General features: G+C 41.7%; 1 protein-coding gene across 1 annotated transcript; it reads right to left on the reverse strand.

The window, feature by feature from the left end:
- Positions 1-15,253: 15,253 nt before the first annotated feature.
- On the reverse strand, positions 15,254-155,490 carry sgcd (sarcoglycan, delta (dystrophin-associated glycoprotein)). The gene is made up of 8 exons (XM_041952956.1): positions 155,222-155,490; positions 126,260-126,445; positions 91,792-91,893; positions 85,308-85,395; positions 81,058-81,177; positions 40,450-40,522; positions 25,864-25,987; positions 15,254-19,277 (listed from the first exon to the last, which is right to left on the reverse strand). The coding sequence occupies exons 1-8, from the start codon at positions 155,222-155,224 to the stop codon at positions 19,092-19,094; spliced, it is 882 nt and encodes a 293-aa protein (XP_041808890.1). The 5' UTR covers positions 155,225-155,490; the 3' UTR covers positions 15,254-19,091.
- Between the last annotated feature and the right edge of the window lie 132,868 nt (positions 155,491-288,358).

A 288,358-nucleotide genomic window follows, 5' to 3' on the forward strand; every position in this document is an offset into this window, starting at 1 on the left:
GCTGCAGCATTGGCTGCTGGGAAAAAATGATGTTATATGTCCATTTGTAATTATTGTGAGCAGCAGGGAAGGCGTAAGAGGAGAGTAAAGTCTACGGGGCTCGAGTGGGATCGCCCTGAGAGATGGAATAAAGTCATATTTGTTTTTTTAAGCATATTCAGTCAGCGTGAAACTGTAATTGTAACCCCCCCCCCACTCAAACACACATGCCATCCCTCTCCCCCCTCCTTTTTCCTCCCACATCACCCCATACCCCTCATTCACTCATTCCCTTCCTCCTCTCTCATCGGCCCCATCTTGCTCACTAATAATCTCATCCCTGCTCCTCTCATTCATTCACCCATCCATCCATCCTCCATGTGTGTGACTTCAGCAGCAGATTGTCCTTTTCCCTCCCCCACCTCAGTCCCTGCCCACCCTGTTCCAGAAGACTCTTCCCTCCAACACAAACATGGCCGCCTGTACGAGAGCCCCTCCGGAGCTTCACGACGGCAGCTGATAAACACTCAGACGGCTCGTCCTCGTCTGTCAGTCCGAGCGCTCGACACTGGCAAAACAACTTTTCTAAAATCGACATAATCTCCCGCTAATATTCTGCCTCAATCTTCACGGTGTCAGGAGGCGACACGGGGAAACAAATTATGGTGTGAAGGGTGTTTTCTGTCTTTTTCTGTTCTGTTTTTTGTTGCCTCCCCAGAGCGAGCGAATGTGTGCGTGAACTCAATTAATGCTGGGTGGATAGTTCAGCTGTCAGTTTGAGGCGCTGACAACACACTCGGGCATTTACCCACACACACACACACACACACACACACACACACACACACACACAGACACACAGAAACATGAATGCATACTCATTCACACACATATGCACAAAGAGTCCAGGTGTGAAAACCAAATAGTCCATTCATTTACATCTGAAATAAGAACTAAAAGCAGCAAATTATTCACAATACATAAGACTGAAGGCCCACACCTGCACGCAGGTGTCTTCATTTGTTCTGGTTATTTAGACCTCTGTTTAGGTTGAAGGCAGATCAACCACCACTGCCATGTGCTAATACGAATAATAAAAGGGTCATTAGTCTAATGCTAGCAGGAAGCTGTCTGTCAAGCAGTTTTTAATTCTTAACATCTTGCCGGAACAACAACTTATCACCTGGGTTGGTGTGTTTCTGTACATTTATAAATAAATCAAAGAAGAAAATCAGGATTTGTGCATGCTCACACAGACCTGAAGGTGCAGTCAGACTGGTTTTTTCGCTATTAATTTCTGCGGAGGACGAGTAAAGACACGTGTTTCTGATTGCAAAGCTCTTCGCTTTGTGCGAAGTTCAGTCTGGTTTTACACTTTGATGAGCTGCTTGGCTGCAGTAAGTGTAAGGACAGTGGAAGTGGAGGCTGTGTAAGCTACAGCTTTGTGGACTGCTGTTGTTAGCCTGCTAGCCATCAGGCTTACAATCCTGCCAATGCCATTTGTGAGTAAAATAGAATGAAATGGTAAATGGACTTCATTTATATAGTGCTTTTCAAGGCTACTTTGACAATTCAAAGCACATTCACCCCTTCACACACACTCACAACACTCACACACCAATGACGCCGCATTGGGAGCAATTTGCAGTTCAGTATCTTGCCCAAGGGCACTTCAACATGCGGACTGGAGGAGCCGGGGATTGAACCACTGACCTCTAACCTGCTCCTCCTCATGAGGCACAGGTGTAATTTGTTTGTTTGTTAGTGTGGCAAAGCTAACAAGGATTCAGATGTTCTTCAGGGCAGACAATGAATGGAGTCAGCCTAGTTTTGGCTCCGAAGACCGGAGTAAGTTTATAATGGGGCCAGATTTCTGTTGGTCAATGTGCAGTTTGAGAGACGTCATGACACCCGATTAATGAACAGCCCACGTTCTGATCACATGGATTTCATTTAAAAAAATGTTGGTCAGCTGCTTTCCATGGACCATGGGTTTTTTCAGGGCCTGTAAAATGAACAAAAGACAGCTGGACTTAACTCAGTTGACCCAACAGGTGACACATGGGGAAGGTTTACATGCACACAGGATACCCTGCAGTGACTTCAGTTTTAGGTTGTACTGGAAGTAGCCACAGTGCAACTTCACACTTTATATGATAAGACTTTCATGCTAGTGGTGCAACGGGCTGCAGGTACTTTGAAAAACAGCAAGTCTTCATGCAGTTCAGTTTCAGTTTCAGTCTTGCAGGCAAGTGACAGAGATAATTGAAATGACTGTATGTGAATTACACACCATTTCATTTCTTGATTGGACTTCTTTCGGTGCATGACGATACCACTTTATGTGTCAGTAATGTAAAATCTGAGATGGAGGCATCGTGAGCGCTCATATGACCAAAAACGTGTTTGCTCTTGTCTCTGCAAAAGGCAGCAGGGTGGTGGAGTGAAGGTAGGTGAAGAGTCTCAGTCGGCACTGACTCCCTCCCTGCAGATGAGAGCTGGTGACGTAGCTGAGCGGAGAAATGTAAAGTGCACACTACGTTTCGTCTGTAAAGTGGAGGCCATTGAGCAAACGCAGCTGAAGACCTACAAAAACTGATGAGCATCATATTCCTGTTAGTGAAGCATGTGTTTTGATTTAAGAGTAATAAAGTCAGTTTTAATAAATAAAAGCGAATCAGATGCAGTTTCTACTTCTCCAGTGTGACAAGACGTCATGAGCTTTAACGTGAATAAACGTGCACAGAGGTTCTCTGCTCTCAATATTACATGATAATCCAAAATAGAGACATCACGTTAACAGCTCCGTCAGCTGTTCTCAGAAGAAAGAGCCGCCATTCACAGGAGAAAAAAGTTCTCGTCAATGGCGGCTAACAAAAAGAGGACAGAGAAATTGCTCCATTAAACTGGCTTTATGTCCCCTGTTCTGTGACCCCCATTAGCAGTGTTTCTGTGCTGTGGAGCTTAAGCACTTTTACCTCGGCTTGAAAGAAGCTGGTGACCACAGGTACCAGTGGTGGAAGAAGTATTCAGATCCTGTACTTCAAGTAAAAATACTGCACGGCAGGTAAAAGACAGCTAGCTGCTGGGTTTCAGTAAACGATCAACACATTTTTGTTATGTCGCTGTCCTGTCAGAACCACGTATCTCTGAGCTTTTCAAGACTTCAGAAAAACAGCCCGTTTTCAGCTTTGTGACGAAGCATTTTCCAGCTGATCCAAGGAGGTTCAAGAAGTAGGAAAATTCTCTCAACCCTTAAAGAAACACTTCAGTTATCACAAACAAAATCAACACATTTGGAGATACATGTTTTCACTAAAAAAATAAAGTACAAGTACCTTGAATTTTTACTAAAGTACAGGACTTGAGCAAATACTTTCCACCCGTTTACCCACCACTGCGAGGCAAGACTGAAAGAGAGACGTTTTGAGCTTGGTTGTGCATCTTCGTTAATCATTTTCACTAAGTTATGTTTTGCTTTTAAGACATTTTAGCGCAACAACATAAAAACATCAATATATACTACCAGTAAACAACATTAGAGGACAGACACACTTGACAGGAAACACTCCACGACGTCTGAACGCTCTCTCAGTCTGCGCTGGCGGCGTAATGAAGTCTGCATCAAGTGAATAAAAGTGATCCATTTATATTGTTGCAGAGCCGAGTGTTCACAGATAGTTTGACAGCTTTGTTTCGACCTTGTGGAAAGCCGATGATGAATGTCTCTCTTTCCTGACGCTTTATTGGCTGACAGTCTAATAGCACAGTGAATGAGGGTTTTTAAATGCACGTTAAAGGTTCCTCACACTACTCTCAGGGCCGGTGCAGCTTGTGTTGGCAAAGCTCAGGCACACTGGTGATGAATATGATCTAAAAAGCTTTACTTTGTCTCTTCTTTGTCCGTCACCGGCGCTGGAAACATCCTGGTTTGTCATTGATCAGATTTATATTCCTGCCCCAAAAGATGGAGACTGTCCTGTCTGGAAAAATGAGGCAAAGCAGGGAGGACTGTGACAGTCTTATAGTCCTTTTAAAAGTCAGGGCAACTACCGAAGCAGCAGTTGTGCGTTCTCCATTGTGTTGCATGGCGAATGAGGCATAAACCGACCACTTATTCTGGGAACAGCAGAAGAAAACGAGCTCTCCCACAGCCAGCTTTGCTCGCAACAAGCTCCAGAAAATGCTTAAACAAAAGATAATTTAGCTAACTGCTGGTTAGTGAGCTACACCACAGTGATTTCTTATGAAGCTACGTGAGTCATGACAAACAATCAGGCTGACAAAAATGTACCAATATCATGGTGTGTTCGACAAATGACTCTCTAACAAATTACTCACAGCGAACAAAGTCATCTGCAGTCCTGACTGGAGGCTCATTGGAGCAAACATTATGCATTTTGTACTAACAAAGACTCACTTTTACGTGTATTTGAACGAAGCTTGTTGCAGATCAACCAACCCGAGGGACAGGATACAGCAAACAGAGAGCACCATCATGACCCACAGGGGGCGCACGTATCACGCACAACACACCAGTCCAGTTGGAAAACCAATATAACAAATTATGACAAATTATAAACAAGCCTCATGGACACAAAATATACACAGTGTTAGCAGAAATGCAAAAACATGATGGTAAAATATAACAGTGACTAAAAAATGAAATGTAAAGTGATGCAATCATTAACTGCTGCAGCGAGGTCCAGATTATGACTGGAAGTGCACATTTTCACACTGAATCCCAGCTATGAACAGAGGTGCTAGCAGGCCGATGTTTTACTTTAGATGGAGCCATGCTAGCTGCTTCCCCCTGTGTCCAGTCTTTATGCTAAGCTAAGCTAACTGGCTGCTGGCTGCAGCACAAACATGAGAAGTGCTATACGTGTACATGCAGCTGGCAGATCATTTATTCATTGCCGAGGTTGGCATGCTGATTCGACCAACAGACCAGACTCTCATTCATTTTAAGACTTAAAATCTCAATATAATGACCACATACTGTATAACCACCCGTTATCCTAAATAAAGCTTTTAAACAGTAAACACATATTATGAATTATTATGATATTTGCTCAGGAAGCCTAAGCTCAATGTGTTTACTGTCGCTTTTCATGGCTCAATGTGTTATGAGGCAAAGAGGTGTGTGTTACAAGCTGCAATTTATGAGGGAATGAGAAATCTGATTTCATTTTATTTCCTAGAGCCATATTTTAATGCCAGACATAATGCATGCCCTCTGAATCATATCTGTACAGTGTTGATATGAGATGCATGTTAATGTCAGCTGATATTAAAAGGCTCCTTTGTCTCTCTCTGTTTACATCCCAACAAGGCAGGAAGCCTCGGTGGATATCATCACTCTCACGGCTCCCGGCGGTCTCACATTCTCACCCTCACTCTCTCACCCACTCGTTTCTCTCGCTTCATGTCGTTATTTTTTCCCTCTTTACAGCCCAACAGAGCAGCAAAGCTTCCTTAATATCAGCCTGTAATTAAAAAGTTTACAGTCCTCATTCAGTCTGGAGTCTTCCCTCTGAAGAAGTGTCATGGATAAATTTCAAAAGGATAATTAGGTTTATGGTGACATAGCTATCATAAATATTTACTTGTTTAATTTTTTTGTGTTGCATTAAATTTAATGGTTGCGTACTTGTCATTCTATAAGGGTCCTGCAATGCTCAGTATCATTATCTTTAAAAGAAAAAGAGAAAGGAAAGAGGAGCGAATCTTTACCCATGTAGACTGCTTCAAAAAAAAAGGGCACTTTCAGGACATGATCATTCAATATTTAGGAGCATTAAGGAAAAGGAGGATGTTAAATATTTTTCTTATTGTCAACAAAATCTGAAAAGACCAAAACCACCATTTTAACTGTGTGTGTATCAAAGACAGATATGTCTTATTCATCTACACCAGAGAGCTCCATTGTTGTTCAATTGGAAAATCAGAGAAAGAAAATGCAAACGCTTGTTTCCACCCACTATTGTCATATGATTATTAGTTGGTTCTAACGATAAGCAGTAGGTGGCGCCAATTCTCCAGGCGGAAGGCCTTCATACAAAGATAGATAAGATAAAAACTTTATTTATGCCCATCCGGGGTAGTAGCAGGAAGAAACAAGGCAACAGAGATAGAGAAATTTCAAAAAGCGAAAAACAAAATAAAAAGCAGACTACATATATATATATATATATATATATATATATATGTATAGCAAAATGAAATTTTGACTGTATAAGAGAAAAAATATGTAGAAAAAATATATAAAAAATATGTAATGCCCCAATAACTGTTGGGAAAAAAGCATGCTTCCTTCAGATTAATATTAATAAATAGTGTTAATAATATTGCACAGAAGAATAGAATGTACAAAACAATAAAAAAAATATGTCGGGTATGGGCGTATGTTGGCATAAATGACAAGAAAAAAAAAACAGATTATTTTGCAAACAACATCCACATAGTCTTATGTGAAGTGGTTCTGGAGTTGATGGCGGTGGCGTTCCTTCTTGTACACTGGATGCAGCAGTCTGTTTCTAAAGGAGCTGCTAGGGGCCCCCACTGTGTCATGCAGGAAGTGGGAGGGGTTGTCTATTATTGATGTCAGCTTGGCTGGCTCCCAAACTTTTTCACATCAAGACCAGAAAGAGAAATTTAGTGTCTCCCTAAAACCCAAACTTACAAAAATAGACAAGCAATTGCTTTAAAATCAAAATTTATTATCTACTGATGGAGAACATGAAAACACATGAATTTAAAATGAGGATCACCACTCTCACTCGTCACCACCATGTTAATCTCACATGCACACCCGCACACAGAATATCTGATATTTGTCCAGCATGGAAACCGACACACATACACAGTTAAAACAGAGGCAACACACACCTTCTTCCGATATTGAATAAATGCCTAATGCCTGCCTAGTTCACACTAGAGAGTCAAGTCAGGGATGAAATGTGAGAAAGTCAGTCACAGATACTAATAGTACTTTTTTGCTGTTTTTTGAAAGTCTCTTTGTTGCAGAGGAGAAATTCTTTTGAATGGCCTCGATGCTGAGAATGCTTCGTCTCTCATTACTGAGAACCTTGTGGATGTTCACTTCTAAACTCCTCCTTGTACTTTTGTGTAGACATCATGCACACGATCAATAATGACTGAAACACAGAAGTCACAGGTCTGGTGCATGGAGCATCTGCGCTGAGCAGGCCAGCGCAGCAATAAAGAAATAGTAGTTATATGAGTACATGCATAGCCCTCAAAAGAATAGCCCTCACAAATCATTTCATTGTTATGCATTTTACTCTGAATCCATTTATAGGACACTTAGGAGGATCCAGTTTGGTGCATAAGACGATCAACAACAACAATTCTCAAGAAAATTTCTGTCATTATCCTCTTAGCCCCATGTGAACCTCAGCTTTCTTTAAGTTTATACAGGCAAACACATTGCTAATTAGCGCTGCACGGTTCCATTGATCTTCTCTTCAAAATACCAGTCCGACTGTTTGAAATGGCATACAATGACCATTAAAATAGCTTTAACATCTTGTGCAGCCTAATCCACTGTTTTGTTGCCAGACAACTACAATGTAATTCCAAAATGGCAGCGTTTTCTCCTGTAATAGTGGTGGAGGTGTACTTTTCAATGGGAGGACTCACTCCTTTCAATCTCTGAGCAGCTCATTAGTCCACAGCTTGAACTGCACACCTCCTGCTGTTTACAGCCTCTTTTCATTATAATCTCTTCATCATGTCAACAAAGTTTCAAGAGGCAAGACCTGAACATGCTCAGGTGATACCTCCAACTATAAAGGTGCAACGAAAATAAATGAAGTTTGACTTGATACAGGTGTCAAAGTGTGATACATGTTCAATGCAGCCAAAGCTATGAGCTGAGAGAAGCCGAAAACCGCTGCAGAGCTGGTGAGAATTCTCCGTAATCCAACTCTAACACACTGTCTCGCTTCACTTCAGAGTTTGTGTTCGTCCTCCCCAAAGTACCCAAGAGCAGCGCGCTCCAGGATCAGTAGACTCTGACCTTTCTGACAGAATGTATGCAGGCAAGCACCAAAATCAGAAATTCACGGAGATTCAGGACAAAGATGTCCTTCACAGTTCATAAAGCGACAGTGAATGAAACATTAGCTGCAACAATGGCCTTTTTAATAGACGTTCGCCCTCTTCACATTGTTTAGCTGTTATTTAGTCCTGCATGAATGCGACTATTGTTCCCTTGCGAGAATACAGCCACTGTGTTGCCACTGTAGGTTATTCACGGCATTAAGGGAAAAAACAGGAACAGTTTTTGATCAGAGCCAACGAGTACACGGCCTGAAGCACAAGAAAGTGTTGGCACCTCAGAGCCTGCAGAGGGAGAAAATACACCGACATCACGCAAAGCTGTGTCAGCACAAACTAAAATGACTGACCACTGGTTAAAAATAAAAAAATACAACTAAATAAATGAATTGCTAGGCTTGTTGCCAGTTTCAGCAAAGAAGGAGAGCAAGATGCGCTGTTTTCTTGCAAAGTATTAATTGTTTACATCCTTGGTATGGTGAAATAGAGGAAGCAGCAGGGACGAGGAATGCTGCCTGGATGCACTGAGAGCAACACTGATAATAAGGAAATGGAAATAAAAGGTTTGTAGAGGCATTACAACTTCTGGCATGACTTGCATGGCTAGCGGCCTCATATTAGCCTGCTAACCTCGCTACCTCTTGCTGTTCATCACTGCAGTCCCAACCGAACTGTTTGCCGTTTAACTCACTTTGCAACACTGCACGCGAGTGAATTTTAACCAAATCTGATATTCAGAGCACAGAGAGCAGAGACACTGGCGAGGGAGGACAGTCTGTGTACGCTCACACAACCCTGAGCAGAGGTCTAATCAGCCAAAACCAATGGCAGCATGTGCAGGCCTTACACGCCACCATACCTCATTCAGCAACGCCAAAACACAGCGTTATTGCTGGAGGAAAAGGTAGAACTTCAAAAACAAGGACAGAAAAAGGACCCAAAAACTAAAAGCTGGTTGATTTCCACACATAACAGAAGTGAAAGCTGCCAGTAGGAGAGAGGAAAGCTTTTATACCCACAGCCACTCCCATCTCTCAGCTGCAGCCAGTTGCCTTGATGGTCCACAAAGAGGAACGACAGGTGGAGCAAACAGGTGTGTGGACCACAGCTGTTAGAGTATGCACAGATTACAGTGTCAGTAGAGGATGAATCTGTGTTTAAACCACATGTCAGTATGATGGCACAAAAGTGCAAAAATAAAAGCTGAAATTGCAAATATCTACAAAATGACATGTGACAGAGCTCAAGTGTGGTGACTTCTACCTCCTCCAGGTCACATCTTATTTATTTGACACCCCCCCCCCCCCCCCCCTCGCTCTACCTGCCTGCTTCTTCCTGCCGGTTATCACTTCCCTGCCACAGAATCTCGATGGAGGCTGGCAGCGAGGCCCAGCTCGCCACATTTGATGTTTATCTGCGCTAACAACAGCGAAGTTCCCTCCGTGTTAGATCCATCCCACAGGTTTGATGTCTGCTGTGTAATGAGTGTTACAGGATCAAAGAGCTGCTGGTGTGACGGCAAACGTTTAGTCCTGCCTAGAGTTCATTTACATGTTCGTGTTGTGTGAAAACTTTCATTGTAGTTATCACAGCAAGCGATGGGTGTGAGGGCCAGATGCTTGGAGACAATGTGGGAACCGGTTCGACATCTCTTAATGAACGATGAAGACATTTATCTTTCTCCACCACTGTGACGTCACACACCTAAAAACACTGTTTTATGAAAGTGAAGCTTTCATAGTTTAAAATGGAAAATGCAAAGAGTAATAATTTACCTTGTTTGCATTTGGAGGTGCTCTGTCTTTTTGTGCAGGCGTGTCTTTTATGATGGTCTGTGGGGGAAATGCTTTTCGGGCTGCAGGGCTTGTTTCAGTATCACAGACTGGAACAAATTAGCAGAAAGGCTGACTCTGTGAACCATATCCAGCTCTCTTAATACATGCATGCATGTTTCAAACTAGAGAATGCAACAGAAGTGGAATAATAAGTCTGTGGTTTGTGCTTTAAAGAAAGTGATTTCAGGACCGTGATGGGACCCTCACCCTGAGTGTTTTTTTTTTTCATGGTGAAATGATGAAATCACACCTGGCTCTGCAGATTAGCGCCAGTCACTCAGTAATTGTTAATCCATGTGCTGACATCGCTCAATATCACAACCTTATCACATTCCACTGTATGTGTGTTTTCAGTGAAAGACAGGAAGTGCGAACACTTTGTCAGTGTGTCAGGTGGAAGAGATCTTTTTAAAATAAGTTTATTGATACAGTTTAGATTGCAACTCAGTTCATAAATACAAACGGTATACAGAAAGGAAAATAAATTTAAGAGTCCACTGACATAATTCATTGCATTATCACAATGCGAGCTGGTTTGCATAGAAAGTGTGAGGATCCCCTTTACGTACATCATAGTACAAACGGAAAAAAAAAACCTATAAAATCCTCCAAGACTGACAAGTAAAGTTCTCAGTCTCACAAATCTCAAGCAAACACTGAGTTTTTCCTAACTTTTAAAATGTGTAACCAGTGAGCGTCGGGGATCCGCAAGTGGTAGCTTTACGTTTATGAAGCCACAGAGTACAACCCCCCCCCCCCCCCCCCCCCCCCCCCCCCCCCAGTGAAACAGCTCGCTGGTATTTACACTCATGTGGAAAATATGACAGAATGACATCAGAAGTGACAGGTGTTCAGTCCTGCTTTTTGTGCTCCACTGAAATGACACCATTCATTTTCTAAAGGTCACATGACACATTTCTGTGAAGCCAACAAAAGAAAAAAAAATCCACACCTGGATCAAACAACACTGCAAATACACTCTAGGTTAGAATTTGCTTTAGCCACCTTGGAGTACTTTTTTTTTTCTTTTTACCCCTCCTCCCCCAAAAAATAAATCTTTACAGCTCTACATGCACAATTAAGAGCAGGTCACCTGGTACACCTGGCAGGTAAAAACACATTCAGAAGCATCTATAAATACCACTGATCCAGTTCTCAGCAGGCAAAAGTGAGCAAAAACACGCACACACACCGCAGCTCAAACACAAAATATATTTCATTAAAGGTTTTACACTCACTGCAGATGAAACAGAAACGAAAATCTTTCACCCACACGGCACTCAACGTCCTGTGATACATCGCAGGCAGCGCAGGTGAAAGCAAAGCAAAGCGCGAAATAAAACTTATATGTCAGCCAGAAAAGAGCAACACCTTCATCCACCGGGCGATAAGCTGAAATTCTCGTCACTCGCATTATTGTACCGCCAAAATTAACCGAACTGATGCCTGTATGCACGAAAACCAGAAAACTGAAAAAGGTTTGTTGTAGAAAACATGCGACAGTTGAGCGGCTGACTTATCATCACGTCAGAGGGGGGAGAAATAATTAAAACCAGCTTTCAAACACACACAGATGATAATTATGTGTAATCTCAGGTGACATCGCTTCTCTGTGGGAACTTCAGCACAATCTGCACAGAAACCTCAGTGACCCTTCAGATGTGTGTTCAACCAGCGTCTTCCACATTCACGGTTCAGGTACAGCTGTTCCTCACGCGGCCCTTTAGGTAACATTCTTTTATATGAGGCGTGACACTGAGTTAAGAAAGTCAGTAACTCACTCTCATCTCATGGGCTTCTTCTTTCAATGATGAGAAAGGTCATCTATAAGAGAGTGGCTCTTTATGTGAAGAAGAAGAAGCTCTTTTCTTAGAAGGCCTGCTGCCAAGTGAAATGGCACAAAGTTGCATGAAATCTTCCTCTGCCTCTCTGTGAAGAAGGCACTCGACCTTGAAACATCCTGCGTGATCAGTGTTAGGGGAATGACAAAGGGTTTTTCCAGAAGAGCATTATGTTTGATGCAGCTAATATCAGTTGTTCAAAAAAAAAGATCTGCAAATTTGACACAGGACAAAAGCTTTAATGACACACTAATGTGAATATTTTTTGCAGTGTATCTGTAGCCCGGGGTTAGCTGACACTCAGCGAAGATTGGCTAATGAGCAGTGCAACCGAAGCCCATTTTCCAGGCCTCCAGCAGCTCAGAAACACAGATCAAACACTCTCTCTCTGCGGCTCGGCCTCGCCATCATAAGCTGAAGAAAGCGAGGAGCGCGGCTTAATCTGGGGTGGCACCGGTTCACTCGTCTGATAACACGACAAACAAGAGAGGAGGCGTGACCCAGGCTGAACTCTGCCAGGGCTCAGCACGAGGGTCGGGTGAACGATCAAATTAAAATACGCTGAGGGAAATTTAAGTTTATACTGAGCGAATGAGGCCACCGCTGCTCTACAGCAGCTTTAAACGGACTCATTTGTCTGTTTTAAGGATTTCAATATATGACTTTTAGTAACGGGACAGTTTCTGGAACAGCTGCTGCTGCCCTTAGCATCTTGGTGACGGCAGCGGCTTTGACTTTATGCAAAAAGGAAGGCAAGAGGGCCTGGTTTCCAATAGCTTTCTCTTTCCTAAAGAAGACAAACAGACAGGTCCCACTGTTTTCTCTGAAAAAAAAAAAAAAGCTTCATTAACGCCTGACAAAACGCTCAGGCTCAGGCTCCTTTTTTTTTTTTTTTTTTTTTTTTAATGTGCACATCAGCCGCTTTTACGCTCAGAGACAAAGAAAAGCATTAAAACTCTCTGGAAACCAATTTCACACATATGATTACTCATGCGCCATCAGAACAATGAGCTGGCGCCACGATGATGATGATGAGGACGTCAGCGAAATGCGGGAAGAGGGTGAATCGGGAAGCAGCGTGAGATAAAACACAGTGGACTGCCGTTTCAGGACATTTTGTGTAGATTCAATCCTGTGTCAATGCTCAGTGTTCAGTTTCTCAGTGATATGATCACATGGCATGTACAGTATAGAGGATGCATATTTGTCCAGCATTGTCTAATGTAGGTTGTTTTTCTCCGAAATGAATCATTTAAAAAAATGTTGCCCTTCAATAAATTGATGTATAAGGAACATCACCATTAAACAGTCTGATGTTGTACAATTTCTGAAATGTTTTTCCTTTAAAGGATGATAGGAATTTCAAATGAGGAGAACTGAAATCCCTCACACACGACGCCCACTTTGCAACGGTCTTCAAGTTATAATATCTTCCTGCAGTGAGCTTGAGTTTGGAAGTGAGCTGTCAATTTGTGTGGTTTTGTTGCTGAATCAGGTTTGTAGCCAGGAGACATTTTTGACCAGAAACCCAAAATAAAGGTTAAATTATTTTGATCTTTTAAAATTTTCTGTTAACTGTTCAGTTTTACTGTCTTTGGTTAACATCATTCCTCTCAAAGCTGTTATAACATTGCCAGCAATAAAGCTATCTTAAAGAAAAACTGAAAAATTGTTTAGTGGCAAAAAAGCAGTCAAATTTGGATTTATAGAGCCTAAAAAATACCGAAATATGCACTTTTACTTTTAAAATATAATGCAAAAACCTGCAAACCCACATGAAGGAACAATGTACTGTAGCTCCGGCCTTGTGAAATAAAACAGTTATAAACTACACTGTTATGTTGAATTCTGTGTAATCTCCCGTCCTCCATTCACCCCTGTGTGCAGTAAGTTGCAGAAATGTTTGTGCTGCCGATGAAAAGGAATTTAGTCCAGTGATGCTCGGCCTGAGGGAGAAGATGACTTCCTGTTTCTTTTAGGATGAAATGTTTAAAAAAAAAAATAATAAAAAATCCTACACTGTCAAATTCAGATCAAAGTCGTTTTTTTCATCAGATTGCCTGAAACCAGCTTCTGAACCCCTCAAAACCTTCTTATTATTGACTTCTCCGCTGTATGACATTGTGTTGTTTACGATACACTTGCATTTGAGATCGCAGCACAACAGGTACAAAAAAAAAAGACACCAGAAGAGGGAAATGTGATAAACATGAGCATCATCCTGTTGAACCGTCAGCTTGTCCCACACATCATTACTCTTCCAGATGGCTCTGACGTTTATAGAGACTGAAGCCTGCACCCGGTCTCCGAGCCAGCCTCTGTTCCACGAGCGTCTGGAGCTCGTTATTTTCTTCTTATAGTACTTTTTCATCAGTTTTTCTGAAAATCTCAGAGAAGAGAAAACGGCAGAAAAATGTACTTTCTTCACTTGGTAGAGGTGGAAAAGTTGGTGTATCAAAAGCAAAATGCGACAAAGCAACTACTGCTCATCTCTATGAACCAACACCGATTATTCACAAAACAGCAGTGGGTGGAAGGAGGCACACATTTGCATTTTCTTCTGCAGATTTTCTGAAAATTCTGTTAAAATTTGCACTACATCTGCATCTACAGTTGTAGTATCAACACAGGATCGTGGTAGTTCGTAAAATAGTCCCCAAATTTTGTTGATTCCTGTACATGAACATGATTTTTCCATTTTTTCGAGGCTTTAAAACAAATGTTTTTCAGTTGGAAGTATCTTTTGTGCCTGCACTCTGTTTCTTTGAGTGACCGAAACACTGCATTTTTGAACGCTGCTGGGACTGTGACACCAGAATCCAGGTAAACAGACCATGGACACGAGTCTATGAACTGCCGTGATACTGGGTCGAACAAGATGATCATTTTGATTTAGCTGGAATATCGGGAAACCAGCAGAGAGGCCTGGACTGGTCACTACTGAAGGAAGCTCAAACCCTCTCATGAAGAAGTCTCCGGTGAAAAAGTTCCTTTCTAGTTTTTTACCAGTCAGGGAGGATCCAATGACTACTGCAATCAATTTGAGCAAACGCCTTTTATTTTGGCATCTTTGAAAACTACTCCACGAACGGCAGTTTCAGACTGAAGAATGAAGAAAAATGTAAATATTCAGGATGGATGTTAACCCCAGGGTGCAGCCAGAAAAGGAAGTGCAGAGCGCTCAGCGTGAACACGCAGCTGCATCACAGAATGTGATCTGATGGATGTTATTAATCAATTGCAAACATAATCCACTGGGTGATGCCTGATTACAATTGAATCATTTTTAGATCACTTTGACTCCAACATTTGAAATAGAGAGATATAGAGAAATTCAGAATTTTGATTGGATTTTGTATAATAGTGTTAATAAATTGTTGTTTATACCTATGAAATAAATGCAAATGTAATCAGTTACTGTCTCAAAACCTTTGAGTCTGATTGATAATATTGTTTATGATTTGATAATTAGTGGATTTCTGTTGCATGATCACTGCAGCTCAGGTGAAACCCTGTGTATCATTTCCTTCTCTGCCTTTGTTTTTTTTTTTTAAATTCTTACTTTTGGTTTCTGTGTTTGCTTCTCTGAGAAGCATTCAACAGGTTCTGCGGAGCAGGTGAACGAAACAAAAGCTCACTCGTAGTAGCACAAATTTACACACAGCACACTGGGAGAGAATGCAAAGACCTCGGGCCCAACAGAACAACAACAGCAACGAAACGAGAAGAAAGCAGGTTTGTGTTCGTGCGCAACATCTGAGCCCAGCAGCCGAGGCGAGTACAGGAGGGAGAAGGCATAAAAAACAAAACCTGCTTGTTCTCCACAGGCGAACATTGTATACATCGCTGTACATGCTAACTCAATGAATATCCTTTAACGTTATTTTTTTTTTTTTTTTTGCCATTTTAGTATAAAAACACATACTGATGTACATTATAAAAAGGATTTCCTTTTTGCAAAAGAGCAGTGTTCCTCTTCCGTCGACGTGTATCATCTGATGCTCACCGACGCGGTTAGGTATACATTATTTACATATACAACCGTATAAAAATTTGTATTTCCCTCTTGTACACGTATTCAAAAAACAAATACATCAGATAGGTTCCATTTTGTTGTGAAATATTTCCGAAAGTCCTCTAATATAGACAGAGAAGCTGAGAGACAGTGAGAGGGTTGGTACACCTGACTCTTGAAAAGGATGCGACGCTTTAAACAACGTAAGAGATAAATACGCAACTATGAGCACGTTCAGGAGTCATCACAGGCCACTTGGCAAGCGGGTCTGGTTTCTTGCTGATGCTACCACACAAGGTCTTACGTCTTTTCAAGTTATTGCACCTTAAAAGGTCAAAATCTGGTGCTTTTACAAATTCAACTGTATCGCCAGATAAGAACATTGCAGCTAGACGATCCTGCAAAACAGTTAATGACAATCACGTTTTTGCGTCTTTTTCCAATGATTTTTTAAAGTAGTTCCGCTTTCTGTAATATCTGCGCATGGCAGCTACAGTGTGGTTGCATTGATATTAATGATTGATATCAAAAAATATAAGAAAAGAAAGAAGTGGTCTAGCCAAACTGGTCTTCAGCTAATACAGCTAATGTAGTTCACAGGGTACAAATCAACATGCTTTGAACATCTTAGGTCACAAGATTTGATCCTGTCCAGGTGACAAAAGACACAGGTGTGGAAAGACATAATGATCTTGTGTGGTAACATGCAGGTTTGTGATAAGAAGTGGAAATCAGACCCATTAGTGGCGTAATCTGCCTGTTAAACTCGACAGGATCACATCAACAGGAGCACACATACATGTTTTCACACAGAATAAATGATCATCAAAAGCAAAGAAGCAAAAGCATCGTCCCACACTGGGGAAAAGGAAAAACGCCTCATCCTTTTGCGGAGTCAGGTGTGGACAGCAGGGGGCGCTACGGTCAGATGTGGCTGAAGGTCTTTGCATTCACACAGAAGGAGAGATGGGACGAAACTGAACTGAAATCAGAGATCATGTTACTTGTTGATGCCAAAGAAAGTCTGTGTGATGTGCTTCTTCTTGCCACAAGTGCATCGACATAAGGCACAGGCACAGTTCCCCTCTTTCAACAGAGTGGCTCGCGTTAGTTTGTTTTCATGTCCTTTTGTTTAAAAATGTCCCAGTGCAAGAAACGAGTAGGGTGACCACCGCCGAGGTTCGAGCAGCTTAAATTTATGTTCTGTTCGGTTATAACAGTGTTCACAACTTCCTTCATCGTCAGGGTGGTAGGAGGGGGATGCTGTTTTGGCAGGAAGAGACATGGACGGGATTTTTGCAGGCAAACACTGACAGTCAGTATGTGAAATTAAAAACAGCTTTCCATTCAGTTAAAAATCTAAGGATTACATTAAAAAAAAAAATCTCATTAAAGATAGAAAAACCATCAAACAGACCAGTGGTTGAGAGGTTGAGGTTTGTGTTGCAGCACTTTTCACATCACATCACAGGAAGTGTTAGAGGCGACGTCTCTCCACTTTAAATCAAAATGAGCTGCTAGCTGCTAGCACTGGAAAGCTAACTGAAATGATTTTTCCTGGGTTAAGATGGGAGCATGGCATGGATCATAGTTTGTCATGATACACTCTGGACAGATTGTAGTAAAGATCACATGGGCTGAATATTTTGTGGACTAGTTTGCAACTTTACTGCAATTTCAATTTAGGGAGGGCCTCAGCAAAGAAGGTCTTTCTGTCTGTCTGCCTTTTGAATGAAAATCCCCCCCCAAAACCAGAATGTGGTTAATGTATTGTCGCATAGGCACACTAACAGCACTTAATGCATATACACACACTGTATATAGCACAAACACATCTGTGTTCTGACTGAAATGGCTGTTTATGATATGTCTGCATAAGAAAATGTTCCAATCCCATGGATGTATTTGAGAGCTGGATCCGGACGATTTGTCCCAGTGGCCACTTACGGTACTGCAACTAAAAACTCCCCAGATGCCCAAAACAGCATTTTCCCCATCTGCCACCATTATAAAAGAGGTCTGTGAAACTTTTTAACAGGACACCTCAAATTGCAGTTATCACTCTGTGTTATAAATTTCAATCCATGAAGGTTTTATATTTGCAAAACGTCGAAAGACATTTTAACTGGGAGTGACATCGTCCCAAAGAGCCGAGCTGACCGGTGAGCTCGGAAACATTTTTGGCTTGAGCAATTTTAATTCATTCAGGTGAGTGGGTGCTATTCTGGACTCTGGTATCCAGCTTCTATAATGCATCCATGCCAAGTCCTCATGTTTATTAAACCCTCTTACACCCTGACACAATTCATGTGCACAATTGAGATGAAGTGCTTGTTAGCGTGCCTATGTGGCTTTAAAATTAACAGGAAAAGCAGAAATGCCTTCATCATCTCCGCTGGGGGAACAATCGCAGAAGGAAAAAGAGAAGATGAGGAAAAAGGAGAAGAAGAATTGCAGGGGAGAGGCTGTTGTCATGGGTGATCACCCTAGTGATTCTGGTACTGAAATGCTCTTGAGGGAGAAAGGGAACAGATCAGTGTCTCTTCTAGTAAATCTCTGGAGATTTTCCTTTCAGTTTCTACCAGAATGTGTGTGTGTGTGTGTGTGTGTGTGTGTGTGTGTGTGTACACCATGTTCAAATATGTATGCATGTCTGTAAGCTAGTGTGCGCATCTCTGTGTGTACGCTATTAATAAATAGCATGTACGACTGTTAGGGTCAGACCGATATATTACCGATATATTAGTATATCAGCCAGTCAGTGTCCTGTATTCTCAAAACGATGGAGATGAAGGTTCCTTTCTGACCTCAGCTGTATTAAAAAGTTGTTAAAACCTGCAATGCAACACATTTTTCTTTTTTCTTTTATTCCTGTAATTTAGTTTAAAAGCCTTGTAACTCCAGCTGTACTGTAAGTACAAAGATCTTAGAGAGAGTTTTAGTGTCCCACGATGCTCTGGATGCTGTTTTAAAAGGCTTTTACACTTGAGACATATAAAATTAAGGGAGAAAATATTTCTTCAGCGTTGAAATATCGGCAAAAATATCAGCTGTCACCAGCTCCAATCCAAAATTTTGGGTATTGGCCTGTTGAAACATATCGGTTGAGCCTACATGTCAGTCTGAGTGTGTGTGATTGTAAAGTGTATACATCAGTGTGTCTGTATAAGTACAGTATCTATGATTGTTTATATTTCCATCAGCTCTGGCAGTCTTTGTATGTAGTGTTTGCTGTGAATCAGCTCTAGAGGCAGGCAATATGTGTACATCTGTCTGTTTCTGCCCGTCTTTCTTTCAGGGTATCTGTGTATTTATTTATATTTGTATGTGTCAGTCCTAGAGGCAGATATTTTGGCTGATCTGGCAGGTGGATCCGGTGCCGGCCTGGGACAGGAAAAGCCTCCCGTTGGGGCAAACGCAAACCTCGTAGACAGTCTGCCTAGTCCCAGAGGACGAGGAGCTGGCGGAGGCCTTCCCCTCCGGCAGCCGCATCAGGCGAATCCTTCGGGCATCCAGAGAGATCTGGGGTGGAAGGAGAGAAAACTGGTGAGATTGGAAGATGGGGTAAAAAGAGCTCATGTGATACAAACAGAAAGAGGAGGGAGAAATAGACGAGGAAGATGAGGTTGAGCCCATTTTTGGGAACATGGTTGTTTGCTTGGTGCGTTAAGACTCAACACAAAGCAAATTTTAGAGGCCTTGCAACGCTCCAGGAGGTGAGAATTTAAAAAGTAATGCTTGATCTCACCTGTCTTATCTATTTCACACAAAATGGGACTACAAGTTACAAAATGAACATTATGCTGTATCAAAGAAGACTTGAAAGTAGCGATTGAGACCATAAACTCAATAAGAAACTGTTCACTGAGGTAAGAAATCAAATGAGATGTTGGGTAATTTTCTCATAAGATTCCATACAATCCGACTCATGTTGCAACCAGTAGAGTCGCCCCCTGCTGGCTAAGAATGAATGTTTAAGACACTTTTGCATTGGATTCACTATTCAAACCCTAAAGCTCCATCCACTTCTTACACCATCTGTGGATCTACGGTGCAGAAAGTTTGGATTTTAAGTCAATTATTGTGACTTTGGACACGTTGCCCACTTGTTGTTTAAAGGACACGTCTAAATTAAGTAGACTTTCTTGTTTGCTGATTGTGAATTAATGAGTTTGGACCGACACCAACTGGGCAGGACTCCTCCATCAGGAAGCGCCATGTCTGGCTGAACGCCAACTACAGCTTAGCTCATCTTCAATCCCCTTAAAATCGCTCTTTAACGAACGTCTGCATCAGCTTGTCCTGCCTTTAAATGTTTGCATCCCAGCCCGCAGACTGTACAGTGTGCATGGTCTCCATACCATCATGATCCTCGTTCCACATTCAGACCAGAAGATCAACTTGTTTTCTTTCCACACAGGCTAAAAACTCATCTTTTCCCCGTCCATCGTTACCTTAACTAACCCTCACTGTCTCTTCTCGTCTCTACACTCTAATTGCTTTCAAAGCAAATCTCTTCACCCGCTCTCCTTAGCTTAGCTTTTTATTTTTCTTTCCCAGGTCTTCTACCTCACAGGACTGAACTCACACAAACAGCGTCTGTGGCTCTCAACACCTTAGCGCTGCACATTGACAGTTGCATAGAATGTTAAGTGGTCTAGATACTGAAAGTCACTCTGTACCCAGTTTTTCCTACATCAGATGTTTTTCCATTAATGGCTGCAGTGTATTCCAGCTCTCTAAGACACTTAGTGCAAAGTGAGACGTGTGAATGGAGTGAATGATAAAGGTCATGTGTTGGACTTGAAGCCTATAGTGTGAACACACAGTTAAATCCATGGCAGAAGCCAGAATGCACTTGGTAGGCGACAGGATAGTAAAGCAGGATTGTCACCTGAAGATGCTCAGTTTGTATCCCTGAAGTAGGAGAGAAGATACAGGTGAAGGGTAAAGGTAAGTCTGAGGAATAATTGACGTAAGAACACTCACACAATAGAAAACAGATCAGATATGTTACAGACCAATCAGCAAATTACGCTTCCAAAATTTCATTAAGCAGTTTGCTTAACAGACATTGCTACAGCTACTAATTTGTCAGATCTGTGATGAAACAAATATTGACAAGCATCTTTTTCTCCTCCTCAGATGCTCGTGTTGGAGCTTTATCTGTTGGTGCTTTTTGATGACAGCTGCAGCTCATGGGTTTAAAACTACAGAATTACTGTCTTGCTAACTGTTGTGTATTTTACTCTTCTCACCTTCACGTCTGTGGACTGTTTGCTGTTTTGTTAACTGAATTATCGTGCTGCACTGCCTATGATGATCCTTCACCACTGATGCTTTGTTTCCTCCTGACATGAAGCCCAATCTAACTTATTTCACAGCTAGTTTTTGTATACTCAGAAAAACATTTTGTTAGATAACTCTGAAGAACATCTGCCATGTTCTTTGGAAAATCAGAGGCAAAGAACAATGAGGGACCCGGCCAATCAGGTGTTAGAAGGGCTCATGCTGACGTCTGAGTGGAGGAGAGAACTGACAATCATCTATCGTCCAGCCTACTTGAAGTCACACGTCTCAAACAAACGGCGTTACTTGAATATTTTTCCCTACATCACAGTTAGTGTAACTATGTTCAGATGCATCTAAAGGCAGGGTCGTTTATTGACACATGACACATATTAATAAAGAGACAGTAAATCTGAAACCCTGTCCATCTGAAATCTGAGCATAGCAGCAAAGCACAAAAAAGGTTTACTCTCTGTTGATTCCCAGGTCATTCCTATTGCCTCCTGAGGATTAAAAAGAGAACAAAACTGCAGAAAATTCCATCTGTCACCCCGCCACACACACACATACTCACACACAGCCACTCATTTTACTCACTTCAACCCCACATTGATTGGAACAAACTGTCTTTCTCCCTCTGCACAGACACGAATCACTGCTGCATGAATCCCATCTATCTGCCCTCTCCACCCCCCTCCTCCCCCCTGGGGCTCCTGCAGGGCTGGCGTTTCACTGGCCGAGGAGAGGAGGAGCTCTCAAGCCATAAAAAGGTAAAGGAGCCATTACCAGGCGCCTCAGGGAGGCATCGCAATCAAATGACCTGGAACACTTTTAAAGCAGAGTCTCGGTTGACTTCCTCAGACAGCTGCTGTTGAACAAATCTTTCACCACAAGGGGCAGAGTGTGAAACACTGGGAGAACCTGGGTCTAAGTGTGTGTGTATCTGTGTGTGTGCGCGCGCTAGCTAAGGACAAAAACACATACAGACGAAGCCAGGAAAGGTAAGACTCATTGCTTTGCACACAGTTACCCCGATAGTGCAAACAGATTTTTGATTTTCACATTTTTTTCATTTTGTTTTATGTCTCCACACGTGCTGAAGTTGTTTCAGCTGCTGCTGCCTCCACAAAATAAAGGAGCTACAAATGGTAAAAAGACCCCAACAACATAAATCACTTGGTTTTTTGCATTTTAGACTTAAAAAAACAGAAATTAATACTTATCATATATATAACATTTGTTTATTAATTCAAAATGAATTCCCTATTTAAGAATATATACAAGGAAATTAATTAACCTCAACACACCCTTCAAACATGCTGAATCTCGCAGCAGTTGCAACTTAGGCCACTGTGCGCTGACTGGATTTTATGCCTCGATGCTTCACTAAAAGCTTTATCTTTTAACCTCGTTTGTTGATGACCAATGAGATGACAGCGGCCCACGATGTCACCTGAGAACGTCCTGAGATGAGCAAAATCTTCAGGTCATTCCCAGGCTCTGATATATTTCCCAGGACTGTTCCACCTGGCACACATTGGTTGAGCTAGTTTACGCTGCTCTTTGCCTCTGCACTCCACTCTGGGTACAACCTTCGGGGGAAAGGATGCATTCAGGGACACTACCAAGCGTTGGTCACCTGCATTCTGGCAACACTCAGAGCTCAAGACACATCACAGCCGGGTTTGGTTAAATGTGGTCTGTTAAGCCAGATCAAAAAGTAGTTTACTTTAATGTATTAGAAAGATAATTTAAGTATATAACAGTCATTACAAGTACACTTATCATTTTTGTGCTTCATTTAAAGTATGTCTGACATAAGCTTTCAATAAGTGTACTTTTAATTACATGTGATTAAGTTCTACTTAAATGTATTAAAATGAATATACAAATTCTGAAGTACTTATATTGGTGTTTGGAAATATTTATAAAAAGTGTACTTAAGTGTTCTTTTAAAAAGTGTACTAAATTACGAATACTTTTACTAGTACTAGTAATAAAGTGTACTTGTGAGGAAAAGAGTAAACTTATTTTCAAGTCCTTTTTACTACACTTAGCTTAATTAGAATATAATTTAATTTCACTTTATTTTAAGTATATTTAAGTATATTTCCAACACTTTGGTGATATAATACAATTGCACGACAAGTGCGTTTTGAATGCTCATGTACTTCAGAGCAAAACATTTGAGCCATTTTGCAACTATTTACACTTCAAGTACCGCAAGTGGACTTCGTGCATTCATTAAGGTACGATATTTTTCAGCTGGGATACTTGCGTCCACACCCGGCTGGGATGTAGCCTGGGACTATAACGCCACGTTATATAACTGGTGCAGACGGTGTGGAAAAAGCATGTTGTCGCTGTCAGTTAGCAGGAGAGATTATTAGACTGGATGAAGTTACTCTTTAAGAGAGCGTGGATTTGTTATCGAGTGTCAGTTATATGACCACGAGCGGCTTCAGGAAGCCACAGTGTGTCACGGTCTTCACAAGTGTGTGAGAGTCTATTTCTGTATGTGCCTCTGTGGTTTGTGGGTGTCTAATGAACAGAACCACTCTGTAATTGCTCTGGTGGTGCCAAGGTGTGTGTGTGTGTGTGGGTGTGAGAGACAAAGGTTTGACAAATGGACATTTGCAACACTAATGGTGTGTGAGAATGTGATTCCAATTATATGAATTGACCATCATGAGCTCAATGGACTCATTTTTGACCACACATCCTGCAAGAGGATATGATGTAGGCGTGGCTTCAGACCGATACTGCGGTTGCTTTTAATTGGCTTACACTGAATCCAAGGGCACCTTCCTGAGACAGGCTCTCTCTCCTCGTCCATCTCACATCAGCAGCCTGTCTTAATGTATGAAACAGTTTTTGTGGGAAACTTTTAAACACTTTCTTCTCCCTAATCCCCCTCCGCTGATTTTAACAGATCTGACATGACACGACTGGTGCAACCTAAGGTGGGAAATCCTTTTATCAGCGCAGCCGACCATGATGAATGTGAGGACTGATGTGTGTAACGAATCAAGGGATGGTTGGAGGAATTTAGGAGCAGGGAGGAAAGGATGAAAGAAGGAAAGACGCAGCATGAGGATGAGGACTGGATGAGCGAATAGGGAAAAAAAAAAGATGTTGAGCAAAGTTAAAGACAGAAAGAGGACAGAGGAAGGAAGGAGGAGGAAATGAAAGGACAGGAAAGTGGAAAGGTGGAAAAGATGGATGGAAAAGAGAAAGCTGCTAAAGTAAGCACTAAAATATGAGTTAGTGATAAAGGGAGAATGGGAGGAAAAAAGACAATCAACTTCTGTCCTCTATTTTCCCGCTTTTCTGTGAGGCTCTAACAGATTCTGGTGGACGGCCAGTATGTGGGAAATTGCCACCAGCCAGTAAGCTAAGTGCTGGTCCATGTTGGCTGGGGGAGCTGACTATTGTTTGGATTGTTTGCTAAAAATAAGTTTGGACAGGAGAAATACTGAACTGAGATGGAGCCCCGTCAGCCAGGATGGCCAGCGGACAAGAAAAGTTAATTTCTCAACTTGCCAGAACAGAGTGGGAAGCAGCAGGAAGTGACAGGGCTGCATTTAACAAAGATAATTAGCACCACGTTGCCATCAAATAAACAACCTGATGGGTTTCAAACCAAAGGCTGAATTTCAAAGCCAATGGTGTTGATAACCCATGATTTAAAAATACGATTTTATCCTTGAAAATGTGACTGTGAAGACAGAGCTTTTTCACTGCAGACATTTTGAGCAGTGAGGAAGTCACAGTGTTACGACAGTCACTGTGTTTCCATTTAACTGTCAAGCAAATTTAAGGGAAACTTCTGAAATTTTGCGAGAAAAAGAAAAGCTATGTGTGTTTCCATCAACTGGTTCAGAGTGAATAAAATGGCAAAGCAGTTTCATGGGAAGTTAGCATAGTTTCACATGGCTCTAACAGACGGAGTAGAAGAAGTAGAAAATGTGAAGCACAAACAAAACCAGTTCTGATAACTGACAAAAAAAAGTTCTCAACTGCCAATAACCATCAAAGAACTCGCCTCGGTCATCTACGAGGGAAAAATGACAGCGGAAACAGCTGATCAGATATGTAAATTAAATGTTTGCTTCATCAGGACTTGCTTCCATCTCAAATAACGTGCACTAGCTCTTTTTCAATAAAGACAAAACCCACCTCAAGTGAGCGTAAAAGTTTTTTTGAAACCTTTTCCAGTGTGATACTTTAAAATACACATTAAAATACGCTGATGGAAACACAACTTGTGAGCCGGTAAAAATGTTGTCCCTGAAAAAACTGAGGAGCCTCGTGTCTCATCTTTTAAAGGATGAGTGTGGAACTTTGTTCCAAAATAAGATAAGCACGATTAAGAAAAAACACATTTATTTTGATAGAATGATTGATATGAGGGTAAGTTCTAACTGATAAGGGATAACTTGTTTCACAAAACTAAATCAAAACATTTTTATCAGTCAGAGATTCTGACTGATATAACAGCACTGACTAGATTTTTTGTTTTTAAATCGGTGCTTTCAGGCTAATTCCGGTTTATTACAACTTTAGTGTTATTTTCATCGTATTTAACGTTATTTCTACGCAGCTATGATAACAGGAGTCATTGAGTGAGCCTTCACTGCACGTGAATAGTGTGTGTGCACAACCACAGGAAGTACGAAAGGTCAAAGTTGAAGCAGGAAGCTGGACTTTAAAGTGTCACAGATGTTTAAAACAGACCGTTTGCTTCGTCACTTTACAGTTTGTCATCAGTTTTTCTTATATTTTCTGGACTTGGTGCGGTCGGTGTTGGGTGACAAACCTCTCCGTCTTTGGACTCCAGGCGCAGCTCGTTCCTGCAGATGGCCTGGATGTCTCCAGCCTCAGCCAGGATCTGGATGCCTTTAGGAGCCTCCATCAGCAGGGAGCGGGTGGGAGACTCCAGCCTGGGAAACGAGAAAGGCGGAGCAGCTCTGTTAGTGATATATGTTTGAATGAGCGGGAAAGCAAATTCTTAAAAGAAATGAAAAAAGAAAAGAAAGAAGTTTTCAGCTGTGAGCATCTTTGTTGTGATCATCAGTAGAAAGTTTGACTTTGTTACATTTTTTTTAATTTCAACTGTCCAACAGTCTCATTAAAATCTAACAAGGTCTTGTAAACAAAAGTCACGATTCTGATGCAGCCTGTTTATTAGACGGGTTTAACAATCTGTCATCCTGACACTGTGCAGAAAACAGATTTTTATCAGCTTCAAAAATAACAAGATAAACACTCTTCAGGTAATGAGACCATCCAACACTGTTGAATGGTTATGTTTATGGGTATGAACAGACGGTTATGTAAAATTTCAGGTACATAATTATGGTCAAGTTCTGGTATACGTATCAGCAATCACCTCAACAGAAATATCTGATAAGTATATTGTCCAGGTTTATTGGTAAATGAAGCTGCGATGGCCTGATTCCCAACCTCTGAATCACCGACACCATCTCAGCTTTGTGTTGTGCTCATTTCACCAAACAGCTATTTTGGGCGGTTGGAGAAACAATCGGCCGTTCATAGCTGTAAGAAATGAAACATACCGAGCTAGCGGTCTAGCCACATCCATTAAAACTACTGACCAGAAAATGGGCACAAAAATGGCTACATGGTGCAACTGATGCAACTGTTCAGGCTGATGTAAATCAAGAGCTGTTCTATCTGCATGTTTCTACTAACTACTACAAATGGGTTTAGACAAAACAAAAGAAAATAACAAGCAGTTTGCAAATTTGGGCAAAAAAGGAAATTCTGAAATTCTCTGAAAGCTACAGTGCCCCCCTTTAGGCAGATCACTTAGAGTCTTCAGTCCCTCTTTAGCATAACCTAATGAGTAAATATAGCCATAGTTTATCAGTGTAAGTCCACATGAACACATGATAATAATGGAACACATATTTACACACAAACACACACACACAAACACACACACACACACAAAGTACTATGTCCTTGTGAGAACCAACCCTAAACCTTGGATTTGTACTCACACTGTACTTGTGAGGACCCTAACCTGAAGCCAAACATTTCTAACCTTCACCTAAAAAAAGAGTTAAACATCCCTTAGGTTTAGCGAACGTCTTTTTTTGTTGTTTGTTTCACTTTTGTTTGATGTTCTGTCCTTGGTTCAACCTGAATTACATTGCTTGAGCTTATTCTCACAATTTCACCTTCTGTAGTGATAAATTATTTAACTTTAATTGCAATTCAGTAGTCAGACTGCTTTGGGGGAAACTTTTATGTTGCGTGCCTACGTCCCTAGACGGGGTCGCAACATCCAAAAACGGCCCCAGTCTTCAAGTCTAAAACTCAAATTGTTCCTCCCAAAGATAGACATACAAGAACACACACACACACACACACGTACACACACACAAACACACACACACTTCAAGGACCACCATGAATGGAGTGTAAATTGAGGGAATCTGACACTTGAACACAACAGCCCACCTGCATGCCGCGGCTGCTTACAAATTTCTGTATGCGGATTAAAAATCAGCCCACTCCTCTTCTCTGAGTGACAAAACCACTCAGAGCCATGAGCCGGTTTTTACAGGAAGCAGCACAGGTGTCAAAACGCTTCAGTAGATTCAGGCCTGCAGAGGAGGTCTCCGCAGACTTCCTGTCTTCCTGTCACCACGGTGGTTGTGGATAAAATCTGTGATATTTTCTCCACAGGGAGGGTTTTCATTGATATCACACGCTGTATTCAGATGGATGATTGGGGGCTTTTGTTCTGAGCGGGAAGCACCTATCAAAGGTTCTGTTTGTATGCACAGATACAGTATGCTACCATCAGCTCTAGTGCTAGGTAGTACTGCCTATATGTCTATCTTTATGGTTTATTCATTGCCACAAAGATAATTAGTCACAAGTTGAAATCTTCACTCTTTGCTGATGCCATGGCTGGATTACCAAACAGGCCTGCAGGTCAAGGGACCCCCATGTCAGAGCCTCTGTATGACATAACTGTCAAAGAGATGATTTGAATGGGGAGAAGCTGGAGGTTCTTCTCCTGTATATTCCCATTTCAAGGTTTTATTCAAATGATATCCTCAATTTTCATCAGCATAGAAACACAGGATATGTCTCCTATATAATGTAGCAATGCCACAGGTTCATGTTATGCTCATCAATTTAGAGTTTTTTTTTTTGTTTGATTATTTTTATTTTTATCCTCATTATTTTCTTTTAACTTTGTACCACAATTCTAATCTCCGAACTTGCAGATGGCAACATTGACGGATGATGCTCTAATTACAGATCTCTGACATGTTCTAAATGTCATGGAAATGGAAAAATAGGAAAAGGAAGTAAAGTAAGCTGCATGAGTGAGAGTAAGAGAGGAAGAAATAAAACATTAAGTTGAGGGACCCAACTGTCTTGTTGCCAGTGTAATCCCCTGCATCTGACTGGTGCCATTCTCTGAATTTGCTCCTCGCAGGTTTAATGAACAAAGTCACCAGGTGCTGACCTGAATTCCCCAGAAGAAGACGAGAGGTGAGAGGAGCTGCAGTGCAGTAGCGCTGGTTGCATGCTACAGTAGTAAATGTTGAAAGGGGGAAAAAAAAACTAAATACAGTGACATTACTGGCCAGGATCCTATTTGTTCGAGTTCAAACTCAGGTTATCTGAGGTGAAAAACGCCAGGATGGAGGATTTTTTTGTTCATGCCAAATGCACCATGAAGCAATTTGGATGACAGCACCCAGCAACTGGCATATGAGACATATGAGAGAAAATGAGGAAAAGAGAGGAGATTCTCAATCCTCCTGCAGCCGGTTTCCTCACCGCCATCAAGTCAAAAGATCTTTTTCATCCAACTGACTGTACAATTATGATAAAGCACAATGTATGGTTAAATGTAATTGAAATGAATTAAACTGCACAACACAAGCAAGCAATACAATACAATGTTGATGTAGAGACAGTTTAAAGAGAGGTGGACAATTGACATTTCTTTTCATGGAATTAATAGGACTCATTGTGAGTCTGGTCTCTCAGAGCGTCAAATACCGCCGCTTTGTCACGCCCCTCAGCGTCTCATACAGACACACAAGGTACCATTTAGCATCTGTATGAGATGCACCAACTAATTCCACTGTAAACCCATCAATATTAGGCATTCAGAGCATGGTGAGTCAACAAACAGAGGAAGGCGGATGGATCAGTCAAACACTTTAACCCAGGAGACCAGGGTTTCTATCAAACCCAAAGAGAAACCATGAGCCATGACCATGAGCGATCTTTTCCAAGTAGTTTTGGTGTCTAAACCCAACCAAGCTGTGACTGTTTCACAACATGGCTTTGCATGTTGCATGGTCCATCTCATATTGACGCTGAAGGGCACTTTGTGCATCTGCTTAAGAAGCCGAGGGGCGTGAAAAAGTGGTGGTGTTTGTCTCTGGGGATGAGATTCTGTGACGTAACAGCAATAACAATTATGACGTGCTGCAGTAATAGAAATCTCTTCAGTAGATTCAGTGCAGTAGTTAATAATGATAACGCTGATGGTCTCTCTGTAAAAAACCACTGGCTGAGCCCACAGCTTTTCTTTCAAAGGGCCCTCTGAGAGTTGGACTGACATGAGTTTTTAAACGTAGGTTGACTTTAATGAGGTAATATTGCACTTAAGAACAATATCTAGTTACATCCATTTGTGGGTTATTCTTACGGATGTGCTGCTTGGGCATTAATACTGGACGAGAAGGAAGAGAAAGCTGAAAGCTGATGAACACGACGACGATAAAAACATCCACTAATTAGGAGAGTGAGCAAGTTTACAAATTAAAACTTTAATCTCCTTTGCACAACCCTTTGCTCTCTGCCCACAGAGGGTTAAGCCTTAACACATATTAACCACACTGTGTGTCATTCATTAAATACATGTCATCTAATGCCTCGTTGTTGCTGTTGTTTGATTTTCCACATTGTGTTCAGTTTCCATGATAAGACAATTTAAAACAAGCGCTCGCTGACACTGGATTGATTTGCACTCTGTCTTTTCTGCTCTGAACACATCACGCCAGTCTTCCACTCTATCAGCCTGCTTCTGTTTGTTTCTCTCTTTTTCCCTGCATCAACAGTGCTGACACGATCTATCAGCGTTCAAACTAAGCGATGCCACCAGAGGGCAAATAAAAACAGATTAGAGGCTGCACAGTTTAAAACTTGTATCTGGACATTAAGTGAACATGGTCGAGACTTTAATCTTATGCTTTGCCAAACAAGAGTAAAAATTGATCCCGTGGAGGTTGTGGTGAGAATACTGAAAGACTTCAGACTTTAAAGAAGATCTGAATCTGAGGGATGGAAATCTCTCACATTCTGTCTCTGCTTGGAAGTGGATGGTGGAGTGTGGTGGTGGGCATCTTCACACATCCAAGAAGCCGATTTGTGGACACTGCCCTGACCCCTTGTACCTCCTCATCAACTGGTGGCGGTCTGTGACCATGAAAGCCTCACAGATCTGATCCAGGTCCTCAAGAATGCTTTCCGATCTGGTCCCAGCAGCTTCAAAATGATGAAGCATCATGGCAAAATAAAGTCATGTCAATGCACGCAACAGGGGCGACAATCTCTTGTGTCATCATGACTCGGGATCAATAGCAAGCCGTCTTGATGGTGCAGAACTTCAAGAGGCTGGAGAGCCGGACAGCAAAACATGGCGGAAGCTATCGTAGCTTATTAGCTGTGTGTCACCGTCCACTTTTATTTACCTTCCTCTGGACGACAGAGAAACAACAGTTATGAGACACGAGTCGATGGCACCTTTATGTGAACCTATTGCTCCATTAGAGCCCGAGCAGAGGAAAGAGAAGGAAGCTCTTTGAGCTGCTCTGATTGGCTGGCACTTGCATGTTCCTGTCTTAATTGTGTATTAGCAGTTAGCTCGCCAGCTAAAGGTATAAACTAGATAAACCTTGTTGGCTTAAAGAATTACGTTTTTGGGGTCTGAATTTGCAATTTCTCGTTCCATAGGATGTATAGAGGGTGTGAATCAGCACAATTGAGTGCATTAAATCACATCTAATCCTTCCTTTACTGTAGAGTACATGTCATCGTTTTGGATGTAAAGCTGGTGGGAGACAACTTTAAGGAACTTTAAGAGGGTCCATAAAACAACTGGATCATGTTTGGTGTTTCTAAGTCAAATGATTGTGGGAAAAATGACAGGATGCATTTAAAATAAACATTTGTCAAATCAAATTGACATATTTTCACCTCAGCTGGCTCAGGATCCATCACTCGAAATCTAACCTTACTCATGCAAAATACAACCATGTTCAGTGGCTCTAGATTCAGGCTCCTGCCCCTTCACCCCTACAAACACATGCTGGATGATGACAACATATTCAGTCTGTGTGGACAGGAGTAAAAAAAACTTACTCCTTCTAAAGACCTCTCTCCACTCACCCTCCCTGTCTCCCAGGCTGCTCCACAGGGAGTCATGCGATGAAATATTTGTCTCCCCAGGTTATATTCTTATTCATTTCCTCTTCACCATTCCTGTGAATTAAAACTTTGCCTCATGTTCTTTTTCCATTTCCTGCAGTCTTATTTCATTCTCTTTCTCATCCAACAGTTTCTAAACTCTCGATTTTAGTAAGAAATAACGTTCTTTATGTTCAGTAATGTCGCTTGAATAGCCACACGTGTCAGAGCAAATGTGAAGTGAAGAGTGCATTCAAAGAAGTAATACCATTACTATAATATCATTATATCTGATCTATAGTGGCTACACTGTATCATATCATACTCCCAGCTGTTTAGTCTGTATATGATGTCTCACTATTGCCATTACTTGTACTCATACCTGCACTGTATATTTACTGTATGCACTGTGTATTTATCCTATTCATGTCAGTCTGTTCATCACTTTCTACCCTCCTCTTCTGTACTCATCCACATGCACTTCACTGCTGGTTGGATGTGAAACTGCAGTTGGTGGTCTCGGCACCTGTGCTCCCTGTGCAATGACGGTAAAGTTGAAGCTAATCTACTGACAGGTCATGTAATAACCTGCTTTCGCTCTGTCTACCTGTTACTGCCTGTTGCTTACTCTGCTGTCTATTTTTGCCATTGCTTTCTATTTTTATCTTTATTTCCCCGTTGTCACCTATGACTTTAAGGCTGCCTCGACCTCATTTCCCCACAGCAATCAATAAAGTTTCATTTTGTTCTCCTTCCTGTTTTCTCTTCCACTTTGGTGCAACCTCTTATCCCTTCTCTCCCTCTTTTATTGGAGCGTTTCATATCTGCAGCTGGGATCAAAGGTTAATAACTTTTCACACTTCCTCGTCATGTCACCCGCCTTAAGCTAACGACGGAAACGACTGGAGGTTTTTGACATGACAGAAAGTGGAAGCTAGCACAGTCTGGAACCTGTGGGCAGCTTTCGTACTCTCCTTTTGTTCTGCATGTGACTCTTTTGTCCTTGTTGGCGACGCCGTCTTCAAATGATCTGCTGCTGTTTCGTGCGAGCGCAGCGGTCAGAACAGTTTGGTGTTATAAACACATAAACTACGGTGAGCTGAGTTGGGCTGCAGTGGCGCCACGCGGCAAATCATAGGTTAAATGGCAATCTCGGCCAATATGAGTGCAGCTGATTGCTTCGCAGGGCTTTGTGAGCAGCCGAGTGGATGACCCAAACACTCTGCTGGGAGCAGACCATCCTCGCAATTACTGAGATCAGTGTGAGCTGAAGGTGTGGAGGATGACGAGGGTAGAGAGGAGGAAAAAGAAAGGAGCCGCTGTGACATTAGGGCGGACAGAAAGGGAAGGGGAGAGTAAGAAGATGAAAAGAAGGGGCATCGATATGATATCTTTAATTTGCTGTTCCCTCTCTTCATTTCTAACAAAACCAAAGACAGACTACAGAAGACAAACGAATAAGAGGTTCCAGGGGACGAGAGAAGAACGAAGATCAGAGGTTGGCTTGGAATGGAGGAGTGAAGTTAGGACGGGAATAAATTAAGGGGGTGGAAGGGAGGGCAGGTTGAGGATGAAGAGGGAAGATGAGAGGAGAGTAAAGCGAGAGAGGATTGAGAAGGCAAGAGTTGAAACAAGAGCTGAGATGAGGAGGAGAGGAAGACGAGGTGGGGGGCAGAAAAGGATAAAGAGAAGAACGAGCTTCTGGCGACGTTCGCTGACTCTCTGATCTGTGCGCAGACCACAGTGGTCAGGTTGGTTTGCAGCGTCACGGCTTCTTCTCTCATGATTACAAGACTTTTGTGCAGCTGAACAGGCGCTGCTGCGGACGCGCTGTTTCCAGGCTGAACAGACAGCCATAGACGAGTTTTATCTTTCTGCCATTAAAATATACAAAAGCTTTTATAAGGTGTTTAATTTCAGCCGTGTTTATATCAAGCCTTGATGTTTGGCAATGTTTGCCGCTCTGCGAGGCTCTGCTGAGCTAAATCTGTAAGCCTGCAACAACGTTCATGGCGTCCATCCAAGAGCTGTCAAGAAAGCAACTGACAGACTGTTGTCCCTCGAGACAGACTGTTAGCTTTGCTGGAAAAGTCTGCAACACAGCATCCTAAAACTGTCCTAACGACTCCAAACAATCTTCACTCAAGGCCTACGAACTCGCTTTATTGTTCTTGACCTTTTGACCACATCGCATGGAAAATAAAGTTAGCTGGAACATCTCCGTGACAACTGAGCGCCGGTTGATGAAGCATTGTGTGAGATGCTTGAAAGCTTGTGTGAGTAAATGGACCTTAGCGAATACAGTTCAACTGCTGCTTGGAAGAAGAAGGAGCTGTCTTAAGTTATTCAAAATCTTTTTTTTTGTTGTTTCTCCTTGACACATTTTTGTGATCATGCGCCTGTGTCTTGCCTCCGTACTGGCATTTTACATATCATGACACTTTTGTTTGATAATTATCTTAAATAGAAAAAGTAAAAGAGTTTATGTCATAGGTGGAAACTTATTCATCAGTCCACAAATGATGAGCTCACTGTGCATTTTGGACTGTTTTCTCTCCACTTGTCTGAAAAAAGACCTGTTAAGGAAGCAAAATAGCTTTAAATCTCAAAAAATAATGTTTTTGCTGCTGTCTGACCGTAAAGCAGCGCTAACTCTCTCGCTATGATTATTTTCTGAACTGTAAAAACACGTTGTGAGCATCTTGCACTCGTCTCGGCTGATACTGAGCTTCGCTTACAGCTTTGTGTTTGCCGTGGTTTCAATCCCGGCACCATAATGTTCGCATGTAGAGCGAAGATTGCAGAGCGCTGCAAACTGTCCGTACAGGAAGCTGGGACAAACTTGACCAGATTGAGTTTCGGCGAGTCTAACGTGAGTCTATCAAAGTTTTCATGATGTGAAAACTTTCAGCCTCTCATCTCCTGCAGGAGGTGAGCCACTTCACATCTTATTTCACCTCGAGAAAAAAAATAAACCCCACAATTCTTCTCGCTGCGTTTTCCGTGGCTTCTTCTCTTCTCGCATTTCGCGTCCCCTCTCATTGCTTCATATTTATTCCTGCTGTCTGTGCTCTGAATTGGTCAGGACGTAAATCAAGGTGCACCCGCGCCGCCATTTTACTTTCACAAAGGCGTTCGTCTGATGCGAGGACACATCCTGTTGACAAGGCATTACTGCGCAGATGGATATGATGGCTAGCGTTAAGATAAAAAACCGACAGCTCAGGGTGGGACGTGTGTGTTTGTGTGTGTGTGTTTGGGGTTAATGTGATATCCTGAAATAGGATTTAAATCCTCGATTGCTACCTGCCAAAGGGGTTGGGAGAGATTAGAGCAAGATTAGATTTTAGCCATGCTCCAGCGAGCTCACTCCCCTTTTCTGACATAATTGGATAGTTTGTGCCATATTTCACTCTCAATTGGCTGGTTGTCACCAAAGATGCATAAACCTGGCCGAGGAGGGAGGTAAAATACACGTCGCTGTAGACTCGGACTGTCAAATTATACAGACAATCACATGATGAGGGGCTTTGGAGCGTCGCTCAGGAATGATCTGTGGGCCACTGACGGGACTTTTTTTATTAGTCGAAACGAGGATTTTGAAAGGAAAGCAGCAGTGATTGATGAATCACAGTTCACTGAAGCACTGTTATTAGATATATGTCATCAAAGTCCTTCTCTATCCGACCCCGACTTCCCGTCACGCTCATCTTTGCAGCATTTCTTTGTCACATGAAGTTCTTTTTCTTTCTTTGTATCATCTCGCTTTTCCTTTTGTCTCTCATTTGCTTTTACTCTTGTACTTCTTGTACTTCTTGGTCCCTGTCTGTCTTATTTTCAGCCTTTCTTCCAGTTGGCCGTCTGTTCTATTCTTTCTCTTTTCTGTTTCCGTCCTTTCATGTTCTCTCACTCGCGCTCGCGAGTCTTTTTCCCTCTCACTTCCTCTTGCTCTTTAATCTTCACACTTTGTACTTCTGTCATATCTTTTTTCCCCTCCTTCTAGATTTTCTTATTTTCACTTCCGATCAGAGTGTCACAAAAGGATGTCAAGAGCAGTCACAGAACAGTCACTTCAGCAGTGTTTTCTAATCAACACTTTGGTCTGGGTTCTTCTTGAAATTTGACAGCAGCCTGTTTTAGCCGGAGCGTCGCTGATTTTTAGGACAAATCTTTACGACTGCTGGCGCTTCAGTGATTGGGCTCAAACAGATCTACGAGTTATAATGTTTAAAAGTCGTGTCCAATCCACTCCAACCAGCGTGGGCTTTTCTTTCATGCATGCGTCTCCACCTCAGCCTTGCAAACTGTTGGCTAGACAACAGAGCTGACCACAAACAGAGAAGAGGACGTGTGGCGCAAACTGCACTAATTGCTGAAATGGGGATAAGTCCAAAGGCAATATCTTGTTCACACGACCTGTATACAATTCAGAATACTGTCAAACTCACAACAACAGTGGGTTGCCAGTTACTCGAAGTGGAACATTTGTGGATCATTCCTATTAAAAATTCATGGGAATCTAGCTGATTATTATTCCGGCTGATTTGATTTCTGCGAGGCTGAAGGTGGGTGGATCTGTGCTGGGAATTACACGAGGTTACTAAGCTTAACAGGTGCAACAGGAGAGTGATGGACATGTCAATCAAGCCCACTCAGTCCTGGGAGGAGCTCAAGTAAGTCAAGACACACACGTGAAAGTTAAGTATTTGAATTACTCAGTAGAAAAAGTCACGGGGCTCAACATTTATATCGTGGCCGAATAATTAGGATGACACATATAGATTTAAATATTTAATTTCACAGTTTGTCTTCTACCCTTCTCACTCCTTCACTGTCACACTGTATCTCTCTCTGTCCTTTTCTTCTTCTTCTTTCTCTTATTTTCTGTCCTGAAATAAACATCCCTCCCTCTCTCTCTCTCTCTCTGTCTCTCTGTGTGTGTCTCTCTCTGCTCTGATTGACTGTCATCACATCTGACAGCACAGGCGGGAGAAAGATGATAAACAAGACATTTACACCAAGGAGACATCTTCAGCTGTCCACGCACGCACACACACACAGGGACAGGACACATGCACGGGGGGGTGGAGAGCGAGGGAGGAGCGAGGGAGGATGCAGCAGCACACAGTCAGGCAGACTTTAATTTGACTGACTCCTGTCAGGCAGCTGATAACTTGTGACACCTGTCCACCTTAAAGTGACAGTCCACCCAAAGTCTTGAGATTATCAAACTCTCAGGCTTGAAAGGTGGCTGTAATTGGTTCCCTCGTGGCAAATGGAGAGTGTGTGTTTTGCCCACTCAGGCCCAGAAGAACTGCTGGCTGATAGACAAACAGGCCTGATACATTACCGCCTTGACGGGCTACCAAACAGTAAACAGTGTACAAGCAAACTCCTGAGAAAAATATCTGTCTGTTAAGCAGCTAGATTTTCTACTTTCAAGGCTTTTCCAAGGCTTTAAACTGAGTCCTGAGAGTGACCCATACAGTAAATGTACCATATAAAACCAAAACAATGACCTAGAGGAGGCTGAAAAGCTCTGTAAAACTGCAGAGTTGATGATGATCCTCTGTGGATTCATCACTTTGAGTGATGTTATTACACATATAATTTGATTAACTGTTGTTATAAAACATATTGCATAATGCAGCTATGAGGACTGTAAATAGGGTCAGGTGTAACTGATGGATGAAGTGACAGTTTTTGACTACAATACAAATTCTACAAAAGTTCGGGACACCATGTAAAACATTAATATGTGACATTCCAAAGAAAATCAATCAATTGATGAGGTGGAACATTAAATATATTGTTTTTCTACTGTTTTCAGTTGAGTATATGTTAAAAAGGATCAACAAGTTATCACATTCATGTTTTACACAGCGTCCCAATTTTTTTCTTTTTTTTTTTTGAAATTAGAGTTGTATCATCACTTTGGTTGATCAGTAATTGGTGAAACTTGATCAAGTTTGGACTTGGATTACTGTGCAATCATTTGGTTAATTAAAAATAAATAAGACTGTCCTGACAGCGGAGCACCTTCTCCCACAGGCTGCTACAGCTCCGCTGTCTATCTATCTACTACAGAGGAACAAAGGAAGGAGGTTGGGGTGGATGGTCAACTCAACACTATCTTGCTTTTCTACTATGAAAAGGGCAACTTTGCTTTCTTTTAGCCATTAACAGAAGATCATCCCCCAATCAATCCTTCTCTTCCCCTAACACTAACAAGGTTGTCTTTCTCCAAGCCTAACCAAGTCATTTTAAGGCCTGAAACTTACAGTGACCAATAAGGAAGTCAGATGAGAACATGCTCATGTGTCATGGATGGCCTCCTTTAACATGGAGGACTTGAAATAAACAAAACTTGTTTTCACAGCAGGAAAAAACTGAATCAAACACCCTAAGAAATGTGTCCAGTGTCCAGTATAACCCACTTCTCAGCCGTCCAAGAGCTCATTGTTTCACCAAAAATATGGCTGAGTAGACAGCTTTCTCTCTACCTCTTCCCCTCTCCCTCACATCACCTTTTTTCCCCACTTCTTCTGGTGTCTGTCTCAAAATATCATTGTGTATATTTCCTCTCTTTTTTTGCCAGATCTTCTCTCTGCTTCTCTTTGCTCATCTCTCTCATCATGTCTCTCTCATTCATTTGCCCCTGATACAGGATGTGTTGCTCTAATGTTTGCTGATTATGATCAACATCCGAGTGTAGATTTGGAAGTGGAGAGCAACTGATAAAGAGGAAAAGGAAGATGGGGAGGGATGAAGCATCTGCTGCCAAAGATGGACCTATTGATGTCTGAGATTACTTAACACGGCACTGATTCTGGCTCCTACAGACAAACATTACTGGACAGGAGCGCTAATATCCCATGAAAAAGTGCTCTTTGCACCTCTTCATAGATTTCTGCATTTAATTCCTGCCTCTTTACCCAGTTTTCACCTTTCTTCTCCTCGATCAAGAAACAGGTGGCAAGATGTTATACACTTGAGTCAGTTGAGGAAGTGTTGTGACCTTGGTTGCTGAAATTCATGCACACACAATTTGCATGATTAAAAATACAAAAAGTCAGTGTTGAACTGAGCTCATGCTGTAGGTCCTAAATCCTTTAATGGCAAATGTCTGGACACAGCAAAGACTTTTCTTTGGGCAAAATATTATTAAGAAAAAAGGCCATATGATGAATTAGGCTGGGTTTGAAAGCCATTAGTAAAGCGATGAGTCATCAATTAGCCATGCATCATGAATTCAAATACTGGCAGAAAAATCAAAATGTGGTGTGTCTGTGATTGGTTTTAGAATATTAGACTGCAGTGTTTATGAGCAGCATTTGACAAGTGTAAGTGTGTTTGAGTACTTGAGCTGGATTATTGTTCTAAACAAATAAAAATGAACAGGCCAAGTGATGTAGATAGATCTCTAATTAGCTGCTTGAATCACATCACAGTAGACTGAGCAAACATATGCTGAATGTTGTATTTCTGATTTGCTGGCCTTTGATGCTGTTCTGCACGGACTTTTTGTGATACATTTAATTTCAATTACTTTTAATTGTTCTGAAATATTCTTTACTGCTGTCAAAAAAGTGTTTTCATTGTCTGAACTGATCAGAAATCAGAAGATTTTGCACCTGCTTTAATTTCTCCGGTAACAAGTTACGAGTTGCTTCTCTCAGAAGTAATTGAATTACTTTACCAACTACTGTATAAAAAAGTAGTTACTGGGTAAAGAAACTTTTGTGGTACAATTTCCTTTTTAATGCAAACACAGCTATATTTGTAGGTGTTGCTGTGTGTGTGTGAGTGTGGAGCCATTGCCACTGTAGTGATAGCCATCATTAATACTCCTGACCACCAGAGGGCAGCAATGGCTACTGTTCCTACCTGTAAGCTACACTTTACGACTGCTCTTATTACACTTCCGACTACTAGTACACACTACTCAAAGCTACTACTTCGGAAAACATTAGATCATAAACCGGAAAATTGGCGGAAGGCATAAGCTTCCGATTCAGCCCAAGAATATTAATGACTTCTGATATAGGCTTTTAAAAACATGAATTTTGTAGGAAAATCAAAATATTAAACAACAATTGGCTAATTAGGCGATTAGAGACAGGGTCAAAGTAGAGTTAGCTAGAAGGTACATGCAGGTGCTGTATACTGTACAAACTTTACACATGACTAACCTTAACCCCTATATGCATATTGTGTTACTCAGTATCAGGAATGCCAAGGGCTACCACGAAGAAGGTCTAAAGGTTAATTTGCATACACAGTGTGATGCATGCTGGTCTGTGGCCATCATCCAGCTGGTGGGCTGTATGATTGAGACTGATGTGCTGCCAGCCAGTACGTTATACCATCAAGAGCTACTGAGACAAAATGCACTGTAAAACACAGAAAGATGAGCTAAAAGTCAAGCTAGCCAGGCCAGGCAGCTAGCTCCGACTGCTGGACAGCTCTCACACGGAAGCTACATCACAACGAGCTGTCACTTCACCAGTGCTGACCGGGAGCATGGTTCCATTACCAGGTAATGAGTGTTTTTCTAATTGGTCCAACATATTTAAATCTCTATGATAAAACTACTGTTTCGGTAAATGGAGTCTGGTGACTTAACATTTGGTCTATGAAATGTCCCAAGTTGCCGTCTTCAGTTTTTTGTTCAATCAATCTGATCAACAGTCCAAAATGTAGAGATATTCAGTTTATCATATATTATATTACAGAAGACTTGGAAACCAGCAAATAGTCACATCTTACAAGTTAAAAACAGAGAATCTTTGTATCTGTTGATGGACCTTTCATCTATACTCAGTTCAGGCATAAACAGACATATTTGCACACACGTGAAAGCTGCTGCATATGCGTATGTGTGTGCTAAAGTTTTGGTACGTGTGTGTGCTTTGATATAAAACAGACTCACCTCAGCTCTTTGAACGGCTCGGCCCTGACGTGTGGCGTCTCCACCGATTTGCTGAACACGGCCCCTTCGGCCCCTGAAATCAAAGAACACAACATCAGACAGGAGGCCGCCGTCAATTGAAACCACAAAACACTCCTGCCCGATCAATGGACATAATCTCTGAGACTCCGCTGATCTATACGGCTCCAGTCAGCGAGCACGCCGGCCCTCAGCTTGCCTCGCCTCGCTGATAACATGGACACATTTGATAGGGAAGAATACTCTGGTGGAACATCACAAGGGTATTTTTAAAATAATAATAATAATAATAAAAATATGTTACTTCATTGTGAAGGGAAATAAGAAGAAATTTAAATCCTCTGCTGCAGCAGCTCAGAGCAGCACTGAGAGCTGTGAAACACACACAGTACTCACAAACATGCTCTGTTTACTGTGCCAGCCAGTCTTATGCTGTTTGGAAGGCTGGATTTCGATCTTGCACTTTTATTCATGCCCCCCTGTAGGCAGCGAGGTGACTCTCAATAAGAAGCAACAGGACAATGATCGGTGAGAGAATACAGTGTGTGCGTGCGACCCAGTATGTGACCCAGAATGATGCATTTCTCTCAGAGGGCTTTACAATATATACATCATACCACATGGATGGACTGACATGCTGCATGTGGAGACATAAGCAGTAGTGGAATTACCATGTACAGAAACCAAGAACCGCAAAGCAGCCACGCTACAAAGTACTCTGAATACATAAGATCAGATAAAGTACGCAACAAAGACCCACAAAGCTGTTAGCAGAATCATAATCCACCGTACTATACTCCACTGTCCTACCAACGCTCCATAAAAGCAGCAATTTCATCACAAATGCTCTTGCCCACCAGTGCTAAATATCACAGGATAGTAAAGTTGTGAAGGATAACAGAAGCTCTACAAGCAATTTTATTTCATGGTCTGTAATAAGCAGTGCAGGGCCACCAGCGTGGCTATAGACATTTAGGCTCTGATTGAGTGTTGTGCCAATACAGCATCTCAGCTCGGGTAAACCGAGGCATTCAGGTACATCAAATCAACAAAGCATCAGGTGCAGATCAATGGCCATGACTAAATGTGTTTCAAAGCGTTTTGAGGCGCCGCTGGGAAACCAAACACCTCTCGCTGTGGCACACGTTTAAGTTAGATGGAGAAGAAAACGATCCAGTCTTGTCAAATGCTGTTGGCATTTAGCCCCATTCCTGAGTGATGAAGTGTGTGGGAACCCGTCCCACTCAACACGTCAACCTTTAGCATCTCCGATATGGGACAGTCAGACCACCCTGCTCACAGCAGGCGATACAATAGATTTTCCAGGAAGAGTGGTGTTTGATTATTGAGCCGTCCATGTTGCTGAGAAAACATGTTTCATGCAGTTCAAATGACCTGCACCCCGAGAACAGCATAATGCTAAGATAATAATAAAAGATATGAGAGTGCTTCATGTTGACTCTTATAAAAATAAATAATAACTCTTAAATCAATATACTTCTTCAAGCGCCAGGACAAATGTTAAGACAGCTGCTCCCAGCAGCTGCTAAGTGGCAACGGGAGGGATACAACACTCACTACTGATTGGCTGAGGCAAAATCATGGGCCGTGATGTCAGACTGAATGAACGAGTGCAATGACATGGTCATTTAGAATGATTGTCAGTGTACACAGGAAAGTACAAATGCAACTAACAAAAAATCAGAAAAAGTAAACTCCTACTTTGAGGTCTAGGAGTAAAAGTAGCTCCCAAGTCTGAGAGGGATTAGCGGTCCTGCAGACTCCTGAGTCACTAAGACCGGCTTACCATCAGGAAAAATTCAAAGATAATAGACTTTTGAACACAAATTTTGTTATGGGCCTAATAATGATCCAGGCAACTCATCATCAAATCACTCCAGAGCTACTTCAGGCTTTCAGTGCTGATGATAAAATATCACATGCAGATATAAGATTTTTTATGAAGACCATCTATCCATCTAACCATCCATCTTTCTGTCCGTCTAATTTAATTTGTGTCTCTTGTTCCTGTGTATCCAGTCAGATTTTATTGTACGAACACGATCACGTCTCTCTTCGTCCCTTCTCTGAGCTCGGGAGTGTCTCTCATCTGCTTTGTGAAAAGCTCTTAAGAGGAACCTCTCAGGAGCTTTTAGCACCTTTTATGAAGACTGCTAGTAATGAGACAGGATCTTCTGAAATAGGTAGTAAATTATATAAAACACAGATTTTTAGTTATTTTACTCATTTTGATCGCACAGCCACATCTAAAATGAGCAACTTTCTCCCACTGAAGTCGTTCATTTTTTTTGAAGCCACCTGCACAGATTTAGTCGCGGCAGGGCAAGTTTGACAAGTTTGAGTATTTTTCAGTTAAACAGGCGTTTAATGGTTGAGTTTCCCTGATGTCTGGAGATATTTACAACACGCTCGTTCCTCCAGGGAGCTCTTCATAACGCAGCTCAACCTGTCGAAAAGTCAGGGAGGTGAAATATCTTCATGCAAAGTGGAGCTTCGGCTCGCCCATGTGGGATAGATAACTCTCCTCTTAATGACTGCTACAGGTGGAGCCACTTCTGCTCCCCTCTTTTTTCTTTCTTTTTATACCCAAAGGTTGAAATTTTGTTTGTAGTGACAAGATGAAATTCAGTACTGAAACTTTTATACATTCTGGCTTATCCTGAAAAATACACGGCAACATTTACCAAGTAAAATATGTGCAATACATGCTATGGCTTTAAATATTTGGTAATTACAGAGCCATTTCCGCAGCAGAGCACAGTATTTCACAAGGTGTTGCAATTAATAGTAACTGTTAGGAAATACGTGGCAACAAGTGCTATATTTTACTGAAACAGAATTTTAAAGATTCATTTCTCCAGTTTTCTGAGAGGTAAAAAAAAAAAAAAAAAAAAACCTGAGGGCTTATAAAAGGAAAAAAAAATCTCTGTTTCCAGAAGCTCATGAAAGCTCCGGTGACATTTAAATACGTACTGTTGAGTCAGTTAGAGCCAGAGTACAGAGAGGAGGATGTAAAGTGAAGTGGAGGCCTCGGTGTATGTCACTGCCTCTTTCCTGCAGTAAAGTGAGTGAAGATAAAACAGAAGCCTCACATTAGAAATCCCAGCTCTCAGTTGGAATGAAAAGAACAAAAAGCTCTTTGCTTTGCTCCTGGCTGTCACTCTGTCTTAGCCCGCTAGTTTAAGGGATAAAACCTGTGTCATTTTATTTTATTCATGCCGCCATTTTTATCGCCAGTATAGAAAGTTCAAATGCAGTGATTTACTCCCCACAGTCAGCAATGTGGATTTTTTTTTAAATTTGTGCTTTCCAACACATCCTCAAACCTAAATGACCAAAAAGGTCGATTACCATTGACTCCAAAGACAACAGACAGTATATCATCTTATCGCCATCCTTCGTCCTCACGTCGTTAATTAATAATTTAATATTCCTAAACACAAAAACTCAAAAGCCTCCTGGGTAATTCATAAAGGGTTATTTTATGTTTTCCATCCAGCTACGTACAAAGCAGGCGTGTTCTCCAGCGTTGCTGGTTTTAATTTTATCTCACTGATATAAGCCCCGCCCCCCTGATGGCTCTCCTACAGATGTTTCACAGCTGTATTAATTAACTGCTCTGAAATGTCTGGCTGGACTTCACTGTGAAGCAGCCTTAAGAAACACAGTGATTTCTGTCAGTACATACTTTTTCATGTTTGTATGGGAGGCACAAAAATGTTCAGCGACAGTGAGCTGTCACGCCTCATCTCCACTGCATGGTAAAACCATTCTTTTTTGGTCTCCCATTGGAAAAAGTGGATGGTAACTAGTGCTTCTTTTTTTAAGGTATCAACTTGCTCAAGATAACAAGCGAAATGAGCAAATACTAAAGTGAAAACACTGCAGACCACTGCTGGTCAGACAGAATCACTTGTTTCATCGTCTCTCCTAAGCTGAAGGCGTTCTACCTGCAGCGGAAAACAGCGTACTAAAAGAGTCGAGTCGAGCCAAGCTGTACCTTCAGTGGAAATGAGGCTTAAGATAAAGAGCTGCAGGACACAGGCTGCACACCTCTAAATCTTCCTCAAGCTAACCAGCTCAGTGAGACGAGATTGCGGTCACTGTTGCTTTTACGATCAAGTGTTCAAGCAAATCAGCGAGGACGGAAAGCTTGAGGCACTGCAGTGGTTTGAGATCAGGGATCGGGGATTTCTCGTGTCCTCTCTAGGACTCGTTGACCTCTCTTCTAAGGCTGTTTTGTGCACAGCCTGGTCCATCCATGTGTTTATCCCGCCTTCTATTTCTCTCTATTTGAACATGTAAAACACATTACTTCCTGTACTTGCTACAGCATCAGCCAAAGCACCCCAGCACGGGCCAGGCTCTCGTTGTGTGTTAGACATTGATGAAGAGATTGAAGACAAGACATTTACTCACATTAACTGCCACAGATTATTGACATTGTGACACGGCAGATGTTTATATTTTTGCCCCGCTGTCGCTATTTGTACTCAGCAGAGTGTGACGGCTCCATTCATGTGCACTTCTATAAATAATAAAACTTGATCTATCTGATTTTCTGATCGCTGCTTCCACACAAACACTGAGCGCACAGCAGCAATATGTCACAGCCGTGACACGTTCATGGACCAGTAGGGGGGGGGTTCGGGTGAGAAAATAAATGATGTCATTAAAGATTAATGTGTCTGCACGAGCAGCTGTGTGTCCATGTGTATCTGTGTATATGTGAATGTGTGTCTGTCAGCGTGTGTGTTTGTGTTTATGAGGTGGTAGTCAGACCAGGGGCAGATATAATCAGTTGTGGCCTGAAGTATCTCGGAGGTGATGAAATACAGAGACACACAAAGCACAGAGGAAACTCCCTCCAGGAATAATTTCAATGATTGGTGATGGTTGTGGACTATACATGAGCAGCAATAACCCAAAACCAAAATCCTGCATTAATCTTGATGCATTTCGGTGCATGACGCTGCATCATTTCACTGTCAGTCTTAATTTAATTTGCTTTTTTTTGTTTTTTTTACATAAATGAACTTTGGCTTATTATATTACAAACTGAATGATACTGGATGAAGCTTTAACACATTTTTTAAAATGAGTCAGTTTTTTTGTATTTTGTTTTTGCCCAAAGGAAAGTAGCTGCTACAACTACTACAACAAAACAACCACGACTACATTACTGAGTCACTGCACATTATTGATTGAAGTTTGGAATTTGGGGGGACAACCAGCCAGAAATGAATAATCAATAATAGTTTAAAAAAAAAAAAGATGATTCTGGACATGAATGTGTACAGTGGTAGCATTTATACAAGCTTCCAAACCCCACATCTTTCCTGTTGACAACAACGACAGCATGGCTGGTAGGAGTTGAAAGTGCTGAGATACTTCTGCACAGATGTAGACAGATGTGTAGCTGTCATGAGACTGAGAGATTCCAGTATTACTGCCATTACACTACCGCCTCAACGTTCATTCTGGGTTTCACAGGCTACAGATCAACAGTGTTATTCTTTTGAAACAAAAGTCACCACTGAACTAAGATGGAGCGTGAGGTTACGTCAGGTTGAGCACTGACATCATCTTCTGATCGGCATCAGAGGCTTCATTCATGCTTCTCTATCGCTGGCTCAACTAGTTTTGCAACCAGCTGACTAATAAAGTCCAATCATGTTCATACCATTGTGCACGGCAGCCTTTATACACTTCCTGTCATCATAACCTGAAACTACTCACTATAAATTGCTCCTCAACCGTCCGTATGTGATAGAAGCTTGGGTATTGTTGCTTTAACAATTCATGCATGTGCTTGTTAAGGGGAGACTAGTTCTGCATCTAGAGTTTGAGATCTCTATCAATTTACAGAGCCTTTTCCAGCAAAATTAACTGTTTGTATGTCACTTCCTTGACGTGTGACTGACAGAACTATACTTTCCATATTATAATGAGAGTTTTTATCACTGGAGCAGGCCTGCACGACCTGGTTTCTAGTTAGACCATCTATTCTGCCAGTGCTCATCATAAACGACCAGCTATTAACCATCAACTAGAAAAAACAACAACCCCCCCCCCACAAAGAATTCTCTGCAAATCTGTCCTACATCCCTTTCACAAGAAGCTTGCTGCACCTCGTGCTATAATTAAAGTATACAGCTGGTGACGAGATGATGATGATCAAAGGAAATTAAATCTATAAGCACAGTTTGGATTCAGTCTGCCTTGACTTTATGCTAATGCACAATGCCTGTTATACTTAACTATACAGCACTGTGCTGCATTTAAATGCATACAGTCATACACAGACGCGCATAGATCAAATATGAATATTTATGTCACAGTCTGACACGGGAGCTGGATTAGCATGTGCAGTCACACAGCTCACTGTAGCCCACTAACTAATTTACTGTATGTTTATTCTATGAAAGCACGGTCGTGATAAAAACAGCAGGCACTAATGGACAGTCCTGTTGGGTGTAATTAACCACCCATGACATGTGCATCTCGAAATTCAATCCAATTTAATCCACAGATGTGAAGGATGACCGTTCGGCATGATCAACCCCGCGGGACCTGCAACCCTTCAGTCAAAGTGGACAGCTGGGTGGAAACACCGCAGGCGGAAGCTCCGCGAATCTCCGATGCTGTTCGGATGCCTAACCGTGAAATTATAACCACTGTCTGGACGTCCAACTGCATGAAACCTGCTCTCATCCTGTCAGAGAAAATCCCGCTCTCAGGCTGTTAGGTAAAACCACTTTATGTTGTTCAGTGTGTTCTGTGGTCATTTTGTGATGAAGTGTCATTGGCTATCATGGTGTACCCACTTTCCCTCAATCAGCCTCAACCACCTCAACTGCAACTGCTGATTGCCTACATTTCCCAGATTGACTTTGAGATCTCTGCGAGAACGAGGTTGTTGTTTGTATCCGTGTACACAAAAAATAGAGGCAGGTTTACTGTGCCCAGGTATTAACATAGCAATAAAACATCCCGCATCAAGTCCAGGGAGAAACGCTCTCGTTTGCTACCAAATTTAATGCATAATTGTGCAAAATGGATGCAAAATCTGGTATGGAACTGTGCTGCAGTGACGCTTTACATGAGGTTACATCATCAACGTGACAAGGAATCCACAGAAATAGAAACACAGCCACAAAATGACAAGCTTGTATTTTCAAACAGTATTAATAATGCTTGGCTGATTTTTGCATTAAAACTGAAAAGTCAGAAGTGTTCAGTGAATCCCCCTCTGGGATAAAGTCTTATCGTGTCTTATCTTGACAAATTACATGTTGTCTGGGTTGTGTTTTGACTGGGAATTAGTCCTCCAGCCTTTAAACAGAAAATAAATGAAGTCGTGTGAAGTTCAGCGGACAGCCGAGGCCGGTTCAAGTTAGGTGAAAGTCTGCAGCCAGGCTGGCGGCCTGGTTAGACTGTAAAGTTCAGACAAACAGACAAAAAAGCTGAAGACATTTAGCATGTAGCATTTAACATGTTAGCATGCAAATATACAATGTGTAGTATGTTAACATTTAGCTTACTTTTGTCCATAACCATTCAGTCAATGTACTAAAAGTTTGGATGTAAAACTGAGTAAGCACACAGGGACAAGTTTTGACCTGCTGGCTACGCTAACTGAAATATTTGAAGATCATGAAAATCATTAAAATTCATTCTGTTGGGACCATAAATCGTCTGTGCAAAATTTCCTAGCATTTCGTCCAATATTAGTTGAGATATCTCAGTCTAGACAGAAGACTGATGGACCACCAGGCTGACAAACCGACATCACCGTCCCTTAAATCAAACTGATATGGAAGTACATTATCGTTTGAACAAAGGAACATGGAGTTCTCTGGCAGAAACTCATTTCTCCATCACGGCACCAGCAAAACTGCAGTCATGGTCACAGTCATCGCAGCAAAAGCGCAAACTCCTGGAGGTCAGTATATAACATCCTGAAGTCAGAGAGACCTGCCGCCCAGAGCTGTGCAGGTCCAGGAAGTTCAATATTCACCCATTTAATATTTCTCCCTCTCTGCCCTCTATTATCTTTCTCGCTCATTCCGTCATTTGCTCACCCTCATTTTCTCTACTGGAGAGTATATAATATTCTTCCCTTTTAATATTTCAGTCAGACTGGAGGTGTAGCCAGCAGCCCTTTCTAATAAATAGCCACCGCTCCCTGCTGAGAAGCTTTGCCCTTTCTCCTCCGAATGGTGGAAGGAAATCAGCAGCTTTTATTGAGGGGGGGGGGGTGATTCTCCACCTCGACACAAAGTTTAGGCTGTCAAATAGCATATGCAGGATTAGAGAAAGTATATAGAGAGAATAGAGATCAAAGTAAATACTGAATATAGAAGAAAGAGGGAGCAAAGCTGAGACGGAGAAATTGAGTAAAAAAGCAGAGGGAAAATGTGAGGGAGCAGGCCAGGGGAAAAAAGAAAAAGAGGAGAAGGGGGAGCTAACTATGGCAGCCCGGTGACGGATGGATCTCTCTTGCTCAACTCAAGTTCGACTCGTCACATACAATATGCAGCCGGCGGACTACAGCCCGCTAGGAAAGACGTGACAACCCCACCGTCAATTTCTCCCACACTGCAGGTGAATATAAATCATTTACCTTGGGTCATATCACTCCCCAACTTCTGCTTTTTCTTTTTTTTTTTTTCTGCAAATATGCTGACAGAGCAGAGAGACACCGCCGCCGGAGTGACAGGCGAGCCCGACAGTGATCGGCGGGGAAGCGAGAGGCATTTTAACAACGCCGGGGCGGCATCGGCGACAGCAGATACGCGGCAGCCGTCCACAGTGACAGCTGCGACATCCATCCCAGGCTGCACCGAGTGACGGGCTGTCATCCAATAGAGAATAAGACAAAAACAACAGCATGTGTGTGTTTTTGGGGCGTTGCGAGTGGTTTAGATGATCACAGAGCCATTTTTGATTAGGAGTAACAGCTCAAATCATAAATATGGTGGAGATGTGAGGTAAAACTCGGGTTCAGATGTGGAACGCAGGCTCGTCAGGTCATCGTTAGCTGAGATCGCCACAGACCGACCTGTGACGCTGTGCCGAAAGGGCCAAATTATCCGATTCCAGGTGACCCTAGATCTGTGCAGGACTCCCCTCTGTCATTGCCACACATTAAGTCTCTCTTGCTCTCTTCTGTCTTGCAGACATTCTGATTCTGATTGGTAATGAACTGATTTTAAACGGTTGTCCGGTATTCTGATGAACTTTGCTCTTTGAAACAAAATGGCCCTGAAAATGGACACAGTAATCTATGATTTGCGTGTTCAAAATGTGTCTGAATGATGAATCTTCAGTGGTAAAATGTGTTCTCCGGAGGAAGGGCTGTGTAGCTTACCAAGTCAGCCACAACTTTTCATTAATTCATTCCAGTAATGATCTCTCACACGCGCACTGCCATCATCATCATCATCATCATCATCATCACCATAGTTCAGAAATATGAGCTGAGCAGTGGTAATCAGTCACCTCTCAGGGACAAAGATGATTAAAGCGACTGCATGAGGAGATCATCTGATCATCTCTCAACGTGCCCCCCCCCACCCCCGTCATCACGAACACGGGAGAGAACAAAGGGAAAGAGCAGAACAGGCTCAATAATCTTCACATTGCAGAAAAATGTGTCCTAATTCAAATTTTTCTCCCACGTGTCACAGACTCAACACCTCTTCAAATTAGCCTCGAATCAAAAAGGAAAATTAAATTACTTTTTTCATTTCCAATATGTGGGTGTCAGGTACTGAGGACACCCTGCGGCGGACTTGGATTTGTACATTCCAGCATAAGTCAGTCGGTAACCTAATACCGTTCATGTGAACATGCTAGTGGCATGGCTTTAGGGGTGGCAATGTCAGTCTGTCGGTCGATCGGGTCATTACTGTGGTCCAGACGGAAATATCTCAACTGTGGGATGGATTGCGATCAAATTCATGCTGCCCTGAGGAGGACTTGAAATAACTTTTCATTTAGCTGCATCATTAGGTCAAAACTACAATTTGTTCAATACCTGAAAAACTAATGACATTCCCATAAGCCTCAGCACTAATTTAGACACTAATTAGCAAATATTAGCATGCTAACACAAAGATGGGGAACACACTAGCATTATACCTGTTAAAAACCAGCATGTTAAAATTGTTCCTGAACATGTCAGCATACTGATGTCAATATTTAGCTGAGAGCACCTCTGGGCTTAAGTGCAGTCTCACAGAGCTGCTAACGTGGCTGTGGAGCACACTGTGAGTCTTGTTTTACTGCCTGTGATGAACTAGCGCATCATTAGCAGCCCAGGTGTGATTTCTTACCTCACTTTCTGTCACCAGAAACGCATTCTGTCCTGTCCTTGCTACAAGAGGACACCATTTACTGGAAAATGTCTTCTTGGAACAGGAAAGAAAACGTTTGGATGCAAGGAGACACAAAATATACAGAATATTTGAGTATTTAATAGATTAATGGATTTGCTAACTTTGAAAAAAATCCACATATTTTATTGAAGTTTTATTTCTTGAATGCAAGGATGAAAAATTGCATAAATGAAAACAGTGAACCTTACTGTTACTATCCTGCTAAAGTCACATGAAAACACACCGCAGGACATTTTCATAGCTCCTGCACAAGCGTGGTTGCACCATCAGTCTCACGTCCTAGTGCCAGTAATGTCAGTGATATTGCAGACGGGGTGATAAAAATCATTCCTACTCTCACAGGACAAACAAACAAAAAGAAAAACTGATGCCCATTTAGACAGTAACGTGATGGCATGCAGTGCAAAGACAGCAGTGGGGAGACAGGCAGACAGACAGCTGGACACTGCTGAGCACACCAGTGGTTAATGTCCTTCAATCTTCAACAAAGATTGTAAGAGATAAGTTAAGAGCCTGAACCTTGATGGCAGCCTGCCTGTCTGCCTGCCTGTCTGCCTGCCTGCCTGCCTGCCTGCCTGCCTGTCTGTCTGCCTGCCTGTCTGTGTGTCTGTAAGTGTTTGAAGCTTGCAGCCGGCGGGGCAGAAGTAATGAAGTCCTGAGCCTCTAATTGGAAAGAATGATAGTGAGCAGGACGTTTGATATTCCTCTGCAAATAGGCCTGCCGGGGACGTCGACTCGAAGAGTGTTGGGTCAAGCTGATTAGCATGGCAGGGTGTGTGTGTGTGTGTGTGTGTGCGCGCCTCTGTGAGTGTTTTAAGCTCATTTGAGTTCATTCATTTGCACATTGTGCATATTGAAAATAACATACACATGAAATAGTTTGTGAACGCTCGCAGCAAACACATTTGATGAGTCTGTTTCATCTGTCCTGCTTCACTACAACAGACACTTCACAGAAGCAGAATCAATGCGTGTTATAACGTATTAACTAAGAGGCCATACACTATATGGCCGAAAGTATGTGGACACCTTTCTTGTTTCAACAACTATTTGTTACACATAACAATGACATTTAATGCAATAATGTGCTTTAACCTATTTCAACCTATCTAATCTAATCCAATCTTTCAACACGACAACGCTCCAATGAACAGGGCCAGGTCAATGGGGAAATGGTTTTTCTTGTTTGGTGTGGAAGGACTTGACTGGTCTGCACAGAACCCTGACCTCAATCCCATCCAACACCTGGGATGAACTAGAACAGCGAGTGTGAGTCAGACCTTCATCAACGAACATCAGTCTTCACTAATGCTCCTGTGGCGGAATGGGAGCAAAGCGCTGCAGCCAGGTTCAGAAATCCGGTGGCTGGAGACTACTGGCTGCAGATTAATGCCCATGGTTCTGGAATTACATGTTCAACTATCACATACTGTGCACATGTTTGGGTGTCTGTCCACATACCTTTGACCACATTGAGTATCTCCATTGAGTACAAATACAGTTGTCTTTATCTGTTGTCATTACTGGAACAAACATCTGATATTCAGCAATATTCACTCAGCAACTTATTTTCTACATGCATGTTTTTTTTTTCTATTCTCCTAAAGGGTTTTGCATGCAGTCGACCAAATCATTCTTAGTACAGCAATGTGGGATTAATGTGTTAAGATATGTGATGTCTGATTTGATTCTGTTAAACCAAGACAAGACTGAGGAATTTCATTATCTGGCACTGATGTCCAAACAGCAGCATGCATCAACATCTGTTTAAGGCTGGATGTGGACATCAGGCTCATGCATGTGCAAATAATTTCATAATGACGAATATTTCAAAAATAGACCCAAGCAGGCACATTCAAATTAGGTTTTGATAAATGAAAAAAAAAACCCCAATACTCTGCAGGCATGTTTGTGCAGAGTTGAAGTTTTACATCACTTTTCATGCATCAGTGAGTTCATCCAATTGAATAAAACCGTTACTTAGAATCCTTTGCTCCGGGCACAATGAATGAAGGAAGGCAGTAATTTGACATTGAAATCATGCATTGAAAGGTGTGCACAGATCTCAAAGGTATAGTTTCCACCTCATGTTATAATGAAGTATTATACTTTAATGATATAGCCCATTAACTATTACTGGCTTATACTTTACATCACTGCTGTCCATTTCCCAAAGCAAACTGAACACTGGATTAATTTCCTACCCTGAAGGAAGAAACTCATTTCCATTCGTTTCACTAAAGGATGAAAATCAACTAAAAGTTTTGGATAATTACACCATCCACAGTGAAAATTTCATTTTTATTTTAGACCACGATCTGTTCCTGAACCTGACCAAGTAGTTTTTATTGCGTGTTTGATACAACAAAGGTTCAGCACGACGAAGTCCGGTTCACCTGCTGCTGGTCTCCGGCAGTCGTATATGTCGTTTTGGGAGTCACTGGCAATCGACCTGTGCAGTTGTTCAGGTATGAGGACGTGTTGACCATATTCATGTTTACTAACCATTCAAAACAATTCAAGATACTTTATTATACAATACTTGAAAGGGAGAAAATCCATCTCCAAGCCACATCTGTAATCTTTACCCTGCTTCTTCTTCAGTGGAAGCACCAAGAGTAACAGAGTCTCGCCCCCGTGGTAGTGGCAGCCAATACTGAAGTGATTTATAGTATTCCAAGAGGGGAAATTTAAGTTAAAGCAAGTAAAAAGCTCTGTGACACTGTTAGATCCAGCAAGGACCACAGGGTCACCTGCACTCTCTGGACTGGAGTGTTCCCCACTGGGGGTTTGCATCCATGTGGGAAATCCAAGCCACCTCTGGAAAGGTTATCAAGATACATGAAATGACAAGTGTAACAACAGCATGACTGACAAGTGATTTTGATCCAGTTGGAACAGGATTCTGGTTCGCTGGATCAGGCGCTTGTCAGCTCGAGGACAGCAAACCTCCAGAGGACAAAAGAGACGATTCACTCACTCACTGCCTTTAACTGCGCAAACACACAAGTGTTTCCACACTAACGTGCATTCATCAGAGCCAAAGTGATTTGAAACTTTCTCATCCGTGACTTTCCACACCTGTTCGACTCGACGGCCTCGCGGGTCGCGCGTCGGTTGGACGGCTGCTTTCATGAGGTTTTCTCACAGCCGTTAATGGTCACAGAGGGGGAGGAAGGAACCTGTCTGACCGATACTCGCGTTTCCTTTCATGTGCTTCTTAACTGCGGCGTAATCAGTCCTCATCTACTGCTCAGTCGATGAGGAGCCTGCAGACTCGGATCAATACGGCCCACCTGCATTTACACACCGCTGGCCGCCTCCGCGCTCGCTCTTTTACCACTCTGTTCACTCCGTTCTCCACCCTTCCTCTCATCAGCTTCCTCTCTCTCTATTTGCCTCGTAAACATGTGCAAACACTTCACGAGGGATCGATAAAACCCATCCCGAGGTTTTATTTCGACTTCCTCCAGCCAAAATATTACGCCTCCTCCTTTGAAATTATTTCATCAGAAGGTTTCCAAAATGTGACCTCAGTGGTCATCGCACTTTCTTCCTCTCCTCTCCTTCTTCCTTCCCTCCTACCACCTTCTTCGGTTCTCTTTCTTCTTCCTCCTCTCTTCCTTTCCCTCATTCCTTTTCTAGTATTTTTTCCATCTCCTTCTCTTCACTCCCTCCTTCCTCTCTTCCTCACAACTCCACTTTTCCCCATTTTTTACTTCCCCTTATTTTTTTCTTAATTATTCCTTGCACCCCTCTCCTCACATCCCCCTCACTCATTTCACACTCGTTCTCACATCTCACAGCTCGCTCCTTTTTCCTCCTCCCATCAATTTTTCTCTTTGCCCTTCCTTTCTTTACTCCTCTCCTCATCTTTTGATGCACCTTTCCTTTCCCTGCCTCCTTTTCTTTTTTCATTTGCTTCTCTCGTGCTCCACCTCTCTATATTTTTTACATTCCTTTCATCCTGTTCTTGCCGTCTTCCCTTTCTTCTCCTGTTCATCTTTCCATCTACGGTCCTGCCTTCCTCCCTCTCTCCCTTCCCTTCCTCTGGTCCTTTCCTCTGCCTCATTTTTCCCTCTCAGATTTCCTCCCCTCCCTCTGCAATCTCTTGTCCCCCCCTCTTTTTCATTGTCCGCGGCTGAGATCAATCAGGAACTTATGAAGCATGCAGCAGGATAAATCAGTGGTGTTCGGAGGCCGCATGAAGATTCACTTAATGGTATTTCATGTCAGCAGACGAGTGGTACTGATAAGGAACATCAGTATCGGAGAGAGAGAGAAAACCGGGGTGAGGAGGAGGAGAGGAAAACGGGGGTGGAGAGAGAAATGCGGTGGATAAAGAAAAACGCCCCGAGTTAGGAGAGTAAATAAGACAGTAAAATTGGAGAAGAAAGATTAACAGTCTTTATAAACCCCATAAGATAGAATTTATACTTAAATTTCAGGCCCTCTGTCACTGAGAAGTTATTTTGTTTATCCAGACCAGAGCTATTGGTGGCAGGGAATTATGGGTATTATGGAGAAAATGGGGTATTATAAAGCTTTGCAGAGATATTACGGAGCTGAGGGGGAACCCACAGTGCTCCGACGATTTACACAAGTTTAACCTTTCCCAGTTGTACACACATGTACCTGCAGTACAGCTACTGCCAAGGTGAAGATAAGACAAGATAAGATAAGATAAAACTTTATTTATCCACAGTCTGGGAAATTTGGCCATTACAGCAGCAGTGAAAGCAGTGGGAAGAAAAAAATAGCTGCAGAGGTAGAGAACATTCGAAAAAAACAAAATACAAAATAAAAAGTAGACTATATATATGTACATATTATACAAGCAAAATTAAATTTCACTATATAAAAGAAAAATAAAATATGTAGAAAAAAAATATAAGTGTGTTTTGCAATACCACAGCGACGTACTGCTGTAGAGAGTGAAATACTGCCGTGTCCTACTGCTGTACAGATTAGACTATCAGATCGAGTCATTTATTGCTGCAAAGGTCTTGGGGCCTACGTGGCTGCAGAAGTTCATAAAACGCCTGTATAACTAAAAATGAACGGGACGAATGTTAACGGTGAGGTTTGCATGTCGGCAGGTTTAGATTCTTCGTTGACCGATGTAACAACTGCCACCTATAGGCCACAGTAGGTAATTCATGGGTGTCTGTGAAGCATGGCGCGTCATTTGATCAGAACCGAGAACGCAGCCTGAAGCAGAAGGAAGTAAAGTAATCCATAAATTATAGTAGCAGTATTGTAGCATTCATACTCTATGGTTGCATGAATCTAGCAGTTGACTGCTGGGTGTTTCAGCACAGAGGATTTCTCTCAGTCAGTCAGGCGATGTGGCGGCCGAGCTGCTGGAGGAGGTGACGGCAGCAGTTTAAACCGCTGTGGAGCCTCTGATGTATTTTTCTATTAGGTCTATAACCCAACCAACCATCTGTTCCAAAAACTTTCCTCTGGGAGACCATACTGGGCCATTAAGACCACAACTAACCGCCACCTTAAAAGCCTCTTCACAAGAGCTCTCAGCCCTCCCTCCCAACACACCCATGCGTGCACACACACGGCACACACACACATATCTGCCCACAGGCGAAACTTTGCTCTACAAACTCTCTGGACTCCCCTCTGAATGTGATCTCACCGCTGTTAGTGTAACTCCCACTGCTTCGACATCAAGCAAATACAATACAGTACAATTAAGCCTCAGCCGTCATTTCACACAACAGCTTCTTATGATGTATCAGACTGTGGAGAAAGCAAATAACGTCTGATGTTGTAAGTTTGCTGGTGTGGTAGATTTTTTTATATAGTCAAAGCAACCTACAGAGGACCTGCGCTCTAGATGCAAATGAACACAGGCAGAATCACATGTATATGAAAATAAACTTGACTCAAACGCTCGCTGAGAGCTACTGGCGCAATTCCCATAAACCAGTCTGATTAATGCCGACTTTGTGCTATACGTCATGATGCTGGCCTTCTCTTCCAAGACCGAAACACGCCATTTTAATAACGGCTTTGGACATGTACAACGTGTCCGAGCAATTCAAATGCCGGTCAAATTGTCTGACAAGATGAAAGACTGCAAGCAAACTGCAAATGTCCTGCTGCATGCCGATAAGTAACAGGACTGTCGACTTGATGGTAAATCGCGCCGAGCAAAGTTCGTAACTAAGTAATAAATGTGTTTGCCACAAAAAACACAAGCTGTGCCTGATATGTGATATTGTACATTAGCATATGATACAAAAAAATATGGTAACCATGTGGATTCTTTACAGTAGCCTCCACATGGCCAACTCTCCTTCTTCACAAACCAATGGGTCCGTCGAGAAAACTGTTTAAACGTAGTGAAATCTGCCAGCCAGAGGCGGCAACCACGTGACCAGCCAATGAAACACGTGAAACAAACAACAACATTCCTAGTCGACAAATAATTGCCAGCAGGGGCAGTGATGTTCAAAATCTGACTTGATGTAAGCCTGAATGACATTCATCACTTCTCTGTCTTATTGACCCCTCTTGACTTATTAGTGTTCGTTTGGGCCGCGTGGTCGCCGTGACGCAAACACGGCTCTCGCTGCCGAAATTCAGCTGCGTATCCGACGCATCTGTCGGCGAGTGCTATGTGGCCAAGTCTGAGCCACCTTGTTAGCTTCCTGTTTCCAGAGCCAGGGCTGCCTGCTAAAACTGACTCACTGCTCTTCGTCATAAACAAAATAAGGGAAGCAGAGCATGTATTGAAGACTAGTGTGTTTTACAAAATGTACAAAAAGTCACAGGAGCAACTCTGAACTTCAGTGAGTTACTTCACAAATGGAACTTCTTCTCCTTTCACTAATGATATCTATTTGCAGCAGACACAACAGGAGAATAAGAGCAATTGTGGTAATTGAGGAATATGTGAAACACTTATTTCCATTGTTTGCAACCCTTCATTAAATGCAATGACTGCTATTAGCTGCGAGCCAGATTTAAGAGCAGAACTTCGCCTCGTCCTCTGAAATAACAAACTGCAAGTCGCTGCTGAAAGTGTTCCAGGTGGCCCAGTGCAGGGAAATTGGTGCCATCCGTCTGGCCGCAGTGCCTCGCCATCCATTTACCAACAAAATTACATAAAATTGTATCTGAGGAAGTCGCAAGAGCCACTGAAAGTAAGTAGCTTCGGGTCCCGTTTCCGATCTTTCGCTCATCCGGCAGTTCCGCCCTCACTTCACGCCCTCAGCTTTCTACTCTTTCTGCCACTTCATCTTCGATCTTTCCCTCCTTTCCTCGTCTCCTCCGCTATCTTCCTCCTTCCATTCTCCTTCTCTTCTTCTACTCTCACAAAGCACTCCTGAATCTCAAATTCATCTTTCTGCCTCTCTCATTTCTCTTTTCAGGCCCACACAGCCATCACATATCAGTCTTTACTTCCTTTTCTATTTCCTTTTACTTTCCATGTGTTTCTTCCTCACGTTGCCTCTTCCGTTCTTTTCTTTTTGTCTTTGTAGTAATTTCTTTTTAATAACTCTGGTGATTAAACCCAGCGAGGAAAAGAGACAGGAGGAGGATGAAGGCGCATGTTGGACTTGATGTACAGCTGATGAGGGTCAGGGGCTGGATGGAGCACGGGGGGGCCTCGGGCTTCGGTCTCGCAACAGGACAGTGAGATTGCACATTATCATGAAATATATTTAGCTCTCCTCCATCTCATTACAGCAGGTCAAAGAGAGCTGGAGGAGTATCTGGGCAGAACAGAGCAAAACGAGCCACCAGACACATTGGACAAAAGGGGGGGGGGCGAGGGGCCTTCAGGGCTAACGGACGATTAAAATCCTTTCTCAAACTTCAGTCAAAAATGCTTTATTTCTAAATGAGGAGTTTAAAAAGGTGAGATGTGTGTTGAATGATTAGATTTTCTGATATATCGAGTTCTGCACTAACGATACGGATATTTAGGAGTTAAAAAGATTAGATAACAATATGGGTCAGCTGAAAGTAATTTATAGCAAAACACACTACACAAACCAAACAACACAAAAACAAGAAAAAAAAAGCTAAATTATATGACAACAGAACAGGAAAATCCGACAAGATTTTAAAACAAGTAGAAATGTCTCACAGCAGCCACAGATGTCAGCCAAACTGAAAACAAGCACGTTTGTCTGGATGCAAAGAAATTCTGACTTCCACGTTGACGTTTTGTACTGTCAGTGTTGATCAAACAGCTTTACAATTCTGGAAACGATAGTTGCAAACAAGTTACTTAGAACCAGTAATAAAATCTGTAATATCTTATTAAGATAATTAAGGGAAAAAAAAGGTGAAATGAGACAAAAATTGCCTTGAAAAAATAAAGACAAAAAATAAAATCATGCACATATAAATATGGGCGCCTTTAGACACATACTGAGCGGAAAGTGTTACAGTGTTGGTGCTCTCTGGTGGACAAACTATGTGCAATAAGCTACTATCAGCTGATCTATCAGATCAAGGCAGACAGTATTTGTTAGCTTACATTCGTTGTTGCTTTACTCACTGAACTCCTATGTAAAAACAATCAATATAATCATCGGAGACACATTATAAAAAACATACCCGCCAGACTGCCATGAAGTTCACTGATGAAATATCTCATAGCAATCTGCTACCTATAAAAATCCCATCATACAATCAGCATATTGCTTGTTCCATTCATTCCATTTCATTAGCTTTGCCCACTGGAAGAAGGGATGAACAGAGAAGGAGGGAGGGGGGCGAGAAGCTGGGAGCGTGAGCGAGTGTGTGTTGGTGTGTTTAGTGTCACAATGTGAGATAACATTATCCTCGGCTACCAAGAGCGTCTATCGATGCAGCAGCGGCGGGCTGAGAGCAAGCAGCAGCGAGATCCGGCCCAGATCAACCTGATGCTGATGGACACGAGGGACGTTCAGCCGCCGGCACCGGCGCCGTGCCGGTGCGAATCAGGATTGTGACTAATCAGCATTTTCATTATCGATTTATGCCTCCTATTTTCTCAATCTATAGATCGATTGTTGAAGCAATTAAGTGATTATCAAATCACTAATTGCTTCAACAATCAACTAATTATCATTAGTTACGAGCCTAATTTTTTAAAAGTGAATTTTCTTTTGCTATTTTAATGTCCTTCTATTTTTATTTTTCATGATTTATTGTTTTTTATTTATCTCTGTTTTTCACAGGAGTTGATTTGCTAGCATTGGTTTATATACTGTATACATATACACGGACATACACATTGTCATTACTAATACCTAACAGGTGTGCAGGTGTTATGAGGGAGCTGTGACAATTCTCACGTGTTTGATTGAAACTCTTTAATTAACTTGTCTGCGTGTGCTGTTGTTTGACTCACAGCACTTTAACAGGCTTCTTCGTGCTTTTTGGAGAATTAGGTCCCGATCTTTGTCGACATTGATTGCCTACCTTTGCATCGGTGGTGCTCGTTTGTGTCACGTTGCCTTCAGATCCAATAAGTGCTGTCTCATTTTTTATTGGAGATTTTTTTAATGATAAAGCTCTTTAAGACGCGTTGACGCAAAGTCTGATAATACAAAGAGTCATTTCGGGGTGTTTGTGATGCACAGTTACTGCAGTGACTGTGTGTGTGTGTGGGGGGGGAGTAAGTAAGTGTGAGGCCTTACATGACCTTCAATTCTAAGTGTGTCTGCCTCACAAAATTTACTTCAGCCTCAAATCTCTGCAAACACAGTAATTTATGAATCCAGGACTCAACAATTAACTCGTCCATGAAATCGTTAATTTTCCTCCGTCGAAGTCAAGGTTTTAGTTTTGTCAGTCAGGTGTTTATTTTGCCTTTTAAAGGTAATGAATGAATGAGTGAATACAGTTCAGTGTAAGACAAACAGGCAAAACTTGATTTTTTGTTGATGGCAAAATGCTCGCTGTTCATTCCTCCCATTCAATCAGAGCCTGTTATAATGATAATGAGGGAGCCATATGGCAGACACAAACACAAATGAGGGCAGCGCTCGGGCAAATGAGAAGCTGCAGAGTATTTACACGGCAACAAAAAAAAAGATCCATCCTGACAATTAGAACAGGGCGTGTAGGTGGGAAGACTTGTGTTTGTCGTGTTTGCTTTCCTGCCTGCGCATTAATCAGCAGCTCTGCAGATGTTCAAGTCGAAGTGAAACAAGTGGAGGTGGAGGACGGAAAGGCGAAGGCCTCAATCAGAGTTTGTCAACCTTCTGGGTCACGATTGATTGATTTGATCTTCAAGACCAGAAAATGACTAACATCTTCTTACATGTGTTTTCAACTATATTTTGGCTTTTTCCATTGCAGGAACATAGAAAAAACTAAAATATTTGAAAAAATGCTGATATGCTTAGCTGAGGTGGAAAAGTTAGCATGTATGATTGATTTTTTGGAATAGACACGCAAGTATATATTCCAAAAATCTGCTTTTGCTGTGGTACCTTCTTCTGCAGGCCTCTGCTCTACCAGCAAAGCCAGAAAATGGCAGAATAAAAAAGGCAAAGGGTGTCAGGTAAACACAACATTGTAGGTTTGAGTGCAAACAGGTGAGTTAGAGAAGAAAAAAAAAAACATTCATCTTAAAATGCAATTCCACTTTAGGTAAGCTGCAAAAGAAGTGCCCTGATGTTTCACTGAGACCGTTTCTCATTGGTCTCTGGGCTTCTGCAGCTTCTGTGGTTTTGGGCCCATAAAGCGCATCTGAGTCCTTCTCTGGTCAAGCAAAAGCACATATGTTCATGACTTCCTGCTGTAAAATAAAGAGTATTTTCGGGGTACCTGCTCAGAAAAGTGTATTCACTCTTTTACAACCACTCATTTTCTATAACCGCGTATATATGATATATATCTAAAAAGGCTTTTTGGGCTAGTGTGTGTCACCTGACATGGCAATGCAGGGAGGCCACGATGCAAAATTTAGTTCAAAGTCCGACACAGTTCCTGTGGGCTTGGATGAACATGATTCGGAGACTGTGGCCCACAGGTGTGCTCATAATGAACGCAAAGCAAACTTTCGCCTCACTTTATTTGTGCAAATTTGATCTGCGGGCTGTTTATTCGTCACAATGCACCAACTGTGCAGGTGTTAGCTGTGCGGCACCTGTGTTGTGTACTAGCTCCAAGTCTGAATGGTGCATTTATGTTTCCATTCTGATTTTTTTCAGATTTTCCCTTTCGTTCATCACCTGTCTGCATAAAGCAAAGACAGAATAACAGAAATTTCTTCTGATATAAGGCAATACTGTGCTATTCAACAGCACCACAAAACTTCCAACAGAGTTGATTTACCAAGAACCCTGTTATTTCCCACCTTCCTGTTCCTCTTTACTGCATGAACAGATCTTAGCTGAGTGTGAAAGTCACCTTAGAGTATATTCAGCCATCAGTGGTGAAAGAATGGCATCATGGCTGTCGGTTATGCTTCCATGCTAGATGTTATGACTACATTAGCGCTAACTGCACTCGCCTTCTCTCTCACACAGATGGCCCATTACGTGTTGGGGGGATAAAGACAGAGAACACATTACACTCCTCTACTGCCTATAGGACGCAGACTGCCTGTCACTGACATATAACTGCCTTTGGAAAACAAACAATGCCAGCCGTGATCTTTGCAAACGGCTTTGCCAAGGCTCTCGACTGCGCCTTGTTTGTCACGGACGGTGCCAGCTGCAGGCGCCCGGAGCAGGGGGGGAGATGAGCCCCTTCCCATCCACCACGCTTACAATCTAATCTGGCTTCGTGACCGCTGGCGCCCGGATTTATGTCAGCCATGAAACATGGCTACGGGAGACGTCCTCGAACCCTGAAGCCAGCCAGGTGTCACAAACGCACATACCTGCACGGAAACCTGCGACAAAACATGCATGAGGGAGTGATTTTTCTCTTTAGGTCTCTAAAGACAGATGCACTAAGTACATCAACCAAGATAGTTCACTCCAAAATAGCGGTCTTCACGAGTCTACTAAGGAACCAATACCTGGCCTCACTGGGTCTCATCTGGTTGTATTGTTGCAGGAGGTAAAAATACAGCAGGGTAATTATTTTTTATAAATTAGTCTTGGAGGCATACTAAATATTTATGTTTTTATGACTTTATTACATGGCTGCTCTTTTCCACCACTGCTGCTGGCTGATCACCTTTAGCTTTAGCTCACTGTTAGCGGGCATACAGCACAATTTGAAGCTCTGTGATTGGAAGTTTCTTACTGAAATCCACCCCGGGGTCATAGTTAATTCTCTTTTCTTCAGCTTTTGTGGATGTACGCAGGCTCGGATGTTGCGCCTTTTAAGAGTCAGATATTTCCTCACGCGGTTGCTCATCTTTTGTACTGATTGCTGATTGAAGGTTGAATGGTGAAGTATTGATCTTCGTTGTTTGAGTTGAATGTCCTCCTTAAAAGTTTAAACCACTGGTTACGCTCAGTTGAAAGCTAAGCTAAGCTAAGCATGCCTTTCAGCTCGGATTAATTAGTAATTGTACTGTATACCGTCAAGGTCAACAATGAACTCCCGACAATGATGCATACATTGCACATCTTCAGTAATCAGTGGATTTGCGTTCAACACGCTGAAGGACACTAAGACCAGTTGGTTTGATTTTTGCGGCTCATTTTTTAAAATGTTGCTGTTGACATTCAAACTAAACAAAGTAAACACCCTTCACCATACATCTCCAACACTCACACTTACTAAGACTGCGTTTTACGAGTGTCCCCTTAGTCTGCCGCTCATTTTATTGGTCTCCTTTAAACCTAATGAGATGAACAGTGCCATCATACACAAACACACACACACACACACACACACACACATACACAGGTCAGTAGTAGCTACAGTCACTGAGGTTTAATGGATTCTTCATCATCTCCTTAACGTGGTCAGCTGACAGGAATCCAATGGCCGCTCGCACACCGGGACGTTTCCCATTCACTCCAGATAAAACCATGAAATGTAGGCTGCCTGTGTCTCGCCTTGAATAAATTCTCCGCCGCGACGTCCCCCTATACGCAGTAACTCTGAAGCTTCTTTTATAGTCTTATTACGGCTTAACGGTGTCCACTCTGAAGGAAGGAGAGCTGGAAATAAAAGTCGGAGACTGAAACTGTCGGGCTGGATATATGGCTGAGCCTGGGAGAGCGTTGATGGGACATAAAGATGAAGATCATCCAGCTACTTTCATGTGAAGGTAGATATTTTCTCAGGTGCTGAACTGTAGTCAAGGTTTACCACAGAACAATATGTTTAATTTTGTGTTGCACTAAAACAGTTAAGATGCCTCGTTACTGCACAGCCTTTCTGTCATATGAAGCTGATAATGGACCGTTGCCATAGACACCATATAATAATGTCAGTTTGTAGTGCTAAAAATAGGGCGAGTGCAATGGTAAATCATGAGGAAACTTTGATCATTCTCGGCACAGGAGAAGGTTTTATTGCATGAATTTCTAAAAATATGTCTCTGCAGTGACTGAAGTTTGAAACTTGCAGCCCCAGAGCTGCCACTCACAACTTGTTATGGATCCCCAAGTCATAAGAAACCTTTCTTAGCACTGAATATCAAATATTAGAGAGATGTTTTACAGGGCTTCCTAGAGCCATTATCATTTTTTAAACAGCGCACAGTGAGAAGGCATACAAATCACAGGCCATCCCAATAATTACATGTTCATTTTATAGAAGCATTAGTATTTGTAGTCGGGTTTCCATTTAATATGATGGACATGAAATGCAAGAAATGGCTGAAAAATAAGATAAATTTAATGCATTTTGTATAGTTCAGTATATAGTTGCATAGTTTATTTTATACCTTTCCCACTGATGATGTACTGCTCGATAAGAAATCACCCTCCCAGCTGCTATGCACACTGACACCAGGGCTGGTTATTGTACTGATCCCGACTCTGCGATTCAGTTTGGTGTCAGGTGTTCTGGTTTTGTCATAATGTTCCATAAATATGAGAAAAGAAGCCAACCAATGTCGAAAAAAAAGATTTCTGCAGATTAAGCTTGTTGTAAACAGTAATTTCGTGATTTGTTGAAATGTTTCATGCTTGTTCTTAAATGTGTTTGACGTCCTAGCCTTAGCTGAAGCAGAAAGTCCCCCCAGCAGGATGCTATTTAAGTGCGCTGATTACATTTTGCTGCGTCACTACTGTCTTTCTTAAAGCCAGTAATGAAGGCATTCTTGTAACAAACCCTCAGTACATGAAAATCCGGCTCAGGAGGTGACATTTGCTCACAAATGAACAATATCCCACATGTCACACTGCAAGAGAATGTTACCCTGAGCTGAGGCTCCCAGGTAGACGTTCCTCTCAGGCAGCTTCCTCCTATGCTGAGATTGGCAGGTTCCAATCTAGACTGTGACCATTATCCCGACCTGTGCCATCAATGAACTACAGCATGGTAGAGCTTGTAAGGAGTCGCACTGGGTATTCAAACTGAATACTTTTTTGGCACAGACCAAAATTGTCAGCAAAGTCTGGAATGAAATGCCTGCTCAGAGTTCCCTTCTACTTTCTCTTTAATGGGACATTTTCTGATTTAAATCACAATTTAGCAAATATCAGACTTTATTTTACTTCGGCAACTTTCACGTAAGGCTGCTTGTGTTTAAACAACATTTGAAAAGTTTGGCTTTTCTTTTCAACTGACAAAGATATTTTTTAAAAAAAGCATCATTTTGGTATCTGTAACTAACTCAAGTAGCAATTGGCACTAGCAACAAATAAATGCCCAAACCCCAGTTAGGAGCAGCATACAGCCTGGGAGGATTGTGCCTGGGAGGCCCAATTCAGGGCAAAAAAGGCACTTTTCTCAGAGGGCTCACTTGGCACAACTTAACGTCCCGGGTTGAAAATTATCCTGTGATCTTTGCAGCAGGTTGTCATTCTTTGTTTTTGTCCCCCTTTCCAGCCTGTCTTCCCTGAAAAATGGTCCAGCACATGAAAAAAGAAATGCATTAAAAGTCCTCACAGGCAGTTCTGAGAAAAGGCACCCTCCCAAGGGCAAACATTTCAACAGAGGCTTCCTATCATCCAAGGCGACCCTGGAGCCAAAAGTCTGATGCAAGGTTAGCTCCAGGCTACTGAGGGTCCACAGGGTGAAGACAAACGCAGAATAATACCAGCTCCCTTTGAGCAGCTGGGAGGAAAACATCAAAACACGATGAGACTTCCCTCATTACGAAACAGCCGAGGAGGAGCGGGTCAGACCTCACGGAGCGAGCGAGCAGAGGGCAGCCGATCTCTGAGCCCTGTTTGGCCATGACCCCGTGATCAGCAGTCTGTCCAGCGGAAGCTGTGGAAGGTCGGAGCTGTTTTAGTAATAACTGGGTATAAATCAGAACGTGAGAGAAAGAAAGCTGAGGTCAAAGGTGCAGTTAAAATAATCCCAGGGCTCGGGTGTAGAGAAACGGAGCGCGAGACGTTGTTGGTGATGTTTTTTAAAACTTTCCAGTCCGTTTCCTGAAAGTTTCCTGTCTGTTTCCCTTTAGGATGGATGTTTTTATGATGTGTTTTCTTTTTTTTTCAAGAAGTTCTTGTTTGATTTAGTTTTTGCAGGTCATGACACCAATAATCAGAAAAATTTAGGTTCTTGACTCCATCAGTGATGTTCAGAGCTGGGAAACCCCACACATTAATGAGGTGAGCTAAAAAAATAATTTGCCCTCAGAGTTCAAAAATTTGACCCTAGAGCTTATTAATTTTTCTCACCAGTTTCAGATGAAGGTGCAGAGCACAGAATTAACAAGGTGCCACGAAGGTGAAAACCTGGAATTTGAAGTTACATTTTCCTTTTCATTGTGAGAAAGTAAAATGAAGAGGGCGCTGGGTGTACGACACATTGCAAGCTGCCGTGATTCGGCCCTTCAACTTGAACTTCTTTTGCAGGACTTGTGTGTTTGAGCTGCTGTTGTTGGGGCATTTTTGCTTAGATGCATGATGCATAAATAAATCATCCCCAGTGAACATTCAGTTTACTTTGTAGGCTTTCTCCTGATTCTTTCACTTCATCATATGTAAAAATGTTGGGTTTTAGTTCATTCATTAGATATTTGTAAGCTAAAATCAGTGGACGATGCCCAATGGAGGATGTGCGATGCATGGTTCTGCTCTGTCGACATCGGCTGCACTAGTGTTAGCGAGGTGGACTTAATGAACTGGTAAAGTGCAATACATGGTTTCGTTTGGTGGACATAGCTTTCTTTGTGCCACTTATGCTAAATCGGAAAGTAAAGTGCAGGGAGAAGAAAAAAGCCCGGTGAGGATGATGAAAGAAATGATGGAAATAATATCATGTGAAACATTATTCACAATGTCAGTCTGAAAAGGCTTTTTTAGGCTTTTTGTGTGGGAATTAAAAAAAGATGTTCTTTTAAATGAGACAGAGTTTCAGAAATTACAACCATTATACTGAAAAATGACCTCCTCTGGTAAGAGGCTGAGTAAGAGTAAATCTGTGTAGTACAATAGTCTAAAAATCCATTCTGAAATGATGATTTCTCTCTCTTGCAACCTGTTTGTACTCTTTAAACATGCATCTTGGGTGATCGGATCGCAGGTGGACAGCCCCAAATACAAACAGATCACTCAAACTCTTGCCGAGGGCGTCTGGGAGGCTTTGACCAAATATCCTCTGTAGTGTAAATGTTAACACATCCCTGATAAGGACATAACAGGAAAAAAAAATTAAATGAAATGAACGAATAGACTGAGAATAGATGAATGATGATGTTTCTCAGCGGATCACCAAAATGCATTTAAAACCAAGTGTAAACAGGGTCTAAGTTGTATGGTATCAGGCAGGGGCGAACTTACCATTAGGCAAAACTAGGCAGTTGCCTAGGGCCCCAAGTTCCTGAGGGCCTCATAAAACTCCTCATACACTTATGGTTAATATAGTTATTACTTATTTGCACACATTAATTATGTTTTTGATTAAAATCCTTTCGCTAAAATGCCAGCAGAATGCTTATTGTATTATGTGTGTCTCGGGGCCCCCCTTCAGTCTCCACTACATTGGATCAGTCCATCTTATTGTGCATGTGCAGAAAGGATCTGGTAAGACAGCGGCAAAACGTATGAAAACAAACGGCGCAAAGAGAAGAGAAGATGAAAAGAAGTTACCCCAGCGGTGCTGAAAATAGGAGAAAAAAGGAGGAAAGCAGAAAGCTGCTCTCAAAATTCCCCAAAGTGAGTACATTCTTCACTGCGGCAGCGGCTAACAGCAGGAACCCACAACCGGCAAGTGAAACGGTGACGTCGACACCTGTTGGGGAGGGTCCGTTGTCGACGTGTGGAGATGAACAACTAGTGAGTATCAAAACTGTTGAAGGAGTGATGCCCCCCACCCCCGCTATATTAATAAGTATTTCTTTATCCCATTGAAGACGGGAAACTTATGTGTCATTTTGTAGTCAGCTTTGAATTTCGTTTCTATTTACTACAGAGGATGAGAAATCAATTATTTAGTAGGCTTTTTTTTTTCGTGTTGAATTTCAAGGAAAACTTCAAAATCACCCAGAGGTTTTACAGGTAATTTTGGCAGTTGTTTTTAGTCCTTAATGTGCTAAGTTATGCATTCAAAATGATAGAAACTATCATTTTGAATCACTGAGTTCACTGAGTTTTGGCTTAAGAAGTCAACCCTCAAAGGAAGACTTTAAGTTTATCACAAATGGTTGGTTTCCAATGAGCAAGAAGGGTTTGAAATATATAACCAGCAATGTAAATAATGTTCACTAGTGGAGTAGAAAGTGCAGTATTTGCTTCTGAGATACAGACAAAATTGAAGTTGCTTGAAATCCTCAAATTTCTACGTTAGCAATTAAGTAAATATTACTATTATTATTAATATTATTACAATTATTATTAATACATTTCACCACTATCAGAGAACCTACTGGTAGAAAAAGTGCATGCGTATTCTGTTAAAATGTTTATTTTAATTGACCTGTTGTTTTGTGTGTTGTCTTCTCATTTCAGAGGGCCCCATGCCTGCCTTTGCCTTGGGCCCCAAATTTGTTAAATCCGCCCCTGGTATCAGGGTCAGATGACTACTTCTTACTTTTTACCTTGTGTCTCATTTTAACATTCTGACGCTGCACATCTGTGCGGGGTGATAACTAAAACTACAAAAGAAAGACAGAAGTGGTAAAAAGGCTGAACGGGGAGCTCCTGAGGATCTTGCAGAGTAAGAACTTGCCCCTGTAATCTCATGTTAAATCGACCGTTTTGAGCGTGCAACCTTCGATTAAATGAACAGCACCACAGTTTCGCAGTTTCTGCAGCAATAATGAAGTGACCTACACAAACACAACAATCTCTGCAGGCACAGAGCGTCTTTGTTATCTGCCGAGTTCAACCAGGGGTTCTCTGCACTTCGGAGGCAGTTTATACAATCGCACCGCTTAAGATTTTAGGATAACACATTTCTCTCTTTCATTCTCTCGTTCGCTCCAGAGTCCTTGAATTAATATTTAATGTTTTTTATTCTCTTTTTTGTTTTTTTCAGTGTTGCATTAAAGAAAGAGGCCGTTAAAGAGTTACGAGTTTGGCATAGTCTCGTCCATCTGCCATCTGAAACGCTGACTCTGATCCCACATGCATGAGATCATCCACAGACCAGTCTCTGAAGGACCAGAGGGGGAGATGCAGATGTTGCCGAGTTGAGCTGCTGGAAGGATGTCCTGGACTATAGGCAGGGTTGGACTGAATTTTGTTTCAATATAGAAGTTAACAGCAGAGTAGCAGCTACCCTGAATTTTAGTCTCTTTTAAGGGTTAAAATTCGATGAACTGGATCCTTCACTTCCCAGCCTCAAAATCATCAGTGAGTGAGTGGTGCTACTCATGACAAGGAAACTAATGTGCAAAACATAAAAATGTTCACCGCATCAATCGTTTAGAAAGTCCCAACACTAACTCTGACCTCTGTTACTATGGGTTTAGTATGAAGTCAGTTTCGCTGACCGCTTCTTCAAAAAACTCCAGACTATAAGATGAGAGACAGCTGGGTTCAAGAAAACTGGAATATGAGAGAAGGGTCATTACGTTTGAGTTCTCTGCTCGGTGCCAGCCTTTGGTGCCAGTTCTATTGACGCTTATGGGAGAAGAATACTAAAACCACACATATCCCCATGGTGTGACCTTTGATGAAGAAACATCTCTACCAAATGAAAGACCCCCCTTCATCGAATACTGACTGATTTTTCCAAATGTGCACATTCATTTATTTGCCGTTGGTCTCCAAAGAGTATCCATTTCTGTCCATTACTATTTAATCCGCTGATTAAAGGTATACTTTACAAGGCACATGGCGAGCCAAATTAAAATGCTCAGCATGGGATATAAAAAGGGCTGCAAATGAATGAATGCCTTGAAAATATTCTGCTTAGAACAAATTAATGTTGTCAGCAAAGTCTGTCTTTTCAGTGCTTCTCTCTGTCTTTTATTTTGATTGGAGGCTGTTTATGATAATCAGCAGGGCTAATACTAGCTAGTGTTGAATGAAATGTTTAGACCTCGTCTGATTATTAATTGTGCATTGGTGGGCCATAAACTAACCCTGAGCTATAAAACGAACAAAAAAAAAAAAAAAAAACTCATACATTTTAAAGCTATCTGGGCTGTAATCTCTTTTTTCTGGTGCCCTGCTGGGGCTAATTTACCTGCGCCATATCAGAAACTGCAGATTGCGTTATATAACATTAGCTAACAGGTTCTTAATTTGGTTAGGGTATTAACTCAGGTTAGTTAACTCACTAACATTAGTCTTTACGTATGCATGGGAAGCTCCAGTCCATTACAAATCTAGCATAACATTAATATCCCCTGCATGCAAATTGAAAACACATGAAACATTAACTGAACAGCAAGAAAATGCCTCCATCACGATGATGATGACCTGTGAAACTGAAAGGGGGTGATGAAGGAGCGGTCCACCCATTACTAATGCACTAACTAAACAAAGAGCTTTCAAGTGTGGCACCAATGCGTGTTCAAGTGCTGCACGGTGACATAACGACCCATAATGTGCACAGTGCAGTTTACTGATGAAACCAAAAATCAGTCACATGACAGTTTTCTAACACTGTCTTTTGTTTTTCAGTAGCTATTTAATGGTATAATGTGTTTTTAGTGAACTCTAACTTTAAAAATTTGAAGTCACCGAGAAATATACAAGTGGAAAATGTTTTTTCTTGCAAATGTGGTGTTTTAATAGAGTGAATCTTTATTTTCAGAGCTTCATCAGCTAAGAGAGAAGAGCTGTAGTAGACAGAGCTTGCATGCTTTGAATGGCTGCCCGTTGGGATTACATGTCTAGACGAGCGAGATGAAATAAAACAATTCAAAGTGCAAAATAACAGGGATGATTGCTTATTGATGCTCATCTCTCGACAACTGATGGACAACGAGGAAGGCTTCAGAGGAAACAACTGTCCTTTAAACTCCACAAAACATTTTAGGTCTCATCTGGAATGAAACATGAAGCTTGGAAGTTTTCTCTAAATTACTCTTCCATGAATTATTTTGATCTCTTGATGTGCAAACGTGCTGCCGCCAAACGTGTTTCGAGCTTGTAAATGTGGCCAAATCCAAGCATGGATCTATCATTGATTATGATTTGCACCAAAGAGCTGCCTGACTCTGATCTCAGTCTACCAGAGATGATGAAGTCTCTGCAGTGAAAGCCTACGTATTTGAAAGTAGACAAGAAAGAAAAATGGAAATCTTTTCCTTTCACAATGCTTTCCTGTAATCATTCAGCCATTCTTGATTTGCCTCTGCAGAATATGAAAGAGGCCGAGTGCCATAATGTGGAGTGGTAATTACGCAGTGAGTGCATCAAAGCAGACCGGCTGCTGATAACACGTCTCCTACGGAAGAAGGAGGTGTTGAACGCTCTCTTCCAATTACCTTCCTCTCTCCTCACCTTTCTTTTCCTCTCCTCTCTGCTCACTTCCTCCCCCTACAGTCTGCAGTGAACAATTATCAAGGGCTGAATTCATTTTGAATGAGCACCGACAGAGACTCATTGGGACGTAATTGAAGGTAATGAAAGGAGTTTAATTACAATTACAGAGAAAAAAAAAACATCGTCAGGTAATGTCATTATTTTGTGGGTCCTTTGGAAACTTGTTTTTGAGAATCGCAGTCGGCATTATGATGGAGGCAAGGTGAGGTATGTGTGTGTGTTTCCATGTGGGTAATGAAAGATAAATGAAATGCGAGGATGAAACATACACAAAACACTACGAGGTGGAAAATGCTTCCCAAACAGAGAGGCATTTCACGAGCTCACATCCACAGAAGCGTTTCACTTTGTGTCTTTGCTTCGTGAACACATTTACCTTCAACTTTGACAACCCTGCTTTAATTCCCAACTCAGGCCAATTAGTTTCTTACCTAAAGGTTTGTAATTCAATGGGGTAAATCAACCGTGTCTTTGGATTACATTCATCTACAACTCATTTGCCCCGACTAATACATTTTGTGGGAAACAATGTTCACGTTGAACTTTTCTGCAAAACTTTCATGTTCACATCTGGCAACTTAAGAATGATTAACACTTATTTTGGCTCTGTCAAAGCACAGCTAGTGGTGAAAGAACGATTGTAGTTTGTTAAACTGCAGTCCAGGTTTAAAGAGGTCATGGGACACAAACAGCAGTCTACAGGTGAAAGTCCTGTGTTTGTTCGACAAATTGCGCCACCCCGCCTCCTCCGAATGTGGACTGTGTTGCTCTTTTACGCAGCCTGGTCTCATCGCCAAAGCATCAAATAGCGCTGCTTTGTCACGCCTCTCTGCACCTCATTCAGATGCAGAAGGCACCCTTTAGCATCTATTAGATATTCAGAGCACTGTAATGAGGTATAAAGAGTAAGAATGTCCGCAATTTGGCAAAAGTGGATTGGATGGATGGGTGAAACAAACACAGGACACTCACTCATCGGGGATTTATGTCCCCTGAGAGTCCACATAGAAAACCAACTTTTCCCATATCTGAATAGTTTGGATGCCTAAACCTTTATTTATGTCCAATAGGAGGCAATGTGTCCTTTTACGTAGAGAAATAATTGTAGTTTATGTGTCTGTTGTCTGACAGCATACACATAACTGCAGGTTTGTGGCAGCATCAGCAGTGCTGTGTGACTGGCTGCACAAACAGTCAAAATGAGCCGTCAGAAAAAGCTGAAATACTTCTGCTGCACAGCACCCAACTTTGTCTGAGCAGGTGTTTTTGTAAAAGCTGAAATTTCCCTTGTTGACGCTACAGTGTGAGACCGGCATTTTCAGATTTTTCCATGTTTAAAACCAGCATCGTCAAAATAACGTGTCAACTTAGGTCAGTTAATTAGAAAAATAACATGCTAAAAAAGCTGACACAGGTTAGTGGAGATCTGTGATGTCGCCTGACCCCAAACATCACTGAACAAACAACTGCAAACAAAGCAAATGACAAATCATGGCCCAGTGAACGGAACATTTCCATGATAAAAACACCAAAATGGAACCGCTGATAATCCGCAATTTGCTTTTTCTACAGAAAGGAATTTTCGCACCATTGGATTATTTCAAGCCTGAAATATCACCTCAACACAAAGCAGCGAGCTCGGAGGTCAGACCTAGCACGGCCCCTGACTCTACCATGAGCCACCAGCCCTGTTAAGTCACACCTGAACCGCACCACCTTGATTTAGATTAATGAATCACACAGCAGACATTAATCAGATCTTATCTCAATCACTTGACAGCCCTATTGAAATCTATTTTTTGTATACCATGAAAATAGCCACACATATTTGAAGGCAGGATATGAAAAAAAGAGAGGAAAAGAAACACATGAACACACGCAGCCAGTAAGTAACCATATTATCCTTGTTATGCTCATTAAAGAAATGTTGTGTACGTCACCAACTTCCTTCAGAGATGTTAACACGACTCTGATCCTGAGCTCCAAGGTGACTCCTGTATTTCTTCCTCTGGGCTCTCTGCCTGTAAAAGTTTAAATACCTCTGGCCTCGACCACTCGTCGCTATAAGCTGTACACTGTATTTATCAGTACAGTCGGCTGCTCTGCAGTTTCCTCCGTGGCTCTGAGGGGGGAAACGGCACGAACGGCATCGCATGAGTGAGCAGTGCTTATTTTGGAACTGGAGTTTGATTCGAGGCGGTCTGAGCGGGTGCAGCTCGCAGGAAAATATGTTGAGGGAATATCAGCTGACCCAGTGACTTACAAACCTCAGCTACTGTCAGGCCGGGACTTGAATGAGGACTCAGGTGCAGAGTTAAAGTATCGCAGATTTTATTCCACAAAAAAACCAATGACCTCTTCGCCAGACGTGAAAACAATGGCTATGAAATTATTCTATATCTCTGTCTCACTAGACAAGCTATAGCGGTCAACACACCAAAGGAAACAATAACTTTAAATAACACAAAACGCTCAGATATGAGGAAGCAAGGCTATAAAACTTAGATAACAGAAATCGCTCCAGAAGGAGGAAAAATAACAAGGCTATCAAAATTACCGAAATGAACCAACAAAAGAAATTCACTATAAAGATATCAAAATAAACTTCGCTCCTAAAAGACGGAGGAATATTAATATTAATCTCAGAGTATAAACAAAAAAGAAAACGCTCACAAGGAGGATAATAAATTGGCTACGAAATATTTACAGAACAAGACTACGAAAAACAAAAAACACTCACAAGGAGGACTACGATTCAGAAAAGAAAATAACAAAGGAACACAAAAAAACAGAACTAGACTATGAAATTTTAACAAAAAAGAAAAAGCTCACAGAGAGGATCAAAGGCTTACTATGAATATCGATCTGTGGCTGTGGAGCTATGACGGACACGGGTGAAACGACCTTAGGACAAAAATACACTGGCACAAGACAAGGGAGACGCAGGCTATTTAAACACATGGAGGGTAATAGGCAACAGGTGGAGACAATAGGTAATCAGGCTGACGCTCGGAGACATATGAGGGAGGGCAAATGCTCTGAAACGAGAGGAGAGTTAGGCTTTCAAAATAAAACAGGAAATGACAAGACAAAAAACCCAAGACGAGACAAACCTCACCATGGTGTGACAGCTACAGTGCCCGGCTGCTGCCCTTCAGATTTACACTCACTCACTCAGTGAGAATTTTTGGATACTGTTCCTTATAAAAGATTTTATTTTTTTAGTGAAATTGCCTCTGAATGGACAGGTTCAAAAAGTATTTACTCGTATTTTTTTCAGGTTTTAACTTCTTATTACTTCCAGCTATTCTCTTGAGTTTCCTGATGGACTGGTTTCCATTTGTTCTCAAGTCTTTTTTTTGCGTTTAAGATTATGCAGCCAAAATTATGGTTGTCTAGAAATGCAGTTGTGATTACAGACTAATATAAAAAGTTGAATCATTATTATTGCATTACTTCAAAATAATAATTTAACTCTGAGGACAATTACGATGCAGCGACTACCAAGCAAGCTTAATGGCACCCAATCACATCTGAATATAGAGTCGTGAAATTGGACCTGATACAAGAAATTAGTTCCAGCATGCAAAAAGTCCTGGTATGTATTATTATTATTATTATTATTATTATTATTTTAAGCTAATGCCCATAAACAATGTTGTTTAAAAATGAGACTAAATTGAATTGAATTGAATCTGCTGCCGAAGCGGGCTGAAACAAACCATAAAAAGTATTTTAGCTACAGTATGATTTGACCCAGCCCATCATCATATTCCCGTGTTTGTGCTCTCATTTACTGTCTGTGTGCTGGGAGCCAGTCAGTGTGTCTGACTGGACTGTAAATAGCTGTAATGAAGCCAATGATAGCAGTATCATGGATTTCCAATGACCTCAGTTGGACCAATTAAAGTCATATGCAGGGTATAATTATTTATTTTATTGGAAGAGGAGGAAGGATGGGCTTTCTAATGACATGTGGCAGCTTTATAAGCCTCTACAGCCTTCATACGTCAAAGGGACGAGAGATCAGACAGCAGCTCTTCCTCAGGTCTGATCTGCACTCGTCTGTTGGACAGACAGGATCACATGCACAGATAAACGCTGGCTGTGAATGCATGCACATAGCATGCAGCTGAACACGTATTACACTTAAATCTTTGGAGCCTTGCAGCAAAATCTGTGTACTTTAAGAGCCAATGTGCCATAATACCCATATACTTACACAGCAAACTAAGACTGTGTCAGTGTCCTACAGAATGACCCACCACACTTCCAAAATCAGTTCATATGAGGTGAATCTAAAACGTGAAAGACGGTAGTCATGATGAAAAGATATAAACTTTGACTGTTGGTTGCAGCCAGGGTGCAAAGTGCCGTCTCCAGCGTCAAAAACACCTTCTCGAACATCCTCTCTAAGAGGTTTTATGGTGCTACAACAACAAGCTATTTGCCACGTTGCCTCTGAGAGACAACAGTCATTATTCACACACAGCCACAGGGGATCGCTTGTCTGGAAAATGTGATGCAGACAGCATTCAAGTGCATTCACACAGAATTTTACTAACACTCAGAAATGTGGATGGTAATGTTAGTAAAAAGTTGCATTTATATTTTTCATATTGTGATAGCTATAATTCAAATTATAATGTACATTTGCAATGTCCAACATATTTGAATTAATGTAGCCTCTTATTTAGGGCTAAGTATCAAACCACCACTAATAACCTTGGTAACCTTTGAATATGGAAACATAAAAGTGGCACAACGATTTGGTGAGATGCTTGATTTTTTAGGTGTCCTTTCATCAAATACTTCCTGATTTTATTTACAGACTTTATTTTACTGTACACGAGACTAAATTCTTGTGTGTTATCAAGGCAAATGAAATAATTTGAGGATTCTGGCTTATTTTGTAAACTATAAAAAAGGATCCTTGTGGATTCGGTGCTGAGGTTCATGTATCCTCTTGGCAGCGGTATTGGAAATCTTCAAAGACCTGCAGCAGCTATTTAAAAATGGAGGTACAGAGATGAAGACACATGCAGAAAGACTTTAATAAAACAATCATGAATACACACTCAGGTGCCGCACACAGAAACTTTTAGTACAACAGAAGCCTTTTGGGAAATCAAGGGGACATCTCTGCCTGCTGAGGCAGCGGTTGCCAAGGTGTTTGATTAGCCTCGTAGCCCTGAGCGGCCTCATCAAACGGCTGTGGCGATAAATGGAGTAACTGGCAAATTGTTGGCGCTCTCTCCCTCTGTGTTTCTGCTCCGACTCTCTCCCTACACCTTCTCCCAGCGGCTTTTTCTAGCCTTGTCACCACAAGTGACTGAAGTGCTATGAAAGTCAATGCAGACTTTTTTTTTCTTCCACCTTTGTCTTTCTGGTTCCAGAGGACACAACCCGTGTGCATGATTTGTGTGATTGGCTCTTGGACTGCATGAATTAAAAGAAGAGTTAGAACAGACAAACCTGCAGCCATTGTAAGAGTCAGTGGGATCCAACGGCTGAACATATCATGACAAAGTCTGCTTTGTACTGCTATGTCATAATCTGAGTCCCAATTCAACAGAGGACAAAACCTGACTGACATTTGGTACATTTTCTTTCTCTCAACAAGTGTGGCATCTCTTTCCTACTAACAGTCAACACTGGTATCTTTGAACCATGACCACGATCGTTCCATAACCTCAGCAGCCATTATTTTAACCACGACAATAACGGTCCTCTAACCATGAAGCCATGGCCTTTTCCTAATCTTAAATTATTAATTTATGTGTGTATGATATTCATGATTCCCTGCTCTTTCATCTAATGTCAGGTCAAAATATCCCCATGACAATCACTTTGTCCCATGACAAGTTATGTCAAAAGCTACTGACCAGATGTCCGTTAAATTTGCTGTCCATGACCCCCCAGCGCACGGATCACTGTGACTTCGGTGATGTCCAGACCTTTCTGTTAGCACCCAAATCAGGATAAACTTTACAGCATTAGCTCCACCACTTATAAGGTTTTATATATATTTTGTGAAAGTCAGGATTTAATGTACAAACGCTCCCCACAGGACATTCTGAGCTTCGCTTCAGTGCCCCCTCAGATAAAGTAGCAGCTTTAATATGTTATAGTCACGAGGCCATGAAATTTGCTTACACGTTCAAGGCTTTGAGGAGAAAACCCTATTAATTATAAAGACCCCATGGCCTCCAGAGCCTCCTTCAGGACAAACCTCATAGCTTTAGCCCTAGAGCTCCGAGAACAGGTGCCAACAATAATTAATTAAAATAAAAAAATCGGTTGTCTGTGTATCAACACTGTGTTGAAAGTTCTCCTCTGCTTCCCCTTTTCTGCTCACACTCACCAAAGAATCTTCCAAACACTCATGTTGTTGCAGATCTTTTCCAGTTTCAAGTTGGAAATCAAAGAGACCCCACACAGCATGTGTGAACGTCAAGCAACAGCGATCACAGCGGTGGGTTCGGTAAACATAAGCTTGTTGTGTTTACTGATGTCAGGATTTGCGGATATTAAAGCTTGATGCTGAGTTTAAATAGGCAGCGACGGGTGAACGTTCTTGTAGCTTCGACTTTGAAATAAACGCCGCGTCAAAAACAACTCCTTTCTATTAAACAACTCACAATGCTACCTGTCCTTCCTCGTCCCTCCCCGCCCGCTGTCTCCACCCTCCATCTGTGTCTCCCTCTGTTAAGAGGAGCACTTTGCTGAGGTGGCTGACAGTAATGAACTCTGACTCAGTGAGGCTGGAAAGGATGTAAATGAATGTAGATGAGGATGAAGAGTAATTGCTCACACAGAGGGCTCTGAAAGGTGTGTGTCAAAGAGAGAGAAAGTCAGAGGGAGAGGGGGGGGAGCACACCCATGGGAGCTCTTAAGTGCGGCCCAGTCAAGAGGGAAAAACTTCAAATATCTGTTTATCTATTAATGAGACTGAACGGATGAATTGATGAACGGGTGGGCGGACGGATGAGTGATGGTGAATGATGGCAGATGGACGCATAATGGTGAATGATGTTAGAGAGGAAGCGGGAACGGGAGAAAGAAAAGATGTTTTTAAGCAGGAGGTAGGAAAGGAAGAAATGAAGGGAAAGGATGCAAGAAAATAAAAAAAAACGAAAAAAGGAGATGAACCGGGATTCAAAGACATCACATCTCCAGAAAACATGTGTGTCTACCGTGCAGATTCTGTATTTTGTTAATGTTAATGATGCTCACTACAAGTTATTTTAGTTCAAGCCTAATTAAACAACAATTTAATAACATTAAATGCAGACGAATTAAAATATATTTCAAGCACGTTGTTTCCAGTATAACTTTCTTATGGTAGCCAACGTCTCTTACTGCAACAGTATTTACTTTCACTCATTCTGCTGTCTGAAATCCATTACATATGTCCATGAATAGATGCAGACACAATAAAATGAACTGAAATTTTGCATCTAAATTTATTTTAGGAATGACATCATCTTGTAGCTTCTACTTAAATAATTTCTGTAAACATGAAGTAATACAACTGTCTAAACAGCAGCATCAACTTCTTTTCATTGAATTTAAAGGCGAAGTATTTCTCCATAGGCCTTATAGAGGCACTGAGGTGCTGCACCTGGATAAGTTAATTGACGCGCTGCTGTTACCGTGTCTGATGAATGATAATCCGTCAAAGTCAAACTCGCCGTTTGGAGACTTCGTCCATTTATTTCCAATACAAAATGTGTCAATGACCATAAACTCAAAACAGGTTTCCTCCACTTTCCATACCTCCACACGTGTAACACCATTTGCTTCCTATCTGCATCAGCGGTCAAAACTGTTTGTCTTCCGGGTGAAACACCTGACCTCAAAGGTTCTGAGACACGATCCCAATACACCATATTTTACACATAAATAAATTCACATTCTGCTCCTACAGGCCTTGTTGAGTCTTTTTGGAGTAAAGCTACTGTCTTCACTTTACAAACATCACATCACAGGCAATCATGTCCATCCACTCTTCAAAGAGGGAACCAAGGTGTCTAATCTTTATTCTTTAATGGATCCCCATTAGCTTCCACAATGTGGTCCTCCCTGGTGTTGTCAACACCCAGCAACAGTGTCCTCACGATATAAACCTCTGAGATGCCAACCATGTCAGCCTCTCCGCTTCCCAAGCCAAAAATACTACCTCAAAAAGAGTTTTGCATCTCTACTCAGGCCAGTTTAGAAAAGGGAAGTCAGCATTAAGCTTAAGTCAGTCGCTTCCTGTGGGCGGATTATATTTCCCATCAAACCTTGCTGTGAATCTACAGGATGTTCTTCTCTATTGCCACTGTCATTGTATGCAGATGCTTTGTTCATGCTTGCATTCATGTTTTGGGAACTAATTTTGCCTTCACCATCCTCAGCTTCATCCCTCTGCTCTCACAGGAAATCACCTGTCGCAGCGGAGTCGGCGAGAGGCCGACCGGCCGCTGCCGCCGCCGCCAGAACAGCTCCGTCACGTCTTACCTCCTGTCATGAGCATAAAACTCATTTGTGTAAGGGCTACATGACACCCTCTCCCCCCTGAGTCCTGTTGACAAATACGAGCTCTCCACCATCAGTCTCTTCACCGAGCTTTTTATATCTACGGAAAAAAAGCTTCCTCATCCTCTCTTGCTAGTTGTCATCTTACTCCTCTCAGACACGAGTACCAACAGCACTGATCTGAGCCCTGCTCTCCTCTCTACTGACTGCTTATGATGCTAATATAAGCATTACATTATTCTACTTTGCATTTATTGTATGTCAGCTTGACACATAACGCGAGCTCAGTTACAGAGTGTAGTGTGTGTGTGTGTGTGTGTGTGTGTGTGTGTGTGTGTGTGTGTGTGTGGTATGTATGTTTCCAGTTGGTTTAATGAACAAATCTGAGTCATAGTCAAATTATATTTCCACTCCGACAAAGATTAAGGTGCAGCTTTCACATCCTTAAAAAGGCAAGTTTTTCTAGAAGTAGGAAGTAGCTTCAACTTCTTGGTGCCGATAACAAAACCAGCTACAACAAAACAAGATCCAAAGTCACAGCAACAAATATCTGGAGAGGCAAATGTCCTCTGTTGGAACAGCACCAACAACAGTACTAGGTGGTCGTTCTGGTGTCACACTCTGGATCCTGACAGCCGGTCACTCACCCATCACTCGGAGCCTCTCGGCGCCCACCACCACCTCCTGCTCGTCGGCGGAGAAGAGCAGCTTCCCGGAGGTGGATTTGACTTCAAACATCTTGCCTCGTGCTTTAAATCCACTGGATCCTAAACCGCACACACACAAAGAGACAAAACATCAAAGACTGGAGCTGATTTCTGCCTGAACTACCTCAGTATTTGAACATCTGAAGTGCGTCCAAGCAGGAGACGTTCAAGGCGTCCTGCAGGACATGCTAACTTGATCACTATGTTGGAGCCAAAACCAAAATCGTACTGTTTAGGAATTCTGTTTTCATTCACGAGACTGCTGAATATTAAACAACCACAACTTCACACAGGCAGGACATCAGATGAGATGCTGTGTTGTACAATAGTGCAGAGTTACATTATCATTTGTTCAGGAATACCACAAACTCTAAACTTCAAACTGTGTTGTATTATTGGGTTCTCAGTAATTGACCCCACTTTGTTATGGAACCAACAAAGGGAACTACATTCAGCAGAGTTCTTTTCAATTCTTGTTTTTCTATGCATATCCATCTGCTTTCATTGTCTTCTGAATCTAACCAAATCCATACGGGTCTGAACTGTTATGCAAGATAACAGTTTCAGAAATTGGGGAGATTTAAATCACCTTTTTCATATCAGCTCTACAGCATTATAAGTTTGATTCTTGAAGGTTTGTTATGCAATAAAGAGGATGTTACTGCCTTGTTTTGGACTTTACTTTTTTATTTTTTACTTGGACTTTAAAAGCAATGCAATGGGAAAAATACATGAATTTAGGTCATTTTTACTTAAGTAAAAGCACAGCAGTATTATCAGCACAATTTACTTAAAGTATCAAAAGTGAAAGTTCTTGTTATGAAGAATGGGCCCTGTCAGTAGTGTACTATTGGATTATTATCACTGATGCAGTAACAAAATGATATATTAATGTTCTTGCTGGTCAAGGTGAAGCTTATTATAACTATTCCATATACTGCCTGTTTAGTCTATGACGATGCATCATATTTCACAGTAAAATTCTAACATGAATTGTATGTAAATTCTTAATGTGAAAAGTAGCAAGCTAACTAAAGCTAACAGATATAAAAAAAATAGGCCTATAGAATGTAGTTGAGCACAAAGGCCAATATTTCCCCCTGAAATGAAAGAGCTGAAGTATAAAGTCACACAAAAATGGAGATACTTAATAAAGTACATCAAAATTGCACTTAGTATTCATAAGTACTGCTGTACTGTAAATGAGCAAATTAGTTCTAACTACAAAAACTGTTTAAAGAACCTGATGGTCATTTACATATTTAAAGAGAAAAGATAATTGGAAATAAGTATGTGCATCAGAAACCTTTAAAGAAAAGTAGGTGGGGTCATCCATTATAATATGTGTGTAAAAATGTATACGGCTGAAAGAAGTGAATTACCGCCACTTAACAATGTTTAAACTGTGAAACCATTTTATAAAACAACTGCAAATCTTCCTTTTTTTAGCCTTCATCCAACACTGTCACTGTCATGCTGTGTTTATTGTTGGAAATATAGTATTCACTGCAGAGAAACTGAGAAATATCTAAATGAATTCAGATTTAGAGACAATTATTTTTGGATTTTCTGTTATTATTATTTCTATTATGTTTTTATTTTTTATGTTTTTGTAATTTATTTGAACTTTTTGTTATTTTTGTTTGTATTTTGTTTGTATTTTTTGTAATTTTTTGGGTGAGGGGGTTGTTTGATAATGAGGGTAAATGGAAGGGGTTAGTGGACCAAATTTGTGTTCGGGAAATCTAGTTGGAAGGTCAGCTTGGAGGATGAGTAGGGTAGCAAATGGTCCCCCAGTTCATTTGAATAACTTGAGGAATCTTTTTCTCAGAGAGGGTTTTTCGGCTTTTTGTCCGCCCTTTTCATTAGCTCCTCCAGGTCGCCAATCATGTGCATCAGACCATCCAATGCTGCCTCCCGAGTCGTCACCTCCTCCTCCGTGATGTGTTGGATTTTCCTCATGGCCTTGAGGAAACGGGACGTCTCCTGACACTGCAGCTGTTGGCTCTCCAGCTCACTCTGTGTCTGGGCCTCAGCTTCAGTGGCCTTCCTCTCCTCAAGCTGAAGCTCCAGGTCCTTGATCTTCTTCTCCATGTTCCAGCCGCCTCATCCTGGAGAGCCTTGTTTGTTCAGAGCGTCTTCCTTAACCGCTCCACCTCAGCTGCTACAGCCTCATTCTCCCTCTTGAGCTCGGTGGTCTGCTCCGTCTCTGTGATGGCGAGCTCCTGATGCTGGGGTTCAGGGACGTGAACCGTGGCATGCTGGGGGGAATCCTCAACCCCATCACAGGCCTTGTCCTGTGTTCCCTGCAACTGCTGCTCCAGAGCTGCGACATCCTCCTCCTCCTCCTTGATGTTGATGTCGATCTCCTCCATGTCTCTGGTGCTGTGCTGCTGATGCAGATGCTGGGGCTCAGGGACGTGAATTGTAGCCTGCTTGGGGGAATCCTCAACCCCATCGCCGCCCTTGACCATGTCAACCTGCTGTGGTTTGGCAGGTGCACACTGGGGGGTTCTAGCAGCCTGCTGTGAAGCCCTTGAGGGTGTAGCACTCGTCTTCGGAGCACCTGCGGGTGTAGCACACTTTTGTGCTCCCTGTTGAAGCTCCCCCTCCCTGCCTCACCGGTCGTGGTCTTGACAGACTGCTGATGTTTCACAGTCTGTGGATAATATCGCCCAGATGTAGCAGCGTTGTTCTGTCTGCGGAGTGTGGCAACCATGTTATGTGTGTCCTTCCACTCAATGGTCTATTGACAGCTGGTTTAAAGCAGGATCTGCAGGTTTAGCTCTGACAAAACTACCTGCTTTAGAAACATCAGCGCCGTGAATGTTTGTGCACCTGCTTTGATTTCACCTCTTAAAACTACAGCCTTCAGTCATTAAAATGTCATGGCGTCCAAAAGTTGTTAGTCAATGCTTCTGAGTCTAGCCCATAAGAACCCACGGGGAAACAGGTGTCACACGTCCAAATTTTCCTAAAACATGAAATAATCCAAGTTCTCAACGCCCAATGTGACACATATGTAACATTTGAGATCTTGGACAGTAGGGGGTGGTGTTTTGAAAAAAATGTCAGAAATGTGTTGTATGTGGTCTATTTAGTCTGTCTTATGTCCCCCATAATTTTCCTAAAAGCATAAAATGGGTCCGGGTTCTTATCGGCTAGAAAAGCAGCAAAAACACTGATGAAAATAGAACAAAGAAGCAACAAACTTGGGACAAGTCTGTGATGAAGTGTTCAGAAAGGATTTCATCCAGATGTGACCCGCTGGTGAAAGAGTTTTCCACCACAACATACAGTAAGTGTAAAAAACACATTTCACTGAAAGTCTGCAGGAAACTTGAGAAAACACTCTGACTCAAGCTGCCAAAAGTGAGAATTGTGTCATGACAAACAACAAGTGGAAAATGTAGACAACTCCCTCCAACTCAAATTGCTTTGTCTCAGGCGGTGGCAGAAAACACCCGGCGTCGGGGGTGACTGATTGACGCGCGCGCAATTGATTCTGTCACTCTCCATCTGGGATGTGAAGTTCCTCCCCGTACACGAACCCCGCTTAGTCATCCAAGAGAAACATCCGAGCAGACTTCGTCTTCCTCCTCTTCAGACCCAGAAGGCAAATGTCAGCGCACTTTTTAATGTGAGAGACACTTTCCCGCGCATGTTTACACAAAGTGATTTCCATTCACAGAACACTGCCAACTCTATTAGAGTGTGACAGGCAGAGAATGGGTGAATGTAAAGAAGAACGTGCGATCACAGAGATATGGTGGAGCGACTGACGCCTCTGCTGGCGCCATTAAGGGGAAGAGAGGAAGAATTTACGATGTGCTAATGTTAAATCCTAGAAATGAGGCAATGACTCCTGACAGTTAGAGCTGGGATTGAAAGTCTGGATCCCCAAAGGGTCCCACAGATATGGAATAACTGTATATTAGAATAACAGAATAACATGCTACAACCAATAGAGCATCTTAAAATGCATGAAAAATGTAAAATTTGCCCGAGGAAAACTCACTTCACTGACTGGTGGAAAGCATGAAAATTCGACATGTCGTGTGTCTGTTGCAGCTGATGTCGTCAGTGTTTGAGGTTTGATGTTTTTTTTGAAAAATGAACATGCATCATATCAAAAGAAAACATCAACAGAGTACATGAAAGCAGTGTGTGTTTCTCCTGCTGCCTCTTACCTGTTACAAGCTGTGTGAGCAGCTGGTTGTTGCTGTTGACGATGTTGACCGACACGTTTCTGGAGGACTGCAGGAACAGCGGGCGGCCCTGCGAGGAGATGGACAAGGTTATTTGTTTCGTTGGTGGTGCCGTGGTTTGTCAAGGGACAAAAAAAAGATCACCTGCTGGTGACAAGTGCAGTCAGTTTTATTTATATAGCATAACATCAGCATTTTTAGCACTGTCACTGCACCGCTGTGCTTACATACGGCCTCACAGAGCTGCTACACCTTTAGCCTCGGTTGCTACGTCCTGTGTTTCCTTGAGACGGATCACCTGACTGCATGCACCTGTGCAGACTTTGAGTCTTGCCTTATATAAGCTGAGCCAGCTGTAATGCTAAAACAGTACAATAGCACATCCACACACAGAAACCTGCATATAAAAAAACAGTACTTCACATTTACACACACACGCCAGAGCTGTCCGAGCGCAGACTTCAGCCTCCTGCTCCGTTTTATAACTTCCATTTCCCAGAGTGCTCTGCACCTCTGTAATGCTGATCACGTCGGACACTCTGCTCTTTCTGTGCCCGACTAATCTTCATGCCTCAGTCAACTTCTTAATTAGAGATAACGGCCTGACCATTGTGCTGCACTCGCAGCCGCAGAGGGGATATGCCTTGTGTGTATATTACTGATAACATTATGGCTCTCGCCAAACTTATTGAAGTTCTCACAGTAAATACACCAAATGCATGATATGCAAGCAAGAAGTTATTACAATAACAATGCGGTGTGAACTGACTGTAAAACTAACAAGAAGTTTGAAATAGTCGATAAACAGAAGGCATTGCAGTGCTCATAATTATATTAATATTTACTGTGTGGTTATTTGAGCGTGTCAGGTTTGACAAGTGCACTTTGTCTTTCAAGGTGGTCAGGCTGAGGTGTGCATGTGTAAGAAAAGCTTTTTAGTTTTGCCTACATCTACCGTCCATCTGTCTCACACCACTGCACAAACACACAGAGCCTAGCTTTGAGAAGTGCTCGTGAGTAAACAGTTGCTAAAAGCCACCCAGCTGGGATCCAAGCAAAACTTCCTTAAAACAGCGACTGTGGTGGGATTGAAAAGCTGCCCGAACACACAACACGAGAATGAAAGAGAAGAACTGACCGTGTTTGGACTGAGGCTCTGACAGCTGAGGGCAGTGACAGCTAACAAGTGAGAAGTGATTCCTCAGCACATTAACACGCCGCCACCAACCAAGAAACACACTTCTCACTTGGAAGTCATTATGACACACAGCAATGAAAACATCAAAAAGCCACGTTTGGGTTGACTTGAGCCTCGTGAATTCTGTGAAGTTTACATTGTTGCACTACTGGAAGTATCATCTACTCGTACGATTTGTATGTGTTCTCGTCTCACCTGTCCGTCCAATCTCAAAGCACCTTTTGGTTTGGACTTTTCTCTCACAATTGTCAACCTTTGCCTGCTACAGCCAAAAATCACGTTGTGTGTAGAGGCCTTTAGTCCAAAGCAGCGTGCCGAGGAGTCGCTGCTCACTTGTTAGCTCTCATGACCTGCAGTTGTGCTGATGTCAATAACAGAGGAAAGATGCAGAATGTGACAAAATGCATCTGGTCTGTCAGCAGTGCAGTTCGCAGGGAGCAGAAACGGGCGCCTTCACAAGGACCAATATCGGTCAGTCCATTCATTCACCTCAACTGGCACCTTTCAATGACAACTAGCAGTGATTCTACTCCGACCCCCCAAACTCTGGCAGGAAGCAAAAGCTCTGGCAGGAAGCAAAACTTGGGACATGTTGACTTCATCGACATTTAAGTGAAACAATCTTTCCCTAATCTCTGGACTCCAACCCTGGCTCTTCACAATTAAAGTGCTGCACTTCAAACATCCACCTGATGACAAATACAGTGAAAAGGGATATAAAGGCATATAAAAAAATGTATATAAAATGTTTTTTTCTTCAGCACCACACCCACGGAGTACAGCGAGCTATGTCTCATAGCAGCCAGCTTGTCGTTCCATCTCTCTGCACAGTTCCCCCCCCCCCGCCACAGTCCCTTAAAATGCCTCAGAGATGCTACTGCAGGAGTCCTCTGGGGCTGTCTGCGTACAGTACATGTGTTAAGTTTGTTGTTGTGTGGTGCCTCTGATCCACTCGGTCTCCCTCTTTTCTTCGTTACTAATGCAACAGACCATATTACTCCCAGCAGGGTGCCTTTCACACAGAGACATATAAGCTGGGAGGGAGAAAAAGATAGGAGTAAGGCGAAAACATTTCTTGGAGGCAGAGCTGCTCCAAAGGCTATGAAAAAGTCACTGGTTGAATTAGACCTCAGTAAAATGAGCCAAAGGACCAATTTTAGGGAGCAACACACTGGCTCTTTGAGCAATTCAGCCTAGTCTTGTCAAAATAAATCTACAGTTTAGTAGGCTGACTTTTTGTTGAAGCATGCACAGGTATTATAGCAGGATGGATGTCGGCATGCAGGCGGCAGGTGGTTAGATGATTATTCAATGAACAGATTGCTCACTTATTCAAAAAAAAAAAATTGCTACTACGGGATTGTCACATGTGAGGATTTTGTCCATTTAATGTCACTGTAAACTGTTTTTTCAGACCTGAACACGCCATCCAAAGTTAAAACAATCATGACTCGCATCAAGTTCATAAGGAATACATGTGCACACCAAAAATGCATTTTTAGACCACTTGGGGGCTGCAGAAACACATCTATCATCTTTTAAGTTGATATGGCACACGCGTTAGCAAGCTCGTTTATTAAGCAGACATAGCATTAGCAACATTAGCTTTGAGCCAAGTCCAATATTCATCATGCATTTTAGCTCTGCTTTGGTCTCTTATTGAGGAAATATCTGACTGTTTAGTAGCTAAATGCTTCCCTTTGCTCACTGACTAGCTGCCAACTTTGTTCATATAGAAATATTGATAAGAGCAATCTTAAGGGACGTGGCTGATCTGTATCATTTTATGCTGTATAAGTTAATCTACGATACTAGATTGCCACGGTCGCTTTATGAAACTGCTCTGGTCAGGAAGTGCTTTTCTTTCTTTTTCTGGTAACAATGTCTCAATTCACAAAGTGAATGAAGCCAAACTCGGAGAAAGATCGAGGGCTAAAAAACAAAAGACAAGAGACAGAGGAGACATGGAGAGAAGACTAAATAGGAAAGGGAAGTGTTGGGCGGCACATAGAGACCAGACTGCAATAATATGAACAGAAGAATAACTGCAACGCACAGCAGGGGTCTTCCTTGGTTTATTATTTTTTTATATGTCTGTCTATCCTCTCCTGGACTGACCAATTGTCTTTTCCCAGCACCTCCTCCTTGGTATTGCTATTCCTCTCACCTCCTCTGCTAAAGCTACCAGCCACATATCCCTCTCTCTGCCCTCTCTCCTGTTTATTTATCCCTCTGCTCCGGTGTTTTGTATCTTGTCTCCCCTCTTGCTTCCTATTTGCCCTTTCATTTCTCCGTCCTGAGTTTCATGTTCACCTCCATCCCACACTGTCCATCATCCATTGTCTCATTCTTCCAGTATTTTCAAGCAAATATTGACATTTTCAGCCCACTCACAACAACAAAGCATCGACATTGCACATTTCTGCAGACCACAGATATGTTGAATTTGCAGATTTCATGTGCATCATATCAACGTTTCTACAACAGGTGTCAAAGTGATTACTTTGTAATCACTTTGTGTTTGAGCTGAGTGACTTAAACCGAACTAAGCGGTTTTTGTGTAAACCTTAACCTAAATGTGAAGTTTGAACATAAAGAAATGTAAAGTTTCATCATATCTGTGGTGTGCTGAACTGAACAATGCCAGCATCTGTTCAGGCGACTGAGATCTGACAACATTAGAAGAAATCCTTCTTCCCCGCCACCACCACATGCTTTTATTTTCTAAGCGAAGATGACTGCAGCAGCCTCCGGCCTTCTTCAGTGTGCCAAACATCCTGGTTATATCAGCCTGTGTTTATCTTTCAGAATATGTTCACGGTAGGTGTTCATACATCGGCTTGCACCAACAAAACCTGCCAGAGAAATGCACCGGAAATCCGCAGTCACTCACAGCTGCCTCTGCTACCACTCGGTGAAATCGGGACTTCATTCTTGAATGTGAATATTTTGCCGTGCCATGGGATCACGCTGCGAGCATGTTGTGCTTGTTTGAGTCGGCGTTGAACTTGGCCGCCTCCCGCGCGTGCCGCCTGTCAAATCATGCTCGCTGGCTTCCCCGTCTCTCGTCTTCTAATTCAGTCCTCCTCCATCTGTCTCGCCGGTCCTGTTTCTATTACTGCTTCTTCTTCTCTCTCATTCTTCATATCCATCTCCAGCCTTACCCTGCTCTCTCCTGCAACCCCACTCTCTGCTCTCCCATCTCCATCTCCATCGCTCATCCTCCCTCTCAGCTTGCGTAGGGTCCTAGACAGCAGAGATAAAGCGTGCTGTTCTCTTGCATTATCAAGCCATCCGTCCACTACCTGCACACAGCTATTATTACTGCTGGAGCGCAGGAGACAGAGGGAGAGTGCCTATCATTTTATCGTGCCCATCTCTCCATTTCTCTGGCATCTCTCGGCTTGGATGCCCCTCCTGTAGTTGTTATAAGGACAGCAGGAAGCACATCAGAATGTTAATTTCGTAAGCAGAGCATACCAGGGGACCTCAGATGGGCTTTGCATTAGAATTGGTGAACGGCAAACATTTCCTGAAATAAAACCGATGCTGTAGCTGACACACACGAGGAAGCGAACGCCGCCAGGGTTGCCGCGTGCATTTGTTTCCCCAGCAAGACCACCTGGTCCGAAACAGGTGCGCTGATGGGGCCATATGGTGCTTGTCATCGTGTCGTGTCACATCTTCTTGTCTTGACAAGACAGGAAATGAAAGCACATAACACATCTTGTCTCTTGTTAGGACATGAAATGACGCAAAGCATCATGTTATGGCAGGACGCGGCTTGAATCGCCTCCTCTCATCTCGTTACAACACGCACGTCTCGCCTTGTCTTTCCTGATTTGTTGTGACATGACATGAAATATGGAACGACACTAAAATGACAGAAAACCACATGACATTTCTTTCACTGTTTTGTTCTGCTGATGTGACTCAACGTGAAACATCTTGTTATGAATGATAGAAATGTGCTTCGGCCTTGCTAAGATATGACATTTCTTGGGGTGGTTTGGCTAAATAACACCACACCTGGTCTTGTCTGAGAAGCTACTAGAAGAATTCAAAGGCAGTTTGCAGGTGAACGTCTCTGTATCTAACAAAAACGGAGCGCATAGCTGAAGACCTTTTACAGTGAGTTAAAGCTCACTGCACATTCCAGTCTCATGGTCTGGGAAATGACCACATGTCACAGTGGAATCACAGGCACAAGTGGCTAAAGCGACTTTGCTGGCGCTGTATCTCTGCCTTTGGCACAATGTGTGCACGCCAGGACATCAGGGACAGGCTTGGACTACTACTCCTGCTCCTTTAGCTCCAAATAATCAGTTTTCTGAGAGGAGACACGATGCTAGACTCACAGTACACAAGACAGACTACATATCCTATCTGACCTGGTGACGCTTCCGGCTCCCCCAGGAGGAGTGGGTGGAGAACAGTACATTTGGACTACTCGGCTTACTCCGCCGACACTACAACCCGACCTGAATGTGCAGCAGGAAGTGGACGGATGCTTTTCAGCTACCCTTGCGAGAACATGTTGTGTCTTTCCTTCTGCAGAATCTGTATTAGGGGGGGTTTGGAAAGCCTCGGCAACACTCAATAAAAACAACACGATGACACTCCATGCAATCAATACGGGTTGTGAATGCAGGTTTAGAGGAAGCACTTGTCTTTTGATACTTCCAGAATGAGCCCCAACAGGATTGTCTCACATTCTTCCACAGCATAAAATAGGTTTCAGAACTCAAATTCACACTGTCACACTCACAGCCATTAGACACTTCACACCATTACGCCCTCTCACCTCATATTGAGTGTTGGCATTCATGCAGTGTTACACGTCTCAGTCTTTTCTCCCACCAAGTCATTTACACTTCAATTGAAGTCAGTTTTGCATCACTTTGGGAAAATGCCACATGACGCTAACACGCTGCTAATGCAAAGATGCTGATGCTGAATATTCCAGGGCTGATAGCTTTAACTGTGAGTTAGGTGTCGTCGCTCTGTTCAACTCACATGTGGCTTAGCATCATTAGCATTGGCTAGCATAGTCTTTGCACAGATGCCAAACTTAAACGGACCACCAACAAGCATTACTGTCTGATTTAAAAAAATAAAAAATAAATAATGGAGACAGAAGATCTGGCATCACAATAATTTACAACATATGAACTCAACTTCTCTACTAGTTTGATATTAAATTCTAATGTGTGTCTGTCTAAAATGAAAATAGCGGGGTGTAAGTGTGTTTTCCTGTGAGTGACTTACTGGTTTGGACTGGATTTCTTTGGCATAGAGGGGTTTGAGGAACTCAGAGTCCCCTTCCAGTTTCAGGCCCTTCTCTGTTATTCTGAGGTTGCCCATGCCGTCCTGTGAGGAACAAAAGACACAGTCACGGTTAGTTTATATTCTCCTCCTGTGTTCTTAGAGCAAAAACACATCAGCTGGTCGTGAATTCCACACAAATCCAACCACATTTTGTTAAGAAATACAAACCACTGATTTGTCTGTCAGTTTGCTGACGCGTGGGTGATCTTTGCGCATCGTGCCGAAACACAATCATCATGAATACCACATGGCCGAAGTGTGGAAACTTGGTTATAGCACAGCAGCACATGAGAGAGGAGAGATTGTAACTGCTGTTTCTGGTCAGAGATGGCCTCTTCGATCACATGGGACCACCTGTTGTCACCTGATCAAAGTTTTGCGCTTGGTTTAAGTGATTATAAAAAAATGCTCATGAGTGAACCTTCAGCATATCAGAGAGACAGAATGAGTTTCCAGGCCTCATTAAACTTAGACATTATACAAGGTACAGGCTCAGTTAAAGCAATCACAGGCAGATGTAAGATGATAATTGTTATATACAGAATTCATAATTTATTTCTTCTTATCTTTGCTACCATTATCGACATCAAGGATGAGTCAGTACGGCAGTTCTGGGCAAGTCAAGACTCATCACAGTATTCTCTTCATGTGTTTCCTGCCAATATGCTGCAGAGCCATGGACATGAATTGCTGGCTGTATTCACCACCTGCCATATTTCTAACACCTGCAGTTTGATCACAAACACCTGTTATTTATCCACGTAGCACGACGGCTGTGTGGGGAGAAATTAAACTTGATATCGCACACGCCTGGTGCTGTGAGTAGAGATGATTTTGTTACACACTCGGATTATCAGGTACAAACTCTGAGCACTGTACACAGACCACGTTCGAGTCATTAACCTGCCTTCCTGGTTGATCAGCTGCCCTAATCTCTTTTAATCTTTTTTTAATGCAGTGATAGTGGCTGATACTTGACTTCAGCATCAGTATTGCAAACGGATCTATCGGCAAACATGGCGGCACATTGCGTACATGAATAGAACCTCGGCGCACATTATTTTTTTGTTATCAAATACATCAGATTGTGTTCCTCAAACTCATCACGTAAACAATATTTGCATAAAAGAGGAGGACTAAAATACTGGAAGGTTAATAGTCTCGGTGGAAACAAAATAACACAAATAGTTTAACTGAGTTGATCTCAGAGATCTACGAAAACGTGATGTGCACATAATGATTTAATGTAAATTTTCCAAAGCTTAATATCATCCAGTTATAGATAAGTTCATTCACCTGACTGACCTGGATTTCTGTTTTGGACCCTTCACAGCAAAACCAACTTAATTATAACTTAAACAAGAAAAAAATGAATAAATAAATAAATAACTTGCATCCCACCATATTTCCTTCTCAGTCTTGTTTACTTTTTCAGACGGGGACCCAAAGGATAAATTTAGTTTCTCTCTCTTGAAGCCAAGCTTATTTAAACACGGCAAAACACCAAATGCTTATGCATGCTGCATTTGTAAATTAAGTGAAGCATTTTAAGGTGACAGCAGGCATGGAATATTTTTTTCATGAAACTGGGTAAATAAATTAGCATAGCAGCAACCCAGAGGCAAGGAAAGCGTTTCTGGGGTTTCTGACAAGCTGGTCACTGAATGAAATTCAAAACAGACATGCTTCCCTTTGCCTCATCAAATACAGTCAAAGTATCAAAAAGTAAGGCTTTGTCTTTCATGTGTTGTCTTTCATGGCTCTTGTCTTATAAAAACAAGAGAACACAGTCAGTCAAAGGTATTGCAGCAGTGTTACAGATGCTTCCACTGTCTCAGACCAAAGGATATTAACCAGTGATGATAAGAGGAGATTTGGTGAGAGGAGACTGGCTCGGGGGCTGCTTTGATTCAGACACGACTGGCGAGGCTGACCCTTCACTCTCCATCCAGTCATTATATACATTATAAGAAATCACCGGATCGCTTCAAAGATAAGAGACGCCAGTGTGATAGAAGAGTAAAACGTGTGCGTCCAGGCAGAAAAAAAGCCGGATATCTGCTCGTGATCTTCTCCGGCAAACACTTTTTTTAAGCTTTCCCGCCGTTTTTTTGATCCCTCGGGTTCTGACGAGCAAATGGAGATCAAGACCTCTTGAAATCCCAAAGCAACCGAGGACTGTTTTCAAGCCTCCTCCATGTAATCCTTCCCCCCTCTGTGTAAAATATATTAAAATTCTGCCACTGTTGTGGCAACGGGGGGTTGAGTCCTGGACGTGTCGTGATTGTGAATTATCCCCAGGTGGAAATCAGCAGGCCTGTCAGAGTAGGCCGGCGCACGTTATTTAAACCCAATTTCCGACACTTTGATGACGAAAATCAACTGTAAGAAAGGACATACATGTTCTCTGCTTGGAGGTCTTCAACGGGATATTCTTAAACACAGATCCTCACAGATACTATGGTGAATTCAGCACCCACAGAGCCATGTGGCCCCTCTTCACTGAAATGTACAGCGTAAACTCAGTGATTCCTCCCGCTGGCTGGTTCATATCTTGGTCTGGATAATCGCACAGGATCATAATAGCTGTTGTGCTCCAGTCTGTATCTCTGCCTCTCCATTTCACACACCTTTTTCTCTGTGGAGATAAGTGGTAATGCACCCTTACAAAGAACTGAATTTGCAGAATTTCAGCTCATGCAGGCATTCAAAATACTCTCCTAAATTGGTTCTACTAAAAGAGAAAGAAATGACAGCAGTACCAGTGTTGTAATAGAATAATAAGACTGTCTAAAGGAAGACATTTATTTTTTTTCACTTTTAAGAGCAATTCCCTAGCAGGTCTAGTAAAGAACTGCAAATAGCTTTTAATGCACAATAGGAAAAAGAGAAGTTGTTGTGGTTGATGAGTGTCAGGGATAGAAATGAAAATCAATTCAGGATAAAACTGCTCATTAGAAGATATTATGTCTAGAAGTTATTATGTTGTGAGTGAAGGTGCATTTGGAACTGTTTCCCCACACGCATTAGAAACTCTGGATTTGTATTTTTGAAACACACTCATACTTGGCGACAGACACTTGGAGCTTCACAAAGCTGATTCAGAGGCAGTGGTAATAGTGGTACAGTACTAGTAGATATGAAGGGGCATTAGTAAGAGATGCAGGACTCAGGTGAGGAGTTTAAAACGTCACATTTGACAGAACAATTCGAAAGAAGACAGAGAGACTTGACTGTTTCTGCACCATGGAGAGAGACACACAGAGAGAAACAGGGTCGAATAGCCAAAAAAAAAACCATCCTTAATTAAACACTCTTCCTTTACCTCGATGGAAATCATGAGGTCAAAGAAAGATGTGAATTCATGAGACTCGGGCCGATGCGAAGAGAAGTCAACTGTACTGACTATACTATGTGACTTTGCAGCAATTTCGTGGACGCTTTGACTGTCACTGCCGCAAGGAACTGTGGGATGGCGTTATCTCCTCTCCTTTCATAAAGGACGGTCCAGTGTGTTCCATGCTAAAGGAGATAAGACAGGAAGCACTGATGCACCTTTACTTAGCATTCAGAGAATTCGGACAGCTCTCATCATGGCTGCCACTTGGATCCTTTTCGGTCATTTCACTCAGTTAGGAGCGACCACAGCTATATTATATACTATATTTGCTAAATAATGCAGTTTAGTCTCAAACTATTTTATAATCTCATTTGATACGAGAGTGTCAAAATTGTCAGTGTGAAAATGATGCACTGTATAGCGCCATCACAAAATTCCTGCAAAGGAACATAAAAGGAGGTCCTTTCTTGCTATCTCTTCTAACAATGCATACTTTGCATTCTATAGATGTGAATATTAACAGTTGTGCAACACTTCAAGTCATTGATGAAGCAAAATGATGATGATCAGTGGCCAAATGGTCAGTTTACAGTGTAAACTACAGAGTTTTGTTTAAATAAAGACTAGTGAGTGGAGTGATTCTGGACACAGCCTGAGTTTAATTGTCTTAAGACCATGGAGAGAGACATAGAGAGACTTGACTTGGCCTGTTTCAGCACCATGGAGAGAGACACATGGACAGCAGAGACGATGGAGACTTGGCTAGCACTATGGACAGAGACAAATAGGGTTTTTCCTTTTAGAGGGAGGCAAGGCAGAAGAAGTAAGCCCTTTTCAGCTCACTGTTTCTATTTGTGCTATTCCTCCTTGTGATATGTAAAACTGATCGCTGGCCAAGCAGCGCAAAACGTGCCCATATCCGGTCATTTACATCTGTTTCTGTAGAATGGCACAAATAGTGAAGCTCTGTGACAAACCCAAACACAATTCCTCTAACTTCTTCACAATAAAAGCATCCCGCTGGTGAAACTAACCTCCAATTACCGAGATTCAGGCATCAGAAGCACTGAGAGCTCAACATTAAAACGGCTTTCCCTCTGGTCTCCAGTGCAGACACACTGGGGTTTAGCCGCTGAGGACAAGCAGACCGTCATGGGTCGGCTCTACCCGACATCTCAATTTGCTGCCCGCTATAGAGCAAGCTATTGTGTGTCTAATATATTGAGAGCATTGAATGAATGAATGAGGGGGTAATTTGGCCCACAGCCTGGCTTTGAATGCGACAGCACCAAAGACAGAGCCGGGTGGAGCAGATCGTTTGCCTCAGCCACCCTCCAGCTGCCACGTGCAGTAACAGCAGGAAATGTCACTCATGTTATGTTTAGCTAATGAAAGCTAAGGAGAACTCCTGCACGCAGCAAAAGTGGGAAGGAGAACGCAACTAAGAATGTAAGATAATCGCAATGGGTGCAAACGCGGCGTTCATTTCATTTGAATCCAGCTGCATCTGTCAGTCAAATCACGAACTTCATCTCACTGAAAAACTGCAATTAGACTTTTGACTCAAAACACTGAGCACAGCTGCACTGTTTGCACTTTCTTTTCTACTCAAAATGCCTTTTCTTTCTTTCTATTCTCTGCGGCGAGCAGCGCGCTGCAGCCGGCACAGTGAGGCGAGGCAAGGCGAGCGTCTATGAATAATTCAGGACCACTCCTGCCAGGACAGGGGCCTCTGAACACTCAGGTGTGCCTCCTTACCTCTCTTCTGCCCTCTCCTGTCCTCCACTCCTCTCCCTCCGTCCCTCCTCTTCACCGGCTGCCTTTCATCTTCTTAAAATCCACAACCTTGTTCAGTCCCCTTGCTGATCATCCTATTTGTCAGTTTTAGACTCCTCTTGCCCAATCTCTTTCCTTTTTTTCCCGCCTCTGCCTGTCTTCTCTCATTTCCCCCCTCATTTCTTCCCCCGCTTCACGCTCTCTTGCCACCTGTTTTGCTTTCGATCCTTCTCTTCGCCTCCTTCCGCCCCTTTTTTTCTGTCAGTTCAGTGCAGCTGGAAGGTGTTTCAATTCAAATGGAATGAAATTCAAAATAACTTGCTGTCGGAGCAAAATGACAAATAACAGATTGTGACGTGATTCAGATGGCAGTCATCACTGTGACAATAATAGTAAAAACAACTTAATAATACTACTCAGTCACAAAGACAAATGCAACATGCATATTTTAACCGGGATGGCAGAATCCACTGATGCTTGCCCTTTAGTCGAAAAAGATGTATGTCAGCAACTATTGGAGCAGATTACCATTAAATTTGGCACAAACACAGTATTCATGGCCCTTTGAGGAAGATTCCAATGTATTTTTATTTTTTTTGACACCCTGATCTTTCCTACCACCACCATCAGGTCATCTGCCTTCAGGCAACCAGTGTCTACAATGTATGCTGTGGATATTCATGACTCCCCCTTGATCTATCATTCAACTGTAACATTAGATCAAGGAGAAGGTCAGAAGTGGAGCAGATTTATGTTTCTGCAGCACTTAAAAACATCTCTAACTGCATAATCTCTCCCAAGACTACACTAAGTTTTGTTCTCTAAAACATCCACTTTTTAATTCTAATGTGCAGAAAGAACTCAACGCATTAATGTTCCTCAGAGGATGAACATGTCTGATTTTTGACACCGGACAAAATGTCATCTTTGCACACAACATATAGACACATCGTTTTCCAAGCGTCGGCTGGAACGGCTCACTTTTGAAACTTTTCAAGCCATCTACTTCCTGACTGTTTCAAGTCACGTCAGCATCATTTTTAAGATCTTTGCCATTTTTAACGATATCTTTTAACCAGACGAATGATTTTAGTCATCAGGCATCTGGATCTTAAGTTATCAGAAAAATAACCTATGTCCGACGAAAAGCATCGGAGGCATACATCTTTCAGTGTAACACAGTACAGTTCGATAGCAGCCTGAAAAATGACCATACATTTGAATCCACACATCTCATTAACCGTCATGGAGGTAGGAATCATCGCAGGACTGCTGCATTGCAATGCATTAGCTTTAGCGAGGTGTACCTAATAAACTGGCAACTGGATGTCTGACATAATCTCGTTAGTAGTTGAATCAGTCGAAATTTTCTGAACAATTTCACTCTCCAAAGGCATCCATCCATTTTCTAAACTGCGTGTTCTGTTCAGAATCCGTTCCCCTTTCAGTCCAGCGCTGACCCAGACCGACTGCGTCCTGCCTTTCATCTGCATTGATGCAGCGTGGTGTCACGTTCACACATTCACGCACCTGAACAACCAGCTAATGGAGTCTAATTTTAAGTGCAGCAAAGGACGACTTGCAGACAGAGGAAGACTGACTAGTTGCACATGTAGAGTATCCCACGTATCGGGTCACTCGTCATGCATGCCTCATTCAAGACTGAGAAAAGTCCAGCATGGACATTTTTGCACTCTTTGTACAATTTTCTTCACTGTCTGTACAGCCCTGTAATGTATTTAACACACTTATATAGGGGTTGTTGAATCTTTGAATCTCTCTCTCTCTCTCTCTCTCTCTCCCCACCCCCCCACACACCATTTGCAGCAACAAGGACTAAATTGATCTACACTCAAACCAGAATTGCCTCCACTGTCACCACTCTGTTAGCTTGATAGTTATTGAGGATTTATTGTGTTTGTGTGTGTATGTCTTTGTGAATGTGTATGCAGCGTGTGTGTGTGAGAGTGTGTGTGTGTGTGTGTTCACTGGATGTTGTGTGTCATGAGCTGCTCTGTTCACCTGACTGTGGGTGTACAAGTGCAGGAGAAAACGTCTGTCTTGTAAATAACATTCGTGCCTTCAGTTCTCTGTGTTATTCTCTGGATTCATTTGGCCCGGCTGTGTGTGCCACAGCAGAGACGGAGGGGGGTCGGCAGCGAGGAGGAGGAGGAGGAAGAGGAGCAGCGAGGGGCAGCAGCAAATATAAGGACTGATGTATGTAACAGTGGATCTTTGAATCACTCCGTTCATATCTGTCCTTTATCTGTATCCATCCCTGTTTCTTTATCTGCACCGCCTCTCTCTCTGCCTGTCCTCTCCTTCCATCTCCTTTTCTGAAGTCGACATCCTCAGACAGCTGGGAGTCGCTGCTGTCAATAATGTAGAGGTCTCGGCCTGTTATTGAACGTCTGCATCAATATGCATCAAGGCACCACCCGAGGCTAAAGCAAATATAGACGTCTTGAGCTCTCAGAAAAAAAAAAAAAAAAATACAAAGAGTCAGACTTTAAACGTCACACTTCTGCATGTTTAAATGCTGCTCCTACGCAGCAGAGTTATTCTGGGAGCAGGTGTTAAGGAGTTTGGACAGTTACCTGCAAAAACAAGAAAAGCAACCCGAACTGCGAAATGTGCCCAAGATAGAAGGTGTGTTGCCAAAGGCTTTTTCAACCCTGTCAAAGTGGGTGGATTTTTTCTGTCAAACGTCCACTTTGCTAAAAAAAAAAAAAAAAAAAAATCTTATATTCTCTTGTGGAGAAAAGTTTTACAAGTAAACAATTTACAATTTTAGGAGGCACTATGTACTTTTCTGTAAAAGTCGTGAGGTCATGTTTAGAGCTCAGAGGTGGTTACATGTACAGTTTGATGATGTTAAGATTAAAATAAGAACCTGAATGCAATTCAGTATTCTTTCATAGGTCACCTGACCTTCATATTCGGCTCATCAGTGACTTATGTTCATACATTAAAATAAGTCTAGTTTGAAGCTCCTTCCAAGCAGAGATGGTCTGAACTCACAGAGAGTTTTTAACGACCAGCAGTTTAGTATATGTGAGTATATGTATTTATTGTGTGCAGATTATAATGAAATGCAATGTCTGTCTGACTTTTCAGTGTGTGTTTTCATGAGATTAAACTGAACTGAATCAATCACACAACGTTTTTAGTTGAGGGACGTGTACACAGAATCATTTCTGACTTTGACTCCCCCCAGTGGACGCATTGATCTGACCTGGCAACACACAGATCAATTGGCTGAAAGCAACAGAGACTGCACAGCCTGGTATCCCCCTAGAATGATACAGAATGTGCAGGGTGTGGGAGCAGGAGTGGTGAATCAGTGGGTCGGTGTCACACTTTCATGCAGGAGACCCGAGCTTGCATCCCCTCACTGATCTGCAACGTAAAATCTGATGTTTTTATTAACCATAATTGTAATCAGGTGTTTTAGCTGCCTGTCCTTCACCATGGCCACAACAAGCTTTCCTTAACATGACCAAAACTCTTGATGCCATGTGTAAAAAATCATCACCGTCCTTTAACATATTCCAGGAATTTGCAGAATCATCTAACTGCACTCATTTTCAACCAGGATTGTCTCTTTATTCTACAAACAAAATATTTTGTCAACTAAATAACCTGAAAGATGATATATTTCATGCAAGATTCTACACAGAGCGGCTTCAACAAATCAACTGACCCAGAATTGATTTTGGGGCACTGAAGACTGCAAAGATGCACCAGTTGAGTCCGACCAATCCAGGGCGAATCAGGCTGCATTTCTTGGCTGCGTTTGAAGGAGCCTTTGAAATGGGACTTCAGACAATCTAGCCCCTGAACTGGGACACAGCAAGAGACAAAACAAAGGCTTTCAAGAATCTGTTTCACTCTGGGTGAAGTTAGTAAGGTTGTTTTTTTACTCTTCACCAACAAGCTGCCGAGACCTGTCTTCGCAGGCCGCTGCGTGCCACATCCTTCAACCTTCTTTGTTGGGGGATTCAATTTGAAGTCAGACACCATGACAACATTACAATCAGAAAATAGGAATTTGTAAATAATGTAGCATTGCGGATTACCAGATTTAAAATTACAGCCTGTGCTAATCTTACCCTGCGGGCAGCTTAAACACTTCTCCTGCAGCACATGTCAGCGAATAATGATGAGTGGCTCAGGGGTAAAAGAGGCGACGTGTTTGCCACAGGTAAACACAGCACAGCCGAGGGAAAGCTGCTCTCTTTTATTTTTATTCTCTCATTTACAAGCAAAAAACGCGTTAGCGCTTCAAATGCAAATGAATACACGAAAGGGTGCTCTGGCCACCAGCGAGCCCTTCGCCAAGAGGCACTCGGAGAGTAAAATGAGGCACCATCGAGCACCAACAATGCGTCTCGTGCGATCCATTCCCTCTCCAACCCTGCAACAGTGAGTGCTCTTTCAATCAGCCTCCGCTGGCCCCGTGTGGCAGCCGGGAGCCAACATGGCTGAATTCCAAACTAATACATTTTTCAATTGATCTGTCTGATAACAGCAGAAGAAAGTTTTCCCTTCTGTCCCACAGTCCGAGCGACGCGGCACCTGCAGCAGAGACTCTGAGAGGCTGCTCTCCTTCTCTGCTTCCACAGGTGATAGCTGCGACGTCATGTCGCAACACCCTGCGATGCCTATCAGTGGAATTGGCTTTGAGATTGCTCTCCGCAGCGAACCCCCGCTCCCCCGACTGAGGCCCTCGACACAACACCACATCATCCATCAATGGGATGGGAATGCAGATGGGGGGGGGGGGGGGGGTTTGGATGAGAGAGAACCAGAGAATGAAAGATGAAAGAAGCAGAGGAGAGCAGGAGGGGGTATTGATAAAGTCAGGGAGAGATAAGACTGGGTGAAATAGATAGATAAACACAGAGAGCAAGATAAGGGTAAAGAGAAAATGAGACTGATGGTGTGTTGGAGTGTAAATGAGGCAAAAGATGAAGACTGCAAGCGGAGTGAAGAGGAAGGAAGGCAGAGAGAGAGAGAGAGAGAGAGAGAGAGAGAGAGAGAGGAGGAAAGGTGGGAGGGGAAATGTGTGAGAGGCTGAAATAGAGGCTGAGAAAGAAAGAGGGGACGAGTAGCGAGAGAGAGAGCTGCTGTCCACACTAATGTGGAAGAATTTGAAAAGCCGTCTTTTTCTTTCTGTTTGGGTATTACATCCACTTTAAGCCACTGCTCTCGAAAGCTGAGATGTTGGAAAAAGCTCTCTAAGGTATCGTTTTGGGCCGGCCTCGCGTTGCAGTGTGGACGGAGGGAACAGAGCTTTTTAAAAGCACTTTGGTGTGATCGGCTACAAAGCTTTCACAAACACAAAGCACTTTTGTTCAGCAGCAATTCTAGGAAGCCAACTGTCTGTCGCCTGCAGCTGTCACTGTGGAATATTATTTTATAACATGTATAACATATACAGCCAATGACATAGCGCAGGAGTTATGCTGTTAGACGGCTGAATGAGTATGAAAGTTTGTTTTAATTAGAATTTTCCACTGTGCAACAGATCTGCAAATTTTAATCACAACAAAAAGGCGTGCTTTCATGTTTCACCTGAAATATCACAATTTACATGTGAATATATTTCTCCAGGTATGAAACGGTGGAATTGAATGAAAGAAAATTGTCATTGAATGTAATCCAAGGTTTTGAAAAATCGTCCAATACTGGAGTTCTTGTCTGCCAGTAAAGCCGGAAATCGCACGAATCCGAGCAGATCTGGTGATCCTCTGACTTCTCCACTGATGCCATATCAGATTGTCCAAAACCAATGACATTCCCATCTACCTCAACTGTTTTGTGCTAATTAACAACTGTTAGTTTAGCATGTGTGAATCAAAGTCTTATTGGTTAGATGTGACATTGTACTTCCTTGCAAAAAAACTTTCATTCTTTCTCTCTGCCCTTCTGTACTAGATAAAGCGCCAGCCATACCTCAAAACGTTTTAGATGCTCCTATTGAATAATAGGGACCAGTAACAGGAGAAAGTTACAGTGTTGTGAGCTTTTTCAGAGACTCTATCTCTGCTCCCTGTGCCCGCGGCAGCCACATGTCAGTGTCACAGGCCGATAGATTTCCCATTAACTTCATCTTCATCTGGGACGGACAGCGTGGCCTTGGGAGGCCGATGGCGGCGCAGCATCAAGGTCTTTGCAGCAGCAGTGATTGACGTGTGAAAACACAAGCCTGCAGGCTCAGTGTGCTGGATAAGAGACACAGCGAGGAGTGTGCATTGTACACAAGATGCCACGAGCACCACTGGATTCACACGCGCACACACACACACACACACACACACACACACACACACACACACAGCCAAGGTTAGCTGTACTGTACAGTTTTTAGATGTTGGTGGTCTGAGAGTAGCTGCAAGAGGAGGCACTCAGCAAAGACAGGGCGACACTCGTTGATCTGATCAGTCTGTGCCAACCAGTGCAGGTGTTGTTTGATGTGTGTGTGTGGTTTTTGCATTGCATTGCAAAAAAATTTCCATATCATCAAGCGTTTTCCACCTGTTAAATGCCTTGTTTCAAGAATTTGCATGATAAAGTGTGTTTTTTTCTTTATTCCTGTGCAGCACGCTGCCTCACAAATGCTTGAAACAGATTCAATTTTTATTGGAAATGCTGAAACCTGCAGATGCATCTGCACTGATGTGTTGACGTGCTGTTTTGTGACTTTCAGGGCTCAATAAATACAAAACGATTGATTTTAACCATTTTTCCAACACTCTAGCTTTAGCCTTAGTCTAAGCTTGGTTCTAAATCTGAGTCCTAAATCTAAACTCCTGAGGGGTAGCACAGTGTGCTCACTTTCTTACACTTTTTCACCTTCAAACACTGCAGGGACGTTTAGTCCACAAAGAAATAGACATGCAGTACCCAACACACACACACACACACACACACACACCCACACACACACACACACACTCCTACTGTTATGAATAAATTGTGACAGTAGTCAAAGTGGTGCAATTATCTCCTGATTATTAAGTAATTACTGTGGGCTAATTGGAAGCGGTTATTGTTTTTATGGTTCTTGGAGCAGCTTTGTGATGAAGTTTCATCAGAGACAGAAATGAGGTTCGGTCACTGTCACAGCCACGTTCATCCACAGCCGCATTTAGTTTGATGTGTGTGAGGATGAAGTCAGTTGCTGCTGCAGTAACACTAAGCCGCTTCTACGGCTGCAAGAGAAGCTGTTGGTCAGTAATGGGAAGTATTCAAATCCTTTGCTTAAGTAAAAGCAACACCCCGGTGGAAAAAAAAATATTTAATGGAACGTGAAAGTGTCGCTCTGAAAACCGTACTTAGAACGTTACATTAAAAAAAGGTCTCATGGTAAAGAATGATACCTTTAAGATGCTTGTATTGATGCATAAATATGGCATTTTAAAACAATTTCAATGGTTTAATGTGTGAACAAGCTGAAAAATCCATTTGCATATTATATAAATGTAAAGATTTCAGCAGCTTGATTTTGTACAGGAAATGATCAAGTTCAGCAACAGCAAAACAAGCACATTGATCACTGCAGTATTATTCACAGTCGCGACCTGAAACATATACACTTTGGATGAATCTGTTAATCACAGAAACATAAAATCTAACCTCTGTGGAAGTCCCCTCAGCTGAAGTACAAAGTGCCACTGCAGAGCCAATTCAGCTCTCCCTTTGATCTACGTCTGCCCCCCACTCCTTTCCCCTTCTCCTCCTTTGGAAAAGACAGTTTAAATGAGGTCTTTGTGCTCCACATGAAGCTCCAGACGCCATCGAAGAGCTTTTCAATAAAAATCCTGCCCTCCTCTGCTCCGCGTAGAAATTTACGATGCACGAACTGTCATTGAATCTCAGGGTTGCTCAGATTGACCAGATTGGCCTTGTCTTCAAGGCACGAGCCCCATCAAAGGGGCACAGACGCCTGGAAGGTCTCAGCACACTCTGACTGATGGCGGGACGGACAGGGACGGAAAGACAGAGCTGACTGGCATTTTAGTTCTGGCTGAACGGGGGCACAGTTTCCACTGATCAGAGCAAATCTCCCCATACTTTACCAATTTATATAGAGTGTATTTATGCATACGCGCACCTGAAAGCTTTCTGGCACAATGTGCTGTTGCAGATGCTGTGACATGACCACACACGATCTCCTGAAACAACGCTTTCATCATGCATGTCAGCATAGCCTGCATTCATCTTCTCAGGTGCACTCGTCAGGTGCCGTGTTCATTTGTGAGCCTGGTTCCAAATACATGGTAACCTTTTGTGGCTTTCAACTAACTCCAGTGTAAACCAATCCACAGCAATATTAGACGCTCATAGCAATGACTCCACCTGACGTAGTAGAAGCAGCGAAAGGACCTTCACCCAGGACCCTGTTGTTTGTGTCCCGAGCAAAACTAAAAGAGTTTGTCAGAAAGGCTTTTTGGCAAGAAGGCTTTTCACGTTGCACACAGATGCTAAAGGTTACTCAGCGCCTCTGTAAGAGACGCTGAGGAGTGTTGTTCAGACTGAGGAGAGAAGGCCATGTATGCCACTGCTGCACAATAAAAGCATACATAAAGACTGGTCGTGGGGGCGGTGTTTGGTCAGATATGAAGAAATGCACATTTATTAATAAAATTAGTTGTCAAATTTTGACCCAAAGAGACATTAAGCACAACGTAATAAAGGTAAAGGAAATGAAAAGATCCGCTCCAATGAAAATCCTCTTTTTTTAACTGTGTTGATGTGTCAGTGAGATGTTTTTTTTATATGCTACGCATATCATGAGTGAAATAAGCAGTCAGCGGCATGGCTGAGCATTTGTGCCTCGGAGCTGCGACGGATCATTGACAAACACAGATTCAGACAGCCGGGGTTTCATATGTAACGCACCTAAAGAACCAATCCTGCAGGGCGTTGTTTGTAATACTGTAGAGAATGATGCATAAACGTCATTACTGTTCTGATACATTGAACTGTAGGCGATCCCTTAAATGGCGGAGGGGTGGTTGTTGATAGAGCTGCTGACTGTTTGCATATTCATAAATCGAACTAAGTGAAGGCAAAGGTGCAGATTTACATTTAAGCCATTTTTAGGTATGAATGGATTTTTCATTGGAAAAAAATCTGTAATTTTGCTTTTTCGGAGTTTAAACTTTAATCTGTAAATGCATCGCCGAAACATGTGCACCTCTTGGAGAGGACTGAGACTACTCAAAGGAAATAAAAACACTGCTGGCGTGGATTGATCTTAACTGACAGAACACAGTGAAGCGCATTTCATTCAGCTCTTCAATCAGCTTTCATCATCGCTCAGCAACGGGATGTTCGTCCCCGTCCGTGCTGGTTAAACGATTACCTTATTTTTGCAGAGCAGGAGTGACTCACTCTCGAGCTGCGCTTATCACCCCATTATGGTCAAGTTGTATAAAAAGTAAATTATTGATCTGGAAATCGGTGCACACAGATTATTACTGATGATGCACATTACTGTAATAAACTCGGCTCTGTGTGTGGAAGTCTATCGTATCAATGTGTTTAAAGTGAGTTTAATTAGTCAATTTGTATCTAATCACACACGGGAGTTTATTTTCTTACAGGTGTTTTATTAATAATTAAAAATATCATGTTTTCATGTGATTCTATTAAATGCTAAATGATTTTAAAAAAAGCTACAACACAGTGCAGCAAACAAAAATTGCAGTTAGCCCTGAAAGTAAGATCGTGTATATAGACTTTGTGAATGAAACAATTCAAATGAGTTTCATTCATAGCAACAGTCAGCGTTTAAGATCTGCGATGCATCTATTAATGGCATGTTTTTCCACCACAGACCCAAAGACCGCCACATTTTCTTCCTAACACTCTGACATGCTCCCGCTTTACGACCGATAACCTCTTTAATTGATCGGTTTGCTCTAATCGCCGCTTAATCTGGACTGGCTGAAGCTAGCTTCGGATATGGAGGTTTAGCAAGGACTCGGATGAGAGATACAACGATTGTGGAGGTCTGGACAGGAAACTACAAAAAAATAAAGTAAAATAATGTTACGCATAGTAGTTCTAATGAGGTGAGAAACTGAAAGACGTAAAATGGAAAACAGTCATTGAGAAATATCCAGGGGTGTTTTAAAAAGTTTGGGGTGACTCTGAAAAGTCGAGGATAAGGCAAAAATCTGGAAAAGCCAAAATCTTGGGAATCAGAAATTTGAACCAAAATAAATAAATAAATAAATTGCAATATTACTGATAACTGCAGCACAAGAATACGGCAAAAAAGTGAAGATTAATTTTCGCCCTCTTTCCAATTTTTCTGTTTTCCTTCCTGTTTAAGTAAAATGCGGAGGTCCTGGCATTGTGTTGCCGTGCTTTAAACACCAGGTGCTTCTGTTTGGAGGATGCACTGTTATTTCCCTCCGTCAACACAGTCTGTGTATGTCCCTTTGCAGCTAAAATAATTGCCCACTCTGGGACAAATTAAGTTGAACTTTGTCCTCTGAACCTTAAATGCCGCTGTGCTTCAAGTGAAAATGCCAAAAAAAAAAAAAAAGAGGAAAAAACAAGAGCACAATGTATTAGCAGCAAAATGTAACATAAACTCAAGTAGCTGAATAAATTCTGTCCTGTCAAAAACTGGTTGGAGGGATTTATATAAGTGGGCTAAACTACACGGGGCCCAGTCTGCCAGAGTGGCTGGTAGGTATAGTCTGTAATTTAAAAGAACAAAGAGCTCTTGTCATTGCTAAGTATCTGACAAATCTCTATCAAGATACTGGGTGATATAAAGTGTGACTGCGAGTATGCCCGTCAATGTGAACGTGAAGAACGGCTGAAGAAGAAAAGTTTTTGTTTTTCAGTTTAAATTCCGCAAGGGACGTAAGGAAAAACCAGCAGCTCAGTGCCCACAGTGCTAAACATGGCCTGGAGAGTGGAGCTCGCTAGTTAAAGCCTCTCCGGATGAATAAAGGTTAATAGGAAAAAGAAAAAAGTGGATAAGAGGGATTTGGTGATTCTTTATCCAGGCCTGTCATCGTCTTTATTCAGGCTCCTGCGGGGATTTGGAGACGGCCGCTTTCTTCAGCCATTATTCACATCCGAGGAAGCCAGAAGAGAAGAAAGTGGAGAAATATCCAATCCCTCCACCTGTTTAAGTATTCATATATTTATATCTGTCGTCCCTATGGATTGCAGTTGCCATGCGGCAGTGCAGTAATGAATTTATTTTCAAATGGAAAATATACAGATGGGCCAAGTGCCAAGAAGTTAAGTCAATTTTTTTTCCCCTTTCTTCATGATTTTTTCTTTAATATATATTTTTTCATATGTTGGAAATGTGTGGGCTATGCATGAAAAACATTCTTGGCAACCACTTTCCCTTCAGTTTTGTCTGCGGGGTTGCGCGGTGAATTGTATGTTCCCTCTCCCAATGTTATCTCCCTCCAATCCCCCGTCAGAAAAAAAGTCGGGCGAGTACGGCTGGAAGTTGTCAGCTTTATCTGCCACCCCTACCTTTTGATCTCCACTGTATGGGACTTTACTGAATGAAGTCATGCATAAAGACAGCAGACACAGAGAGGTGCTCGCTCTCTCTCTTTCTCTCTCTCACTCTCACACACACACATTCACACAAGACAGTCAAAAATGGGAGCAAAGCAAAATGATTAAAACACATAATTGGAAATACACAATCATCCATCCACCCATATCCATCCATCAATCCATCTTCAAACACCGCAGGGTCTGTCAACAAGTTGTGAACGTCTCACTGTGATTTATATGAACTGTGATGGTTCAATCGCCGCATTAGCTCAATCTCGTCAGTTTGAAGATGGATGAAGTGGCGGCACAAACGCAAAATCAACCTCCCTCTTTTTGTCATTGCTTTTCAAATGTGTGAGCAAAGACACGAATACAAATAAGGGGGGAAGAAAAGTGTGTGTGTGTGAGAGAGGAACTGTTGTCTTGTAAATCACATTTTAAACCCTGAAGGTTTGAGGCGTTTGACAATGTGTTCTTTTATTTAAAATGACGATGCTCTTCTAGTTTTCCACCAGATCTGGAGGGATGATGCAGCTTGATGATGGGTTCTGCTCTTTCCATGTTGATTATTTTCATTATTGTTCAATAGTTTAGGCTGTTCATCTCAAAAACAGAAAAATGCTTGTCATTATTCCTCCAAAGAGGCGTCTTTAAGTTCCTGATTTTGTCAGACCGACAGTGCAAACTCCAGAAGCTTTTTAACGTGCAGTTATATAAAACAGAGCAAAGCAGCAAATCCTCACATTTATGGAAACAGAAAATGATTGTTGATGAATGAGCCCAGCAAGTAATTGATTATCAAAACAGTTGAACAACTCATTTTCTGTCAGACAGCTAATCAAGAAAATCGCTCATCATTTCAGCCTCACTTCAGCTGATAAAGCTTACCTGTATGGAGCATGAGTGCTCTCATTTGACTAAACTTGGAGAGAAGAGGCGTCTTGTTGCTGGACTTCAGTCAGATTGTGGGGGTGTGATTGGGTTTGGTTTTGCAATACAAATAAAAATAGTTCGGTATAAGCCTTGGGATAATTAAATGTTTGTATAAAGTGGAAAACACTTGTGTTTGCACCCAGTCACCAAAATAACTATTGGCATTGTGCTGTTCTGCAAACCAAGGATAAGTTCAAACTTTGCATCCTGCTACATTTCAATATTCAATTTGATCTTGTGCCAACGCCGCAGATAAGGTCTGCTTAGATTAAGGCACAAAAAACGCTTGATTCTGGTTTGGAGGGGATCAGGTTTTGGCTTAAAATACCCAGTTTTGTCATCACAAACACAGCTGGAAACTGTCTCCTTAAAAATACCTGCTGTTCATCGCTGCTCACAGCTCGGACAGCGGTCTGCTGCCTCCTCCCAATGAGAAATTCAGCTCATATACCTGCTCTGGCAGTCTGAGCAACGTCAGTTTGATGCCTATTGTGGAAATGTTGATAACAGAACATGTCCGAGGTTTGCAGAAATGCACGATGCCAACATTTAATTCTACGACTTTATTTTTAATGTTCTGTGAATACTGATTTTTATCCAGCATTCATGTCACCGTGCATGTGTGCAAATGTCAATGTGTTCCCTGCTGCAAGAAGATACTGATCACTTTAGGTTGCAGTAAATGCTGTCGCCTTGCGATCAGGAGCTCAGTAGAGTCAGACAAAGAAAAGAGAAAAAGGGAAGGAATCAACTGATTTTTTTATTTTTCCAATGAAAACGAATGAGCGCTGTGTTTAGGTTAGCTTAGAGATGTCTCAGAGCTAATGAGGTAAAGGTGTGAGGTATCAGATGTGTTTGTGGGGATTCTGTGGTGGGATCGATAAGAACGCCTGTGAGCAAGCTGGGATCCTGTATGGAGGATGGGAGGGAGACGAGGAGTGAAAGAAGCAGTGTCAAAGGCCGCAGACAGCTGCATTTCAAACACTTTGTCTCCCATTCATAACCGCACTTTAAATAAAGGATACAGTAAAGACGAACCGCAGAGGAGAGAAAAAGATATAAAGAGACTCAGACAGTTTCACAGCATGACGGGCAGTTTCTGCAGAGGCGGGAACAGATGGACCTGCTTTCATCTAAAATATATATATTCGCCTCAACCTGAGCACTCGGACGTTTTGTCATTGACTCAGAGACTTGAGCTCTTTCTGACGGGACCGCCTGGTGCGTGCAACACAAAAACAGCGCAGTCCTCCCTGCTAGGATGGACATAACAGTGCTTCAATCAGTCGATGGTCATATTGATCTTCACAGCGGGTCAAAAGACAGACAGCGTTTATCTGCATGGAACAAGATCGCAACTCTGACAGGAGCACATCAGGCGGAGAGGAGATTTCTCTTACAGGAGCTCCTCACTGCTAACTGGACAATGGAAAAGCTCCTCAAATGTCCACATTTTCTACCTCTACCACCGCTACAACATTTAAACTAAACTTTTCTAGCATTAGTCGGGCCTTGGTTGCTAAAAAAGGGCTGCTGCTGGAAACAAGTCGGATGAGAATGAATGCTTTCAAACCAAAACTATGAGCCAGAACAGGCTAAAAGGTTCTGCAGAGCTGCAGAGTTCATGAAAACTCCACGCAGGTTCGTCTGTAAGCACTCACACGGCAGAGACTTTGGATTCAATCTTAGGAAATATTGATGAATGCAGCTTCAACACTGTCAATAAAGTCAGCTGATTTGACAGAGTTTCTGAATATACTGGAACTGAGAGTTTTATCGTAGCTATGAATTGTAGTTCTATTTTCGGTTGTTATTTTGTCAGTTGTCTGTTTTGTCTGGCTTTCCTTTCTTTAAAGATGGGACAGTTTTGCTTCGTTTGATCACTTGTTCATTGCAGGTTCCTCGCACATTTTTCAGATGGTTTAAAAATTGTTTAACAACCAAGCTAAATGAAACACTGCAGTGGAACAATCCTCCCATTAAGAGTAAAACTACGGAGCTTTGTAGTCCTCTGGGAGTCCAACACCACTTCAAAGAAACTCTGACTTTCCCTCTTCCTCTGCTCCTCTTCTCCTGTTCTTTATACCCCTTTAAGTATCTTTAGACTCCCTTACTAACTCCTATTCTGTAATCTCTTGCTTTTTGTTACTACCCATCTCCTTTCCTCTTGTCTTCTTATTTAAGCTCTCTCATCTTAGCTCGTTGTCCTTTTCCCTCTTTCTTTTTTTTGCCCTTTTTGTCTAAATGACGCTCTTTCCTTCTTTTTCTTCTGCACTTTCATCTTCCATCTTCGTGGAAAAATAACAAAAACAGGATGTTGATCAATCAGATGCTAGATACATTTTGTCCAACAAGACCATCAGCCACGCTCACAAACGTCAGAGAGGTTGTCATGTAGCAGGAGGCTCATGGGTCCTGTATCATCAAATCCTCTTGAAGTGCTGTTGAGTAAGACTTTTGAGCTCATCAGCTAACTAAAAATGTGCTGTCCACAGCTTATTTCTTGAAATACAGCCTTCAAAAAAGGGAGGCTGATGTAACCCAGACCATTACCTGAGAAGCATAACACCAAACAGGAAGAGTGTAACCCTGTGAAAGTGAAGTGCCTTTTGAAGTGTAATAACAGAGGGGAGACAAAGTCAGAGAGGAGTCTTGTCTCGGGAGGTTGGGTTGATGACTTTGATGCATCTCAGAAAATGGATGCTCTTCCACTTGGTGTACCTGTGTGTGGAGATCTTTATTTTACAACAGAAAAAGGTGCACAGAGCCCAGAGTTGCTTGTTATGTCATTAATCAGCCATGATCGCATTACGTTACTGTGAGCCTTTTGCCCTAAATGATTAGCAGAAAGTGAAATATTGATCAGTGTCATTTTCACCCAAGGGGTGCTGACTCTAGGGCAGCTTAACTTGAAAAGGTTTCACCTCTCATCCGAGGGGCTTCTTCAGGTCTAACCGACTTGTGGAGAATCACAGGTATTTAACCAAACAAGTCCTGCTGCCCAAGATTCAACCCTCCTTGGATAACTGTGACCTGGACGAATCTTCACTGACGGCGCCACTGTCAGTCGACACAGACGCAGCTCTGACCACTTCCTGTCTGGTGAACAGTGATCCAGTTCCAGGATTTAACTAGTAACTACTTTTCTCATTATTCTGACTACATATTCAGTGGTTGTATTCATGGTGTCTTGTGGTTCTCATTACAAAAGGAGGGTTTTCTACGATTTACACTCAAGTTCCCATGAAGAAGAAAGTGTTTCCAACATTTTGCATTAGTGAGCTTAACAAATAAAATGCTATAGCATAGTAGGAGTAAACTACTTTTCAATATTTCATTTTAAGCGTGCAATTAGAGCAAGTCTGCAAAAATGCCACAAAGGTAAGACAGGGCAAAGCACTGACTGAGAGAGCAGGAAGTCGTATCTGTTTTGTTTTTTGGTCACAGGTCATTGTGTCATGAGCGGGTATGAGGGACCTTGCTTAAGGGCATGTCAGCAGCAGTAATTATGGAAAGAGAGTGCTGGTGCTTCAGTCTGTCTGGCTCAAACTAATGACTTTCAAGCCACAATCACTTCATCTCGAACATTAGCCACCTGATGCCTCATTAGCAGAGCGTTTGTGTTCTCATATGTGTGTTTTGTGAGTCGCCAAACACCAACATCACCTCATAAAGACTTAAGCACAACAAGGACATCTGGCTGTTAACTTGTGAGGCAGAACTTGCTGTGGGTCTGTTTCTTTCATCGTAACGCTGTCAATATCAGACTCAATATCGCTCAGGCCACAGCAGGCAGCGTGATGGATAGATCATTATGGTAGTTAAGTTCAAAACACCTCAGAAAGTTTTGATGAATTCTCGAACTCGTCTTGAACCCGTTACAACTTTGTTTTTAAAAATGTATGCAGGCAGCCGCTCGCTCTGACCAAACCTACTTAGATACACTCCTACTCAAACAAAAGCAATATGGACTCATCTGTCATGAGCGATGACGCCACAAGTTACGACTCTCACTTTTGGAAGACGAGAGAGTGGAAAGTAGAAAGAAGAAACAAATCTGCTGCATTCAAGTGAACAAACTTCAAGAAAAGAACAGAAATTTCTGTCCACTCATCACTCAGTGCTGCCGTTCTGGGTTTATTACACACATATACGGATATTTTCCCCCTGTGCTACATTCACTCTGAGAAATATCTGTATACGTGTGGTCAAGGCTTTAGAATAAACTATTAATCAACTCATGCTGTTGTTAGACTGACTAGACGACTGTTTTAGCCGCCCTGACTTGCTCCCCAATAGTTCAGGTCTTATCTGACTTGCATGTTTTTAGGGTGGCAGTCATTAGAATTCCAGGAAAGACTGCACACTTTACATGCAGTGTGCCAGAAGGCTCAACTCCTCTCCCTGTACTTTTTAATCTCTATTTTAGTTAGCATGTACGAGGCGGCAAACTGTCTGGTTTTCAGTCCAGCCAATCGCAGCTGATTTCACTGACGAGTTCCTCCCATCCGATGAAGGTGTGCTAATCAGCGACGGGGTCATCCGTTAGAGTGAAATCATGCAAGCTCTCAGTCCTACACAGCCGTCAGTCCATACAGATCACCTTCTCAGGACACAAGTCCCGATTGATTTCTGCTGATGACACCGAACAGTACATTACTGATGAGTCGGATCCAAAGAACGCCTTGATGAGCTGCGCTGATGAAGTCAAACTGAGGAAGCTCTAGCTGGCGGAGGTCGAGGCTGCTGTCCAACAGTTTTTCTTTCATTTGTTTCAACATGTTTCAGTCAGACGCTTCGTTCAGTGTGGCAGAACACCCACCACCTTCTTATATTATTAAACCATTCATGCCCATTCATGCCGTGCACATATGTTTCAGCCAACGGTGAAATATTTTGTTAGATACTCAGAGGAACCAGGTTTGTTGAGATACTGACACAAATAAGCAGTCTAAAAACATGGCTACATGGAGGATACAGTGCTGCTCAGAAAGCATTTAACTCATTCGTCTCAGTGGTTTCAGCACATTTCACTGTTAATGGGTATGTGCTGCATAAATGTCTTTGGAATTGATTTCTGTTATATTTTCTAGTTTATATGCCTGTAACAATTTAATTCTGGTAATAATGGTGTCCCCAGAATGCTTCTCTATGTTTTTACTGTAATGTAGGGGGTCCACATTATTACTTAATTATTTTAATTATATTTTTTAAATTATTTATTGCTGAAACTTCATTTTCACATCTTAAAAACTTTTTTTTTCACCAAAACTTTTGCAGGCAATAAGAATACAGTCACCCATCAGCCTAATTACCGTGATACACATCAGTGGAAAACAAATCGTTATGAGTTTAATTCATTAAAAAAGGTCTTTTATGAAACCCCCTGACTGTTTGTTGTTGTGACTGTTGGGTATTAAACAGCACGACCAAAGCTAAATATTTTCACACAAACATTCAAATATCTTTTAGCCGGCGAGCTGCCAGACCATTCTTTGCCACTCCCATATGCCTCTGTGTCTTTATCTCTTCATGTTTTGTAATTATGCATCGTCTTGGACGCCTTGGAGCAAGCTAATTTTCCCATCAGAGACTGTAAAATCTTGAAGTTGAGCTTTATTAGTCATCCCCTGAGTGCTGAATTCACGAAGTTAGCAGACTCTGCCACAAACGTAATTAGTGTCTTCGACTGTAACTCCATTTCACACTTCCGAAATGCACTGCACGCCTATTGTCCCGCTCTCATTACTCCTTTAATTTTGCTAAAATGAATTGCATGTGAGCTGTGAAACCAGTCTGCCAACAGTCTCGGGCGAACCTTTTTTTCCCTCTCCGTGTCTCCCTCGTGACTCTTTCTTCCATCTCTCTCTCTGTTGACCTTTCAGTAAAGGCTGCTGGAGGTACTGAGGTTTAATTGTCCCCAATGAGAGCCAGTAACTCCGATCTCATCAACAGCATGAGATTTAATGCCGTCAGCAGCTAATTCTGCATTCTGTCGGCCGGTGGCAAGAATGGGCTGTTTGGATTCAACTTGGGACTAATTCATGGGGGACGAAGCTGGACCTGAATGAGGAAAACTGTTGGAGGCTTGACCCTGGCTGGTAGACTATCTTTAATCTGGTTCACTTAGATTTGTTCTCACAGCCAAAATTCCACTCTTTTAGCACCTGAACTTTTATTGTTTTTGTTGTTAAATTAGCCATTGAAATGAAGACTAGATGTGGTCACAGCATTGGACCAGGGGGATTTCCACAATAAAAACACATACATTTTCATTTTTTGCAATTTTCACATTTCATGTGGAATAAACTGGTGACTCATTTAAAACACACACGAAGGCTTATGTTTGTTGTGTTGTGTTTTCTCTGCACAGATGCTGGCATAGACCGGACAAAGTAATCGCAGGTCACACGGAAATCTCAAGTCTTAGCTATAAAGTCCTGAGCCAAGTCCAAAGTCAAGACCAGCAACTCTACAAAAAACCCACAAAAACCACAAATTCTAAAAATCTGATCATGACAAAGTCAGTCCAGTCGTACAGTCCTTTTGTACGAGTGTTTTGCACAACCTTAAGCACAAAATTATGGGTTTCTTAAAAGCAAAACAGAGCAAAAATCATGAACTCAATAAAATATAAGCATTACTTGAGATGTTCTGTTGAAGCTAATCGAAAGAAATGATTTCACAGATGATATGATTGACAGCCCGTCACAGTCATCTTTCTTCTATAACCCAGATTCAGGTTCACGCCTGAGGACAACACAGATAACTGGGGCCATGTGAAGCCAGAAGCATCATAAATATCACAGGTCAGTAATATCAGAGTAATACGACAATACTGACCTGAAGAAATACCAGAAGGGGCATATAGTGCTTTACTTTCACTGGAGTCAAAAGCAGTCACCACAATCATCATCATCAGCTGCCTCTCCTCCTCCTCCTCCCTCTCATCTTCTCTTTGTTTGACTTGTCTTTGCGACCTCCCCTCCACCCCACCCCCTTTCTCCATGAGTGAAACCATGCACAAGCTTATCAATGTTGCTCAGGGGAAGGCAGCCTGCAATCAGAGGGAAAATTACTGCTTTTTCTCTCGTCACCATCACCAACAATCCACACAGCAGAGCCAGGGATGTTCATCTTCTGAGAGTCTTTAAATGCATTCTCACTGAACTGCTATCTGCAAAGGGAAAATGGTCTCAAATTGTAGCTTGTTCTTTTTTCCTCCTTCCACACAAAAATAGAAATAATTGCATGGATTTTCATGAGAAAGGGGGTCGTGACTGATATCTCATTTTGGATTGAAGCTCTCAGCTTCTTAGTTGTGTTTTTTTTTTTCTCTTTTTAGATTTAAAGTCAGTTTTGAGGTCTCGCATTGTTGCTTTTTGCGGAAATCTTGTATATCTATATTTCATCTTTTTTTTTCAGAAATCAGTGCTATTGGTCACTCTGTCTGCAGGTTCGGCAAATATTTAACTAATAAAAAGTGGTAAAAAGAGCTAAACCTTGTAACTCTGTTGGATCCTCATCTCCACCCTGCCTCATCTTGAATGCAGTGATAAAAAAAAACATGTATCTCGACACTCGCTAGTGAAAAACTTCATAGCTTCAATTTGAGCTTGATTTTGGCAAAATATTAGTAATATAGTAACTCATTAAAGTATCTGACATATAAAGACACAATGCCAACTTTTCTGGGAAGCTGATATGAGCAAATTAATGATTGATTTTTACATCATAATAGGCCGATGCAGATGAACACAACTGGCTGTGTTTGCTGGTGGAAGCCAGTGAGGGACGTCATCCTTGTTGCTACGCTACTGACTCCTTTTAGTTGTCAGTCCTATTTTACTGAGATAAAAAAAACCCTTTAGAACTTTTTAAAGCTGCCATCTGGATCAGAATGTGTTTCAAAATGTATGCAGAGATTAGATCAGATGGATTTCATTAGTGTAAAAGCAGAAGTACTTGGAAAAAGTTGTGGAAAAATACACATTAAGAAATCCTATAAATACGTCCTAATGGCTACACTGAAATCAGTTTGTCTGTCAGCAGCACATCACAAAAACAAACAGCTCAAACTTCAATGAGCCCTGAGGAGTTTGAGGAGAAGGTGGGAGACATGTTGGATGCATCCATAATCAATCTGAGTGTGAAGTGTTGGCTCTGCAGTGTACAATGCCCTCAAAAATCCCCACAATGAAATGAAAACAATGGTGTCCATGGTGTGTACACAGCCTTTGGCAAACAATCCCACAATGTGTTGCATTTGATACACGATGATTCAGACGTGTCCAAATTCGCAGTTTACTGCTCACTATGAATCCGAGTGAAGGGAGGGAAACACAAACAATGCTAACAGTTTGCTTCCAGGACGCCCTAAACAGTCGCACTTAATACAAAAATGACACCATTTTAAGGCTGACTGAAGACTCTCCAGCTGCAGCTGCACTGCACCGGCCCGAATCACTCCAATAAACCAGCACAACAAGTGTGTGTGTATGTGTGTGTGTGTGTGTGTGTCTGTGTTTGTCTCTGAGCCATAAATACAGGTGGCACTCCTCTCTCAGATTACAGGAGGAGGTAAACATCTCAACAGCTCTGAGGTCGCCTCCTGTCCTGACCGCTTATATTGCGAACTGTTTCAAAGCAGCTACTGTTATATCAGAGTCAGGGGTCATCACACAAGGGAGAGGCACTGGTTCAAGTCCGGTTTCGTACAGGGTTTGCCCTCCAAGAGCTCTTGCTGTTGAGTTCATCCCTGCTGAGTGACGACTGAGTACGAGTATTTCAATATCAGCAGGAAATAACAAAGCCTGTATTGGTTAAAATGCTCGTGCCTAATCAGGGCCTCAGTCTGCAACCAAGTGATTCAGCTCTTATTCTGTCTGTTGCTCTCAGAATGTGTCGGAGCGTCTTCCTGTGTTTGCACCATGGGATACATAATATGGGTCCTGATTTTCTCAATTTGGGTGGAGGCAGAAATCTCAGAGTAAACGATCTGGACAGACTGATACCAGCAGAAGTAAGAAAAAACATTTATTTTTGGGTGAGCCGACACTTGAACCACTTGAATGCCAAGCTCACTGAGAATTCCCGGGTTGAAAATACAACCGCACTTATTCCATTTATTCCAAAATGACAGCAGCTCTCGCTTCAAATTCAGAGACATCGCTATGACCTTGCCAAATTTCCTGCTAAAATCTGTATCCAGTAAACCAGCGAACATGAACAAATGACATCCGACAGTGAGCTTTTTGGGGAGTGGGCGAGTGCTGATAGTTTGGCCGCAGATGGGAAGGTCAAGCTCCCCCGCTGGGCCCGGGGAGGCAGAGCCGTTGGCCCCGCCGGCCCCGCTCTGGCCCCTCTTGGGACTCGGCGGAGGCTCTCGGTTCAACGGCCTGGTGTGGAGCCGCCGCAGACCTCCTCCTGCAGGCTTCAGCGCCGTCTCCCAGGAGCAGTGAGCCACATCACACAGTCACAACAGTTCACCTCACTCCACTTTACTTTAAGTACAGGCTCCAGTGGGGATAGCAGGTACAGAAGATGCTGAGAGTTTTGTGCTTTTTATCCCTCCCTCCCTTCATTAATCTCCCCCTGGCAGCACAGACCAGGCAGACTGTCCCAGGTTTTGAGTCCTGTACTAACAAAGTCAACTCCTATCTGTCATGATAATGGTGTTATGTATAAAGAGCTTTGGATATGTGCCGTTTATACAGTATGATGGAAAGTCTGTAAAATATTTAAAATGCTTTTTCTTTGACCACAACTGCTCTCTGACTGGTCAACATTTGCTTGTTTTCCTTACAGATTTTCAGTTCAAAATGATGCTGGAGTCAAAGTTTGCAGCATTTGTTGGCACTCTGAGTCTTTGTGATTGACGAACATATATATATATATATATATAACATATATTTTTGCATGATGCCAACGTGTTGGGCTTTCTTTGCACATTGTGTTTTCACACCAGTTCTGCTTTGGTCAGTTTCCGTGGTCTCAGCGGCAGTAGTCCTTGTCTTTGTTTGCGCTCTACATCTGTGCTTATTTACTATACTAATGTTTTTACCTGGGACTTTAAATAAATGTACAGGCATCTGTTGTACATCTCATCTGTTTTTTGTCCCTTTGTTTGTTCATCCATCATACGTCTGACGTCAACTCTGTCAGTTTTGATGCCTCTAATTTCTCTTCGCACATCAAAATGTTATTTATTGCTTCACTGTTCATGAGCATTGTGGTGAATACAGCTCAGAATATATTTTGATGTTTTATATTTTGAACAAAAATGATGCCGCTGCTCCTCAAAGTGCTGCTGATTAGGCCAAAGTTCCTTATAAGTGATGCTGTAGCAGCATTTTAACTGATATTTTTATTGATATATATATATAAATCCCAGCCCATCCTCACAAGACAAACGGGTGAAAAAGTTGTGTGTTCAAGCACGTTATTATGACTCATATTATTGTTAGGCTGTAACCTCTAGAGGCCATAGTATTTGTAGTGGGATCAAAGGATGAATTCAGGTGATGTTGGGTAAAGAGCACCTAAATGATGTGCTTAAGTTACATAATGTACATAACAGTAATGTTACTTATTCGAAAGCAAACCATGAATCAAGTAGTTTTGGTGCCTAAAAATAACCAAACTGCGACTGTTTCACAACAGTAACCACATGAGGATGAAGGTCCGGTATGATGAAGGTCTGGTATGCCTGTTGCTGGTGATCTCTAGCGGTCAAATATGTTGTTTTGGGATTCACTGGTAATCGACCTGTTCATTCAAACACATATTTTTGACTTTGACGGGTATGAACACTATATCGTCTGATCAATAGCATCCGTCATGCTTACAGCAGTGTTACCAAAAATGTGGGATTTGATATATTAACCATGTTTTGGCAGCAGATTGTGAGTGGAACTAGCCCCGACCCTCTATACTCTTTAATGCTGGTCTGGATAGGGGGCACGGAAGTTCAGCTAATCACCTAGAACGCCGACACTCAAATGTTAACAGTACTGAAGTCTCGCTATTACATCGGCCCCCTCCTCCCTCCAGGCCGCTTTTCCGGCTGGTGAACAGGCCAGGTTCACTGGAGTGGAAGGACCTGGAAGAAAGGGCAGCCGATACATCAACCCCCCCGAACCTTTTTACTCATTACCACACAGACTCAGGACTGCCATGTACATGAGGTGCAGCCACTTTAATCTGTCTCAATCTGAGAGCCCCCGGCTGTCTCTGCTGCCACAACGAGCCTATTTAACATGATGGGAAGCTGGAAAAGCAGCCGGATGAGCCGTAGATCTCTGGAGACAGAGGCGAGGAGTAACACACCCGCACACACAATCTCAAGAGCAGAATACACACTAATACACACCTGCACCTACACGCTGACATTACTGCCCCAAACACACAGATCAAAGTCAGATCGATTATGACTGAAACTGCAGATCTCACAGACAAATTATATCCTGCAGACCGTTCCTTCCTCCCCACTAGAAACCTGCAGACCTTACATGGCCGTTGCACTGGTTTGCATGCATGTTCTAAAGGAAAAAAAAGTAATTCAGACCACTCTAGAAAGAACTAAACCCGGGGGGCACAAGCTGCATTGACACTGCTGAAAAAAGGTGGACAGGGTGGCTGCTCCTAATTAAGCGCAATCCTAATTGGGAGCATTTTAACCCTTCATTTTAAATTAATGGGAATTCTATTAACTTTTAATGACTGTTCTGCCCTGAGCTCTCTTAGTTTCTGACCCTGACTATGATGCCTAACTGCCGGCTCCCCATCTTACTGCTATTCCTTCAGCCTTGAGATGTGCGCTTAATTTACAATGGGAATGTTTAGCATCGCATTCAGCCTGCCATATGTTGCAGCTGCTCTATGTCGGCTGCCAGCGTCAAGGAAAGTCAAATAATGGTTTCCTACAGCATAAATGTAATGCAATTAATCGTTTCACAGAAGGTTTCGTTAAAGCAAATACATTTCAAAGTAAGGTCTTAACCTGCGTCATCACTGCACTGACCGGCTGAAAGAAAAATGCTTTTAGCATGAAGCAAACAGAAAAGAAACATTATTTAGTCAAAAAGCCCTAAATAAAAACAGATAATCATCTTTATATTATGCATTTTTTTTACAGAGTTAAATAATCAACATAGCTTGATATACATTTTTAAGAATGGATTAATTATTCTAAACATGAATAATATTCCCCAGGAAGTCAAACTTGCTCTCTACAGGCTTCTTTACAACCGTTCAGACATGAGTCGTGAGCAGAATTCGATTTCTTCCTCATCGTGTGCACTTTTGACTAGAGAACCGCAACAAGACGCAAACACATGTGGAAGTTAGGATCACATCTTTTAAAAGTTTAAAGGCTCCACAAGGATAAAGAAACCAACAAGCAAAAAAAGACCATTTTGCTCTTTGTATACATTCAGTGGGTATAACATGTCACTGTCACAGCTTTTATTTTGAAAGGAGGGATCTTACAGGATGACCCTCACTTCCAGGTCTTTGCACTCAAGACAGCCAAAAGCTTTGATAACTGCGAGAGAGAAAATCCCATTTTTTTCCTCAAATGTATACAGTTCTTGTTACATGATCACACCATCTGTAACTGTCCAGATTCTGTCCTCACTCACACACACATCTAATTGCTGCCCTTGGATATCTGTGCCTGTGCACGATCAGATGTTCACTTGCAGACTCGTGCTCAGGATTTTTTTTGTGGTTTTAACAACCTTTGGTCAGTCACAGTAGTCACGTCTACAGTAAACAGAACTGTGTGTCTGTACCTATAAGGGTCAGGGATTCACATACAGCTGCATATATATGTGTGTTTTTGGAGGAAGACGTAAATGCCCAAACATTTCGAAACATTTAGCACATACTGTACATACTGTATATATGACCACGTATGAGTGTTTGAGAAAAAAGTGCGAGCCAGGTGCACATGTACACACATTTATGTATGTGTCACAGCACTAATCACACTTTTATGTGTCCTAGAGTGCATTTGTATATACATTTGCCTGTCTGTGCATGCACAATCCTACCACAAAGAGACAAAAACTTGCAAGCCCATGTTTGGATATGTCAGTGTATTTGTACGGGTGCTTGTTTGTGCACTCCAGTGTGTGTGCCAAACTTACACTGAGTCACACACTACATCAACTGATAAGCTGTTGACCCACGCTATGTGCAGGTTTTCAAAGAGCCATTTGTAGAGCAGAGAGCTCCCAAGTTGGACTTGACACACATTTTCATAATAGCTCAAAACACAAGTGGAGAGTGCGGCCCAGGTGGAGAAAATGTCACGCAGGAAAATGTGTGAAGATGTCTGTTTCTGGTCTAATAACCTGCAGCTGCATAAAGAGGATCTGATCATTCGCCACACTGCTGGCATTCTGTTTGTGTGTGTGGTTATTTAGGACCGGGTAGGAAGAGGGGGTTTGGAGGAGATTCAGTTGTGGCAAAAGGGGTCAACAGACAGCAAGATTTTAAGGTGGATGCTCCAAAACCAAAGTGCAAGGCTATTTAGACATGCAGATGTAGATTGGAGAGTGTTTTTTGAATGAGGCCTAAGATAAAAACATGCACAGCCGAGATTCTCTTTCTGCTTGGCTGCTGAGGTCAGACGGATTTAATGTTTTGCTGAAAGACACTTGGATGGATGTGAAATTCACATTAATATTTGAAAAACTCTTGAAATCCAAGTGGATGCACACATACTGCAGATTTGTACGCTTTTAGTATACACGTATAGACCCCGAGAACGCTGTAAGCTTTAAGTCTACGCCGGTTAAACTTAGTTCAACAGCTTTCTTATTGGCACGTGTACATTTTTAAAGACACGTACAAGAAGACTCACAACGCTAAAAACAAACACCACTCTCTCTAATGTCCACTGCTCGTCCACATTCATTATTCACACTTGTCTCTATAATTGCAGTTGGTGTAAATATTTAATTTGTGCATACCTCTGAACTCCACCACCTCCACCTCCTGCTTGCTCAAACTCCTTCAGTTTAGCTGCTTTGAACGCAGGGATATTATGGATTTCTGCCGACTCACTGAGAAAGTTGCAGTGGGCTGCTGCCTGGATTCACCCTTCATGTCCCACAACTTTACAGTTAATTCAGGCCACAACAGAGCATCCCACAACCATGGACTTAATTAGTATTTTGGCTACCACCTTTGAACAAAACTGCCCAGATCCACAGAGCCAGCTCTTCTGCATGTCTCTTCATGGTTTGCTTTGATATCTCCCCTCTCAAACTTATCTACAGCATTTCAGATGTTTTTTTCTTATACCCGAATCTGCAGGCAGACACATTAAAAACATTATAACGCTCCGGGTGCAGCGCTCTGTCAGAACGTAAAGCTCAGCGTCCACGAAACTGCTCTCTGATTTATGTAGATCTCATATTAAAGTTCCGCTGAGAAGCGGACCTCATGTATTATTCACAGCAGCTGCCACGTGCGTGTGTGTGTTTGTATACATGTGCTATAGCGTATGGAAATGCGCGTCGTACTCTGTTGCGTCTGCATCCGACTCATCACAGGCACGTGGATTAATAAACAGAGAGGAAGAGGCGGCGTGTGGAGCAGACAGGTTGAGACAGACAGGCTTAAAACTGAAACCAGGCAGAGGAGAAGAAGAGAGAAGCAGATTGAATAAGTGCTCAACTCAGTTGGTTTTGGAAAGACAGCATTACTGCAGATGATAGATGGCGAGCGGAATCATTCACTCATGAATACAACGCCTTTATTATTGCTCACATACTTTAACCTAACAATCCGTGTTACTTTTCTACAAGTAAATGTCTATTTTGCTTTTTTTATTGCTCATTAATTCACTGATTAAACTGACTGTATTCCAAGCTCATAAATCCTCAAACACCTGGGGCCAGATGGATAAAAGATGGAGAATAAACATGCTTATGCACGTTTCCAGCCCTGAAAGTGATGCTCTTAAAAACCCAGTGCACACATACTTCTAACCAGCCCACATGGTTTCCTAGAGAGCACTGAGGGTGATTTTACTTGGGCTGCTAGCCAGTTTCACTCATTGTGTATTATGATGTTGCAGTTTGCACAAATGACTGTCAAAGTGCATTTATAAATTACATTTTGATGAATAACTTATTATTCTGCTTTTATTTACACTGGAAGCAGCTTTTTATTTCCCTGTTTGTTGTTTTTATTTGGTCCTTTATCACGAGGCACTTTGCAAACGTTAACACAATGAATTACACCCTGGATTACTTTTTTGTGCCAAACAAATGTGTGAGCACATCTTCTATTTAAATGCAGAGATATTTACTCAGGAAGCTCCACAAGTCAGTATGTCTCCAGTGACAAACAGGAAATTAAGTTGTTTATACTTATATTTCAGTTTGTTGGGATAATAATCTGAGGAAGAGCTGCTCAGGCAAAGAAGGAGACAAGAGAAACTAAAAGTTCATCAGCATAAACTGAGAAAAACGAGAATCGAATGTGATCTGTGGGGCATGTAGTGTCAAACCAACCCAGCAGTGTTAACCATGCTGCAGAAATACAGACAAAATATGTCAATAAATACATAAATTAGTCTATTATGTGACCCTCAGTTTAAATGGTTCTCATATTTGCTTCTCAGACATTTGTTTTGTTTTGCTGTGCAGCAGCACAGTGTAGCTCAGAGGAGATGAGAAGGGGTGACAGCTTCAGAGTCGAGGTTTTATCCTTCAGTTCTGGTTCACTTGGACTAAATGCAGCCCACATGAGGAGAACGAAGAGGTTTGTTTAGGGTTTTGTTTATTTTTATTTGACAGGCGAACAGCAAATGAGGAGGAAGAAGGAATGCAGCTGCAAACACTGCGGAGTGTAAGTAAGTTAAAGGTTGATCAATAAGGTGATGAGCAGAGAATCAAGCCAGTTCCTTTACTTTGCTGTACCGCACTGATGTTGTGTGTGTGTGTGTGTCACTATACATGTCACGTGATATATGTAGGCCCATAAAGATGATTTTCCCCAAGTAATTGCTTTTAAAATACCCTGAGCTTCACATATTATTAAAAAAAGCAAAAATGGCTCTTTGAATTATTCCAGTTTGAATTTCATTCACTCCAGAGTAGTGATTTTAAACTTGAGTATTAATGCCAATCACAGCTGCACATACATAAAATCCACAGGAAACTACACAGATAATTACCTACAGTATACTGGCTGAAAGGACCATGAAATGTATAGACTTTTTTCCAATAATTTGCATCCCAAGTTGACAATCCAGTCAAAGACAATACGACTACAAAGCTACAGAAACCAACCTGCAAGCACTTGTCCTCATTACCAACAAAGTGTAAGCGAAAAGTGTGTGATACAAACTGTACGTCCACTAATAAAACCAAAAAGAACTTTTGCACATGAATCCCCGCAGCAGGAGATGACAAGCGAATCAAACCGCAGCAAACATGTCATAAATGATCAAGAAGATGTCAGTGTGAAGCAAATGTATATCAGGATGAGCTGGAGCTGTTGTAGTGTGGTGCAGGAAACATTAAAGATACAGATCTGCCTTGTTGTTCAACATTTACCCCAAAAAATGAGTTACGTCACACAAATATCCATTTTAGAAGCGTTCAGGTCTCTGCTTCATGCTGGTTGAACTAATCCCTCCCTTGAAAATGGGACTTTGCTGGAATATGACAGCCACGTCATGCAGCTACGGTCCTTTTGTCTTGCTTTCAATGACAATTCATCGTTGCAGACACAAAAACACACGCTGGGATCCCCTGCAAATAATAAGGGAAAAGGGAGACTTACTATGGTGAAGTTCATGACCTTGAGGATCCAGATAGTTAGTGCCAAGTTGATCAGGATCAGGATCATCAGCAGCAGGACGAAGAAGTAAAGGCAGCGTTTCCTCCAGCCGTATATTCCCACTTTGTACACTTGTGGTTTCTCTGAACTCTGGACATTGTTCCTATGAGTGCACTGTTCTTGGGTCATCTGAGAGGAGACACAAATAGGAAAGGGAAGAAATGATTATGACTGAGGGCGACATCTCTGTGTTGCTTACTGATAGAAAGACTCAGGCAGACTTAAACTCTCTCCCTTTCTGGCATGTTTGCAGCCTGGTTTGCACTGACTATTTTATCTACTTATAGGGTGAACTGCTGTGTATTTGAATGGGAATCACCATAGGAGCTTCTGTTTAATCTAAGATGACACATAAAGTGCTACAGGGCATTTAAAGTTAAATAAAGCATGAAGTTAAAGCCACATTACTTGAGTTCATGTTTTTTCGTCTTATTTGCTGCAGAATAAGCAGTAAACATACTGACAGATGCGGTCATCTCATAAAGACGTTATGGCGAACATACATGTTAGCAAAATTGCCTATTCACACTTCCAGTAGACGCAGAGCATTATCATTCTTTTAGAGTAGAGGTGATTCCTCTTTTAGCTGGCTGTTTAGCTGCTAAATGTTCCACTACGTCCACCAGCTAGTTTCTCACTTTATCTGTCTGCTGCTCGGTGCAGGGCTCTGCTTGTGAGCAGCATAAACAACGACAGTTACAGTCTCTCTTGTCTGGCTCTTATTTATTCAGCCATTATTGCAGCCCATTGGGCCTCCATGGTGGAGGCACCCGTGATTGCTTCGAGATTTACGATGTGGCTGCAGAGCCTCTGTCGGAAATGACCTTAAGATAAGATATAGGGCACAACTGAACATTAGTACAAATAACATGCAATAAACATTCCTGTCACATGCTCCACTCCAATACTGACCAGCCACTCAGTCCAGGCACGATGAAAGACAGTTTCGTTAGCAACTGCACTGATTGATTGGCCAATAAGTGGTCTATAACTCCATTATACCCCCTCTGCCCCACTGATGTGCTGATAGTGCCGATTAATGATGATTCTAATTGTCTGCCTGTGAAGATGAGGAGGCATTGTTCACTTCAAGCGCCATAATAATGGCCTAATAACTCTGTGGAAAAATACAATTTACTGTCGGCCCTGCTTTGGAGTGCATGCCTCAGACCACCAGAGCCAATCGTTTTTGACAACCACACACATTTCCCGCTAACTGAAACAAATGGCACAAGACAGGGCCCCGGTGAGAAAGTGCTGAAAGCCACAGAGGAGACTCCAAAGCACCAGTCAGCAAAAACAGCGAAATCTCATTGTGTACGGTCTGATTTTCATTTTTGTTTGATGGGAGATGCGGAGGGATGAAGAGGCATATCTTGATATCTAAGCTGATAGAAGAAAGCGCTGTGAGAGTAAACAAAGCCTAAATAAAAAAAAAAAAAAACGAGAGAAAACTGAGACTGTTCTCGCCGGTCTCAAACTTGGCCTGAGAAAAAAAAAAAAAAAAAAAACCCTACAGCTCATTAGGGCCCCCTAGAGGTTGCAATGTTAATGACTGCAGTGTGAAAAGTCAGACCGAACCTTCTATTTTTCTGGCTATGACGAGATTGTGTCTCTGAATCTGGCCTTCAAAGTTCTGATTGGCCCGGCTCATGAGCACAAGAATTTGAAAAATTTTAAAAAAGTTGGATGAGGAGGAGGTCACTGGGACATTAAAATCGACAAAATCAATCATTTCCCCCTATTTTTTTACGAGAGACAATGTGTCTTGATAATTCAAGCGACCTAATAAGCTAAAATTCTATTTTGGCTTGATGGTTGTGAGTAATAAAAGCTGATAGAACGGCCATAATAGAAAGGATCTGGTGAGCATGACCATGCAGAGGTTTATATGTCAACAGTAAAAGTAAAAATGATGGTCTGATGGCATTGCTAGAAGAATCAGTATTATTATAATACATGTCAGTGTGGTGCTACAGAGATGGTCGTGGTGACTGAAATCACTGTGAAATATCCTCTGTGGACCATGAATAACTACACCCAATTACATGGCAATAGCTGTGGACATCACCTCAAACTGAATTAAAGTATTTTAGAAATTCTCCATTAAAAACATTTTCAAGAAAGTTCAATTTGTGTTAATAATCATTGGCCCTCCAGAAGTGTTTTGGATTGATCTCCCAGTTTAACATCAAGACCTGATCACTCAAGCTTTGTGTTTAGCTTAAACTTATCCAAATACAAACATGAATGCAATGACAAACAGCTGCATGAGCCAAAGTAACCCAGCCTGTTTGATCAGCTGTTTGCCAAAATCCTCATTGAGAGCTGCAGCCTGTGAGCGGGGATTAATAACGCGTCTGATCCTGCATCACACTTTCTTTTCTGTTTCCATCTGCGAACACCTGCCACGGCACAGACCTTCCAAATGTGGCTGTGAGTCATGGCAGGCAGGCTGCGTTCACCCTGGAACAAACCGCTGTCCCGTCCAATCAGCCGTCTGAACGGGATCCAGTTCAACTGTCGGGGCTACTCTGACATTCGTTTACACCAAGAAGTTTGATTATGAAAACTCGCACACAAGATACAAAGACTGATGGGCAGGTTTTCCATTTCCTCCCTCCAGATCTGTGTTGTTGATTTTTCTGGTTTGGTGTGACAGGCTCAGATAACTGACCCCGAAACCGATATGAAGCTAAAACTTCAAAATGAAACAGATCATGTCAGTTGAATTTGGTTGCAGCGAGAAAACAAACATTCATGCAACATTAAAGTTGCAAAGAGTTTTGAAGAGCTGAAAATCCCTCAAATGCAAACAGAAAAGCGAGGCGATATATAATATATCCAACCTCAGATTCCCCATCAAATCCTTGGCCTTGCGAATGCATTAAACTGGGCGGCGTTTTGTATTCTTTATTGTGCTTTTTTGTAATAGCTCACATAGTGACACAGCCTTGGAGACAAAGAACAGCTGAATAATGAAGTTCTGCCTCTTTTGTCTGTTTACTAGCAAACTTTAAATTACTGTAAATTTGCTAAATCTGTAGTTGCACATCTTGACGACAATGCAAAGTGTTCTAGGGACAGAAGTAAGTATTCCTGTCGAAGGAACTGTGATTGGTACAGTTTGTATTCAGAAATAAGGTCACTGTATCATAAAAACCTCATTTATTTAAACAGATTCGAAGTGCTTTTTTTGCAGCCCTCAAAAAATCAGCTTTGCAAAAATTAAATCAAGTGAACTGAAAAATGTCCTCGACGACAGGAAAAAGAACAAAGCTGGAAAAGAAATAAATGAAAATAAAAGACGGAACACCTGCAGAAGCTGCCAAGCATCTCCAGGTGTTGCGGAGACGACAGCCTCAGCAGCTTGGCAGGAAAGCAGCACCGGCGGTGACACCAACATCGGTGTCGCCGCCTCGCATGTATGATGGAGAGGTGTGTGCGCTCACACGTTCATGTGGAAATGTGTTACTTCTCGGGTAAGCCTTCACAACATCTGCACGCTGTGTACCAGAAGCAGTTCTGCAGTAGACACAGTTCAGTAATACAGCATTTGGTAATACTTTTCTCCAGGATTATCTTATCTAAACATCCCATATGTGAAGTAATAGTATAAACCAGGAAGTTTCTGTGCATATGACGGCTAACCTGTATATCCTGTGTTCCTTCTTAGTGGGGGTCATGCATGCTTGCTCAAAATGCCATATGTCACATAGATGCAGTTAAGGACCAGTGTAGGATTTACAGGCAACTATTGGCAGAAATGGAATATCAATAAGTATATTTTTGTTAGTGTGAAACACCTGAAAATAAGAATGATTGTGTTTTCGCTACCTTCGGACGAGCTCTTTATATCTACAGAGGGAGCAGGTTCTCTTCCACAGAGCCCACCATGTTGCACTGCTGTGTTTCTACAGTAGCCCAGAGCAGACAAGCCAAACACTGACTCTAGAGAGCGGCTTGTATAATTCCTGTAGCAACGTCTATGGTGATATTATGAACCTATAGTTATCGGTTACAGTAGACAAACGTAAGTTTCTCCATCTTTTGAGTTGAAAACAGTTGCTTTTTTATGGACTGTACAACTAATATTTGGCTTAAATCATATGTGCATCCTCTACGGTAGCTCAACAAACAGACTTAATCAAAAACAGCAAATCTAAAAGTTTTCTAAATGTCCTTATTGTTTGATTGGTTTCTCATTTCCACACACGCACACTGTATTTCAGTGTGGACGGACCTCACAAAGCGTATCATATATTAAATAAATGTACTGCAGTAATGAAATATTACTCCTCTCCCCTCTGTGCTTTCGACAGACTCTCCCTCCATGTTCAGAGAGTACTGATAGCTTTCCAATAAGCTCTTAGGCTACAGGCTGACGGAGAAAAGAAAATGGTGCTTGGTTACAAGCTAAATAATGGCCACTCTCATAAGAGTGGAGGTGTGTGTGTGTGTGTGTTAAGAAAGCAGAGTTGAAGAGCCAGGGAGGAAGAAAATAAGTGGCAAATTGGAGGCAAATCAAATCATCGGCCTTTGAGTCTTTTTCCCTCCACTGCTGCTGTCCAACAGTGCCTCTCATTCAGCCAACTATTCATTCAGAGAGCCCGAAGAAAACCCAATGGTCCAAAAACAAAGTCTGCCTCTGATTAGAGAGAGAAATGAGGTTTTACAAAATGTTATTGGTTATTCCTGCTGCCAAATAGCCAGGCAGCTCCCCATTAGGACTTATATAGACAACATGTGGATCGGTACCAGGACCCGAGGGCTGCTGCCAATGGATACTCCATTACTGGGGCTCGCACGCCTCCAAATGTATGAATATACAAAATGGCCGACAGCCAGAGGCAGTTTATTGGCCTTTGCAACGTGTGGGTAAATGGGCAAGTGGAGAAATGTGATTGGCTGACTGTGAAGTTACTGAACATTTCACTGACTGTTCTGACTCATCTCTAGCAGCTAAGCACAGAGGCAGGAGTTGCTACATGCTAAAAGCTAACAAGTGTTCATTTTTCATCTTTTCTGAGTAGTTTCAGGGTTTATTCGGATGTTCTGCACTAACGGGCATGATTGCCTCCTCCACACATGACTGTTTCTGCTTCTTTTCATCAAGTATGCTTGATGGAAAGTTTTTCTGTTTATTGTTCTTACATGTGGCGGGTTTGCCGCCTCGGCTGCTAACCAGGACTGAAGAGATCGGGTAGCTCCTGTCCTGAAACGCTCCTCAGAGCTCCCCCATCGCTATTAACTGTCCTGCTCCTTCGTCTCCAGAGCCCCTGGAGCAATTCGTTTTTATTGTACGGTTTGAAGCACCAGAACCTCACTACAAGTTTTACTTTTTTATTTCCCTTTTATAACCTTCAACAACAACAACAACAGCAGCAGCAACAGCGTGCAGCTCTGAAGCAGCGAAGGCAAAGAGCAGAAGAAATCTGATGAAACCCTGATGAAAGCAGCCTCCTCGCCAAGCAAACTGCATGTTGTTTATCCAAAGATTGACCTGGTCAGAAGAACAGACCACATGTCTCATAAAACATGCATAGAAATTTATCTGAAAACATTTACAAAATATGCAAAATGTTCATCTGATCGTTTTATACAACTACTACGATCACTCCTAATATTACAAATAAAGATATGACACAACACCATGCACCACAGATACACACACACATATAAAGAACAAAGAGTTAAATACTTACAGAGGCAAATTTCTAATTAATATGAATTTTATAAGAATAAAATACAATAATATAAAACGGCATAAGCCTTACAAGCTATTTAAAAGCCCTGCTAAATGATACTAAACATGAATACATTTTAGAGCACACCGTCCTCAGCAGAAACACAACGACATTGCTCATTTGTTCATTTTTACAAAAGGACTCATGAACATCAGAGAATGCTCTGCCTGCATGTGTCATTTTGAAAGGCAGTAAGAAACTACCGATTTTTTGTTGCTTACATTGAGGAAAGTGCTGCGTTCGGAGATTCGGACTGGACATATGAGGCACGTTTATCCAAAAACACTGCAATTTCCTCTCATTCAGCCGTTTAGGGCGAGGTATGCAAGGCACAGGCCTAACCAAAGGGGACAATTACGTTTCTGTTTAATGGACACTTTGACACGTGGGCAGAAGGAGCTGCAGACCTAACCACCAACCCTGTGATTAGTTGCCGGTCTGCTCTACCTGCCGACCCGCCACCACCCCTGAGTGAAACAGAGGCTCAATACAAAGATTTGCGGATCTGGCGGATCAGAGCTGAGAGAAGCTTATTAGATTGATTGTGAGTGAGACGGTTGTCTGTCAGCCGTGTGAACTGGCAACCTGTCCAGGGTGAACCCCGCCGATGTCAGCTGGCATAAGCTCCTGCTACCTCGCGACCACACCACCATCGCAAGTATAGGTATAGACCTTAAAGTCAAGATGAAATGGATCACATCCCCGGTCATAATTTGGACCTATTTAACAATATATACCCAAAAAAAAAACATCAAAATCCAATCATGTTGTTTTCCTTTTAAACGACATATGACTTGTGCTTATGTAAGTCAACCAATGATGACATCCATCCATCAACTTTTATCGGCACCGTGCCAAGATTCATTAGTTAGCTAGCAACAGTAGGATTATGCACAAGGCATTTTACAGATGACTGCTTCAGCAACTGCTTGGAACAAACGATGGGCTTCGTCTCTCTCCTTGAGGGTTACTGCTATGCCATCTAGCACTAACTAACCCTCCACTTCCTGCAGTTCAAAGGCTACATCCGATGAAAGTGCCGAAGGAGGCTAGCAGTCCTCTACAATTTCTGGTGTGCTCATTTTATCTCATAAAGTGGTTCAGATAATCTGGGTAAATTGTTGGCTTGTTGTCTGACTGCTCCTATTTCTTCTCACTTCACTGTAGCCAAGTCGCCTTGTTCCCAGATCTTTGCAATTCATTTTTAAGAACATTAAGAGCAGGAATAATGGCCCAAACTACAACAGTAAGACTGAAGTGGTAATAAATGGGTTTGTGTGCCAGAGTCACTGAGATAAATGCTCGTGTACTTGATAAATAAAGGTTTTCTGGCCCTCCTTCTGAGTTCACCAGCAGCTCTGCCTTTTGTCCCACTTTGTTGCCCCTCATTAACACTGAGGCCACATTCTCAGCCCAGCGCTCCACCGTCATGTGCTGCAGCTGCTTGCTGGCCCATTACAGATGAGACAAGTGCGGTTAATACTTATAGATGCTGAAAAGGTCACGGAATAACAGTAAACAATTTAATGAGAGGTCCAACCTGTTCGCCATCTGACAAAGCTGCTTTTCAGTGATTAAACAAAAAAGAGACAAGGATAAGAAAACAAGCAATTTCGCTGGTTAATTCCGCCGTACAGGCGTGAAGCCAGGCCTGGGGCCAAGCTTGACTGGAGGGCGTAATGAATACTTAAACAGCTGAGTAACTCTGGACTCTTTCTTTTTCTTTTTAATCGAGTACAAATGTAGAAAAGGTTTTTTTCTTCTTCTCCTCTCTGTTTTGTAAGTGGCTTTAGCATGCTTGTCAACAGCATTGGTGAGCACATGATTAGGATAATTTGGCAAAGCCTGTGCTTGTGGGCCCTTTGTTAGAGACACGATAGTGATCTGTAGATTTACTGTACAATGAGGAGAGAGAAGCCACATCTGTTAAGATACGTGCTGTTTAAATTCATGCCCGCTTTCTCTTCCTGTCACTTTGAATCCCATTTTTATCACAGAGGGAATGGAGGGTGGAGGAGAGAATAATATGCTCTCATAGTATCTAAAATGTTGATCCTGAGCAACTCTGGTCATCACACTATGGTCATAGCAACTGAATTGATCAGGGACCAAAGTCAGGCCAGTTCCCAACTATATTCACTTACTCCTAGTCTAACTACCCTAACCCTAACCCTAACCCGAGATCATTATTATTATTTCACATTATTTCCCCTTCTAGCATCCTAAGTGCCTCCCCATGCATTTCAATGAAAATATGTGAAACATAAGTCTTTGAACTTTAAATTTTCAGTGCAAGCTTTTGGTTTTATTGTTAAGCATTGTTCTCTTGACTACCCTCTGGCTTTGTTTCCTAACCTGACTAATTTTCTACATCTGCATAATTAACTTGGTGAGTATCATGTTAATGTTGTTGATGGGAATGAAAAAAACTGGAATAAGAGTGGAACTTTGCATCCAAGTTATAATCATTGAAATTTCAGTCCTGGCTGATTTGGAAACCCCTGTGATAACAGGTGATAATAGAAAGCGTATTTTAATAATACAGGATCCAAAGTGCTGACATAACTTGAAGACCAACTCTTATAACTTGTGCATTTGTTTACAGTGCAGCCAAACAATCTGTGGGTTGACAGGAGTCATCGCGTTGTGACGTGTGCGTTTTTTTTTTACATGTTTTTACATTTTAAACATACTTCTGTCACTGCTGCTTTGACCTTGGGGTCATTTAAGTTCTATCTTAAATGGTATTTGGAAGAGAATTATATGCCTTTGTTTCTTTTGCAGAACCAAGAGGGACTATTAAAACATCTCACACTGTAATTACCGAGGCCGACAGAAAAGAAAGCAGAGACAAAAATGCATCTCTGTCTGAATTTACTTTGTTTCACTTAATTTCCCTAAACAAGTAATTTAAAAGCATAGCGAAATAATGAAAATGTTAATGAAACACAGTTACAAAAAGGAAGATTAGAGGGAAAAAAACACGTCGCCTTAAACTTTTCCATTTACATGCATTAGAGGTGAATGGATTTTTGTTCCTGGTGCTTACAGCACTGAATAATGATGTTTGTAAAACACAATTTGTCTTTCTCAAAACAACGTCCCGGTTACTCTGGATAATCTGCATCCTGTGAATGGTTTTCATTCGGAGCTACATTCTACCAAAAGCAAACAATGCGGTCCACACTTCACAGTTTGGTCTGTGGATTATCCCACAGCAACTGAACGCTGTTTTTGAAAAATACCTTTTTTTCCTCTTATTTTTCAATGTTCTGAGCCCCACAAAAGAAATTATATCCATTGTATTGAGGTGGAGGCAAGCGCCTGAGCATCAGCATCAGCATCTGCATTCACACTGAAAATGTGCTTTTTTGTGACTTAGAGGAATTGCTCTATATGCTCCTTTGTTTGGCTCCAATTGTAAACTCAAATCAGCAACCATGTAGCTGTAAGGGTCACCACATGCTTCCCATGCAGACCCAGAATTTTGACCACATGAACTATAAACATATCCTCAGATTTGAATGAATGAATAGATCAGCTACCAATGACTCCACAAAAGGCATATATCACCATTGGTGAATACCAGTGACAAGCATACCTGACCTTCCCGGATCTTCGTCATCATGTGCTTCATGATGTGAAATCTTACAAACTTACAAAAAGATCATGGTCAAAATAAGCATGTTACTGTTACGTACACAAACAGCAGCCTCCTAAGTGAAAGTCCTGTGTTTGTTTGAGCCATCCTCGCCCCACCTCCTATGCCAACAGCCTTGCTATTTACACTAGGTCACTTGACTTCCTCCTTTGCTCCCGTCATAATTACTACAACCACTAAAGGTCACCACCTAAAAATCTAAACAGAAATATGGAGCGTAATAACCTTTTTGCACATTTGACCTATATTGCTGTTTTTCTGGTGACGACGGGTTAAACCGGTATGCACATGTGTGGAAAGGCTCATGTATGCATGCGCAGTATGTACAGAAACACATACGAGTCCTGCTGGCCACGTTCCTTCCGCAGAGTCGGACTGTTGAACTGTTTCTGCTGACTTCAGCTGAAAAAGTGTCGTCAGACATGTTTCATTCAAGCCACACAGACCAGATCTACCTTTTACGCCTGTGAGCCCTGAGGCGATACTTCACAACTATAATTAACTTCTAATCTTTAATGTCACCAAAGCTAACAGGCTCTCTGTTAGCATGACTTTATTATATATTAAAAAGCTTAATCATACACTGGATTCAAAGCACACAGAACCAGAGAGGACGTCATCCCAGCAGAGCAGAAAAAAGACACCCGACGACATTGTTTCTCCAACAGGAGAGAGAGAATCGCCTGTGGAGGAAAAAAGAGAAGTGGGAGAGCCACTGCCAAGTTCAGAGTCTGGATCGGCACCCCGTGGTGATTAAGATGTGTTGGACTGCAACCAGGCAGAGCAGAAAACCCTCCATAGCTTTCTCAGACAGGCAGAGATGGGGAGTTTAGGGAGATGGAGTTTAAGAGAGGGGAGGAAACAGGAAGTGTTCAAGAGGACGGCAGAATTTAGACACAGAAGCAGTAATTTGGGGGGTAAAGATGGGGAAGCGCTTCCTCTTTGCCGCTTAAGGAGGCTCCTGGGATCGAATTCCCCTGCATTCACCGCCTAGAATGTGCTCGCTCATATTTTTAAAAATCACACCATTTCCCCCTGGAAGTTACTGCACGTCTCTGCTGGCAGTGAGAGAGCAGAACACGTCGAAATCCAACCTTGAAGGAAGAAATTCCTTTTCAAATGGAAACAATTAAAGGAGAAAACCTTCTGTAAAATATTCCAGTGTGTTTATACAAGCGTATTTGTGCAAAGAGCTAATTTCCTTGGTGTTTTTGATCAAATTAAACTGGAAAAAGTTTTTTAGTGATGAAAATGCATAAAACAACTCTAAATTATTAATTAAACTATGAAATTGCCTGTTACATTTTGGATTTTTATCAACATTTTTCCAAAGATTCAGTTCTGCTTGAGTTTGTTTGTTAACACCTTCTTACTCACATTCTGTGAGACATTTCAAAGGTTTGAGCACACATTTGCTTCATGAAATATACAAATATCACAAAATCTACAGTGTCTGACCTTCCTCCAGTAGTACTATATATTATTTATAATAATGTTTTTAAGTTTAATCAGTTCAGGTAAAAATCCATTCGCTGCTAAGTTAGTTAGAGATTTATTCTATGCCTTAAAACACAAGTAAAGTGGAACAAATACAAATAACTGTGCAGCTGATGTTCATCTCACTACATGTAAAACACATTCTCCCCGCTGACTACTGAACATCAACTTCCTCACCAGCAAAACAGTTAGTTTGGCTTTTAATGATTATATGGCAATAGTCTCCCATTCGGTTGCAAGACAAAGCCAACTCTCCCATCATCACACTTTTGAACAAAGTGAATAGCTTTATAGCTATCAAAGGCACTGATGCTGAATGATAAATCCTATTCCAAAGGCATCTACGGCAAGACCTCCATACACTGTGACACACAAGTGTATGGAGGTGTCCAGGCGATCTGTGTTTCACAATGGCGAACCATTCATTACAAGACTACTTCTAAATTTCATATTTTTACATTGGCTTTTAAATTTGGAGGCTTTCATTTTTGCAAGATTTATAGAAAAAAACATAGAAACTATGACAGAGTACCCTTATCCTTGGTAATCGGATGTTTTTGTAATGTAAAATATGCCACAATCTGATTGTGGTCGTGGTTCTTGTTTAACATTTTGTCAATTCAAAGACGCAATCAATTTGTGGCTTTGGTGCCAAAGCTGCCAAACAGCCAGCTGCTTTGCGTTGTTAAATCACACACAAATTGTTTGCCATGATTCGAGAAATGATGAAATTAGCCCAAAAGATAATTACACTGACAATAAATATTAGATATCAGCAAACTGCCTGGGTGTACTTCAGTTTCTTGGGAGTATGGCTTGCAGGAAAGGGATGGGGACTTTAAAGTGGGTGGGTTAAAGAACAAGGAGAAAAGACCTAATATTTGGTTTTGTGTGAGAGAGATGTAAAGAGTCTTCTTCGATCAGACCCGGCACAGTGACAGGTCAGTGCTGTGCTGCTTGCCTTTATCCCAGGAGAGAGACAGTGATGCTAAATTGCCTGTCTCTTTTCCTTGCTCTCTCTCTCTCTTTTCTCACCCTCATTCCCTCTTCCTTTTTTATTTCTCTCTCTCTCTCTCTCTCTCTGTCTTTATCTCCCTCTCCCCCTCTTTGTGAGAGGCTAACATCTTCATCATAATTGTGTCATGAGCCATAAACACTCATACGCTTGGCTGTGAAGGCAGCCTCGGGGGGAAGTAATGGTGCTGAATAATAACAATCACTTTATTTGCAGAGCACTTCCCTAAGAACTTTTCACAGCTTATTTATGTTTACATACAAAGACGAGTGATGAGACAGTATTTCAACTGGAGTAAGAGTCCAATTGGAAACAAACAAACAAACAAAAAACATTTAAGAGGTTATACAAATTTTCTACAGATTTTTAAAAACATTGCAAATTTCTTGGAACCAAAAGTGGCAAAAGAGTGTTTAATTTAATCTCAGTTTTAGTCTCACATAACATGATTACCGGTTTAAATGATGCTCTTACTGTCATTCTAAATATCCTTGAAAGAATATCTTAAATGTTGTGAGAGAAATTCATGATGCCTGCTATGGAGAAACTGGAGTGCTTGGATATTTTTTGGAGCAGGTCTACAGGGGTCTTTAGATACATGTGTCCAAGAACCAGAATTTTTCTTGGCAGGAACTGTGAAAGGGTCAGAAAAAAAAAAAAGAAGTCATTTTTATTCACCTATATCAGTGTGATGCTCGACACACGCAACACCACACATTTCAGCTACCAATAAATGAGTGTGTATTTCAACAAAAAACTCTTCAGGATCCCAGAACAAAAATACTCCATTTGAGACTCAATACAACAGTTGGCCAATGAAAATAAACCCAAGTGATGCCTCTTGCATCCAGTGGACAAGCTTAGTGATTCTCCGACATCTCCGGAGTCCCCCCCCCCCCCATAGTCCATCCAGCGCTCTGCACCGGCTCCGATTCTGTAGAACGATGAGCTAACTGCAGATCGCTCTCAGGACGGACTGGGCCTCTTCCACCGGTGAGCAACATTAGATACGAGCATCTTCTGAATTCATTGATATTCTGCCAGCCGGGTTGGAAGCTTTGGAGGGCCGGATGTGGCCCTTGGGCTACCAGATGGCGATCACTTCATATGCTACTCAAAGGTACAAAATGTATGACTGGTTTCAGTCGGTCAGAGAGTTCGTGTTGGAAGTGTGTTAGTGAAAAACGAAAAAAGTGAAGCAGCTCATTGCTGTTATTCCAGAAGATCTCAGGAGAGAAAAAGCGTGAGTCATAGAGAGTCATAGGAGCCGGAGACGTGCCTGCTGAACTAATGCTGCATTTTTAATCCATCCCCATGTGAAACTGTTTGTAAAAGAGAGCCATAATCTAAAGTAGTTTGATTCACTTTCCAGACTGTGGAAATTATAACAGATGCGACAGTCCAACAACCCAACGCACAAGATTGAGTCTACTGCTGTGCTCTGTCATTTATCTGCTCTTCCAGTACAGTGGAAAAGACGAATGACTCTACACTGCTTTCATGTTTCACTGTCGACCCTTAGAAAACGGCCTAATGAATCTGAAAATGCAGCTGCACCACTCTGGTGGCTAATTGATGGACACTGATATCCGAGAACCAATAGGTTGCTGACGATCTGCGGTTGGCAGAAAATCGAATTTAGACGAAAAGCAATCAGTAAATATGGACATGGTGAATAGGAAAATATAAACTTTGGTTGTTCTTGGATTAAAAGGCTGGTGTTCAGCAGCCGCCTCTGCAGCACCTCAATGTGAAGCCAATTTCATTTCAGAATAAAATAAAAAGTCTTCACAATCTGCACAAAATACAAGACTCTCTAACCTCAGACCCCTCGTTCAAATAAAGACAAACTCCACAAGCCAGAACATTTCTTTTTTAACTGCATTTTTCATATTTATCAGGTCTTAAGGCTAGGCCATATTTGAGTTTAGTCCTCATTGAATAATTAACATTATCTAATTCTTCCACTTTGTAGCGCATAGATGCAGGCTCTTTTCAACCATTTTGTAGAACATCCTCGTGCAGGCCCTGTGTTGAAATGTGTTGATTGAATGAAATGCAGTCTCTTTCACTAAGTCAATTGGTGTTTCAGACTTATTTCTCACATTTATTTGACTGGTTTAGACATGTAAAAGCTCTAGTGATGTACTGTGACACGACAAAAACTGAATCCTGATGCAGTTGGAGGGCGAGGAAAAAGTTCTGCTCCGTGCTGTTAGATTAAAGCACTGTTGGCACAAAGAAGAAGAATCCTCTCCAGTCGAGAAGTAGTTGGTTCAGCGCCTCTGCCTCAGTTGTTTCTCAGTGTTTCCTTGGTATTACACAGGGATTGTCGGTGATCCAGAAAATATCAGACACCTTCTACTGGCTCAGCTGCCCGTCCGTTAGAAGGAGCTCTCTGCCTATTGGACAAGTCTGTGGGGGATTTTTCAGAGGAAGCTCGTGGATTTTCTGTGGCTCAACCAGATGGCACACAACTTCTCTTTCCAAAACCACAGTAAATAAATATTAATCTCACAGCCAAAAGCAGCTTCCTGGAGACAGATCTTTGGAAGCACGACTGTGGCGGTTGCTGTGGGCTTCTGCATTTCTTTTGAGCTCAGCAGGGGTCTCTACCAACCAAAAACAATCTCTCTGGCTTTAAATCTGGGTTCTGTATGTCCATAATCCCTCAGTGAGGAACATATTTGCAAATGAGGCTATTCTGTCATTATTTTAAGAAGTGTTTTTGTAACAGAAACCAAGAAAGAGCACAACTACACTTTCGTTTTGGGCATTTGTCGGATTCTCACAATCATTATCCAAAAGCATGCTGGCTGCACCCATTGAAGAGATAATAATCTCTCCTTTAAATGCCTACCCAGTTACGACTGAACTGCTCTCTAATGCTTCACTAACAACTGTGTGAAGTAGGCAAATTTACTTCACTTTTGCACTAGGACCCTAAAAATCCCAGGCTTTCTGCATGGCAGTTGGTTTGGTGATTTCATAAATCAGAATTTGCTGAGTGGTATTCATGCCACTAAATATCCACTAAAGCAGGCTCTGCATTACTAGCTAGTTATTGGCCCTGTGTTGTGCAGGGGTCCTGTGACACGATGTAGCTCTAAAACCTAAATTATTTTCTTTTATTAGGAATATGCACCATTTGAATACATTAAAAAAAAAAAAATCAAGTTAACACAGAACAAAACTAGAGAAAGTTCCCAGGGATCTCTGGGCACATAATGAAGCTGTCATGTGCGTTGGGTTAATTTGGCCCTGATCTTAGACACAGGCTGAAACATGCAAATGTGAACAAGTTTGCAAGGCTATTTCTTTTACACTTCTATGAACGTGAACAGATTTTTCTTTTCTGTTTCAGACCCACCTCCCAACAAGACGTTCACTCAACCAATAAGCATAACAGTCATCTCTGCCCAGAATCACATTTACACGTGTCCTTGTGTAAATCCAGCCCAAAGGTACTTTCAGACTGTGTGCTGCTCCTGCCAAACCACGCTGGATTTCTACTTTTTGAATTAGTGGGTGGCAGCAGGGTGCACGTCTACCGGCTACGACCTGTAGCAAAAACGGCAGGTTGATGCCACCCACCTGCTCTAATCTCATCACACAGCCCCAAAGAGCTGGATGTAGCCGGAAATAGAAGGTTTACAATGTGACACAATTATTATGGCAAGTTTAGCTGAGATCATATGTACAGGAATCTGACGTTTCTCCACAATTAATTTTCAAATTGATCCGCTTGTTCACTGCTCGTGAATTTAGGGATGATTTAGGGAACTCAGGCAGCAATAAATTCTTCTGCAGAGTTCAGCCATTGCCAACTGAAGCAGCAAATAGCCCTGCCTGTTCGTGACAGCGACAGATCCTGACCTGACCTGGTAGATCTGTGCTGAGAAGAGCCTGAAATAGTTCTATGATCTTTCCATTTGACACACCGTAATGTCCTCCACACAGCAAACAATAAACATTCAAATGTCTTCGCAACCAGCCTCACTTCATGTTCAGCAGAGAACCAAGAGGAAAAGCCACAGGACACTGTTGGACCATGTAGAATCATACACTAATGGAATTTAAAATGGATTCTTTTCCAGCTGTCTGCAATCAGTCACCCTGGTAACAAAGCAAGACCTGTATAATTACAGTCTGACAATCCTCAATTCATACACTGAAGAAAGAGTCTGCGGTGAAAATTAAAGCAAAGTATCGACAGATATCAGCATTCCCTGCGACTGCTGCATGAAAGCGCAGTTCATTTATTTTTCAAGGGTGCTCTCTTTGAAGAGCACTCTTATCCAAAGTGCTTCTGAGTGACACGGGTCCTTTGGTTTTTAGCACAAGTGGGCACAAATAGAGAACCAGCTGACCCTGAAGTGCCGCACGGAAACAAAAGGAGGGGGAATTCAGCCATAAGATGCTTTGCAGAAGAAGGCAGCAAAATAAAAGGTTAAATATGAAATAAAATGAAGAACAATGAAAGAAAAATACCCCGGAAATAACAGGATAAATATAATAACCAAACATAAAAGAAGTGCACATATTGAATCTTGGACTTGACGAGTGGAGTGGAGGGGTAAGAGGGGTCCTCCAGGATCTGAAAATATCTTAAAATGCTGGCTGGATTATTGTTTGGAGATTTTCCCTCCCAGGGTGACTTTATTTTTAGCTGTTAGATGAAACCAGGTTGAAGGTTGTGACTCTCTTGACGTGGGATTGGTAAGTGTGAGGATTTGTCTGCTTACTTTGAAGCTCTGGAGTGGAAATGTGCCATAAAAAAAAAAAAAAAAATCCACAAAGGTTGAGTGGAAGAGCATTAAGCCAATCTGAACACCCAGAGACAGGAAATGCATTACCTACATCCTGTCCTGTAATATCACATAGAGGGGTGGAAGGTGTTGAAGTTTACCATTTGCTGTGGCATTTACTGAGAAAGAACATGTGTGTGAATGAAGGCACTTTGTGTTATGTTGAAATAAAGCTTTAGACATTACTCACTTATGCATGTCAGTATAACATTTAGCAAGTTGAATGCTACACTTTGCCTACAGCAGGACAAAAGGAACGTGAGCAGCCAGACCATCACACAGGCTGTAAACAAATACTACTACTTCAAATACTACCTCAAAAAACATCAAGCATATGTATAAATGCTGCACCAGATTCATCATCTCAGAATCTTTAATGAAAAACTGTGTGCGTGCACAACTATGGCACAGACTTCAGGTCGAGGTTGAGCCAGGAAGTTGGTCTGCGTGAGTCAAACAGTGAGGAACAGCGGGGCTTTGCAGCTTGTTCGGCATATCGTCCAGACTTTCCCCCCATGCATAACTGTGTGTAACTGTAGCAAACAGCTTTAAAACAATTAGAGAATGTGCTGTGCATGACGCACATTCCAAAATAACTCTTTGTATAATCAGTTTGGGCCAGTAGGTATTCGAGACTGAATTATTTTTGTGTCATGAATCAGCCGACTCACAATAACCCTCAGGCTTATGTGCTCAGGGCCATGAAAACGAACGGGGCTCCAGGTTGGAACGGAAATGCATTTTTTTTTTCAAACACGCATCGCAAAGTCAGACAGTTTGTATCATACTTGAACATTTTCTTCAGATTTTCTCTTGCAAATGAGTTAAGTTAACCCGTGTTTTAGCCAACAACCTGTGTAATTGTCTGACAACTCTCTGCTTTTACAGACATCCTTTGCTCTGATTAAAATGTCATCACCATTCATAGGAACGATGGTCAGAAATCTGAAAATACAGCCCTCATATTTATAATAGAGCTTTCCTTTGAACCAGGCAGAGAGAGAGAGACTTGATTGACTTAAGGGACAAAGAGTGACTGTAGGAATTATGACTCTTGTCCATCAGGAGCAAACGGAGGTCCTCTATCCGGACTGAAGTCATCATTTTAACCTGAGGAGAAGCCCTCTGAGAAGCCCTGTATCAGACAGGTTTTCCAAAAGGTCATGTCTGATGTCATGATTTTGCACACTGTCTAGTTTACAGACAAACAGACCAGTTCTAAGATGCGACTCATGTGACTACATATTTACTTGGAGCTCAAAATAGGCCAGCATCCATAATGTCCAATGCTCCTTGTCAGGATTTTTCATCCAATGTGCAATTTCATTTTGGACTAAACGTCTTTGTATTCATCAAGCCGACCGATGCCGGTTTACATCCGTGATATTTACTGCGCACTGCGCTCATCCACAACATCATCATTATAGGTGCTCGGCCGCAGTTGTCCATCTTCTCTGATGCACGCTGAACATTCATTGGTATGCATGGCGCTGCATTGTTTGGGAGTCTGGGAGTATTTAGAACAACAATTTTTATGGTAAGTGCCAATCGGTCATGCTGTACTCTCTCAGGAGCGTGATGGAGTTATAAAAAAAAGAAAGAAAGAGAACAACAGATAAGTATACAGAGGGAGAAACAGAGAAATGAGAGGGGAAAGTGAAAGGGGATGAAATACCTCACAAAATCTTGGAGAACGAAAACAAAACAACAAATATGGATGGAGGGGAGAGAACGAGTGAAAAAACCATGGGACAAAATGAAAGAGACAAAGAGGAGAGAGAGAGATATCTGTGAGTTCCAGAGACAAGTGCAGAAACAAAGAGACCGTAACCTTGAAGCTGAAGTTGAAAATGAAAGACATTTAAAGGATAGTTTTGATTTTTTAAAGCTAATTTTAATATTATATTCACTATAATATTCACATGCCCAATGTATGCTGACGGACGTTTGGCAAAGAATTAATGCTGCTTGCAAGTTTAGAGCATGAAAAGATAACGACAGCAAAACTTTGACTACTTCTGTTTCTACAGATTTCCATTGGTGGCACCTGAAGCGTTACTAGATTTGATTGCTATGTTTAGGCAACTCAAAGCTCAGCTTAGGGAAAGAACATTTGGGTTAAATGCTGAAAATGCCAAGACAGGGTGTCTTAATTTTTTTCAATATTCAACCAAAATCAGTATTTTTTTCCTTAACTGGGGCAACTTTGTTGTTAAAACCCAGTCAGTGGGTGTCAACACTTACACCAACACCCCATTTATGACATCTGTGTGTACATATATAAATGTCACACTTTTTCTACTGGGAAAAAAAAAAAAACAGCCCTAGGAGTTATGGCCATGTTGGGTGAGTCTGCACCTCATGAGGTGGGAGGGTCGGGTGGTGGGTGCATTTTTAGCTTTGCAGGAGACTTGAGTTTGGTTACAGGATCTGTAATTTTAGGCATACTGCAGTTTTCATGCACAGATATTGTAGAAAATGACATTCCTCTGTTCCTCTGCACTCCCTCATATCACCCGTCTGACAGGACAAACAACCCCCCCATAAAAGAAAAAAAAATGTATCTGCTTCTAATTGGTACTGAAATATGACAAACACCTTGCCAATTACCACAATACTTGAAATTATGCCAAACTGAGGCTGTAATCAGCTTCAAAGTCGCACAAACAGCAAATTAAGGTCAAAATATCTGAACTGTTTACGTGGCGTACAGCAGATACCAACTTGTTACTTTCAGATGTTTCCCGCTGAAGTTTGAGGTCATCAGACTTTGTCATCAGTGTTCAGGATGGTGCATCTCAACATGAGATCATTTATTTACAGCAGCCCAAAGAACAAAATGAGCCCAGAAATATGAAGCAATTAAATTTCAGCTGCTTTTAAAGTGTTTGAAAGATAAAGTTTTTCCTCAAATCTCATGAACATGTCGCTGAACACCTCTAATGGCAGTTCTGACAAGTGAAATCTTAATTGGACTGCATGTGTTTTCGGCTCTCTGAACATTATGGATGTATTTTACATTCACAACACCCGAAATTCATAAATCAAGCCGCACAAACTTGGACCGAAACCATTACTTCATGTTCACACTGTGAGCAACGCCATCAATTAAAGGGATTGAAACCAGAGAACAAGCCCATTTCCATCAAACATACATTCATCTGGGTGTCAACGACCAATCAGATCTTGTGTTATTTGTCATGAACAACAATTCAGACCAGAACAGACCAGAAGTTGTTGGCAGACATTACGCCTTTGCAGCTTTAACATACTGCCATACTGGAGTGGAGAGGCTGACGGGGCAACTTTTAGAGAGATTTTAAGGGTGTTTTTTTTCCCCAAATATATAGTTTTAATATTTCAAATTTGTTGTTTAATCACAGAGCTCACACTGTGCACAGTAAGCAAGGTAATAAGAAAACTATTTCTCAGACAATACTGCAGGTGAAGCCTCTGATACAGTTTGAAAAACACACCTGGAGGTCTGGATTAAAGTTTAAACTGAAACGAGAAGAGAATAAAACTTCCAGCATCGATTCGGCCCTGTTTGTGTTGCTTTTTGAGCCAAGCTGGACGTTTAGAACCAGAAATGCTAAAGTCTAATTACTTCCGTCTCAGTTTGAGCGAGGTCTGAGGAAGCTGTAATGATGTGGAACGACAGCAGGCTCTGCGAGGCCGTCACAGTAAATAAAAACTCTCCCTTTTAATTGCCCTGCCTGATGGCTGGAGCGCCGTTCCAGCTTGCTTGAAACACGTTGCTGCATCAAATTCACAATAAGCAGATGTTTACCAAAATATGAATAGAAGCTGATGACATAAAACATCAAATATATTCTAAAATTATATTCTAAAAACTTTTTAATCAAACAGCGTCATGGGCCAGACGGCCAGCACCCACAGGTGGGGGTACAGTCACCATTACAAGTGACTGAAATTACATTACAACAGGGGGGGGCACAACCTTTCCAGGCACAGAGTCTGATCGTGAAATATTCCCATTGGGAATGAGGGCATTAAGGACGTATATCCTTCAACTCTCCCTTCGGACAGCAATGTCCCCATTAGCTCCTCTCTGTGGCGTCTTCACTGTCTAAACGTCCATGCAACGAATGCTCACTCAAACTGTGTTTATGACTATCGATGAGGCGAGCCACCGATGATTTATCGTCATCACTGCAAATAGAGCACTTCTGCTCACAGATGGGGGTTTTTAACACTTGTTTTAAAAACCTTAATTAATCAAATGTTACGTGTGGTCCTGCCCTCACCCTTGATGTCAAATCCAGACTACAGATGGGTGGATTGATTACCTTTAATCATAGAATAGCAGTGCATACAATTATGAAAAAGAAAATTAGGGCTCTGAGATTGAAAATGAGTGGGTCTCTTCTGGATGGGTAATCAATTTGGAGGACCTCTTCTAAAAATATCCAGACTTGTTTCAGACTTGTAATTTGAGCGTCACATACTCACTTCTTATCCTGAGAAGAGGTGTCTCTAGATCTAGGTTGGAGTAAATAAGGCTGAACTTGGCGTACATTGAGATCCAACAACTCATCCACAACACATCCCCTCACTTCAAAACGTCCACAAAGGTCTTTAACTTGTGATTCAAAAGGTTCATCTGGATTCAAATGTGTTTAATGCTGAGTAGCTGACAAACCGACTTATTTTTAATGCTGGCGAAGAATAACTTCTGAATTGCGGATGTGTTTCTCTCAGTTTGTAGAGAGGTTCCCTCATCATTAAAACACCCGAAAAGGAGGTGCAGTCCGGATCACAACACAAATTGAAGTGCTGTCGTAGTCTTTCCTTTTTATTGCACTTTAAAAGAAAATAAATACGAAGAAGACTGTAATGGATGGACCCCCCGGTGTCAAGTCTGTTTTACAGATGTTGCTCATTAAACGGTGAGTAAAAAAACACACACGGCGATATAACAGACAGCATTTCAGCATATCTGTGTCTGTTCTTCTTTTTAAGATCACCCTGCTTTCGAGGGTTCAGGCACTATTTACCCCGCAGCAAAATGGCCACAAACAACGGGGGTGGGGTCATAATTTCCATGGAAATGACTTTGCAGCGCCATGCCAAACAGATGTGGGAAGAGGTTGGCTCGACGCAGCTCGATTCCTGCTCCAAAGCCTAATCCTCAAATTATCACTCACTCAGCAAATCCCTCTCTCCTCTTCTGCCTCACTCTTTTTATCTCTTTTCACCTCCTCTTCTCAGACTCATCTGCCTCTCATTTTGCCTTTCAACCCACCACCACCCCACTGCTTTATCTTTTCATCTGTCTGCAGGAGGGTGTAGAAAATAACAGAAACGCCGCATGAAAGAAGGCTATCAGTAAAAGAAATCCCTGCAGTTGTTTGAGTGAATACCATTATGGCTCAAATTTACCCCCAATGAAGTTGTTACTTTTAAAAACAGATTCATGTAATGGGCTGAAAGAAATAATCTGCAACACTGTGATGATGTAGAAGCAAAAAGGACAAATAAATCAGGAGTTAAAAAACAAAGGCTCTGCAGATGTTTTATGAGGTGGGAGACTAAAGCCAGACTTTAAAGGACTAGCTCAAAAAGTTGGGAGATGACACTCTAACCAAAGTTCAGTCACAAAAAACTACTCTTTTGTATGTTCAAAGCTATATTCTATTTATCATAATTAATTCTGCGTTTGTTCTTCTCGTGCACGCTCACTCATAATGTGTGAACATGATTCTTTCCCTCTCTGCCTTAGTTTGTTCATGCTGCTGTCACGCACACTCCTCCGCCCCCCTCGATCACTGGCCAGCCTTTATCAGATTCATCACATCGCCAGCCTCATCAGCCTCAGCAGTCATCAGCCACCAGTGTCTGGACTCCATGGGGGGATTTATCCTGCTGCTGGCTCAGGGAAGACGCCCCTCAATTACAAATCTCCCTGGTGAGTTTAAGCTCCAAAGACTTTCTACGAGACTTAATTATTACATATAATTTGCTATAATAAATAATCTTTACTTCTTTCATTTGCCTCTCCTGATTAAAAATATTTTTCTTGAGTTAGATTGATAACACTCTCATGTCTATACAGGCAAGAACATACATGACCCTTATTTTACTGTACAGAAAAAATAAGATTTTCATTTTCATTCATTCAGATTTTTCATTATTGAGCTTTAGAAATGTTGGTAGTTGGATTTCTTGGCCTGTGGAAGCAACCAGGCAAACTGTTTCCCCCTGTTTCCAGCTGCTCAATGTAGCTTCCTTCGACAAGAGTGAGATCAACCTCCTCATCTCACTCTTGCCAGGAAAGTAAATAAGTGAATTTTCAAAATGTCAAAACTTTTCCTTAAAAGCTGCATTAACTGATTTTTCTGGTCACCTGGAGTTACAAAACGTCCACTTGCTTGCTATGAAGGCTAACACGTTAGCAATCAGTTTGCCCAAAGTGCACATTGATCAGTTGCAATATTCACTTTCCTTTTAGCTCTGTTTTGGTCTCCATGCTAAATGTTCCACTTTTGTTTCTCAGAGCTGGTTTTGCTGAAAACAGCTGCCTGTTGCTGACTGAACGAGGGCTGTTGAGAATGCTGATCCTGAACCATGACCCAAAAAGCTCAGTGATCATTCACTGTAGGTTTTTCACTACAAGGGCCTTCATCCCATTGCATTCATTTGATCCACTGGTATCATGAAATATTGAATGGCATTAAAAATGAAGCTAAACTGAAACAACATTCCACAGGGTGCCTTTAAGGTTAACGCTACCACTTGCCAGCAGCTACTTGCTACCACAGAACTGTGGCAGTTCTGATGCTAAACACCACAGACGTATCACACAGTTGAATCAACACCTCAAGACAGTTTCACACTGCTGGTCTGTGTGGCAACATTTGCAAACTGTTTTTGTCCCATATCATCAAGCTACTGTGCTTCACTTGGTTTTCTACTGCAACTCTCGGTAGCACTAAAATGGAAAGGTCTGATGAGTCATTCCTCACAATTTTCCAGACTGTGCTTGGTTTTATGGTTAGAGAAAGCTGAAGTACGAGTCCGCAAGGAATGACGGCAGCTGTTAAATATAGTGCTGTGAATGGGCAGCCATATTGCTTAAAAGCCAAAGGTGTCCTTGATCAGAGTCACACGGGGTCTGTCTGATACTCGGAGGTGTTGTACATACCTCTGGGGACAGTTGTGGTTTGGTTTGGCTTTTTAGAAACAAACTGCAAATATCTACAGATCGACTCTAAATCTACAGACTCTATGGAGACCCTTCGTGGACAGTCCCAGAATTAAAAATCTAAGCTCTTATCCAGCTTGTTTCCAACTGAACTAAACTAAAAATTGTCCCTCAGACAGCAGCTATACATTTTTGCCTCCACTTGTGGCTGTTTGAGCTCCTTTGGACTGACACTTAGGATAGCTACATGTGTTAGGATAGCTACACGCTCTGGCTCTGGAACTGGTGAGTACAGGTCTAATTCAAGCACTACACATGTATGAAAGCTGCAAGTAATGGAAAAGATTTGTCAGCACATCTGAACTGTGGGCTGGTGCTGAACGTAAATGATGGGTTACCAGCAGCTATATGTGGCCTTCACTGTGACTGCGAGGGGTGAAAAACTAGCAGCAAAAACTAGCAGCAAACACTAACGTCACACAATGATTTCGCAGTAAGACGAGCGTCAAAGACACACGTCTGTGTTATCTCTTAGAAAAGCAGCAGTTTCATCACATTTGCTCAAATAGCTGCTGTATTCATGCCTCTCCTGTGCCTCCTGCCTCTGTGGTTCATCCACTCTACGCATCACAGCTGCTCTGTTTTACATCATTCTGAGGTGGAAAAAACAACTAGATGAAATCCCTTATATTAAAGTCTTAATTTTGATGGTAGGCAACATGTTGCTCTGGCTGTGTTGTTCTGAGCTCTTGTCTTCTTCTTTGTCCTTCATGGTCACTTTCTTGCTCTCTTTGAAAGTACCATGTTGTTGGGTTTTTTTGCATTTAACAAACTGCAGCAGCAAGCAGTTTCATAGTAACGATAATGATTTAAGAAAATTGTAGGAACACTAATAACCATGGCGAAGCAATTTCTGTCTCTCTCCTGTGCAGCGGAGCAGAGAGGACCTCATTGCAGAGCGGCTGGTGAGATGCTAAATGTTGATCAGATGAGAAAAAGGCTGATCTTCTGAAGCGTGGCTCTAATGTGCCAAACCGCTGCTGCAAATTTCTGTTGGAAAGGATAAAACCTCCAGACACTCTCAGCAAACAGCAGACAGCTCTCAGCGGTGGCTGGGAGAGACTCTGTTGACTTTTGTAGCACTTGTGCTGGAATGTGGCTCAGTGGGTGGAAACGCTGCCAGGGTTACAGAGTCACAGGCGACGTTCTGACATGAACCAGTGCTACAAAACCTGCATGAAAGGTTGTTGCAAATGTCCATGTATATGTAAAATCAAGGCCATAAGCTCATTATTTTTGGGTTTATTCAAAATATATATATGTATATAAACAATAATTCATCCATCTATTTTTAATATTAACAAGCCTACAGGCACTATTTTAATTGCACTAGCACAACAACAAGTGCATCGTGGTGGGTGTCGGCCGCACGGCGTGTCTCCATGCACACTTACTATTTTGGTTCACGTATGTGCAGTAACACAATGTGCAAAAGGGCTGGCTGAAGGCGAATATAGATCACAGGCTGTAGTAATTAATAAATACACATTCAGCCAGTCACATCACTGCTCTCATCGCTCTGAATCAGCTGAGCCAATCAGAGTGATGCATGATGACAACAGCTCAACAAAATGAAAGACAGTTCTTCAGGAAGCTGTAGTGTTGTCTACATGCTCAGACCAGATCTGAACTGTACTGTATTTTTCATAGTAACATCACACATCACAGTTACATCATATCTTAAGCAGCTTTTGCTCACGTAAGAATAAAACATGAGTAGAAAAAAAAAAACACACAGGATTAACAAACTCTCCCTCATACACAGAACACCAAATTATTTTCTCCAAGTATTTTGTTTGTTGCTAACAAAACCATCTGGTTGACAGCAGATTAGCATTGCGCCATAAACACACAGTGCAAAGTCAACACACACAGACACATTTTTCGACCAAAATAGCAACAACTTGCTGTGCGCCGCCTCGCTTGAACGAACCTCCCACCCGTCTGCGGCTCTCCTCTCACCTGTGCAGCGTGTGCTCTGGGCTGGGCGCCAAAATACCACACGAAACACGCCAAAGCGAATCCGAAGCAAATGGCAGAAATTGGGGGTGCTACTTGTGCTGATGCTTACGCCATCACAAAAATATTATCAGAATTAATCCTGATGGAGAGAATAAATATCTGAATGGGAAACAATCCAATAGTTGTTGAGACATTTTGCAAAAAATTAAAAATGTCAACGGCATAGTGCCACTACAGGAAAAGACAAGGGTTCACCAAAGTCAACAGGATTCATCCTCTGGGGACCGTGCGTGTCCGTACAAAATTGGCAATCCATCCACTAGTTGTTGAGATATTTCAATTTGGACAAATGCGGTGGACCAAGGGGCAGACATTGCCTTCCCTCGATTTTAAAAATATACCATCTGTGGTGGAATATTTTATCTAGTTTGGCTATTTTGTCCACAGTTAGCAGCTTATGTGAGGTTTCTCCCCATTGTGTTTGGAGTAAAGTTGTAATCAGCATCAATTTGTAGCCGGAAACAACAGCTGGATGTGCATCATAGGTACAATCCAGGTATAAATCCAGTTTCCAGTTAAAATTGGAACAATGAGCCTAAACTACAGACTACACTGCTATTTGGATATGATCCATCATGCAAGTATTAAACCTTTGCACGGTTCATTTCTCTGTGTATTTAAACAGTTGGCAAAAGCACTTGCTAATAAACATGTTGATACTGTATCTGTGAGGGTGTAGGTTTGACTCTGTCTTTGGCATGAGGTAACACTAGACATTTGGAAGCCACATGGAGGCAGACAGTAAAAAGCCCATGACAGAGAGACAGGGTCGGGGGCTGGGAGGTCGGGGGATATTTGGAGCTCTGACTCAGTTCCTAATATAACTGTGTGTAGAGCAACAGCTGCAGTGTGTCCTGAAGCAGTTGGGCCGTGTTACATGTCAGAGTCACAGTGGGAGGGGGGAAGGACTGAGGAGTTTCCTGGTGGCTGAGGCGACTACAGACACATGTATCGACGTATGAGCAAGTGCAAAGACTCAAAACGGCTGCCGGGTGTCAGGGCAGTTGCTGCTGATTTCTGTCATCTCTCCCTGTTGTTTTGTGCTTCTAATGAAAGAGAAGCAAAAAGGAAACTCTTCTGATCCTTGAGTGGACTTTGCTTTCAGGGATGTTTGTTAAAGCATGAAGCTGGTACTCCTTTCCATGCAAATAATACGACATCTTAAAAAAGATTAACATGGAAAGATTAAAAATGAGTAAAGATATATATTAAATTGCAACATCTGAATAACCCATTATAAAGTGGCCCTCAATTTGATGTCACAACAGGAAAAACTGCAAAGACACCCGTCCTAGTATTGATATTGCATGGAAATGCAATACGGTGCAAGGTCCATTATTTTGCCTTTATATGAGCTCCTGTGAATCCTGTGAACAACCTTCACACAGTGCGCTCAGTGTAGTCTGAGCAGAGCGCTCAGTCCTGCCGGTTCAGAAAGTTCTGATTTGTAACTTTCATGCTGGTGACTATCCGCAGCAGAAAGGGCAAATCTATTGCATCTCGATAAGTGTAATCAAGTGCAGCCAGACTTCTGTCTCGTCACGCTCGCAGGGATCTGCTGAAAATCTTGTCAAAAAAATTGCGATAATGAGACCTTTGCTAAACCTGAGGCAGCAATTTTGAGTTTGAAAAGTCTTCTGGAAAAAAGCGCCACTCATTACTCTTCTGTCTGCGTTTGAACGAGCTGTACTGTAATTTTAAAAAGCAATTCAAATAGTTCATGTTTTTTTTTTAAACTGTTTGAGCAGGAGATGGAGGAGCAGGTTCTGTTAAGTGCTCGGAAGCAGTGTATGAAGCCAAGTTTTGGGTTCTCTGTATCGATGTGCAAACAAAAAGATTACAAGCCACCTTTCAAAGCTACAGGAAACAAGTGTCTGATGCTGAACATATTCAAATCTGCTAATCAAACATTTAACCAGCTACAAACTTGAGACTAAAATCTGATGTTAACCTTGAGACCTCACTTAAATATGACAACTGTGAGACTACAGACTTGACCAGACTTGAGATGTTTGTGCTTTCAACTCTCAAGTCAGATCAGCTCTATCGGAGTCCTGAGTTTTGATCTGAGAAAATCCCGCAGGAGCAACACATAAACAAGACAGCAGCAGGCAGGCACGCAGTTCGCCTGTTTAATGATTCGCTCTCTGAACTGGAAGGACTTGGTCTTACTAACAGAAATTACTTCAACCCACTGAGCTCCACAGAGACTGGAGCGAAACAAGACCACTTCTCCCCAACACACACGGCCCCTCACCACAACTGAGCCAGTCACTCTACCCCACCCACAAGGAGCAGAGCCAGAGTCAGTGTTGAGGCATGTGCCTCCTCCTCCTCCTCCTCCTCCACAGTCGGACCCCGACAGTAGGCTGCAGTCTATCCATACACAGCTTCTTGTTACTTATTTATAGCAGCTTGTTCCCCAGAGGGACGAAGTAATTGAAACCAAATGTGTTGCAGGGGCTGATATGGGGAAGTAGGGAGGTCACCCACCCACCCATCCACCCACTCTGTCTCTCTGAACACCAAGAATGCAGAGAGGGGTTGAAATTTGGAGCGAACAGCCTTGGAAATCACTTTTCTAGCCATTTCATTTCTGACAGAAAAAGAATGTTCCCGAGCTTCTCGGTTCAGAACAAATAAATTAACGGCTTCAGTCTCGGGGCGCTGCATTCGCAAAGTTGCTCTAATGTTTTTTTTTTTTTTTTCCCATACGCTGGTGAGCACAAAGTGAGGAAATTAGAAAAAAAAGAAAAAGAAAAACATTTCTACAAGCAAACCAAAAAGGAAGAACTCAGTTTTGATTCAGTCCACTTTCTGGAGGAATAAATCAACGGCACTCAAAGCTCAGCCCACCTCCACGCCCACCACAGCCACACCAACAACCACACAAATGGGCAGTCCAAACAAGGCAGGGGAACCGAACTCACCATGGTTTCTCCTCTGTCTCTCTTTTCCTTCCTGTTTCCTCTTTGTCCCTCTCCTTCCTTGCCCTCTGTTCTGGGCTCCCGGTGAGCTCTGTTAAAAGTTGAGGCGTCAGGCAGATGAAAAGTTGCTGGTAAGAAGCTGCATGAGGCCTTCACTGACCAAGTCAAAGTCAGGCAGCCACCTCTCTCCCTCTCTCCCCTCCCCGCTGCCTTGCTCTCTTCTCAGCTTTTCCAATAACAAACTGCTCCCCGCCTCTTTTGGCCGAGTCCCTGAGCTGTGAGCGGTTTCCTGGACGCTTGGTGGACTCTCGTGACCCGACTGTCTCCCCCTTTCTCCCCCCCCCCCTTCTTCTTCTTCTTTTTTTTTTTTTTTTTGGAAAGTTGCTGCTCTGCTCTGGAGAGTCCTGTTTCTCCAGCGCTCTGTCTCTCTGAGTTGCAGCCCTGCCTTGCTGCCAGATTTAGAACCAGAGGCACATGTGGGCTTCTGGTTTGAAGTTTAAAGAGGCGGGACTTGCCTGAGAGTATTGTGTTGTCCAGCCGTCTGAGTCCTGCCCCTCCAGTGTTTTCACGGGCAAGTATACGGGGGCGTGTTTGGATGCTGTTTTCCCATGTGTGTATTGTTTGAAGCCAAAAATATTACATAGAGTCACACAGCAAGAGCTGCTACTGGACCCAATGTGTGTGTTCTAATTACACCATTGATGTAAATGACTTTGATGATTTATCTTAATTATTTTCATCCTGTGATTTATCTTTCATGTCCCATTGGTGGGATGTGAGGGCACAGGGGGAGGTTTAGTGATTGCAGACATTTGTTGAAATGACCACTAAGTCGTACTTTTACTTATCATGACAACATTCTTACACTCATTGTTATACATTTACTTTGTCTTTATTGTCATGTTTTAATATATATATATATATATATATATATATATATATATAAAAAACAGATTTTGATTTTATTTCTTTTTTAATTAGTCCAGGAAATCTGCTCAGGTTCGTTTTATCCTTTTGCAAATCATTTTTTGCCATTTTGAGAATCTTGCGTTTGTGTCTTCATGGTTATGAATACACTTCCCTTTCATCTTCAGCTATTACTCTGCAAGATGTTCCATAAGTGCATGTGACATGCATACTGTATGATCAGAAAATGCTGCTACATTTGTGACCTGCATTTCTGCTGGCTCACTGCAGTCTGTAGAAAGTCTATCCCTTCTTATTAATTGCTTGCTTTCAAGTCAAGTCCAATCTTTATGTCTCAACTAAGTCCCAAATTAGTATTTCTCTGAATTGAGTCCAACTGAAGTTCAAGTCTGCTGCACATTTTAGTGCCTTTACTTACATCTCACATCAGTTATGAGCAAATGTTACAGGTTTTCAAGCAACTGGTGATTAAAAACACAAATTCTGCTTTTTAATGCAGTGCTGGGAAGTTGGACTGTTATGTTGCTTTGCTACATTTTAGGTCTGGACCTATAAATACTGTGAGGGGTTGTGCACCTTTTAGGCCACAAGGCTGAGAGTCGTACGAGTATTGAGTGGAATTAAAGCAATTAATGCTTCATTATCCTTCCAAAATGCGCTTGGTTGCTAGTTTATTAAGTAGAACCAATACAACAGCACAGGATTATATATAATCCCATCTTCATGAAGGTTGCAGTTTTTGTTTTTTGTTGAAACTGTTCTACAGCGGTGGTGATTGAATTTTATGGTCATTTTGGAGGCTGTAGTTTGTGGTTCTGTCCTACAAAGAGGTCTTTCTAATATTTCTAACATCTAGTTGAGCCTCATGCGAATTTATTGACGCACATTTTGCTGTGTGTGAGCGTTTTGACGGGAATGTGGCAGCAGAGCTGCGGCATGCATGTGCGAGCGCACGTGCATGCCAGTCAGCATGTGAGTTCAGGAGAGAGCGAAGGAGAGGGAGCGATTTAGAGAATGCAAATTCCTCTCCTCCACTTTAATGTTCTGTGGCCTGACAGCGAGGGAGGAAAAAGCCTCACAAAGCTTCTCCTACAAAGCCCCACTTTCTTTTCTCTCCTCTCCCCTCTTGCCTCCTCTCCTCTCGTCTCGTCCTCCCTCTCTTCACAGCCACACTGATCCCATTCTCTCTGCCTGCTTGTTTGTGGTGAGACTGATTTTGTAGGTTAGGGGAATACTTCATGCTTTGATGTTACATCCAGCAGTTTCACAGCGCTGCGCCTTTGATAGGAAAAAGCAAGGTGCTTTATTATTAAAAGAGGTTAAAAATCCCTTTATATGCCCATAAAAAAGGGTTAAGCTGCAGATATGTCCGCGCCCCAAATTCACCAGCATTTTTTAAGCCTGGTAATTTCAACAATTCTGGTTCTGACTTTTTGTTTTGCCTTTTAACTCCTACATAAGCCACAATGAAAATACAGCAACTCTCTCACAAAGGAAAGAACAATAGCAATCATTGTCTAACAGGCAAGGCGAGTCCTGAATCTTAAGTGGGCAGCCGGGACCAAGGCTGCAGACACCAGAGGAACCTCGCTGTTGTTCCCTTGGCTGCGGCTGGAGCTCCACTTGATGATGCGTTAATCAATAAATAAAAGGGAAAATCCCTAATAGGCTTCTGATAGAGAGAGGAGGAACCATGGCGGAGCTCAGTCTCATAATGAAGACGTAGTGTAGGCGAATACACAGGGGAGGCGAGGCAGACGACCTCATACACAGACAGATTTTTAAACAAGGGTTTCAAAGAAGATGGAGGTGATGCCGGGGAGATGGGGTTGCACTCTGCAGCCAAGCAGAGCCGATGCGAAGGCAGAGAACGAGACTCATTGGCGGAGTTGAAGGGAAGCCCTCCTCGTCGGCTCAACGCCACCAGAAGCGCTACTATTGTCGAAGCACACTTTAGCAAGCTAACCAAGCTAGCCGCCGGCACCTATCCTTCCAATGGAAAACATGCCAACTCTGTGTTGCTCTTCATCCCCGTCCTCTTCTTCGGTGCCTGCCAAGCCCAGATTCACTCTCATTCTGGAACGAGCTTTGTCTGATTGGCACTCTGTCGTGCTGCGTCCACCATTTTTGTTGCCTCCTCTTGGATGCGAGCTGCTTACAGCCTGACACCTGGTTGTTATGTTTTTTTAAAAAGATCCTGACCCCACCTGTGCGCTGTTATTGGCTGGGGGCTACACACCCACTGCCCTAAGACAAACATCCCAACCACAGCAAACTAAGAAGAAAACAAAGAAGGGCAGGGTCTCTGCAGATAAATACTTTTGTTGGATCAAAAGTGATGATTGAGAGGGATTTCTTTTGTATGAGTCTATACTTAGATTTTTAGGAAAATCCTGCATAGCATGCCTTTAAATGTCAGTGAGTGGAGTTTTGATTTAACTATTTCCAACTTTAAGTTGGAAAGTTGGCTTTTTCACTTCCACAAAGTTTTGTAATTCCCGACTATCTTAGAAGTAAAATAAAATCCTTTTCAAACTAAAAATATGGCTGACAAGGCAGTCATGTTAAGCCAACCAGAAAAACGTCTACCTTCTGGAAAATTTTAACCTCCACACTCCTCATTGTACATTTTCACTGGATCACTGCAGCCTGTAAAAAGTTTTTCCTTCCTCTTTATCGGCCCCAGAGTGGCTGCAGCGGGCCTGTGTTCTTCTTTTATATGTAATTAGTCCAATTGATTGTGTTGTGTTTACATGCTTCACTACAAGCCTGCAGAAAAAAACAAAAACAAAATAGGTCTGAGATGTGCAACACGTTCAATCCAGCTCCCCACAACAGGTTGCTATGAAAAACACGGCCTTTTAGCAGTGACGTTATTAAGCAGAACCTTCTGTGAACACATACCAATTCAGTGATGGATCCACAGGGGAAGAGGCACTGCTCAGAAATGTGGGAGTGGTTCATTAAGACTTTTAAAATCAGATCCTGACTGTCTGAGGCCTTTTTTTAAGTTACGTTACATCATGTACTTAATCCATGATCTGTTCCTAAATCTAACCAAATGGTTTTGGTGCCCACACCTTTGCAAACTTTCACAAGTTTCACAAATGGAACTGCTCTACTCCTGGCAAACCTCATGGATTGCCATGGCATTTGGTGCAAACATTCATGGTCCCCAGAGGATATATCCTAATGCATTTGATGATCCCCTGACTTTCAATTTAGAGCCACAATCAGGTCAAAATTTTGATTTGTCCAATGTTTACAGTATTCAGAGAGCCATTAGTGTTGTCGTAGAACACAAAGTGTCTTTTAATTCCAGTTCAGTTACACGATGCCCTTTCCTTATTTAATGAGGGAGCGCCTCACTGAGATGAGAAGTCTCCTGGGCAGAGGCACCGGGGTTTCCATCAGCCTTCTCCTTACATCCATCAGCGTAAGGTTGACAGCTGCAGCTACAACCCCTGCGTCTTTTAGCGTGGTTCAATCCGAGGGCACTGAGACAGAAACCCTGTGCTTCTTAGGCTCCGCCTTTTTGATGTTTAATTCATCCAATTAGATTATTTCTGCCTCCGAGGAATGTTTGAATAACAAATAAACCAATCTGTCTGCTCCTGCTTTTTTTTTTCCACGTCTGTCTGTATGGATGAGAGAACAACCTCTCGCTGCGTTGTGTACGTGTGAGCTCTGATGGGAGGGGGGTGTCGGACATTACTTGCCGCTTTCTGTTTTGTTCGTCCATCATTCAGCCTGTCGTTCTGTCAGCTTTAGCGCTCCCATCTGTCTGCGTGTCCCTCCAGGTATGTCTCTGCACGTCACTCCCATAGTGATACATAATGAATGTTGTTGTTTTTATTGTGCTCTTGTGTGAATCATACCTGAGGCAGAAAAATCCCCAACCTGCTCCTCTCAGCCTGAGTGTCTGGATCATCCCCTGCCTGCTTCACTCTGTATGAAAACAGCCAATTACGGGCCCAGGCTGGCCCAGCAACTGGGTTTTAGAGGCGGTCCAAGCGCAGGCAACCTTGGTTGAATGTGGATTGTGTCACAGATGTCATCATGAATAAATATGGCTATTTATTTCCAACTCCAACTAGAATCAAATTGTGCTCTCTTGTTTACGCTCTCTTCCTCCTCCAGGGGAGAGTCAGATTCCTCTTTAAACCAGGCATAAGCAGTTCAGTCATTGTTGTGATAAAATAATGAAACCAAATTTGTCAAAAGAGGGCCACGTTTGCCTCATTTTCTCCGCAATGCTCACTGCAGTTTAGAGAGGATCTGATGTTGCCAGATCACAGAGCTTCATTTAAAAAAAGAAAAAAAACAACCCAGCAAGGCTGAAGAAGAGCTGATTATCATAATCAGATGCGAATGTTATGTGGAAATTGACTAAACATCCTAAACAGCTCTTGTGAGGCCTTTATTTGTAATGTTCAGTCACTTCAGTATGATGCCAAAGAGGCTGTTTATCCCAAAAGTAAATCCATATTTCCATTTGGGATGAAAATCATCACCTCGTAATCCTCGCCCCATATAATTCGTGATTCTTAACAGATTGTTTTTATAAATAAAGGTGGATCCAAGGCCTGCAATAAAACCCTCCTGCATCCGTGAACATAAACTTGCCAAGTCGCGGGATTATTTTGTGAATGCAGAGTTGTGCAGAGCTGATAGCTGGTGTATTGACTTTGACCTTTTCGCTCTGCACAAAATACACCAAGCTCAGCACAGCAGAGGACGGGGGGGAGGTAATGATAACATGAGGCTCGTAGCCTACAGGTGGATGCCGGGTACAGCTGGAGCTCATGAAGTGCTATACGAACAGCAGGAGTGGTGTTAACAGTGTTAAACTGAATGCGAGGGGAGTGTGGGCGAGTATGTTGAGCTATTTGAATGATGTTTAAGCGATCAGTCCACAAGTGTGAAGGCTCATCGGACGCCGAAACAAACCACAGGATCTTTCTGACCCAAGCCAACAATTTAAAATGTTTTCTGCAACTACATATTTCTCTAAACCTCTGTCCTTAAATGGAAAACCATGTTTTAGCCAACAATTTAGCCTGCAATTTTGTGGTTTTAACTATCTTCTTATCCAATTTCTTCTGTCATATACTATCCTGTCCTATATAATATGCAAGAAATATTCTAACCGACTCATAAAGAACAGGTGCTGAGTGATTCTATTGGTGAGGACTTTGGGTTACTTTTCTGTCATTGAACACTTCTTTAATTTCCCAACTTCCTCAGTCTTGCTGACACAGCAGCTCTAAAGCGTCAGCACTCGAAGGAGCCGGTCAGTTCAGCTACTTGATTTTCTTCTCAGCCCTTCAAGATCATTTCCTCGTTAATTAGTCATTTTGAAAGTCACCTCGCCGGAAAACAAAGTCTCGATTGGCTGTCACAAGTGTCCACAGCTCACCTGGAGGTGGGGGCAGCGGAAGGTGAAGAAAAGGTGACAATATTGTCAGTGTTTCTATCAGATTTTCTCTCTTTCTGGAAAGAGTGCTATGTCAATAAAGTTTACTCGCTTAATGTGGTGGTATTGATCCTTTTGCGCTAGCGATGGCCAGAACTCAAGAAGACTCAAAAACACTGAATTCAAGTCCAAAAGGTTCCAAAGTTTACTTAATAGCTCGAGGAAATGAATAAAACAGGCAGTCGGAGGAGCTGGCAAAAAGGCTGAGGAGGCTGACGGTCCAAAAGTCAAAAGTACAGTAAGCATGGCACTTAAAGGGGGTTAGGTTAGAATCAAAATCCAAAAGCAGGCAGAGGTCTTACAGTAAGAAACAACTATGTTAAAATAATGGCTGGAAGGCTGGTCTGTGAGGAAAAACAGACAATCTGGTACTGAACAGCTGGGAGTGTAAGTACTTGGAGGAGTGATTGGGTAATAAAGAACAGGTGACAAGTAAAACAAGTGGTGAGAGACAGAACAACTGGCAGGAAGTAAAACAAACTGGAATGTAACAAGGTAAGTAACTACAAAATAAAACAGGAAATGAAGTAAACTAGACTCCATAACAGTTTCCATGTGAGACATCACAAGTATGCGCTGAAACAGAGGCTGCATGAGGCCTTTTCTTAGTTGTTGTCTGATGCAAAAACTCAATATTCTCAATGGTTATAAATGTATGTATGTATGTTACTGAATTATTAAGAGTCCATACATGTGTTCCCTCTTCTGAGGTTTCATAGTGGTGTGCTCTGTTCCCTCTTCTGGCCTTCCTCTTTGCCAGGAGGCATGTCTTTTTCCATCAGAGGAAGTGAACTCCCTGAAATCACTGAGAGCGATCTGAAATCACTAACAATCAATGAGACTGTCAGTTACCATCAGCCGATGCAAAGCTTGTACTCCAGTCATATTCCTCTCCTGTCATTCGCCCTCAACTTTCTCCAACACTGTGACTTTTTCAGAATAAGTTACAGCTGCAGTCATTTATATGGCTTAGAGGGGATTTCTGCTGTATCACAGCTCGACAGAAACCACTCTTATCCGTTCTCGCAAAACGCTGCTGTGTGTGACAAAGCGCCCCACTGTGCTGCAATTTACAGGATTGCATCAGTAAACTTTCTCCATATGCATTTTTAATAAGAAACAATGGCCTTTCTTCTGCTGGATGTGCATATTTAAGCAGAAATGCTCAGTAAGTAATCATAATAAGGTTTATACCACGAACATCCCAGGGAGCAGCCATACCCATACAAAACCACGCTGACAAGAAATGCACAGGGTCCCTTAATAAGTCAAGGATGGAGTCAACTTGTATCGTTAAAATATACAGCAATGCTTTTTTTGTGTGTGTAGTTGAGGAATTTCTACACATATAATAAGCTGGGGACTAATTTTAAAAGCAGAGTTTGGGCCACACTCAGCTGTACCAAATTTGCATTTAAGTTAAATAGGGTCTGTTTCACATTAAATTCTCATTAGCGTCAAAGCTATGATTAGCATAGAGACCTTTCACTGCTGCCGAATCAGAGCTGTTCAATTTGGATGTGAGCTTTATGACGGAGAAAGAGAGCAACCATCCACATGAGGTTGGACTGAAGGAGAAGTTTTCATGGTGTCATTGTCTGGAACAAATTTATGACCGACATCTTATGGTAAATTCTGCCCCGAGACCCGAGCTACTGGGATTTTAACTTTTTCCTTAACTGAAAAGAAATGCCACAGAAGGCGCTTTCAGATGGACAGTAACCCCTTTGGCAGAGTACGAAATGGGCCTGTTTCACCAGCGATAAGATGAAATATTAACCGGGAGTCTGAAGGTTTATCAGACACAAACACAGAAAGAAAAGGTTTTTACTCCAAAAGCAGAGCCTGAAATAAATGAACCTTTGCTATTAAACAAATAAAACAACAAGAAGAAATTCAGTTAGCGCTCACTCGTCTTATGTTTGCTGATTATCGCTCGGAGCATTAATTTCCAACTACATCTTGATTCTTGTGAGATAAACAGTAAACTAAGCGCAATGCTACGACCTACCAGGCAGACACATAATATAAACCCTTGCAAGTATTTTATTCAATGAACTATGCTGCTGCAAATGTTAAGCCAGGATTAAAGATTTTTGCCCAGATGACCCAAAGTCTTTTTTTTTTTTTTTGGTGTGTTTTTGCCGTCTGACAGCATCTCTGCTATAACAGCGCAGTTGTTCATGTTACTGTGGCTCTCACCCTCTTTGCTGTTGCCATTAACTGATTACTAGAGCTGCAGGATCTGAGCGGTAGGATCGAGTCATGCTTAAGTCAGTCCAGTTGGAGCAGCAGATTAAACCAATGAAAGGCTTAAAACTTTGGTTTGTAATAGGTGTGGCACTAACTTTGTATCTGTCATTGTCATGATCACCAATTAAACAGTATGAAATATGCCGAGTGCTTATTTGATTGGCCAACACGTTGAGCCTGGTTACATTTTTTTGCCAGATGAACCAGCGCCCTCAGCATTAGCACCCACACTGCTGGACTAGCCACAGTCATAGAATGAAGAGGCAAAGTTTTTTCACACAAGACTAAAGTTGATCTGAAAGAAGCGTTACAAACAGCGCTGTTACTGGTGAAGTCAGACTTGAGCCCTGTTAAATGTAACATAAAGGTAACAATAGTCCATATAGAAGTTCACCTAATGCACTCGAGCAGACGGCCTAACCTGTAAGACAGCTCTCCTGGACTCCATGGCCTCAAAGTTTGAGAGTCTGGGGAAGTTTTGACATTTGAGAGTCAAGAGGGGAGATTCGAATTAAAGGAGACAAGGTGCACATAGAGACAAGCCCAGCAGGTTAACGATCACTGTGCCACTGCCAGGCTCCAGCCATCTGGATAGCTTGTAATAGAAGCTGTTCCTGCTCAACAGAAATGAAGCTACAGAGGTGGCAGGAGATATGTGGTGGCAGGATGGCCGAGAGGTACTGGTAAAATGCTGATAAAATGTCAGTGTGGGTGTGAAGCACAGTGCTGCGCTTGCTTCCAGATAATTAAGATATGAGCTACAGGTGACACTGATGCTAACAAGGATGGTGGCATGTTCGCCTCTCTGCAAGCAGAGCCTGGCAGCATGACGGACAGCAGGTCTTTACAGGGCGGCCTTATGGTTAGCAAGACTCCATGAAGTGTGGTGGAATTACAGAGTCTGAAACAGCAAGTTAACATTCAGAAAGTCACAGAATGTCATGAAAGAAACTGACAAGAATTTAATATTTGAGAGCTGGTGTGATGCCTCTGTTTGTTGTAACATTAAACTTTGATCGAGACATCGTGTGCTTCGTGTTCACCTCCTGTCTGCATGGCTACATACTGTACAGCTACATATGAGGATTTTATTTTGTCTTTTGTTAAGTGCATGAAGGTGACGCATGGAAATGTATTCTTCCTTCTTTTGATGGCTTTCAATTAGAAACAAAAGTTAGATACCTCTTATAATATGCAGAAACTCTGCTTTGACACTTCGTTATAAAGCAAAAATTCCAAAGTAATCGGAACTTGTGGACAAAGTGAAGCATTTAGCAGCTAAAGAGCCAGATATTTTTCTCAGGAGTTGATGGAGACCAAACCAGAGCTTAAATGAAAGTGATAATTGACTTACATTAGTCAGGAGGACACAAACAATTGGAAGTTAATGTTGCTCTGTGTTTCCTGGATGAGTAAATACTTTCAGTATAGATTGCTAACAAGTGCTTCATAAAAAGTCTGAGCTGAATATATGTCGGCTTTGTGCCTATCGCTCTGCAAAAAGGTCGTACTGCGACCTTGAGCAATGATCATTTTGTCCAAGTTCTTCATTGTCTTCATTGTCAGACTTTCTGCACTTCAAAAGTTACATTAGCAACTTACTTTGCATGGTAATTGTGCACATCCAAATAGAGTAAAAGGCTGATGCTGGACCAATAAAAGATAGCAATGAAAACATGGAAAAAGGTCCACACACTGTAGCTCCCTTAAGTGCAATTTAACGGCACATCCACCAAAAAAAGTACTTACTTTCCAGCATTAAAGGCTAAAACTGCTACACCCTTTTTCTAGCATGCACATGGAAAAGTACTGGGTTACTGGAAAAGTCATCAAACTGATGATTTTAAATTTCCATGAACATTCAAGTCTATCGTTGTATTCTAAAGGCGATCTTAAACTCCTCAGAGGGAGCTGATGCTGAATTTTCAGTGTTATTTCCGCCATCAGTCCGTTTCAATCTGTTTCTTGCACTAACTTTCTCTTCCTCGCACACTATCCTTCTCTGGCTATTCCACCCACATTATTTGAACAGAGACAGAAGGGAAACATATTGCTCCTATTATAGACTGGCGTTTGGTTTTCCATAGAAAGCAGTGATTGTGTTTCCGCTGGAGCGCAGTGATGTAGATGATGGCTTTGGCAGGCGGCAGACAGGCCAGCTCTGATGAGCTAACACTCAGCTGGAGGAGAATGGGACAAGAAAAGGCATGAAAAATGGTGCAGCGTTTAGCGTCGCTTGGCACCGCTGCCGTGGGTTCATTGAGTCAGAAACGAAGGGGCCGTCTTTGTGGGGTGTGACTGTCACTGCTGGATGACAGATTGCATTCTGGGTCCTCGGAGGCAAGCGCAGAGGATGAGATAATGGTTATGAAATAAAAGTCTCCCAAACTGTGAAAACAGACAAAACGCGGTGACATAAACTGGCAGTTTACAGTGAAATATTCAGCTACACAACAAAAACTGTTCGCAAAGAAATGTCATCCCGAAGCGATAAATTCACACAATTTCACCCTCACATCCCTGAGCATATTGTGCTTGAAAAGCCGTATTGATCTGTAAGCAAATGGCATTTTTGGCATGAAACATCACTGCTTGGCACTTCAGGGAACAAGCTGACAACCCGGTCTTAAGAAGTCAATAAACTGGTTTCCACAAGGCGCCAAGCAGTGCTCGCTCCCTCAGACTGGGACATTACTTGATTGCTGTTAAGTCCCTCATCTCATTGTCTGGTCATCAGAGGGGATGTGTCAGCTGAGCTGGACAATACTTTCAAATCAACGAAATTCAATTTTGTGACTCACACAGACAGAGCTCCAACTATTAACCTCAGTCTGTTCTGCAGTAATTGTGCAACGGTTCCGGTTTATATAGATATTATTGCTTTCTAAAGTTCTTATGTCTATCATTGCATTTCTGTCTAATATTTTCCTTGTTTTGTTTTTTTTTTTCTGCTGAAACCTGCAAACTTTGACTGTTTCAGTGCTAACAATGTGAGGACAAAGATTTGTGTGATGAACGTCCATACAGGAACAGTGGTACATTCTTTTTGCTTGTTCTCTCCAATCGTAATATAAGTCATTTTTAGAGTCATTGGCAACCAATTCTGTCATTTATGTATACGGATGTGTTTTTGTTTTTGTTTTTTTTTTTCTGAACAATATCTCATCGGGCTAAAGGTGAAGTAATTAAGCAATAAAAAGTCCTGCCACTGGCTGTATGAAGCCCTGCAGCGAGACAAGCTGGTGAAGTGGTTAATCTCCTCGCTATCACAAATTTCCTCCAGTAATTTTCCTCCCAGCTCTCACATGATCAGTGTAGCATCATAGGAGAACCCCTCTGTGCTATTAGCGGCTTAATATCAGTTGATCAAAATCTACAGATTGAGACTACTCTTGGCTATTTCATACATTAGGCCAATTGGTGGAAAATATATATTAACTTTAATCTGGCAGCTGTAAGACTTTCCTACACTCTTTTTCATCTTGACTGAGTAAATAAGGGCACAATCCTTTAGCAAAGCTTAACTTAAGAGCAAAAGCCGGCGAGGAAGCTTTTATGGATCTGCAGTGCATCGCATATCAAGTACGCTCCATCAAGGGCAACCGTGAATGAGAGCACTTTCAAAGAGAATGGTGGAACTTCTCAATGTAAAAGCTCCTGTCAGACTAAACAAACAACAGTCGTCTGCATCAACCAGAATATCACAAGGACTTGCTTTGAATGTATCTGAGGCTCTGAAGAACTTTCAGATGAAGCAAAGTGACACTGACAATTGTCACAGTTTGTCTAAGTCATAAAAAAAGAGTGGAAGGACATGGAAGGAGGCGGAGAAATGAGGAAAAAGCACAAAATTAGAGCATGTCTCAGTCACAGAGATCCAGTGGTCTTTCTGGCGTCTAGACACGCTCAAAGGAGGCATGAGCAGAATGCTATGAGAGGACGCAGTTGAAAAGCCTCGAAGGTAATGTTTCAGTGTTTCTTTGGAGCAAATAGAACAAGACACCGAATTAGACACTGCGTGCTGCGACGACAAGGACAAGAACATATAAACAGGAGCATGAAAAAGCTGCCAATAGCTTCCCTGAATGTGTTGCTTCTCTGTCTGAGCATTTTGCCTTTGGCCAGATTTTCCACCTTTTTCCTCATTACAAAACACACTGCTCCACAACCCAGAAGTACAGGGCCAGGCTAGTGCCAGCAGTGAACGGTTGTTAAACAGCATGCGGTATTTATTGTTCTAATTTCTCTAAGCCATATTTATTCTTTTCCACGGCACACTGTACAGGTGTGGGTATTGGAAAAGGTCAGAGGGAGATGAGGACCGGCATGACGTGATTAACAAGCAGGCCTTGACAACATGAGGTGTTAGCTACATGATGAGTGTTCAACTCACAGATGCAAAATCAATGTCATCGATGTAGTCTTGAAGGCAAATGAATGACGTAAATGTTGAACAGCCTTTGTTGCCAGGTGCACTAAACCAAAAGTCCAGACCTCGACCCACATCCAGAACGAACGGCAAGTCAATCCGCATCCAGCCCGTGTTGTCCAATGGTAACCCAGGGATCACATCTGCAAATGTGATCCCTGTGGCAAATGCTTGCCATCCAGACCACAGAATATTTGTTATTTCAGAAAATGCACACATTTAGCAATAATCAGCAATGGAAAAGGTTGAGTCCTTATTTTTTATGAAAAGTCCAGCCCTTGCAGTGTCTGCTAAGGAAAATTCTGGCCCCTGGCAAATGTAGTGGAGGACCCTGTCACCTTGTTTTATGAATAGTCTACAATACTTAATGAAGCATAAAAGTTTTCTATTTTATAATAAACTTGCATTGATAAAAAAAAAAAAGTTATTCATGTTGAATGCACAGTGTATCTGGAGCTCGTTCACAGCAATGCTATGCAGATGAATGTAGTTTTAATGTGGCTGATTTCCCTATCGTTGACATTGTTGCCATGCTAACTGCTGGACAGAGTGTTGTGTGTTGTTACTGCTGAGTTAACACACCAGAGAATTTGCTGTCAGCTCTTAAATTACAGATACAGAACGTGTCTCGTTTTCTTTAGGACACAATTTCTACAACTAGTGTAAATGTAGTTGGAAGAATATGTCAGAAATAAATATGGACTGCCTGACACACGCCTTGTCTGCCTCTGTTGTTCGTGCTGGCCTGATCACAAGAGGTGTGATGTTAATTAATTGATTAAATGTTATTTTGTTATCACCAATAGTTCTGGACCTGGAGTTTTTACATGTACAAAAACATCGCAGAAACCTGCATCTCTGCATCTGGGTTAAACACCAGTGTGGTCACTGTTATAAATATTAGCCTTTGTTAAATTATGCATACCCACAGGCGCTCTCTGCCAAGTCCCAATAATGTACTGTACATGCAGTAAATAGATGTTGACACACCCCTGTCTCACTGTGTTGGGATATAAACCAGACTTATTCTGTCCTTTGTCTTGGTAACACAAGTTCCTTTTTGCCATAATAACAATTGCCATTCCATGTTGCTATATACTGTAAGTCTATAGATAGATAGAAAGCCATGGTTTATTGGTTTAAGTCCAGTGTCTGTGGCATGTACACTAATTCCTGTTAGCATACCCACAATGCAACATGCATTGTGGGTATGCAACATTTTACAGATGCAAAAATGACAGTTGTACGGTCAGTGATAACGCATGAAACACAAGGGGTCACCTTTCCATTGTGAGCAGCTGTATCGATTCGAATTGAGACAAAAAAGCTGAAAAACGTGGCTGCAATGCATCAAGTGTAGACAGCCCATGGCTGCTTATTGCTTTTCAAAGTCACAAAACACAAGACAAACTTCTGTGTTATTACAGTATAATTACAGAGGGAAAGAAGAAAATGTAGTCAACGAAAGCGTCAAGGACTATTATGCAGTCTGTGTTGCTGAGTCACTTCACCCTCCTGTTTAAAATGCAGAGTTTGAGTTCTAGGAAAAAAATAAACTAAGGGCAGATTAGGATGTGCTAATTAGTCATCCATAATCAGAAAATTTAGTGCCTAACTGAACAAAAAGATAATTAATTTAGAGTTTACGATCACTCCCAACAATCTATGCACGCTTCTGCAAACAGTTTGTGCTGCTTTTGTTCCTTCAGTCATTAACCCTTCTAACCTGCGGCCATAACTCCTTTTATTTACAGGCTAATAGTTTAGTCACTACAGGTCTCAGCCAGCAGTGCTATATATTGTCATTTGCAAGACAGGTTAGACTATTCTAAAATACCATCATTTAGAAAATGAGTGACGCTACACTTTTTCTACAATTGGGTTTCTGAAAAAACTGTTGCAACTATCAGGGATTATAAACATCAAGTACAGAGTATAAAAAAAAGCTTTTATCAGTTCCTCTTCCATATTGCAGTTCAATTTTCCATCCATCCATCAGCTATACCCACTTATCTTTTAGAGGCTGCTGGAGTGAATCCCCGCAGACACCAGGCGAGAGGCTGGGTACACACTGGACAGGTTTCCAGCCAATCACAGGGCTGACATGCAGCGACAGATTCACACTCGCATTCACACCTAGTAATATGGGAACACGTAGAACTAATGATTCATAATTCTGTCAGCTTTCTCTACAGGAGCTCACTTCCACCGACTTGTTGGCGATTTTATTTGTGGTTTGGAAGCACAGAACGACGTCTTCTTCTTGACAGATTTCAAGCTCTGCACTGTGTCTTCTGAACTTCTTGATGCAGACGACGAGCAGTAAGAAGCATGTTTTTAATTTCCAACGCCCAAAGAAGAATAACCTGCTGCGCTTCTCCTGCATCAGAAGTTCATTGAAGTACAATACCGAGAAATGGATGTGAAAGGAAGACAAAGATGGCTGAGTCAGCGAAGGTAGCTGAATCAGCCTCCTGTGTACACTGACGGAGCTCTAAAATCAATCCGTCTTCAAACTTCACACAGAGCTTCTGTGCAAAAATCTAATCAACAAACTGCTGCAGATATGATTGTGTTTCAAGAAATGAAAGCTTCTAATCTTTTACTCTTTATTTCATTTACACAGATTCCCTGTTGCAAACGCAGTTAGAGGCCCTGTAGAGAGACTGAAAAGTTCTCACCTGTGCACACGCACACACACACACACATTTCTAAGGCACAGTAACACACGCCGAGTGTGACAAATAGACCGAGACACACAATGCCTGCACTCGCACACACACACACACTACTCTGAATTCCATTTGCCCTGTAAAGCTCCCAAAACTCCTCTTCTTAATTCTTCCCTTCAAAAGCAAAGCCAGGGGAGTAATCCACAATCTCAGGATCTTCTCTTTTTTGCTTCCAAATGCAAATGGAAATCCTTGTTCTACAAACGGCTTATTGAACGGCTCAGAGAAGAAGCTGTTGCTTCTCATCGGTTTTCCTGCTGAAAGCCGAAAAGAATTTCATCTATTACTGAAGCCCCAGACGATCCTGCAATCCTCTAATTTCTCACCTTACAGGAGGGATTCCGATGCACGGAGAGGAATCATCAAGAGGCATGTCAGGCTCCACCTCATCTTATCTGCCACAAACACAAAGTGGACACAAGCATCCTCTCCCTACTAGCTGAGATGCAGTCAGGTCAATGTTTGGTCCATTATGGTTTTAACACTGTTTGACTGAAAACTATTACAAAACAATTCTTCAGTTTGTCGACAGTATCAGCAGCAGCAATGTGTCACTCTTGTGGGAGTGTCCTGATAGACAAGTGGTTAAGCAAACTTCAATCCTGGGTTCAGGTTATAGAATAATTGTGGTTCTGGTTAGTGGAAATGTTGCAGTTTTCCTGCAAAGGATCAATATAATAGAAGTTTATTCTTAATTGCAGGTTTGCAATGGGATGCGAGAACTAGCCCTCCTTCATGAAAGTCAGATGTGCTACACGCCCATCCACTACCTACTTTCTGCCTCACTATAGAAAGGGCTCAGTGCTTCCTGCATCATTACTGAATATTGACATTGGCTGCAAATTGTGAGGTGAGGAAGCTTCCAATTAGGGTATAATTCCTATTGATATTGCGTTAGAAGAAGGGGCGTTGTGTGGATGTAGTAAATTTTCAAGTATAGAGAGGGATAGAGAGAGATAGATAAGACTTAAAATGATTTAAATCTGAAATTAAGTGTCACTGGGTTGAATCACGTTTGCATTTTATCTACAGGAAGTGTTAAAATGGATGTCCATTTTTATGCAAATGGTGGAAATGACTTTGAGAATTGCTGCCATTACATGTCAGAGTTCTTTTACACATCAACAACACGCCCTTCATGTCAGCTTTATGGCCACATATGATGCAAAGGCACTACCTCGCAGGTTAAAACACATCTTCTCTTAACATCAGATTGCTTTTATCAAACACTGCTGTGCTGACCACGACCACAAAAACACATTTTGCGACTCATTTCTCATAAGCTGAGAATTGCATTGAATGCGTTACACTGCATTGAGCTGAAGTGAATTGAGCTGAATGGAATCAAGCTGAACTTACTTGGACTGGAGTGAATTGGAGTGCCATTGAATTTGCCGTCTATTGAAATGAACTTAACATAGAGCGAGTACAGACCTGTGCTGCCGGCTGCTGATAAGCGCAGCGCTGTGTGTGTGTGCGTGTTTGTGTGTGTGTGTGTAAGCCTTGTATCTGCTGTTTGATTAGTGTTGTTGGGATTGTTGCTACTGAATGTCAGAGTCTTCCATGTGATGCACCGTTTGGCAGATGCAGACTGAGCAACGTGTCAGCGCTGGCAGTCAAGCAGTTGAGCTGTGAGTCTGTATGCGAGAGAGCATCGACACAGAGAATGAGCAGGCTGTGCATTTGTGTGAGTGGGAATGCAATGCTTTCATACTCGATTGTAGTGTAAATGCTATCAAACTTGGAACTCTTTAAGTACGACGGGCTAAAAGTGGTTTTAACAGAGCAAAAGACAACTCTACTTCTGGTGTGGCAGCTGGGTGAAGCTGCAGCTCCTGCGCGACCTCTTAAATTCTTATTATTCACACCGCTTGTGAACCTCGAGTGCATTTAGTGCAGTAGGAACAGGCCACAGTCCAACTTTGGATCAGTTCTGGCAGAAATAAGACAAGAGGAAAACTTCGACCATGCTTCCTGCAGCCGAGCTGACAGTGGTCACCGCAGCTGTACTGGAAGACGCCATCTCTGTTCTGACCGTCTCTGACCTGAACACTGAACTGAGGTACAGCAGAACAGCGATTTCAGTCAAAATACAAGCTTCACTCTATTTAAACAACTTTAAATGTGGTTTGAATCAAGTTCGAGCACTATTGCTCCTGTATGACTGCAGTGGAAGCAGCTCCTTCTGACCTTCTGACAGGCTAACCAGCCTTAAAGCAACTACATTTCGAAGCCAAAAGATATTTAATTGAAAATAATATATATATAGGGTCTTCCCCCAAACTGTTGCCACAAGATGAAGGAATAATAATTAAAAACATCACAGTATGCCACAGCATTAAGACTTCACTTCACTGGAATGAAGCCCCAGACCTAATAGGCACAAAACTATCTGAACAGACATGTCCATATACTTTTGGCCAGATAGTGGCTATGTATCACTTGTGCTGCAGCTTGTCTCGGAATATTATTAATATTCTGAGAGTGAAGAGGAGACAATGTGTGTGTTGTGTTTACAACTTAAAGTATAGTTTTCCTTTCATCTTAATGAAAATCTCCTAGCAACCCCATCTGGAGCCATTATAGAGGCTCAGTTAAGAATCTGCACTAATTAAGAAATGTACTCTATGACAACCAGACTCATCTGTCCTCCCTCCACTCTCAGTACAGCTGCCAATCAGGGCAGCATCTCATTAGCAGAGAAGCTGCTGATGTGAGACAAAGACACGACCTGTTAACATGCAGGTGATGAAGAGGAGCTGGCAAGTTAATTGCTAAAATATAGATCACGGACTCTTAGTAAAGAAAAAAAAGAACCACTGGTGCATTTGTTTAAGGTTTAAAAAGTCAGTGTAAATATATCAACAAATTGAAGGTGAAAACAAAGCTAAAATGTTTTTCGGAAGGCAGTTAACAGCCTCCATTGATGTTTCAGTGCTTATGTCGAAAAGGACAATGATCCAGAATTTGGGTCTTCGATTGCAGAGGGCAGTTCAACACAGGTCTTTGAGTTTTCCCCTTAAAAAAAATCTTTGCCTGAGGAATCTACCAGTGACTATAATCTAGAAAGTACATCAACGAAAAGTCCACAAAAAGATTTATGGACTGGGATCATAAAATCTAGTCAGAACAAGGAAAGATGTGAGCGCTTTTATTTTATTCAGTTAAATCAATTACAGCTCATACACAATGCAGAGCTTTATCTCCTATTTGAGGAGGCTTGAAGACAAAACACTGTTCTATTCTTAGGCTGTCCTACATTCCTCATTTGCAATTGCAAAGTTAGACCAATGTTATTGATGACTCTTAAGGAAATGGAGTAATGGGCTAAGAAATAATTGATTTTTAGCACAACTTCTCTTTTCCTATCTTGGACCAATAAGTGGAAGCTTGAGTTTTACATGTTCAGTTGGCGTGAATTTTTCAGGCCAGTAAGACCATCAGTATCAATGGCTATATAGAGTTTGGTCTGCATGGCAATAGCTCATGCATGATGAGCTGTGGGGTCAACATGTATTAAAAAAGAAGAAGAAGAAGAAAATAAACAAATTGAGTTAACCCAGAACTGAACCATGTGGCACTCCACGATGAACACTCATTGTGTCAGATCGAGATGCTGGGCTCTAACTGGAAAGTTTGTGTAATTTCTCTGTTGCCTAGAAAAAGCAAGTTGTAAATTGATCTAAAAATGATAAAACCGGTGGAGTACAGACTATAGAGTATATTGCTTTTTTGCTGGAGTGGGTTTATGACTGCTGTTGTAACACTCTGTTGTGCAGTCTCCATCACTGCTGTTCTAAAATGTGCGGGAAACATTCAGACAATTCTGATGCCGCATTCGCTCGCTATAGAGAAATTGCATCTGGACACTTATACTAATTTACCAAAAAACACAAAATCCTGTGTTTTTAATCTAAAAGGGTGGTTAATGATTGGTGAGTGATGAAACATATATAAACATACATCTGACGGTTCCAATTTATGCAAACTTCTGTTTAGCCTTTACAAGCATATAAAAGTCCAAAACTCCTCCCAGAGCCTCTCTGCTCTGTCATGATTAAATCTAATCCCACATGTCATCAGTGTGATAGCATTCCTCAGCTACTGTTTAATGCAAACATTTCCTTAAGTACTCGACCACAGTAGAGTGCTGCACGGGCTAAAAACTCCAACCTTAGTTTAGTTCAGGGTGTTCAAGCCCTAACCTGGCCCCAGCCCAGCAATGTCTGCAATATTTCAGCCTGAGCCAACCCCAGACAGGCCGACAGCACTCTCACTGATACATGCTAACACACACACAATAAGAAGTAAATTCATCACAGGCCTCAAACATAATTACCAGCAACACTGACAATCGTGCTCCCGAATACAAATGCGGACCGTGCATTACAGAGAGGCATAATGCAGTAGAGAATATAGCCAAGCTACATGATCCAGCTTCTCCCTGATGCTCTGCATGCTCAACTGAACTGTCACGTGTAATGCAGGTGAAAAAAATGTGCCTGTATAATATGTATATTTATAATATAACCAAAATAGCAATATTTCATACAGTGGCCTATTTGTGCTCTACGTAGATATGGACACAATGAAAGGAGAGAAGTTAAATCCGACCAGAGCCCAGACTATTAGGAAATAAAAAATTTTCAAAATGGCCCGAGCCCGTGTAGGGGCCCATCGGAGACCCCTACACTGCAGTTCTCCCTCAGCAGAATACACTTGCTCTACGTTATTTAACATTTAAACCACAGTTTATATAATGTAACAGGGATGGAGGGATGAGGACCGGGGGTTAGGGAGAGGTGGGATCTGATAAGTGAGCCGCTGCCATTCAGCAGAAAATGATCAGGGATGAAACTCTCAGCAAAAACGGGTCTTTTATGGACGAGCGGGCGAGACGGTGGAGTGCAGAGGGAAGTCACGCCACATCCAGCCACTCGACTGTGGCGAGAGGAGTGTGTGTCGGAGAGAGGATGTGTGTGGACCGATGGCCAACTCGGTGGTTGTGTCTTGCAGAGGAGGGTGAGGGAAAGGCAGAACCCGGAGCTCTGCAGTGGCTCGCTTCTCTCTGCAGCTGCGTTTGAGTTTGTGATCCACAGCAAGAGGAAGTGCTTTAATAGATCACAGAGAGAGTAGTGGAGGACAGAAATATGAGATTTAGAGATAGACAAGACAGGTAATAACTGTTTGAAGTGGAGGACTCCAGAGCCTAAGAAAAATTACATTCACAGGCCCATTTTCTACTGTAAGCAATTATATATATTTTTGCAATATTTTTCAGCTGTTGAGTGAAAAAAAGCCCTTGACCTCCGTGAGACTCCCTTTTGAAATAACCGGTAAATGACAGTCCTCGGGGGACACACTGTGGAAGTGACAGGTGATAGGACTAACTCACAAAAATGAAATGCAAGGTCAGCTTTTTTTTTTTTTATGTGCTGGTGTTGCAGTAGGAGGAAAGGTGACTAAAGCCATACAAAAACAAGCATGTCCACGGCAGCATGTAAGGACAGAGTGTGCTGACACCAGACGTTACATCTTATTGTTTTCTTCAGTGTCACTGTTGACAGTGTTTGCTGACTGCCTCGACAAGTGCTTTCTTTTCTTTTGTTCTTTCAGCTGTAGGTTTGGAGCTCTTCAGTGGTCTGACACCTCCAGACTCATGTCACCAGCCGCCCGATAGACTGAACTCCCACCAATACCCAATAATGGCTGGGAGTCGTTTTATGTACAGTATAACTCCACTGTGTTCTTTTCTGCTTTGTTTGGCCTGTTTGCAGAGACGCATGGGACTGAAACTGCAGGGCAATGATGAGAAACACATCACGCATGCCCCCCCCCCCTTTTCCTTAGTTTCTCATGGTTAGATCAGGCTTTTAAAGTGGTGGTTGTTTCAACACTAATGTTTTGAGGTAGAGCGCAGCTATTCTGACCACCTAACAAACCTTGAGGCTCAAAATTCAGCTTCAAACAGCAAGTTGCTCAAACAACGCGCTGACTTAGATTAGACGGCATATTTTCAGAATAACCAGCCAGCATCCTCGTACGTGAATTGAACAGCAGATAGAACCACACTGGATTTCCTCCATGTGAGAGTCTGGAGTTCTGCACGACCTGAGCATAACTACCTGAACCTCCGTTGGCTATTGTTTATGTTATGCATATTATGACAATGGAAATGGTCCTTTCAGATCAACACACAGATTAGATACATTTAGGTTTTAGATAATTTAGTTTAGGAGGTGCTCCGCTTGAGCATGTAGAGATATTACAGACAATAAATGTAGTGAACAAGCAGCAGGTCCTGGGGGAAGAGAGAAAGTCGAGCATAATGTGGTCAGTAAAAAGTCATAATCTGTGCACAGGTTCAGTGTAGTATAGATCTAACATCCACACTACAGAGCTTATAAAGATCTTATTTCTTCTCACAACTGATGGCAGGATCTCCAGCGGCCTCATTACCGATATCATATAAATACATAGCCTGGGACCTTGATTTGTTCAATAATTCAGCCGCTGCTTCTCCCCACGCTCAGCCTGCAGCTGCCGAAGGCAAGTCTGGAGGATGGTGTTAATACTGAACAGGGAACACAACTCCTGTGTGTGTGAGAGTAATAGCGTTGGGCAACTGGATGAATATATCAGGAATCGCCACTGAACTCAATCCACCACTAGTGGAAATCCCCTTGGTTATACAATGTTTTTTTTTGATTGAAATTTCTTGAGTCTTTTGCAATATAAGTGTTGACACGTAATTTTTGCGTCACAGAGTCTGATTAAAGGTTTTACAGACTTTACCCAATGAGATGAAATTTGGGTCCAGCATTCACTGTCCTTTAGTTCCAGCTTAGTCTTGATCCAACTGCTGAAAAAAAATATCTGGCTTTACTTTATCTGTCTGCTGTTTGGTGCTGGGCAGATAGTGTACAGTGGGTTTATCAGAGCTTGTTTGTTGAAAAACGCTGCCTGCTGCTGCTGGAAATAAGGCTGATGAGAGCTCTGAGACTGGACCATCAAGTAAATGTATCATAAAACCAAAACTATGGAAATTAATAGGATAGTCTAAAAAGCTCCACAGCTGCGGATACAGCAAATCTATGTGTGTCTGTCACCATGAACAGTCCCTTCAAATTACAGGTAGGCATTGATATCTTGTAATAATTCAAAATTGCCTAGCAGAAAGTTAACAGATGACAAAAATATATTGTTAATGTGTGCTATGGTAAATGGGGACATTATAAACTTCTGCTGTCAAAAGTCAAACCCGCCAAACAAGCAACAAACGATGGAGATGAGGAGAATTCAGGAGCAGCTTACATTTAAGTCAGAGCTTCCCACCAGCATCACATCACATAAATAACAAAAAGCAGACTTGATGTTCCCTGTGATGGGACACAAAGAAAGCTTATCCGAAGTGTGTCCGTCCAATACAGAAAAGCTGTGAAATGGTCTTGAAAGCGATCAGCACTGGTTTAAACTAGTAGAATTTGCAGATAATGGGTTCAAACATGCAATACTCTCTTCATTTTCCATCAAAATGTAAAGATGCTTTGAATGTAGCTTCATCGGCGGCTACAGGCTGGTCAGCTGCACTAATTAATGTGAACAGCACAACAGAACTGTCAATGAAAGGGGAACGTTTTGAGAACAGTGGGCCGGTACATCTCCAAATGTTCAGCACATTGTGTTTCTGTACATGAAGAAGAGGAGCAGAGGGGAGTAAAGGAGAGGAAAAGATGAACTGAGAGAGTAAGAAAGGAAAAGATGAAGAGCTACTCGAGCCTGCCAAAGGCAATTAATTTTACCATCTGCACTCCAGCCTGTATGTACCACTGTTTGTCTGCTCTTATCTGCACAAATCATTGAGTCCATGTGTGTTTTTATTCAAACCACCATGTCTGTCTGGATGTATTTAAAGTTGTATTGTGTTTTGGGTTTTTTTGCAGAGTTTAGAGGCAAATGTGAATAATTCATAGTATGTATTGACTTCTGTCAGCGACCAATAGGACCTGCAGCAACATCGATTGAAGCTCTCTTGCACTGCTCGCACCAAACCTCCTCACCACTCGACATCCTGCGGAGCTCCCCATGAAATGAAATCTCTCAATGAAATCTCATTTTCACAACAAGAAAGATGCAGCTTGCTGTCTACTACTAATACTTACAAATCTCTGCTTAACTTGTATAAAGTGGAGTGGTGCATTCATGTACAGTTGGGAAGTTCATGGCTGCCAAACAGTACTGCAGGCTGGCAGGGAATTAAACACAGGGAACTAACAATGGGAAGAATGTTTTTTTTTTTTTCTAAGACTTTTTATAGTTTTTCCTGCTAAGTTTCTGCAGTATGTCAAGTGTAAGCCATTTATTCCCTCACTATGTGCATTATACAGTCTACTTACTGCAGGAATCCCCAGATTCATCTACAGCTGTTTCATTTTGCCTTAAATTAAAACTACTTTTTGTTGAACTGTGAGTAATTACCATAAATAATTGAGTTTATCATTTCAACATGTCTGTGTGTTAGACTGAAATAACCCTTGTGTATGCATCATTCAGTATGTTTCCTAGCAGGCAAAACAATAAATGAGTGTATTTGTGCGACCGACTGTTATCTCACCACTGTTGCAAACTATCTTACTTACTTGGTGGAGCAGTTTCTACTCCAGCAGGGAGGGCGGGAAAAAAAATAGATGGCATTGAACGGCTATTTGAATTTGAGCCTTGAGCACCACCGCAAAGGAGCCAAGGCAAAAGAGAAAACAATAAAATCATCGCTCTGTAGCCAAGACCAACACAGTTTGTTGCTGTAAATATGAAATCACATGCTAACGCTTGTTTCAGTTCACTCTGTAGACGTATCCAGAAAAATAACACCTGTATTGCTTATTTCTATTATTTTGTATCCCACAGCTTCCCCTGCAGAAAGTACTGTCTTCTAAACATTTTTCAATGTAGCTGTAACTGTTGCAGTAGCTATTTTATCAGCTGATCATAATTGATAGCAACTAATTAAGCACTAGGGCATTCTTGACATATTTCATAGCAGATGATTGCCCGCGGAGCAGCAGCAGCGATTTTCCTGTTCAGCATGTTGTGGGAAGTGGTGTTGATGGCCTCTCGTAGAGCCTGAGAGCATCGCAGCTCGTGTTAAGACGGCCTCCTCTCACCAGCAGCAGGATAGCTGGTTGAGTTCAAGAGCTCCACAGACACACAGCTCCCCGCTGCACTCCACAGTTTTGTTGTCTCGCCGGTGCAGTTCGCAAAGCCGAGTGTGGCAATCTGTGATCGTCTTGCAGTTTGTTTTATTTATTTATTTTCAGCAACGCAGAAATTTGCAGCCTGGCATGTGACATTTTCCCGGGATGAAACAAAGCTTGCTGAGGTAAAACTCTGCTGACATGCTGAGTTTCAAGTTTTCAGAGATCTGAACTATAATATGTGCATGAACCCTCGAACTGATAATTAAAAGGTGGTTCAACAATGCTATTAAGTGTATATGAAGAATTTGCCAATTAGCGAACAATATAGTATCTATCCACATTTTTTTGTACCGTACATTTCTAAATGATTTGTGTAAAGCTGCCTCAGGGAACTCAAAGCAGAATCACTCAAGCCTGATGCTCAAAGAGCCCAACCCAGCTCTTAATTAAGACTCTGGTGGCAAGTTTTTTTTTACACTGTCAAGACTTCATATATAAGATACTGCGTATGGAAGCACTTTAACAGTTTCTCAGTTGCTCTGTGCACATTTCATTCTGTTTTAGTTTTTGACTTTTTTATTTTAGGTTTGTACACGTGGTGATATGTTGAAAAAAAATCATCTGGAGGTTTATGAGGTTGTAATTCTAATCAATTAAAGTTCAAAGAAAGATTAGTTTGTTTGTGAAATGTGAATGTGAAGCGCACAATGCAATAAATAAATAAATACATTAAATTAGTTTCATCTATCTGCTGTATGACCATAGTTGCTATTAATAGGAAAAGCATGATGCTGTCGCCAGTGCTGGTGCTCTCTGACTATAAGCGTCTGTTCAGGTCAACCAAATTTTCAACTGGGTCAAGTTATTTTCAAATCTTTTTTTCTTTTCTTTTTTTCTTTTGGGAAATTAGTTCATGCACATTTGGTTTGGGTTGGCTTCCCACAGCTCTGTTTCTAATTGAGCCAAAACCAAAACCTGTGAAGTCTCTGCCCAGGTTGGACTATGACAGTAGTGATAGAATAACAAAAATATTTTAAAAATTGTTGCTATTCTACAATCAGGTGTTAATTCATTATTTAAACTCCTTTTTTTCACTTTCAGTACTTCATGCTTCATTCAAATGCTTGTTGCTAAAGACTTGTGAGAAATTAGTACTGCACTTCCCATAATGCTTCAATTCAGTAGCATCTTTCAATAGTTCCTTGCTACCTGGCTGGTAAGTGGCCACTATATATAACTTATAATTGGTTATAATTAAGCACTGAAAGTCTAGAATCTTTTCAGTCCCACCCTCCAGAGTTCACATAAAAGGGATTGGAGGAAAAAGTGCTCCAGTGGGATGAGGGGCCAAGTTTTTTACAGATTTTTTGGGCAACTCCTGACTCACTCTACATCAAAGTCCTCTGAGATCTCCGCTCTTTGCTGTGTCTCTGGGGATCAAGACGTGGTCAAAGACAATCGAGTTGCCATGCCAACAGTATTGGCATCCAGCAGCATCACAGCCCTGCTTTCCCCGGCTGCGCAGTTCGCTGTTTTATAGCATCACGCTTAGAGTCCGAGACACATTTGCACTTCTGAGCTTCCCAGTTCAAGCTGCCGGTGCTGAGGTTAAAGTGTCGTATTCAATGAGCTTTACAGCGCTTGTTAAAAAGATGGAGGGTGTTGCTTCTTTTGCTTTGTAGTTTTTTTTTTTCTGTGTAAGCAAAAACTTGGATTTCTGTCAGATCTTTTTTTTATTTGGTAGACTTTTATTTTTCATGGTGAAGGAAAAGTCGGCTTTCCAAAAAAAACTCACATCCCTACATGGAAATTCCCTGACTGGACGACTTGATCTTTGCTTCATTTTCTCAAAGCTGGAAAATGTATCCAACAAATTCATCTGGAAGATGAAGCATAACAACTGAGCAGTATGAAGTAAGAAGATGAGCCCTACACTTATGTCTGTATGGTAAATATCAAGCAGACAGTTAGCTTAGCTTAGCACAAAGAACTGAAACTAGCAGCTAGCATTGCTAAAGATCACAAAATCCGCCTACTTACACCTCTAAAGCTCGCTAACGTTTGTATGAAAACATGACGGTTTTGCATGAGGCTGTGTATCGTGGTTCCAGTCTTTGTGCTAAGGTAAGTTAACCACGTGTTGGCAGTAGCTTCATAGTTAGCATACCAACACAAGACTGTTATCCACTTTCTCATCTTTCTCCCATCAAGTATGCAAATTACTGGATTTTTCCCAAGATGTCAAACTACTCCTTTCTCCACTGAGCAGTTTAAGGGGCAGATCCAGAGACCATTGCTGGGCCAATAACACTTGAGTCTATGTCTGTTGGAGTTCGACCTAAATAATCATTGTCATTCAATAAAATGTGTTGTTTGCAGAATTGTCATATTTCAACACTCTTGTCTGGCGGTGTAAGAGAGACACCAGTTTCTAATTCAGATTTTCTTTTCATTTTTCGTGAGGGCACCCAAAGAGAACTGAAGCAACTATCGAGCCGCTCACTCGATGATGCTTCAGGATCAAGTACTTTGAAACTGGGGGCATGGAGATGTGGGACTCCAAAATCCCTCATGTGATCACTTGTTTTTCTGGAGCCGGTTCACTTCAGTTCAGCTTCTTTTGTCGCTTCTTGTGTCCCCACTGGCTTCTCGTTGTGCTCTCTCCGCCTATTTTCTCTTCAATCCCTCGCTTTTATTCGCCAGCATCGACACTCTCCCTCTTTTCATCTTCCCTTCCATCCAGTCTGAATATGTCTTGTAAAGCTCTGCCGTTTCCTCCCTCTTTTTGTTTCTTGTTCACCAATCCATCATCCATCCTTCCCTCTCGGCTCACTCAGATGACTTTTCTCCTCTCTGTTCCTCCTCCTGCCTCTCCCATTCCCTCTCTTCTGTGTCTCCTTCCACCGCCTCCCTCATATCCTAGCTCCCTTCCTCTCTCCCCTCCTCTTTTCCACCCCACTTCCTTCTGATGTCCTCTGTTGTTTTCCCTCCCATTCAGCCGCAGATTTGCTTTGCCTCTTTGTCCTTCACTCCCTCCCTCTCTCCTTGTCTCTTTGCTCGGCTCCATCTTTTGTTGCGTTCTCTCTCTCTCAGTGTTTCTTCCCGTCCTTCGCCTCCCTCCTCTTCTCATCTCCTCTGTCTCCTCGCTCATCTATTTTACCTTCTCTCTCCTTTTTGGCGACAGGACCACAGAGAAGAGTTAGAGATGGTGACGGAGGCCGGGCGACAGTGCTGTGCAGTAAATCCCCTTCTGACCTCCCACTGCATTTAAATTCTCTAATCTGGTGACAAAAGGAATGAGGCGATGAGCTGGCGCCTTATGGGAAAGGTCAAATTGCTAACTAATCTGCCCCCCCCCCTCCCCCAGACGTCCCCTGATGCTGCTCTCAGCTCTGTAAAAATCCCGCTGTGTCATTGCACTCATGTCTGGAGGTCACTGTACTCCGCAGAGCGACCTCACAAGTTTTGTGTAGCAATTAATTACCGTCACCGTGGCCGGCACATATGGGCCTATTATCATAAGGCCTCATGGGAGGATACTTCCTGCAGCCATTATTCTGTGTGAAGTGACAGGGAACGTTTTAAAATGCCAACAGGCTTTTCTTTCACTCCTTTGTTGGTCCCGTAGTCACACCAGAGACGAGCAGACAGAGTTTGTTGGTTATTTTTAACAACGTTTCTGCCCGACAGATACGGCAGAGAGTAAAAAGGGAGGATGTAAACGAGAAGATGGGAGGACGAGTGTCCTTTTCTCACGAGCATCTCGAGTCAAAGAGGATCCTGAAGCCGTCCAATTCGCTCATGTGACATTTACAGCATGTTTCGGAAAATGCTGCCAAACAAAGACAACTTGAAAAAGGTCACAGATTAACAAACCCACATACATCACCTGCAGAAGGAGATGGATGATAATCTGTTTCAAGTTCTAATTTTCACGATATCGAGTCCCATTTTTAACAGTAATTCGAAGTATTAGCAGTAATGCAGCAGTTTCATTGTTGCTTGTGTTCTCTCTCTTTCCCACACAAAGTTTTAAAGCCATAAACAAAAGATTATCAGGAAATGATGCATGGATGTACTGAGCAAACTGTGAAAGACAATTTTAGATATCCAACAACACTGTTGTTGTCTCTATCCATTATAACGTCACACAATGAATCTTTGGGGTCTATGATTTGTTCAGCTGTGCTGCAAACAGACACACTAGGTCAGTGCTTCAGTTCAAACAGAGTTGCCTCACAAGGTGTATTTGCTGCCCCCAGTGGTCCAAACACGTCATTTTGAACTGAGCTCTGAGCTGCCAGGACTGAAGTCTTCAGCACTATAACTTTAAATGCAGCTTTCATTGATTTCTCTATTTTCAGATTTTAGACATTTAGGTCTTTTCCTTCTCATGTTTGGAAGCTGTATTGTCGGTCTTTGCTTTCCTGAGAGAAAATGTCCTTTTGAGACAGAGGCACCATGCCCCCACACCCCCACCCACCCCCACCCCCCCACCACACACACGCACACACACACACACACACACACCCTGGACTCTAAAATGCCCCCCACCACACACACACACCCTGGACTCTGAAATGCCCCCACCACACACACACACACACACACACACGTATACACCCTGGACTCTACAAACTCACACTGATGTGAACTCCTCCCCTCAGGAAAACAACACACTGTCACTTTATTCACCACCAGTTGTTAAGCTAATTCTTTTTGCACTACCGTTTACATTTGCACTATTACATTCTCAATGTTTCATTGTTTAGATTGCACAGTTTTTTTTACTTAGTTTGTACAGTTTTTATTTAGATTGTACAGTTTTTATTTATCTCTTTTTTAATATATGTCCTGTCACAAAAGGGTTGAAGAGTAAAGCAATTTCGATTCTCTGTTTATCCTGTACATACTGCAGAATTGACAATAAAGCTGACTTTGACTTTGACTTTGAGGTCTGATTCAGGAATGGACATTTCATGATGGCACTTTCTGATGCTGCTCTGACTTAGGAGGCAGATATAAGAGCTCCCTATTCATTATTTAGAATCTGGTGTATTTTTGATATGCAAAAAGGCATACTGACACTTAAATTTGACAAATTAGTTCAACCTTTTCGGCACCGCGGACAGCGGCACTGGCATTCTCTGAACAGACGTGTCTGAACTCTTGGTGCATGTCGTTGCGGGAGATGCAAAAATGCCCTCTGATGTTTGATGCAGCATGGGTAAAATCTTTAAAGAGTAACTTTAAAGTTAGTGCTGATCCCTGTGCAGTTAGGCATGAGGGCCACTCCAGGGGGCTACTTTGTCTGTTTACTTTGGGCTTCACTTAGACATCATGTTTATTTGGAAAGCTGTAGGAGGCTCATGCTGATACGTTTCCCTGCATCCCTAGAGTCACAAAGGCCACAGTTTCTCCTCATGCCTGCAGGCTATATTTTAGCTCTTGCTCTTCTTTGATAGATAATTTCCATTTAGGACAAAGGTCTGATACCAGGACGGTAATTTGATATGACATTTTCATAACATGTTGCTTCTATTCAGGAGGCAGATATAAAGACTATCAGTGCAATTGTCTTATTCCTAATTAGGTTTAAGTACACCATGTTGTACTTATACTTGTACTTACTTGCATAAATCATAAAAAACACAGCAAGTTGGAAGCTCTTTTTGTCGACCGCATATTAGGCTGCATATTTAGTATGTATTTGATGTACTTTAGTTACGCAATAGGACTGCAGACAGTTCCATTTGCCAAGTTTCTAAAATCAATTCGTCAACCTTTTCAGCACCACGGACAGGGACACTGACATCCTCTGATCAGCTTTGTAAGAACTCGGCTGTTTTGAGAGATGTAAAAATTTAAAAGTGCTTCTTGAACTTGATGCAGAAAAGACTCTTTAAATCTTCTTTTCAGTGATGGAGGCCCAGACCGGAACGTTCCCGACTTGCACCTCAAGTCTCCCAAGAATAATAATTACCTGGGGAGATAATTGTTTACTTCAGTCCCCTGTTACTGTGCCGGCTGTGAAGTCAAAACTCTAGCACACTCATACTTGAAGATGAGAACCCCCTGATAATGCTCATTCTGTGTGAAATCAGTTTCTTTTAGGTACAATTTTTCCTGCAAAGTGTAAAGTTGAAGTCAGGCGTTGCTTAATCGGTGAGTGCCTGTAAACCGTGGCATCTCTACTTCATACGACTGTATCCAGACACCGAGAGTTCACAAAATGATCATCCCTGCGAGCTGAGCTTTTCTGAGCTAAACCGCCACAATGAACCATTTGTTTGCTTGGTTTGAAGTATTTAGTAGTTTCTGTGTTTGTCATAGGAGTGGCGGCAGGATGTTGAGTTCATGTCTTTGTTTTTCTCCCCGTTTGTTGCCTTTTTCTCTGGAACATTTCCCTGCTTCCCCATGAGCATCTCTTCTGCACACCTTCCATATTTCATTTCTCGCTCTCTCCTTCTTTTCCATCGTTCACTCTCACCTGTTCCCCCTCTCGCTCTCAGGCCTTCTGCTTTCCTTCCTGTATTGTTGGCACTGCTAACGGGCTTTTCGAAGTGGCCTTCAGAAGCAGCTGGATCGCTGCCGGGAGCCTTTGGAGACCTGCCAGGCCGTCATATGCCCCTCTCCACTTTATCCTCCTCTGCCTGCCCACCTCTGCTTCTCCTCCTTTATTTTAATCTCTTTCTTTCTCCACTCTACCATTCATCCATCCTCTCGTTCTCCCTCTCTCAGCCTTCTTCTTTACTTATCTCCCGTCCTCACTCTTCTGCATCTCTTCGTTTGTAACCCCCAAATCGCATTTCCTCCAGAATCTATCATGCAGTCAAATCACTGTTCAGCCTTTCTGCAGCTAAAGTATAATAGCTCTCTATGAGCTGCTTTCCAAACTACCGTATTACTTTTAACTTTTCATGTTTTTTATTTTATTTTATTTTTTTTTATGAAAACATCCCCGTGCTGAGGGCAACCTAACGCCACAGTTGACCTGCAGTTTTTTACATTATCAACGCTCATCAATTTATTTTCATCTTTGCTTCAGCTCTCTTCTTATTTCCTAACTTACTCATTTTCCTCCTTATTTTTTCTCTCTCTATTTGGGTCAGCTACATTTGGTATCATTTGGTATCTTCAGGTGTCTCTCACTGTCTTTGGGTGCCCTTCAGGTAATATATATATATATATATATTTATGCACATCTGCTTCAGGTAGGTTTTGGATCAGGTCCAAACTTTTGGACCCGTGAAGACCTCTACCGCTTTTAATTCACAGCATGTCACACACACAGACAATATGTTCTGTCAAATATTCTCACAGCTAGTCGAATAATGTCATGGCATAAAAGCATAAATCATCTTATCACATATTGTGAAAGGGGAAACCCCAAGTAGGGTTTCTGGTATAACTTTTCCTACTTGCTGTGCTTAAAACAACTTTATTTAAAAACCAGTTTTGTGGCCTGTAACCATTCATCAAAGAATATTTAAGTAGCAGAAGCGTGAAAGGAAAGTTTCAACATGACGATGTTCTCAACACTGCGATTGTTGCTGATGCTTTGGTACTTCAAACGCAACTCACGGATCATTCATGAAATGCACTGCACTGCTATGATACCTAGATTAAAGGGACATTCCACTCATTTGATACGTCAACTTCTGAGTCCTGGAGAGTATAATCAGTCTGTTGTGTGTGGCTTCAGAGGAGCTTAAATCACATTACCAAGGTATCTCAGCTTGGGTTTAGAAAGTACAATTTTTTTCTATGTGAAAGCATAATTAAGTGGGGACATAGATTTTAAAAGACATGCATTACATTTTGGTGCAGGATCCAGGGTTTTTGGACTGACCACACTAAAGGATAAAAGTCAGGATATTCCAGCCTCTGCTGCTTCTGTTCTGACTGTTCACTGTCAAGAAAGTACAATTCTAAATTGCTCTGCATCTGTTTTGATGAAATTGATAATGTAAGTTTTTCAAGATTTATTAAACATACATTTTGTCATTTTAAGGAAAATGAGGCAATACTGTACAGAAAATGCTACTGTTGGATATGCAACCTGCAGCACACACTGCTGAAAATAAACTGTCACAGCTGACCCAGAACATCACCTGCAGGTGTTTGTATGACACGTGTGTTGTAATGTTTAACTGAAAAAAAAAAAAAATAAAATAACACAACAGAGCATCACATTGAAAAAGTGAGAAATTCTGATGCCATTCATGTCAGCTACCTGCATTATTTTGTGAAATTAGGAACAAAATATGACGCAACGTCTGGTAATCAGCGACCTCAGTCAAACACTCAATCTGCCAGTCTGTGTCTTGCCTTTAAAAGTATTTTTTTTCTCTTCTCTCGGTTTCTGTTTGCCAGATTCCCTGTCAACTGTTCCTCTTCCTGTCTCTTTCACCTTTCCCCACACGTGTCTCTCCTCTTATTACGTGCATTTCTCTTTGTCGAACCCCCCCTCCCATAACTTTTTTTTGCACCTTTCTTCAGAATCATTAGCATGCTAAGACCAGACACTCGCAGAAGTAATAGTTTTCCATCCCTCTACAAATTATTTCAAGGTGCCTCGGAGCCAAGCATTTAATCTCAAAGTTTTTAAAAAATACATATTCACTGTCAGAATGCTTTTAGAAAGTGTGGAAACCAATGAAGTATGAAGCAGGTTCTTGATGGAAAACATAAAGAGTGCTCAGTCAACTTCCTTGAAGAATAAAGCAAAAGAAAAAAAAAAATCTCTGAAACATGGATGCTCCAGGGCATGTGCACACTCGTGCAGACATGCAGTGTGAATATTAAATCTAAGAGTGACTTGTCGATATTTAAGTCTCTGGAGAGAATCATGTTCCCAAGTTAAAAGTAAACTTGTAAAGAAATGTGAACACATAGTTTTTTTTGTTTTTGTTTTTGTTTTTTTTACATTGGCTGCATGTCTGCAGCTCATCTTAAATGTATTAAGCTAAACCGTTAAGCCCAAAACACAATCTACATACATGCAAACACCTGGCTGACACTTTTCATATGCCTGGCACTGTTGCACGTGGTCACTGTGATCACCGTGTATTCTGATCAACGTCTCAAATCTAAATCACAAAAAACAGGTTGATTGACCCAGTTCGCAGATCCAGCACCCCCACTGGTGTGATGAAGCTACACCAGTATGTTAACTTTAATCTACTTCGGCACCCAATGTGACTGTTTTAATGGAATAAATCTCGGCTTCACATTCACGGCTCCAGACCGAGTTATCATCTGATGCACGACGCAGTGAACTCCCGGGATCTCTACTGGCCTCTGTGTTTGTGGATGATACTGGAACACAGAGGAGACCTCTGAATTCTACATTCACGGACTCGTCACGACAGAGGCTAATCCTGAGATCAACTCCGGTCTCAGTTGACCCAAACCTGACCTGTGGCTTTGTCCTCAGACTGAAATAATCTAACCAGCCTCCTGCTCCCTCAGTTTCTACAGCTGGAGTGAAGATAAGCAGCCAAACAAAGCCGCGGCACACTGAGATGCTGCTACAAATCTTGAGCACATGCACACTGTAGCCGACATGCTTGCTACCAAACACTTCTTTCTTTCAGTCCCTTGGCAGTAAATTAAGCTACAAGTCTTATTACATGACAGCGTTTGCTATGGTTTCTGGTATTGGCTCTCTTCGCGCATCTATTTGATTTTATAAAGCCATTTTCTGTTTTCTTGCCTTAGGAAACACCTGTGAAATCAGTTTAACCGCTCTGGCAACATGACATTACGTGCCAGAGTATAGCTGACTGCTCTGTGCCTTTGTATTTATTCGCACCAGTAAAACAGAGCCAACAGAAAGAGACGCCCGGCTCCCATCGCACCCCGAAGCAGATGCTGTGTAGGCCTGAATTCAGGAGAGGCACCTGTGCTTTTCTGCTCCGCTTCACTTAGTTAAAACACTGCACCACCAGGAGTGGAAAGTAACTCACATGTTTACTGTACTCCAGTACACTTTTGATATACTCTGAGTATCTACATTTTCTACTACATTTATCTCACAGCTACAGTTACTGGATACTTTTCTGTTCTGGTATTTGTCAGCCTACGTATTTGCACTGGTTTGGAGACGTTAGTGTGAAGCTGTGGCTCGCTTTGTGTCCATTATGAAGTAACTTTGTGAGAAAATGGTTCATGTCTGCAAGAGTTTAAGACAATAAACAACAATACAGCACCTTTTAATCAACTACCACAATAAAGATTGTGAAGACAAAGCTGTGGCATCTTTGTTCTGCTACTACTAATAGTAAGAAGGACCTAAGTCTAGCAGACTGTCATGTATGTAGCAAATATCAGCCTACACCCGGTTGGTTCAAACACATCAAATGAAGCTTCACTCCACAACAGCAGCTTTGGGGATTTTCCGGGGAATACTTTCTGTATTTGCTTTCATTTGGACTCAAAGTGTTTGAGATGATTTCTGTTCAAGGATGAGGCTGGGTGTGTTTGTCTTATTGTCAACCCAAATCCCCTTAACTACCAAAATCAGCAATGAATTTGATCATATATCCTATTCCTCTGTGCATTAGAGGTCTGCTGTTGTCCAAAAACTCAATGGAAAACACATCAGTGAGCCACACTGAATCATTCTGAACTCAATGTGAACTCAATCCCACATACACCATCCTGCTGTCCTGAATGCTCACTAGTGCAACAAATATGTATTAATCTGCAGTTGGAAATAGTTCCAAGCAAACTCACTAGTTCCTCCTGTTTGAGCAACGTTGACTAAAAGTTCCAGTTCCAGCTGAGATGTCAGTGGGCTTTGTTTTTGTTTCCCAAATATTCTTCATTAATAGACATAATGGACAGAACCTGTGTTGACAAATGAGAATTGTCCTACAAGTTAAAGTTTAATGTAGATCCTGGTAATGTTTAAATTGGTATGGCATTGTGCAGTTACACCCGAGCAGGCATGCAGGTTGGCAACAAACACACACATCCAACTACATTCATGTACAGATCACAGACTGAAACACACACACACTCACCTCAGTGTATGAGTGTGCTGATTCGGAGTTTCTGACAGGGTCCGGGGAATTTCTCTAATCACCTGAGATGAGGAGGTAGAAAGATACGGTCAGCATGTGAAGGATGGGCCGCCTCTAAGCTGATCATCTCCTCCCAGGCCCATAATATTATTTCCCAAGTTTCTCCAATTAGGGAGAGCTGATGTGGGATCAGTGCACAGATCTCTCACAGTCATCACATTCATTGCGGAGGGAAAAGGAAGATCCGGGAAGAACCGAGGGACCGGATCAGCAGAATTCCTCAAAAATCCTTCACAAAGAAAGCTCCGCGAAGCTCTGGAGGACGTTTCAACTCTCTGAGCCCTCGTTTCGGTTAGTTGTGCTGTGTGGACTTTTGTTGTGTTTCTACGTTAAATCACTGAGGTTTAGTTGTTTAGCAACGTTGCAGCCAGCGACTGCATATTAAAAAACTGAAAAACCAATTCATCACCTGCGGTTACATCACTGTTGTGTTTATTTACTGGAAAAAAAAAAAAAACTCTGCGCCATCACTGGTTTATTAACTTTAACTGGCAAGTTCTCATTGTTGATTGAAAGGAAAACTAGAGAATAAAGTTCACAACTGAGTGATTTTCCTCCACAGTTGGACAACATGTTGTCTGTTCATGATGGATCTCTGCGTTGGGAATCATGCTGACATTTGATATTGTGACACCAAACAAACATTGACCTCAGTGTAAATCAGATGGAAACTGCCGCCACCATATAATCAATAAAACTCTTTAGCATTGGACAAAGCAAAAAAAATGAAAATGAGAATGAGAAGAACCATGAGAATGTTGATACAGCAGTCTGAAAATAGTTCCAGCAATAATTCTGAGAGTCAACACCTTATTATGTCATTAGACAATAAATGAGCCATATAAAGGCTTAAGTCAACATTTTCAGGAGTTCTGAAACTTCACAAAGAACTTTGTCAGCCCAAATTAAAAACAGATTTACATCCCCCTGTGCAAAAGTGACTCTTGCCATAGACCAGTGTATAAGACAGACACAATGTGACCGCTAGCGGATGATGCACAGCAACTTCATCAGTGTGTGCAGAGGGAAGATGAGCAGCAGCCAGCAATTGGAGTTTTCTGTCCTGAGTTGTGCCTGGCAGGGAGAGCTACTCAGCCCTCCCAACAATGCACAGTGATATCTCTCATTAGCAGTCGACTTTTAGCGCTAGAAATTCTGGAAAATGTCCTGGTAGATGACCCCAGCCCCGTATACACATTTAGTCATGAATTCAGCTATTTATGGAACATTGCTAATAGAGTACCAACAGCAGTACTACAATATTGTGGCACTAAACTTGTAGCGCAAAAACGTTTTCCATCAGCAGATCCAGTGTCAGTGTACAGAGCTGTTACTTACACTGGTGACACACCTGGACTGAGTCTTTAATGAGTCCCTTTTAGGTTGGGGAATAAAACTACTGTTAGAGGAATTAGCGGCTCAGCAGAGCGGAGCCATGCAGCATATGGAGGTTTAAAAATGTGGACGAATCAGCAGCTTTTGCTCAACAGCAACTCATGAAAGTGCTTCAAATCTAAGACTTACTGAGTGTGAAAAGGGGACAATGTTTGCAGCAGTAACGGCACGTGTGACTATATGTACACATGGGCAGAAGTAGGGCATGGGTCGCCCACATACTTATAGCAGTATTTATGCCGTATGTGAGTCAGGTCAGAGAATCAGTTCACAGACGACACTCTTATCAATGCACTTTACTGCAGGAAGGTAAATAAAAGAGGTTCTCAGAGTGGAGTAGTTACAAATGAAGACAAGAATAATCCTCACAGGCAAAACAAAAAATGCTGTTTTAACCCTTTCACAATTATTGACTAATGTACTTAATGTAATGTCTGTTTGTTATCAGATACGATGACCCACCATCTAGAAAGAGATAACCACAAATAACCTTTGCTAACCACATTAATTAGTTTACTGTAGTGAAACAAATTCGTGCTCCAAGAAATCAAAAATCAGATTCCATAGCATCTGCTCGAATACACAACAGTTTGCAGTTTACAGTTGTTCAAGGCTACCACAACAGGCTGCAAACACAAATAGCCTCTGTATGGGCTCTACACTAATTAATTCAGATGCAATTAAGAACAAAACACTAGGTTAACCTTTGTGTCAGGCAAATATACAATAACTGCAGAGCGACTCACAGGCCAAAAGCAACTTGTGTCGTCTTTGTTTACTCACAAAGAGAGAAAGACGGTGTGGAGGAGCTCAGTTCTTTCATTTGGTCTCTGAAGTAAATAAACACAGATGTTCATAGGTTGGAACTTTCTCACAGTTATTAGAGGAACTGCAGCAGCTGCCCCTTTCACAGCGATCACAGGACCACAAAGTATGGAACATCGGTCAAAGACGATAAAGTGGCTCGAGCCACTTGAGCCGCCATACGAGCACATCGTTGCTCTTCATGCTGGTGATGCAGCGAGCGGGCTGACCCCTCCTCCGTAATTGAATTAAATGTTCATCCTTTTCAGGCAGCGGCATTCACTCCTCACATGTGGCTCATGGTCGTCCTGCTGACAGAGACGGAGCTGTAAAAGCATGACACTCGTACCGATGTCACTTTTGTTAATCACATCTTTTCTATTCTACATGGAGGGCGCAAGAATACAGCGCCCATTACACACACCGCCACCCAATTAGAGCAGGAATGTGAATTAATGAGCAGGTCAGGGCAGGCTAATGAAGGGTGGCGCCAATTTGCTGAGAGCTGAAATTAAAAACTGTATCGTCCGTCTGAGTAAAGTTTCACGGAGGCAGCTGCTCCCTCTGACTCTCTATTGTCATGTTAGTGCTGTCTTGCATTTGTGCTATCACTCTTTAAACTATCATGCAGCTTTCAGCAGCGGCTATGACGGCAGGCAGTTACATGTCATATTTCATAGGCCGCTGTCAGCCTGCAGGGCCGTCACCTCCTGGACACCGTTTTATTTTCACTGTTTCATGAAAAGAAAATAAACCACTTAGAGCAGGAAGAGGCGAAGAGGCAAAAATAAGCAAGTGGTGTTGAGAATTATTCGTAATTAATGCGTTTATTTGAGACTTTTATGGGCTTTACAAGTAATCTAATTCTTGTATATCAGATTGTCCTCTTGAGATCATTCATCCTGAAAATACACTGCGTAAATCATCCTCCTCACAGGCATTTTCGACTATTATTGCATTCTCAACACCTCATTTTAATATCAAATAACTGGAAAAGAAAAAAAAAACTGTCAATAGAAATTCCCAGTGCGACCACATGGATGCAAAACCTGAAATAACCAGTTATACATTAAGAGGGATGATGATTTCTTCAGATATTCTTACTGCCAAAAACTTTGGACGAGCAGGTGTTTCATTTTGGAGTGAAAGCCTTAAACTGTGAGATATCTGCCCGAATATCTCTGTGCCGATTCACGACACATGACTTGGGCCGCGGCTGTACACCTAAAACAACACGAAGATGCAAAAGCATGGAAAGGAATTAAAGGTTTTGCACTTTATGTAGTGAGAACAGCCTGGGAGATGAACATAATGATTGTTATTAGTACCCAAATACACCGTAAACCACAAGTCTGCTTCAACTTCATTTCAGACAAATAAACCAAGGACATTTTGTAAACGAGGAACATCTTTGAGTAATGTTCTGCTTCTCTTTAAATGACTTAGTTTGTGCTTGTGGTTGTTTAATGCCGTCTTGTTTTATGTCTACTACAGTCCACAGTGTGTGGTCTGGAAATGTAAATCTGAATCTGAGCAGGTTGTATTCTCAGTGTTCATTGTTACTAGTTTAGAAGAATGTAACTGTCCTGCAGTCAGGTGTATGTAATTTATATGCTGCTATCTGATATCTTATATAGTCCGGTTCCTGCTAACCAATTATGCTGAATGTGTAATCACAACAGTAGACTCACAAAAACACAGAAACAAACAGATTTCCGATGATATAAAACGTTACAGAAACAGAATCTAACCATAAACTCGACCTTCCACTGAGTTAAATTTATGCTTTGCAGATTTCAGACTGCTTAAGACAGCTTAAGTTGCTCTAATCAATTATTTTTTAATTGAAAATGGACAGAACGTGTCGTGTGAGAGTTGCTGTTTGCAGTGAAGAGCCCACAAACATATATCACCCGACCCTGCAGTCCCCCTCATCTCTACAGAGCTCTTTAGCATCTAATGCAACCATATTACAAAAATAATGTCTGAACACATGGATTCAAAAGACATCTCTTCATGTTCCACTTCTTATTGAGAGAATGTTGCGATTCTTCGTGAGTGGGGGGTTTTGGAGAGGAGGTTTGTCCATCTCATGAATGGGTACGTGCCTGGACTCAATTTTTACTCCAATTGTAGTCTAACCCATTAATTTAATGTCATCATGGAACTTTGTGACAATCAGATTGAATTAATAATGTTTTTGAGAGAGAAACCTTGTAAATTGGTCCAATTCGCACACAACAGGAGGATTAATCCATGTGTTCTTATTGCAGCATTAAAGATGTCATTGGAAAAAAGTGGATGTGTCTACATGTTTGTAGCTATTAGTAAAAATGTACTGAGGTGGATGAAAATCATGGGTCAGGAAACCCAAGTAGACAACTGGAAAACAGCCCCGAATCCTCAGACTCACTTGACAGACAAACAACTGCAAAGCAGAAACAAACCTGCAAACTTAACTAAAAGAGAAAATGTTTTATTAAGCGGGAGACTCGGCGTCTGCTGGGGAGGATGTGATTCTAACTGACAGATTGTTCAACAAAAAAAAAAAAGGAAAAAAAGAAAAAGCAGAAATCCGACTCTTTGGGGAAAACAAAGGCTTCAATTTCCTGAGCCGCCTGCTGAAGGAGAGGCTGGCGGCGCACGGGGCTCAAACGGACTCAGAAACTCTGAACACTGCAAACATCCTGCGAGAGCTCGGCTGAGGAATGAGCTACCGCAAACCAATCAAGCTGCACTGAACCAACACGCTCGGAGCTTTTCGGGAGTCGAGCGGAGGCGATCATGTCTGCGGCACACACATATAAGGACGCCTGATATGAGAGATGGGAAAAGGCAATGAGCAAAGGCCTGGTTGTCGTGTTTTTTTTCATTATATAGTTTAACTTTGCAGTTTCTATTTTCTCTGGCAGAGAAGAATAGAAACTCAGAATGGAGAATCACAATACTGAAGGGGATGGTTAACAAAGCTCAACCTCAGCACCGAAAGATGATATTCTTTTTTTTTTTTTTCATTTTCACGTTGACTGACTTTATTAATTACTTCAAGAGGCATGAAGGGTACGCTTACCTAATCACTACTTGTGGGTGAGGATATGCTTGATTATCCTCATACTATGTTTTCTTTCCCATCTCTTTCTTAATCCAACACCTTATTTTGCTCCTTTCACCCCCCTCATCTTCCCCTTGCTCAGCTTTGTTACTCCGTCTCACATTTTTCCATGTTTTCTCCATCTAAACCTTTATTTCTTTCTCTACCACCTCTCATTTTTTTTAGGTCACTCTCTCTCCCTCGCTGCCTCGGCTTTACACTCTCTCTCTTTCTCTCTCACTCCATCCATCTCTCTCCAGCTAGGAAAGATTAAAGTGGAGGCAAGAAGTCGCGTTAATGGCCATCAGCTCATCCTGTGCAGGCAGTTCCCCGTCTGCACCGCCTACCTGCTTAATTAGTCGAGAGGCGAACCTCTGGCAATGAACCTGGCACTAACTGCTCTCACACACACACCCCTGTACATACAGTCCTTATGAGGACCTTGTATTCATTATATTCATTTTCTAATCCTATACAGTAATATTTTAGATTTCCAGAAAAAGCTTGAGCTTTGCTGCTTTTTATCTAATTGTTATAACAACAAATGGTGCTCAACCCATCATCCTGCAGCTTTTACGTAGCTGTTGTAAGTAATCAGCATCTGGTAACCACTGTATTTCCAAGGATCATCACTTACAGTCTGTGGACTCATGATGAGCCGGTAATGTTCGCTGCACACAGCAAACAAAAAACAGTTGAATCAATTTGGGGATGGACCCACAACTAAACTAACAGGAGAGGTTGGAAAGGCCAATTTGTGACATAAATCAAAAGGATTTATCCTCTGCATCCGCCGCTATAGGACATCTCACACCCAGCTGTCAAGCTCAGTTCCCACTTGGCTCAACTTTCATCAGTCTGAGGACTTTGTCAGCTTTAGCTGTAGGCTACTTGAGCTCAGCTGTGCTTTAGGATGAATGCTAAGTATGTTGTATGTTGTATGTAAGTATGTAAGTATGTTGCGACTGAAAGGAAATTAGTCATTAGTTTAGTCTTGACCTTTACTAAAGTGTTGGAAGCAGAAATTTTGACCTGTTGGTAGAACAACAGTAATTTCGGGGGACCATCAAAGTCATTAGGAGTCAAGATATCGTACAGTGACCGACCATCGAGCCATTATTGTTACGCCTCGAGCCATGTGGCCATCATATATGAAGAGATGCATTTTAAGTTCTTCTTAAATACGTAGAAGAGCATGACAACAATATGATCCTCAATGGACACTGACCTACAGAAATCTACCCAATCGGAGGTTAGGGAAGAAAACATGAGGCTCCCATCCACTAAATGGCAGAAGGCTCACATCTTCATCCTCTACGACACTCCTGAGTGACAACTGAGAGCAGAATCAATCACTGCAAATTCAGAAAATACTGTCTTATGTTGTAGATGGTTTAAAAAAAAGCCTTTTGCCTTGCCTCAGCCCTTTTTGCTGCTGTTCATCTGGCCTATATGACTACCTGACAACCCACTTCATGTATTGGGGATTCCAGGCACTACAGTCCATCAGTTTAACCTGAACCTGAGCTTGTAAATTACCCTTGAAGTGAGGATGGAGTGAAATGGCTTCACTCTGCAAAAATGTCCTCACACTGATGGTCTAAAGCTCAGGTCCTCACCAGAATAGGAAAACAGGAATACACACACACACACACACGCAGCTTCTTACCCCCAAATCCAGCAGGCATCCACTAGTATTTTCTAATTAGTCCACAGAACGTGTGGAAACAGTGGGTGAGTTATTAGCAGCCGGCTCCCTCCCACACTTACAGCCTATTACTGAGTAGAAGATTTGATAGATATGCCAGCATCATGTTCATTATTTCAAATGTTTAACATCTGTTATATAATTGTTTTACCAAGATTTAGCATTTGGCTTTATTTTGCAGTTCTGTTGTAGGGAACATACATGATACTGTTAGCTGAAAAGACAACTGACCTGCTAAAACATTGTGCAGGGGATATTGAATATATCTTTTGAAACTGAGCCATACTCAAGCTGCAGCAAATAAGACAGAATTTAATTTTGCAAAGAGGATGAATGGCAAAGTTTAGACTTGCTTTGTCATGACTACATTTATTTCCAAAATGTCAGTGTCCCTGAAATGACAAAAAAAAAAGAAAAAAAAAAAAGAAATAGAGACATGATGTTAAATAAGAGCTCAGGAGGTGAAATGTTTTATTTAGGGCAACAGAAGTGTATTCGTATAGGCGGGGATGTCAGGTTTCTTTGCTTTTTTTATATTCTCATCTATTCAAGCATGACATCATCCTTGACAAGTCAGATTCTGCTAAATATTCCTTTGAACACAGAAATGAATTTCTGATTCAAAGTGCAGACATTTAGACTTTTTTTTAGGCAGAGTTGGATATCGTTGGATTAAATTTTCTTGTGGCATTTCTGATACTGACAGTGTGCTTTCTTTTTGGTTGCCAAATTATTGTATTTCTCACTTCCACTTAATACAGAATGTAATTAAAGGTAGAACCTCACAGATTTTACATATCAAAGTCGGTTCACAGGTCTTGAGGAGTTTGAAAAAAGTTCTATAAAGCCGTTTGTGAAACTGAAACTCCAACACCTGGACATGCGGTGCCAAAAGGAATATTCAATATGTGCAGGATATCTTCCCAGTGCGAGGCAAACATATTGAACAGAACTGAACCCTACACCCTGACGGCGGCCCTGCACAGTCACCACAGCAGCACACAGTACATGTGTGTGATCTTGTAAATCCCGAGCCATCAGTGAGGCTCCTGTGTGTGAAGACAGGAATAATAAACCATCCCGGGTCCTTCAGCTCTCACAGCTCTGATGACTTATTACCAGCTGTATCAAAGCTGAACACTGCGCTACAGCTCCGCAGAGAGGAGGCTTGACTGGGTTTATGACCACACTGTGGGTGTGTGTGTGTTTCTAGAGTGGGTGTACTTGTGAGCATTCCTCTGAACATGGCTGGGTGTCTAAAGGGAAACAAGGGAAATGCAGAAAAACAATTTCATGCATCTATCTACACCCTCTACTACCTTTTCCTGGCTCTTAATCACCTTACTCTACGTCATCATTATGACTACCCACACACACACCATGTAGCATGTACAGAGTCGTGCTGCGCAGCGGACCTGCAAGAGAAAGTCATGACTTCAGGTTTTCCTTGACCTTTAGCTTAAAATGGAAATACTCATTAAATACAAGAGGACATGTCAACATTTCAATGATGGTGTGTTTGTTCGGTTGCGCATGCGTTTGTGTGCATGTGCACGGATGGGGGATCGCGAGCCAGTCTGACTTATTTGCAAAAGGTCTCTTGTCTATTCTCTGGTTGTATTTGCGAGAAAAGCGCAGAATGGCTGTCTCCACTGAACTGTAATACCACAGTATAGAATCGTCCCTGGTGCGTTCATAAGATTAGCTCTCTGAATGTAAACAGTCCTTTCAAGCAGTCGTTTCAAGCCTCCAGTATTCAGTCATTACACAGTGCTGGAAAGAATGAACAACATACCAACACGACGGTTTTACCTCCATGTAAACGTGAATGCGCACAGCACATGTTGTCGCAATCTGTCTGTTAGATTATGAAACGTCTCGCGTACAACGTTGACAGGTCGACCAGGGAGTGCTAGAAGAAAGTTGAGCATCCAAAATGGATCTGGTGTGTGTTCAGCAAATGTCATGGCAGTTTGCCAGATATATTTCAGTATTACCTTGTATGACTGGAAGATTTGGCCTTAAGGTGATGCTAGAGTGAAGGTCTGAAGATCGCTAGATTAGTCAGAGCGGAACTAAGAAAAATAAAGAGAGAAATGGCGCGATGACGTGAAGTGAAACGTCACAAAATTCAAACCAATTTCAAATTTCACGACAATCTCAGTCAAGATGCTTTTCTGTGGGTTAAAGTGTAGGACAGACAGACCAGCCAACGTTACGATCCCCCGGCCCCACTGTGCATCAGAAATACACCTCATCACAAATCAAAAGGTCATGCTGCAACAGTGAAACATCCTCTGACTACTAATTGACATGCTGGAGATTTGCCGTGTTTGACTTGTGTTGGTCTTTTGTGGTACTAGTACTCGGAAAGAGCCTTTATCCTTAACGGTAACAACAACACATGCAATGAAACTTAACACGTTTGAATTTTAAAACTCCTCATGACTCAATATGCACAATATGTGCAATAATCATATGATACTCTCTTGATCACACTCACTACCGTGGTCTTGGAAATGGAGCAAAAGTAGCAAGAGTTCAATAGACAGGCAGTAATGATTGTAGTTAATTGCAGGTTTAATGATATTTCCAAAATGTGCATATGCCTTACTGTATGAAATAAAATTGCTGCGTTGTTTCCAGAATTGCAGCATGTTGCTGAAGCAGAAAGCACACAAGGTGCATTAAAATATGCTGTTTGACTGTGAAGTCAAGGAGGTTAAACCTAGCAGAGAGGTGGGTAATTCATCACTGTTGCTTGTCAGTTTAACCTCGATCGGCGTTGGCATTGATCGTGTGTGTATGCGTGTTTGTACACGTATGCGCATATAAGGTGAGTGTGCGTTATCAACGGCAACAATGTGACTGAAGGCAAAAAAAAAAAATGAGTCACGTGTGCTAACAGCAAAGGTTAAACACAAAGATTTGACAAAAGATTAACCTCGAAGCTCTTCAAGCTTCTCACACACAAACACAGACTCACAGGCTCATGAGTCAGCGGCGGCTGGCAGTTTGATAGCTCGTAATCTGCTCTGAATTGACGGTGACAGACAGAGATAGACAGACCGGGAGAAGGGAGGGAATGTTAAAACTGAGATATGACGGAGGACATGGCGAAATGATGAGTCGAGGGCCAGAAAGATAATGAGGGGAGGCTGGAAAATGAAACGACGAGCAGGGGAGCCGGGGGTGGAAAGAGACGCGAGTGAAGTGAGCAGAACAAAAAAGAAATGAAGAAGCTTCTCTGTTTCTTCCGCTGAGGAGATTAACACAAAAAAAACGCAACCGCTCTCCTCCGTCTCATCCCCCTCATCATTCAGCAGTCACAATCCTGTCCCAGTCCATGCACAGCATTGTGCGAAAGTTATAGTGTTCAGCATGTGGGTAGATACCACATTCACCCATATAATTGCTGGGCACTGCCAGTGTTGCTACGAGGCTACCTATCAGTAGCACTGACTGCTGCTGCTAACTAAATAATGCTATCAGCACTGCTAGCTGCTGCTGCTGCTAACATCTTATATCACTATTGCTTGCCAGTGGCTACAGCCATATTACAACCTAAACTCATCCAGACTGACATGCATTTACACCTGTTTATGAAGGAGTACACATATAAAAGACATGATGGCATGTTGAGTCATAACTCATGGGACAACAGTCTACCGTCTCTTGGGTATTGTTTACAATAATCACCTACGGGCAACAACTATTTTACTAAAACAGCGAAGAGACCAGGGTGGCAACACTTCCATACGTCATTGTAGAGAAGATGAGAGATTTATTTTTAGATTTATCATATAATCACATTAATATATTACAGCAGGTGTGTTTCTCATGTTGTTTCCAATTGTAAATGACGTCCTATATCAGCCATAATACTGAATTTATTTAGGATTTCTACATAAAAGATATCACGTAATGTAGTACGTTATTCATTCAGAATACCAAAGACAGTCAAATTCAGGCAAAATTGAAGAAAAAAAGTCATTGTGAGTGAGAGTTGTTCTCTCTGCAACGATTAAAATTCTACCAGAAACTTGTTTTTTTCATTCTACATATGCACAGATGTCTTATGCTCATTACCGTGAATAAAAATTAGTGTCGTTGTTAGAGATAACACAAGGCGCTTTACCCATAGGTTCCATTTACAGCCAGTTAAGAGGTGGGCCCAGATACGGTGGCTGCCATATGGTTTCATCCTAGAATAGTTAGTCATTATCACATGTCATATCTAGTGTTTTATCTGTGGGAGTACACCTCAAGGTGATACTGTAAAAATGATTTTTGAGGGGAGATTTTCATGAGGACTCTCTGGTTTCAGTCAAAAAGGATGATAGCAGGTCTCCTCTGGCCCTGTATCTTTTTTATAGGGTCTCGCCTTTTAGTTCCTTTCATTTCATTCCTGATGATGGCACACTCAGAGAGCTTCAACAGTGCCTGACTGTCTTTGAGGTCAACTGCTCAACTGTTTCATCTTCAAGAGCAAGCATCTTCTGATCTGTGATCTATGGGTTCATGCCCCATCAAAGAGTTTTCGGACTGCTTTGCGGGGCCATTACGGTAAATTCAACTTTATTTGCCATCTAAAACACTAAACATTTTTTTACTAACAAGGCAAAAAAGTCAAGTTTGGTGTCATCGCCTCTGATTGACAGTTTTAGGAATTACCTCTGTGTCTCTGATTATAAAATAAAGTTTGGAGTTCACTTTTAATGTATCTTTTGATTCACAAGATTGAATATTCGATAATAGCAAACAATGCCAGGGAAAGGGGATGACATTCAGGAAAGGTCATGAGCTGGATTTGAATCCACAATCAGAAGGGAAGTCCTACATATTTTAATATTGAGGTTTGAGGTTTATTTTCTGTTATGGAACAAAATTGAGAACATAAATTCATTGACTTAGCAGATGAATCAACAAATACACTGTACATAGACAGTTTATACTGTATACAACTCCAACTCCAAACAAGTTGTGTAGTTGTGTAAAACATAACTAAACCAGAATATGATAATTTCCTAATCTTTTTTGTCATTTGCACAATTAAAAACAGCACAAAGACAACATAGTTCACATTTTACCTCATCAACTTCATTGATTTTTGTAAACTCTGCCTATTCTGGATTTGATGCAGCGACATGTTTCAAATAGTTTGGGACAGGTGCGACAAAAGACTGGGAAAGTTTTGGAACGTTTCAAAAACACCTGTTTGGAACATTCCACAGGTAAACAGGTTGATTAGTAACAGGTGATAGTGTCATGATTGGGTATGATAAGCATCCTTGAATGGCTCAAGTAAGGAGGTTCAACACTTTGTGAACACATGATTGTACAAAGGATGGTACTACATGGGCTTGGGAACACTTCAGTACACACGCTTTGTTTGCAAATGATTATATATAATATAATATATTCTAAGATAATATAAGATACAATTTTTGTAATTGGGGTTCATATCCCTTATTGAGTGAATATTAAGTCAACTAAAGTTGAAGAGGAACGATTTCAATGAAGGTACAAAAAAGATGCTACAGAAGTACTAAAAACCTTGAAACAGAAAAACAGTGTTCCTAATGTTTTACCAGCAAAGTGTTCAGTGATGATGAAACATGCTGTGCAGCTGGTTCTCTCTGGCTTGCCAGGCTCACTTTGTCTTCTTCTACCACTGAAGCCAAAATGAGGCCTGTCTGCTCTGCTTTCAGGGGTTTGCATTCCTTTGAATACGAGTTACTATGGATGCCAACATTTATCTGCTGGGAAAAAAAAAAAAAAAAAAAAAGGCAAAAAATATTTGAAATGAATGCCCATGGAGCTCTGGCTGCAGCGAGTGTAAGGGTATTAGGGTGTTATCTGGGTTTAAAATACATCCAGGGGGGAACCCAGGGCAGCTGCAGCAGGAGGGGGAGGAGGAGACTCTGCAAAGAGAAACTCCGGGGCAGATAAATGTTTAAAACGCTGACAGAATGTTATTTGTTGACATTTACCCACAGAGGGCCCCAGATGTTTCAAGCATGACGGGGTAGCGTTCACCATATTTCTGACTAGTGCCAAGGAGGGGGAAAAAGTGATTAAATACTATCTTCAGCAAAGGGCACAGGCCGCTGTTCCAGAGACCTGCCAGTACTGCACATGAAACCCAAATCAGTGGACTCTTCCTGCCAACAATGGGTATCACATGCAGAACAGAAAATACAGAACAAAGGAAGGGTAAACATTTTCAACAGTGGTCCAACCAAGGGCATTGTAGTAGAAGAATCAGAAGAAGAAGAACGTCTGACATCATCTTCATATTCGCCTTTTTTGGTTTGGAGATGGTTTGGTTTGATATTTTGCTCTCTGTATTTACTTCTGTTTCAATCTTCAAATAAAAGTCACAATTTATGAGCTGCTTTTTCTTTGAGTCCACTTAGCACAACCTCTGCAGCTGCATGTCAACCACGCTTGTCGTGATTTCGATGGCCATTTTTCTGGCTCTGGCACAAGAAGATGACTTCACCGTTCTTGATCCTGCCGATAAAGCTTTGATTTGCACGGCTGTTTTCCAGCCGGGGAAACAGCTGTCAGTGTGCACAACACCAGACCTGTTTGAATCGGGAAGCAAACCTGACATGTGGCCAGCAAATCAGATATCTGGAACTGGGCTTTGAACCTGACCACAATTTGTGATGGATTTCCCTCATTAACAAAAATTCAGTTGTATCAAGAGCTCCTTTCTCAAATATGATTTATATTCTGTCTGAGCTTAATTTTAGGAGAAGAGTATTATTACACAATGCTCTCAGCAGAACATTGCATTGAAGAGGGTGTAGTATTGTTTGTTCATGTCTGCAGATCTTCGTCTTAGTCATATGGCCACAACAAGCTCCACCAATCAGAGGGTAAAGGTCACTTGTTTGAAGCATGGGAGGTGAAAACAGGGCAGCACTGAAGGCCATCCAGATGATCTCGTCTGTATTTTTATCAACACAGAACTTTTCGCGCATGAATGATGAATGCCGGACAGGATTTTTGCTCAAACAGTGATTTTAAATGCTTAAAACTGAAGGGACAGAACGGAGCAACACATGAGTGCAGAGTTTGTTAGTGAGACGTTTTAGTAAAATTTTATTTGATGGACTGATTAAAGCCAACAATAGAGGGTGGAGGAGGCGGGAGAGGGTGTTATCAAAAATAAATCATGAGTGGCGAGGGAAAAACAGAACAGAATAAAAATAGTCCAAGAGTCACGGGGATCAGTGATGACAGATATGCTAAAGACAGAAAAAGTGAAAAGACTGAAAAAGAGTGGGGTAAGAGTGTAGACATGGGAGGGAGAAAGACTAGAAGAGACGGCAGAACAGTGAGTGATAGAAGGTACGAAGAAGAAAGAGGGAAAGAGCACAAGTGACAGCCAGAAAAAGCATAAGAGAGATCCGAACCCTGCTGGAGGGGCTTCTGGGTAAAAAACATCAATAATCTCTCTCTTTCTTTTTTCCCCTCCTTCCCTTTTCCCTTTCTCTTCTCCATCCTTCATCCTCGGGATGTTTTTCAGACTCAGAGCTCAGAGGATTTTATCATTCTTCTCCCCGAGGGACTTATTCCAGTTTAAAATCATTGATACTGATTACCCCGGGCCCTGTCATATTGATTTTTGAGATTTATTGTTGGCCGACTCCCTAGCAGAGGTCCCTGGCCCCTGTGTCCCCGAGCTGGCAGTCATTTGTTAAACACTCTCCCCTCCTGACAGGGGACATGCCGAACGACGTGCAAACACACACACACACACACACACACACACACACACACACACACACACACACACACACACACAAACTTGTACATAAAAAGCTCAACATGTAAAGCAAAGAACAAACAACTGCCATCGATACCAACAGACGTGTCAACAGACAAAAACATCCCGTTATGAGTGGACAGTCATATTAAACATTACACTGGTTTATATTTAGGGTGAAAACTGTTTTGAAATGGCTTTTTATACACACATGGTGCATACAGTTGCAATAAAAGTAGAAAGGGAGTTGGGACATGCTTTTTTAAATCGCAATACAACAGTTGTAAATTTCAAATTTCACATATTTATAGCTTTTAAGTTGTACCTGTATGATATAGACTAGTTTTGCTTAAAGGGCAACTTGCGTCCACACGCTGCAGAAAGGGGTTAAATGCCTAAAACTAGCTGTAAAGCAACAGCAGGGCAAAGGTTCAAAGCCTCAATAAAGTGTTTGTCAGATTGTCTAACAGCATCTGAAACCCAACTTTCCAAAAGCAGCATCAGAAAGGCAGCCCATCACAATTCTTGCAACTTTCGGAAATAAATAATGTGACATTTGGAGCCAATTCTCCTGGTGGTGGGGTGCGGAAGTGCAGAAGCAGAATCGTGTGTGACCATTTGGAACAGGTATGAACACTGTATACCTTTAAATGTTCAGCCATTGCATGAACTAGTCCGTTTGAAGCATACTCACACTTTAAGGGCTGAGTTATGCCAAGTTTGTATGAACTATATATGTAATTCAACATGCTGAAAGTTTAAATCTGCTTACTTTCTGACCTACAAACACCGAACCAACCGCTGTATGAAATGGGTTTGAATGTCAGATTGTCAGTTTGAAGCGGCTACAGAAATTTCCCGCCCTCCCATTCTGATGTCTGAAAGATGTCCGACCTGTTTACTTCTAGTCAAGTATATTCGTGTCTTATCATTTTAAGCTGAACTGTGGCAGAAAAAGATTTCTGAGTGATAAAAGTACAATTATTGACGTGGACACATTCCCTCAAACACACAGTGCACTCTCATACACACAATCACAGCAGCAGCCACTTAAGCTGCATTTTCTTCTTCTGTTGTTATTATGCAGCTTTGATTGTCCTCACTATTTGACCTTCACGCACAGATCAGTGAAAGCAGGTCAGATTCCTTCTCTCATTACTTCTCTCTTACTTACCAGAGGAAGGAGGCAGAAAACACAAAGTCTGTTCAGAGGAAATGTAAAGGAGTTGCAATGCCTTGAGAGGTCAGGAGCTTTTCTCTTAGAGCTTTTGAGGCATGGGTGTACCAAATGGAGACAGTAAACTACTACTCATGACATGACAGACTAAATGGACTGCAAGCAGCTGCAAACGATTAGATGGATCAGCAGAATGACACACAGTAAAACTCTCAACAGTCATCTTGAAGTAAGAGACAAGAGCCCAGGCGTTAGCATAAAGCTATACGTAGACGATCCAGAACTTAAACCTGGACGTAGCTAAAGAACATGACCCATTAAAGTGGGTTCTTCAAAGTAACTGAAGGCTCCATGGAGCCCCGAAACTGATGCTGTGTTCAGGCGCATTCACATTTCTGCAGATAGTTGTCCCTACGAGGCCAACAAATCAGTAAACTGACAAGTCCCTGATACTGGAGTTCCCAGTATGAGTCATGATATTTGGTTTAAGCACATGATAACACAAGATAATCCATTATTAATCCCACAGCAGGACTTTTGCAATGTTACAGCAGCAAAGGGGCCAGTGTAATAGTAAGAAGCATTAGTAAAAACAATAAGTAAAATAGATAGTGGTTGAATTCACATTACGGCACGTAGGGAGTGTTGATATAGCCCGATATAGTATGCACTGATATTGCACATGAGTGAATTTGTCAGTTTGGGTGTGTGTGGTCTACAGGAGCAGTGCTGATTGTAAAGCAAAAGCAGGAAGGAAGGACCTGCAGCATCTCTCCTTCACACACTGCAGGTGAAGCAGCCTGAAGGAAAAATCTGAGTCTCCTCAGCAGATACAGTCCGCTCTGGCCTTCCTTATATTGTGCATTTGTGTTGTCAGTCCAGTCCAGCTTATTATTCAGGTGAGCACCCACGTCCTTGGGCAACTGGCAAACAGCATACGAGATTACCGTCTATTTCCTTCTAATGTTCTGTGATTAACAACATGCCCAGGCTGCTAACAAGAACAAACGTGGATCTTAGCTGTAACGCTTTACATTGTGCAGTGGCTTTTTAATAGGTGAAGCTCATGTGATAGAGTGACGGAGGACCACCTGTTTGCAAACACCTGGTAAATTTGGCATGGCCACATCATATTTCCTAACTTAACGAGTTGTTCATGATCACCTCAGTGCTCCTGAATGCACAGAAATGACAGGCACACAGTGGACTGTGGGACAATGATGGTTGCAAATAGCACTCTGAAATGTCCTCTGAAAGCAGGCAGCATTTTTTTTCTTTCTTTCTTTTTTTTTTTTTGCTGAACTGGGACAGATTTCAGTGTTCACAATGTGGAGGGATGATATTTATTTGGAGAGACAGTACTTGATAATTATTCCAAATTAGTGCACTGCCATGTGAGTAATGAAAGCTATTGTTCAGTTATATTTAATGTGAATAAATGATTTATTGTATTTTTTTTTGTTGTTGTTTTGTTCCAGCGATAATGAATTTTTCAGCTTTCTTTTGCATGAGTGTTTTTTGAATTCTCCAAATAACACAAGGCACATTGGACACATGACTGCGAGATGCCTGGAGCTAGAATGCAGAGTGAGTAGCGCTAATTATGTCAGCTTTTCTTAAAAAATGTATTTCCTCTTAGTCCCACTACTTAGTGTCAAATGTCCTTGTAAGCTTTTATTATATTTCGTCAATCTCCTCCTCTTTTATAAGAGTCAAGTCTTAGTTAACTTAAAGTCTGGGCATTGTAGTCTCAGTCTAATGAAAACATAACTATTTTATTTTGTTTTTAGTCGTCACATTACATCGAACATTTCATTCAATCTCCAATTTGGATCCAGACGTTTGCTTTTTTGTTCTCCATCCTGAACAAAGACACACACAGCCCCAGTTCAGTTCAGTCAGTTTTCCTGGATACACTAAGCACGACCTCATGATGCATGAGCGGCCGGTTAAACAGACTGCAACAGATGCAGCAGGTCGGTTCACAGCCGTCATCACAATGCTAATGCGGCGTTTGAGGTCATCGGAGCAGGATGGGGCTCTCTTGGGAGCAGCGTGACCTAAACTGCCCCGCATCACACCACAACCTGCATGACTAATGAAAAACAAGACCAACAAGCCGGGCTGCTGAGCCCCCAACATGTGTCTGCCGCGAGACCGCTAGCAGTGTGGGGCTGGCGTTCAGAGACGACAACATAGTCACACATAGTCTGTCACAGAGAAACCATATGTTTGTGATTTTAATTTGCTGAACATTTTCAACTTTTTTTTAAGGAGGAATATTAGTTGCATTTTGCAGATATTGTTCCTGCCATACAGAGCTTTTCTATTTGATATAAGCGGACAGTGAAGGATTCTCTGCCATGTTTAGACCTATGCTGACTGATCCCATACTGGAGTGACTCTGCAGTTTGAGCATTGCAGGTTTGGGGAGGCTGAGTGCTGGTGCTCTTTGCACCTTTATGTTTTTGGACCAATGAATGCCTTACTACTAGCACCTACATGCAGCATTAATGAGGATTTTTGTGCTGTCTTGAACTCAACTGCATTACCACATAAAAAATTAGGAACACATGCTGTTCACTAAGACAGATTATGAATCTCAAGCAGGTTTCAAATCTTAGCGACTGTAGCGTAGGCACTGTAGTGAAATGGACTGACGCCAAAGGCCCCCTGCGGGAAACATGCTTTATTCATGCTTTTTATAAAAATATTTAATCTTGACTTCATACAGTTGCCATTTCTAAGATGTGACCAATGCGACAAACTGACATAACTTTTGGACAATTGCAACCTAACTGAGATGACAGAAACACAAATCAACATAAATCAATCCTGTAAAAGTTGACATACGCTCATTCGTACATTCAACATCATGTGCTTCAACAGTTCAGGCTTCATGATTCTGATCCACAAATCAAACACGGATTTAGCCATTCGTCGAAAAAAAAACAACAAAAAAAACTACTTTTAAAATACTTCTAATCTTTTTCTATTATTAAATAGAGCATTTAAGAGGATTGTGCTTCTTGTCAGAGGTCTGTGCCCTCTGAGTGCTTTCTTATAATCACAAATAAATTAATACAAATGTCTTTCTTTTCCCTTAATTGACGGCTTAGATTAGCTCTTGTGAACACGCCTAAATTTTTCATTATTTTATGGGCATTAATACAACTGTGTGTGTGTGCAGGTGTGTTTAAAATCAAGTTCCAAGTGAAACAAAAAATGATGAGTCTATCAGAGTAAATCAGGGTTAAGTAGTGAGCAAACCCTTTTACAAAATGCAGCTGGGGTCCAACACGATATTTTATTTGAAATGAAACGCTCGAGAGGAGTGATATCTCACGAAATAATGACTTTTGCTCTATTATAGCAAATCTGATCAAGTACTAAGATGAGAATAGCATATTCTTCAGTTTTAGTAATGAATTCAATCATTACATGTTGCTCAAACACTGAAAATCAAAATTGAGATGGTGGCGACGGAAGAGACGCACACTTTATATCCTGGTAAAATAATGAGTTTTCAAATTTGTTCTGCAATATTCATTTTATATGAAATTACCTTCAGGTTCAGACTCATATAGTTTATTACATATTGACAAGAATTTTAAATTAAGCCCCGGGCCTTCTCAGCATGCATTTATAACGATGGACCCACTGATGGCTCTGCAGGGTTGAAGACGTTAATTAGTCCAATTATCAGTGTCATTCACACAGATCGTTATGCGCCTGTAATCATGATTATGGCATGGTTTGTTCTGTCTCATATTTGCTACTTGCATTAACCTAATGTGAATTCAGAAAACGTAGTAATTAGTAAACATCACATGATCATGACTAAGTTTGACTCATGATTCAAATTAGTGTTTGCTCCCAAACTCAACGTCCAATTTGCTCCGACGCTTACGAGGTTTTGCAGCTGAAACAAACACTCTGAAGCACAAACAAAGTGACTGGGGCTGAATCTGAAAGCTGAACAGAGTTCTGTGCTATTTATGGCAAAAGTGGTTGAGGCATGAAAAAGGATGACTTTTATTTGAATTACCGCATTTTGTTAAAGGTCTGCATTTTTAGAAACTGTCAGGCAGCATAAAGTCACAGCGGATGTCAGGAAGAGGAGGGAGAAGTGAGATACGGTGGGTCGGGGGCAGAAAGAAATGGAAACGATGCAGAGAAACCAGAACAACAGACAAAGAAGCTGCAAAAACAAAACATGAGCCAAAAACAATGAAAAAAGAAGAGACACACTGAACGGCATCCTTTGAGAGGGCAACAACACCATTTTTTCCCTCATGTCGTCGATTCATTTTATCATTTGTGGTGAGATGCAGATGTCAAAACATTTCAAGCGGGTTTCGTTTTGTATTTCTGAACCGGCATCTCACTAATTACTTAAACTGCCTTTAAAGCATACTCTTCCTGAGGCATAATGCCTCAACTTGTCTTCAAGCAACAAGTTATTATGTTTTGATATAGAGAGAGAAAGCAGAAGGAGAGGGAGGGACGTGACCTCCACCCTCATATCTGATTTTACTAAAAACCCCTACATACAAAGCTGCAATGAATGTCTCTTCATGCCCGGCCTGTTAATTGTCCCATACTGTATGTTTTCTATCATTCAGTTCAACACAGAAACAAGACTTGTTCCTCAGTAGGTTCAATAAGAGCCTAAAGGTTAAATGAATGAGTGAATCCTGCTACTCTTCCTTCAATAAAGCAACAACAAACATCTTATGGAAAAGACAGTCAGGCAGACAAATATGTCAAATTCATTGAGCTTCGATCACCACAGTGAGACAAATCTGCCCACCTTTTTACCTGCCACCTGTGAACATGCTGTAAGTCCTTCTGGAGGGTTTGACTCTGTGAATTTGAGTGTCTAAGTTAATCTGAGCAGTTAAAATGCCAAGTTGTCGTGCTGGACTGTGTTTGGCTGACAGGCAGATTTGTCATTGTGGCGTGCGGCCATGCAGCCTCGGATGCCCTGATGGATTGTGGGACAGAAGGCTGCGTCGGTGGTCTAGGGAACCCCTCCTCGTCACCACCCCCCACTCTGCATCTCCCTTTGCACAGAGTCTTTCTGCTCTCCCTCTCTTTGCTTCACTCTGGCTTTGGCTTCTTTCTTTTTAACCTCAACAACAAACATTTTTTCCCATCTCTTTCTTTTTCTGTCACTTCCTCACCTCACCCTCTCTTCCCCTAGTTTGCACCCCCTGAAAAGAAAGCCACATTGTTCGGCCTATGATCACCTCCTCCTTATTCTGTTTTGTCTCTTCACCTCTTCTTCCTCTCTTCCTGTCCTGACCTGGGCAGAAGGCAGTAGGAGCCTTTGCTCTCTTCTGTCAGCCTCTCCCTGCCATCCCGCCCTGAATGTTATAAACCAAGCAGCTGATCTCCTCTGGTGTCTTACTCCTCTTCCTTTTCTTCCTGCTCCTCTTCTTACTTTATTCCCTCCTTGTTTTTAGCAGCATAACAAAAAAAAAAATCCAGTTTCTGGATTAAATATAATGCTACTTCAATGAAAATTAGAGAAACCCCCCAAACTGACTCAATCATTAATAATTCTAATGATGAAAACTTAACACTAACGGCACTAGTTGAAAGAATTACTTATTTTCAAGGCTTTTGTATTTAGCCTCAGACCGCAGCAGCTCAGTGTGTCTACATTAAAAAGAAACTGTCCTGCTCTTCACTCTGTCGTTCTGTAGCCCCGCCGAATGAAAGCTTACAAAGACTTTTTACATTAAGACAGGGATTTTACAGTATTTCTCAGCTGTGTAAAGAAGCCTGTTAGCTGCATGGCGATGAAAACACCATTTTTGCCACAAATTCATTCAAACATGTTATTGAAAACTGAAATCAGCCTGTGTGGTCGGCCCTTAGTACCTTCAAACATTGCCTATTTTGTGTCAAATTTGTCTTTCGTTTTGCTGTGTTCTGAACACCCTTTGGTTATGTTTTAGTAACTAACATGATTCAATGCATTTCTTTATTTTCTGTGAAGTCTAAACAAATAACTAATAAGAATCTCTGTCCATGGTGCTGAGATAAGTGCCAACACAGACACTGATTCCTCGAATTACATGCAAACGTTGTGAATGCGAGAGAGCTTATGTCTGTTAAAATAGTTTTCAATAGCACAGTAGGTCCTGTCACATTGCCATACCTTGGCGTTTGCTGAAACAATGCCCCTCTTTGGCAGCAAACCTGGCAAACACCACAAAAGTTGTTGTTTATTAAATGTGAAAATCTGAAACTGTCTCTACCAATCCGCCTTTCCCTCATTCAGTTCTTCCTCCTCCCACATCTATCTGAGGATACAATAAAGTCATCCTAGCTTATTGAAAATCATTGCAAAATACTGCACAAAAATTCATCAATTCAACAAAAAATTCATATTGAAGAAAAGCTGATGCATGATAACTTACGAATATTATAGAACTAAAAACATATCTCTGAGATGATTTTGCCATATTTAAGCTCAACCAGTCTCAGTCAACAAATATCTGTTCGCGCTCTGAAAGGTCAGCAGCAAACAGGGTTGCTTCAAGTGCAGTGGGCTGGCATAAAATCCAATCTGTGCCTTACCCTCAAGGTGGCCCTCCTGCAAGTTTTGCCGTCATCACTCCCTTTGTAAGAAAGCAAGATGATGCAAAACGGTTCAGCCCCCGATCAGCTAACGCTCCTGCAAACAGAACGGTGTAGCTCCAGCGTAAAGTGGCCAACCTTAAACTTGCTCGGATGAAGAAAAACAAGTGCTTTCATCCATTCTAATGATTAGGGTCAGCTGGAAACTCAGGCTAAATTGAGTGTAAGTGGGTTTAACTACCACCGCACTCACAAGTCCTCGCTCACGCTCCCTCTCCATCATATTTCTCAAAGCTGTCACAGCTTGACTGTCAGTTCTGCTTGGCTTTTATTTCTCTGCGATGGAAACAAATTGCTGAATCCCCCTTTCTTGAATCCCTGCATTGCTCACTGGCCATGGCCACATCATCTCTACAGAGACTTTTCTTATAACCTTTATTCATCCGGCGACAGTTGACTAATCACATGTGCTCTTTTTTACTTTGTATGAGCTTTTTCTTTTTTTCAGTTAGACACAGACATTGAGTTGATTCATCTCATCTGTTATCTGTCTCGTCACACACAGTTCCCACCCTCCATACATGCACATATATTCGCAAAAGAAGCAGTGTGGGTCAAAGTTGGCTCATATCACAGAGGGAGAAAGTTGTCCCGGCACTGGCAAAGGTCACAGATGGTTCACTGCAAGCTATGAATATGCTGACATGAATATACAGGAGGAGGAACAAGGTCGACAGAACATACGACACCTGCTGGGACGACCAAAAAACCACATACAGATATTTGTTTTGAGAGATGACAGCAGTAGCAACGGGCTACAGGCTAGCCTCCCTGCAGATGGTACGACTGGAATTGGTCAATTCATAACAACAACAATGAAACAGAAAAAGGTTAAAAGTTTGGAGGGATAACAACTTGTCCCTCAATGTAGACAAAATCATAGACATTATTTGTGACTTTAGGGAGCACAAGTTGAACCGCTGCCCAGAAGAGTTGGGACTAACATGTTCCAAAGTAACATATTACAGTAACTCCGTTGTCTTTGGAAAAATGGAAAATTTCATAAAGAGAACATTTGGAGAACATCTCTATGACCTGAAAGCTGAAATGGCAGCTATTGGCACATATAATAGACACTTAAAGAGGAACTAAGGAGTTTCTCATCAGTAACAGATTACTTTTTGGTGAAGGCAATCGGTAAGTAATCAGTGTGTTCATCAAGGGTTAACAACCAATGCTGGCATGTCGCCATTGTATCAACAGGTAACAGGTATCCAAGCTACGGTGGTGGCGTGACAGCTAGTCAGACTGTTTGAGCTGCGTTTGTGGCGACTAAATCGGTCATTTTAAGACAAGCAGTGATCTTTTCCTAAACATAGCCAAGCAATGCACAAGCAATGTTTATACCTAAACGTAACCAGACCTAACCATAGTGTCACAGCAGTTTTCATATATGTACTCTTATGTTGTATTTTAACAAGTTTGTTTTTCATTTGTTGTATTTTGCCTTACATGCTTTCCTGAAACTATTTTTTATTTACATATTTGATATTTACCTGTCCAAAGACTGCAAATTATACTTGGGTAAATGCTTGTTTGAGTAAATGTGGTACATTGACATAATACTTTTGTCAATTTATGTGTACTGTTCCTAATACTCCAAGTAAATAAAATGGCTTTTTTTTACAATTTGTCAGACATGCACACCAGAACATGAACTTGTGCACTCTCACATCTGCTTTTTTTTTTTTTAAATGAACACATTGAGAGTCAAACCTTAGATGTCTTCATGCTCTGTTATTGGACTCTCATGTGTATTTTCAAGCTTCTTTGCCAGCACAACAATTTCAACAATGCTGTAATCACATAAACATTCAGCACATAGGGGCTTTAAAGAGCATATTCTCTCCTTTCCCTTCGTATTCTGTGTTATTCTCTTCTTCTTCTTCTGGCTCTTAATGCACAACAGACTGCAATGAAGTGTCATTAAAATGATCCAAATCGCTGTTTTGCATGTCGCCCCTTTGATGTTGCACAATAAAAGAAAGAAAATGAATGCGCGAGCAGGGATTGGAGGTAGAAATGGCAGGAAGAAGAATGCGATAGCTGGGAAGGAGGTAAAGAGTAGTTAGTGTTTTGTGTGAGTATTTGGTTTGCATGTTGTACACACAGCTGAACAAGGGCTGGGTACTGAGGCAGAAATTACATACATCATGAATTCTGATGGTGCTGTGCATGTCCTGCACACAGCAGTTCCCCACAACAAACCCAGTCATGTTAAGTCGTTGAACTCGGTTATTGTTCTCATATGCTGTATTTAATAATTCAATGAAAAGCATCCGTACACTCCAAGCGGTCTTTTGGTCAATGACGCAAAGCAACAGATGCTCCTGTTATAATTCTGAGCTCTAGCGCATCTTTGAAGATACTACACAAAAGTCTGTCTGTAAAAAAGGTGCTAATGAAACATACTGTTTAGATGTGCCAAACCCAAACAGTGACTAAATACAACAATCGTTTCCAGTTAGCAGCTGACAGCGACGATGCCACGGCTGATCCAGAATGAAGGAACCAAATTTTAGACACTGTTTCAGCTACACTTTTGGGGTCAATAAATCTTCAGAAAATTGCATATCTGACTTGCTTAGCCGACTTGGTCTACAGAGATACAGAAGGCTGAGAGACGCGGCTGTAGATGGTTCTGGGCAGCTCGAATGCGGAGAAACACACCTGATGCAAGACGAACTTTAAAAGGGCAAAGTCCTTACTGAAGAAACAGACGGTCATACACAGCAGGTCAATCTGAACAAATCAAAACGAGTCCAGGCAGGCAGCAGGTGAAAAAAAATCAACACGCAATAAACAAAGCTCAGTCGAAGCACATAGGAACAAACACTGGAGTGCAATGAACACACGAGGATGAACAAAGACAGCGTGGTAGAGGAAGAGGGGAGTCAGGGGGGTATCTGTGCGGGGTTGGCTGATGGCAAGACCAGGCGCGGGTAAGTAATTGGGAGCATGTGTGTATAATCAAGGAGGCAGGAAAGACACAAGGGCAGGAACTGAAATGACAGATGTTGCTTTCAAAATAAAACAGAAAATATAATACTCACATGTTACACAGTGAGTCACTTCATCTTTATCTCCAGTCAACTTTGTCGAATGTTTTAAAAAATGCATGAAATTGGGGATGATTACAAATGTATTGAGAGAGCATGGTGCATTTAGCGTCTCAGCATCAAAGCATATATTTGGATCTCACCACTGGAGAAACTAAAAAATCCTGGCAAGAGCTTGTTTGGTCACAGCCAGATGGTTTGAGAATAGAGGACTTCTCTTCTGGGTGTCATTTTAATTAATTTAAAACTAGTGTTGGAGTGGACGCTTGTGTTACATTACTTATGGCCACATTCATAAGTAACAGTGAAAACTGTCCTCAGGCATTGCATCACTGTCTTATTTTAAAAACCGTTTCTAACGGGACATCTCTTCTTCGTGGGACCCCGTCAGAACGCCAGTGTGTTAAAGCTGAGCGAGACCTTAAAAAAAAAAAGAAAAAGGATAGAGTCCTGAAAAGCTGCTAACCTAATGGGTCGGAAAACAAATAAACAGCCATGAGGTGAGAGGGGGCATAAAAATGAATGAATTCCTAGCAGGGGTCACTTTATGTCTGTTTGCGCTCTGTGTGTGTGTGTGTGTGTGTGTGTGTGTGTGTGTGTGTGTGTGTGTGTGTGTGTGTGTGAGGCCCCCACCGCCCTTTTACAAGATCCTTTTACAGCCACAATGAATCTCCAAGAAAGCCATCAGTGTGTGTCTGAGTGTGCATAAAGGCATACGTGTACTCCCATGAGGTTGTGTCTACTTAATTCATACGTCTGTGCTGGTGTGTGAGTGTCTGAGTGTGTGAGTGTGACTGTGTGTGACCTGAGACGACACCCTGCCGTTTGACTGTGTACACTGGTGCTTTCAAGCCAAAATAGAAAAAGGACAAATTGAAGAACGGCGACCCTAAAACAGGGCGACAGTAAGTCAGACAGTGACAAGCGGCGGTAAATACTATCAGTGCTGTCCTCTGGAAACCTCCGCCAGTGTTGGTGGATTATCTCAATCAATATGAAGCTGGTGGAAGGTCGGGTTTAGCAAATGCAGACCCCTCAGACCACCTTACAAGCCAAATCAATGTGAAAGCAATGGGGGAAAACAATGATACAGGATCTTACAACCAAGCAACATAGCAGGTCATGTTTGGCGAGCAAACATAATTTTACATTGTGTTGCAGTTAGCCCGCTCATGTGTGAAGGATTACAATGATAATGCAGAGTCGATGTTTGACCTTGTCACTCCCTGCAAGCATCCACCAAGATCTGCGCCGCATAGAATGGGGAGCGACTACAATAAATTCGAACTGTCAGCATCTACGTAGCTGCGGGGGTCAGCGTGATGTAAAATACATCAGCTGCTCACGTCTGGACGTCGTGTGCGAATGGAAGGATGCAGCCCGATTCGTGGCACGTATGGCGGAGCACACTTTACCAGCTCAGAGGCTCATAAGGCAGGAAAGTGCCCAGTGGGCATGTGTGGTAGACGTTCGAAATAGTATGTAATGCAGCACCTTGTGTGCCTGTGGTCCACTGACGCCTGCAGCGATTTTGCAGAATGTCAGGACCAACATGTGGATGACGTGAGGCTTGTCTACACGTGGTGGTGTTTCAGCTGTGTCTTTCAGTCATCTGACTCACACAGGCAGTGTAGTGGCTCGCATTTCACCCAACCTGTATGTAACCGCTACCCAAAGCATATTTTTAACCTTGAAGTGTTCGGTTTGTGCGTTGGGCTTAAAATTCAAGGCATGTTGAGACACAGAATGAATTCTGTGGTAATTATTTAAATCATCTTAGATGGCTTCAGTTGTTAATTACATGCTAACTGCCGTCATTTTCTAAAAGATGTATAATATGAGGCAATTCTCCGCAGCAGATGGGAAGGAGGGACAAAAAAGAAGCACAGAGGCATGGAGAAAAACACCTCGAGTCCTTTGAAGATGGAAACCGCTGATGCATATCCAGAGCATGGCTACAACATCATCCAGCTGAAAAACACTTCACTCTTCATGTTTTTGCTCTCCCTTCATTCATCCAGCGCTTGGGAATGCGTTTTTCAAGCTTTTAATGTCTTTTCTTAGCACTGCGGTGCTTCGCGTTGACGCAGTCACACACCTGGGGTTGTCCGGCGGCCACGCTGCTGCAGCTGGGGGTGGAGTACCTTGCTCAAGGGCGCTTGATGTAAATTTTAAAAGGGAGAGGAGAAAGTGGCACTTCTTCCCTTTGCACGCCAGATTTTTGAACTGAACCGGCACATATGTGCTTACAGATTCACATCTCTCACCCTCAAGAGATTCTTTTTTTAGTCGACCGCTGTTATCAAAGTTGATAACAGCAGTGCTAAAATAAACTGAATGCTGCCTCCTACACCCACGATGAATGCACCTCATGCTTTCTTCCTGCTATGGCTGTTTTGCTGAATTGAACCACTTTGAATATGGTTATGATAACGGTGCACAACAGCACTTGTAGCTACAGCAAGCCAACCAAAAGGATATAAATACTGTCCATGCACAACAGTTTAAGAGCATGCAAGAAAGAGCACAAGAAAAATCACAGACTTGTCCTATGATTAACACAAACCTTTAGCCAAAATCTTAATGGCACGTTCACAGTGATGTTGATAAATGCAGTTTGTGCCTAATTATACAAATAAAAGCTCTGAGGCTCTACACCCTGCAAAGGGTGTGTGCGTATTGAAAGTTTGATTGCAGGTAAACAGTTTGTATTAAATTTGCATTTTGAAAAGCGCCATTTTTAAAACGCAAACGGTTGTGATTTAATTAGAGCTCAAAGTTTTACAAAGCCATTTTAAGGAGTGACAGTTTTAGGTGGCAACAGTGGATTTGGCTGCCTGACAAGACGACTGTCAGCATGTTTGATGTGGTGTAGCCAATAAACGATTCCAGGCATTGGCTAAACTACAACTACACTTGCTGTGTGGTGGATGTGCGCTCTGCAAGCTATTATCTGTCAAGAAAGAAACACCACTTTGTTTTTTTTTTTACCTCTTTTTTTTCATTTTGCAGCTCATTATCATATTTTTGTGCAAAAAACTTGATCTGATCCCATATTGTCGCGCTCATAAAGGAGTTAACTCGCTGGGTAACAGCTGAGTATAACCGACCAACATCCCACCACCCTCGAATTAAACTTTTAAGCACATTTAAATCATTGTGCTGAGATTTTCTCCTAAAAATTCTGATTTGAATGCAGCATTCACACATTTTTCCAGGATAGTGCAAAGCCAGATGATTGGAAAATTGCCTCTCTTTTTTTTCTCATGACTCAAATGTTTGGTGGTTCATTAACAAGTGAAACCAGATGGAAACAAATAGCTTCTTTGTAATGGTCTTATTTGATTGTATTGCTGTTAATACAGGATTTTATTCAGATGTAGCTCCTAGCAAAAGGTGGGTTTGCAGTCATTTGTACACAGCTTGCTGACAGTACTGTAGCTCTTTTTTGCCAAGTGGGACCTATTGGAAGTGTCAGAAATCTGAGATACCACCGCTTCAGCATTACAGCAAGTTGAATATGAGCAGTTTTTCCCACTCAGTTGCTTGTAATTATGATCCTACTTCTCTCCTCCTTTCTTAAGTATCAAAGTTAATTGCAAACAGCAGATATTTCTAGTTAAGTTTAGCTAATTATAGCTATAGCTAATTCTGCATACTTTTGATGGTGCTATTTCACAGTAACATTTTGCATTACAGTCCATGGAAACATATTTCCTGTTTACATTCCTTAAAACCTCTAAATTATGAGAGCCATAGCCCAAGAATTTAGTGCACATTAATCCCCCCAAAACCAATTTTGTCTGACGGGGTCCCACAGTGTCAGACTTTGAATGATATGACTTTGTGATACAATATGACTTGAAAGCAGCACAAACTTTCAGAATTTGAGGCTGTGAGGAAGCTTCCTGTTAGTCTGTGAAGGTGTCCAAAGCACTGCTAGGGGGTAAATCAGCAAGAGATCGCCGCTTTGATGTGACAGTAATCACAAACAGGACCTCTTCAACACCGACTGGAAGATGCAGCGTTGGATTTTTGCTGGACAAAACTGGGCGGTGATTTGAATCAACCTCTCTGAGGAGCCCAAAGAAAAGGAAACATTATTAGCTTCAGCGAAGTGGTTCCTGAGTAGCTGTGTTGTTTTTTTTTTTTGTGCGACTCAGTAAAGAGACACCAACTTTGTCGCAGCATCAGAAGAAATCTAACACCTGGACTGTTGTTGAATGTCACTCTGTCGCCCATGTGTCTCTTGACAATTTCTCTTGCAAGCTGCCCGATAAAACAGAAAGGTCACTGAAGTTATGTTAAAAAAAAAAAAAAAAAAAAAAAGCTTCTCAGCGCCTCCCGACAGTACTTAGAAAGTCTTTGATAACTTTCAAAGAAAGTTTTTGTCGGCAGGTGGAGGCAAACAATTAAAGCGACACCAGGATGAAACACTTGGAGGTCATGATTAGGTATTAGTGCTCTGCCGTGATGAGCGGGAATGACGAGGCGAAGAGGAACTTCAATTAATTGTTCTTCAAGTTTTTTTTTTTCTTTTTAATTTGTGAGCAGTAGAGGGAGAGAAAGATGGAGGGAAGATGGAGTTGACGCGAAGGAAGACAGAGATGGAGAGAGAAAAAGAAAACTGACAGAAGATTGTGAGAGAAAATGAAAGCTAGCTTCCCCTGACGGAGCAGAGTAGTTGCCAGAATCCCCTTTCGGCGGCGCGGGACAAACTGGGACGATCCTGCAGCTGCTGACAGACGCCGAGTTGTACAGAGTCTCTCTGAAGTGCCGCGGCCCATAATGAGAGCTTCCATGAGTGAAGAGGTTTCAATTAAAGCAGGTTTGATTGCCTTAAAAATGCTCAGGGAAATAATGACAAAATAAGCTACAAACCTGTGCAGATAGAAGGAGAAGGGAAGGAGAAGAACTTATCGTATGATTACACGCCGTCCTTTCAGGCATGAGGAAGCTCACTCCTCTGTTTAGGTTTTGTTACGACGTTATCGCCTCTTCCCTGCGGCTCTGATCTCCGTTTAGGTGCAGGTATACTGAACAAACTGCCCACCTTTCATTATTTGTGTAAGCGTGACCCCTGGATTGATTTTCTAGCCCATCGAACTCCATTCTTGTTACTGTCATACGACGTTGAAGTAGTCCACTGTCTCTCCTTATTGTACTTTTATTTTCCACTCTGTTACAGTTGTGGAAAACAGCTCCCCCCGGCTCTCTCAACGTTTGGACGAAGGAACCTTTATGTGATGCAGCTCTGTTTCTTTCCTTTTTGCGAGACAGTGTGTGTGTGTGTGTGTGTGTGTGTGTGTGTGTGTGTGTAGCTTAGATTTCCATTTTGTGCTTTGTGCACTGATTTTTACTACAAGCATGCGGAAGCTCTCTGGATTCCCTCACAAGATTTGGAAGCAGGATGCAGAACTTTTACCTTCTATTGTGTGTCGCACCTACAACACTTTTTTTTTTCCACCCCAAAGCTCGAGGTTTCTGAAGGAAACCATAAACTTTTCCATTTTCTAAAGCCTCTTTTCCTTTTTCCTGAGCTTTACAACTCACTCCTCCGTATTCATGCAGCTTGATCACTTTTTTTCTTTTCTCATTTTGTCTCGTTGAAGCTTCTTGCAGTGGAAAAGGTCACTCTTCTACACCCCCTCACGCGATTTGAAAGTATGATGTCGAACCCTTGCCTCTGAGCGTGATGCAGCTTGATTTCTAACCCGGTCAGGATTTGAGATGCGCTGTGATCCGAGCCAGGCCCGAGTGTGCTGTCTTTGCATCTGGACTTCACATCATAGCAACACTGAAGAAGTCTGTCAGAAAGTTGAGTGTTCAGCAGCTACAGCTCGTTGGCTATGCTGTGACAGTATCTTTAGCATCTCGAGGTCTGAGATAGAAGCCGTTCTCACTCGTGCTGCTGGATTTGATGAACGTCACTCGGTGTAGCAGCTCCTTCGTTCCACTGAAATGACTGATCGAGCGTAATGAGTTTAACAGGAATGTCTGTTCCGTATCTGCACATTCTGTGATTATATCCTCATGAATATTAATTTCCTTTCAGGACACAAGCTGAATGAGGTGACAGTGGCTTCTCGCTTTCGTCTTCTCATTAAGCTTCAAAGGTATCAGTTTCTCCTAACTGTCAAATATTACCTCATTTGTATCATAAATTAGTCATACTTCTGTATTGTTATTTATATTGTTTTTCTTCTATTTGTTTTCCTGTAGTAAGGACTAAGAGCTGCCTTTTTTTCCTCCAGTAATATCAAATCTATGCAGTGAGACAGTTAATAAGTATGACTGTTATTAATCTAGCTTGTTAGGGACGCCGGCCATTTCATCTGCAGAGATCGAATTGTAATTGCTCCATTAAAATTCTGTCATCGGAATACATCAAGCAGTATTTTATCGTAATTACATTATAACCACAAAAAAAGTGTGGCACAGCAGATTTTTAATTTACTGTGATGTCTTTCTGCTGGTCGCAAAATTACGACTGACAGTCCGACCGTACAGACCGAGGCTGTCATCATTCCGAGGTGCAATGCCACAGCGGATTAAAGGTATTACTTTTATGGCTGCCTTGAACACGAGGTGAATGTTTGATATCATTCACTGCTTTAGAAAAGCTGGTTGTCATTTGAACATTTTGTTTTCAGTTTCAGTTCTGTTGTTAAATTTCTTCAGCTTTAGTCCTGATTGCACATTTAGGGGCACAACCTTTCCTTATGTGGGTTCTTTTTTTCTTTATTTATGATAATCTGTGTGTCACTGGCTGCAGTTCAGGCCCCCTTGGTGCTGAACAAAGTAAAAAATGATTCATAATATTTATATTCTGTGAACTGTTTTACTGAACATGACGTCTCTGACTCTGACAGGTCACCTGTTCATATGACAGTTATGGTCACCTCATAGCTGCATGGACCTGTGGTGCAAAATGAAAAATGTTAATTTTGGTTTTCACTAACAGGGCTTGACATGTATTTTCTCTGGTGGTAAGATTGATCTTACAAAGCACTGAAGACAGTTGGATGTGGCCATTCATCAGGACCGTACTAGATTTCTGACTGTTCCAGTGTCGTGTGTTTGCGACTATTCTATATAATACTGGGTCACCAGAATCACCGGCTTTCCCTCTGCATGATACACGAAAACCCCACCTGCATGTGTCATGTTTCCCGTCAACATTACATCCAACCTTTTCTTTCATTTTGTTGTTGTTTAGAAACATTAAAAATACGGGAAAATATTTAAATGGGACGACAGCGAGAGAAAAAGGTAAAACACGCGAGGGAAAAAACTGGAGGGTTGACGGATGTGGCCCCCTGCTGTCATGATCAGCAGCACCGCCACCACCCATCACACACCAGACAGATCGTACAGTCAGAGCAGGTAGTCTGCAGAATGCTGCTGCCTGATGCGCTGGCCTGTGGAGCGAATGTGCTAAAGCCGCTGCTTCCAAAGAGCTGATGTGCATCAACACGCCGCCGACGTGTTTGCTTACATTGGCGACACTGGGTGTGGTTGTTTTGACGCATGTCACGCGCTGCCAGCGTTCATTGTGCTCGATTTTGCAAATTTGAAGTCTTTCAAATTCATGAACGCGCATCGTACACGGCATCATGCTGCGTCACTGCTCTCCACTTTCTCTTCTTCAGCAGCAACATTTATAGTCTAGAGCTGCTTTGCTGACTTTTTTCATCTTTTACGAGTACAAATATAGCAGCTCAATTAGAAATGGCAACAGATGCTTTTTTGACTGTCGACAACTTTCTTTGTCAGTCATTTTAAATATTAATATTACAGCTGATCTCACAGTACAGCTGCTGTCATCAACCCATGTTTTTGTTCATTCTGTCTAGCATAAGATCTATCATGCAGTCAGCAGCTTAATGACTGGCGGTCAACATTTATGAGCTGGGATCAAATTTCATACATATTCAGGTGTCTGAAAACAGAAGCAAAGAAGAAAAAATATGTAATTGAGAACAACTATATTATGAATTCAGCTGCATTAAAACACAATGGGGGTGATCACAGAGAGAAAAAGGTACTAAACGGGCTTCTCCACTCGTTTTACTGTGTATGTGTGGAGGCAAATGGTATGCATCGCCACAAATTCATTTTAAGTCAACTGCCAATAAGTACACACAGAATTTATATGTATTCACAAGTAAATTTTACACTTCAGAGACACAAACTGCTCTGACAAGCACAGACATCGTGCATAAATGGCAGCATATTGTCTCCCACAGCCATAACAGAGCTGGAAGGCGACACAGCCGGATCCTGTGTACATTAGCTCTAAGTGCCACAAGCCCATACTGCATAATCCCGAGGCTGGTTATACTCTTATTAAATAAAACCACAGCAGACTTCACATGCCAGTAGAGCTCTTCACATTATTTGTTTCCTCATATCCAAGACTCAAAAATATGACCCAAGTCCAAACTGCATTCAGTCTCATCGTGGCAGGTAATGGACCCACATTTTTCCTGTCTATGTTTGGATCCAAACATTTGGACCTTGCAAGCACGCTGAAACGCACTCTCTCTGTTGGGCTTGATGCGGTTGCTTGGTTTAAATGATGCCATAAACAGTTATTTATAACTAGCCAGTCAAGCTATATGAGAACTCCCTAGATGACAACACCTACATTGTGTGTTGGTTGATGGAGGCCATCATCCCTCCAAACCCTTTGTGCCTCTGACCCCACTTTATATTTAAAACTAGGGCAGATTTTACAAAACAGGCACAGCAATTTTCATTTTTCTCTTACGAAACAGCATCACCTGAAGCTTATCGCAGTACCAGAAATGCACTGCAACCGTTTGGGGAACTCTTTTTGATCACTCAGTGTGTGGGTCAATGCTTGATCTCTTTATTTGGCTTTTTTTTTCTATTCCTTCCACTTTACTAGCTTGCCACATTTCTTAGTTATTTGCATCCAGCTCAGACTCAAAAGTGCAGGATAACAACATTTCAAGGAACATTTGATAGTATGAAAGTCTGAGAAATGAGGGTGCGAGAGTAGAATTTACAGCAATTCAGCCCCACATCCGGGCATCTACTACATGCTGAAATAGTTGAAAAATGCTGTATGCTGGGACGCAGTGACGATCATAGAAACACAACCGTAGTACGCATTCACACGCTCACAACAACCACACAAACACAGCAGCCTCCCTCCTGGCTGGATTACTGGCGGGCTTATAGTGCAAGCTGCTGATTTATGGTGTAATCTAGTTCAGGGAGGGAGAGCTTCTCATACTAAGAGGCAGAAAGACCAGTGCCGACCTTTGGTGTCCTGCTCAGCTTGTCAACAAACCCTCAGCACAACCAGTGGGAAGACAAGACTGAATGAGAATGAACCGAGCAGGCAAATAAGGAAATGTGGACAGATTTAATTCACTACCTGGTTGGAATGATGATGGTGGTAGTGGCGGCGTTGTGTTGTCTTTGTACAAAGAATGAGTCTAATTACCCTGTTATCAACAACAGCAGAGACTCGGGAGATGCAAACTGTTTTATCCACTTGGACACATGATGAATTTCTGCCGTTATGAGATTTTCTGTACAAAGCTATGTTTTGCTTGAGGGTGGCGCCAGAGTAAAGGCCGGAATATTGCTTTAAACGAATTAGTGTGTATATATATATTATATATATATATATATATATATATATGAAACCATACAATGCTGTAAAGTATTGCTGTCCAGTAGGGCCGAAGTCAAGAGAAGACTCTGCTATCTATGGACATGAAGCGTTGATCAAGGCATTTTGACCTCATGATCCAGATAACAGAAAGGTCAGGGGGTCACCAAATAACCACTGGGGACCATTAATAACCAAATTCAGGCCAGTAGTAGTTGAGATAGTACTTTGTGAACCAAAGGGGTGAACAGACAGATGAACAGACCGTCACTGTGGTACACACCACCTCTAAATGTCTGAGCTCAGATTTGTTCTGGGAAAAAAAATGAAGTTTGCTGGACTTGGAAATGCTTATAAATGATGCAGTTGGAAGCTGCAATTTGTAAATGGTTCTTTTTTTTTTGTTTTTTTCTGCAAACATAACCTCTTTCTCTTCCCACTGCGTGTGTGTCTGTTCTGAAATTCTGCAAGTATTGTCCTGCTTCACCCAACCTGCAGCTCCCCTCACGCATGAGCTGGAGGGCATAGCTCATCCTCACTGAACAGGCTCTCATAGTAGTCTTACCCGAGTCTGAACGCACCTACATCTAATCAAATGAGCCTGATCTAGTCTCCTGCTATCTGAGCCGTTCTGTGGTTTCCTACCGGCCTCTCCACCCTGTATCTCCACTCATTCTGCTCACTTTTTGCCAGTCTTTTGTATTTGTTTGCTTGGTCTGACTGCCTGACTGCCTGACCTCTGTCTTCTACCCTACCAGCTGGCTCTGTCTGTGTTTGAGTCCTAATTCCTGTTGCGAATAACCTGAATTCCGACGTTCAGAAGTTCAAACTACAAGCCGTACGAACTTTCACGAACCTCAAACTCCAAAATCCTGCAGTCAGCAGCACACGCCATCCTCATTAAAGCCGACATGGCTCGTCTGTGATGTTTTAAAAAACAAGAGAGGAAAAAGATCTGACGTTAGCGGGTCTAGCTCTTTCGCTTCTGTTTTGCTCTTATTATTTGATGCGCACTTCTTCTCCCACCAAAACCTTATTTCCGTAAACAGGGCGACTCTGAGGCATTTTAATTAGTGGAGATGGGACGCTTGTCTCTTTTGAGGGGGCGCGTTTGATATATTTAAAGTGAGAAGTGGGTCAGCCTACAGTCTGATGAGGTCTGTTGCCTTGAGCCTGTTGACTGATGAATGCTTTCAGTGCTGGGTGTAGCAACACTGTCTCCACCTGGAACAAAAGCTGAAAGTGACACACCTCGAACGTTGGCACCCGTGTGCCCCTCCTTTGACCTTGATGCACCTTTATTTAACTAGAATGTTTTAAAATCTTAATGTTTGACTCAGATAATGTTGTGATGATTGAGTCAGTATTAATCTATCGTGATCCTTAAGAGACCATAAAGTCACTGCTTCTGTTTTTGGTCTTTGGTATATATTCTTAAGATAATTATTTTTTTTGCCTCATAAATCTGAGTAAGTGCCACTTGACAGATTCATGGTATAATCAGGTCCCGTGAATCCATTCTAAAAATGCGTTGGATTAATCATCACACACTCTGGGATACAATGAAATCAAACATATGCCCTCATTAATTAATCCAGGTTTTAGCTCAAATATCTATTTGCAGGCATACTTGCAAATTAGACAAATATGATCCGTACAGTCATGAGGGAGCCTCAGCACTTCAGTGACTGATGGAAGTTTTATTTAAAGTCAAAGCTGCGATAAGTTCAGAAAAAGCTTATTTTGCATTTTGCTCCATCAACGCTGCACAGTGGAAGTACAAAAAAAATCATGTAACTCAATGTGGAGCTCCAAGCAGTCCACGCGCACAGTGACTCATCTTCTCCGATCCCCATTATCACCGAATCCCATCCACATCCACACATCGTACATACGGCAGCCTGATGGATGGGCCTGCTTCAGACGGGGCAATGAAACAGTTATTTCTGTGCTCCATCTCCGTCAGGACGCTTTTCAAAGAGTTCACTGTTCACAAAAAGAAAAAGCCCCATAACTAAAACCAGTGGTCATTTGTATTACAGGTGCACCTGTGTACGTGTGCGCTTTCACATTTTGAGAGGGCTCGGTGGCGGAAAAGATAATTTAATTGAGGTAGTTCAGAGGCTATAAATAAACATCAAGAAAAGCAAGGCTGGTGACACAAGTTTAAGCTTACAGTTTAAAGTCCACAGATCACAGCTCATTTGCATTCAAATGCATCTGCATGTGTGTGCAGCTGAAAATAGATAAAGCTTCTTAAAAATGATAGAGGTAGAAGAAAAAGGAGGATAAAGAAGAAGGGAGGAAGAGTCTAGACTAGTGTGTGACTTTACTTGACACCTAGCTATGAAAAACAGTCGTTTTTTTCATTTAACTCAGGTGAGCTGAAGTCAAAAAGTGAATTCACTGAGCCATACCTGCTGTTTAAACACAGAAAATATCTGCTGATTGAACAACTCTGGCAGAAAGTGGGTTTGCTGTCACTTCCTGTCACAGATTACAACTCCAAAAAGCAGAGAGCATCTTTTTATTCAAACAATGTCACTGTGAGTTCATACACGCTTCCACGCTCCTGCATAATTAACTTGGAGGCAGTTGCCCGTTACTGTGGAAGTGTTATGTGTTAATTATGAATTACTGTCAGGTATTGTGGTCAGCGCTACATCGTTACTGCAGAATTAATGAAGCTACTTAAAACCAAAGGTAATTAGTGAGTTGGAGGGGGAAAAAAAAAAGAGAGAGGCTGAGTGAAAGACAGAAACAACTCTGAGAGGAAGTGTGACCTTAATTCATGCCTGGACAAGTGCACAAAAGTTGTTGTTTTTAGGCGAAATAAGCAAAAAGCAGGTGATCAAAAGGAGTTTTTCAGTCCGTAGTCTCATAAAACTCATCTGTGGCCATTTGATTTTGAGAAAAGCATTCAGATTTACCCTTTTCCAATTGGGTAGATTGTGTGCATTATTTTCCGTTAACTGCGCTGCCCTGAATTAACAGCCTCATTATAGTTGGTAAATATCCGCTGTCATAATACGTCATTATGAGAGTTACAAGGCTAAAGCTTCTTGTACTTGTTATTCCAAGTTTGAAAGACACAAATTGCGAGTCCAACGCAAACATTTCTCTTTTCAGTCTCACACTCTAAACAAACAGCACTTATATTTCACTGTCAAGTGTCTGTTGTATAAGCAGGATAATCGAGTTCAACTTGAAGAGGATTATCCCTGATTTACAATCATGCACTCATACCTCGACTCTAAACGCTCTCTATACAGTAACTACATAAGCTGCCCACAAATTGCCTAACCTACCTGTGAAACCATACAATGCTGTAACGAGCCCAGCAGGCCTCCACTAATGAACAACGCTGTTTTGCTTCATTAAGTTTTCATTGTCCAAATATTAAAAAAAAAACCTAAATGAACACGCTGAGAGCTTTTAATTGGTGATAAAAATATATTGAATGCTGAAGGTCATCAAACTGCGTAGAGGCAACCATCGATGTTGTGAAGCCTCTGCAACATGTGTGAAAATCATTTTACGAACACGCTCTCATAAATATTTTCCTTATTTTGTTTGAGCCAAATCTGACAGTGATATCGTAGCATCCTTGACGGGGCGCTGCAGTGATTTGGTATTGCACTTCCAAGTCCATAGTTGGGAGACTCAGAAGAGGCAGATTATAGAACAAATGGTTACAATCGATGAAGAGGAGGACAGGATATCCAGATTTTTAGTGTGGGTCAACCTCCAAAGATGTCGGATCCTACATTTCCCATAATGCAACTTAATAATCTCTTCCATTAAACACTTCCATGCCTCCTAAATGCTGACGTCTTTAAAACCTCACACCTCCAGTTTGTAACACAGGCTTTTAACCCTGATTATTTGACAGTGAAATCATCAGGGTTATTATTATTATTATTATTTTATTATTACTTTACTTTATTCAGACAAGGAAAGCTCCTCTACAGCCACAGAAGCTGTTATGCAGCTGTTTTCACTGGCTGAATACAAGTAAATGGAACTTTTTGTATAAAATAGGTGGAGTACCCCTTTAAAGGACAGGTCTGAATTTTAGTTTCTGTTAATACAATACTCACATGCCATATGCACGCTCAAACAGTCATGGGCCGCTGTAATCAGTCCTCCTCTCCATCGTGGCCTTAAAGAGATCGCCTTGTGCCGTGACCACGCTGTAAAAAGTAGTGGACAAAATCCACAATTCTCACCCAAACTAATATGAGGCTTCAGCAGTCGAATGACTGTGACACATACAGTCAGTCTCTTAACGTCCATATGCCATGCAACGAATATAGATTTGAAAAATCTGCCTATTTTGTACCCATGAGGCAAAAGATTAAAGCAGCTTCAGCACTTTACAGTCGTACTGACATGTAGCGCTGACGTGTGCCTGTACTGTAGATAAAGAACATGTAGAATAGTTGAAAGGGAGATATAGAGGAGACGGAAACTCATTCCCTGCTACTCCATCATACATTCATGTTGCATTAATCCTGGTTTAGTAACACGAACTGCAATGCAAAGTAACAAATCCCCGCAACTTCAGACTTTATCATATCACTGCCTGTTACTTAGGATGACTGAAAAAGCTCAGACGACACAATGAATAATGATTCTCAGGCGAAATTAGGCTGCAGCAGCAAACAGAGGACGCAAATCAAAGAAAGCTAAAAACAGAGCATAAACAAAAAAGTGAGGTGCAAACATGATTCAGCTGATAAAACTAAGTGGAACTGATGTTATGCACATTATGTGCTTATGATATACAAAAAGATTTCTATAGTTTTGTATAAATATAATAGCACAAAATGAGAAGCTGAGTCTTATTTTGATCAATATTTATGATGTGCAAATAAGTGTCGTATTCAAATACTTCCAGAGACGAAGGTCATGCAGGAAGCGTTGAGGCATACAGATGTCTACTGTAGTCAATAACCAACCAAAACCTCTTTTCCAAACAACTTTCCAAACAGTTATTTGCTACAACTTTGTTTCTTTTAAACACCGAAGTCTCAAAAAACATAAATACTCACTGAAAAGCCACTGCTTGGATGTAGTAGACGTCTTCATTCCGCCTGAAGCTAAATTTTCCCACTCCAGTGGTTAAAGAAGAGGGTTTTCATCACGACAAACCTACTGATGTAATGTTTGTGTCACAAGTCCCCCAAACTAAACAACAGCAGATCTCGTTTGCCAGTGCCTTCCAAAACTGCTGCAAATTATTCGTGTGACTGTTTTCTGAACTGCCACGTTGAGGGTTAAAGGGACGATCTGTAGATGTTTCGGGAAATGCGATTGTTTGGATTCTCGCCAAGCGTATGATGAAGCTTGAGTCAGGAGACTAAAAATTCAGATTAGCATAAAGGAGTAATTTGCACATGCAGCACATTACATCCCATTCAATGAAAAAAGCTGTCATGTTAAATCTCTGCTTTTGGACAGATTAAACGAGACAAAACCAGGTTCGAACTCTTACAGTCGCAATTAATTGATTATTGAAAGTTTCTTCCTTGTAATTTAGATTAATGTGAAAATTGGTTGGGCTGCACTGATCTGATGCACTGGGATAGCATCATTTCTTTGTCAATGTCGCTATAAAACTGAATAATTCAGCGAGTAGTTTAATGATTTAGTCAGAGCAGGCTGTCGACTCTGCATCATGCGAGCAGTGAGGTACGCAAATTTTACATTTCTGATTTCTGAAAACGAGATACTTCATATCAGCAGTTACCCTGACTTGAGCCATTGGAATCTGCATCCGAAAGGAAAAAGAAAATGAATTATGCATACTTAAAAATTAGGGTGAAGCTGCTTATTATAAAACACAGGAGTAATTTTGGTGTCATGTAACTCATTTAGAACAGATCACTTCATTAGAAAATGTGTGGTGGATTTATTTCTTTGTGTCCTGGAGGGCTTATTTGGACAAAACTGTGTTGACGTCAGAAATTGGAAGTCTGTATAATTTTTATTGCTAATTTAGTTTTTTAGTGTGTCTACTGAGGCAGGATAAATGTATGAAAGGAGATTTTCTGCAGAGGCTTCGGCTCCTTTCAGGTAGGACAGATGACTGTAAATGCACAATGCAGTTTGGCTCCAGATAAAGAAGAAAAAAAAAGAAAAGAAGCAAAAGTAAAACAGAGACAATCTGTGAAAAAGTGATGAGACAAAGAATTATGAGACACAGGGCTGTTAAGAAGGAACTCTCAGTACCTTGTAGGAAAATGCTGCGTGCCCATTTCTCAGCTCTAATCCCGTTAGCGGCCGGAACAGACTTTCATTATAGGGACATTATCAGCCTCTCCACACGTATGGCAAAAAAATATGTGCAGAAACAAGATTTCTATTCATCAGCCCACTAACGCACACAACCACCTCTCTCCGCCTCAACCTTGTCACGTTTTGTGGAGGCAAACTGTGGACCGAAACAGCAGTTATTCTGATTTACTGTATCTTATTGAGGCGGGTAAAGCTGAGGGTGTTTAAAGAGACAGAAACCCATTCTGAGCTACCGTTGTGTCAATGAGAGGAGCTGTTACTGACTTGTGTTGCAGGCCGACTATTGAACATTTATTTTCTCCTTCAAGTTTCAGATATCTTCATATGTTTATAATGTCTGAGCGCCTCTCAGTTTCCTTTGAGCCTCAAATAAAACACATCGATGTCACCATCAAATTAACCACAATGTTTGTCCTGAGGTCTTCACACACCTCCATTCCCTCCCTTCCTCTAAATGAGGCTTTATTGCTCAGGTGATGAAGATGAGAGACAGCTGAAAGCTCCAACACAGGAGAGAGCAATGTGTCTTTAATTCCATCAACAGTTACTGTGGGTTGATGTAGAATGACAAGGTCAGAGGTTACCACATTTGCTTTTCTGTAAAACAAATATCTTAACGTTTAGCTGAACAGTGTGTCTGGATGCAGTCACAGACTATTTGGACAGTTTTTCATAGTTTTGACTCCGAACTCCATCATATAGTACTTGAAATAAAGAGCAATTATTGGAAAAAGCGTCTGTCAGTTTCACAGGTAAACATCTCTTTCATGCATAGTGCACCAATGTTAGGATAATGCAGCAAGACAATGAACCTTAACAGAGCAAAGGAAATGTCTTGTCCCTCGGATAACTTAAAGGCTTTATAAACTTACAGGACTGTTGCTGAAAGAGGATTCATAATCTGAAATTTTTCAGGACATTGTCATTCTTCAGTTGAACTTTTAATACATTTCTGATTTTGGGGGAAATTAATCTGAAACTGTGCTTTATTTTGGAAGCACATTACATTACAGTTATAGGTGGTACAGTAATAATATGAAGAGCACAGAGTATTACTTGACCATGATAATTATACTTTAAAAGCCTGGTCATATCTATATTAATCAAATCATAATAGTAGATAATATGGTCTTTAGCTAATTTGACACAATTAGGGGAAGTAAATTAAATTAAGTCAAAAGTCCTTTTGTGGTTCACTTCACTTTCACTCACAGTAACAAGATCCTATACCATCAATAAAGTGCACTAAATCACTCTAAGTAAAACGTAGCATAAATTCACGTTTATATGAACATAAACGTTTAAACATTGTGGTGGCTACCTAACTACAGTGTGAATAGTGGCCTCTGTGGCCACAAGTGGTAATTACAGGAAGTGCATTGAACTCCCCTTCATTCCCAGGACTAATATTACCTGAGGACCTCTATTAATTTGCAAATCTGCCACGTCCATAATTAGTGAAGTGAAAGTTCCACCGCAAATTACCTACCATATGTCACTAAACACAGAGGTCATGTGATAATGTTAGTCCTGTGAGAATTGGCATCTCCACTGCTGACTCTGGGTCATTTTTTTGTAGTCGAATAGCTACACTGATGTTTAAAATGAGTGATGGCAGAGAAGATTAGGAGCAACAATACTTCTACTACATATTCAAGTTCAGCCACAAAGCTTCTGTTGATCTAAATGATTCTCAGATGTGTATTTCTGCTTGTAACACATGCAGAAAGTGAGCAAAACAACTCTAAACTATATTATTAATGTGGCTGCTGAAGAACAGACATTCAGCTCCTGAAACATTGATGCTATGCAGAGACTTGACATCATATAATAATGTCAGTACATTTGAGTAAAATTTAGACTTTGCTTATCCCTAGCAAATAAAACGCACGAAACAGACGCAGGGAGCGTGATTTCTAACTGAGGTCCCCGAGTGATACTAGACCCATGTGAATATGGCTTAGTGGGGTAATTGTGATTTGGAAGGTCAGCAGCAACCGCGGTCAGATTTGAAGTAATTTGAACTTTAAGCGCAGCACTCGGTTGCAATTTTGAGCAGCGCGCCACGCCAAGTCTAGCGCCACCAGCTAACCGGGTGCCACCGTTCTCCCATAGGGAAACAATCGCACAGCTAGGTGAGAGTGCTTTTACCGCTCATGTGTGGGCACCTTGAGAGCAGAGCTGGCACTGAAATGATTAATTAAGCAGCAGAACTTCACCTTGGAAAGCAACTCAAGCTCACTCTTCAGTTAAAAAGAAAAATGTCCGTCTGCTAAATGACAGAAGAGAACACAGTTTCGTCCCATGAACCGCCGCTGCCATAAACTCTCCGCTTCTTTGTCCAAATGTTGTACAAAGTCACTGGGATGGAAGATGTGAAAGCAAAATGGGATGTCAAGCTTGAACATAATAGCTTGGCTGCTGTAATGTATTGCAGAGCCATCTAATCATCAGTAACTTGCGTACATCGGAAAGTAAAAAAGGCTGTTAAGTGGTGCAATTTATTCAGCCTTGTCACATTCAATTCACTGCTTTTCACATTTTGCTTTTCTTGTCATTGTCTTAATGTTGGTAACCGCCTCTACAGTGACAGTGCAAATTTGCAAGTTAAAGAGGAGAGAGACACACTGGCTCCTCACCTCAGACTCCAAGAAGAATCTTTCAAGATGTGATATACTCGATCTCAAATCAATGCAAACCCAGCTTTTCAAAGTTAAATGTCTGTTTACTCTGAAGGGAATATGCTTCTACCTTTTGCTTTAAAAAAGAAATGACAGCAGATATTCACTCCGTCACCCTTCCCCTGTGCTCAGAGGAATTATCGGAAACACTTACAGAAGAGGAGGTTTCTCAGAACACGAGACAAAATAAAGTTACGGGCTCACTTTGAAGGACGTCTGACACTTGTGCCAGAATTAAATTGAAGTGCCAAGGTGCTACAAGATGGAAAACACACAAACGGGCACACACACACACACACACACACAAATGCCAACTCCATATACTATATGGAGCCCTGCGAGCTCCGAAGACTTTTTCCCCCACTGTAAGTTGATTGATGGCTTCCCGTCCAAACAATCGATGGAAGTTTGTTCTTTGTCTAATGAAGGAGCCGAGATGTCAGAAAACAAACTTCACTGAAGGACAGTTTCGTATTTTGTACATTTAAAAAGCATGAACACGAACTCAAGAGAAGTTGATTGATTGATTAACGATTCCCATGTTGGCACAAATGCGCCAACACTGGAGATGTTGGAGATGAGAGTTGATGAACTATTTTTTTTTCCCCGCTCTCTTTTTCCCGTGGGGTCTATCCTTTGTACACAATATATAGTATTTCTGAAAACTGTTCACAGTATTGTTCACTTGTTGCTGAAGAAAACAAAATTGTATTCACCTCCACTGCATTGAGATGGATGGATCTTACACCTCTTTGGTTAGAGGTTGGATCTGGTTTAGGCATAAAAACAGCTGTGTTAGGGTTAGAAAAACATCATTCAGTTCAGGGTAGGGATAGGGTTTGGCTTAAGGTTAGGAGACCTTCATCATCATGGTTACAATAAGTCAATGTTTGGCTACAGTAAGGGATGGACCTTCATGCTGGCTGAGAGAAATCAACTGTGATTGTGATTAATCAGCCGACCGACTAATCAGGGCAATATCCGGCATTTTGAGATAATCAGTATTGGCCAATGCCTGCACTCGTGAGGCCAACTAAACAAAAGATATCAGACGTGTCAGAGACAGTTGGTACAGTGTGCACTAGCATTTATCTCTGTGAGAGAAGGAGATTCTGCTGTCTGCTGATCGCTGCTGTTCAGTGCATGGAAACTTTATTCTAGATTCACGACTCTTTTGTTTAACAGAGTTTTTTGATTACTTGTGGATATTTAGTTGACATGTTGTTTTATTTAAAATGACTGCACTGAAGACCGAGTGCAGAACTAGACAGACGTAGTGCGTCAAATATGTAAATGTTCCTTTACGTTGAGCAGTTGTGTCTCATTTATTGTATCTTATCAGAACGACATGATATCAACATTATATATTGGCCTTTAGCCGCCTGCTCTATAAATATCTGCACTGGCAATTGAAAAACCAAAACAGACCGCTAGCCTGTTGGTAGGGAACAGGAAGCAAACATTCTCCCGTCCCATGAACCGCCCAGTGATTTGTTGTCCCATCCGTCCACCTCCTCCCCCTGTGGATTTCCTGGCTCTATAAACAGCATCATGCCACTTCCTTTTTGCTCTTGACAGACAAGGTTCATAATTGCTGGTGGCTTGTAGTTGGGCATTCACTAAAATAACTGTTGCTCTTATTTTCTCAGGAGGACAGCCTCAGAGCACCAGGGGTAAATGAGAAATGTTGTCTCTTTGTAATTTGGGTAAACTGAACCAGATATGAACATGCCTCTCTTTTTTAAATTTAATTTCTGCGGCTGGAACAGCAAGAGTAGCCCCACAACGTGGCTGCAGGAGTGAATAGCAGTCACGACTGGTGCACAGACTTCGGTCTGATTTTAGGTCGGCATTAACAGCTCTCAACAGCACCTTCACAAGTCGAGTTAATGGATGGCTGTGATCCAAATAATGGAAAGTCAGCTATTAACGTTACGAGCCACTGATGAGTAAAATCACATTTTTAATGCAGTCCTGTTGTATAACAGAACGCATCTCCTGCTGCCTTAATAACGTGGAAACATAATGATCTACCATAGACGTAATTATTGCTTATCAAGCACACGGTAATGGGATTTGTTAAGCCACTAAACGCAAGATGGATACTGTGAATGAGCCGATTTGAACGTGTAATGTGTTTCCTTCCTTACTTTAAGGATGGCAGTGGTCTCAGTGTTTCAGCTCAGATTACTGTCCACGTACAGAATGTTCAGGAAAACTTTATTTGTTTTCTGGAGAGGACGTCAAGTGTTGAACGGAGGATGTATCCCCAATTCCAAAAAAGTTGTAACACTGTGTTAAAATAGATAAAACAGAACGTGATAATTTGCTCATCCTTTCTGCCATATACCCAACAAAAACACTACAAAGACAGCATATTTAATGTTTGACCTCATCAGCTTCATTGATTTTCATAAATATCTGCTTATTCTGAATTTGACGCAGCAAGATGTTTCAAACATGTTGAGACAGGAGCAACAAAAGACTGATTAACATTATGTTTGGCTGGGATTTAGGTTATTTATCACTAATTTACAGCATATAGCCACACATAGCGCCATGCAGTGTTTAAATTCAGCCCATCACCTTTAGTTTACTACCAGCTTTACAAATGGGACCACATTGAGTCAAAAAAGGTCCAAGGGACTGAGCCCAAGGTAGACAAAAGGCTATTTTTCGTCCCTAATCCCAGTAAAGAGGCTCAAGCATTTATAGTAACAAATGTTGGTGACAGAGTAACAGGACATATTTTTATACATATTTAAACACCATATACAATAAAACACCACACATTATTCATCTGCAGCGTTATCAAATCAGAAGATGATGATGATGATGATGGGGGGGTATCAGAGTAGGAGGGCTGATAGCGGTGAACTGATTTGAGAAAATGGTTTTTCCCTCCCTGTCTGTTTAATTTATCACTGTTCTTGTTGGTTCTTTTCTGCATTTTCCAGTCTGCAAACAGTAAATGAAGCTGAACTGTAAAGCTTGAGGAAGAAGAAAATATTATTATGTGCATGACAGCTTCCCTGTCAGGTCCGGATTTATTTAAAGGGTTAATCTGGACAGAAATCTGGATTAGACTTTTAACTTCCTCAGTACCCATATATATTCTGAAACATGCTCTTATGTTTTGAAAAGAATAAAGAAGAGAAAATAAAAAGCATTCACCCAGTGATGTATTCTGTCTTTATATTTCCTGAACATGACATTCCCAGAGTTGATTCTAGAAGATATCAACTGTTTGAAAAGGCGACAGCATAGAATTAAAAACGCCTTTTTATAAACATATTTACTCGCTATATTTCTGAGTTGACAAATAACTACTGCTAATGCATGTATTAGAGCTATTCAAAGATCAGCTTCAGGTAACGAGCCTCCTTAATGATCCGAACAACACAAGGTCCCAGTTTTCTGTCAGTCTCAAGGTTACCTAAATGTCAAGATATGGAAATGATATTAAAAGACAGGAACTGGGAACAAAAGCCTTGATAAATAATCTTTGCCTAAAATGCAAATTCCTTCCCTCTGGAAAAAGACCGACTGCTCTGCCTCGGCCACTCCCCCACCAAACCGCAAACAGGCCAAGGGCAGCAAAACAGAGTCCCAGGAATCTGCATAACTCATCCTCGAACATATGGTTCGAGCTGGTTGAGGTTACTTTCAGAATGAAGCATAATGCGGAAACCCAGCCGATTTACAGCATGTGCTTGACTCTCGTCTAGCTTTCCAACATTTTAGCGATAATCTCTGCTGCCCAAAAAAACATCTGCACATTATAGTCGCAGCTGCCAAGTCTTTGCCAAGTCATGACTGTCATGTTTACAACTTTCATTCGTTCAGCCGCCGTCTTGAAAAGGTCAAAATTGCGATGTTTGCACACGTCCAAACAATTTGCTTTCATATTGCTTAAAAGTATGTCTGTTTCTCCTTCTGACAAGAAATGTGGGCTTTTCTTTTGTGCATCCACCTCTACCCCAGCCTTGCAAACTGTTGGCTAGGCAACGCACAGAGCTGACCGTGAACAGACAAGAGGCCTTGAGTCGCAAACTCCGGTGTCTTAATCAGAAAATGCTCCATTTGGAATAAGGCGAATTTCCGAAATCCAAACAGAATATGTTGTTTACACGACTTCAACAAATAAGTAATATAAATTAGTGTGAAAACAAATGTAGTCACTGCTTCCTCCAGTGGCACTGAAAGCTGCCACTATCAGTAACCGTCAGTAACACAATTCTGAGAAAAAAATGTTCATTTTTTCTTGCATACCCCAACGTTTGCCACCTCCTGAAGAATGTGATTTTTATTATTTTGTTTTGTTGTGGGATGTACATCAAAGTATTGTCTGTCGTAATGCCGGGATGCTGTATAGACTCGGCAGGGAGGTGCAAGCCTGTAATTAGGGAATGTATATTTATGCGTATGTGTGTGTATATATGTGTGTGTTTGAGCGGGAGGACGGGGGGTAACGGTCCAACACCGCAAGCAGCATTCACAACATCTGTCAAAGGATAAACCTCTGTCGCTGCCTGCTGTGCAGTTAATAAAGTCAAACTGTGACTAAATGAGATTTACCTTCCCTTTCTTTTCCACAACAATCTGCCACAAACTGCATGTTAGTGCTGCAAAGTCGGAGGAAAAGGATGATAATGCTGCACGTAATGACTAAGAAAAGACAGACTTCACATATGAGCAGAAGAAAGTAAAGGACAGAGTAAGAAAGTGAGAAGGCACCAAATAACACAAGTGAATTATGTTGAAAATATATATCTGTTTGAAAATCTCAGTCGACTCTGGTGGACGCAAAGCTTTAAAAAGATCACACAATGGAAGTCGTAGATCAGCCACTTTTTTGTTTACCACTACATCACTGGAGAAAAAGAAAAAGGGGAAAAGAAATAACCAGAAAGAGATAGTGAGGAGTAAACACAAGAAAGAAAAATGAGAGGGAAGGAGAGTGAAAATGGAAAGAGACAGGACAGGGTTTACGAAAAAATGAGGACACAGAAGGAGTGAGACGTGGTGGAGCGAGGCGGGTCTTTATTTACACTGTAGGATTTATGGCGTCCTGCGTATGCTGTGTGGCACGGGAGCCGTCGCCTCCTGGCCGGAGGAAGCAACATCATTTCAAGCTCGAGTGCCCGCTGCGCCGTCAAGTGTCCTGCCAAAAAGTGCACGGCTGCAGAATACCAACAAAATCCACTGACCTTTTCCCCAACAACCGCTGTGTTCATCTGAGTCACAGCACAGAAAGGCCTCTCTCTCGTCACACTGGAGCCTCTGTCCCCCCGCTGACTCGAAGCGCTCACAGCCGACATGATTCTGAGCTTCTGAGCGTCAAAAAGAGGTTTTTCCCGTGATGTGCCACTGATCTCCGAGGGAGAAATTAATGCTTTTAACACTTTACCTTTGCCACAGAATGTATTCAACTCCATTTGACCAAAGCGGAAGAAATCTATCCTCCTCTCACTTCATTATATGGTTGTTGTACATTTTATAACGCAGTACTTCACAGTGGAGGTTTGATTTATATGTGGAAATGTTTGAAAGCATACTATGTCTCGAATGAGATATAATTTCCCACAGACAAAAAGAAAAGTGTCTGTTCCATTAGCGAGAGTTAGTAATGCAGTATGAAGCAGAAGTACTGTTGCTATGGATACCTGCTATTTAACATAGTGTGTGCATTGATTTAGAAGGCTATGAACTTTATAACACAATGTTTAAGTCGTTTTTTATTGCCATGGTGTAAGTCTATTTAACAGGAAACTAATGAGAACCCGGGACCATTAAAAATGTACCTAACACACACTTCAAAGCAGTGATAATTTTAGTGGGACAAAAATTCAGGGGGCAGGCGAACAAGCTGAAATCACACAGATGTACTACTTTGACATGCAGTACTTCTGAGGCCAGGGATCGAATAGTATTGTCCATCTCATTGTCTCAACAAGCCTAACCAGGAGACCAGGCGTAACACCTGGGCACGTGAGCTGGAACAACCAAATGGAATGCAAACATCACTCATGTTTGAGCGAGTTCCACCTGTGGTTGAAAAGTCAAAATGTTCGCCATTAGCGAGGTCCATTAATGTGATTAGACTGTAGCTAAGGCTTGATGGATGCACAGATTTGTGCGATAATGAGGTCGGCTGCGGCTCTGTAATTGTTCCAACATAGTCAATAACATCACATCTGACATGTTTCCTTGTTTCCCTCCCTTCATCTCCCCCCTCCTCTATCAAAACAACAAGCAAGCACCAAAGGTATTTCTTCAAAATCACACCAAGGCCAAAACAATTGTGTACATTGAATACTTTTAGATCTGCATTAGTCCCCTGGTGATTACAGAAATGCAATTCAGCTTTAACAATGATGTCTGTTAAGATCATTCTCATAAAACAACCTGTTTTTACATGGTTAAAGAGGCTCTTGAGGAACCTGGCGACCCTCTGGTCTCTGGTTTAGAGAAAAGTAGCTGGATGGCGAACGACTGAGCCAGCAGAGCTGTTTATGCTGTAAAGGAACGGGATTTATTCTTTGAGCGCTATCGACATGGTACTGAGCGACGCTAGCACAGCGACTGCTAGCTGCTTCATATAGGTGCAGTGCTCCTGTTAGTGTGCAGCACAATAACAGGGACAACTTGCAATAAAGTGCAATTCAACAAAAAATTGGAAAAAAATAAATCCAGAAAAATGGGTCGAATCAAGCTGCTCTGACTCATTCACAACAAAAAATAAAGAATCTTCACAAGTGCAGTGCTTATTACAAAACTAACTAAACTATTTACAAAATGAGGAAATATCTGCTCTATGTTTGTTTTATGCTGCTGCCTGTTTCTAGTTTTACATAAATGATATCTCTTTATGCTCAAAGAAAACGATTTGCATTTGAAAACAACTGTACTAGAAAAAAATGTCCGCACACACAGACACACATTCCTACACCACCCCCGGGCTGCTAGCGAGCTGCATCCTTTGAATTGTGAGCGGACGTAGAGCTGGTTGATTGGCTAAGTGGTCCCCAGCTACCACACCTGGACCAGCTGCCTCCTCTCCACCACGTTTGCTCATTGTAACAGAGGTTTCACATCGAGTCCAGCCAAGCTGATAGCCGCCTGGCTGTGTTTTAATAATTACACACACAGATGGTGACCGAGATTGCTGCTGGTGCTCCTGTCGGTGCTGATGAGGCAGTTTTTGTCTGATCTGTAGCTCTTCTTTCCTTTCACTTATGTTTCCTTTTATGAGTTTTTCGTTTTCTGTCCTACTGTTTTGTTTTGTTTTTTTTCCAAACTGACGTTGGCCTGTATATGTGCATTACTCAGCTTTTATCCACTGGATTATTACAGCATTTATCATAATTACCGACCAGCTAATTGGTGATAACACACTATGTTTATGGATTGTAAACAGTTAATATGATTAAAGGACAAAGCAGTTTTTAAAAAGGTCATAGCGTATGAGCAAATCAAATGTGTTTTTAATGGAAGATAGTAATAGTTATGATTATCAAGCTAACAAGCTAACATTATCTAATCAAAATGAATTAGATGTATCATTAAAATAATTCAACCCTAACCAGGAAAAACAGCCCATAGGTTCCAAGTAGGTTATTATGACCCATATTTATATTTATTGTTAGGCAGCTACCTCTAGTGGCCATTCTAATTATGACAGGAGAAAAAGAGGAAGTCAGGTGACTTAGTATAAGGAGCAAGAAAGTCTGCATATAGAGGAGGAGGGGTGGATGGATGGGTCGAACTAAAACAGGACTTTCCTGAAGACCGCTATCTTCTGTCCTGTGTGAAGGCAAAAGTCAACTTCGACTTTTTTTTTTTACTTTACAGAACACACACGTTTCGTTTCATATTTAATGTTGTTACAAAAGTTAGTTAATGTTATTTTAGCTCAATTGACAAGCAGGATCTGAAAATGCACATCAGTTCTTTTGTTTGTGTCATTTTCACATTCTATTTGGGAAAAAAAATAAATTATTTAGGCACAATAAAAAAAATCTAAATCAGAGCTACCTAATTGTAGTTGCTGCATAGAAAAAGGCTCTGAAGTCCAGACAGAAAATCAGCCCTGAGCATCCTGAAGGACAGACGGACAGACAGACCGTCCTAAGGATGCAGGAGAAGGTTGGAGAGTAACAGTCGCCCGAAGCTCTAATATAATATCACCACCTGTCTGTCCTCACGCCTCGTCTGACTGCAGGCCTTGTGTGACCGCCGCCTAATAAAACACAAGGCAGCGGCCGGCGACGCCAAACCCTCGGCAGAAGCATCCCCATTCTGCTCCATCAACATCCCACCACCGTCATCAAGGACATCCTTTCCTGCACAGTGGTTCAAAGTTGTCTGAAAGTCACACCCAGTGAGAGAGAGAGAGACAGAGAGTTTGGGGCTTAGAGGGAAGTTAAGAGGCTGTGATAACAGCATTAAACGCCTCACCACCACCACCACCACTCACCAACTGACCGACCTCGCCCTGCACAACACTGCAGGCTGGTGAAGAGGCTCTGGGCTGGGGAGGAAGGGCACAGAACCCCTGGGAGGGCGGACTGGCAGGGGTTGCTGGTACGGGCAGTAAACCAGAGGGCTCAGGTTGCAGTGGGAAGGTCTTTGTGCTGTGAGAAGTGACCGAGATTAATGCTAGCACCCATGGGTGAGCAGGTCCATAGTGGGCGACGCTCTTGCAGCGTTGCCAGGCCTGCTGTGAGCTCGCTAAAGACGCTCTGTTGTCCTTGAAACAAATGATTATTCAGCGGGTTGCGCCACACTGATGAGAGGAAGAGACAGACCATCTAATAGAGACTAACAATCATCGCTTGCTCAATTTTAGGCCCATAATTCATGCAAATGTGCCTGGGGAAATGTCCTTTTGTCGAATTCTTTCCTTTTGCTCCGGCTTTTGCTGTCTTACAGTTTCTGCAGATTGACTTTGTGTTTGACTTTGCTTGCTTTCCCCCCTTGCTCTTGATTGTGCTTTGATGAATTACATCTTGTTATATAATTTCACTTTTATTTATTTGACAGTTTGTTTCCCTGTTTGCCGACTGACTCGTTCATTTCTACAGGAGCAGGAGGGGGCACGAGCTGAATTGATAAGCAGCTCTAAGTGGAATTCCTGATAGAAATTAGCGAGAAAGTGGAGAGAGAGCTCGGCTGATGAAGAGAGAAGTAGATTAAGTGGTTGTGGGGGAAAGTAAAGAGACAGTCTGGGCAATTGGGGAGAGAATGAATGAAGAAGAAAGGAACGAGTGTGGTTCTACTTGCAAATGACTGGACATACTGTAAGGGAAAAAAAAATCCTTTTCCTCTTGCATTTTCTTGCAGTTGCAGTGAAAGCTCCTCCCATCAATTATATCAGCTCTCTTTTGCATTAAGACTTAAAGTAAAAAAATAAAGATACAAGTGAATAGTGTCTGTGTGGCACCAGAGTGCTGAATATAGCGAGGGAATAATTCATACTGCAGTCAGCTCAGGGAAATTGAAACTCTTTGAGAGTTGGTCCAGCTCGCCGTGAAGTTACCTCTCTCAGCCGTCGCCTTCCAAGAGTCTGTGCACGCATACTGAAGTGACACAGCTGAGCAGCAGAAACAGAGGGTGGGAGGGAGAGAGAGAAAGAAAGCGAGAGAGAGAAAAGATGAGAGGTGCAAATAAAAAAATGGAAGATGGAGAAAGAGAGGATATCTGCAGATAAGAGGAGGAGGGTGGTAGAGGAGGAGAAACATGATGTACAGAGTAAGGGCAGAACAAGTGAGAGTTCAGAGAAACAGAAGGTGGAGTATAAGGAGGAAATGATTGAGTGGATGCAAGAGAGCATGGTGAGTGAGGAGGAAGAAGAGGTGCTGAATAAAAAGAGAAGAAGTAGAAGACAGTCTTAGAGAATGAGAAGGAGTGAAGAGGGAAAGGGAGGAGGGAGGCAAGCTGGAGAAGGAGGAAGAAAGGCAACAGATAACATTTTTTTTTTCTCTCAGGTGATGAACGCCACGCAGCAAATGAGCTGCCCCCTCCAGACAAAAGTCACATTCTCACATCTGCAAACACCCAAAGTAAGAAGATTCTGCCTAGTGCTGCAAAGGCAGAACTCTTCAGTGCCAGTGAATGGTTCAGATATCACTCCCTGCTCAAATTTAAATGCAAAGTGTAGTCATGAAATACGGTCACTTCCAGCTAGTTCTACACTACTTTGAGCTTTAAGTCAAATATGATGTCAGGCTGTCAGTTATCAACCTTGAACACACAAACGTTTTGAGAAATGGATACTAAGACAACTCAGTCACTCATTTGACAGTTGGTTGTTGAAAAGGGGTTCAGGATTTCATGTCTAATAAGTCATTTGTTGGTCTTTTCCTATGGTAATGATTGCGCTTGCACATGCAAAATGTGATCTGGGAGGTTGTGTTTGCAGCCTAACCTCATTTCCTGCTTCCTGTTTTTGTTAAAAGGTTGTTTTTTTCTGAAGTCCTGTCAAATGTATCCCTGTGACTCAGATGCCCTCTTTGTAAAAGTGGTCTGCCCCCTTTTTTAAAGTAATTAAATAGGCATAATTACACAAATCCTGCAGTGGAAATGTATTTTCCTCTAAACCTGAGCAGCACAGAAACTAATGTTTTTGCATATCTGCCTACACAAAAAGACTACATTTGTGGTACCGTTACACCCTACATGGATGTTGAAGTGACCAGATAAGGAACAGAAGGGTAACTTAATGCATATGATTCATCATTCAAGTAAACCATACTTCAAAATCCAGTTAATTCCTATTTGCTTCTTATTGCATATTTGGGTGAGAAAGTCAAGTGTACACCGAGATCAATGTAAGAGCTGTCTATAAAGCTAATGAAGATGCAGAACAAATCCAAAGGCTGAGTTTTATGCTCTTCTAATCTTGCACAGCCTGACCTCCGTCTCATCAAGTTCCAGCAAAAAAAAAAAAAAAAGTTGTTTGTGTACAAACAAAGTCTCCATAGTGTAAAATAATTGGCTTGAAGTGGAACAAAACGTCACCTTGTTTCTGCCCTTTTCTGTCCAAATGGTATGCTTGAATATCTCCAGATGGCCATGAGCTCCTGGTTGGTATGAGAGTTATGTTTCATAGTGTTAAAAGTCAAAACCCCCCTGTGCAACTTTCAAGAAAAAAAAAAAGACAAAAAAACCCCCCAGCATGCAGCAGTAATCCAGGAGAGCAGCAGGATGAATGCATTAGCAAGGGCCTGTACAATGACTCCCACTGCCTAACCTTGTTCCAGCAGTGATGCAGCGATTTCTATCCCTTCAAAGGCAGCAGTGTAAGCCTGTGGATTTGTCAGGGTCCCAACCAGGTCTTAGCTGCTGGTCTTATAGGATTCCAGTGTACCGGTGGTCCTGCAGGACAGCACGTCATTACAAGCAGCTAGGTGCAATAATCCACTTTCAATGTGAGCCCATTGTGATAAAGCATATAAAAGCCCCTTTACAACGTGTCGCCAAGGCAAAGCCTCTCGCACTTCCATTTTCATTCCCAACAGAAAATGACACGCTTTCTGCAGATGTCTGCAAAATTACTCAGCATTAAATCAGCATATTGTGACACCAAAGCCACCGGATACCAGGACATTCTTTTTCCATGCAGCAACGCGGTCACAGGAACAGTCTGTCTTGGAAGACTGGACATGCTAAAGCTCATACCGACTATCTGTTCCTGCTGTTGAGTAATGGATATCAGTTCCAGCCAAGGCGGCATGAAGGGATTAGATCAGGATTAGAATTTCGCAAAGTTATTTCAAATATCCGTTTCACTCAACTGTAAAGGAAGAAAAGAGCAGATATTTATACAGAGAATTCCTGTGTCGCTGTAACTCTGAAAATCTGGACTCGATTTCCTCAAGAATGAGCAATGTAAGGCCCTGATATTTTTACAGTCATCGCACAAAGCCAGCTCCTGAGAGCCTGGACAGGCGGATGGCTGAAGGAATGTTGCATAGTGGCAACATGATTTAAAAAAACATATTTTTACTCATCAAGTTAGTCACTCATTTTGCAACTTTTCAAACTTGTCTTCAATTCGCATGTATTATGGAACAGGGACATTTTTTCTGGGAAATGGGTACCTGATCCTGCACCAACAGGCACGAAAATGATGTCTTATCAATAAAAACATCACAGCCTTTGGCTCGGAAACAGATGTTACAGTCGTTTAACTGTAGGATAATTCCTTAGTGGGCTATGTCCCGCTCCTAGAATCTGTTTCAACACATAATACATCATATTAGGGACAGATAATTGTTTTACCACCTACATATTAGTGATTGATGAAGCTGTGTAAGGTTAATGTGTTTGATTATAGTCTTTCACTCTGAATGAACTAGTAAAGCACTCCAGCCTGTTGTCTATAATATATGTATATATTTAAATGTTACATTTTATATTAATAATATCATATTCAAATTATAGGGAATGATTCATGATTCTCTGACGCAGCTGAAAACCAACTGAACATTACACACCTGACGTGGTTTTAAGAAGACGGACAGCTGGCCAGATGCTACGGCCTAGCTAACAAGCGGGGTGCAAAAAACGGCTACGTTACAACTTTAATAAAATCGTAAGGCTCACGTAACGATCATCGTGTCTCTGCTGCCACGGATCAAGATTAATGACTGAGTAATGAATGCCGAAGAATGCTACTGGCTGTTTACAAATGTCTTCCATTCCTCGTTTGACTCCGAGTGAGCCATTTGTCACAAACCAATATGCTGAGGATTACTGAATGAGCACGCTGCTGATTTCAGGCAGGAAAAGCAACCGCACATATTTGTGTGGTGCGTGTGTGTGTGTGTGTAATAAATTTGTGGGAGATTGCATTGTCACCAACTGTATTGGATTCAAATACGCTTAGCACCATTAACATCAATATCCATCAGATACTAAATATATTTTCCTCCCCATGATACAGACCTATGGGGATTAAATTATTCATTATGCCTATTTGCAGACCGGAAGAGAAATGCTTGGCTACATCGAAACCTAAAGTAGGATGAAAAAGTAGAAAAACTGTTGCGTATTTATTGCTTATTTATTTCCCACATGACAAATATGCAGCTTAACAAACACCATGTTTTGCGAATGGCTGATGAAACTCAGACCACACTATAGCATCTTTTTCCTTCTCCGTTTCACCCCCAGTGTCTCCACCTTAGCTGTTTGTATGTCAGCCAGCACTAAATTTAATGATGTAACAGGAAGTCATGAGATGTCTCAAAGTACTGACTTAATGCCTTGAGGATATGAAGGAGATAAGGAACAAATCACTGTGAATTATTGAATGCTGCCAACAAAATAGTAACAATTGGCAAAGTGGGGATGATGGGACAGGTTTTTCGAGCATGTTTTGCATCGGCACAGGAATTAGCCTCATCAACATACAACAGGAGGCCTACTGGCTCAGGCATAGCATGTTTGAAGTCTAAGTTTAGACATATTGTTCGGAAGACATGTCCCCAAGGCTTAAAAGATAAAGGTATGTTGACTGCTGGTACAAGACAGGACATCAACTACAAACCATCGACTGCTCTCTCAGATGCCTTTGCTGTCTCACATGGGAACAGAAGGTTATTGAAATGAACAATACACTGATTTCATTATCTTGGCAGTCACAAAAGGGCACATACAGAACATCTTAGCAGCATATATGGAGACCAAACACTGGATGACCGGTAGGATACAATTACAGCTGCCCCTGTTTCTGAACAAATACAGAAATGGACGCCCATGATTGAAATTATTGTAATGAAGCGGCTAAACAGCGGGCGAAGACAAACTATAAACTATAAACTATGATCTCCCAACTGTCAACACCAAGCCTCCCAGACGGGAACCGATTGGGTCCAACTTGGTCCCATTTGTCGTCACAGATCATATTTATGATCAGTTGAACAATCGACTGTCCGTTATTGAGGACAGTCATTACTCTGATGACCGTGAGAGTGTCGCTTGCCAGGAAGGGGTAAATTTTAAGTGCATGAGCAAATGATCAATGCCGACTGCTGTTTCTCTCTTTAGCTATTGTTTCTAAGTTGAGTGGAATTCTTTTATAGAACAGATTTAAAGCCCAAAGTGCTGTCAAAAACAGAAAAAACACATGACTACACATGAGCACAGAGATTTACCATCATGTCAGATGGGTTTGAAATTGGGATTTGACCCAACAAACATTGTTCGTTTGCTGTCATACCTCTTGAGATCATTTGACTGGAGGGTTTAAGTTTGGACGAGTGCATCATCTCATAGCAAGTGGAGAAAATGTCATCACTTAATGATATGTGCTCTTGGGAGAACTCAAGATAGCATTTCGAGAGTCTGGGATTCTTTTCCGCTGACTCATGACCCTTCTCTTTTGTCTTCTGTAGAATCCGACCCTATCTGAGAGCAAGAAAGCATGATGATAGTAAAATACTACCATTTTTGGTCGAGATACAAGAAAAACAAATGTTTTTTGCTGTTAACCTGCTTTGAAAAACACCAGCTCTGCATCAAGCAAAGGGTAAAGGTAGTATCTATTAGCTCTAACCTAAGCCATATGCCATCCCTCCGATGTAAAGATTAAGAGAATAAGAGAGTAATGGGACGAGTACACCGTCTTCAGCCACCTTCCAATCCCCTGGTTCTGTGTGAGCAACAACAAACATGAACACCGACAAAGCAAACACCGCTTCAAACCCTGCAAACATTGATCTGCGGCTCACTAAAGGGTCAGCTGATTCTGAGGCAGTGTTTTCTCTTCACCTTAACAACCACTTCGTTCTGCAACAAAGGGACTGCAACAATGAATAACATCCACCCATTCTAACACGTGGAGCATTAAGCCCTGTGGCTCACTCAAAGACAAACAGCACTGGAATCAGAACGAACCCATAGTACCAGCAATTTATACATCTAACAGATTAGAACATACAGGACATCTTATACAGATGGTACATTTTGTTTTTAAGCACATACGATTCAGAAGAAACATCAGAAACTTTGAGGAACAGATAATTGTCTTCACATTACTGAGATGTGCTGCATGCTAGAACTGGTCCAAATTCCTCGAACTTTGAGTACTCGTGAGTGTTTCTTAAATTCATTATCTCTCTCATTATCGTTAGCATGCCGTGGAGCAGAGTGTGGCGACAATAATCGTTATTCATGCTGCAGACCTTAAACATTATCACCAAGAGTCTCGTAGCTTCAGATGCAAAAGAGGCTCTGTTTTAAAAAAGCTGAAAGAATGAGCTCAGAGAGGATACAGTGGAAGAATATGTGGGTGCTTCTGGGGAAAGATACGTCTATTTTGTAGCCTCTCACAAGACGTTTCCTTTCGACAGACAATACCTCAAATTACATGGCATTGTGAGCATGGGTTGTACCACTGATCAGCATCAGCACTAATGCACCTCCATCATAATCCTACACTGAAAACTCCACAGTGACATGGCAAAGACAAGGTTTAAGAAACTGGTGCAAATATATAAGGATGAAAACAACAGCTAAAACTAACGAGAACCTTTTCTTAAAATTCACCATCTGTTCTCGACTAATATTAGTGGAAGCTAACACACCTGAATTTGGGCTGTTTTTCCTCCGCTTTCTTCCTTGAATTTAAATCGGATCCGTGCAGCGAAACAGCCTCTGTGTAGATTTTCAATGAGGTTGAGGTCCAGGTTTTGGTTTGTCCTCTCAAGGATATCCTGAGACATGTCCCAAATGCGTTTCAGCATTGTCTTGACTGCGTCCTTCCACTTATTTTGTCAAAACAAAATGTTAATTGTTTCACCAGTCTGAGGTTGAAGGCAGGATTTTTCTGCAGTTGTTTCCTCAATTTTATCATCATTCCCTCATCTTGGCCACTGTGAAAAGCCGCAGTTTACAGTATTAGCAGATACTGTGTTGTTTCCACTTGTCATTCAGGTCAAAAAGCCAACATTTTGTTCCATTAGATCACAGAGCTTCAAAGTCATTTCAGAGCAATTTGAAAAATTTGGTCAATTGTCACCCAGTAGCGGCTTCTTCTCCACTGTACTGACAGAGCGCTGCAGAGGTGGTGGTTCTTCTGGTCTGGAGGAGCCCATTTGGTTTGTAGAAGGAGTTTGTTCCCTCTTGGTGCTGGTAAAACATCTTACATGTGCACTAAACTACACAGAGTTCCCAAGGCTTCAGTATAATAAAAACCCTTTCCTCTCTTCCCACTGTTCATTTCTTTTCCTCTAATGTGCTGTGATCTCTGGGACCTGACGCACACAGGTGGCTCCCTTTCTTAATGACCGATCACCTCAATTTGTCACAGGTGGAGTCAAATCAAGTTGTAGAAAAAAAAAAAAAAGCATGACATTCAGTGCATCTATGCTCAGTTCAGAGTGTCTCGCATGAAGCTTAAATGCATGAAATAAAACCCATCTTAGCCACATTAACGCTACTGGATCCTTTTTTGTGGAGATTCCCAAACACACTAAATGCGTCAGCTGAACTTTGGGGGTCGTGTAGCTCAAAAAACGACGTGATATTTGAAATGTACATTTGAATCCTTGAAGAAACCTCAGAAATAGAAATGTAATATCAAGAGTTTCATGGTTTTACAACACAAGGACAAATAAAAAAACAGCAGAATCAGTAAGGTGGAGCACAGCCCTGGATTGTTTCGGAGATCTCTGAGGTTTCAGCCCAAGTCTTAACAACAGAGTGTAGCCATGGGCTACTGTGCACCTCTGGGGTTGAAGCCCACATGCAGATGTTAAATTTTCATCGCTGTCAGAGATCAACAACTGCATGAAAGTGTTCAAAGAATACGCTTTAGCACTTCACTTAAAGTTTGATAACTGAGGCGGAAAACAAGCATCCAGTGAGAATGGACCAGATGAGACTGAGGCAAGTGCTGCGCTCGAAGTACCTGTTTACCACAAATCATTTCAACCAGAGCTCTTCTGTTTACTATAATGTAAAAGAAAGACAAGCAACTCATTTGAGACGGTGGAACCATCAAATGTTTGGCATCTTTGCTTTCTGTCACTCAACTGATAGATTAATAAAGTTTGTTTCTGCAACTTGATTGCAAGTTGCAGAAACAAACTGGAATTTTTTGGGGCCCACTGCTCCTGTGTGTCTCACTGCATGTTGCATGTGCATGTGTGTGTTTCAGTGAATCAGTGATGGGTGAAATGCAGAGAATAATTTCCCAGTTTGGGATTAATAAAGTAAATAAAATTTAAATTAAGTTTGCATACAGTAATTTAGGTAAAGTCATGCACAAAAAATATGCCCGCAATGCAAATTAACAACAACCAGAGTGCAGTGCAGACATTTTAAATGATACTGAAAGGCTACAATTCACACACTGTTACTTTTGTATGATTTTCAGACCTTCATGTTTACAGCAATATTCATATATTCCTAAAAAGAAAGGTTAAACAGACTGTGTTTATGATGTAACACTTTTTTTCTAGTCTGACAACCACTCACCCATTTAACCATTCACACACACTCACACACCAACGGCACAGGGGATATTTCCCAAAGTTTTGTGACAAAGTTAGCTAACGTGAATAGATCAGTTCTACAAACTGATTATCTGTACAGCAGAACATTTAGAAAATATAACAAATCAGTCATATGACAGCTGTCTGCATGCACAGAGTGAGTTTTTGTTCTCTTGGTAACAGTTTGCATTTCTTTGAATTTTAGGACGTCTGCACATGAATAAATAATTAAATAAAAGAGTCGATAACGTGCCAAAAAGTGAGGGGGCCTGCAGGATGAGAGCATCTGCTCACACAAACCATGTGCCACAACTTCAAAAACAACAAAAAATACAGTATAAACCCCTCCAGCTGCTGTGGGTTATTCACAACCTTCTGTCTCCCGCTGCGAAGCGCAGATAAATCTATAAGGCCTGCAGCTGCTCAGGCAGAAGGAGAGCCAGTGTCGTGATTGGGAGCATCAATCGCTAAAGTTCAGCATGAAGCGAGTGCGGGACATCGCAGACTCTATTATGCTAAAGTTGATCAGCAGATATCAGAGGGGAGAAGTGGTCAGCAGCATTTAGCTGTTAGCTTAGCATCGGTAAGATTCAGGGCGCTAATGGGAGGATTACAAGTCGATCTGTGCGCTGATGCTGAGGGATGCTGGGAAGGCCAAACATTATTATGTCAAAAAAAAGATGCTGCACCTGATTGTGGGCTCTGCTGAATAAAATCAGTCCAGTGTACTCAGATCTGACGGCAGTGAGAACCAGGAGACACAAGATATACTGTATAATGAGGGAGATTGAGTTTTGATGAACAGAAATATAGATTATCATACAACTCTACATCTGATGGACGTGCAGCTATACAGTTTAATCTCATTAAGATTTCTACGTAATTACAAAATTTTGCAGTGTTTTTTTTTTCTTGTTTGTTTTGTACTTTTTGTTAATATTCTTATATTTCCATATTCATTTTCTATCCGCAGTTTTCAGCCACAGCGCAGGGTCAGGTGTGTGCTAAGAATAGACCTAATGCTCCGAAATCCATGTCAAGCTAAATAATTCCATTAACTTTATTAAAATTTAATTTTATGGCTTCATAATCAAAGCTTTCCCATTAAGTTAATGTGATTCGGGCCAAGTCAAGCAGCTCATTGTGTTTTCAGACAAGGCTTTGCTTGACATTTCCCAATAATCAGTATGAGGGTTTGGTTGCAGTGGTGGTGATGATGATGATGATGATGATGATGATGAATTTACATGAAAATGCTGCAAGTATTAGGATTGAACAACCTAAGAAAACACTTTACAGACTTTAAGAAAGACTCCATTAACTAACCATAGATTAGAGACAGAGTGGATACATTTTTCACATTTTTCTTTGACCTTTTTTGTTTTAAATCTCACTCCATCTCATTTCTGAGCATTGTTGCTTGGTAAACTGGTAACATAACGTTACCATTTTTTGTTTATATTAAAATAATATCTTTGATGGCTCATCCAGCGTTTTCAGCTCCCATCACATTAAAGTGCATTTGACTTCGTTAGCATGTGGGCGGCAGCAGCTAGCGGATATGATGATATGGTATGATGGGTGAGAGGTGCATGTTTGGATGTCAGCCGGCAAAAAAAAAGAGTGTGGTTGGTGTCAAACCACGCTCTTCTTTCTCATCTTCCGCCTCCAGATCTAACAGCGTGGGTGAGGGAGGTGTGGGTGTAGGACAACAGTCCTCCAGCTCACTGTGTCCGAGAGTCTGTGCTCACTTTTTAGTGATCAAATAAAATGATTAATGTCAAACCAAAAGGGTCTTGAGGACTTCTTTCCGATTGTCCCTGGATTGAAAACTATTTCTTAACAGTAAAAGTACAACTTTTTCAAAGTATTAAAAATGGTGCATTTTGGAAAGGTTCTGCAACTGCATTAAGTTTTTGGGTCTGTCCAGCTACTGTAGGAGCAGGTGTACAGTAGCTGATGTACGATGAAGACAATAGTTCCTGGAATAGCCTTCATCTGCTGTAAGCGAATTTAGAAGCTAAAAGTACTACAATGTGTAATGAATATGCGTCAGTCTGTAAGCAGTAATATGCTGTGCTTTGGTCTTTCTAAACTACACTATATGAATCCAGGAGGGTAGAGCAAGTCCAAGTGGAGCTGAGGTTTGGAGACAAACGACCGCAGGGAGATGTGAATCCACAGTGTTGCACAGAGCTCGCCGTGTTAGAAAATAAAGCGTCCCGGGAGAATCCGCTCGCCATACCACAGAGTCATTAATTCTGCATCATGACCTGCCTGTCTGCTGCCAGCAGCCGGGCAACGCGCATCCTGTGGCATCATTATATTAGAAGTGGGATCAGAACAGCAACAGATAAGAGGAGGGTGGTGTTGTGGGATCAGATGTGGTTCTGTGTAGGTGCCGGTGTGACGACGGGATTTATTCAGTAAATTCTGAAATCAAGACAAAAAAAAAAAACATCCTAAAATCTGTGAAGTGATGCCCTGATCTAACAGGGGTATGTAGAGGAATCCGCAGAGCCTCTGAGGCTTAACCTTATTTTTTTTATATTTATATCCTCACACTTCCTGAGAGGTGACCCCCAGTATTATTTCACACAATGCGGTCCTCAAGAATAGAGAACATAACAAAACCTGCAGCTTTTACAAGTGCGTCTCGCTTGGTTCAAAGCACTTCCACAAAGATAAAACCAAAAATACAAGCCCACACCGAGGATTAAAGGAAACCACCTACAGCAGGCAGTCATGTGAGCCGAAAAACATCAAGGAAACTAAAAAAAAAAAAAAGAAAAAAAGTCGCAGCCCACATAGATTTTGAGTTTCATTCTAGCAGGCAGTAGTGAGGTGACTCACTGTTTATCCAGACATTCTGTTTTGAAATGTATGTAAATTAACTTTACTTCAATTGAAATCAATCATGACCTCCTAATTAAAGAATGTTGTTTTATAGGATAGTGGAAGCCCAACATCTATTCTCCTCACCACGAAAACAACTGTATTATGACTCACTTCAGCAGGCACGTGACCGGCAAAGGATACTCTGGAAATGTTCAAGGAAAGATCAACGTCTTACGATCATGGTTAAATATTGAAATGCTAAAACAGACGGGACACTGACTTTTACCAAAACCAACATTTTTCAAAATGCAACAATATTTCACAGGGTGCAAACCCTTGTGTCGACGTGCTGTGATTTGCACCCTAACCCAGTCCCGACAGGTTTTCTGTGATCTGGTGTAGGAATATCGTGGATTAAAAAATGTGTTGAAAGTGGACGTAATCCAGTCAGTAACAAGGCTTTGATCATATAATCGGCTAATGAAGTTAGTAGTATAGAAACATACCTTGAGGTCGGTGGGGTTGGAAGCTAATGACAGCTGACTGATGATGACTTACCACTGAACATATACTTTAGAACAAGTTGGACATTTGGGTCATTTAAATGCCTGCGTTCTTTGAAGAAATATCTGTTCTGTGTCGCCGGCAGCTGGACGCCTAGAATACTTCACAAATATGTGAATTACCTTTGAATGTTTGTAATATTTTGCAATCCAGAACTGCAGAGACCCACGAGAACCACTCAGAGTCTCTCCTGCATATGCTGTGCGTCCTGTTAGCACAGCAGCAGCAGCCACTGAAACCTATTACTTCTCAAAACGCTGCAAAATAGACCTCTACAGACATATTGTTGCACAAAACTCAAGCCTTTCAAACCGCTGGTTGCCGGTTCATTGCCTCAGTGCCTTCCGGCAATTGAAAGAGCACAAAAAGATTTGATCGGCTCCTGGGAGTCGAGCAACAGTGCGGCAGCGGTGAAAATGTGAGCCATTCTGTCACAGCAATAGAAGCTGGTTTTCTTTCTGAAGTTATGTGTGAACGATGCTATCAGCTCATCGGGGTATAATACTGTCTTATCTACAAACCAGCATCTTAAACCGGGCTAATCATGTGCATCACATTTTTTTTGCCATAAATTCACATTTCAAGAGGAGACACTCATTTACTTGCAAGATTAGGTTGTAAGCAGCCGTGTCTCCTCTTCCAAAACACTCTGACTCTTACACTTTGAAAATGACATGAAGCTAAATTCCACCCCCAACTCCCTCTTTTTCCCGCTCCAGCCGGAGGCGAAAGGAAACAAAACAGGCTTCCGCGGGAGCTTTGAGATTGGAAATTTAAGCATCGCAAATAAGGTCCTGATCTCGGTTGAGTATTCATTCAAGTGTGATGACATTTACATTTCAAATTCCAAAGTGTCAGAGGTGTGTTTTTCCTGACATTAAAGGAGTCCCAGAGGCTGCTTCGAGGACCAGCGTGTAAGACTGGCAGAATATGGGAGAAATGGAGCTTTCATAAGTATGTCTTCATTTGTGTAATCACCTGAAGGTGAATATTCGTTGTGTTTTCATTATGTTGGAAACTGAGTCTGCCATGTCGCATCGTTTCGACAGTAGCCCAGAAACACTGGCTCTAGAGTTTAGCAGCCACTGTGAGCTTGACAGAGAGAGCATTCAGATGGTTGCAATCTGCACACTGGCCCTTTAAGACCAACTTTGAACCTGTTCCTGTTCATTTTAGCATGTTGAGGTTAAAGGGCCATTCCGTCCATTTCACACATAAATGTCAGTTTACTTACGGAGCTTTGCTGTCCAAAAAATATAACCCTGATGATATCACTATGACATCATCAGGGTTATCTCAGCTTCAGCTTGGAGACGACAAACAGAAGGCCTGCGTTTTAAAACTGGGGTTGCTGAGTTTGAAAGATGTGATCACTGACCAGGCAGGGAGGGTCGAATGACACATTAACGTCATATAATTCAGACTGTAATTATGAGGAGTCATGAAGTGCCATACTGTAGTCGTGATTCTGCGTCAGAGGATTTCTGACAGCTACAGAATAGCATGTCCATAAACTTGCGGCAAAATGGCTCCTAATAATTCTAATTCAGTCAATTTAGGCAATTAGAAATGAGCGATCTGGGCTTGTTAACGAACCAATTCTAATGGCTAATATGTCATCGTGACAGGCTGATTACGATGGAATGCTAAATGATGAAAAGCTCCCAAGTCATAATGTGCGCCCCCCCATACTGAATGCTGAATGCAGTATGATAAATAAAACACTGCATGATGGGAAATGTGGGATCCAGCATATTTCTTGCTTGATACGGTAAAAGTTAGGACACCTTACTCTCTGCAGCATTAATTTCAACCATTCTTTTATCTTTTATCTGTCTCTCACGCAGTTAGAGACGTTTGCAGTTATAACTGTTTGATCTTTGATCCTCAACTACCAAATGTTTATCGATCACAAAGGAACAAACCCGGAGGTGAAAATACTTTCTTCCAAAAAGGTTTTTGTTGAAAATTGGTTGATTACTTTAATGGCTGCACATCTAGCTGCATTATAATAATAAACTGACCTCACAAATTGTCCTGTGCGTCAATATCTGACTTTTCGAAGACGGTTTTCATTGTTACATTCAATGAAAGTCCCCAGGCTTCTGCTCAGGAGCAAGACAAAGTGCACTGAGAGTCACGATTATGTGATGAAAGAACAGTAAAAACAAACTACAACAGCAAGTCGCAAACAACAATGAAGAAAACAAAGACAGAGACGCTCCAGCTAAACTGGATTGAGCTTTTTACTGGTTTCTCTCTCTGACTTTATAATGATTGAAGAGTGCAGATGCGCTGAGGGAAAAGGCAAGATTAAACAGTGTCAGCAAAGACTGATCGCCTGCATAGAAATGTCGGCACAAGTCATTTTCCAGAGAAGTCATAGCAAAAAGCGACTAATTCAAAGGACAGGTTTCTGATGAGAAAGAGGCTTTCGCTCCCCGCTGACAATAAAATAACTGACAAAGAACATGAGCAAGGGTTATTCTGTGAGGAGGAAAATGTATTTTGAGCAGGACAGTTATCAGAGAAAGACTGCTTTCATTCAATTTCTACCGTTATAGCATCTGTCTTTTACTTTTTTGGAGTTTTTTAGATATTATACAGAAATGGCTGCTTTTTTAACTTAAGAAAACTCACCCAGTCCACATCTGTCTGTAAAATATGAGACAAAACGTAACAAAGACTTCTCAGTCAAGAAGTAGTTGCACTATAGCGAGGTGCAATGCTGAGCCCCAGAGAAAAAATAGAGAAATGAAACTTCAACAAAAGTTGCTTAACTTCTTGAATAAACCCTGAGCTCGGCTCTAGGAATATGCAAACGCAGCCACTGTACAAATCCCAGATGTTCCTGAACCCTTCCACCTGCAGCTGCACTTTTGCTCTCTCTAAATGAGTTTTAATGAGTTTATATATTTTGCTCCACTCGAGGGTGGACCTTCAGATCAGATATGATGTTTGTTCTGGCTCGTAATTAAAAAAAAACAAGATGAGTCATTGGTTGCTCAGAAGGACTAAAACACGACATTGTGTGTCTGGTGTGGTGTGGTGCTTTTTAACTTCTGTTTTAGTTTTTATTATGTAAATTATTTTGTTTTTTCACCTGTTTTTATTTTTCATTTTTACTATTTTACACATGAAAGCACAAGTACAAATCTAATTGCTTGTATTTAATAAATGCTGCAAGCATTTACTGTCAGAGAGATATATAGTAAACATTAAAATTACACTGAATAAAATTTATTCTAATTTATTACATTATTTAAGGGGTACAAACAACCCACTTCTCACTACGCGTGCACAGGCATGTGAAATGTATGAAAGTCAGATACGTGTTGTATGAGTACTTAGCTGAAGGTACTTGACTTCATAGTGGTTACGACAGCCAAACTAAGACTGTATTCTGACACTGTACATCAAAGCTCACTAGAAGTATAAAACATCACATTCCCAGTATCCTGTGATATCAGTAGAAATATGCTATAGACGTCACACACTTCACTTACAAAAATGTATTTTGAATATGAAAAACTATTCAAAGTTTTCACTTGAGGCAGATTGTTCAAAACTGGAATTTGAAGTGACATGAGTCCAAAAAGTCCTTATCACCTCTGTGTTTATGCAGGGCCTCAAATGGAACGGCATAAGATAATTCACTCCACTAAAAAATGACACTACTTAGCATTCAAAAGGACAGCACCAGCAGATAACTCCCCCTTATCACTGGACCAGGATGTAACAGAGTTGAACTGTATTAAATTATTCAGCCCTTTTTTTTTGCCCTGAGAAAATATTAGCATTTTAGATAAATTACTGAACCCCAGCTTTTATCTAACTTTTTAGAACTTATTATTTCACACACTGCTACTCAGTTTGGGGACAGACATAAGCAAGGATAATGGACGGTGCTTTATATTTCATCCTGAGGGTTATATAACGGGTTTATGACACGGGGCTTTCCTTCCAGACGACCATCAGGTGCCGAAGTGTTAGAGGTCTTTAATCAAAATTTACTGGAGTGTCCAGTTATATGAGCAATTTTATTGATGCATTAGCAAAAAGATGAATGTCTTCATTCAAACAGCGTTAAGGATTGTTGGAGTGACCCTGTCTAAGAAGGCTTGTATTTGAAGTTACAAATCAGATGCTCGGACAAGAAGGATAGCGTTTGATACTGAGATGCAGTCTTAATCAGCCACATCAATGGTTCTTGGGCAAAAAGGTTATCAATCCAAGTTGCTTTTATGCTTTTTTCAATACGTTGGCTCACCGCTTGTCTTCTTTTTGAGAGCAGTGATGGTGCCAGTGAGAGGTTTTCCTCCCCTTTATACCTGAGAGCAAAGCAAATATGTTTTCATCACATGTGGCTCGAGCAAGAATGAACAACGTGTGCAGCTCATCGCGTTCAGGATCGGTGGCTTTCACATTTTGTCTTTGTCTGCTTGTAAGCACTAATGCAAACTGCCAATGGGAAGCGAGTATGTCAACCAAAAAGGGATTGTTAAATTGTTAAAGGAGAAATTTTGCTTCACTATCACATTATACATCTCATCTCTCTCTTATATATATATATATATATATATATCCTGTGGCCTCTCAGTGAGCCCCAGGCAGGAAAACACTTGTCTATGGTAAAGTGTTGTGAAATGATGCAGGTAGTGAGCTTCAAAGACACCGTGCATCCAAGAACAAAGGTATTCTGCAGGATTGTAAGTAAGAAAGCAAACACATTCTGTCCAAAAATGCCCTTTTTCTTGTCAGAAAACAGCAAGTGATTTAATTCCTGTCCCTCTTTTGTTAGTTAAAAATGAAGCAAAAGTGTTGCTATATAATTTAAAAATAGATTTTCTTGAACGTCCATTTTTCTATGACCTTCAACTGCAATCCTGTTGTTGGACAATGAAGGACATTTTTAAAAGTCCACCAAGGGTTTAATGATGGTGAGTCCGACAGGAAGCCTCTGACTCCCCGCCAAGTCTGCCCTCACCCCATCCAACTGGACATTCTGCTCTTACATGATCCCAGATGATAAGATATAATTAAATATACCCAACACTCAGCCGCTGGTATCAAACAGACCCCCAAAAACCACAGAACACCCTGAGCGCCTGCGGTAATGGCTTCGTAAACAGCCCGCTATTCTGCTACGTAATGACCCATGAAGGAACCCTTCTGTGAGCCAGTAGCTATATCTAGCCGATGGCTTTTGGCCTGCTCATGAAATGTGCTCTGACACTGACAGAGTGGGACAGGTGGCAGAAGGCTGGAATGGATGCCAAGGTTGACGCCGCTCGCTGCTGCTGCAGCTGAGATTCGTCTAACGCTCTGTGACGGAGAGTCAGAGCTGCTGAGGGGTCGCCGGAGTTCTTCCAGGTCACCTCCCAACGCCACCGACAAACGGGAGCAACAGGGCCGAAACTTGGTGTCTGGAAGTTAATTTGCCATCCATTTGTCCTGCAGGGAGTTTGATTATTAGTTGCAGCAGCGTAGGTTAGACGTATCAAAGGCTGCATAATTATGGAGTGACTACATATGTTCCTGCCGATCACGTTAGCCAGTCAATCCATCAAGATACTACAATACACTAAGCAGCCAGCTGCCACAGACAGGGGCTGAACAGTTGTGTGACAAATATGTTGTACGTCATGGACGTTCAGGATTAGATGTGTGCAGACCTACAATATAAGAGCAGTACATACAGTTAATTCCATACTGTACGGTATACACAGGGTATGATATTCTCCATTCTTTCCAAACAAAAAACATATATCTATATATATTATATTGTATATTGTATTATATGTTATGTAATTTAAGCATGTTACACAACTTACAATAAGCCTGCGTTGACTTGCAGTTTCACACCAACAGCCGTCTCCTGGCTGTAAGTCCTGTGTTTGTTCCATCCGTCCACCCGACATCTTCCAAATGTGGACTACGTCACCTGACTTCCTTCTGTGCTCTTGTCATAATTACTATGGCAACTAGAGGTCACAGCCTAACAATAAGCACGATTATGGGTCGTGATAACCTGTTTGCACAAACCACCGTTTTTCTGGTGAGGACGTAAAACTTGACTTTCACTGGACTTTGGCTTCGTTAGCTAACAGAATGGATGATTTAACAAAACAACCAATGTCTATGTTGCCTGCAACAACTGCAGAAGCAGCTGCTAAAGGTAGTGGTATTGGTGGTAGTGATCTTTCGAAGATGATATTATGCAGGACATGTGGACCCGGCTATAGAGGTTATAATGGCCATACTTCATCAGTCAACACAATAGAAAATAATGTCAAATGTTCCTCGAAGAATGAATGAATCTTTTAACGGTGCCAATCAATGGAGGATGACACACTACAACACAGGCCAAAACACACTCAGACAACAACCAGCTCGTCTCTCTGACTCTAACCTCCACCTCCGCTGTCATCCTTCTCATTTCCTCGTGACCATCTTGTTACTTGATATACTTCCATTGCTATGGCGACCACTGAGGCTCTTTGTGCCGATGACCGGCCGTGGGTTATCTTATCAGCCCGTCTCTTTGTCTGTCAGCCCTGTTCTGTGTCATCGCTGGACTGAAATTAACTTTGTCATGTCGAGTGTCACATCTCTTGCAGCCGAGACAGAACAATGGCAGGATGAAGTGACTGCAGCTTTGTCCAGATTAAAAGGTGGAGAACGAGAACGGCACCAAGAATTTCAATGAACGTACATCAGTGACCAAGTAAAACGACTTTCCACCTGTTTAATTTGATGTCTGACAATGAATGTCTCAGAAATGCATCAAATAATTACAAATTTATCAGTCTTCGATATTTTTTCTGACACTGCATACCAAGCAGTCTTGTACAAGGTCCCAAATAAGAGGTTGTGAACTTGTTTAGCCAGAAAGAAAAAAGTCATATGTCCAATTCTTTTGACCTCACTTTTGGAAGGCATACATTTTATTTATAAGAGGAATGTTGTATTTCCTGTGAAGAGCTTTATGTGTGGGTTGGTCAGTGGATTTTGTGCAAAGTGAAAATATTTAACCTGAAGTAAACAAAATGTTGGGCATTTTTTACATCACAGCAGATGTGCTTTATTTTATACTCCACAGCTGCAGTTTTGATCTCCGAGGCATCATGCTCACTGCTGTGAGGAATACACTACATGTACCATGTTGATTGCAGTGAAGGAATATGACACTCAATGCTACGTTATGTCTCTCTGATGTGTTTTTAACAGTTATTGGACAACAAAGCTCTATAGCACATAGGCATTTAAGTTGTATGTAGCGGTGGCCGCACAGACAACACTAGTCAGCAGGATAAATCCAGGGTTGTTTTAGTTTTAGTGTCTTTAGGGGAATTCTTGTTAATAATAAAAGCTAAAATAACAACAGATTTACCTTTAAAGAAATACTTTATTAATTCTCCATGGGGAAATTCACTCGCTTATTGTCATTACACACACACACACACACACAGGTCAGATATGCACACACATGCGCACACACCTATTGCCATGTACTTGTTGTGGAGCAATGCCTGAGTGGAAGGGCTGCCACATAGTCAGGCCCTCCTTTGGAGCCTTACATCAGCCACCCGAGCCAAGTCCCTCTGGACAGAAGTGAGTAACGTTTGGCAGTATGACGGTTTATACCGTGAAAAGGTAAAAATCTGTCCACTGGTAGAGATTCGGCAATACCATTTCCACCACAGGAGCTACACACCGTCATTCACAGTGTATGCACTTATTCCCTGCCATGCAGCAAACAAGTGTCCGTGCTGATGATCCACAGCGTGTAGCTGCTTTGTACTCTTTTCTGCTCGCCTGTATATTGCTTTCCACTTTTGGTTCACATTGATGATACTTCCAAATGCATGTAGTATCGATATCACTAGAAAAAAAGAGTCCTCCTCCTATGCCTGCACACTCTACCCAATCACCACCCCTCGCCCAAAAACTAGTATTTCCTCTAAGTGAGAACGAATATGACACGGACAAATGTGCCACATGTATGATAGGGCAACTCTAGAAAAGTTTTTCAGTTTCAGCACTTGATGTGTTGTCTTCGTGCTATTTTCAATGAAATATAGGGTTTCAGTGTTTAGCAAATCATCAAATTCTGTTTGAGATTGCACAATGTTATGAAGGATTTTGTCCATATGGCCCACCCTTTGAACTGAGTATAAAATTCATGGTCTAGAATCAAAATGTCACATTTTGGGCCATGACCCACCTGGATGTCATAGTGACCTGTAATTGTACATTTTCATCTGCTGAAGCCAATGGTGCAATTATTCTTACTATTAGCTGTGCTTTTTCCAAACCATTAGAAACTCCATTCCCCGTGCTCATCACCTGCTCGGTACATCTCTTGCGTCAGAGACGGTGAATTATTTAACCCACCTACATGGATCATATAGGTGGTATTACCGTTGTGTTATTTTTACTGAAATCACTACCTGTTCTAATTTTCAGTTCTTAAAGTTAGAGGTCAACGGCATGAACTGTGACTCAGTCCTTGAATGAATATACAGTCAAGCTTCCTAATGCTGACACTTCAACCTCAGTCCAGCACTTCTTACATACTGTGCCGAATCTGTTTCTGTAGCCTATTGCACAAACAGTTTATTTCCCTTTTACCTTTTTACTCCCAAACCAGTTAATGCATTTCATGTTTTTCCTTGCAAGTGAATCCACGTACCCCCACGTCTCCCCTGTATGAACATACTAATCTTTTTTTTTTTTTTTCTGAAAATAGCTCTTTCACTATGACTTTCCTTTCCTTTCCTTTCCTTTCCTTTCCTTTCCTTTTTTTTTTTTTTTTTTTTTTTTGGTTCTGCTTCTCTCTTTCGTTCCCAGGTAAAAGTCATTAAAATTTACATTTTCATGTACTAAATATTAAATCCTTTTCATGTTATCTTCACCAATAGTGAAATGCCTGAAAGGTATTAAATCCAAATTTCAGCATTGAACTCACATATCTGTGTCTTGTGTCCTTTCCTCAGATTTGCCAGAATAAGCTTCATAACATACAGTTTCTCACTCATGAATGATTCATGCAGCAGTCACGGCTCCTACTTCAAGGTGTTGTCAAGCCAATTTGTTTGCTGGACGCTGATTTGACTTTTCATTTTGTTGTAGACATGTCTGCAAAGCTACACATCTGCACAGCAAGTGAAAGTGGGCAAAAGGTGAAATTCTGGGAAGAGGTAAGGTGTGACGGTGGCAGAGGGGGGAGGGGGCCCATTGATCCAAAACTCCAACAGTCCAAAGAATGTCTAGTAAGATGCTAGTAAGATTGGCTAGTGATTCGGTTTTAGGGTTAGCCTTAGAAAAAATGTCAGGAAGACAGCCAATCAGAGGCAGACTAACGGTGGGTCTTCATGAAAAACAAGTGAAAAAAAAAAAAAAAACAACGCAGGGATTTCTAATAATGAACCGTTGGAACAATGGCCATAACACCGAGAAGTGTCTGTGCACTAAGAGCTGAGGACACCGTTCATCAACGATGCAGGAGACTTCAGCAGATGACTCATTGTGGGAAATAGATGGAGGGGAAAACACAAGAGGACAGGAAGCTGGCTAGCATTGTTCCCCCTTCTGCATTCAAACGAGACGAACATGTCCGCCCCCCCTGCGTGAATTCCTTGTCAGCCAGAGGATATGACAGGTCTTCTGATAGAGACGTTGCGCTGCTGTGAGTGTGCATGACATTTTTTATGATTTACCTCTTGTTCCCAGTACTTAAAAAAAAAGAAAAGAAGGAAACAAGCTTGGTGATTTTGTTCAAGCTCAAATCAAATGGTTACCGTGAGCAACGGAAGACAGACATGAGTGATGTGAGTTCTAGCTCTGTCAACCAATACCTGCAGCTCAGATTTTTAATTAGCTCAAGACTTATGAGATACACAGATTAAGACACATGCCCGTTGTGTGACATTCCCATGTAAAATTGATGCCGCTCTGAGAGATGCAGATAATAGCAGAGCGAATGAATATTTCAGATATAAGCGGTGTGAGACTGTTGGGAAAGTTGTGAAGACATAAATTCAATAAGCACTGTCACATGTTGTTTGTTTTTTATTGTAATGCTCCCACCATAGACAGTTGTTTGCAGATAATAAAAAGATTATTGCAAGAAGATTCATAGCAACTGATAATTATCTATGTACAAAGAACTCTTACTTTAAAAATCAAACAGGATTATTAATGACTCTTGTCACCCACTGCACACTAAATCTGAACTTTTGCCCTCATGGAGAATGAACTTAGGATCCACACCGTAGACTGATAAATTGTGGTGCTCCTGGACTTTTCTGGTTATTTTGCATAGTAGATTAATTTCCTTAACACTTCTGTTGTGTATATTACAGACTTGTATTTTTCCCAGTCTGTGTTGTTGAGTCGCTTTGTTGCGTTTTGCATCTCTTTTCATGCATTTACTGCTGTATGTATGTTTTTGTGACATGTCTTATGGTGAAAGCATGTTTTAATGTATGTTTTTATGGCATGTCTTTTAACCCGAGAGCCAATTTTCACATTGCCGACAATAAAGTCTTCGCAATCATAATCGTAACATGCGTAGCTGCAATCCAGCCCCTCCCAGGCTGGCAAAGCAGAAACTGAACCTGACTCCGGAGCACAGCACATTATTATGTATTCAAACTACATCATTTTGTAAAACAAGCATATTTATCATTCCCAACGGCCGAGAGCAAAATAAAGCGATTGGAAAACAACCCTCTTTTGAACCTTGGAGACTGAGCTGGGCGCAGCTATGCTCTGCAGTGTTGAATCTGAAATTCATTTCCCTGTTGGAGGACTGTTTTGTTTTTTTTGTTGTTTTTTTGGTTTTGTTTTGTTTTGTTTGGATTTTTTCTGAAACAGTGATGAAAAAACACCACCACACAAACACAAAATCACAGAACCAGACCAGAAAGAGGCTACACCATGTTTTTGTTTGAAAGTGAAATGTTGGTTCTTGTCCCAGCAGGCCATGCTGAAGTTTTACAAACACAAATCCAACGTCATCCACATCATTTCTGTGATCCGTTTCATTGCACTGAAACACCAAAAACAGACCTGTTTGGAATGACAGCCATCAACTGAATGACATGGCTTCAGTCTCCTGAATCAACTAGTATCAGTTCTGCTGAAGGCTGTTTTGTGGTTGACTTCGACGTCTGAGCAGGGACAGAACACATAAGAGCAAATGAAGCTGTAAAATATGCACGAAAAATGTGTTTTTGTTTTTTACGCGGAGAGAAAAAAAAACACTAATTTGTGTGCCTAACTTGACTTTAAAATAAAAGTTTAACATAATTCTTGATTTACTGTTTACATGGCACGAATACTTTCAAAAAAACGTGAACTTGTCTTGATGTCAATGACATTTTTCAAGTGTGACAATATAATCTGACTACTTTGTTTTGATGAACAGCGGCCACTATGGCAGCATTAGGCCATTACAGGGTGATGGCACATTGGGTTTCCCTTTGTTTTCCAAAGATGTTGGTGTTGTTGCTTTAATCAGGTGACCTGAATGACATTGAGTGGAAGGAAAGATGAATGTGGCTAAACAAGCTAAACAAGTCAGATAAGTCAGAAAGTCAGCAACTGCCAGGAACTTAACATTAGCTAACATTAGCTACTAGACCACTAGTGGCCGTGCAAGTAAGGCTGTGGCGGCAAAACACCTGTGTTCAGTGTGTTTAACTTTTAAATTGTTAGCAAGAGGGACTGAAAAGTGATATAGTCTTGTATAAAAATGTTCCCAATGATACCAGTCAAATACTCAGATAAAGACACCAAACCAAGACTAAAGGTTTGGGAAAACCAAACTACATAACTGATGCTGAATTGAAAAACTGGAATAAAAGAAGAGTTAAGAACCACAGACAGGACTCCTTACCATCCGAAGGACTCAGCAGGCTAATATGCTGATCATATTCTTGCTACATGTCAGTTTGACAATCTTCTCGTGACCTGTGGCGTGTCAGCATCGCTCACACAGATCTTTCCTGCCAGTGTCTAATTAAGCCCAGCACCCTTGATATAAAAACACTGCAGATTGGCTGTTTGGGAAGATAAACGGGCCGACAAGACAGCTGAGTGTTTAGACGGAGCGTTCTCTGTCACAGCAGAGGAGAGCTGGTCCTTCAGTCCATCAGGGAGGCTGGGAGGATGTGTCAGCGCCCGCTAATGTCGGATAGCTTGTCGACTCTGCGGGGGCGGAGGGGCGCCTGCCAAGTGGAAGCTCGACCTCGTCTAAAGGGGATCTTGTAGGGTCATTAGCCGAAATAATTGATTATTTATAGTCAGATCAGAGATGCCCTTGATAGCCAGTGCTGGGGTGGACGATTGCTCAGCTGGCCTGTGGCAGTGTATAAATCAAGCTGTGTTTTCTTTATTTTTTTAATCAGGGAAGGAGCCGAGCTGAATTGAGAAGTAGGAGGTGATGCTAATGATGCCAATAGATGTGGGTTAAGCAGGGAGGGTGGCCGAATTTACTGCTGCTCATCTGAAATACAAATTGGTCACAGCTAAACAGAAATTCATAAATAAACAAGTCATTTAACAAAATAAATTATTTTGTGATGAATTGCCCCTCTACTGTTTGACCCTAACCATTAAAATAGGACTTTAAAACCTCAGAAATTAAGGAGTTATTGAAATACAAATCTGCTTTTTAGTGTCCAAAGTATAAACCACTCAACTTTGTAGATTATTTTATTATTATTATTATTATTATGAAGTGTCATATCTATTGATATCATTACACTGATTTGTCTTAATTCAACTGTACTTCTAGTCCCAATGAAGGGACATCTTAATGCTTCAGGACCAGGTCTACAAATGCAGTTTGGTGTAGTACCTCTACACCAAACTGCATTGACTTGACTTAACACGTTTGAGATGAACTGGAATGCTGACTGCGAGCCAGACTTTATCACCCAACATCAGTGGCTGAGCTCACAAATGCTTTTGTGGCCAAATGGGAGCAAATCCCTGCAGCCAGGTCCAAATCTTGTCTGTGCAGAAGAATTAACAGCAGCAAATTAATGATCATGGTTCTAGAAGGGCGTGTTCAACAATCACATACAGTTGTAATGTTCAGGTGTCTATATACTTTTGGTCAGTCAGGATGACCTTTCCTATTGCTCCTTCATTTTCTGCCATATTCCACTATCTAAAAAGAGGCAAAATCCCATTAAAGTAATCTTATAAACCAACATCTATGGCCCTCTAGCAATTGTGTGTATGTGTCTGGCCCCTTGGTTTCACCCAGCTCATCAACATGTTACTGAAGATCAGAGAAAAAAACAGGAGAAGACAGAGTGGATGGGAGGCACCACGCTATCTCAGGCCTCAGCAGGATTTTAAACGACACCATTAAACGAGGTCGTAATTCTCATTTTTATCTGGGCCCGCAAGCACGCCAAAATGATGACCTCCCAGAGCGTTCATGAGGCCGGACGCTCGGACTTGGCGAAGAGAGCCAGTGGGGGAGCTGAAAATTAATGCAGATAGCCAGAGGGGGCCGTTATTAGCGGGCATAGACTGCCTGTTCCATCCGATTGTAGGTGAGGACCCCCCAACAGCAGGATGTGGTTTATGTCGGGACGGGTTATTTCAGACAAGATGAATAAAACATCAGCTGGTTTCCACTGTGGGGCCAAGTTGGAGCAGATCAGGCCAGAGCCAAATTCAATGTCAAATAACGTCAGTAACAATGTATCTGTATCTATCTATATATCTGTCAATCTAGCTTTATATCAAAGGCTGCACTTAATGAGTAGTTTCATTACCCATGAATCACTTATTTTTTAAAATAACTGCTAAATAAACCATTGAATAGTGACAAGTTTCCACAGCCTTTATTGATGTTGCCAAATTGCTCATTTTCTCAGATATTCCAGTCCAAAATCCAAAGGAAACAACAAATACTCACATTTGCTCACATTTGAAAGGTTCCAACAAGCACACATTTGGCATTTTAAATTCAAAACGAAACAAAAGATTTCTTGATTATCAAATTAAGTTAATTTTATGTTGATCAACGAATCAATCAAGCATTTCATCCGTAGTAGACTACTGCTGAGTGTTTAATATTACCCAAACATGAAATATTGCAGTAGCTCTGAAACTACATGATGAGTTTATCCATTATTATATGAGGTCATCCACTGGTCCATTATTAAGGTGGAAATCTATGACAGGCGAGTGGGGCCTGTCCAGCATGAAAGCAGGGATGAGGAAACTACCTGCAAAGCTCACCTGTTCACTGTAGCACTAACTCTAGTGCCAGCTAATAAAACAAGGCACACCCTCACAAGTGTGATGGTGCTTTCCATTTACTTTCCTGTTTTAGTACCAGTTTTCTTTTCCTGTTATCTACATTTTGGAGAAAGTATTCCAATCCTTCAAGAACTTATACCACACTGCAAGTAAAAGTCCTTCATTCAACACCTTACTTGCGTAAATCAACGTATTATAAGCATAATGTAGAATTAAGTTACCGTTCCGATGGCCCTTATGCGGGCCCTATGAATATTTCTGCTGTTTATTTTTCTTCCTGTCTATTAACATAAACGGTATGTTTACATTTACATTTATACTAATTACATACACGATTAGAACACTAAGATTCTCATAAGTTGATTGATGCAATAAATGGCAATAGCTGCCAAACAACCATTTTAAAATTGCTATAACATTTAGGCAAGTCACTGATTACGTCGCTCAGGGATCAACAGATCAATAACACTCTGACCAAAACAGTCTGGTTTCTGGAATTTCCTGTTGCTGTCTTGGTTTCAAATGGTACCTCACATGACCAGTCACAAACTGCCACATCAATAATCTGTCTGGATAAAAATTGAATAAACTGGCTTTTTTTGGAGAATATACCATGAAAGAAAACACAAATGTATTCAGTTTATGTAGTATTGTTATCAGTTTTTATTGAACTTGTGTATGAGTTAACTTTACTGCTGTAGATGTTTGGTTAAGGTTGTGCTACTACTGATCAGAAAAACACCCAGTCCTCCAGTTTATCACAAGAATTTAAATTCAGAATCACCAAATTTGGAGATACATGATTTTCCCTGGGCAGGAAAGGTATAAAAAATTGTGATCTGAAAAGTAACTAGTAACAAAAGCAACTAGTTAGAAAAATGGAGTGGAGTTTAAAAAAAATGACAGAAGGAGGCAATGATGCACAGGATTAATGAGCCCTTGTAACACAGACACTCACTTTTAAATAGGCAGAACACCAAATTATAACCAACCAGTCTGATGTGTATGGAGGTGCGTGTGGTTATTCTGCAGCAGCCTGGTAACGTTTGCATGTGATTTAATCAGGCTAAACACGGCGGATGGCCATGCAACACTGGGCTCTGATGCCGCACTTCACAAATCAGGGGCTGCAGATCAGCCTATGTGACCTGCTGGCTTCAGATGGCTGCAGGGATTTAATGAACTGAGGGAGAAACTTTTCATCCAGACAGATACAACGTTACAACGATACAGTAGGAGAGTCATTCATATTAATTTATAGATGAATGCAGACTGCATTACTGATGTTCCTACTTTCACCACATTAAATATTTTTAAAGTTTTGCTGCATGTACTGGTTGGAGAGTGTTTAATTGAAATAGTTAATTTACATTTAAAGCATTATGATGTCACTGCTCTGCCTTTTTTACAAGTTGACAAAATTGCCATAGTGGCAGAACACTCCACATGTATGCGCCTCTCTCTGAATTGTACATTTTGTTCTGGGCACTAAAACATCACACAGAGGGCAGTTTCAAGGTCACTGTTGGAGTTCTACTTGCACTGGCTGTTGCACCGCCACAAAAATAGGGCCCATAGACTTGTTGTATTAGAACCATAGTGAATATTTGAATCTAATTGGCCTGAGGGTATACATTATTTTTGGATAACTGCGTGGCTGACTTAACTGGCTCATCATCATCATAAATTCATAGCCCGCAGGCTTCTTATTTTGGAGAAGAAAGGTTTATTTTAAAGCGGAACAACAGAAATAACACAAAAACTTTTTTTTTCTTTTCTTTTCCTATATTTATTTATTTATTTATTTTTACCTTTATATACTCGTAGAAGTTTATCAGGAACGCCCTGATCACATTCACAACCGGAAATTGCAGAGTGCAACCACAGTCCAACCTGTGGGGGAAATGAGGGCGGGGGAAAGATGACTTTTTCACCTTCCCCAATCAGATTTGCCATCCAGAATTCACACCAACAACTTTCCAATCACAAGCTTTTCCAACCTTTACGCTACCTCTGTCCAACCACATCTAATTACCATTACTGTGTTGAATGCCACAGAGCTACTAAGATTTTTTTCCAGCACTTGTTCTTTGAAGTGGACACACGTCTTTAGTCCACCTTGACATGAGGAGACAGCAGTGGTCGACTTATTATGCATAATTAAACTGTGACCTTTAACAGCAGAAAGTCTGTTGGTCTCAGCGTCGCAAGGACGCAACATGAAAGGTGCATGAAAGGATACACACACATAGACAGACAGTCTCCACCACAAGTATGCATGTTGATGCAAAAACATGTATACTTTTACCCAGGGTTGTGTACCTGTGCACATACACACATATGCACTGCAGCCCTCCTCTAGTCCCCTTGCTATTGTCTCCTGACAGCATTTGTTCTTTTTTTTCCTGCCATTGTCTAACCTGTCAAGCCCTGCCAAAATATGTTTTCTGTCTCCCTGTGGCTCTGTGCACGCAGACACTACCTTCCAATTATCTGAAGAGAGGCAGACAGAAAACTGGGTTGATAAATCTGAGGAGCTTTTGACAGTGAAATGTTTCACAAGGTGATTCTGTTCCTTTTTTCCTTTGTTCCTCCTTTCCTTACTTTTCTTCCTCGTCTATCATTTTTTCCTGATCCTTCCTTATGCGTGAAATAACTCAGCCCCTAGTTACATGACTGCTCTTTTCCCTCTGTGTGTCTCTCAGACAAAGAGGCACATAGCTCGCAAGGCTACAAAAGGTTAGCCTGACGGTGTCAAAAAGATGACTGGGTTCTAATTACCAAGTTTGCAGCGTTGCTGCTGTGTGTGTTTGTGCATGCATGCTGTAAATCTGGCTGGATGTGAATGTGGGGGGTTTGACGTCTGCATGCTTGATGTGCATGAATTTGTTCATGCATCTCAGGTCTAGCCATCTGCCATTCCTCATCATTGTGCAGAGGTACATTGCTCTGATGAACTGAGCACAGTAATTACGCTGGAGGCAGCAAGATACAGCTATACAACAATAACAAGCAGAAGTTGCGTGTTGATGTCAATAGATGCTGAAAATATTCATTGTTTAAATAGCAACTTTAGACAGTCACTGTGAATCCACTGTTTGGGAAAAAAGGGACACAATTCCACAAAATAAACTTATTTTAAAAAGTGACATTAAAAACAAAAAAGTATATCCAGATTTAGAAAAAAAAATAATTAACAAAAATCAGCAAAAAAATAAAAATAAAACAAGACAAAATGAAATTATAAAATTCACCCACAAAAAAAATGAAGGGAAATTAAGAAAAAAAAAAAGAATCAAAGGCTAAATAAATGCAAATGTATATTGCTGGTGTTTTAAATCTAGATATACTGATGAAAAAATGAAGCATGCAACCATCCATCATAGAAATATCATAGTAATACATAGTGAATGATTTCCAAAGCTGTATCAACACAGACTGTCCAGGCTGCAGCTGTGCAGTGAGTATTAATATTGATATCATGTGTTGTATAATCAGTAAAGCTCATATGTCTCCATAGAGGCAAAGCTAATAGCGGAGAGCGTTTACATGGTTTCAAATGATACCACGAGGGCCATGCTATCGTTTTCAAACCAATTGGGACAGGCGCCAAAGCACCAGCGGCGAAGGTGCACTTTTCTCGCTGGCTAATGACCATAAAGTGAATATACATCTCCTTACTGTTCCGACCACTAAATCTGCAGAAAAAAAAGCTTCTCCATCATGGCGGTAACCCACAGTGGAGATGATATAATGTGATCGTAAAAATGTGGTCTGGGGAGAGGCAGACACTCTCTGCTTTTTTCCATCAGTGATAATTTGTTTTCCCCAGGAGGTCCCCCGGCCCGGGTTTTACCCGCCGCCTCGCCTGCTTGGCTCCCAGCATGCAGCGGGGTGCGATGAGTGCACCGCTCTGGTTCATATCCGTCATTGTAATGGTTCCTGTCCTCACTGGGAGGCCTGTGTCCACTGATGAATAGGAAAGGAGTAATTTATTTACATTTCCTCCATTATCATATATTCTTAGTCTGGCCTTAGTCCTATAGGCTCCATCTTTATATCTTTCTAGCTCGCAAGTATAGCCTGTACTGCTAGGTTGTTAAGTATTCCAGGAAAAGGTTTTGCAGAAGGTGTATAATGCCGTTGTGTAATCCTGACCTGCTTCACATCTAAACAAAACACAGTCATGCTCTTGAATTGGCCTGGGTGATGACATGTGATCAGAGTGTGAAGCATATTGTACATTCATAAACTAACAACTTTATGCTGAAGCAACAGTAAGGCTCTATGCACAGCCAAACAAACAGCACAAATGAAAGCAAAACATGAACCATAAGAAAAAAAAAATAATCACACAATATGCAACATTCAGCTTTGCATTTTTTAATGGGTCCACAGTTTATAGTAGGATTAAGCCTGCTAGTTCATACACTTGATCCTATCTGTATGAATGCTGTGCAGTGTTTGTGTGTTCTCCTTGTCCAGGTCTCCATTGATGAAAGCCTCAGGCTCAGGTCCAACCAATCTGGTATAGGACTGTCAAAATTGGCCAAAAATGATGTTTGATTATTCTCTCTAAAAAAAGCTACAGGTTTCGAATATCTGTTTTTGCACATTATTCCCATTACGTCCCAATGTCAGCAGTTGAGGGCTCTGGTAGAAGATCAGTCATTACCTCCGCTGATGGCTGGGGCTTCCCAGGAGTCTGAGCAGCATAGCTCTGTACGGGTGGAAGAACAAGGTCACACTTCCATTTAGCAGTGTGACATAGGAATTCATGGTCATCCGGACAGAAGAGAGGTACTGAAGTATAAAGAGTCCAGGGACCCCAAAGTATCTGGTGCTGGTATTGAGGTCTGGCCGGAAGGGAAGTGGAATGCCCAAGTTGCGGTGGAGCAGGCAGAGTCCCGGCTTCAACACAGGATGCTTGTGGGCTGGGTGGTATCTGGACGGACCGGGTTAGTCTGCAACCCAACAACTGGCTGTAACCAAGCCTGCAACAAGAGTCTGGACCAGGGACCAGAGCTTGGACCAGGCACTGGACCAGCGTATCAGGTTCCTTATCCAGTCAGTCGATGACGTGCTTCCAACATCATCAAACCTCTTCTCCTGTGGCAAAATTGACAATTGAGCCCTGCGTTCTCAGCCTGGGATACTGGAGCACATTCTCAGCTGCTGGACGGAAACTTTGCATTTAGAATATTCATTGACAGCCCTAATCTGGTGATCCATACTGGATCCATACTCTGCACTTTTTGTTATCAAAATTTTCATATGTTGTGACTTTTTGTCCGTCCTGGGAGGGGAATCTATTTTCTGTTGCTCTTCCTGATAATTTTCCCTGTAAAAATAGTTTTAAGGGGAGTTTTTTCTGATCAGGGGTCACTGAACAGAAGAGTAGTTCTTTACAGATTGTAAGGCTCCTTGTGATTTTTGGTGCTGGACTATAAAAATTGACTTGACTCTTTGAAATAAATAGGTTAGATAGTATATTGAACTGACATGGTTTAATGGTTTGATTTCTCTTATTTGGGATACCTTGTGGATTCTTCTGCTGTAAAACTGCTGTGATTGCTTGCTCTTTCTTTTTTTTATTTTTTTACTATCTATCTCTATGGTTCACATCCATGTGCATCCATATCCATGTCTCAACCATAGTTTATTTAACTATGATCTCCCCTAACATTAAACACAGTTTCCATGTGCAGATCTTGTAGAAAGTGCATTTTTTTAAACATTGACATTGGACATTGTCACTAAATGCAGAATCATCCAAATCGACGTGCTTGTCTGGTGATAAGGTTCGGGTGGTAGCACTATGGTACATCAGAAAAGCGCCATATAGACCCACCATAGTCTGGCTGTTGTGATTAACAGATGTTGGACAATTCTGCACGATTAACTCACCTCTGTTGAGAAGAATGACTTCAGGAAAATGTTTTATTTTTTTGCTATGCTTGCATGTTTGCAGCTTGATTGGCTTGGTCATTTCACATACTACCAAAACAGACGTTCATTACAGCTTTGACAAAGGTGTCTTTCTGGGTGTCAATTCAGGAGTCTGGAGCCAGCCTGGAACAAAACGGCCTTAGTCTAGAAACTGATTCCTTGACTACTTGCTTAACACAGATGTGACATTGGCAGCCGCAGGGTTTGGGAGAAATTAGAAAAGTTGGGGGATGCAAACTTTTGAATGACCAAGTCACCTGGATTCATAGAGAAAACAGATGAGTGAACACACATCAGGCTCAGCACCTTCGCCAGCAGATTTCAGTTGTGAGTGAACTCACTCAAACATGACCCAGAATGATTTTTTCAAACGGTAGAATAGTTTTCTGAAGGTCATGGCAGCTCCGTAAAGAGTGTGTAAACACATTTAGGTGCAGGGTAACTGCACCCTTAAGATGAAAATTTACACATTTGCATGCCCACATAGACACACACAAACACACAGATCGAGGCATGGCCTTGTTTATGCCTCTCAAGAGTGACAAGAAGCTCACTGAAAGAAAATAATAAAAACTCAGCGCCCATAAAGGCTTTAATGAATGACATTTTGCCTTTGAGGAATTCAAAGTCAAGAGTAAGAAGTGCTTAACAATGCATAACTAGGCCAGAAAAACTTCACATTGTCATTTAACCTTTATCCAGGCGCAGTGGAGTGATAGCAGTTTTCAGAGTTACAGGCAGTTAGAAAAAAACAGAGATTGGACAAAGCTGGAGGATGTTACAGTATCTAACAGAAACATTTAAGACCATTTAAGACTCTTTGATTTGGTTGATGACTAATTAATTAAAACGAAATTGGGAAAAGAACTCTAATTGAGCACAGACACAGTTTGAAAGCTGAAATAGCTTACCCCAAATTAATCATTGAGACACATTAAGACAAGCTGTCTTGAGACTGGAGCTTATCCCAGTATGCACTGGATGAGAGGCTTCCTGGACAGCTCATCCGTCCAGAACAGAGTTAACCGACAAGTCCTCCAAACTATTTGTCACTGTCTTCCACAACAACATGAGCGTCCTCTAATCTGACTCCTCTATCAGCAGGACAGCACAGCTTGTCTCTACCTTTCAAAAATTCTGCTATTGCGATGTGCCGCCACTATGATTAAAGCCCAGGTATAAAAACTACTTGGTAATTGTTTGGAAATTTCTTTGGCCATTGTCGCACTCTGTAGCCCCATTCATAAACCTTGGGTTTATGTGGATGTATAAGAATGTCCTGCTTCTGTCCTGCATTTTTGAGAAATCTGCATGGAAAATGTGATCCTGTGTCACCTTCGAATTCAGTCTCATCGCAGCCATTAGTCACAAAGTTTTAACACATTTTCACAAAGTGTTTGCAAATTTGCAATCATAAGCAATGATTTACCTTTGAAGAAGCCGAATCATTCAGTAATGTTTTTTTCTTTTTACACCCAGAAGATTCCAAACCTTTTCAGTTATGTTGTCATTGCCATTTTGATGTGTATACCATTTGGGTGTGAGATTAACTGAGATACTGACACCAAGCACATCCCAAATATAGACATCAAGCCTATCGTAGCTGACAACAAAAACATTTTAAACATTTGCATGATGAGCTAAGCATGCTGCAGACAAGACACATTCAACAACATTAAACATCAGCTTTGTTGCTTTTTGCAGACTGGCTGCTTTTTCATTTCCTGTGCAGGCTTCACTGATGCTCGCTAGCTCAGCTGCAGGCGACACGCTTTGAAGGCAGACAGCTCATCAAGGTGAGCGGCACGATGAGTGACGGGTCAAAACATGAAGCAGAAGAGGGCGGGACCTGTGTTCTCCTTCCTGTCTCGAGGCGAAAATGCGCATATTGTAACTTAAAATGTGCTGCAGATGATTTAACACTTGACAAGTTTGAAGGTACAGCCAATAATATGGACGGGAGGACAGAGAGACGGGGAAGAGAGACAAAGAGGAATTCAATGGACTTCTGGCCTGAGGAGGAAACACAGCAGGCAGGCAGAGAAGAGAGAGTGAACGGAAAGTAAAGACAGAGAGAGAGAGATGTGGAGAAGTGAAAGCTGGGAGGACTATCTTCTCTCATATGTGACAACATAATTCTGGGAGGAAAAGCTCTGTTCAGCCTTCTATGAGAAAGACAGAGACCTGCAAAAAGTGTTGTTTTTTTTAATATTTTTCACTCTGAAGCACCAACTCATGTGTTGACTTGCAACCTGCACAGCTTGGTCTTATCCACACACACAAAACACAATAACTACATCTGATTGGTTGGCTCAGCTGCTTTTCAAACAACACCAGACCTACTGAAATCCCTGAAAATGATGTCTTGACTGGGGGCATTTTGAATATAATGGTATGAAAGGACACCTTAAACAAAGATCCAGTCAAGACTTTAACCACTGGTTTAAATCAGTGCACAAGTTATACTAAACAGCAATGACTGTAGCAGTTAAAGCAACAATACTTCTGCTTGATGCTGTACTACCAAACCATTAGTTAAATAGTTACAAGCTATTCGTTAAATGGCACATATAAAAATTCTGTTTATGATTTGAACATACCTCATTGTCCTAATATGGCCATCTTTGCCGCCATCTGGTCAATTATTTTCAAATATTAGGATACCTTAAATTTTGCTTGAATTAATTTATTGGAACATCTTGACTTTTAGTTTCAAGTTTCTTTAAACAAACCAACTAGTGTCAGAAAAATTACATTCTTGGAAAAAGTTTGAGAATATCTCAAAGCACTGCTGCACTTCACTTCTTCAGTAGAAAAGAAAGTTTCAGATCATACAGAAATAGGACTTGATCTGCGAAGGACACACACACATTTGGTTTTCACACTTCAGGGCCTTCGTTCACTAATTCAGCCTCTTAACACTCTCCACTACATGCCTGACTCTTACCATTTAAGAGACATCCAAGTGCTCCTGCTTGCATAGTACACGGATCACCATGGATACAGGCCTCACACTTGTCATGTAGTTCACACTACACGTTGTAACTTTCACACCAAACAGTTCTGTGGCTGTGTTCGGAACTTACTTTCCTCACATGATTCAGGACTGTAGGCCAAAGTTTAAACATATCTTTACTCTCACCTAATTCCAATTTAATTACAACCCTAATTCCAATTTTGACCCTAAACCAGAGTCTGTACTGGATCCAAAAAACATCCACTTGTCAAAGCCAGCAGCCTGCTCATGCAGCAACGCATGCATTGGACGAGCTGATCACTCCCAGATCCAACCGAGTTTAACAGAATGGTTTCAGCCTCACTTTTTAAATTTACTATCTATCTGTAGTTTGTTTTTATTCGTCATGCACAGTTTTTGATGCACTAGTTGCATTCATGCTCATATTTGTCTCTTCTAAGCCGTGATAGAGGAAAAAACAGTGAGATTTTTTTCAATTTGAGGAGAAAAAATGAGATTATTGTGCTTTACTCAAAACACAATATGTTCTGCAATGATCAATTTTCTGTAGACAATCTGCTTTTAATGGAAGATATTTTTCCATTAGTGTTTTAACATTTGTCAACAATGTCCCAGGTATCCATTAAAAAAGGAAGAAACACCACTAATAAACAACCAAACAGGTCCAGAGATACAAGAAACATGATCCCCTTCGGTGGATTTTTGTTCCTTGCAAGGTCATTTGTTAAGTACAGAAACAGGCTGTGGTTTTAACACACATACAACCTCATGCATCAGCCATGGACTGCCGACAGATTCATTTACGAGTCAGCTCTAGCTGGAGGACAAATGAAAGTCAGCAGCCATTCAACTCCTAACTAGTTTATGTTCCTACATCCGTTGAACAGAGCGCCGCCGTCACTGATGCTCTCTTCCTTTCTTCTATCACGGAACACAACGTTTTTTTAAGGAACAAAACCACTCAAACACAGCGACGTCGGGCCAGGCGGATGCTCTGCATTACAATTCCGCCTGGTGAGCCCCTTTTTCATGGAGCACTTTTTATGAAGTGAGCCCTCTGATGCTGTTATCTACAGTGGAACTGCTGTACGTATACATGAAAGTCTCAGTTCTCTTCCATAGGATTATAGCAGCCAGAACAATGTCTCTACTGTCCTTAACTACATCAAAAACTCAGCAGCGACTGTGGGAATCCCAATTAATGTATTCATTTCAATAAGTCTTGATAACAAACAGCGGGAGAGGGTTTTTGTCTTTGTTCCAAAACTGAGATGAGGGTTTTCCCCATGGCTAAATTATTGTTGACAAGTAGCAGATTGCGGTTAGGAGAAGATCACCTTCATGGGTGAGAAAAAACGAGCAACTATACACCTGTTGGCACAGCAATTTGTACACCAAGCCACCCGCCCTGACCTCCTGATTTCCAAGCGAGGACACTGACTTTAATTACTTCATGATGTTGTGTATGGAAATTCCAGGTGCGAGATGACACCACACAAACTGCTCCAGAAGTTTGATCCTCAAACTCTGCACAACTTAAGAGGTAACTACATATGAGATCTTGTTTGGATATGTTTCTGTCCTGACCCTTAGTCAGTTGAACCTCTTAGCACACCGACGATCTCAGCTTGGTGTGGTCAGATGTAGTCTGCTGTACTTATGCCCACGGCCAAATGTGATGCATAGTATTGTGCAAAACTACATCACAGCTGTACTGGGTGTGTGGAAAGAGCACAGTACGGTTACTCTATAAGGCTGTAGTGAAAATATATATACTTTCCCTTTAAAAAACACCATGACTGAGCAAAGATCAGTATTTTACTCACACAGTGATGCTGAGTCGTGGTCTGAAATTAATACTTAATTGAAGATAAATGATTGCCAGAGAGAAAACCGGCATTAACAACATACTAAAACAAGTTTATACAGCCGCCAGCAGCAAACGGTTCTGTGTAGCTGCCTAAATCATAGCAGTCATGGTACGCTTTTAACATATAAACCTACATAATATTGACAAATTCAATATGAATCCGTTGTTGCATTAAAAAGTGACTGATATTTTAACTGACCGGAGGCAACTCAGAGTGGCTAGCAGAGTGCGGTGTCACACATATTATAATCCCACATCACATTTAAATAAAATCCTAAAGATATGTTGATCTGAAAAAAAGAAGCCAATAAAAGGCCTTAAGCATGAAGATAGCATTACATAACCATTTAATGTGATGTAATGGATGATTCATAACCTTTTTCCTATGGTTGGATCTGAAATTGCGCAACAATCCACATACCTGCTGGTAGCGTGGAACCCTGCAGTGAGAGTGAAATAAAACACCAAAAAGCTATCAAAGCAACTCCGCAATGGATGCTCAAGTCAGCTGTAACTGGGAATTAGCACTTAAGTACAATGGGTTTTTTTTGGTCCTAATGTATTTGAATGCACACTTGAGAAACACTCATGTATTTTTTAACAAAATAATCACTATGCTCTTTAATACCTTATGTGACTGCGTTACTGCCCTGTTTATGTTGTTTTTATTGCTGTAATGCGGTTTTTATGGTAGCCTCTTAGCCAGGACCCTATTAAACAAGTGATTTGAATCACAGTGAGACTATCACCTTGTTAAATAAAGGATTAATAAAAACAGTCAAAGTGGAGCACATATGTGCTAAATCCATGCATACATTTGTTGTCTTACCATCGCCACCTTTGTGTTTCACTTCAAAGTACAGCTGAGACCGACAAAGAAGCTTTGCGCTAGTTAAAGTTGTCCTAAAACGCTACTGTACAAAGGATAACCTCTCAGCATTTAGGCAACAGCATGACCATTCCTGTGGCACCACCCCAGGAAATCACATGTTTGCTCTTTACTTTTGTTTTCCTGTATTCCCTTTTCCAATTCCCTTTTCCTCAAGCTTAGTATGTAGTAGTAGCTTAGTAGTATTAGGATGACAGAAGGCCATAGTGTCACACCAGAATATAAAAGAGTACAATTTTGGACCAAAGTCGGTCAAGTTTCATTTTGTTTTGCTCATGGAAGCAAAGTAAACCTGCACAGAGCTACATGTCGACTTCAGCTTTGGAGGACTTGGATTGTGCTTGTAACTAATTGCAAACCACAACTTTAACCCTGCTGAGGGAACAGACAACCAAAGGACAACTTCGCTGGTGCTTCAGCTTGGGCTTTTTTGCTTTTTGGAGCATATTGTCATGATTGAAGATAAGCTGAATGACTAAACTGTCATTATGTTAATTGCAACAACATCAACCAATAATAAATAAATAAATAAAAAAGCCCTTGAATTCAACATTTAGTAGGTGGACTGAACAGCTAAATTTGGAGCAACAAAACCTCCATCTGCTTCCAGAGTTAAAGGTTACACAGGGGTTACATTAAAAGCAATACAGGATATTGCGAAAGGACAAGAATGAGTGATAGATATCACACACACACACCATTATTCCAAGTGTATTACTAGTCTTTAGGAGATCTTGTGTGGTGGCTGACAGTCCTCCCTCTCAGTTTGATTGTGCTGTTATTGAATTCCAGCCAATCAATCTGACATGCCCGGGGCATCATTTACTGCCTGCATCGTCTTCCAGACGGGGGATGTGGTGGGTGAGAGCAGTGGATTACCTTATGCCATGCTTGTTAAAAGCTTTTATTCTCCATAATCATCTCTCCCTGGGACGCACAAAACTCCCTTAATTAGAATCCAAGACTTTATTTCCCTCCCTCAGTCTTTTAATTCCACATCGTAAAATTCAAAGCGAGAGCCTCAAGTCAAAATTAGCTTTTTTTTTTTTTTGGCAGGAGAGTTCGACCAGAGCACCTGTGCAGGTCAGGAGAGGCAGCTTACTGGCTGCAGGCGAGAGGCCATGAGAGGAGGAAATGAGTGCCGGACTGTTTGAATAAGGGCTCTTTCTGGAGCTCTGCTATATTCAGTGGCCTGTAGTGGAGAGGTGGGATGGATCAACCCGTCCAGAGGAGCGTTTCCCCTCTGGAGAAGCTGAGGCTCACAAAGGATCCTTGTGCCCTTTGACACTTTCAATTAGTATTTGTAATGTTCAGTGCATTCAAAGAGTCACTGAGTAAAGTTGCTGTAATTTTTCTCTACTTTTATTCTGAATGCATGCTTCACATTTTGTGCCTGTGAATACTGTAGCAGCCACTGCTGCTGTTTTACTCTTAAGACTGTTATCTGTACTCTCATGATTTGTTCTTTTCATCCAGATAGTACTGCAGACGTGTATGCAGAGAATTGCTGGGCTGTGCGTAACCTGCTCTCTAATATTCGTATCACTGTTGCATGTCCCTGTAAGGATCACTAAGATTTCATTTTAACCAGAGATCACATATGAACATATGCAGAGACATTTTTCTTTCCTTCTGAAATACCACTACACCCGACTGTTTGGATAAATCATGGTTTCCTCTTTTTATTCACGAGAACTTACAAGGAAATGTGCTGAGTACTTTAGTTAAATGCTAATTTTAACATTCAAAAGTAAATTGCCTGTAGTACTAATATGGGATAGATGCATTAAGGGGGATTTTCACAAGCTTTTCTACTGTCAGAAAACAACCACCCACCCACCCACCCACTCACACACACACACACACACACACACACACACACACACACACACACACACACACACACACACACAAACAAAATGCAATCCATTCCGTCAAGACATGACTTTAAGTCGTGCGCGCCTACCGTTTAGCAGGAAACAAAAGCGGCTCTTCAGCCCACAACAGATTTGTAGTGTTTAAAAAAGAAAAGAAAAAAAACAACTGGAGGATTGTGGCAATCTTCTGCTGCAGAGCTGAAGGCTCACTGACTCACAGGGATGGAGAAACCTGCTTTTTCAGAGGACAAAGTGAACGGTCACCCAGACCCCAATGTGTCTGACGGCATGTGACAGGAAGCTGCCACAGCAATGCAAATCCTTCACAGTTCATTGGACAAGAGCCTGACATAATGTATCACCGCGAACTGGGCCTGCTGTGTGATATCAGTGACAGCAGCAGCTTCTTCACCATACGGTTACCTTGTACGAGAAGGCAACTACGTCTTCTTCTCTCCTTCCTTTCTCTGCATCACATTTCGCAGAATAATTTAAATCCAGGACTTTCTAGCTGTGAGATAAGAGCCAGGAGTGGATTTGATTTTGAGATCTGAGACAAAAATAGACCTGACGGGGTATTATTACCTCACAGTTTTCTGTTTTTAGCCAAGTCAGTTCATCTATAAAACTTGGCTAAGCACCCAACCCCCTAACCCTAACCCTTTAACCAAGTCCTTCTGTTACCTAAACTGTTTAGCAGCACTTGTTGCAAGTAGAATCAACTGTCAAGAGAAGTATTTAATCTTTGGGCTTTCAGCGCTTCCTCTCATTTTGTCTTTTTCTCTCATTTTCTCTACCCATTCGTGTTTCATTTTGCCATGTCAGGGTCACTGAAGGCCATCTGTGGGCTGTTTTGAACTGTTTGGGGACGTATTTCTATTTTTAAAGGGCTGTTTTTTTGGCGCTCCAGTCAGCCAAGCTCTAAATAACCTTCATATTTGGATTTATTTTGTGTATTTGGTTGAAATGTCATGTTTGTATGTATGATTATGGCACCAAAGTAACATCAGTTACGTTGCATGAAAGCTAGAATAAAGAGGGCTGGCCACTGGCTCTTGTAGTGCTGGTATAAATGATGCTGGAACAAACAAAACCCACCATTGGGGATGTTGGTAATGTACAAGCACCCTCCCCGGTGAATAGTTTAAAGGTAATATGAAACAGTGGGAAGGAAAGCTAAAATGTAGCATTGTTGTTATTGTGCTTGCGTGCATGCTGCACACCTGCACAGCAGGGATTAAAAACGTTGTTATACCTTTCAGAGGTATGTCTGTGCTGTCTACTTCAGCAGTAAATGCTTCACTGCAGCACATCACACACAAATGCATTGATTTTCCGAGACACTGGCATTTATCAGAGCTTGGCTTGTCATATTTGACTGAGCACTTACAGTGGCTTGGTCACTCCACTGCCTTGAGTGGCATAAATTGGCAAAGGTATACAATATTTATCTATAAAATGCATGTACAAACAACTCTGGATATCACCATTCAACAAAATGGGGACAGGTAGACCCAGTGAGAGGTGTAGAGAAAGAGCAGACTGAGAGGGAACAGAGAGAATAAACATCAAGACGGGGGGAGAGAGAGGTGAAGGGATGTTTTGGGACACGAATCGAGACTCATTACACAAGACCAGCTGTGACCAGAAGACTGCTGACACCAGGGCAAGTCCTCCTGCATTCTCGTCATGTCTGACTTTTGGTAAACTGTAAATCTCCAGCATGTCAAGAAAGGAAACAAACATTCCTCTTCTGGGTTGGTTTAGTCTGTCCTCTTCCAGGTCTCCATGGTGAGGAGGACATCAGGTGTGTTTGGTAGCCCTGGATCCATGTTCTTCACATGTGCTTACAATCGATTCATAATTCTTTCATCCTGATTATCCAGAATGAGTCCAGTTTGGTTGTTAAATGGTTGTGATCAGACACCCACACTACGATACATAAATACAAGGATGAGCGTGACTTGATGCCAGTTTTTTAAATAGAAAAAAACGTGTTTATGGCATTCGTGTAAATCTATATGTGAGTTATATGTCTCTTTGTTTTCAGCCTGAGGTGTTTGTAATGGCAAAAAGTCTTTATCCAAGCTGTCTCTGATCGCATGTGAGAGAGGTTTGCCTTCAGGGCTTCCTGCCAGAAAGTCAGGTGACGTAGTAAAGGGAGGAGGTCATAGTGGATGAGTGGGTGAAACGCAGGACTGTCACTCCGGAGACTGGAATTCATATCCTATATAGGAGTGGAATTAACAGTTATTAACTGAAACTAACTAAAAATGGCGGTGGTGAACATGCATGCGAGTTGAAAAATAGAGGGTTGAAAAAAATAAGATAACACTTCATTCATCCTGTGCGGAAGAAATTCAATAATAATAAAATAATAAAAAATTAATGTGGAAAGAAAAATGGAGCGTTGAATCATTAAGTGGTTTGATTATTTTAAAGCCGATTTGATTCAAATAGTCATGATTTGATGAAAACAGAGCCATGTTTCATCATTTTCCCCCGGTCTTACATCCATCATTCAATTTTCACAACACAAAATTGCCATCCATCAAGTAAGGAAAGCGGCCTCAAGGGTGGGATTGACAAAAGCTAATTAAAAGTAATAGAAGTGATGAAAATGCTTCTGAATCAATGGTGAAAGGGATGAAATGTATGTAAACTGAATTCACAAAAACCCAGCTGGCATTTAAAATTGTTTAAAGCAAATCATTTTTGTTACTTCCGCTCAAAATATCAATCAAGCACCAACTGATGAAATGTCGACAGCCGGATGAATGTTTTCATGGGGCTAAAGATGGGGAAGAAGACCAAAGCTTGCAACACTTTTCAGAGCAGGATTCTATATTCTACTAATGCAATAGCTGCCACAATCAAGCTAGTAACCAGCTAACTTTAAATTTGGCTAAAGCTAGATTTTGGTGGGTGTTGAATATATGCATTAACTAAAATGTGATTTGAAAGACCTCTGGGTTTTGTGTTGGATTCATTCATTTTAAATGTATTCTTTAGTTCGGCATTGTGGGAAATGATACTGTAAATATCGTTTTCATCTTGGCACACCACGGTGAGGCTTATTTGCTCTCTTGGGTAGTTTCCCAAGTGCCTGCAGCGCTAAAACGGGGCATTAGCAAAAAACATCAACTCCTGAATATGATATAATCGCTGCTGAGCTCATTCTTTTTCAATTCCCTCAACCTTGATCCGAGCCAATCTTCCGTCACAATTAAGTCACACGCGGTTTTCACCCATCCCACCGCACTGTTGGTGTTCAGCTGAGTAAATTAATTAGATCTTTTCTCCTGCAGCATCTGTCTGCTGACAGAACCGACACCTGTAACACTTCCTGCTCATCCTCTTGACTTGTTTAAGAAAGCTCAATCCCAGGAACCGACAGCAGGCACGAAAACAGTCCTGACTTTGCTCACAGCGGATGAAATGGACGACTTCAAATGTGCTTTGAACGGCATTCAAGCGACACCTCAACTTGTACAGACAGCGCTGTGTTAGTAAGGAATGACAAGAGATTGATACTGCGAAGCAGGGCGGGCGTGGAGAGTGAGAGGGGGATTTTTACTTTCGCTACAGAAAACACAACTATTTGCTGTGACAACACTCTCCTCGCTCTTGAAATATGCCCGCCGAGGATTTGTGGATGTTTTCAATAATCACCCATTTTTCATCTCCTCCCTGCACCTTGGTATCTTTTAATTTACACCAACCATCCTTGCAAAATCGGGAGTTAAGAAAATGAAAAATCAGGCAGTCATTAGTCAAAGCAGCCATCCATTCAACAGGTAAATATGACCATCACTCATACAGTCAATATTAGCTCACATACTGCTGGCCTGTGCAATTCAGCCTGTAGATCCCCGCGGCTAATTCTGCCCTCCAGTAAACAATAAAACACACACAAACACATCGAGACAAACGGGAGCAAACTGTGCATTGACGCACACACACACCCTCATGGAAATAAAC

Source organism: Chelmon rostratus, chromosome 14, assembly GCF_017976325.1.
Source record: "Chelmon rostratus isolate fCheRos1 chromosome 14, fCheRos1.pri, whole genome shotgun sequence".
Lineage (NCBI taxonomy): Eukaryota > Metazoa > Chordata > Actinopteri > Chaetodontiformes > Chaetodontidae > Chelmon > Chelmon rostratus.

Excerpts from the sequence above, each read along its gene's own strand:
- sgcd (XM_041952956.1), bottom strand. Across the intron at positions 40,523-81,057 it reads CGAGAGGCTCCGAGTGATGG|GGGCCGAAGGGGCCGTGTTC; the intron begins GTGAGTGACCGG and ends CTTTGATTTCAG. Across the intron at positions 25,988-40,449 it reads GAGCCGTTCAAAGAGCTGAG|GCTGGAGTCTCCCACCCGCT; the intron begins GTGAGTCTGTTT and ends CTCGTTTCCCAG.